The sequence below is a fragment of the Coturnix japonica genome, chromosome 18 (assembly GCF_001577835.2).
Source record: "Coturnix japonica isolate 7356 chromosome 18, Coturnix japonica 2.1, whole genome shotgun sequence".
NCBI classification, from domain to species: domain Eukaryota; kingdom Metazoa; phylum Chordata; class Aves; order Galliformes; family Phasianidae; genus Coturnix; species Coturnix japonica.
The window spans coordinates 2,099,645-2,388,002 of NC_029533.1; the positions used below are offsets into that span (position 1 = coordinate 2,099,645).

Genomic DNA, 288,358 nt, shown 5'->3' on the forward strand with positions numbered 1-288,358 from the left:
CAGGGCAAGCACTGAGCATGGGCTGAGTGCATGAGGAGGGCAAAAGGTGTCCAACACCCATGGTTCATTTTCCCCATAGAGATGTGGTTACCCAACGACCTCTTTTCTGAAGCCCACAGCAGCCACATCTCAGTCCAACTTTTTGTACACTGACCATTCTGCTGCTGAGATTGCCCTTGCTAAGCACTCTCACCAGAGCAGGTCAGTGCTGCAGCATTGGTAGAGAGATTTTCTTTACTCTAATGAGCATCTTCATTGAAAGACACCAAATGAATCAGCAGAAGGAGGGGTACCACCATTCATTCCACTTGTCGTTTTACATCTGATGCCAGGAGAGAGCTCCAGAAGTCCAAGAGAAGAGGATTAGTTTGTTAATGAGTGACAAGGGAAGGTCCTGCTGCAGAGGAGAGTTGAGCTGTTCCCCTGACTCATGAGATAGATGTGGCAATGGATGGATGCTGCTCCAAGTCAAGTGGTAAAATACATCTCAGGGGCACAAGGGACCTCCTAAAGGAATCACCATGATATATTTAGGGTTGGATTTTTCAAAGTCACCTAAGGGCAATTTCTTTGGAGTTTTTAGGATAATGCATTGGATTGCTTAAAAAAGAAAGAGAAAAAAAAAGAGAAAAAGAAAAAGAAACCAATCAGTTTTAAACAAGGAAGAGAAGACAAACAGTCAGTGGTGATTTAAAAGCATTGAGGACTATGTACTCTTTTTGAGAAGGGTTGATGGCTCAGAGCTCAAGACAATGTGAAAAGTCTGTCATATTTCAGGGGAATGTCACCACCTAATCCCCTTTATTTAATGATTGAAACACACTGAATTTCATGTCCTCTGTACAGGAGAGCAGGTAAAAACGTTTCCAGAGGATGTTTAGAGGCATAACACAGGGCTATAACAAGAAATACATGGCAATTTAGCATGCAACTGTAATTGTATTATACAGCAGTTATCGATAGCATGACTGACACAATGTCCAATTATAAAGGGGGAAATGGTATCTCTTGCAGCTTAACAGCTACACCGTTAAATATGGTCAGTCTGTGCCCTGGGAGAGTGATTAGAGTGGCAGAAATTAATGTTAAAATAATTGATTGGCATTTCCTTAAGATGCAATCATATCCCTGTAAATCTCCTTGAGATAAGAGGAACAGAGCTGAGACATTAAAGGACTTCTGGTAGATGTGCATGAGGGTGACTCTCAATGAATAATAAATGGCTCTAGGTGACTTGTTGTTATGGCTCTGATATTGCACGATATTAACTTTTAAGGCATGCCTTCAGAACTCGGAAACTTTATGGACTCCGATGCTTTATGGTCTTGTAACCCCAAGTCCTTCCTGCTGGAGCCTTTCTGTTCCTCCTCGTGATTACCAGGTAGCTGCTGGCACCGATCCCCTCCTGCACCTTTCTCTTCAAATCAGCTTCCCTAATAGATGTCAGTTTTACTGGGCTGAAATTGAACCACTTTAGACCATATTTCCTCAGACATAAAAGTTATCGAGGGCTTTACTGTTCCTAAGTGATCTATGCACATTAGCTAATTAATTAATCTTGCTGAGTAGCATATTAATTTCTTTTAATTTCCTACCTGAGTTGAGAGGTAGCATTTCCCTGAAACTACTGTGGTGGTCTAAGGAAGGATTTGCAGATTCAGACTTTCAAAGTCAACCTGGGGGTTCTGCTCTGAGTTGTGCAGCAACACGTGCAAGTTCTTACCTTCACAAATAAGGGGTCCATCTTTCTGGCAACAAAACCACCGCTCTGGCCTAAAAGAGTCTTTTAATATAAATGAACTAGAAACTTACCTCCTGTTTCCAGAGCCACATACAAAAGAAGATTGAGGTACCTCAACCCAAGCCCAACGTGGCACCCCAGCTTCATTGCTTAGCCCTAGTTTATAAAATCATTAGGGCCAGGGTGAGGGATAGGGTTAGAATCATAGAATCAAGGGCACTGGAAAAAACCTCTAAGATCATCCAGTCCAACTGTTTACCCATCCCCATCACGTCACTTAGTGCCACATCTCCACTTGAGATGGATATGGGTCCACCTCCAGGGATGGCGATTCCCCACCTCCCAGGGCAGCTGTGCTACTGCATCACCATTCTTTCTAAGGAGAATTTTTTCCTATTATCCAATTTGAAGCTCAACGTAAGGCCATTAGTTACACAATTACCATAGCATGTACAGAGATGCTTTGTTCTGAAGACCATCACTCTGAAGCTTTCCTGCCAGGTCCTCCCAAAAGTTCACCCCAGTGGGGCTGTCTGGGGCACATCCACCCCACAGCCGGTCCTGTCTATGTGTCCCCTTCCCTTCCAAAGCTCATCTACTGGGAGGGAGCTCAGCTTGCCAGTCTGGATGGCATCTGGAGCTGTGGCATAGGGTCATGTCAGTACAGATAGACATGCCCTGAATTTGGCTGCACCAAATGCAGAAGCTTTAATACCATTTCCTATGTCTGTACATGGGACAGAGACATGTATATAGGTGTAAGTAATCCAAAGGATCATGACAATGTAATCTTACCTCCAGCCCATTCCTTTAACCAAGACCTAATTACATCCCTTTGTCCTTGTCATTTGGACTGTGCTAGAGATGCTGACGTGGCTGGCACTCCATTGCCGACCTTCTCGGGAACTTTTTATTCTCCTTTTCTTCTTTTTAAACAATTTCTCAGCATTCAGATCAGCTGTTTATATTTAAAGGTTGTCAAACTCATTTAAGTTCGCAAGAACCTTCCCCTCTCTGAGTGGGCTGGAAGAGGGCAATGCTCCCTTTTGTCTTCTCTGTGATGTTTTTAATTGCCTTCAGCTTACAAATGCTGGGGGAAAAAAGAAATGTATAAACCTTTTTCCAAATGGTTTTGTTAGTGGATGGTAGAGATGCATGCATTAATATGTAAGAGTAGCATCTTCCCTCCTGAAGGCATACACACATGCACACAGAGGGGATAAAAAACAAAACAACAAGCCCAAACATGGTGGTTTTTTTTGTATCACACTGTCTGGGTTGTCAGGTAGGGAAATTAGCCCATCTATCAAACACCTCTCATTTCCCATCACTTTATTTTCCATGAAAATATGGAGGCTTTTAGCAAAACTTCTTCACTTTCCCCTCATTACTGTCTTCTTTTTTTTTTATTTTTTTTTTTTTTACTTCCCCCAGTTTTCAAGTGACAAAATCCTGAGGGATTTGTGTCTAAAAGAGAAACTTTGGAGCTTTTCTGCTTCTTGATGAACCCAACAGAAGTAACGAAGAATATGAATGCATCCTCTCACTTCAGAGCTGCAATGACCCCCAACTGATCACAAGGGTCGTTAAAGAGAGGGATGCAAATGCGAACTTGGCTTTGGAGCAAGAACATGAGAGTGAAAAACATCACTGAGCAAATAACTGAATGCAGAAGAGCCCATGAGCCTTGGTCTCAGTGGCAAAGGGTTGGGTTGGGTGGATCCCTAGCAGAGACTGATGATGGAGGACCTGCTGATAAGGGTGTGCCTGTGCCTTGGGTGTCAAACCACCTCAGGTGCACCTCACCATCCCGTTGTGTTCATTCTGTTCCTTTACTTGATGTTGTCACTCGTCAGTAAATCTTTTATGTTTCTAAATTTATGAAAGAGGCAGAGCAGAAAGGAAAGCTGGAGCAGCTGGGGATGCCTTTGGGGGATGGCACTTCCTAGCCCTGAAGATTACTGAGCTATCGCATTGCACTTAATTGTTGCAGTGTTGAGCAAATTGCATTAATTACAGTGGCACATCTGGCCTTTTTATCAGCGACTGTGCAGTTCTGGTTTTGATCCTGTAGTGACAGACTGAGCCGGTATCAGCACTGCGAGTAAACACTCATTGCACCAGGGAAGGAAGCTCTCATTTGTGGGAAGCATGAGACCAGTGGCAGCACAAGAGCTGCCTGGGGAAGCCCTGGAAAGTAAAACACAGTCATTAGGAAAGTTCAATCACCGAGGCTTCGTGATAGCAACAGCTTTGCTGCTCAGGACAGCTGGACTTTCCCTCTTTCCAATTAAATAAGCATCCACCCACTTTGCGAGGCTGCTCTGCAGAGCATAATGGACTCAAATGGTTTAGTGGGTGTGGTGGGGATGGGCCGATGGTTGGACTAGATGGCCTTAGTGGACTTTCCCAACCTTAATGATTCTGTGATTCAAATGATGAGCCAAAGCCAAAGCTGTGCTCACCTGGGAGCTCACTTTCCCTTTGCAGCCCGTACTGCAGCCCCTTCATTGTGCAGAGTACCTCTCCAAAAGGGATTAATGCACCCTAATTTTTCAGTTCTGAAAGTGGTTAATGTGCACATCGCCCCATCCACAGCTTTTGGGGGGAAAAATGATCACTTACCACTTGGTCCCTACACTTCCAAATCACTGCATACACACTCCCTCCTTTCATGTCAGGCATTTATAGGAATGCATCCCCTCAGTAGCTCAGGTAAATGATACTTTGGTCTCTAGATCAGGAGCTATTCTTAAATAATGGGCCATGAATGGAGCTAAATTACCTAATGGAGCCAATTATCTAAGCAGGTAATAACTTCTGGTTAGCTTTTTTATTACCAGAAACTTCATCTGTTGTTTACTTTAGCAACATTTACATCCCTGTGCATTGGGCATGGCATTAAAAACCTCAAAGGTTACAGAGAGGTTGAGCTGAGCAAAGGGAGGGAGAGGGGAGGAGAAAGGAATGAAGCAGCAGCACTCAGCTCAGCTGCAATGTCAACATTGACTTAAGGAGTGGGCAAAGCCGCACACAAGCTCAGATAATACAAACAAACTTGTCTGGGTCACAATCAGATGAAAAAACGTTAACTTCCTACATAGAGGTGAGGAAAAAGGCTGGTGAGGGGACTTTCAGAAGGCAGTTTCTAAAGCCTGCAATTTGTACGCTAATAGAGTCAGTCCCCCCCGAACTCTGCAGCACAGCCTGATGCTGGGCTCGGCCCCCTGCACCCCCGGCTCCACTCTAATAGGAGAGAAATGACCTTAAGTGCTGTTTGTGACGACCTGGAAATTGTAGATAATGACATGGTGCTGGGACAATTACTCCACCCCTCTGATCCTACACTACCAGGGCTGTGCTTCTTGTAGGACAGCTGCATTGTGCTCTATGGGGTTTTCTGGGGGTGCTGCTGCAGCCAGGTTGGGTTGTTTTGCCTGATACACCGGGACCAAATAGCTGAACCATGGCAAAGCATAAGTCAGCTTGGGCATGGCTCCTCCAACAAGGCCAAATTCTTTCCATGTTAACTTGAGGAAGGATGTTGGCAGGGTCCTCCAATGTTTTGGGTGCAGAGAAGCTGCACATGGGGCATTGGTTTCCCAAACAGCTGGGGACAGATGCTGAGCTGATGCTGAGCACAGAGTCATTGCCTGCAGCAGGGCTGTGCCTGCTTCCCAGCTATAGGGGGAGAAGGGAAGCCAAAACTTCAGCCCGGGAGCTAAGAAAAAGCCCATTTATACATTCAGCCCCAGACAGGCTCCCATCCGAGTCACAGGCACAGACATGGTTGCACAAGGCTGTGGCAGATTTGCAGTTGTATGGGGTAAGTGTTTGCTTCCCTCCCTGTATAATTACTGTTACCGATATCATTAAGGTGCTCCACTTGGCACATCCGTTCACTTGGCAGCTCCAGCTCAGCACTGGGCTTTCCAGGCTTTAGAAAGCATTGCAACACTTCTCCTTGAGCACACACTCTGCAGCTAAACGAGTAATTATCCGAGGAGCTTTAATCAACCTTCATTTGAGCTGAATTCGCCACTAAAATTTGTTGCAAACTCTCTGAAGCATGAATGCATGCGGGGGTTTTTGTTCGGGGAAGGCCTTCAATTGCCGCCTTGGTCTGAACAGAAACTTTCTGTTTCTTACAACTGCTCTCTCGCCTCACAGGATTGAAATGAATGGGTGCTTGGGAGTGCTGTCCCAGCACAGCTCTGCCAGGAAACAGCTCAACATCTGCCCTCGGTGCAGACGGTTTTATTTATGTTCCCGTTGGCAAAAGAAAGGAGGTGGTAGAAAAGGTGTTTCCTAACAAAAACAGCCGAGGAGTTTGACTTCCATCCACAGTCCCATTTAAAATGCACAGTTGCAGAAGAACTTTAAATGGTGCACAGGGAATTTCAATCCTGCTTGGGGATCTGTTCCCTTCGTGGAGATGCAGGCGTGCTCAGCATGGAGAGGCAGAAACCATGGCTTCTTTGCACAGCCCCAAGTTCCAACCATGTGTTTCCAAACCAGAGTCAATCTTACACTGTTATGTGACTGCTGCTGATGCTCTGCACACAGATGGACCCACTCTGGGCTCTCCCCATTCAGCTGCCTGCAGAGCACTTGTGCAGACAGTTACACCTTCTGAGATGAGCTGGCAGAATATAGGTCATAAAGCATGTCCGTACGGCATCACTCAACTTTTAACCTAATAGGATGTGGCTGATTGTAATTCTGCTTCCAGATTTGGGAAGATTTTGTTTGCAAGCAACAGAATCCTTCCGTTCTCCTGATCTCTTGTTCCAATGGTTAATTTTCCTCACTCTTGTATGCCTTATTTCTCATTTGAATATCTCTAATTTTAATTAGCAGCCATTGGCTCTTGTTGCTAAATTAAACAGTCCTTTACTATTAAGAGTCCTTTCATTCAGCTGGTACATACTGCACTGCATTTCCTTTGCTAAACTAAACACATAATGATCTTTAAATCTCTCACAATCCAGCATCTCAGGTGCTCAATAATTCCTGTGTCCCCCATCAATATATAGATGAGCAGACCACCAGTGGGAGGAGCAACACTGAGCAATGGAGCTGCAACTGAACTGGGAAATGGAGAGGGACAGATCCATGGGTGGAGGAGACACAAAGACAGCAATGGGTGAATCAATGGATGGTTTAGTGGCCTTAATGGGGCAGCAGTTCTGACCAGGGAGAGCTGCTGTACATTAAATCATAGAGTGCTTTAGGTTGGAATAGACCCTAAAGATCATTTAGTTGTGCTCCTTCCTGTGGGCTGTCTGCTATCTGGTCAGATCAGGCTGCCAGGGTCCATCCGTGGCCTTGAGCACTTCCAAGGATGGGGCACACACACTTCTCTGGTCAGTCTGTGCCATGTCCTCATAACACATCCCATTGCTCTGGTAATGAAGCCATTGACTCCAGTTTCATGTAGAAGCCATATCCTGCTGCTGATCACATGGAGCAGCCTCCTATTCCTCCCCACATAGCCCAGTGCTTCTGCTCCTATGCTAAGCAGCCACTTCTGCCCCATCCCTGGAGATACCTATGGCACCCTGATTTAGTGGTTGGCAACCCTGCCCATGGCATGGGGCTTGGAGCTTTATAATCATTGAGGTCCCTTCCAATTCAAACCATTCTATGGTCCTGTGATTCTTACCTCCCCTTGCCAAAAGCTCCAGATCCCACACATCCCACTTGGCATCCCAAACTTGCCAAACTGGCAGGAGCCAAAGCAACTCTTTACTCTTTTTCCCCGTCCTGATTCAACTCTGGCCTGCGGCCAGTCTCTATCTTCATTTATTGTAATGAATTTGTGTCATTAATATGTTGGCTACGCGGAGCAATCGCAAAGTAGTACATTAGGACAAAAGCTATTGCTCTGGATGCCAGCGCTTTATTGCCGCTGCTGATTTACGGGCTGATAAGCAACGCCGTGCGTCCTTGAGATGGGAAAAGGACAGGTAGTGTGGCAGGGACCCGTATTGTGGCAGAGTGTGGGATTTCCCAGGCCTTGCACAGCTGGGGGTGGACTTGACGATTTCATCTTTTCTCTGGTAAACCTCTTCGCTTGAGTGTGAGCCCGGAGGAACGCGGCAGACAAAGCCAGTGTGAAAGTCCCAGGCGCTTGGAAAGGAGATTAAATGCCGTCACAATACTGTAGGTTTGGGAGCTTCTGTGTGAGCAGCTCATAATAGAGCCATGTCATCACTTTATTGCAAAGATACGATAAAGACAGGCATTATACGGTGTTAACATTTAACAGCCATAACTTAACTTTCAAAAGACTTCGCAGACCAAGTCACAGTGAATTGTTTCTTTCTCTGCGTTTAATCCCGGGCTCACATGCTATAGAGCAAGAGCATTTACAGCCAGCACTAAGCACAGACAGCCAGACCTGTCTGCCTGTCAGCTCCGCAAGTAATCCCCTGAAGAGTAACCATACATAGAGTGATTTAAAGGGAAAGCATGGAACAAGGGGAGCACAGACAACACAGAAACCACTGTCAGAAGGAGATGCCAAGCAGCCTTGTCCCAGAGCTGATCCCGTGCCCAGCAGTGCCAGTCTCCCCGCAGTGCTTATGGCTACAAGATATGACCCGAAGTTGCCAAGTTATAGGAGGAACTCAAGCACCCGGAGTTATAAAAGTGGGATGATGTGGGTGACGACCTCTTGAGTCAAAAAGCGGCTGCTGTGGAGCTGGGAGGAAAATCCCCATGGCTGGAAAAGGGGCAGAGCATCACAGCTGTGACCCCAAAGCTGGGGTCAGCACCCGCACAGGGACAACCCCCTGGGAAATGGAGCGGGCAGTGTAGGGCATGGTCACTCCTCCTCTTAATGAGACCTGTCAGCTTGCCTTGCATTTTTGCTAATTAATTACTCCACTTCAGAGCTGTGCTTCGAGTTGACACCCGCACCGCAGGAAGGGAAAGGATTGATTTCAACCCCTTCTCTGTTTGTTTGCTCTTGCAGTCCGGATCCACACAACAGGAAACGCTGGGTGAGTGCTCAGGGAAAATAGTCAGAAACGTTATCTGAGAGCCATATCAAAGAGGTTTGGGCCAGAAATGGACCCAGCTGCTGTGAAGCTATTAGCAGCATCCCAGGCTTCCTGTGTGCTGTGGGTTAGGGGGTGAGCACTGCCCATGTTTGCTTGCTGGAATAGTTACCAGTACTGCCATGAATAGACTCCTGAATAGACCTTCTGAAAATAGTTCAGAGTGGAAGCAGCAGGAAGGAGGGATTTTCTGGTCTGGAGTATTTTCACACTTTAAGGGCTACAGTGCAAGATCTTCCTTGAGTGGGTCTATTGCTGGCATGCTGGGAGCAAGCATGAACCAGCACATGCAAGGAGGGCATGAGCAGGGCTGTGCAGGCAGCCAGACCTCACTTGGGTCAGTGACACTGAGACAACAGAATTGGGATCATCACTAGGAAAGCTCAAAAAGCTCCAGTGGAGCAATGTATAAGGAAAAGCTGCAGGTGAATTCAAAGGGAACAGCCCACTCTAGCTTCTGGCCCATACCCATCTCCATGGGCACAGCTGAGGACTTGCAGGAATTGGGATGGGAAATGGGTGGAGGGTGATGGCCTGGGCTGGGGGCTGCTGATCTCCCCCAGGGCCTGTGCTTGAAGGCTCAGAGCAATTGATGAGGAGATTTATGCCTTGTTAATACTAGAATTGAGCAATCACTGTGATGAAATCCATGCTCTGCATTAATGAGGGGCAGAGGCAACGGGGCCGAGCTTTGCATCTCCCTGGGTGGATAAAAGGGATGATCTATGCCCAGATTCAATCTCTTCCTCTCAAAAAGGGGGACATGCAAGACATGGAATGGTAATGTCCATTCTCCCTCCATGCAAACATTACCGCAGCCCAGCCATGATGCTCCCATCACCAGTTTGACATCAGCTCTGCATACTGAAATATGGCTTTGCTGCAATAACTTCCTAACCAATGAGTTGTTATAAGGGCAAATTGGAGGAGAAACGTGCAGTGAACCATGTGCCCTGAGTTCTGCAGCAGTGTGGCCAGGAGGGAACCTGCAGTAAGCATCTGATCAAGGCAATGTTTTCCTCCAAAAATGAATGGAAACTGTGCAAATACCAATTGGATACTGCTGTCCTGTCAGCCACCAGGAAACAAAGCCCTCCAGCAGCTCTGCAAGGAGCCTGGCTGCAAAACATCAGCGCTTAACTCGTGCCCAGAGACCCGGCCGAGGTTAATCCATTGCCATTAAGGATTTATGACACAGCATTGCAGAGTGCCTGGGGAGCTGGGCACCAAAACCCACGTGCCCCATAGCTGCCCACCCCTCTGTGCAGGAGCAGGAAACATCCCATCAGTGGGGCCGTGTTCAGCTCTCTTTAACCTCCCGCCCTGCTCGCTGCCCTGTGCTGGAGGGGCAATTAAGCCATGTTCCCATGGGAGCTGTTGGAGAGGGAACTGGAGAGGCATTGGAAGCAGCAAGCATCCCCAGCCCCCCCCCATCCCCACCACCACTGTGTCATTAGTATAAATTGTGTTTGTGCAAGTTATATTTTACGGCAGGCGTGTCAATTAGTGTGTGAAATTTAATAACCCAATTGAGCTTCCCTTGCTCAAAGCTAAATTGAAATCTGTTGCCTGTTTGGGAAAGTGAAGGGGCTGTCATGGGTGGGAGGCCAAGCTGGTGGGTGGGTAGGGCAGCACAGGGGAGGTTTTCATGTTGATTAAAAATAGGGAGGGTTTTGTTAGCTGTGGTCAGGCATTCAGCAGCAGCTTTGCTTGGAGAGAGCAGCTGTTATTATTATTATTATTATTATTATTAGTAGTAGTAGTAGTAGTAGTAGTAGTAGTATGTAAGGTGGTAGCTTGTTGAAAGAGAAGGCACGGGAGGAAGAAAGGGAGTAATGTTAATATGCATACTTCTTGTTTCTAGTGGGGGACGAATTGTATCTCCCAGCAGCTGGAGCCTGCAGCCTCACTATGAGGAGGAGGAGGCACTGAACCCACCACATGGTAAGGCAATGGATGCAATGGGCATCTGCCTAAATCCCACCTGGCTACACACCTCAGAGCTGGAACATGCAAGATTTGGCTGATGGGACCAATAATCAGAGTACAATGTAATCAGACCCCTGGGATGTTTGAGGCAGACAGAAACTACTGGTTTCTTTCACAAAGCACAAAGCTGACGTCTGAGTCGGCATGTTTGATAACAAATGTGGTTTCTCAGAGCCCCTTTGTTATCAGGTTGTACTGCGGAGGAGCACACCAGGACACGACTGTGCTGACATCCAGATGAGCACAGAAGCGATAACAAAGCCCAGCAGGACAGTTTGTTCATTTCTCCCTCCAGCAAGGGCATTGCTGGTGGTCTTATCTCTTGTGAAGCACAAACCACAGCAGCCAGGAGCCTTGCAAAGTTTTTCTGGTCTTCCTGCTGGAAGCACCCTATGAATGAGGTGCCCATCTCCAGGGCATCGGGCCTGCAAGCATCCCAACCATCAGGCTGCGGGAAACTGCAGGAATGACAGCAAGGACATTGGGAAGGGAAGTTGGTGACACAGCATTTGGGACTGTAGACCTTCAGAATACCCAGACCTGAGCTTGAAGTGTGAGGGACTCACAGTTCCCTATCATGGGCAACCAGAAACCTGGAAGAGCAAACACAGAGGTGATGCCACACCCCAGAATAATCCCTTTCAAACCTTAGTGATAGACATCCTCTCTTATTCCATCCTGCTCTTTTTGTGCCCTCTGGGATACTGGCCACATTTTTGGCTACAAACTGATGGAAAACTTAAGCCTTCGGATGTCACTTTTGGAAATACATCAACATGTGAACTCATCACAGCATGTGAACGAGCCTAAGAGATTCCAAAATAAATCATTTTGCGTGGTGAGGACTAACCAGCAATGAGCTAACAGAATGTTTATCTGACAAAGTGTAGCACAGGGGTATGAGCTCTTCCCCTCCCTCCCTTTTGCTCCCCCTAAGGCAGGGGACATTCCCCCAAAAGGACAGCCAACTGGGATATCACCATCCTTCCCAGGGCTTTTGTTTCATCACAAACAGCTTTCAGGCTCTGGTCATCAGGTTCACCATCAGTTCTCACCAACTGCATCCAGCTCTGCTAGATCCTGTTACAATGAGAGGGCAGAAGAGATGGCAGTTAGATCACTTGCTGTTGAGGTCTTGGATGCTGCAAAAGATTTTATTTCCTCCTATCTCCTGCCCAGACTGTTTTGCTGAGATCTCATCTCATCTCTTCTCCTCTCTGTGCACATATAGTCCAGCCAGGCTCCATTTCAAATCTCTCCTGGGTTGCTGGTTTCAAAGCTTTCCAAAGAGTCCCATTATCCATGAGATGGATGTCTAGGGCTACTGGGCTTTCTTGGGGGAAAGTAGCACAGAGGATGGTTTTGTAGCAGCATCTTTGCACCAAGTCCTGCTGAAAATATAGGCAGTGAGTTGGAAGCAGCAAAGAAATGTTTATGGAATTGCTTTCATGGGCACTGTGCATGTGGTGATAGGTTTGTAAATTAGGTCATACCATTTCCTGAAATATATGTGCAATGTTCTGGATATTTAATAGCATAAAGATGTAATTAGCTGCAGCTTTTTAATGCCTTGGAAAACAGCATCACCTTGATTTGAAGGAAACTGTTAAATAAGATTGGGTTACTGTGCTGAGCAACCCACTGCAAAGATACAATCTGAGGAGGGAACCTGACCCTGCCAGGATTTCCTCTGCAGTGTGTTTGCATTGTATATGCATCTAATCTGGAGCAAATATCTACATTTCTCTGTGTCCCATTTAGACCTAAAGGGGGGGAAAAAAAAGTAAGCTGAGTAGCTCCAGTGAATGCTAAAATAGAAGAAATTTGCTACGGGAAGGAAATTTGAAGGTTATGATCTGCACGGTCCCAGGTGCGTTTTTAAAGCATTTGAAATGTTAGAAGACTTCTATGTCCTCCAAGAACCTTGAGAAGAGACAGAAAATGCTGCATAGGAAAGGTCTTTAGGAAGGTGGAATGTAAAAAAAAAAAAAGGAAGATGAAATGTAAGATCTGGGATCCCAATGACCCCTACATGTTTTTCAGTCAAATGCAAAATACTGTGAGAGGCTTCAGTCATCTTCATGTAACCAGCAAAGCCTGAGGTATCCTGACACACCAGATCCACTGTGGGTCTTCTAAACTACCCAACTGCTTCTCCCCTTATAATCTTTTGACCAACAAGGCTTAGTTTTCAGAGGAAACGAATGAGATATTTTAGCAGGGTAAGTCAAGGCTTGTGAGAAATGCAGAAGAGATGCCCAAATCTTGAGGTCACGTCCCCATAACGAAGGTATGGCTACATACAATACAGAAGTGTTTTGAGACGTCCAAAATCAGCAGAAGTGCTGAGTAACAGGGCACCTAGAGCAGATAACTCACTGCACTGACTGCTGACAATGAGCTGACAATGACACTTCCAGCAAATAATAAAGGGATGAGAAAGAGGAATTTGAAATGCAATGCCACTGGTGAGCCAATGAGAACCTGGAGGACATGGCCTCATCTCCACTTAGGAATCACAGCTTGGCTTTTAGAGAACCTTCAGGCCCTCTTGACCAAAAAAGCACCCCGTTATGTACTACTACTACAGGAACTGAGCAGTCAACTGTGTAGAGAAATGTGTTGACAAAAAAAAGATTGTTTTCAAAAGAAATGTTCTTTATTTTTTCAAGAGAGAAGGAAAGCAGATAATTTTTCAGGGCCAGGAAAAGAAGAAAAAAATCAAAACCAAAAACACAACAACAACATCAGAATATCTTTGTTTTGTAATACTTGAAAATAACTCTCAGGAGTCAAGGAGAATGATGATAAAAATGAAGGATGTTGAAAATGGGAAGAGGGGGAGGAATGAGAGGGCAGGGTGAACACTTGCAGGATGAGCTGCAATTACTTGCCAGAAAATCAGGGGTCTGCTGAGTTTGTAGGGTGCTTCATGTAGAGTTCTTTGGTCTGGAGAAGCACTGAACTTACACTGAACCCCATCCCTGAGGTGAAACCTTCCCTTTCCCACCCATGCAGCTCAGGCTCCCAAGAAGCACTGTCTCACTCCCCCTCTCTCCCCTCCATCCATCTCAATATCTATGTTCTCAAGTTGCCTGATGTGCCGTTTATGACAGAAATAACCTGCCTTGGCACTGACACTTGAATTTCACTTAAGGTTCGTTGCGTTATTAATGACAAGATCAATATTGCCGAAGCTGCAGTAAGAGCTCTCGCCATCCATCCGCCTCCCACCCTCCCCGCCAAGGAGCTCCGTGTTTTAATGCTCCATCTTTTTTCAAGGGTATGGGCTCAGTGTGGGAAGGAGAATTGCCCACTGCTGGGGACGTGGTGTTCAGTCCTTGGCAGCTGCCCCAATGTATTTCTCCCGAGCCTTGAATGCTGAGTGATGAGGTTTGGGAGAGGGATAACCCACAGGCTCTGTCTAATCAGAGTGACTGCGGTGGCCTTGCTGAACCCTCCCGGCACAATTAGGTAATCACGCTGGCAGACAAGCCTGATTCATATCGTTTTACCATCAGTAAAGGGATATCTATCACCGCTGCGACAGACCCGTTATTGGCGCAAACCACTTCAGCCCAACTGGTTAAAAACCTCTTGTAAAAGCAAAAAAAGAAAAAAAAAAGAAAAAAGGGGGCTTGGACGTATTTTATGGCAAATTAACTTTTAATGTATTAAGATCCCATTCTCAGCTGACACCTGCAGCAATGTCTGTGCTCCTCATTGCATGTAAAGGCTCAAGCTCTCTGTGGACACTGTGGGACGTTCAGGATGATGCTGGGTTGCCCTCAGTTCTCTCAATTGGAGGAAGCCAAGGTGAGGTTTTGGGTGGTTGTGAGGATTCAGGAGTTGGACCTGATGATCCTCATGGGTCCCTCCAACATGGAATCTTCTGTCATTCTATGATTCTTGTTATATGGATTGACTCTATCTCCATGATGACAACTTTCCAGGAAAGCCAAGGCAAAGGCACCCAAATTCAACCCAAAAAGCCCAGCCTGCTGGTACCGAGCTTCTTTGACTCTACTCCCACTGGACCTCCTATGGGCATCAATGGAGACAACAAGGAGACTCCATGGATTCAAACAAGCTTTGGATGAATCCTTCAAATCACCCTAGAAATTCAGCCATATTTCCCCAGTTCTACTCTGCACGTATCCACAGGTGGACCAGGAAGGGATGGAGGAATTATATTAGCCCCAGCAAGCAGTGAAGCACCCCTGTTGCTCATCTGACATGTCCTGAAGGGCCATCCCCAGATTTGTGGTTTTATTGCTTTCCTGGTATTGTGCTCTGGACCTGAAGACTTCCAGGCAAAGCAGGAAGCTTTTCCATGGGCTCCAGAGGGCTCCTCAGTGTTGAGCCATTCCCAGAACTGCCCATCCCTGACCTCAGACAAGGTGTCACTTAGGACATTCAGTTATTTTTCTTTAAAATAATGTCTCACAAGCACAGAGCAATGGGGAGAAGCATCTTTATCATCTGGGGATATTCACATTTTTATAACATTTTCTTTCACTTCCATTTTTTTTTCTCCAGAACCAGTTAATCCATTTCTTCTGGACTTGTACCTTCTAGGCAAGAGCTGCAGCACAATGTGCAGCCAAGCCATTCCATTGCCTTCACTACAGAACATGAACTTCCCATTATAGAGGTTTCATATGTGCACTGATTGATCCCTAAACTGGCATTTCAATTTATTTCCCACTGGAGGACTCATTCATTACAGAGAAATAAGACTATTAAATGCATGATAAAGCACACGCATCAACAGACGAGGATGGTGGTTACTTTACTGTACCTATCTAAACAATAGCTGATAAATAAACCCATTCATGATCACATAGGACCTTTTAAAATGAATAAGGAAACAGTAATATCCTCATTATTAAAGCAGCTGACTTGAAAAAAAAACAGCTTGCCAACGTTGACACCACACACACTTCACTGCTGCATCCCTGGCTGTGGGATGGAGACGGCTCGAAGGCACAGATTGCGAGCAACCTGCCTGCAACCTGCCTAAGTCCCAGCAGCCTGCAGATGTGTGCAGCTGTGCTGATGTGGCAGCAAGCTCTTACCTCCAGCAGCAGGGAAAAGCACCCAAAGGAGCCCATGCAAGCTGTTTTTTTTTCAAGCTTCCATCATTTTTCTTTAACTCCTACACTGACTTTCTACCCAACAGCCTCTGGAGAGAAGAGGAACAGTGGTGCAGGTGTAGAATTCATTTATACATATTATAGAACCATAGAATGGCTTTGGTTGGAAGGGACCTTAAAGATCATTGAGCTCCAACCCCATACATATATGTATGTATGCATACGGGTTTTTTTGACCTGTCAAAAGAGGAAAGATAAAGATGGCAAAGAAAGACAAGACATGGAGAAAGGAAAACAATGAGGAAAGGAGAAGTGGATCTTTATGAAAGTCAGATATATCCATAAAGGAGATATCTTTACATGTCCATAAAGGCTCTGAAGTGGGACATAAGAGCAGTGGCTTTGAAGTTTCTTTGCAAATCAAACCAGGCTGGTCTTTTCTCTGCCCATTTTTGAGGACAGTCCCATAAAAATGTACAGATTTTTTTCTTCATCCTCTTCCCCCACTTTGACCACATCCTTAGACCTCCAAGAAGCCAATGCCAGGCTAAGTAGTGGTGACATAACTCAGCAGGTTTTCCTGAGCTCTAATTGAATTATAAGCCATCACTTTATGGCTGCATGTAAAAAGCCCACATGCTCCTTACCCAGCATAGTCAGTTCTTGGACCCAGTGGTGTGGCACTAGGCTGTGGACCATGTAGGAACCATACGGCCAGGTGACATCTCACCCCTGCAGGCTGGTGCTGCTGGGGCCGGGACAGCACCCACACTGTAAATCTGCACCCAAGGAGCTCGTGTGTTGGTTGCAGTGAGACAGAGGGGGGAACCAGCAGCACACAAATGGCTGTTTTGGTTTCCCTCCCGAGATAAATCACTTATCTGTTTTTTCTCACCGCGCACTGCATGGCAGTTTATGAAGCAGCTGTCTGAAAGGAAATTTACTGGACAATTAAATGTGCTGACTTTCAAGCAGTGCTCTCGAGGTGGAGTCTAAAATTATTGGGTGTGAAATGCAAATAGATTTAACAGTTTTACTGCTATTTATATGACATTCACCCATTCCTAGCTGTTTTTTCTCCCCCCTCCTTTTTTCTTTCTTTTATTTTCTTTCTTTTTTCTTCTGCTCTGATTTTAAATGGTCCCAACTTTCACAGGTTTTAACAACCTCAGACACATGCGGTAAAACCTGAAGCACTCTCTGAAGCTGAAAAAACTCAGATCAGTGGAGGGCAGGAGGAGGAAAACAAATTCTATCCCAAACCCTTAACAAAATATTAATTTAGAAATAAGCCGGTAATTACATTCAGCTTCGGGTCTGCCCCACAATCCTCCGAGGCAGCTCTTATTCAATAAGGTTTTGGCCAGCACCCAAACAACCTCCAACTTGCACGATCACAAATGGACCCAGTGAGCAGCTCTGGCTCTTGGGAGCCCTTCCCTATGGAGTGCAATGGGACAGCCCCAAAGAAATCCCCTTCTCAAGGGCATTCCCATGAAGCACCTATTTCCCAAATGTTCCCCTGAGGTTCAGCACGATCTCTTAGAGCAAGGATGGAGTTTTTATGAGGCTTCATTCCTTCCTGCTACATTACATTAATGACCAAAACAGTCCATGGCTTAATTAAAGATTAACCGTTGAGATCAGTAAAGCAAGATTGCTTCTCCTGCTGTTTTTCATCCTTTCACACTTCTTGCAGAGCCCCGCCTGGGACAAAGCAAAGCAGCCCCTCCAGCACTGTGCAGAATGGAAGATTTCCATGCCTTTTGGCTCATCTGATTCCCTCATTTAACTCAAGGCAGGCATCTCCAGTGCTGCTCATCTCCTCTGAGCCCTCACTCTATGAAAGGTGTCACTCTGCTACACAGATATTAGCCATGCAACCCTTTGTAGCACATATCTTTTGTACCTTTTAGGGACTTCTTGTACCTGTAATCTCTGGTGCTGCAAGATTTACCACTGCTGAGGAGAAACACTTGCTGCTTGGATATCTTAGGCTGTTGTGAGCTCCTCTGTACCAAAACAATCCTAATCTTAGCTTGCTTTGAGGACAGCACTGCACATTTATTGTTTTGCTTACTGTGTCTATGCTTGTGACCTTCATTATCTCTTGCAAAGCTGATCAACAGCCTCCTCTGCCAAACCCTTCCATCCCTGTGTTGTTGTGAAATATTATCTGTTACTGCTTAAAAACTGAATACATGAATCATATTGGTGGGTGAAGGAGCCATTGCTGGTGTGGTCAGACAGGCACAACTGTCCATCTGTCCACCTGTCCTGCACAATTAGCTCCATTAAATAGATGCATCTGCACAGAAATCTACACAAAGTTCACCCATTTGCCTCCCCATCTTATAGAGAGTTCTACTCATTTTGCTGGATTTCTTTCTCATCCTTCTCCTTGAATACAGCCCTGGTGCAGCCAAGCCATTCCAGCCTCGCACATTTGGCAAACATAAATATGGTTTGATTGGTCTTAGTCTCACCATGGGCTCATTCAGCAGCATCCCTCCTATGCCCTGTGGCCGAGCAGAGACCTTCAGTATGTGTCCATCTCCCTGCTCCAATCCACCTCACAGGGAATCTGATGCACCACCCTCAGTTTGCAACTGCAATTATAGAGATCTGTTCAGGTTTTCTTCCACCTCTATAGAAATTAAATCAGATGTGGAGAAAGTGGAGCACTGTCTGGAATGTGAATGTCTTATCCTCCACCCTTCTATTACTGAGCTTGTATTCCTGTAACTCACCCATCAAGACAAACCTGCCAAGATCTTTCTTTGCAATCTAATAAATAACAATAATAAGCATTCTACCAACTCATATTTCTGCAAGCTGGCAGTGATTTATTTTTTTGGCTCTTGCGTCTGAAATAACTGAAAATATTCAATGAGATAAATGAAAAATCTTGCTTCTCATTCTGAAGTGAAGTTTGCCAACCTGGAAGGTCTTTAATAATGATTTTCTGATAAACACACACTCACTGCTTCTCCTTTTGGCAACTACGGTTTGATTAAATTCCTTTGTATCTGTATATCATGTATGCAAATGTAGTTACAATCAGTTGAAGGGACACAAACAGTACAAATTTGGGGAGTCAGTCAAATAAGTTTGACTTGGAAGAAGCTGTGTTCCCAATACAAGTAAATACAACAGTTCAGGAAATCCCATGCTTGTGCCAAGGGGATTTTGCCCCTGGCACAGAGCAGTGCTCACAGGAAGCATTACTGAGTTATTATCTGGGGGTTGCCCAGCTGGAATGGTCTGTGCTTGCATGTTATATCTTGTGGGCAACCAGTCTGACTGCTCCAAGTAGCATCACAGTCACTGCTCTGACTCTGTACAGATGGTTTGTATCCTGTCTTCAGGACAAGAGGTGATGGCCTCAAGTTGTGGCAGGGGAGATTCAGGTTGGATGTCAGGAAAAACTGATTCTCAGAAAGAGTGACAATGCATTGACAAAAGCTGCCCAAGGAGGTGGGGGAGTCATCATCTCCAGAGATGTTTAAAGAAAAAGATGTCATATTTAGGGACATGGCTCCGTGGGCAATACTGGTGACAGGCTGGATTAGATGACATCAAAGGTCTTTTCCAACCTTAATGATTCTGTGATTCGATGTACATTTTTGATATTTGAAATTCTTGCTCATAAACTACCAGCCTTGAAGAATGAAGGTCTGAAGTTTCCATTCAGAGAAAAGAAAGCATGTCCATGAAAATGTGCTTGGAAGTAATGACTGTTAAGGATTGAATTAAAGGTTTTCTGCATGCACTAGAGTACCTACATGTACTTGAATCTCCTCCAGCATGCACAGGACCCACACAGGGGAGGATTAGATACATGAGATGACACCAGCAGATAAGAGCAGATCAGCCCCAGAAGCCAAGTGCCTGAATCTCATGACCCATAGGTGAGGCTCTGCACATCTTTCATCAAGTGCTGGACATGATGAAATAGTGTTTCAAGGGTGGGTGCAGCTGCAATGAGATTTGGTGGGAATTAGTTCATCAGGGCCTAAATGGAGCAGATAGTGTTAAGAGCATTGCTCTTGTTTTCAAGTGTGCTCTTAGACCCCACTGTCCCTACCAAGTAGCAGCTATTGGCCCTCCTGCAGAAATGCGATTACGCCAAATGGGCACTCCTCATTTCTGGCCTATTCTAGTAATCTGAGATGAAGTTCAAGGGAGACCTATACATGCTTCTCTAAGGAAAGTGATATAAGAGTGGTCAGTGTTAAGCTGTCTCTATTTTCAAATATGTCCATTGGACCAAATGGAGTCTGACCACCACATCTGGAATGGAACGTCTGAAAACTGAGCAGGAGAGGAAAGGGGAGCAGGATGGATAACAATTCTTCCATTTCAACAATGTCAAAAGATTTTGTTTCAAATGTCATGTTGATTCATTTCATTTTGACTTTTGTATTAAAACACTAATTGCATTATATATAAATGTTGACATTCTATGAATATATTAATACATTAATATTGCTGTAGAATATAACAGTCCGTACAAAATGAATGGAAAAGACAGTGCACATACCAGATGTGTGAGTCCTGTCTAAAATGAAACTCCTCATGGCCTCAAACATTTTCAGACTTTCTTTCTGCCTTGTGTTTGTTCTGTTACTCCTGTATTGGAGCAACTCAGGCTGTCTGAGAAACAGCGGAAAGGAATGCAAAGCTTACAGTTTGGCTTCTAGCAAGTCATAGAATCATAGAATTACCCAGGTTGGAAAAGACCTTGAAGATCATCAAGTGTACAATATCATAGAATCATAGAATCATAGAATCGTAGAATCATAGAATCATAGAATCACAGAATCATAGAATGGTCTGAGCTGAAAAGGACCACAATGTTCATCTAGTTTCAACCCCTCTGCCATGTGCAGGGTTGCCAGCCACCAGACCAGGCTGTCCAGAGGCTCCTGTGTCCTCACACTTCCCTGAGAAGAATGCCAATATTATGAGGACTTGTTTCCTCAGTCTTGTTGTAAGCATGTGCCCTTTTGACGTCCTCTATCTCCAAGTTTGGGTTCCATTTCACTTGATCTGCTCTTCCACACTCCCTCCATTGCATCACACCCAACACAGTGCTGTTGGTGTAAGGGTCCATTCATTGCTCTGCCAACAGCACCAAGAGAGCTCATGTAATGCAATGGGAAACAGAACATATTTAGCCCCCAGGAAAACTCAGTGACACTACAGAACTTTGCTTTAATTTCATACCCACTGACGCTCATTTTCTGCCAGCATCTAGAGAGGCTTTGCAAACAGGGTCTCCTCCCTCACAGGGAAAATATGGTCACAAACTATTTTCCCTCAATTCTTAAACAGAATTAAAAAGGAAAAGAATGTTTGAGCTTCTCGCTTTTTGGAAAACAAAAACGTGGGGTTTTTTTTCTTTCTGTTGAATTCTTAAAATCTTTTGCCAAAACCCCAGAGCTTTTGAATTTTTGTCCAAAAAATAATACAATTGGGTTTTGAGGTAATTCTTCTGGCAAGAAAAGGACATTTTGAGGAGAGAAGATGCTTTCTCTAGTAAAATGTCATCTTGTCAAAAGCACAATCTTCCATCTTAAGGGATGTCTATGCCAGAAAGCATCTGATCAGCTCTCCTAGCATCCCTTATCCTCTTTCAGGGATAAGAGACATGGTGGCTGTATTTTAACAAGATGAGCCTTCTAAGAATAGTTACTGGGGAATCACAAGTATCTGATGCTATCGGAGCATGGTACATGGGATTTACTAAAGGAGCCAGTCTGAAGTTCCAAAGCACAGGATCCACCTAGAGCTTAGCATGCAATTGCTGTTAATAAAAAGACTCCATACTTAAATACAATTCCTCTGTTGTATAAATATATATTTCCTCAGCGGGACATTGTGGTTACTTTAAGAAGCTGGAAGACATCAGAGCATCACGTTCCAAGTTTGGCATTGAACAAGAAGCCACCAGAATTAAATCAAAGTACTTCTTTCTGGCAAGCAAAGCAAGAGTAATGAAAATTCCAGCCTTGATCCTCTGCCAGTGGTAGGCAGCAAATTGAGTGCATGCCTACCACTCCCAAACTGAAGTCCCTCAGTCTTGCCCAGGATGCCAACTACCAGAAGTACAAAAGATGAAAACAGTCTGCCAGACACAGCAAACCAAATCACTCTCTTCATTAAGAGGAGCTCATTACTTTCTTTCAGCTCCACCCATGAGCAAATCCACCCTGCTCGACCCTGCTGGAACTGATGAGTGGAGGTTGATTGCTTGTGGTGAACTTGGTATTCCAGGAAAGCAATTGAGGTGCCTCCTCCTGTCACCAGGAGCTGCCCAGATTCCCACCCAAAAGATGCATGTTAGTAAGGTGCAAGACTAATGTGGTTAAGTGAGGCAGGCTGGGCAGGTGGATGGAGAACAGAGGAGAGGAGGCTGAGTTTGGAGAGGAGGCAGGTTTACCAGGCTGGGTTGCCTTCTCTCAAAGATGTGAGTAACATCAATTATGAAGAGGAAGTAAAGTTGCTATTCTTCAAAGCAAAACTGTCTTACCAAGGTACGTGGCACATGTAGTGCTACAGAATAACCACAGATGATTAATAGAAATGAGGCTAAAAAAGCCAGCCTTTCCTGCTGGACAGATGTAGCAGCCTTTGTTAGCATGGGAATATTGCCACAGTGCTGGTTTTACCATGGAAAGGGGAGACTTTTGCAGTGGCTTAGCCCTACATTCTTAGGGATGGAAGTAAGAAGGTTTGATCAGCACCAACACACCTGAAGGTGCCACCCTGCACCAAGTGCATGAAGCTTTGAATATATTGAACAGGAAAGGGGCCTGTGAGATTTTTATCTGAAAGTTGTAATAGCGGATCCCAATTAGTGACCAACTTCCTTAGAAAAGACCAGCAGCTGCCTCTATCTGTACATTTACTTCAAGCAATGTGCCCATTTAATAATTAATGTGTATAAGTGCCTAACTATGAAAATGCAGAATGAAATATTAAGTAGAGTCGTTACCAAGTGGGAGGACATTCAGAAGGGAAGGGATAAGAGTAATGTAATTCACTTATTCCCAGGGAACAGCCCCAAACATCTGGAGCAGAATGAATCCAGGTGGATGAATACAAAGTGCTCAACAGGAGAAGAGCAGATGGGTCACGGATATTATTGTCTGAAGCTGTGGCTTCTCATAGAGTGGGACAAACAGGAGAAAATCACTCCCAGCACATCTGCCTGTACATGCAGAGCATCTTTACCTGGCCACAAACTGGTGAGCTCTGTGGCTCGGTATGATTAACGATGAGAGCAACTCACAGAGATAGCAGCACAGGCTGAGATGTGTGGTTAACATCTCTCCCAACCCTTGGTAAGCTCCAAATCTGCTACTGGGAGAGAGTTGCTTTGGAGTGACCTGAGAGTAATCAGCCTTAAGTCAGAGAGAGCTATTTCTATTATCACTGCTGGCAAGAGCCATGGTTATTGATTGTCTCAGGACTGAGAAAAATGGGGTAGGAGGTAGATACTGATATCAAGAGTATTTAGTATAATAAACAGCCTAGGAGTAAAGCTAAACTTTACACTCCAGAGTTCAAACTGCTGTTAGAAACCAAGCTGAAATTACTTGTGGGCTACAGATAACCACCTTTGGCTTTCACTGGGAATTCCACATCTTTGTCTGGCAGAAGTAACAGCTGGGTAAGGCTGATTTGTCCAGTTCTTTCTGCTTGGATATATAGGGGGTGGGGATGTTACTTGGTTTTCCAGGATTCCTGATTGGAGCAGTTGTGTAGCATCTCAGCAGCCAGGAGGCTGATGGAAAGTAAAGAATGTGCAAAGCCCAACAGTCCATTTGTGGTATCTCCAACACTTTTGGTAAGCATTGGCCTTACCACAGGCAAATCACAATGGTGCCGGGTGTATGTCAGCCCCCAGAAATGTTGGACACAAGCCCTACAGCTCATATCTGTCTAGGAAACCCTCAACAAATATGCAGAAATGCTGGGTACTGGCAGTCAGATGGAAAATGCTGTGTTTAACGGCCCTGTTCCCATGACCAAAGTGTTCTCTGTGCCTTCACAAAATGCTGCTTCATGGTATGCAAGCACAGCAGCGTTCCTAGCCCACTTTTCCACTTTGGTTTCCATCAAGCCATGGTGAGACTGTCCTGCCAACCTCTGACTCCAGGAACAGGGACTGCCAGCAATTAATCCCAGTAGATGGGAGCTGCAGCTGAGTGTGGAGTGAGGGGTGTAGCAAGCACAGCCATGAAGAGCAAAAGGGGAAGTCTGAAAAGCAGAAAGAAGTGGCTCTCAGGTGGGAAGCACTGCAGCCATTGGCCTAAAAAGGAACAAGCTCCAAGCTGGGGCAGCTCACACCTTACCTGGGTTTTAAAGTCCAATTTCAAATGTCAGAAGGTACTTCCTTGGGAATAAGAACAGACTCTCAGAATCCCATTTGAAAACAAGGGGCTGAATTTTCAGCTGGCTGAAATCTCCGTAAGCCCAACCCAATGAATTTACAAGGAGATCAGATATGTCCTGTTCAGCCTGAAAACGAGAACCTTCTCCATATGTTTGCCCTCCAACTCCTCACAATGAAGACTCTGAATCATCCCCAGCCAACTGTATATTTGTTATTTGCTGTATTTATTTCCAATTCCAGGATTAAGAAAATGACTCCAGTACTATGACATCCGTACAATTAAATGTATCGTTTTCCCATCGACTGGCTGGCTGTGCCAAGCCGGGCAGCTCGGTTGCTGTCACCATATGGAACACATCTCTGCCTGCACAAGCCTCGAACGTGACAATTAGAAAAGGGCTGGGTTCCCCTCGCATCCATGAGCAACAATGCACTCTGGAATCACTTAGTGGGGCTGAGAGAACCTCACTGTATTAGCAGAGCAAAGGGTTTCTCTCAGACCTTTCCACTGAGACTGAACCCTGAGCCTTAACCATCAGCCCCTGGGGAGGTGATGTCCCCAAGCTCTCCTGCCCCAAGCAGCACCAGGACCCCGCTCAGTGTCTCCCCTCCAGATACATCCTGGTAGAAAACATTATACAAAGATCCTAAACCTGAACAATTTTGGAGCAACCAGACCCTGTGGCCACTTATCTGGGGATTTCCTCAGCATCCACCACATAAGTGAATCCTGACCCTTAAAGGCCCACAGTAGCTCCAGTTCAAAGCACAGCTCCCTATAAGTAATTTGATGTTTGCAACTCTTGCTCCCTATCTATCCTCTTTGCTAAAATAGAAACTGGTCTCCAGTCCAACGGCTCCATGAAGGTCTGATTGCAAAGCAGGTGTCTGCACTGTGTCAAGCACACCAAGACACAGCTCCTTTTCCAGTCATTGCAGACCCTGCTCATCCTGTACTTACCTTCCAGCAGCACATCTCTGCAGACAAGAGGACTGCAGGGCAGAGTGCTGAGCAATGGCAGTTGCTTTCACAGATGAGGACATGACGGAGGAATTAACCTGAGCTGCTCTGCACTTGCTGACCCAGACGTGACCTTCTCTTTTGCAGCTCCTGAGATGACCTTGATCTCATTCAAGTTCCCTCTTTGCTCCTGAGGTTGGGTTACACCCATGGTCCTGGACTCTGTTTTAAGTCTCCTGTGAATAACCGTGTCAGATCTTCACACAGCTATCTCAGGAATGCAGCCAGGCTGATCTCCATACTTACTCAAGGTGACATTGATTCATTTTGCCTCTCACTGGTGAGATTATATTTTCATAATGTGCTTTCTAACATCCTCACCCATCCACTGGCACCATCCAGCTCCCATCCCTGACCTCTACCACCAGCAGTCCCTGGGATTTGGGGTTTTCTCCTCAGCAGAACATGCATCCAGAGGCAATTGGGCTTCAGAGACTGAGGGATTGTACCTAGAGAAGCACCAGAGGTCAGGTTTCACACCGAGGTTCTGTCCTAAGCTGTAATTATTTCATATTCACACCACTGCATAAAACACGAATAACTCCAGGGAGGGCAAAAAAAAACTTGGGGATGGGAAGACCATTCTGAGATCCAGACCCCAAGATGCAGCCAGAGGGGATCACAAGAAACTGATTTCCTGTCCAAATCCCCTATATAGGAATTATACCCAAGCCTCCCCACCACTGCCTATTCATAGCCTGGCCCCACACCACCTCCCTGACACTCAAGCAGTGTTGGAGAAGAGACATTCCTTCTTGACCACAGAGGTGATCTATGTGTAATACATGTCTGAATGTTGTTTAGGCAAGGGACTGGGCTTGTGAAATACACAGGTTTGTGTGTTCATCCAGGCTTATGGGAAGAGTTTAAAGAAAGGATTCAGCACAGGGGAGAAAAAAACTAATTGAAAAAAAAAAAAAAGAATAAAAAAAGCAAAGAAAGAAAAGACATCTGGACATTGCATGAGGCCCTCTGCTTGTGCTGACCTAATTAGTGGGATAGCATCACAGGGAAACCCTGTTCAGCAGGAGGAACAAACAGCTGAGGGCTGAACTCAGAGTAAACAAACCCAGCCATGTGAGCTGTGCATGTTTCCACCTCACCTCCATCTGACTGTAGTCACCCAGAGCAGCAAACACCCCATGCAGTACAGAAGTGGCTACAATGAGCAAGGGCTCCTGCCCACACAACACCAGGATGCAGCATCTCCATGGCTTGGTTCTGTTTGGTGCTGAAAGGTTTGTGAGATGTTTTGTGGAATCATAGAGTCATAGAATGGCTTATGCTGGAAGGGACCTTAAAGATCATCCATCCCCAACACCCTGCCATGTGGTGTTTGCTCCCCACCACATCAAGCTGCCTAGAGCTCCATCCTTGGGGCACCTCCATGGATGGAGCACCCACAGCTTCTTTAGACAACCTATTCCAATGCCTTACCATTCTCTGAGTCGAGAATTGTATCCTATCAATATACTATATATATATATATATATTTCCCCAGACAATGAATGTAGGATGCAGAGCAAAGCATGTGTTTATGGACACAGGAGAACGAACGTGAGCTCAGAGCTTGTGCCAAAGGCAACCTTCTTTGAGTTTGAGTAGTAGGGAATGAAGGCAGAAGAACACAAACACTGCTTTCTTTTATGGCACAAGTCAGGGAGAAGCAATCTGCTCAGCTGGCCCCTGAAAACAATCCTGAGCCCAACAAAACTCCTTTTAGGATGGAGCAGAGAAAACACCCCAAAACACCGGGAATGGAAACTCATGCTCCTTGTCCATGGTTTGCTGTTTGCTTGCTAGAGAGCCATCCCTGAAGGCCAGATAGCTGCTGAAATGCCTTTTGTAAATCAATCATATTTTTCAAGCTTTAAAAGTAGGAAGAAAATGGTGCCCACAGGGCACTCTGTGCAGGTTGAAGTCCATGCTGCTTGTGACAAGCTGGGGCAAAGAGCAGGATTGATGAGACAGCACCAAACAAAAACCCTGGGGTTCTCTGACACTGGACTTTCTATCTTTCAACTTGCTGCTAATGACCTTTTACCAATACTTGTTTCTATTTAAAACCTGGATTTTTACTGGGAGAAGATATCAGTGTGAATGTTTCTGAGGTACAGCTTCTGTTTGCTTGAAAACACGCTTCTAAAAGGCAATGTTTCCTAGAACAGCTTGTGGTGTTTTGGGAGACAGCCTTCCAGTTTTGACTAGGAGGGTATCAGACAGTGCAGAGGTGAGATAAACAAGGAGGGAGTTGGGGAAATGTGGGTTTATATCAGTGTTTTGGCCATCATGCTGGGCCACGCAGCTCTTGCCCAGTGCACAACAACCCAGGAACAGCAGCCTTGATTGAAAGGTTGGGGGCACTCAATGAGAAGTCAAGGTGAAGCTGCTGGGCACTCGAGAGAGCTCAAAGAGGAGGAAGGTTGTTAGTCACAGACAGGCATGCCCTGATCTCTACCAGCAGGGCTTGTTTTCTATCATGTCTAAAGGCAGGTCAGAAATTTCTCTGCCAACATGTCAACAGACACAACACAGATGCTTTGCTAGACCAAAAGCCCATTTCTGTCAGTAGCTCTGCTCTCCTAATCCAGCTCCCCATTAAAACTACCCTATTTTTCATCATAAGAATAGAAATATCTTGCCTAAGAACAGCAAATGATGAATAACAGAGGCATGACTTCTCTTCAGAGCTGAGCACAGCGATATCCCATCCTCTGGGGACCTTGGCATCCTCCAAACCTTGCCCAGGTCTGGTGCTCTTTGGGGTAAATGCTGCAGCAGCCTCCCAGAATAGTGCAATTTTAAGCAAAAAAGGGAAAAAAAAACCAACAAAAAACCAGCAAAAAAAAATCTTTTAACGAGAAATCTTCATTGTAGATGCAAAATGAAGGTTTGGGGAGAAAATGTGTTGCCTGCTGATAAGAAGGCTTTTTTTGTATTATTAAAACAAACCACCAAGTCTGGATTGAAACTTCCAATCCTTCACTACATTTTCTTTTGCCACTGCATTCAAGGTGGGACTATCTAGTCTGAAAGCCACAGACATAGTGCTAAACGTGTCGCTGAGCTGCAAACAAGCCCTCTCCCCCACTGCCCCATCATAGAATCATAGAATGGCCCGGGTTGAAAGGGACCATAATGATCATCTAGTTTCAGCCCCCCTGTTATGTGCAGGGTTGCCAGCCACAGGACCAGGCTGCCCAGAGCCACATCCAGCCTGGCCTTGGACAGTGTAGACCTTAAAGATTGCAGCTGGGCTACTGGTGCTGGCTGTGCTCATGCATCTGCACCCACACCATGCTCCAGAAGCACCCAGCTGCGGGTTGCCCTCTCCCTCCTGCCACCCCAGCACTGGCCACAGATGCCAACGAGCCCTGCCTGTAGCTGTGGGGTGGGCAGAGCCCATTTTGCCTTTTTCCAATTAGAGCCTTGGAGACAGCCCCCAGCTGTGGCATAGAGCAGTGGGACCATCATGGTGGAGGGCAGTGTTGTGGGCTGTGATTGAGTTTGGTGCTGGGTCTGAGCTATGGGCATCTGCATTTATCACAAGCACAAGGCTACTTCAAAACTCCAAACCCCTTGTAATGTCTTTCCAGCTACATCTAATGTTCACTTAAAAAGTCTTTTGGCTTCATTAATAATCTAAACAGATACCGTGGGTCTAATTAGCAGGGCACTTGGAGAGCACAGATAGGCATGTGCTCAGTTAAAGAATTGCAGCAAATGTTCTGTCAGTGGGAATGAGCAAAAAAGAAACACAAAGACCACAAAGACTGGTGGGTGAGGTCTCAGCCCTACAGACAGAGCCTTGGCACAGGGCAGCACAACCAGGCTGAAGATCACATAACCCCTCACCTTCACAAGCAAGGATTTTGTACATGGATACATGAACATCATGTCCCACCTGCTGCTCAATTCCTGCTCTCCAATTCCTATGGCACTAGGAGCAGTGGGGGTTAATTATATATAAGAGTTTCCAGAAGTTTTGATTATGTCATGGATGTGTCACACAAATGTACAGCGCAGGAAATAGCTGAATTTCAACACCTAAAATTAAAAATTTTCGACATCCTCTTGTTTCACTCCTTGAGGTTAGTATTGGGTGAGAAGTCCTGCTGGTGACAGCGAGGTCTCCATACCGTGGGTCTCCTATGGCACTGTGGGCTCTCTTGCTTTTTAATCAACATTCAGATCTTGCAAGTAGCGTGTTTGCTCCAGAAAGTCCTTCAGCACAGAGATCCTTGGCAAGCCTCGCTGCTGGCTGTATCAAGGCCATGTCTGACTGACTGTGAAAGATACCACAGCCTTGGGAACACCACATGGCATCTGCAGCACCACTGACAACTGCCTGGTGTGGAAATGCATTGCTTTAATGAGTGCAAGTGCTCTGCCAGACCCTGCTTGCTCGTGCTCAGAAGTGTGTGATTTGCAGTGGACCTGCTCCAGGGCTAAAGGGTAATAATTAACACACCATCACTATCCTGTAGTTGAGCATATGCCAGCAAATATATATATATATATATTACAAATAGAAGAGTTCTTTGGGTTGTTATTTTTCTGTTTGTTTGCATCTCTGTATTGCAGGCAGCCCACAGCTCCCCTGGACCACTTTGGAGCTGGGCAGTGCCAATCTCCACCGAGATGCACACAGAGCCATGTACTCTGACAGCCCCCTGATGCCCAGCCCATGTCCTTGCTTGGGTTTTGGGCTGCATGGACACAACTCCTGGCAAGATTTCTACTACTGATTCCTCCCATTCACAAACACAGCAAAGTCAGCCATGCAAAGACAAGTTTAACATCTCTCCCTCTTGCCACTGCTCTTGGGAAGATGAGAGCAGCACAGCTGTAAATACTGTTACGTCTTGTGACATTTTCCAGCCCTTTCTAAACAAATCCAGTTTTGTTTTGTTTTGCAGACATCCTCCCTCGCTGCCCTAGGAGACATTCCCCTCTCCCACATTAGCAGATGGGACAAGTTTCCTTGTGCAAAATGAGGGCCCCTTCCAATTTCATGTTTTGGCTGAGCTCTCAGGGTGGGAAAGGCCCTCTGGTGATTTCAGCCTCACAGGCAGAAAGACTCAGCCCAGGTTGTCCCTTGACCCTGTGGCTCTGATGCCAGCCCCTGTAGGCAGCTGGTTCACCGTGCTGCCCCCAGCCCTCCACCAGTGCTGGATTCTCATCGCATCACCAAAGCAAGGACAGCAAACACATTCTCCAAATTCCTCTTTTGCATCATTCTGAGCCTGAGGAAAATAAAGGCCATCAGCCTGTCCAGATCCATCTGTAGGGCCTTCCCATGCCCAGGCAGATCAACACTTCCCTCCATCTTGTTGTCTGTAAAGTTACTGAGGCTGCTCTCAATTCCCTTATTCGGATCAACAATGAAGATATTAAACAGGTATTAAAAATAGTTGCTCTGGTCTCAAGCTCCATCTGATTTCCTGCATGTATTAAATATGCAGCAGGAATTGTGCAAACACATCCTGAGAAAGCATGGCTGTGCAACACAATGAATTTAGCACCAGCACATTGCTCACTCACTTTGCTGTGCCACTGCTGGCAGTGCCATTAACCACATGGCCCCTCCCAAAATTGCTTGTCTCCATGAGCTGGGGACCAAAAAGCATCTAGATCTGCTGCTTCCTCTCCCAGCATCTCTCATTGCTGGAGCAGTGGTTCCTTCATGCTCTCTGCTGAGCAAAGGCACACACACACAGTTATCCTCAGCAATCAAATGCCTGTCAACATATAAACCAATTAGGTGCAGCTTTTGTGTTCATAATAAAGCTGGGCAAAATGCTTTCTCTGAGCAAGTGCTTTCAAGTGCAAAATAGCTTCTGAAAGAATCTGACAGTTTGCACATGAGGTTTCGGTTTGCTCAGGGTTTGGGTTGTTTTAACGCTAGTAATGAAAATTCTTGCATTGTTTCAAACCAAGGGACTCAGTCTCGGTTTTCAAGAATGTTTCCTACACACGTACACACTTTCAGATGTCTTTTCTTTCTCCTTAAGTCATGGGAGAAACATGGGAAAGGAAAAGGAAGAAACAGTGTTTGAGAGAAACACTTTGGAAACGATTTTCTGCCTTTTAATCAAATAAACTTACTTTAAGCCCAGGTTTGTGTGTGTTTCCAAGGAAGATCCACGTTTTGTATGGGAAGCAGCTATCCTTTTCGTTTCCATTTTCTAATTACCAGTTGACCACTGGCATCACAGCGTGGCCCTTCCCTTAAAGACAACCCTGAATTATGGATAAAATAGGAATAGGGAAAAACAGGCATCTCAGTGAGGCCACAGCTGCCCCCAAACCTGATTTTCCCCAATGTAGAAAAGCTGAAGGACACCAAATTAGTCCTATGTGTCACATAACTTTTCAGAGGACAGTGTGAACAACTCCCATTCAGTCTCAGCGGAGGCATTAACCAAGTTTTGTGCTTGAGCTTTAAGCACACGGCACTGGAGCGAGGGCTACATGATTTATATTTATAATAATTTTTAAAAAGCTCATAAAAATGAGGACCCTGAGAATGACTTTAGCCTCATCACAGCCACGCAGCTGCATGGTTAATTGCTATTTCTTGCCGATAACGTGGGAATTACAGATATTAAGTCATTATCATCTCCCTCTAGTGGTTACGCAGCTCCGCCAGCCCTGCACACACGGAGAATTGCAAACAGAGAGGAGGAGCCGCAGAGAAGCTGAGTGTGCAGCACAGAGCTCTGTTTGCACAGCTCAGAGATTAAATGCAGCATTTTGATCTGGCTGGGTAAGCACACGAGCTCTCCTCCTCCCTACCATGCCCTAAGCTGTCACACGGCATCTCCAAATGACTGGAGCTATTTGCTCATTGAGAGCAGAACATAGCGAGGCCATCGGGATTGTGCTACAAAGATATTGGGGGTGTTGCTTGCATCAGACTCACACTGGGACTTTTCCAGATGGGGGTGGCAACATCACCTTGAGAAAAATGGGTGCTTTGGAGCAAGTGGCTGGGGGACCACCACAGCATTATTCTGGCAAAATCACACCCCTGGCACCTGCAACTCCCATTCAATAGGTTCTGAAGTCATAGGGATGCATTTCCTATGGTTTTAGGGATGGATCAGCCATGGGATGGAGCCACACAGGCGTGCTCTGCCCTCAGCCCACCTGCTGCAGCTGGAGGGGCTTTGTTCCACCTCCCAGAGGCACAAGGGAGGGAGACGTGAAACCTACCCAAAGGCTGAAAGGAAAGGCAAAGCCATCCGTCACAACAAACAGCCTCACAACATGTGCAAAAGCAATTGCCAGAAACAAGTGGAATCCAATTCCCTGCTCATGCAACAGCAGCGAGGAGATGCAATGGCAACATGAAGAGGCAGAGCACTTAGGGCTGGCAATGTCCTCAGGTGGAAAATGCTTCTACTTCACTCTGCAAAGCAGCTCCAGACCTCCATAGCTGGAGGTCCAGACTAAGATTTTGCAGTTTTGCATGAAAAAGAAGAAGTTGGAGGAGAAGGGTCAAGGGTTGAGAGAGGTATGTACCTACATACGGGAACAAACAGATTTCAACTTATAAAAAGGGGAATCAGCAAAACCCTATAAAACACGAATGAGCTGGTGTGCTCCCAGGGGCTGCTTTGAAATCCAAAGTGTTGTGTTCTGAAATGGACACAGACCTTTGGGAAGTGGGGGAGCAGACAGTAATGGTTTCATAGACTGTGGAATGGCTATTGAAAAAAAAAATAGAAAGAAAGAAAGAAAAGAGGGGGAAAAAAGAAAAAGCAGATGGCAGCCCCTTTGCAGGAGCCATAAAATTTCATGGTGTATTTTCTATCCATGGCTTCACTGTAATTCAAGCCTTGGGGGCCAGCTTTCTCTGTCAGTGGTTCCTGAGGGGCCATGGAGGGCAGTGTGGAGGAACAGAGGGTGGGCACGTCTTGGGCCCGCTGACCACACACTGGGGCTGGGGTGGGAAAGGAAAAGCAAGTTTATGGGAGAAACAGCCCCAGGGCATCTTGCAGAGATAGTTCAGAGCCCACAGTCTGGAGGGAGCTGATGGCCAGGACGGGAGTATGCCTGGCTGATGGACGAACCTCTGCAGCCTCCACCTTCTGCTCATCCCAGTACTTCTGCTCACCCCAATACTGCTGCTTTTTCACTGCTTCAGTCTGGACATCTGTCACTAAATGCGATCTAAGCAAGGCTCAACTCAAGACCACTTTGGCCTTTTGTCATCTGAAAAGCAAGATCCCAGGCATGAATGCAAATAAAACAGACTACAAAGGCCGGTGTGCAGGTGTTTGAGTTCTATCACCAGGCACAAGCAGTGTCCTACACTTTCACTGATGAGATCTGTACCAGTTCTGATGGTGGTTCAAGGTTCACACTTGGTCTGTTCCCCAAGACCAACCTCAGTGCCACCATTTGTTGGTTTCACACCACGTAACACAGTGCTGTGTAAATGGGGCACACAGTCAATGGCCCCACATGACACAGACCCACATCGCCCATTCACTGTCTCCTGCAGGAGCAAAGCTTCAGCAATCTGCCCATGATATATAAATCAAAGAGAGCAATTGCTATGCTGGATGAAGAAAGGGGGGGAATTACTTTCATTTGACCTATTTTGACACACTGGTTCAAAGACAAAGCATTCCACAGCCATTAGACAATATAAGTAATAATTAGAAATGAAAGCAGCAAGAAGTAATTTTTTTCCCACCTGTTTCCCACTGGAACCACTGCCATGTGGAGGATGAGAAAAAGAAAGGAAAAAATAAGCACTGTGGTGCTGTGTGTTTCAGTTCCATTTATTTTAGTTGTTTCAAGATTTCTCTTCCAGAGGTTTTCTAATCTGTTTGTTTCCAAGTGATATCAAAACCAACTGGGAGACTAGAACTGTTTTCCAGTATTCTCAAAGCTCAAAAATAGAAAGCTTCATTCATATTATCAGGGGATGTATACTACACAGGGACGTTATATGGGATACGTAACAGCAAAGGGAACATGGGAAGGGTGCTGGGGGTAAGAAATGCACTGGGGCCTGAGTACTGACTTCTGTGAATCAGCTGCCCATCCCACACTCCATCTCATCTCATGGCACAAGGTCAACCAAACCATTTTCTAACAGAAGCACAGAACAGAAGGAGGGAAGAATTAAAGGGAGTTTCCCTATCCCTGAGCATCACTGAACCCCCGTTATTGTTGCATAAGGAAACCCAGAGGTACAGTTGCTCAGAAAGCCATACATTCTAGTTATTTCTTTAGAGAGGTGCACAACATTTGCAGGCACAGAGATCTGTTCTGGCTGTTTGTGTCAGTATGTTCTCCCCAGATCTGGCATCATTCCTTCTATGTGCAGCCAGAAGCACTGGTTCTGCTAATAAAATGTTCCTCAGGAAGGTTACAGAAGAGTCAAGGTCTTCATTAAGGGTTTGGATTATTTCATTGGTCTGTTCTGACTAATGCAATAATAGCTGCAAGAAGACCAGATGGTTAAAGTAGTAAGCAAACAACATCAGCAGAGTCCACGTAAAACAAACCCTTGACCATGACCATGACCATGGCCATAACCATGACCATGTGGGTGGAAAAACACTGCTTCCATCGAAAGAGACATTGCACCTTATCCTACTTGCTGGAGTTTGCACTTGGGTTAACTTACTGCTTGTTTTTATTCAATGCTAAATTAAGGCAGGATTTGCAGGCACAGCAGCACTTCCCAGAGCTCTCCTTCCTGTGTCACCCCCAAACTGCTCTGCTGTCCGTGGGATGCTTGTCGGACACTGGGCACCCAGGAAGATGAAACGCGAAATGTTCCAAACAGACCAAAGGAAGCATTCTTAATGTGAGTAATTATCCTGTGGCGCTTCCTGCCATGCGATACAAGAGAAGCAAATAATGCAGAATAATTCCTCAAAGACTCAGTTACCGAGTTGAATAACAGCATCAGCTGCAGTCTCGCTGCCTCGGTTCGGTATTATGGAGGCTCCTGGTCCTTGTGCTTCAAACTAATCCCCTGCTGGGATTAGAAAAGCAAACAGTATCTGGGTATCGGTGACACTCACAACTTCAGGTAATGAGGAGGGATAAAGCGGTGCTCCTGGGGGCTGCTGGTGGAGGAGATAAAGCCTTGGCTCTGCTTGCTTCTTTTCCCATGTGCTGGTTTAGTTTTGCATTCAGTGCAGAGGAAGCCTTTCTCTAATGGGGATACCTCTCTATTGCTTAAAGCTATCGGCTTAAACACCGTAAAGCAGTGTAACAGGATAAGGAGCCTGCGTTTTTCTGCACCAAACAGCACATTTGGATTCACACATGGCTTCTACCAGCTCCTCCTGGGCACCTCCAGCTCCAGGCAGGGTTTGTCACAGTCGTAGCCTTTCAGGTGCCATCCCTGTGTCCCACACCAAGCAGTGCATGGCCACACCGTGTCCCTGCTGCCAGGCTGTCTTGGCATGGTGACTCCTGAGCAGGTGCCATGGGTTGGCAGTGTCCTTAAGGAGCAGCTATTCTGTGTCCTTACACGGTAACCCCGATGCTGCTACATGAGTAAATGGTGAAGTTACACATTAGGTCGTAACATTTCAGGACCTATTAGGAACAAAAGTGCCTTTGTGAGCATGCGGGTTACTGAATAACCTCCTCCGCCCTCATAAAAAGCAGTGAGAGGTTGCAAGCTTTTTTCTTCTTTTTTCAGCAAGATTTGGCTTTTATGCAAGGCAGGATTCTGAGGCTCCTTTTGCATCCCCACAGCTTGCCTGCCTTGCTCTGAGCCCATCAGCTGTTGTCAGTGCAGGACTGAGCCCTAAAAAAGCTTTTGGGTTCTAAGACAAAGGGCTCTGAGGCTTGGCAATATAGTTTAGGAGCAATAGTACCCCTGAAATGCCCAACCCACACATCTTTGGCTGCATGACATCTGCTCCATCTGCCCTTGAGCTAATGGGAAAACAACTCAGGGCTTTTGGTTGAGTTTTGCAACCCTTTGGGGAAGGAGAACAAGCTACGTGTGGCCGTGCTGCAGCTCATCCACTGGCACAGAGCACCCAGGTTAACAACCCTGATGTCAAAACCTGACCTCTCCCACACTGCTGTGGTTGGTCAGCACAGCTCTGCTGGGGAGCCCTGCAGCTGTTGACTGGCCCAGCAGCAAGGTGGGAGGTGTACATAACCCCCCAGCCACCGAGTGCATCCCAGCTAGCTCAGTGATTTGCCCTGACTGCTTATCACAGCAGCATTTCTCAATCATTGGAACACAGCTGGGTGCTGAAGGCTGCTCACCTCCCCGCTGCTTCCCCATCTGCTCTTGCCCCTGGGCTACCTCCTACCCAGCTTACTCCACCTCCAAACTATCCACATTTCCTTTCGGATTAGCCCTAATGGACGCGGCAGTGCACACTGAGCCCTCTGCCCCATTTCTGTTCCAGATTTCTCTGTAGCACTAGCTGATGCAGACCCAGCCTGCAAGCAGAGCGTGGTAAGGAGCCCAGGAGCTCAAACAGACCATCAGGGATGCTGAGGTGCCCCACAGCTCTCTATTCTTGCACCCAACCCATGTGGTACCAACTCTATACCAACAATCCCAGCTCCCTCAGCCCCTATGTGGAGATCTTCTGCTGGAACTCCCCTGCACAGAGCCTGGGAACCACCCATCAGACAGCACAGTCTGACCTTCATTTCCTCTTCTGAGCTAAAGAGAGCAATCATCCCAGAACCTGGCTTCCCAGACCTCACACTTGAGGGAACATTAATGTTGCTGTAACTGATTACATTGCATGCATTAAACCGAGTGGCATTACCCACCATGAGCAATGAAACAGCACTGGGCAGTGCCAGATGCTCAGGATGCAGCATCCAGGGGTGCTTCTGCCATCAAAAGTTGCCCAAAAATCCCAATAGGAGCAGCTGCAAAGCCAGCACAGGAGCTCTCCCATTGCAATTCCCAATCCGGCACCCAAACCACTGAGTAATGCACTTAAAAGCACATCTATAAATAAATACATGCTTTATATAAACCCAATTAGAATACATTGGCAAATTATCCAAGGGGGCTGGCAGACACATACTTTACTTCAGGTGTCAGCCACAGGCGAGTGTTATGGGTTTCACATTACAGGGAATGCATTGTGTCTGAGTTATACTGCACTTAGCCTGTAAGTGAAACAATAACAGCATGGTCTGTGGAGATAACACCCCAGATCAGCTCCTTACAATAAATTAGGGAAAAGCTCCACTCCCCAGCTCTGCAGTCTCACACCTCTAAGTATCAGCTCAAACTCTGAGGGTCTGATGGAAAAAATGGTGTTAAGTCTCATGGTGTTTGAGGAATTTCCCAATATGCACTGAATTAACTTTCTGGCTGCACTAAACAGAGCAGGAGAAAACAGCCCCATAGGAGACAGATGCAAGGCGAGAGATCCAAGCAGCTGTTTTGCAGATGAAATGAGATTGAGATTAACAGTTACGCTTGGAAAAAGGTCTTTGTCCATAAGAAACAACACTAATTTACGTTTGTAAGATCATTGTGGTTGGAAAAAAACACTAAGATCATAGAATCCAACCCATTCCACCAAAGTCACTGACCACATCCCTCAGTGCCACATCTCCATGGCTTGTGAACACCCCCAGGGGCAGTGATTGCCCACCTACCTGGGCAGCCTGTGCCAATGCCTGACCATTCACCCTCTCTGCTTCCCCTAGCTTGGCATTTTAAGGTTTTACCTCAAATCTTGGAAGCCTGAGGTTGTGCACCAGCAATCCTAACAGGGCCTTTTTCTTCTTCATCTTATTTTCTTTTCCCCCTGTTTGTTGCTATTTCCACAAATTCAATATTCTGGAGGAGAGAGGGAATGGTCCCAGTGCTGATCAACCCAAATTAACCCATCAGGATCCTCTGGATCCTCCCCCACATCTATGGGAGCATCCCCGGAGCCCGGCTGCACATCCCTCAGGACTCCCCTCATTTAGGCCACTGCAGTTAACATGAGTTTGTTTTCAGGGAGGCAAAGCAACCTGTCCATAAGGATTTCTCACGCTTCATGTGACAGCCCTGGTCAGGGAAATACAACATTAGCTACATCGAAAGAAATCATGGAATGAATAAATTATAAAAGCATTCGGGGCTCCTGTCTGGGGTATTATTTCACACTCTGGTGCCGAGCAGGTTAAAGGAGCATGTTTGGCTGTTATTGCATTCCCAGCTCTGCTTTCAGGGCTTCGCCTTTGCCGTGAAAGTGAGACGATGGACATGAGCTCCTGCCAGCACAGCAGGACAAGGCACTCGCTGTTGTCACATCACTTAAAGGCAGCCCAAGCACCGGCCTTACCAGCACCAAGGGAGCAACGCCTTCCAGACACAGCGCAAGTCCATCCAAATACAGCCCCAAACTGCAGCTTTACAGAGCATAGACCCTGCCTTCATCCCCATCTTCCTCCTCACTGCACAGCACACCATCACCACTTGGCTTAGCCAGCACCCACTGCTGCTGTTCATTCACGCACCCACCATTTCACAAAGGAGGATTTCAAAGAGCTTTGCAAATATCACACAGTTAAGCCTCCCAACCCCAGTGTGGATGGGCTGGGTATTATTCATCACAGTTTCTCAGCTGCGGAAGTAGAGGCAGAGGAGCCATTAAGTGATTTATCTGGTATCACACAGAAAGCCTACAAGAGAATTAGGATTATCACCCAGATCTCTGGATTAACAAGCCTTTTTTAATGCAATTTAGTCCTGATCAAAACAGTACAGTGTCCTCTGTAGCTCTGCTCACATGGAGATTTCTAATTGTGCAGAATTTATACAGTCACATCTTTCCTAATGGAGGAATTTTCACCTATGCAGTTGCATTTTTCATGTATACAATTGTGGGATTTTTATCTGTTTTTTTTAAAAACAGCAGATGACAAAAGGCAAGAAAAAGGGAGCAAACTACCATTTCAGCCAGCAGTCTTGTGCAAGATTTGCACCTTTGCCTTTCGGAACAGCCATCAATGGGACTGCAATTCAACAACCCCTAACAAATATGGGGAGCAGCACCCAAAAATGAGGGTGTTGGTCCCAGAACGACCTCTCCTGCAAACACTGAGCTCTGAGGTGAGAGCTTGGTTCCATGGAGGTGACGGGTTTGCTGCCATTCCCAAAATGGGGCCAGGGGCTTGCTTGGGGTGATTGGTGGGTGAATGCTGTTGCCTTTGGCATGAAAGAGCTCCCTGGGTCGCTGTAAATTATAACAAAATTGTATTAATTTTGGCCTTTTACCCACAGAAATAAATGCCTTTTTCAGGACTAAAGCCTACCCACACATAGGCTGCAGGCCTCACTGGGGGAGAAAAAGGGCAGCTCAGAGCCAGAGGCAAAACCAGGGCCGTGCTGCTGCCTCATCAATTTCAGCCCTGCTCCTCATCACAAAGGGCTTTCATCCTCCCCACTGCATGCCCACGGTCCCCATCGGGTTGATCTCCCCAGGCAAGCAGTAAATTGCATCCCCTGCAGCCAGCCCCACTGCTGGCCCATATGGTGACCCCAGTTCTGGCCCATGGGGCTCAGGTGAGCTTGAGCTCCTACCCCAATGTACCCCCACATCAGCCCTGTGGGTGACTCCAAGGCACATCATCACCGCTGCCTCCCAGAGGTGCCATTTGCCATCTGGAGGTGGGCATGGATTTCACAAGGAGGCATTACCTCCTTGAAAGACAGACTGCCCTGTAAGATAAAGTTGTTCACATTTGAAATGTAGCTTGGTTGTGGAAAAAAAAAAAAAAAAAGAAGAAGAAAAATGCTGTAGAATAAAAATAGTGGGGTTTAAAAGCAAAACATTTTGGTTTTCTTTCGAAACAGCATCCAGAAGTGAGAACAAGCTTCACTTATAGAAAGAATTTAGAGAGGATTAAAAATTTAGAGCCAACAGAATATTTTCTGACTGACTCAGGACCAGATGGTGGAATGGAAACACAAAAAAAGACAATCCTCACACCCAAAATAAATGAAAAAATAAGAATAAAATCAGCCCCACTGCCTTCATTTATTTTCCTTTTTTTATATCCAAAAAAATAAATAAATCTTGTCCAGATTCAGCAAGTCCCACTAAAAACAAGTCAAGGTTCCCAATCCTTCTTCACTGATGGAGCTATAGATCAGACATGGCTGGTGTAAGGGATTCCAGACAAGATACCCTCAAAATCCATTTCTATCTCCTCAGAGTCCCCTGGCTGGTGCGTGAGCAGCAGAGGTACAGTTCCCATTGCTCCCATTTTATTCTGTCTGATGCCAAATGGTCCAACACTTTCAGCCCTGAGCTGGTTAGTCTCATGGTGGAGATGGGTTGATGGTTGGCCTGGATGATCTTTGTTGTCTTTCCCAACCTTAATGATTCTATGAATCAATCTATCAATCAGTCATTCTACTCCCACCTCATGGAACACAACCATTGCACATAGGTCTTAAAATCTAAAGCCATCTTGGCTCTTAGCCCTGATGTTGATCATCACCTGTCCAAACAGAAGCTTTGCAAGGACCTCCAGATGCACAATCCCAGCCCATGGAGCCAACACCATGAGCAGAGCCTCAGAGGCCACTGCAGAGAGTGTGCTCAAGGAGGAGGAAAGCACTCATGTTGCAACTGCAGGTTGAGGCTGTATTGTTTTTAATTGCCTACAAAATGAAAACACGGCGATTCCAAGCTCTTTACTGCTGTCATGTCTGAAAGGGATTTTGCCACTTTGGTGTCAGAAAATCGGGTCTGTGAAGGAGAGGTAACAAAAATCTCTCCTGATAAGGAGGCAAATCGTTTGTAAATTGAGCCATAGCATCTTTGGTTGTGTGACATTAATTTAATGCTCTTACCGCAGTGCATAGACAGAAACAATCCCTACCTACCTAGTGATCATAGGCAAAATGGTAATAAGCGTATAACAAGGAGCCCTAGAAACAAATAATGCTGGGTTTCTGAAGGGATTGTGTTTTGGAGTATTTGCATTTCAATGGGACAGAGAGCATCATTTCTCAGCAGTGCTTTGCCAAACTCTCCTGAGCACCCTTTTCTTTCTGTTGATTAATCATTTCATGCTCAGAGCCTTTTGAAACAGCGACTGCTTCAAGCAAGCAGATAAGTGTACATCTCTTCAGATAAATGATGAACCTTAAGGCTCTGCTCTGTTTGCTCCTTTCAGCTCCTTCAGCTCCTAAACTAGCAAACACACAGTGCATTTTTTAACTGCATAAGAAGAGGCAGAAAATGTGAAGGACTGAGGCAGTGCTACAGGTCCTTCAGCTGGGGCTGGGAAATTACAAAAGCCAGTCTAATAAAAAGGTGATTTTTCCAAGTGTGCAGCATGATTAAAAATCAGCCAATTAAAGTTCTGATTTAATATAAAACCTGAACATTTCCAAATGCATAAAGCAGTTGACACCAGCATGACACCTGCCCTTTCCCCGCAGATCCCCATATGGAAAAGAGATCGACCTGTTCTCTCTGTGCTGCTCTGTAACAGAGGAGCTTGGTCTGAGCTAAATTCACCAGCTAAGTCTCCAGCTCAGGTCCAAACTGCAGACCAGTCTTGCTTTTGCCAAGTCCTCAGGCTGCGTTATAGCAAATAAAAGAGTAGAACAGTGTCAGACCTCTCATGCAGGTTGGTCATATGTCTCTGACAGCGACAATGGGAGATGCTGTGTGGGGAGAGCACATGAGCCCTGCTGCTTTCTGCAGTCCCTTCCTTTTGTACCTCTCAAACTGCTGAGCATGGGATGCTGGAAGCACCCACTGCTCCATTACTGCAGTGTCTGCATGTGGTGCTTCCTGCAATGCCTTTTTAAAGTTCTCCCTTAGAACCATTCTCATGAGTTTGCAGACCTCTCCCATGCAGCTTTCTCATCTCCGAACTGAAGCAGCCACTGAAGCAGGTTTCCTGTCCCCATTTCAATGCAACACCTGTTCCAATTACACCATGCTCTTCCCAGGATTAATTTCACTAAGCTATTTCACTAGGGACAAAAAAAAAAGAGTATATTTTTGAGGAAGTGTGCTGCACAGGGACCAAATTATGCTGGTACACCTATGCAGGGAGCAAGTGCCCATGGGGTTCAGCTCAGGTCCAAGTGCAGTAACATTCCCTTAAGGCATGAAGGAGTCTCATTTTTCAACACCATGAAGCCATTCAATCTCAGAAGGAACCTCCTACTGCCATCTTCTTTCCAACTAGTGACTACTGGGTTCCTGTTGGGGATCCCTGCCCTACACTGCATTGCATGAGGTGAACACGGGCACCACGAGTGCTGGAGTTCCCCATCCTCCTCAAAGGAAAGGAGAAGGGCAGTGACACGAACAACAGGCAGCTTGAAAGCTGACTGATATTTTTTGAACCACCAGGGAAATTGAAACTGGGTTCAAATTTCATTTTAAGTGATCGTTCCCCGTTCCTAGTGCTCACATACATCAATGTCATAGGCGGTGGGTAATATATTATACATGTATTCCATGACTGACTACACACACACACAAGTATGAAATAATTTGTGTTCCACTTATGTACGCACGAAACTACTAATCAGCAAAAGGCAAAGTTTCACAGGAAAACAAAAATCCAAAGCTTTATCAAATGTCAAGTGCAGAAGTAGCATTGAAAATACAGGAGAAGGGGAGAAAATAGCTTAAAAAGAGGAAGGGAACAAATAGGTCAAACTGCAAATCCAAACCAATGTTTTGGCTTGGGAGGTCGCGGAGGAACCCAGGCTGTTTCTGGGGAGCTGAACCTTTTGTTCTTCTGACGTGCTGCTTTGCTGACCTCCGTGCATTCTCACACTTCCACTAACCAGATTAACTCATGAGCCTGCACAAACGCTCACTGGCTGAGCCCACGGGAACTGCTGGTGTTTTTCAAGGAGCCCTCTGGGATTTCCAGTTCTCATCAGTTTGGACAGCAGCATGTGAATGCTGCCATCCTGGCAAGTTACCCAGGATCTGAGCAGAGTAAAAAAGATCTTAAAGAAGAGGCTTTTTAATAGACACAATGGAATGCAATGTCTATTCCATTCTATTTTCCTCTCCAGAAGGTCTTTGTCACACTAAGTCAGGAGGACATTAGGAATAAATGCATCACCCTTGTATGTAATCTATCTCTAACATTATCCACCATCTTACAGTGAGGGGATTCTAGATTCATTCTGGCTGAGCAGCACTTCATGTGGTACTTATACCTCCAAGCATAAGGTCTGACTTCTCCTTACATAACTGAACATGGTGACAAGCATATTCTTTAAAGGATTTACCAGTATCTCACAGTAGGAAGGTAACAAGAGAACACACATGGTGGGGGTATGCCCCTTCATGTGGCATAAAGGCTGCCCAAGGGATGCTCAGATATGGCATGGCTCAGCACTGAGAATGTCCTGGGACGGGACCTCGCTGCCTGCAGGATGAGCAGGAAGGGATATACATGTGTTCCTCCCCAACCCTCTTCTGTAGCTCAGATATACACTTGTCCTTCTAGGAGGGAGATGAAGAAATGGGTCCATCCTGATGCTCTTTAATCTTGGGCAACCCAATGAGGTGGTACACCTAAAGCAGCACACATCTCTTTTGTTTTTAACAAAACCCAGTTCCAAAAAGATATGTGAGAATTTTACTCTTAAAATGGGTAACTCAAGGCAGAACCATTTGTGCCTTTGCTTGTCTTGCTTTGATCTTGGCTAAAACACATTACAAAAATAACATTTAAGAGAGAGAGCAATGAGCAAAGCCCAGCTCAAGGGAAAGCTGTCTCTCTATACAACCGCACATGTGCCATCCTCTTCCAAAGACTTTAGTTTGATAAATCTGTCACAATGAGACCCATTCAAGCTCACAGCTCTTAAGGGCAAAGAACTGCAACATTCTAACCTCAAATGCATGGCAGTCTGATATTATTTTCCATATAAGCCTGTTTTATAGTATCTCACATCCGGGTGAGCTCTAACAGTCTATTTCTCATGGAGCAGCTATATCCCACTCTTAGTGAAACCTCTTCTGTTTAACATCCACGCTTCAGCTTAATAAATGCCACACTGTCATTTCCTCCACTTGCTGGTTTTTGCAAATGTCAAAGGGCAATCTCATAGCAAAAACTAAGCTTGGAAAAGAGAAACACCAGCTACCAATAATCTCAGACAGGTTTGCCATGTAACTTCTTGTAGGTTTACTTTGTGCTCATGTTTATTTTGAAGAAATCAGAGGATTTATTAGCACTGTCTGGAGCCATGCTGTGCTGAGCACCAGCTGCCAGTGGAAACTACCAGATCGGGAAGATATCCCTCATTTTTGAAACCTCGAAGCATCAGATGGCCCTTTTCTAGTATACAATAATGGGAGCAGAAAAGTCAGTTTGATTCAAAGCTTGCTTTGAGATATTCTTAGGCCTATTTGGCATTCCTTTATAAAAAGAAAAGAAAAGCTTAAGCAACTATTTCAGCACTATTAAGGGAAAAGAAGCTAAAATTCTTAATTAACCATAACCCTCAAGTTACTGTGAAATTTACACAGGGAACACTTAAACTGTTCTTCCTCCTCTGTCCTGCATTCAGTCAAAACACTTTTATTAAAATATACATCACAGGCATTAAAGAGGCCTTGAGTCCAAGGCAGTGCATTGCATTGCCATCGGGTGTTCGGAGGGAAAAGGTGAATGGGCAGAGATGTTATCAAAAATATCATTTAGCCTGAAATGTTTTTTTTATGATGAATGGAGCTGGGTGACAATCCATTGCCTAAATCAGACCAGCCTTTCATGTGCAACAGCATATGGAGCAAACAGGCACAGGGTCTGCCAGTGCCCCTCACCAAGGCCAAGCCCATGGGTCCCTGCACCATCAAAGGTCTCATTCTACACAAGAAAGGCTCATCTATTCATAGTTCTAGGGCAGAAATCCAAAAAAGCTTTTGGAAACATTCTGCTCCACAGTGAGAAGCTGGCCTGAATCAAGGGGCTGCTCCAGCCATACACTTGGCTAATCATCCAGCTGACCTGCAGGAAGGCAGCACCAGGACAAGCAGGCACAAGGCAATATTCTGCTAGGGATGGGCCTGGGGCCTCTCTTACATCATGTATTCTTTGTCAAGAGCTGCTGTGCAGAGGGGAGGTGGGTGATGGATGCTGCCCCAACCTAACAGCATCCAGGCCTCCAGGCCTTGACCCATGCAGGTTCCAATTAGCCAAAATTAGTCAGCTGTGGCCAGAGTTTGTCTTCCTTTAAACACCTAACTGTGTGAAAGCAACAGTCCCTTTCTGCCCGTCGCCCACTCAAGCCTTTGTGGACATACACCCTTCCCCAGGAAGCCTCCTCCGGTTTTGTTTCTCCCCTTTGCGAGCTGTGCCAATCATTAAAGGGTCTCAGCAGCCCCATTATCATCCTGGGCAATTCTTAACTCATTAGGCTTTAAAACTGTTGGACTACAGGAGGAAAATAAAACCACAAACCGAGCAAATGCTTCAGCATGATAAAAGGATGTTAATGTTTTACCCCTCTGACAATGACAGAATCCGGAGGATAATTATTATGGATATTTCCATGGGTTTAGTGTTACTTTTTCCTGACATGAGGTCCTCTGTGCAGCAACTAATTAAAAATGGAGTTTAATCTGCAGCCAACCTCGGGGGTTGATTTGAATTCTCCCACTGTGAACTTTCAAACACGGGAGCGCGTCTGTTTGCACCAACAGGATCCAATATCCTGCCTTTGCGATGGACTTCTTACATTTTGGCAGGCTGCGTGCCTATGATTATGCCAGACTGCAGCATTAATAATTCACCACCTGAACTGATCTTTCAGCATGAAACACAAGTAAAGACGACGTTAAGTGCTGCTTGGATTCCCTTCCACTGCTGCTCCCCTATTGTGTCTTCAGATTGTGCTTAATCTAGTGGGAATTTAGTACTAAATTAAAAAAAGTCACTTCTTAAGAGGTCAAATCCACATTTACTGCTCAGGAGAGAAAGCAGCTTTCCTGTTGAGTTTACCATTAATGGCATTTTTAGTTTTTGTTTGAATCTCTGCATCAAAAAGAGATGAAACACTGTGAAATTGAGATGCAGGAGGGGAAGGAGGAAATTTTAACTGCTTCCTGGCAAAGAGCTTATTAATACTCCACTCTTCTTCCCTCTGCTTGCGTGAAAAAGGTAACCTGTGGAGATGAGAGGGCATCCCCTTGAGCAGAAGGGTAACACTTTCTAGTATGAAAGTACTTTTTGCATTGAAACAGAAGAGAAACCTCTTGTAGTGGGGAAAAAAAATGATACTAGAACATTTTTATATGGCTGAAAATAGTCTGGACCTCTTCACTATGCTCAGATAACTGCCAGCCCCATGTTCAGCTGAATGGGCTCCAGCAAGGAAGCCATGGCCAGGTTCCCCTCAAGGCATTCTGCAGTGGCACAACTGCTGTCTGTGCCCTCAGGATCTCAAGCTTTAACAAGCTATGCATTATATGTCAGGTCTTCCCTTTCTCAGGCGTTGCTGTTATTGTCTCAGGTAAAAAAAAAATATGGAAAGAAAAAAAAAAAAAAAAAGAGGAAATGGAAAGTAAAGGAAGATAACTTCCATTTTGAACCAAGTTTCAGAGTTTTCCATAGAACTTCCTGCTTTTCACATAGTTCTGTGCGATTCCCGTTGCTGCCTTTAATGTTGCATCCCAAAATCTGTTACAAGGAAGGGAAAGCACTTTGCTTTCTGTACCAAAATAGACACTGCTGCTATTTTACACACATCCACTGTTCAGGTGCTGTTATCACATTAACACTCGAAGATCCCAAATAAGGTCAATGCCTTTGTCTGTCAGCCTTTGTACAGTGAAGAGACAGTCCTTGCCCCAAAGACCTTAAAATATAAATAGATAAGACAGACAAAAGGAGAAAGAAAGAGAACATTTCTATCGTTGTCACAGATAGGAAAAGGGAAAGATAAAATGGTTTGCTGAAGGTCAGTGACACAGCTGAGGAAAGAACACTCTCAAGTCTCTATCAAGCATCTTTAACCATGGAGATGTCCAAAAAATTGCCCTGTGTTCTCCAGTGTTCCATTCTGGCGTCTGCAGTGATGCCAGGTGGGGAACTGTATGGAATCTCTGCAGGCAGTCTTTGATGCTGGGTTTTCAGGCAGTTCTGGAAGGGGTCCTAAGGTCAGTGCCAGGAGTTTGACCACAGATAGGTCCAAAAAGAGAGCCCTAGTATCCCAAGTTTGGACCTGACCACCTTCCTTTCAGAAGAAAGCTGGTATGGCTGCTCCTCAGCACCCGTCAGTAGAAGTGGGTTCCTGCATTCAAGCATCCACCCTCCAAGCATTGGGGTGAGAAAAATATGACAGCAAATGGGAAAGGGTGCAAGAGACTAAAATCTATCAGTTGAGCCAACCACAGCACTAGGACAGGGAGGAGATCTTAGAACTGTCAGAGTTGGAAGGGACCTTTAAAGATCATCTGGTCCAACCCTCTGCTCTGAGCAGAGACACCCACAGCTCCGTCAGGAGCTCAGAACCCATTTCCTGACCTTAAGGGCCTGCAGGGATGGGGCACCACCACCTCTTTGGGCAAACTGTGCAGTGAGATGCCTAGTTTAGGTCTACACACTCCAGTAAAACAGGCATATTAAAAAGACTTCTTGGACAGAAGAGAAATGACTGAAGGATTCAGTTCCCCACACTTTTCATTTCCATAGACAGCAAGAGGGGGATAAAAATAGGAAAAATAATAGAGAGAGAGAGAAAATGCAGATCTTATGGCATAAGCCATTCTGCAGAATAACTTCTTCAGCCCCATTTAGTGGCTGGTGCTCACCCTGTCATCTGAGATTTCCCATCCTTTATTCATTTTTCTGGATGTCAGAGAAAAGAGCTCTCTTACAAGCTTTATGCCCTACTGTATCCTATGGCAGCTGGCTCTGTGATTAACTGCGCCGTGTGGTGGCTCTCATCAGTGGCTATGGCATACCAAGCAGGTAATGCTAGAAGTCTTATGTTGAAGCAGAGTTTAAGAGTGTGTTTAGTTAACCCAGGTTAAGGTCTGCAGTTTCTCTCTCCTTTCTCTGCCTCCCCCATAGCACAGATGGTCACAGAAATTTGTAGGATTGGGGTCTGGTGTTTCTTCTTTTTGTTTTAAACCTTTGTCTTCACAGAGCTGCCGGTTTTAGATACACCACAGCAAGAATAGATGCATATATAAAAGAAGTGGCAGTGCATGGAAGAACTAAGTCACAGCTCTGTCACCAGTGGGTTTCCACGTGGGATTTGTGTGCTCCCTTGGTGCAGGACAACTAGCTCTGATGCAGGTAATGACGCTTAACTTTAGAGCACAGCGGGCAGTTCATCCCATGCAACCATGAGAGCCAGTCCCAGCTCAGGCTCTGGATTCATCTCTGGCCCTTCACATTAGCACAGCAAGACCCTGACCCACAATGATATTTTAACCATGACTGTACCTCAGGTGATCAAGCCACTGACTTCTCCAAGTCCTACAGCCCATGACCCACACTGGCTCTGCTCCATAAGCTTCCTTGCTTCCTTTTGGAAACCAACACCTCTCCTTAGACACAGTCCTTCCTGTAAACAACTGAGCCTTGGCTACTGCAGGCATCTGGAGTCACTGCCAGTGTTTAAAGACAGCTTGAATTACTGATGGATGGGGCACTCCAGCTCACAGTTGTCTTTTGCTGTAACTCTGCTGGTTTTCACAGCCCCAGGGGTTGTTTGTGCTCAGCTCTTCCAGAGACAGGGCAGAGCTGTGGGGTCATGGAAGGATCTTCCAGCGTGCCTGGGACCAGACCCAATCAAGAGTGAGAAATGGGAGAGCTGAGAGTAACAAGCACACAACTGAGATTAGAAATAGTCTTTCTAAGCAGTATTAATGATACATTCAGCATCATCAAACTGATCATCTGTAGCCCAACTTGTGGAATGTTTAATGTTTTTCCTCCTTCCTCACCACATCATTGCTCCCTTTTCCACACCTTTTACAGAGACTGATGTCTTCCAATTTCATCCTTTCACATTTATCCCCCAGATGTCTGCAGTACAAACAGTGTGAATAAGAGCAGCCCTGGATAATATGGACATTCACGGAGATGCTCATCTCAAACCATCTCCCATAGGGAAGCCCTGCCCTGCCCACAGCCCCACACCTGTCCTTTGTCACAGCTGGGCGGCCCAGACCTGGAATCCAATCCCAGGAGGGAGGTTATTTTATCTTCAGAGAAAGGCAAACAGAACAGGCACTCATCGATCTTGAGGAAGAAACATTAGCCAAGTCAAACACACACAAATGTCTGAAGCAACAGGATGTCCATGATGTAATGCCTGGATTCACCTTGCCAGCTCCTCTTACATCAAGGACAGGCTTGGAGGGAAAGTCAAGAGACATGAGCCACAGGGCAAAAGATTTGTAAAGAACATTGACCAAACCTATTCTAAATCAGAGCTGGTTGCTCACAACAGCTCAGCCTTAGTGCTGGCAGCCTTCACACTCACTGCCAGACCCAGGAAGCCACCACCAGCTGCCCAGTGTGTCCACTTGAGCTGGCTCCCCTCCAGTGGGCTGTGTCCTGCTGCCTTGTGCCATCCAGCCATCCACTAGGATAATTTCACAGGTACCGCTGTGAAAAGCTTTTCCTTTTTATCCTATGGAAGTGCCCCCAGGGAGATAGGGATCTGGCTGGGAGAAGAGCCCAGGCAGCTCCAGCTGCAGCCAGCTGTGGCTTTGTGAGACAAAGGAACCTTGGCAGAAAGAGAAAGAAACAGCAGGGCACTAACCCTCTCCCACATCACACGCAACTTTGTACCGGGACTGATGCAAGGACTCCAGCAGAGAAGCTACTGCTGACAAACCTACCTTTATCCAAGGCTATGAGCTGTATTTTTAGTTACTGGCTCAAACCCTCTCGCTTCTGGCCAAAGAGCATGTAGGAGGGATGGTTGTAGCCACTCTCACACTATCCCTTTCTGAAGCCAGCTGACAGTTGTCCCAGATCACAGAGATTGCTCAGAGCAGCAATAGGATGGCATAGGGACAACAGGAAAGGAAATGTTCCAGGCTGAGCCATAAGGCCGTCCATCATGAGTTGGGAAGTTGTTTTGCCCTTAAAGTTCTTAAGATAAGCGCAACACAAAACAACCTTTCAACAGTCAGAGGGCGGTGAAGTCCTGTCACTGCTGCCCAGAGAAATGTGGGAGTCCCATCCCTGGAGGGTCAGGTTGGATGGGTCCCTAAGCAGCCTGGGCTGGCAGCTGATCACCCTGCCCATGGCAGGGGGTTGGAACAAAATGGTCTTTAAGGTTCCTTCCAATCTTAACCATTTTGTTGATTCTATGAAAAGTGGTCTTGGCTTATTAATTCTACATCAACACACAGTGCTCAGCACATCTGAACTAAGGAAACCACTGCGGCTGCAAGCACCAGCAGTGACTTGGCTCATACACATGCAGGGAGAGTCCAGAAGTCTCCATAAGTTTTATGCTGGTCTGAATTGATTTCAGTCACTGATAAAGGCTTACTTCATTTTCAAATCCAGTTGCCTGACCAAACAAAAGCCAAAAGATCCACTTTGCAGAATCTAGCTGCCAAATGAAGGAATGCCCTTGAGCACAGCCAAGGAAAGGCAGAAGAACCTGGGTCCCAGCAACCCTTGGTCTTTTGAAGTCTCTGGTGCTTCCCAGGTCTGGCTGGCAGAGATGGCACTGGGAGGAACCATGGTCCTTCCCCCGAAGCCAGTTAGAGGAATGGGAAGAGCAGACATAATTAAAAAGCATTGGGGGGAGAACTTAATGGAAAGGCAGAAGAATGGGTGGTGGCTTTGAGCTGCAAGTCAAAGTTCTGTTTGATCTACTCATTTACCAGAGCTAGTTCAGAGAGCTAACTACTGGCATGGACCTCAAAAGTTTATTTCCTTGCCAGTATTCCCCAGCTTGTATTACATCCTTTTAACAATAACACCATAAAATTAGACCTTCATTAATGCTGAATTCCACTTTAATTCACAGAAGAGAGCAAAGAGACCTGATGTGACCATCCAGGCATTGACTAAAGCAAATACCTCAGAGGATGCTGTAATAAAGATTCAACACCTAACAGAGATGTGTTGTTTTGCAATGATTTGCCTCATTAAGCCTGGCACGGTGGACTGACCATCCCTGCTCAGATGCCTTCTGATACCTGACATGGTTGCAGGTGGGAGGCAACATGCATCCCTTAAGATTTCCCTTTACCAAGTCGGCCTTCTGCTTTTGTTTAAGAATTTTTAGCAATTATTTTGAATGCCAAAACATGAAGTTTCTCTACTGATAGGAGATCTGAATGATTCCAGTGGGTAATGAAGATTTATTTTAGAGGGCTTTTGCTAGAAGTAAGTGTTCAGTAAGTGGGGGGTCTTCCCTCTCCTTGCTGTTTCTGAAGAAGCAGAAGTTCATATTTCCTTTGGAAGCTTTAATTATTTCGATAAAATGGGGTTTGTTTTGAAGCTGGATTTTTTTAAGTTGATTTGGCTGAAGTGGCACATTGCAGCCTCTTGGGCTTTAATAGTTTATTTTTACTCTTTTGAAAGAAAAAGAAAGAAAGAAAGGATTAGAAAAAAAAACACACCTAAATGGGAGCCTTTGTTAGCAAAGGTCGTTAAAAGTTCTGGGGGAAACTTTTGACTAATTTAGAATTGTTCTTAAATAACACTGTGTTCCTGTTCACGTTTTATTTCTCACTATTTTATTTACATTCCGCACCACAGTCTCTAACGTGAGACATGAGTCAGTCCCAACCCTAGAGATATTAACAGCCATCCTTGAATGCGCTACCAGAGATTTGTGAGCGCTGCCTTTGAATCAGCAAACATCTGAGGTGCAAGGTTTAAATGCAAACTTCCTTCAAGACATCTCTATTTAGGATCAGCTCCTTGCAAATTTGCATTAGCACAACCAATTCTGAGCATTTTTTAACATTTCTACTGGAAGTGGAAAGTGTTTCTAAGCAGTTATCAAGAAATATTTAAAATCTAGACAGGTTTATGGGAGGAATTCAATTATTTTTTATTACGTAAAATCACAGAATCATTAAGGTTGGAAAAGACCTCTAAGATCATCTAGTCCAACCATAGACCCAGCTCCCATCACACCCACTGACCACATCCCTCAGTGTTGTATCTTGACAGTCCTTGAACACCTCCAAGGTTGGTGACTCCGCCACCTCCCTGGGCAGCTGTGCCATTGCATAAACACTCTTCCATAGAAGAAGCATTTCCTAATATCCAACCTGAAACATTTCCTAATATCCAACCTCTCATCCTATTGCTGTTACCATGGGAGAAGAAGCTGACCCCCACCTCCAATCAGGGAGCTGTAGAGAGTGATAAGATCTCCTCTGATCCTCCTCTTCTCCAGACTAAACAATCCCACATAAACATATATATATATATATATGTATATACATATATATATGTATCTAATAGTCACAGATTTCTCTTTGGAAATCCACAGAAGGCCAACATCTGACACAACACATTCCCATCAGGGACAAACCACAATGATGCTCCCTTTCTGAACAGCTCTAAACCTATCTGCAAAGAGCAGAGCTGCTCCAAGCGAGTGCCCTGGCCCCTCTGCACCCCACAACCCACTGCTGCCTGGGCTTTAGTGAGAAATCACATGAGCCTGTCTTGGCTTAGCTCAGAAGGGAGAAAAAAAACCTCTTTCCTTTAGAACTTCTGTTTTCTCATAGCCTGCAAAAAAATAAAGACCTGAAATCAACCCACCGACCTGGCAGCAGCCAGCCTTGTGCTTTATTCACGTGCCATGATGGAGCCAGCCCAAGTGTAGCACCAGGCTGAAGGAGCCAGCAGTAATTCTGTGTGTTTATTTTCCCTGGGTGTGTGCAGCCAGCTGCCAAAGCAGCATCACTTACCTCATGGGCATACAGCAGCAGCGTTGTGAGCTGGGCTGGGGCAGGGGGGAATGCTCCAAGGTTGGAGGTTCAGGAGGTTTTGTGTCTTCCTTAGGGTAGAAAAATCCAGGCCAGGTTCCCAGGAGGAAAAAAAAAAAAAAAAAAAAAAGAAAAGAAAATAGGAAGAAAAAAAAATGTAATTAAAATTGTATCTATTCCTCCCAAACCCAGTGCTTCTGACCTCCGTGGTTCTGGAGGCATCCAGTAAAATGAAGATTTATTCCACGATGAAATATTTCTAACCCAAGCCCCATGCCCTGTTAGAAGCTGAGGTCAATCGCCAGGCTCTGCGGGGCCTCCAAAAGCTGCTATTCACAGCCCTGAGTAGCCTCCAAGCTGTGGATGCTCCCATCCCCATCCTCCATCCCCTGCCAGACAGCAGTCCATCAGAAGAAAGAGGCCTCCTCATGGCCTTCCTTCCTCTCCAGTTTGCATTTTTCATCCTCACCTCTTTTTCAGTGTAGAACATCTCACTGCCATGAGAAAATGTCTTTATTTTCTTCCTGACAATGGTCTTTGGAAGGCTGCAAAGCCATCACTCCTCTGTACTTTGGTTTATTCCCTTTCTCCTCTCCAGATCCTTGTTCTGCCCTGCAGCCCACTGTCTGTTCTGCCCCTTTGGCTTCCCCATTTGCCTCTGAAAAAGGAAGAAAAAGGGCAGTAGAGAAAGGATGGGAAGAGAAAAGCAGAAGAAAGACGGAATGATTGAAGTCACAACTGGGGACACCTTAGGACCAGATTCCTTTCTTAGTGTTATTCGTTCTCCAAACGTCAATAATTTTATCATTATGTTCCATTGATTTTCAATCAGCTCTATCTAACCTCTTTGCAGGAGGGGAACCAAGAGATGGGTTGGACAAGAAAAGAACCCAAAGAAAATTATTATTTTGTTTTAATCTCCATTTTCAAAAGCAGCTGCCATCCTCACAACCAAGCAGAGCTTCTCAATCCTTTCCTCTGGGGTTTCTCTCAGGTGTTGGATCTCTGCTACGTTTCCATGACATCCATCCTTCTGTTCCCATACTTCAGGATTTGGGGCAGAGGTGGGGCACTTTCAGGATGCTCACATTGATTGGCAATGGGTTCCTAAGCACTGGGCTGCCCATAGAGCCTTCAGTGCTGCCAGGGCTCCAACCCGGAGCGCTGGGGTATTTGAGATCTCAATTATTTATGTGATCATGCTGTGGGTTAATGCTGACTGACACTAAAACACTGCCTGGATTTAGCTTCATAAAATTTTTATCCCCGCTATGAACTGCAAGTCTTTCTCCAATTTCATTTAAAGGAAACAGAGTATCGAAAAGCCTACTGAGGAATTCATGAGCAACTTGCTACAACCTCCCTTCTCCTCCTAGCCAAATCCTGGGACTTGATTACCATGGCAACATATCATAATTTTAATTCCCTCCCTGATTGCCCCTGCACAGAGCCCAGTACATCTGCTTGCCTTCCTAGGAGCTTGCCACGCAATTTGGGGTGGGCGTAGGGAGCATGGCAGTTGTTGCTCCTTATGGCTCATGAAGGATCCAGGAATGGATGTGGAATCCCTTTTTGGGGTGAAAGACACAGGAAGGATTGATAAAATTCAACAACCAATCCAGTCAATGCTGATGCTCTGATGTGTGGGCATCACAAAAGTGCAGGTTGATTGATGGAAGATCCTTGGAAGGAATGATTTTTGGAGTTTTTTGGGGAGGGTTTTACATATTGCAGCTTCCAGCATTGCAATGGAAATGGGAATGCAGTGAGCAGTGTCTATGAAGGTGTAGCATCTCCAGCAATAACAATCCCTTCTTTGAGATATGTCTTATCTTAGCAGTGGTCACTCTCACAGGCGATTACAAGATTATAATCTTTGTCTCACTGGAGCAAGGTGCAGGCACTGGAGATGCCTTTCTCAACTCTCAACCTGTACAAATACACTGTAATCACTGAGAAGGGACAACCGTAGAATATCCCAAGTTTGAAGGAACCCACTAGGATCATCCAGTCCAATGTCTCACCTTGCCAAACCTTAGGGCTGGACTCTGTGCTGAACTGTGGGCAGGACCTCAGCCTGACACCCTCAGAATGCTGAATTCAAGCACATAACATTAATGGCTTGAGGCAGAAACCCCTTGTGCAGACACAAGAGCTCACCAGGGAGCTCTGTTGGGTCATGGCATTTGGGTACTTGCTTCAGTATACTTCATATACAGAAAAGAATAATCACATTAAAAGTCTACATGGAATAAAAGAAGTGTGGGCATGTATTTGTTATGGGGCAGACAAAAACTGTTCTGTTTTGATCAGTACTGACAACATGGTTCTATGCATCAGTAACACATCCCTGCCAAAAGGGCCATCAGCAACATAAACCTGCTGTGTTCTATATGAGACACATGGCTATGTGCTGAGCACTTATATATGTGCATGGCATTATATACTTATAATATACAATACGTACCATATATAATACGTAACTTACAATATGCCCAATTTTGTTGCAGACCCCTGGAGAGCCACAACTCACTGAAGCACAAGGAAGACAAGGGAGCTTCACCTTTCCATAAGCACAGAAATGAATGAATGCAGCACTGAAAAGAGCAGACAAATTCTGGCAGCTGGTTGTGTTCCTCCACCTTGAGAGATGCAGCTCTTCCTCTTGCTGAAGGGTTAAAGATTGGAACAGAAACCGCAGTGTTTTCCTTCTTTCTCTGCACTATTTTACTTAGTTATCCTTTCATTCTTGTTTTTCTTCTTCTAAAATAAAAGTAATCTAAGTAATTACAATCATAAAATGGATGTGAGCAAAATGGGTACTGCGGGATTTATAAAACACAAATTTCCCTTTTCTGGGAAATTCAGTCTCTTCTGCACTTAAGCTTTTCAAGCCCTGCCCAGCTCTGAAGGTGGCACAGACCCCAGAAGGCTTGTAAGCCCCAAAGAGGAAATCACTTAAATATCCATCCCTCACCATGACCCATTTCAACACATGCAGCAGTTACAGAGTGCTCTAAGCACACTGGAATAGGGATGCTCCCTGCACTGCAGCAGGGATGAACTGCCATCAGGAATAAGTCATTGTCTGCCCAACAGATGAGTTGGGTTCCACTGGAACACACCGCCATGCCCCCAGTGGGGAACAGAGCAGCTCAGCTCACTGTGTTCACACCTCAGGGTCTGCCACCGGGCTGAATACCCACCTACATGAGGTCACCCAGCGCCAGGCAGGAGCCAGCTCCTTCCCCAACAAAGGAACCCATTGGGTTTTCTTCTTTCATTTTACTTTCTTTTCTTTTTTTTTTTAAACTTTTCTGAATATGGCCCAAGAAAAACCTTCCTTCATGTTAGCCAAGCAGTTATTGGCAACATTTCACCAACGTGAAAACAAGGAATCTTTCTTACAGGTTGAATGTAACCAAATCACTCCAGTCCCATCAAGTCCTCTTTTCTTTTTGCCATTTCTTTCTTTATTTCTGAACCCATAACTGCTCTTTGCATTTACAACAGCCAGAAAGGGGGAAATCCACTTTGACTTAAGGAAGCAGAATGTCAGTTATCAGCCTGAGACACCACGTAACCTCCTTCAGAAATTAACAACTGTTTCCATATTACTGGGAAATCCTCAGAGGAAGGCAGGACTGATCACCGGGCCCTTATCAAAGAGCTGCATTTCTTCTTCCATGGTCTGTTTTCCACAGCATCACCAAAGCTATAACTATGTGGGAGATGGCCGTGTTTGGAAATGTGGTGTCCCAGATACAATTCAGCATTTGAAATGGTCTCCAGTACATCCCAAATAATTAACTTCGTGGTTGACCAGGTGTGTGGACCAAAACTTTCCCTACAGGTCCTTTCAGAGATGTTATTTTGACCAGAAAAATGAAGCAAGTGTTTTTGAGTTGATGCCTCATAGACACCAACTTCCTCAACAGCAAGAAAGAAATCTTCATTACCTTAAATGAGCTCCATTCGTTTCAAAAGAATTTACAATCTGACAGTTGAACTTTTTTTTTTTTAACACTACTCCTTAGAAATGAGGGAGATAAACAAGGGATGGAGGAGATAAAGAAAGGATCAGGGAAATGCACCAAAGATCAGATTTTACCAACACCTATGTATAAAGGTGATGAGTTCTGGCTTACCTGGAGAATGTCCAGACCTAAAACCCTACTTTGCTTTTCTTGTTGACCCAAAGCCACAACCAAGCAGTGCAGGATCAGCTCTTGCACACACACACACACTTGTTGCAGACCTTGATGAAACTCCGGGAAGGCAGATGCACCATTGGCAGCCCTGTACAACAATGTACATTTTTATGTTAAGTACTTTGCTTTTTTTTTTCCTTTTAATGTGCTGTTTTTTTGGCAACGTGACAGCAAAGTTAATCAGACCTTTCATTGCTTCAACCGGCTTTAAAGGATTTGTAATATTATACTCACTTCTTAGAGAGCAGAAGGAAATTGTTTGTCTGATTCAGAATCTGTTATTTATTGTGCATTAAGAGCACAATCACCTAATGCAGTCAACAGCAGGATATTTCATTCGTGTTTTAGGGCGGTGGGAGTGGAAAGCCTCTACCCTGTCCTACCAAGTGACATAAACCTACTCTGATCTCAGAAGCCACCTCCCGAATACTAAGGAGCTGGGACATAATGGCTTTTAAAGAATATAGTTTCCAATTAGGTCATTGGTTTCAAACACAGGGTGTACTAAATTAGTAACATTTGGTGGTAAATTTCTTTGAAGTTCTCATTAATTTTGGTCTTGGATTTGAACTTTTCTTGGCCATGTTCCTTATAGAATTTGGATCCCAGTTATGTCAAAACAACTGATTAGCCCCACAGTTTGAAGGCAAGGGGGATTAGGTAGGGCGGGTGTTAGATTTCATGAAAGGCCTATTTACCTCGTCGTTTAGCATGACCAAATGGGAGGGCAGCCAACAGGGGCTACAGGCTGGAAAAATTCCAGCGCTCCCGGCTCATTAGGGATCTCAGCTGCAAATGGAAGCATTGCATTTGCAATAGCATCCTCTGGTCAGCTCCAGCTCCATAGTAGGACATTCCTTGACCCATGGGGCTCTGCTGCCCAGCCAGGCTGCCCAATTCTTCAGCTCCAGTGGAGGCAGTGGGGAAGGAGGAAGTTCTATAAGGAATTCTACAGGTGGTGCCTTCATCCCCATGAATGGCCCAAAGTAAGCTTTCCCTGAGAAGTCAATTGAACTCTTTCCATCAGCTCCAATGCATTAAAATCCAGGCTTTTGAACAGATCAGAATCACCAACATGGAGAACTGTTAAAGAACTCATGGGGATGCTCTGACACAGCTCCTGCCTAAAGAAGCAATAAGTTTAATTCCGGAATTAATGAACCTTAGCCCAGAGGAGAAAATGCACTGTGAGTCACGGCAGCAGTGAAGCTTGGGAAATCCTCAACAGGACACGCTGCATTGAACAGAACCTGCAGCACACTCGTGTCCACGGTGCACATCTCCTTCCTGAGGGCTCTAATTAGTCACAGAACAAAGGAAGGCACACAGGAGACCACAGTCTGGTGTCAAGGATCTGGCAAGTGGAAGCTCAGAGGTCATGTGAAGAAAAACGCTCTCACTGAGAGCAGGCTGTGAGACAAGACACTGCCTGTCCCCAGGGGACACCTGATCTTGGGCCAAGATGGAGCGTCAGATTCAGAGGGTGCAAGGCCATCGTTATTTACAGGTCAAGTGGGTGCACGCAGGCTTGGCACTGCTTTGAGCCTTCCATGGGTAGCCTGTGTCAGTGCATCATCACAAAGTCCCCTCTTACACCAAACCACTGTCCCAATGCAGACCTTGTTCTCACCATCCCCATCCACTCACTCAGCTTTCAGCATGGATTCAACCACATTATCTCCAACAGGGAACTCAACACAAATAACACTCCTACAAACGCAGGGGTGTTTGTAGGATCACGGCCATGCTATTAATAAAGAGGTAACTTTAATAAGCCTAATTAGGGTCTCTCCCTTATGGTGCGAAAAGTAGCACTGATACCTTAATGGCTGGGGAGAGAGAAATCACAGGTCTGATGGAGCTCCTTTCCACAGGCTGGTGAACTCAGAGTGGGACTTCAGCAATCCATCCTATGAAGCTGGATCTACCCAACACTGAGCTGGATGCATTCAGATGGAGCCATGGAAAATACTGTTGAATTTTTTTGTTTCCCAGCATTACATTTTGGCTTGGAACAGTTTCCTTCACAGCTCAGAAATGTCCTCCATGTAATGATGTCAAAGTATGGAAAAAACAACAGAGGGGGAGGAACAGCGAGCGAGAGCCTTTTTGGAAGGACCCTATCTGAAAGAAGTGGGGGGTTTATAGTGTTTAATGGAAGTCCCACAGGAGAAAATGAGAAGATTATTACGGCTCTCACTGTCCTGCAGCTCTGCATCCATCTCTGAATCTGTAGGAGGAGCAGTATCCCATTCCAGGCCCTTAGACAGCAAGCAGGCAGCAGGTAAACCTTCATTCCACCCTCAGAGTTACCCAGGATAAAGCATTTCCTCTCGTTCTTCTCCAATTAAAAGAATCACTCAGTGGCCTGCAACAGCTTCTCATCTGGCATATGGTGAAACCACTATTATTGCAGCACAATTTACAGCCTTTTGGGGAGGGGAAGGACTTGGTTATTTAGTAACTTCTCCGCTCGCCCCTAGGAAGGTCAGATCCTTTTGTTCCCTGCCAGAGGAGTGAAAGCCATAAACTACAGGAGGGAGAGCACTGTAAGCTTGTTCCTCCAACACAGTGCACCTGGATAACCCACAAACAGCCTGCATGCAGCCAGGGCACATATGGGGAAGCAAAACATTGTGGGACTGATGCATCAGAGCACAGTACACAGACACGGAGTCCATGGATTAGGGGCATTTTACTGAGAGGTAGATTAAGTCTGCCACTTGCAACAAAGCATCCAGCAGATGCCTGGAGGGGCTGACCCCTATTGATTTCCCTTCACTAGCCCTTTTCCTTCTAGAAGGTGGAAAATAGCAAAGCAAGACACATATAAAGCACAGTTTGATGCCCAGCTCTGCTGCCTGAGCTTGCAGAGCACAGCAAAGTTCCCTGACTATCTAATTGTTGGTGTTTTTCAGACATCCCAGGTAGGCTTGCATTGCATGACACAGATGCTGCACTGTCTGTCTAGGGCTGAAGCCTCTTGAGCAGACAAAGTTGTTATACCCATTTCCCCCCCCACACAAGCCTCTCTATATTCCCAGCCAATAGTTTGGGGAACGAGGTTAAAAGCCTCCAGGGCTCAGAAAGCCCACCAGTGAGAGAAGGAAACACCTTTCATTGCTGTCACACATTTGTTAACATTTCATTTCAGAAGAAATCAGTACAAAAACACCAAGGAACAACAGCCCAGGCTGCCGCCTATCTGAAGTCTTTTGTCACCCCGCTGAAGTACAAAACAAACATTTTTTCCTCTATCTCCCTTATTTATTCTGAACAATATTTGCCCAAGAGCTGAGACTTATCTCCAGGAAGCTTGCAGGGGAAAGATAGCAGATGAAGGGAGAATCAAGGAAAGCATTTTGAACAGCCAAGGCAGAGAGGCAGTAGTTTCCAACATCATCACCATCCCAGCCTGCTCACTCAGCCTGGCAACCAACAGCTTACTATGCAGTCCTAACATTTCTCTGCAATTTAAACACTGGTAACGCTGCGTGGTCTCCAAGGTCACTTACTGAAGAGCTGTCTTTAGCCCAGTGGTTGCCAGCCAGTTAGGAATAAAAATGACAATCTTACTCATGCAAATTACATCCTGGAAGTATTTATAATACATTTCAGTGAGTGCAATGGAAATGATCAGATGGGGGATCCAGCTTGGAACACATTAGTTTATATGGGTACAAAACAGGTTCTTGGTATCCAGAAACATTCCAGCGCACACGTCTGCCTCACTTATCTCTGGATTTGTAATTACTGTTCATTTAAAAAAGCCACCTCTTGCTATTGCATCTACATGCAGCAGCCTATTTGGGGAGCATTCCCTTGGATATTCTTTATCCTGCAAGAAAGAATGCATCCCTGCCACGTGCATCTTGTGCACGAAAAGCTCCTTTAACTTGTCATGTCGTCTCTATTACTCCATCATTTCATTTTTTCCCCCTGCTGTTATCTGAAGAGAATCTTTTTCTACCTGCATCAGCAATATGCTTCTCCTGCCTTAGCCAGAAATTGCCTGGGGCACCGCAACACTCCTTTGATGACTGACTGATGTCACCCAAGCCAGGCTGTCACATCACAGAATGGGCAAGATCCTTTTTGGATATGATGGAAATGGTCTACTGGTATTTAATGTTGGCAGATGCCACAGGAGGTGCATTTGCCAAACCCACAAGGAATATTTTCTCACCTTAGAGGGGAAAAAAAGACAAACTGAGGTTGGGGGAAAAGGGAGAAGTTATGACCAGGCATATTCAGACCCACCTGAAGGGAATGCATTGAGCCAGTGGAGGCATTACACACAGTGAACCTCGTGGTGAGGGACGCCCATGGGTTTGCTGGAACAAGGTCTCAGGGTGGCAACAATGCTGCCCATTGCAGGGCATATTGCTCTATGCTGCACAGGACCATCTCCCATATAAAACCCTCTGCATTTAATTGAGCATACATTGCATACCATGATTTTTACTGGAAGAAAACCTGAAACCTTCAGGAAACTTCAAGCACTGGAAAATAATTGCCAAGACCAAGTGCTTGCAACTTGATATCCCTGCCTTATTTCTTAGATTCAAAGGAAGCCTTCAAGGATGCCAACATTTTAGTTCAAAGGCACTACAGCCAAACATCCCCCTGTTGCAGGAGCCAGAATAATGCAACCTGCAAACTAAGCTTTAATTTAAGCCACTCTATTTATTGCAATCTGATCTCTCCTTGACATGACACCCACAGAGAATGACGGAGTGACTGCCTTGACACCAAGGAGTGAAGTTTTCCATGAAACGATTCCCTTGGGTCAAATCTGGCACTCGGATGCACAGAGAAGTTTTTTAGCGAGGTTGCAACAGAGATAGAGCACCGTGATGGCACCAGTCAGAATTAAATGGAGCGCAGAAATCCGCCAACACAAAGGTGCTGGTGGAGGCACTGTCTCTCAGGCAGAGCAGAAATACTGCTCTGTGTTGTAAGCCCCAGGTAAGCCCTGCTCCCATTACAATGAGCCCACCCTTGTCCTGGTGGCTGGCAGAGGAATCCCTGGGGCACTCACAGAATGGGAGATCAGCAAGCACTGGAGCCAATAGCAATGACCAGGAGAGAATGGGTCTCATGGGATGTGCTATGGTGACCATAGCTACATCCAGCCAGTATAAACACCACTGGAAGGTAATGTCAAGTGCTTCCCATAGGCAGGTCTTAAACCTTGAGAGACAACTGACCAATGGGAAACACATGGTTGAGGTATGTCATTGTGATTCAGACCCCATGCATCCCTCAATCTGCACATATTGCCTATTTTTATGGTGTCAACAGTGTCCACACATTGAAAACTTCAAACCGAAGGCAGGGAATAGGAGCAATTTGTCAAGAGCTCACAGACACAAGATTAAGACCTAAAACATTAAGAGCCTTCTGGGGTTTGGGTTCCCTCTCCCACTTCCTCTCTCACCAAAATCAGGAAGTGCAAAGAAACAACTGTGAAAATAGAGCAGGTTTTTTTTTCCTCCAGAAAGTTAAGTGAACTTTCTGAACCTTCTGTTCCATTCCCATGTAGCGCAAAGATCCAAGATAGTTATTCCTGTATTTAAGCAAGGTTCGGTCATCCTTAGTAATTAAGGGCACTAGATCAAGAATGAATTTGATTGTACCAGTAACTCAATCACAACAGACCTCCATAACATTTAACCACATAGAGAAGTGGGTTGTTTGAGATCTGCCATTCAAGCAGGCTTTATTGCATTTATATATAGAAACATGAAAAATGAATTAAGAATAGGGATGACCCTTTGTCCACCTAGAGGCCCAGGAAAGATGTTTACCTCTGATACAGTTGGAAAATTAGCATTTTATAGGGCCTGGGATGCTGCCTGACATACAAAATACTTTAAAATTCTGTAAATAATGTAAGTAAATTAACAAGAGATAGTGACTGCAATGAATAAAACATAAGTTAAGTACCTTTCCGTTTCCCCAGAAGCCTGGAGGAAAAAAAGTGACTAGATTCAGCTCTTTGGGAAAAAAGAAATTGCAAGTATTCATAGTGCCAGAAGGGTTAGAGAAACAGCAGAAAGTCAATGTGAAGCATTTCCAATGGAAGGAAAAAACAGGCTCCTGTGGCACTGAGGAGTCCCTGGGGTTGACACAGACAATCCAGCACAGTGAAGCCCTTGGGATGTGCAGCAACCATCTCATGCTCTGGTGTCATCAGGCTACTGAGAAAACATCTTTGCCCATCCTCATCACCCTGCTCCCTCTTGGCTGTTCCACAGGGCTCCCTGGCAGAGGTTGCTCCTTGGGTTGAACACTTCATCATTGTCTTATGCATTGTCTATTGGCAAAACAAAGCAAGTCTCAGGAAGATCTATGAGGTGAAATGCATGCCAAATGGTGAGGCATTTGGTTGACACAACTCAGATTTTTACCTTCACACTTGGGATCTGGCCTTGAAGCCCCAGCCTGATGTCCTTGGCCCAGCCAGAGCAGGAGCCTCGCAGCAGCATGCCTGCTCCGGGCCACAAACCTTATCTGATGGGCTGCAAACATGGCTGCAAGAGCCTCTCCCAGGATGTTTTGGCTTGTGAGCCAGATGAACACCTGGAAGCAAAGAGGAGCCTGAAACAGATTAAATGAATTGGACAGACTTTCTCATCTTGTTAACATGCTGCAGGCTTCATTTATGTTTTGGGCAGGGTTTCAGAGTGGTTCTTTATTTGATTCAAATCAGATAGCCCCTCACAAATCCCAAACTCCTGCTTGTATCAGCATCACCCAGATGCTGTCCCTACAGGAAAAAAAGGTCTTTGTGACAAAGGCATCTGACAGATTCAAACAGCACACACAGACTGGGGCTTTGCTGGATATAAAAGCAGGCAGAATGTTCCACTTCGTCTCCTCTTTTCCACTTCCCATCTCACTCCTCTACATCTAATTTCACTGCCCCAGATTACAAGAGGACTCCAACCATGGCAGCTTTTAGACCCTGCATTAGAACATCCAACTGCAACCTGCACCAAGGCAATAATAACCAACATCTCCTCGCTGAGCCCCAGCCACACTATGTGCCCTGATTGGGATGCACCAACCCAGCCAACAGCTTTTAGTAATTTTCCTCTTGAGCAGCAACTTTCCTAACTCCCTATTTTTGGAAGTGACTCAGAGGTCCCTGTGGGGACGAGGTTTTTGCAGCCATGTCATGTCTGCAGAAGATGCATGACAAGGACAGGAATGCCCAGATGACACCAGCAATGACGTACACATACACTGCCATAAAACTTTGCTTTGAGCCACCAACCCTGTCCACCACCAGCACTATCAACCACCTTCTCTAGGACAACACAGTGCTGTAGAAGATATAAGTGGCCTTAATACTTAGGTGACCATGTTTAACCAAGATGAATGACCCAAGATAGCAACACTATGGGTCTGAGAAAGACAGGGGTCACTGGCCTTCAAAGTCTCCATTGATGGTGCTCCCAGACCAAGGGGTTTCATGACCAGGGGATCCCCAGCCTGTCTGCATCTGGAGTTAGCAAATAAGAATGAAATCCTCCAAGAGAAATATAGCTTTGTCTCTTGCCCCTGCTGCTTCTGAGGACCCAGCATTACATTGATTGTAGCCATGTGGTTTGTGCTGACAGTACAAAAACACGCTTACTGCAGGCATTAAACTGCTAACAGCAATTAACAAATCAGGCAAATGAAAGGATTTTTATCAAGCACCATTACTGTCAGATCTGCCTGTGTGCAAGGCCTTCCAGCAAGCAGATAAATCACCAAGTTAGCTGTCTGGGAGGGCACCCCCCCCAACACACACTGTACTGCAGGGAGCTTGGCTCACGGCAAGGGGAACAGACCAGAGCCTGCACTACCTGGGCTGGAAGGAAGAAAACTTCGGGTTATTTATTCCTTATACAATCAAGGTGCAAGGTACAACCCGCTGTGCCTCAGTTCTTCTAATTTAGAATGGAAATGAGCCAGAGCAACTTCCGAAAGCATAGAAAAAAGAAACAACGCAACAAGCATAGACCCTAGAGATGCTCCAGTAACAGGAATTGGCAACTGATTTTTATTTCCTTTGCATTAAGAGAATCACAGAATCATTAAGATTGGGAAGAACCTCTAGGATCATCCAGTCCAACCTCAGTACACATCAGGCCTGGCTGCTTTGGACTGAGGGCTTGGGTCCAGGCTGGACACATCTGTGCTCTAAAGGTAGCAGAGCTGTTCCACAGAGCAATTTGCCATTCCTGCGGCACAACCGGGCTGATGTATCCCAGAAGCAGCTCCCAGAGGGAACCTGGACTTCAGGTACATCTGCAAAGTGGCCAACACTGCAAAAGGGACTTCAGAGCAGCGAGACCCAAAGGACGAGGTGGTGAGTGGGACAGAATTAATCAGCCTGCACTGAAGAAATTATCTTTGCTAGGGAAGGAAGCTGCTTTGCCCATATAATGAAAAATTTAAGAACCCCTGGCCTGGCAGTTTCCTCTTGGGGAAGCAGCAGCTGGAGGAGAGAGGCAGAGCTTTCCCTTTGCACATGTACTGCAGGATGCTGCACCACCTCCTCAATTTCCTAAACAAATTGCCTTCTCCCCACAAGTCCCTTCTTCTCAATGGGAAAGAAACAACAAAAGGAGGAGGAAACCTTGCCTTTCCAGTTAACATTCTGCTGAGGCTTAACTCACGTTGCTGCAGGAGCCCAGCCTGAGCTAATCCCTGCATCTCCCTCCTGCAGCTTCAGCATTTGCTGCTCTGATTTTGTAGGGAGAAAGCTGAATTAGCACATGTGCCAGCCCCAGCATCCTTCCCTGTGGACCAGCCAACTCCCTGACCAAGGAGGCTGCATGGTTATAGGGAGGAGAATCAGCTCCTGTTCTTTGGGATCTCACTTTGGGGTGGGTAGGAACATCACACCCTGCAGCTCTGCTCCCTGCAGGGACAGCACAGACATTGTATGGATACGTGCACCCATGGCTGGGAGCATATCCTTCACCCTCAGCATAGAGATGAAGGCAGAGGAGGTGGTATTGGCCCTGCTCCCTCAAACACCGTGGCTAAAACCCTAGTGAAACCCGGAAGTGAGGTCAGCAAACCCGGAAGTGAGGTCAGCAAACCCAGCAGCAGCACCCGCAGAACAAGCAGGGCTTTATCCACACATCTGCACCTCCGCTCCCATCGCCCGTCAGGCCAAACAAAAACAAAGGCACAAGCTTTCCATTTTCTCCTTTTATTACTCGGCCTTACAAAAATAAAACAAAACCCTGCTCAGCCCCAGGATTCCTATTTTTATGGAGCCCATCCTGCCAGGCTATTGCTCCACCAGGACGTCATTAATGCTATTTACAGCTCAGCTAATAACCGGGCTCCCCGTGCTCGGCAGGCAAGAGCTGCACAGAGCCATTATAGGGGCGATCCCAGCAAATCCCACTCTGCTGGCAGGAGCAATACTGGGCACCCCGGCTGTAAAATCAAATTAAATTAAGGATCCCACCTCACCTAATGCTAATTTGTGTAGCATTTCCATTAAACAAGGCGAGCTACAGCAAACATACACGAAAGCACTTCAACAATTTAACGGGGAACATTCCAGTAGGAAACATTATTAGATTTTCCTATTAAGCTGCTCAGGGCACACACTCGCTTAATAGATGTTAATTACATTAGCGAGGCTGCAAACTCAGCCCTGGTGGAATCTAAGTGACTTCTTCTTTGCAAAACTGATTCTGTTCCTGAATTTCTGCCTTTTTTTCCTTTAATTTCTTTTAAATCCTTTTGTCACCATGATAGAAAACTGGAGCCAAGCCACCTTGTCACCACTCAGCAACAGCTTTAAATCATTCTGGCATAGTGGGACACTTTGCTTTCACATTTCCAGAATGGAATTTTCACTAATTCCATAGCTTGGCAAAATACTTGGAGAGAGCTCATGATACTCTATTGATGGCTGTTTTCAACAGTGGAAAGAGCAGTCAATGTTCAAAATAGGGGAAAAATAAACCCAACACTGAATATTTCAGTTCAGTCCTATTGCAAAGCCACTGAAGTATTTTGTATTTCCTCCAGCCGTACTTGCATTCTATCACCTTCAATGGGGATTCGAAGACACGCTTTGAGTTAACAAGGCAAATAATGATTAGCTTAAATCAAGATCTAATTATGGAAGATTGCTGACAAATGATTTCAGATAGCATGTGAACACAAGCCAAACAGTGCTGTGCTTGCACCCAAGCAAAGTCTCTTTCCAAGGTAATTAACTTTGGCCTGGGCACGTAACCCCAAACAGTTGGGCCCACCTCTGCAGACAGCAAACCACAGCCACCTTTGGAAGCATCACCAGTCTTCCACTTACTGCAATAACTGGACAGACCAATATGATGGGAAAGGCATTACAACAGAGGTGTGATGATGGAAGGACTGCCAAAATAGAAAGGTGCTATAAAAAAAAGGGAAGAAGATTGCTCACCTGTATCAGAAGATTCTATATTTACAGGGGAGAGATTCACCAAGGAAGGAACTCCAGAAAGAGAACCTTACTCAGTGGCAATAAGCCCTTAAATGAGGTCTAAGAGGTGCAGCCAGGCTCCATCCCTTCCTGTCTCACAGGTAAATTGCCTTCACCTGTGCTCCCAGGGCTGAGCAGGTCATTTCCCCAGGTGATCAGTCAGGCTGGGACTCAACAGTTCCCAAAGGAGCTAAGCATGGATTTAAGACCCCATGACCCTATAATGTTATTTCTGGCTCAACCCTTAATATTTCAGAGATGCAGTTTTAATTGGGTTGTGTTGCCCACCTTAAAGCTTAACTCTTTTTCATGAATAAAAGGCAAGATCCCTGAAAATTCTGCAACAGCCTGAAAACCCAATCCCATTTCTGGGATTGGATGTGGTCGTCCAATGGACATGGTCAACTGTTGGCCAGGGCCAGAGCTGGGACACATTCTGGGAACCCCAGCCCCATGCACACCTCAACCCTGAGGGGTTTTGTGTCCCTACAAGCATGAGAAGGGCACTCCCCCGTGCAGAACAATCTCCTAAATCTTAATTAGCCCTGCTGTACCTTAAATTCAATAAAGAGCCGATGACTCCAGGCCCTGAAACAGCTTTTCTGTTCATTTAAACTCCTTAGTATTAGAAACAGTAAACACAGTAGTGACTTTAAATACAACCAAAACCTTACCCTAATCCCTTATTCTGAGCCTGCATGATTTCAAACAGATGTGTTGCATTAACAATTAAGATGAATTTATAGAAAGATTAGCCCTGAATGCAAGAAATGGAAGGTGCTGCAGCTAAGCACAATGGCACAGGAAGACAAAGGGCTCACCTGGGCCATATCTGCCCTTCCCTTCTGGAGAACATCCCTCTATTTCAGCCACTTCAGTGGTGTGGCCCCTTGAGTTATGATCTCAGTGGAGCCTTCTTGGCCACAAGAAGGGGAAATCAGCCCTGAGGTTTCTTTTATTATGATCCTTCCACTTCTGCAGCGTGTACCTCCAGATGTGTACCTCCAAGACTTCAGAGATGGCCATCTCAGCAACAGGGAGCATCCATTTATCTCAAACTCTACTAGTCCCTCTCCCATAAAAGGCTCTAATCTTGGTCTTCCCATGCATGAAAGTGCTTCATGTTGACCTCCTGTACTGAGAAGTGATCAGGGTTAGGCACTTGAGGAGCCCAGTCGCTTTGGTGCAGGATGACTCCATACCCAATAGGGACTCCTAGTGCTGCCTCCTAACCTGTGTGGTACTGGGTGGAGATGGAGAACCATGGAGAAGATGCTTTTACCATGGCATTGCTGGACAGACCTAAGGTTTGATGGAACTTTGGTAGCCCTCCTCCATCAGCCCCTCAGAGCTTGCTCTGAAACTTCTCCATCTCCACGTTTACACCTCTCTGAGCAGACCGAAGAGCAGCAGATGTTTGCCTTCAGTGCACCAAGGAGGCAGAAACAAGGAACTGCTTGTCTCGAGACAGGATTTCTGACAGCTTTAAAGCAGACAGACACGAGCTGAGAGCCCCCATTAGCAACCCGTCGCCTTGGCAATTGCTCATATTCCGTCATTTCGGCTAAAGTGTCATTTAGACTAATTGGCCTTTCTCGGAGGCCAAATACTACTTATGAACTCTCTCTTAAAACTACACACAGCCAATAACTTCTCCAGATTGAAGTCTGTTGGGCTTAAAACATCTAATTAAGCAGATGATAACATCAACACAACTTCTGCTCAACTCCAGGAGCTGTCAACACACAGAACTGCCATTTTCTTCAGTTTTTATCATGAAATCCATCACATTTGGCATTTCTTCCACATCCCAAGCAAAGGGCTCACACAATTATGTATGCAACCCTCAACTCTTTAATTTAACTCCATTTCCAGCATTAATGCTTGTAAGAAAGAAAGGACTCTAGAAATCATGACCCAAGTGTAATTGAGGCTTCAGAAGTAGAAGCTAATTCAAAGAAAAACAGAACCCCTCCCTGCCATCATACCCTCATTTATGACAGCAAAGCTTGATTCAGAATCACTCAAGATATTATTCAGCTCAAGCGATGCATCAGGAACGAGGCTGCACTTAATCCACTGAAAGCAGCACTAAAAACCCAAAAGCTGGAGGGACCTCGTTCAATCTCCCACATCTCCCTGTCTGCTGGGACAAGCCAAGAGACTGAGTGTAGCTGGACACGACAAGAGCATTTCTTCATGAAACCAAAGGGCTCTTCCAAGGATGAGCATATTGATGCCAGGTGTTTTATCCATAGTCCCAAATATAAGCATTAGGCTGGAAACAGCCTTAGCTGCTGTGTGAGCAGGTCAAAGGACTGGGAGGGAGAGATAACCAGAAGGGAGACTATCTGCAACGGGAAAGAAATCTTACATTTTGAGGAGCTGGTGGCACTAAGGATGATCAGGAATGGCAGAGAACAGATGTCAAAAGGAAAAGCACTTTGAGGCACAGCTAAACAGCACAAACACTCTGCTCAGCCCAGGAAAAGCTCCATGCCAAGCAGCTGCAGGAGGAAAATCCAAGCCCAAGGAGGATGTTTAGTTTGGGACATCAGATTTGTTTTCACCCAGCTGCAATCCAGACACTGCTTCTCACATCTCAAGTTGTCTTCAGTTCTGCTCAATGCATGCACAGAGCAGGGATTTTGGACTGATGGCTACGGCCTCCTGCAATAGATGATTCCATCGTTTTAAGGGCACAGAAAGCATTAACTGAGGCTACAAATGTATGGGGAACTACAACTGGAAAATTGCTTCTTCATCTCAAGAAAGGCCTTTGCATCATCTCTACCTCTCCAAACCAAAGTCCCCTCCTGCAAATCAGGCAGACTTGGAGCCCACATCCAGTCATCTTAAAGGCTGCTCTCCTCTCCCCACCAAAGACAAATCCGCTTGCCATCAAGTAGCTCCATCTGAAACTACTTTATCACTGTGAAAATATGCCTCTGCCTGGCTCTTTAGTAAAACCCTTCCAAACGCTGCAATACCTTTGTTTCCTTCCTGGGAATAACACCATTGACATTTGTTGGGGTGTTTGTGCTTTTGGCCTGCCAAGAAGCAACTCTGGCACCTTTCTGATATTCAGCACCTCATAAAAATATGGGAGTATCTCATAGCTTCCAGCAAACAGAAGCTGTTGATAATCCACGTGCGGCAAACTCCAATTTTGGTCTGTAGGTTTAGGATATCAAGAAGATTCTCCCTGGGAGCTTGGGGACCTGCCCCTCTGCTTGCAGTGTCTGGTACTGGTGAAGACCAATCCAAGATGCTCATCCAACAGCCCACATCAGCATGGCCATCCACACACTTGTATTCATCCAGAGCTGAACTCGCCTGACCTCACTTGACTTATGAGCTCCCAGCCCAGAGAGGCATGGCTGCAGGCCAGTAAGGAAACAGATGTCTGCTATAGACACCACTCATTGATACTTTATTCCCATGTATTATTTATCTAATACACACTCCAGGTCGATTAGGGTTCTGTTATTGTGAACTCTGTACTAACATTTTTATAAACAAGGTCTGACTAAGAATAACTGCTTAAGAAATGGAGAAGCTCCCCTGCTACCTATGGATAATTTCTAAGCTGTTTCTAAGCCAGTTTTGTCACCTTTATGCTGAAGACCTGTCACCCACGGGAGATGGAAGGAAATACTTGAGAAATGACAGGAAAAAGATATGTATCTATTTTAAAGAGCATAAAAGCAGCTAAGAAGTCAGTGCAAACACGAATATAAGAGCAACAGCTTGCAGAAAGGAAACAAAAGTAACCCCATGGGAGCAGGGATGGATTCTGCCGTTGTTGGGAACACTTCCCATGAGAAAAAGCAGAACTGAGGACTGTAATTTCCTAAAAAGAGAGAGATATTGAGTTGGTTGGGATCTTCTGACCAGGGGAGAAGTGAGCAATTACTCATGTATGATGCAACCAGAGCAGATCTTAATGATCTTTTCCAACCCTAATGTTTCTATGATTTTAAGTCTGTTGTTTGCTTTGTCGGATCTATCTTGAGAGGAGGAATCAGCCCTATGGCTGTTGTGATTCAGAGTCTCCTTCACAAGGCCCCCAGGACAAGGATACAACTTGGTCCATTCCCCCATTACTGGCCAAAGCAAAGCACTTGCACTCATTCCATGCGCTGGGGAGGCATAAGGCAAGGAAACATGATGGGTATTTTATTCTCTCTGTGCTCCAGAGAGAATAAAAGGGTAGCTCAGCAGCATATCAAGGCTCAAAATAATGTAGAGCAGCAAAACAGTGGGAACCAAAATCAGAGTGAGGACCAGATCCTTTTCCTGAATTGCATTGCAGGAGTGAGGGCTGGTGAACAGCCTACACAAATGCAGTCAGGGAAGTATTACGCAGTGACATTTTCTTTTATTCAGAGATAATTGATGATCAAGCCATTAGAGCAGAGATTAATGTCAAAGGGTCAGAGAAGATAGTCTAGAAGGGACCTTGAGGTCATCTAATCCATCCAACCACCCCACAAAGGGCTCATATGTGACAAGGTATTTAATTCCTCCAAAGGAAGGAGGAAGCTTCTCACCAATATTATAAACACAAACTTTCTTTGGGTGGCTACAAAACGCTTCACTCATTTTTCTCAAGTATAAACAATAGTCTCTTAAGGCACTATTTTTTTTCTCCCAGGTATTTTCAAAACAGAATCAAACTCTTAAGCGTGCCCATCAAAAGAGGCACTTTTGAATTCCAGACTGTTTCTAGCAAAATAATTCATCTCAGAGCAACCAAAACTCTAGGGGATTGTTCTTGCCTTTCTTTCAGGCTTTGTGGTCTGCCAAGAACTTTGAGCTGTTTTCATTTAAAAGAAAATATATATACATATATATTTAGCATTGCCAGGGGGAAAAAAAAAACAACAACACAAAAACACACAACTCCTTGCAAAGATCCAAGGATCATTCATTAAGGACAAGAGCTGCTTAGGGGATATGCTGGTGCACAATGCTTTGGTCTGCCTCCCGTTAAGCAACAAGGACACTCAAGGTATTTGTTCAGAAGAGTTCTGGTGCACTGTACACCTTTTCCTTGCCTGGTTCATGTGGTTCCTTCCTGTGCTGAGCCAGGTAAGCCTGTTAGCTGGGGGTTAATGGACCTCAATTCAGTTCCTTACTGAGCTTGACTGAAAGCTGCCACCTGACCATGCAGCTCTGGGATGACGGATGTGAAAGTGTAATGTGGTGTTTCCCTCCCATAATTAGAATTTCATCATGTAATAATAATGGGTAATGATTGATCGTGGCCCTTCACCGCTGCAGGATGTTGGTCGTTACGAGGAACTGATTGATCACTGGAGCTGCCATTTGGCCACACAGAGCCCTTCCACTGCCTTTTAGAAGGGGAATGTAAGTCTCTTTAAATAAATAAAACTTGAAAAGATCCCAGATCACTATCAGGAGACTCTTAGCCCATTCCTACACTCATTGCAGCAAACAGCAAAACAGAAGTTTGTTACTGAGCTGCTTCAAAAGGTATCACTGGGGTGCTAGGAGCCCACAGATCCTCCCCATGGTCACGTATCAGCTGGGGAGGCACCAAGCTGTAGGACAGCAGGGACTGTCCCCTTGGGCACAAGAAGGGCTTCTTCAGCTGGTGGCTCTGGCACAGGGGCCAGGCTTCTGAGCTCTCAGCAGGGCAGAGTTTCCATCCTCAAGTAGGATTTCTGTCTGCTGTAATGCTGAAATGAATGGTGGGCTTTCTGGGGGCAAGGACTGAGCATTACACTGAGACGCTACTCTTCCATCCCAGTGGGTCTCTGTGTGGCTGGAGACCTCCTGTACCAACCAACAGCCTCAAGGTTGCATCCCTTCCATCCTTTTCCACCCCCTTGAGGGATGCAGCAGTTTCTCAGGTGACTCAATGCACTGCTTGATGACAGTACGTTAATAAACAGCGATCTGCTGCCTGACAGGGACACAGCGCCTGCACTCTGCTAGCAGCTGCCAAGTGTTGTCAAGCAACTAACTGCCTGTAATTGAGCTCTCTGAAGTATCTGCCCTGAGGTGAGCCACGGAGAAATATTACAAATGAAGATAATAGATGTTTATGTCACACACACACAACAGGGAGCAGCAAGCTCTGATTGCTCACTTGATAAACTCACCTTCAGCAGTGGCTGCAACAGCTCTGCCCGCAGCTGGGTCCAGCTCCCTCTCCCTCCAGCCTTCATTCAATGCCTTGCCAATAGGAGTGAGCCTGCTCACTGCCCTGCACTGAGCCTTGCCTGCACAGCCACCCACATAACACCATCTCTAGTATCTTTATACCACAAACATTCATGAACTCCTTTAGATTTCCAGACAGGATTTGTTATCTGCAAGCATTCATCAGCACATCTGGAGGAGCGGGGCCGTTCATGTCACTAGCATTAATCAATACAGTTCCCTTGAAGCCAACACAGCCGTACCAACCTGCCTTTGCCAAGAATTAGTCAATCTTTCCCAGCTTACAAGCTCTTCCTGAACTCATTGTTTATTCCCAGGACATGTCATTATTTACTCTTTTAAATAGGAGAGTGAAGGTGGTGAATAGCAAAGGAGATGCACATGCATTGAGCTGTAATAGCCAAGCACTGCTCCAGAATGTCATCAGCATAAGTGAAGGCAATGCCAAGAGCTCTGCTTTGGGGATAGAAACAAACCAGAGACTTGCAGGCAAGGTCAGCAGCTTGCCAAAAATATCCAAACAACCAAGGAACAAAAACCAGACCTCCCAAAAGGCAGGATTTGTTTCCTCTTTATAGGTGACCTCCTAATAGGGTCATGGACTTGGGAGGAATCGGAGAAACAAATCAAGCACCTGGAGTTTAAATGTCTGAGGTAACACATGCAGAAGTGATCTGTTCTGAAGATCACATCCCAATTAGCTGTCTAATTACCCCAAGTGTCAGTGTGAGCAAAGTGATTGATATCTTCAAGACAGACGCAGGCCACAGGAACCTGGTTTCCATTGGCTTTCCATAGGGAATACCAAGTGCCCGAGCTGCTTTTGAAAATAAGATTGAACAGAACTGGGGGGAAAATAAAAGTGCTTGAAGTCTTTGCAAAGTGCCCATGCAATGCCAAGTGACACCCAGAAAACCAAAGTCTCCCACCACTCTCCTTCCTTGAGAAAGTCAAGTCCTTGGAAGTGTTGCAGCTTCTCAACTTGGTTTTCTCCATCTGCAGTGGCTTCTGGGCTTGATCACCTGTGTAGACTCCAGCAAGGACTGCTGGCTTCATCTCTGCAGAGCTGCATGTGGACCAAGAGCTTGTTCCTTTCAGTGGGGGCTCTTCCTGGGCTCTGCACAGGCAGCACATAGATGTGCTCTCCTTCCACTACCGCTCCCATCCTTGTGTCCCAAACCAATTGCTTGGACAGGTCCCATACAAAGCCTGAGCATCACCCCATCCCACTGCACGAATTGCATCCTTCTGGCTGTCTGGAGGCAGTTATACACTGTTGATACACAAATACTGAATGTTTTCCAGCACAACAGCTGAGTTTCCAAGTGCGCTCCCAAACAAAGCACTGTAAAACAAACACACAGAGAGGAAGTGTAACGAGATCCTCGTGCTCTATCCCCCCCAGGGCTGGGTGATGTTAGCCCCACATATGGCACATGCATTTCCTAAGGCCTGACAGCCAGCTGTGTTTCTGTACAACCTCTCTGGCCAGGCCAGGGATGTGGAATAAATCAAATCCCACCAGTACCACAGGGTGGGATGGAGCAGCAGGAAAGTACCGCCTGCCCAGGTATTTCCCTTAACAAAGTTGCATTTGTAGTTGGCTTCAATTCACTTTTTCCAGTGTTTTCTTGATTTAAGAAAGCCAAGAGCAATCTGGTAGCACTGGGTAGAACAGCTCCACCTCCTCTTGGTCAGCATCTACCCAGGCAACAGTGATAGAATAAGAGGAAATGGCCTCAAGTTGCCTCAAGCCTACCACAAAAAGTGCAGATTGGGCTGCCTGGGGCCTTTTCAGTTTTGCAGTTAAATGTCATACACCAGTGTCCACCTGCCTTATGGTCTGAAGCCATGTGAGCATGATGAATCTGCTCACTCACCTTCCTGCTCCTTCTTGAGCCCAGCTTTGGGAATTCAGCATCGGAGACTGGTTGATTATCCAGGAGAACATGGATGGGAAGATCGTGGTAAATCCACACCAGCTGTAATTCCACTTGAAGGCTGTTGGTGAAGCAGTAGAGAAACGCTGAGCTGTTGGCGACTTCTCTTATCAGAAGGCACTCAGAAGCACTATTTCAGTCCTGATGAGAGCTTCAAGAGCTCTGCCTAGACAACCCTGCCTATGCATTGCCTAAGCGGGCACGACCCACTCAGTTTCAGAATCATTGGACATAAATACCTCTAAGCAACTGCAGCCCATGTGAAGGGCACAGAAAGACAATATCTGCAGCATCCCTTTACACTCCTACCTCACCATTTTCCCTATCATCCTTCTGCCATCTGGTATTGCCTTCAGCTTCCTCCCCAGCTCACTCTTTGAAGGTGGAGGATCCCTGCCAGCTGGGGCTGTGCCCACACTACTGGAGCACTGCTTGCTGCCTGCCTGGGGCAGCTGCCAACCCAGTCACCCCGCAGCAGCCCAGGCTGGCTGTTAACCACAATTCCTCCCACACCAGGTTGCTCTCAGTAACCGTGGGTTGCTCTGCTTTTGCACAGGTTGGAAACAAAGGGGTTTATTAGAGGGTTCAGGCCAATGTATGGAAAGCATCGAAGACTTGGACGTCTGTCTTTCTGGATTAGCTGAGTTTCTTCAATCTGCAACTGAGACTGGAAGTTTCAGAAGGAGTATTTACTCATCATTTTAAGTTATGTTCAATCTGCCTTTGCCAGAAAAAGGGCTCAGATGGACACGGAGAACACAAACCTTTAAACTCCAGATTCAGCACTGCTCACCTGTAAGCAGCAGAACAGAGAGCTCCCTGGTTCTGGGAGCTGTATGGGGTCAGAGTTGGGATGCTGGCTGCAAACTGTATGTGTCATCCAAACTAAGTTCTGTATGGGAACTCTAGGGACTGGGAAATGAGCTACTCTTCAGATAACAAATCCTTATAGTGTATGTACGTGTATATACACACCCACACACAGGTATAAAGATGTGAACAAAAGCAGTAAACCAGAGTGACACTTCCAATAATTAAGACACACATGCTTGGGACAAAGTTACACACAACAGGTGGAGGGAGCAAATTTAAAGCCTTGGCATCAGCTTGCATCCATGAGAAGAGCCAGGATGCTTTGGGAAACAGAAGAGTCAGAATTGTTGCTTGAAAGGCACTTGATAAAATTACCTGCAAAGCGCAGGAAAATACCTTCAAAAGCCAAAACCCAACTTTGTACCAGAAGAATAGGTCTAAGGGAGTAGGGCCAAGCCGAGGTTATGAGGAAGACGTGGGGTAAAGCCCACCAGGATGGCTGGGAGAAAGCTACAGCCCTGCCCCAAAGCCCCAGTGGGCTCCCTGCCTCCTCCCACACACACCACAGAATTACCCAGGGATGCTGCTCTTATTAAAAAGAAAATTCTTTGCTTCGATGCCAAAGACTTATATAAAAAATAATTCATGGTCAGATTAATGAGAGAGAAAGTCATTAGAAATCAAAAATGAGATAATTCTGCTGTAGACATGAGCGATGGTGAGAAATAAATTATATTTGGCTGACATGACTTAATTAGTTGGATACATGGCGCTTTCTTAAATTTGCTTCAGTGAAGCTTTTAAGCTTTTGACACATAAATTCCCAGCTAAATAACCTACATGTCAAAGCAGCCAGTTGCATCTTCCCTGCCAAGAGATTTTTGATCATATTACTTTAAAACTTGATTCTTTTGTTCGGGGTTTTCGTTGTTACCAGGGCATGGCAAGTAACCAAGAGCCGGCTCTGAGTTGGTTCTGAGGACAGCTGGTACTGGTGTCCTCCCAGCAGCTCCTGGTGGGATGGGAAGAAATCAAGCCAAGACAAATGGCAATAGCTCCATTGCTGTGAGCAGCCTGAATAACCAGAAATACTTTGTGCTGCTGCAGTGCTTCTCATCAAGCACCTCAGAAGACTTCAATGAGCACGAATTAAGCCTCACAATTATAGCTGACTGTATAAACAGTTGCAAATATTCCTCAAGGATGCTCTTCAGTTCTGAGCTGAATCATTACAGCGATAGTGGCTGACTTCAGCAATCCTATTTAAATCCCATTTGTGGAAGCAGAAGTTGGGATCTAGGAGTCACAGAGGACTGCAGCAGCAAATAGGTTGGTTGATGTCCCTGTCTCTAAACTCTTCTCACCAAGCTATTCCACCTTCAACACCAGTTGAATTAGTGCACAGCACCCTGCAATGATCTGCAATGCCCCTCTTAATGAAGTTACATCACCCTCATGTTGGGGAATCTTGGTTGGCCCAAAGCTCTGCAAACTCACTGTGGATGTGAAGTTTTATCCCAGCCAAAGGTACCAAAACTAATGTTCAACACAGGGATTCCTCCCTCCAATAAAGAGGCCATTAAACAAGGTGCTGAACACTTGTCCCCCATAGAAACAGCTGAAGGATTTATTACTAATTTATTGTTATTACCTTTTTGAATACGTGCATTAAGAAAAGAGTTAACACTGTGATTCTTAACCACAGAGATAAATTGGAGGATAATAAAGAAGAGCTTTATTTAAAGCTATTAATTCAGATCTAGTGGCTAATTGAGATTTTTCTTTGAAGGGGAAGAAAAACACAGGTAATTGAGGAAGAGAAGCAAAGCAAGCCCTGTTGTGGTTCCCTGGTGGCTTGGGAACCAGAGCCACCAACAGCTGGGGATGGGAGGTACACAATGCACACCAAACCCAGAGAAAACACTCATAGCAGTGATCTCTCCTTGAAGCCAGGCCAAAGTAAAAAGCATCTCAGTCTTCAGGGTTACCTCAAACAGATCATTTCGGTCCCAAACCCAACAACATCAAGCTCCCCAAGAAGTCCACACTGACCTCATCAGTGCTTTTGTTAAAGCAGACTCATCTCTACAAGCTCCACACCTGACTTTTGCACCTTGCCCATGTGAGACAAAAGTAAACCCACCCTGATAACCACCATCATTAGCACCAGTCTTTGAGCCTCACCTTGTTTCTCATCACATCATTCCAGCTCTTCAAGAGCTTCACTCCTTCTAGAGAGGTCCCCAGAGCCACCAGAAGACTTCAGGTTTCCTCCTACCTTCAGAACTTGATCCCAGAACTCTTTTACCATTCAGGAGCACCTGGCTTTGAAAAGGACCCAGGTGAGGTGGAAATGATGTAATGAGCTTCTCAGCTCCTCCACCTGAGGTCAGCTCTCAGCACAACCTGAAGCAACACTCAAGAAGTATATGGGACTTTTGAAGTAAAATCTACACTTATTATTCATCTTAAAAATGACTCACCTATAGTCTTAGCGTTGCCTGAGGTTGGGAGCAGCTGATTAAAATCCTGACAAGCTGGAGGCTTACGGGTCAAATTCCTCTTCAATCGCCTCATTGCACCCTGTGCGTAATTCTGACTTATTCCATGTCTCTGAAAAATGGGCAATCTGAGAGATTCCATCAATTATTCTGCACCGGATGCAAAGACTTGCTAAGAAAAATTAAATTATTTTAATTCAGTTTAGTTAAGTGGCAATTGCTCTGTTACATAAATCTGCGCTGCTCTTTAGGAGCTGCTTTCTATAGCACTGGCCTGGGACTCCTCTGAACTTAATGAAAATGAATTTTTATGTCTTAAAGTGCTGAGTGTGTAGGAACAGCAGCAACCGCTGGCCCTAGAGGTTTGGACCAGCATCAGCACAATGACTGCAAAGCTTCCCCCACCACTACCAGCCTGGAAGGAACAAATCCATCCTCCAGCATCCCAGCACAGGAGGATGGCCACCATCCATCCATCCAATGTGAGCACCCAAGTCTTGTGGTGGGGCTGAGGTCAAGCCTTGGCTCTTCATCCCCCAAATCACATTTGTATGAGATGCATTGGATGGGTCAGACCTGCCCACATGATGAGACAGAGCAAAACCGAACCCAAGGATGCCTCCAGCTCCCAAACATGGCTCCTTTACATGGCACCAGCAATGCCCAGCTGGGGAGCCCCCTCAACCCAAATGAATGCAGCTTCGCCCATCGCTTGGTAAAATAGAGTTTTTATTTGTTCATACAAATAGTATGAATTATCAGAGCTTCGTTTTCCTAGAAACATCTTTCTCTGTGTAAAATTAATTTGTGTTTGTACAGAGCACAAAAATACTCCATTTACATTTTTTAATCATTTTTTTTGTGGGGATTTTTTTTTCTTTTTTTTTTTTTAATTATTATTATTATTTTTTTATCATTATTTTAAACAAACGGGCTACTCTACAGTACCGTGTTACAGAGAATGCATCACTAATACCTGTACTGCACTTCTGAATACAGGACTGAATGAAACTCAGCCATAAATTAATGTTACAATGTGAAGGAAAAAAGAAAACAACAACAAAATAAACCCTTCTAAACACACCTCCAAACTTCAAACAAACAAACAAACACCAAAGGTTTTGTTTTTAAATGACGACAGCTGAACTCATTCCAGTATTAGCAACCGGACATACAGCATGGGGAGTTCACCTTTATTGTCACACTGTCAGGTAAGGCCTTTATAGTGAATGAAGTTTACTAACAGACTTCATTACAGAGGGTATCGAGGCAGGGCTGTTTGCTCACAGGTAGAAGTGTTATTATTCACCCTCTGTATTTCTGCTCTTCTACAAGATTGCTTCATGGGAGCCTTTTGCAGCAGGGTTGGATAACACAAATGAAGTCTGAGCTGTGCCACGCAGCTGAGGAAGGCATCGGGATATTAAGTTGTATCCTAGAAGAGAGAGGGGATGCTGAATCTTCCAGCACAAAGAACAGGCACATGCACCCCAAAGGGAAGCACAGGGCAGGGAAGCCACAGAGTGGGAGCTACTTGGGGAAGGCATGCTTTCTCCTTCTGCACCTTGCATAAGCTTGTAGGAAGACTGAGGATTTTAGACCCCCTCATCACTCTTTTCCAGCACCAAGTGTTCCCTTCTCACCACCTCACCCTCTCCATGCAGTTCCTTCTCCCAGGCAGACATGAGACCTATAATGTCAGTAGGGAACAGAGCCTGGCTGGGCACCAAAGCCCCCAAATGTGCATAGATCCAACCACCACTGTGGGTTTCAGCTGTGTTTGTGGGACAGCGGGGTGTGCACTGATAAGTGCTAAGTGATGGGCCCCACACTCCCATTGCTTTGTTGCCAGAAATGGCTTGGTGCAAGGAGGAGAAGATTTGCACCCCATTCTCTTTTTGTAAGAAGACGTATTTAGAGGCAACGTCCACATAGGGAGCTGGTCCTGCCCACTGCAGGTTTGCTACCTGGCATCATGTTTGACATCTGCCATTCCTTGAGGACATGCACATGGGGTGTGAACCCCACACACCCCACCAGCACGGACACGGTACCCAATGGAACACTGCTGTGTCAGCCCACAGCCCACACAGCTTCACCACAGCCCTGCAGGTGTTCAGCTGAGCTAACAGAACAGTAACAAGGCATTGGGCACACACAGCCATTCCCAAAACCTCCTGAGCATGCAAAAACACACTTGGAGCTTTCGGGAGAGACCCTGCCAACCTGTTCTAACATTCCAACACACTCAATTCCACTTTTGGGAAGGATTTCCAAGTCATTGCACATGGCTTGACAGTGAGGTGCTCAGAACCCCCCATCCTGCCCAACTGCCAGCCTCCCCCTGCTTTTCTATAGGTTTGCCCTCATTCCCAGCTCTAAGCACCCACTGCTTCTTGGGAGAGAGAACCAAAATACACAAGGAGCAAAGTGGGCCAGCTGTTGTTTCCCTGGGGGGCACCAAGGGGCTCAGACTTGGGGGCTCAGGTAGCTCTGGGGGTGTCTCTGGTTCCTGGCATCTCCCCACATGGGGCAGGCACCACCGTGGCTTCCGAGCAGCACAGAGTGCATTGCACTCACATACATGTATTTTCACATTTGTCCTGCAATCAAGATTTAAAATGCATAGAGGGACTGTGAGAAAGAGCCTCCTCGACACAAGGCAAGGAGCAGTAGAATGAAGTGTCCACTCTGCAACAAGCATCCCCATTAGGAAAAGAGCACGGGATACCAGGCAGGGGCTCTATGGCTTGGGTTCCCCATGCTCTGACCCACCAGCTCTGACCCACCAGCCCCATTAAACCCCTGGGATGAGGGAGCAGAGACTGTGACACCGGAATAGGGAAAGCAAGTGTTTATAAAGGCCAGATACCCGTAACAAAAATAAACCTGTGCTTTCCCTCCCCCACCCCCCTTCCCAACCCTCCCTTTTTCATGTTGTTATTTTTTTGCCTTTTTTTTTTTTTTTTAAATTATTGTTATTTTTTTGCTTTTTTCTTTATTTTTAATACAAATCTTCTTTAGGAAAAAAAATGGAAGCACCGTCTGTTACAAACCAAACCAAAAGAACAGGAGGAGAATAAAAAACAAACCCAAAAAAGAAGAGACGTATTAGAATTAAACACGGTGGAATGTTAAACAGGTTACAGGCTACCGTTCTAGCCAGTGCGGTTAGGCAGCTTAGTGAATTAATTGCTTAGGAATTAAAAATAAATTATTATAAAATAGATTTCTGTACATTTTACATACATATATATCTCTTTATATACGCAAACTGTGATGGGCAAGTCATTACAGGGGACTTTCCCACGCCGGTCTCAGTCCCAGCCGAAGTCCTGCCCCGTCATCTGGTAGAACTTCATGTTGAAGGGCCGGTAGAAGTCCCGCAGCCTCTGCACCACCTCCTGGTCGATGTCGGGGTGGGTCCTGCCTTTCGTTTTCCCCAGGCAGTGGGGTTTGCTGCTGCCCTCCGCCTTCTTCAGGCAGGGGAAGCCCTTGGTTTTGTTGAAGTAGAAGTGTTTGTCGGTGATGATCCTCTTGAGGCCCAGAAAGTCCTGGACCCTGCCCAGCTCCCCCGCGGGGTCGCTGATCAGCCTCTCCCCGCTGACAAAGAGGATCTGCCCGATGGGGAAGTAGAGCAGCCAGTTCTCCAGGTGCTTGGCGTAGATGCCGATCTGGATGGCGCTCCACGAGGTGTCGATCAGGCCCGTAGTCCTGTTTTTGAAGGTCAGGCTCTCAAAGGTGGGGATGTCGGGCTTCTTGGAGAGCGTCTGTGTGTAGTCCGAGATGGCTCTGGTCACGGGGTCCCGCACCACCACGATCAGCTTCGTGCCCTTGGCCATGGAGGAGATGCGGGCTGGGGCCTCCTTGGTGACAAAGTAGCTGGGGGTCTTCTCCATGGTGATCTGCCCCTCCAGAGTCCTGGGCATGAGGTCCCTGCCAGCAAAACATACAGGTTAGATCAACAGGTAACAGCATGGAAAATACACACATACATATAAATACACAAACATACACAAGAATTTTTCTTCCTTAACCTGCCTGTATGGGCCATTTAGCTCGTATGAATAAATCCATTTTCCAATGGGGGCTATGGGTATTATTATTAAAGAGAATTAGAAATCCAGTTGAGCCATCTCCCACTTCTCCAAGGGCAGGTGAACCAGGCTGTACTCCACACCTGCAGTGTGGCTGCTTACACCACTCCAGATGGTCAGGATGAGTCCAAAGCAGCACTGTGCATGGCTCAGGTCAGCACCAGACTGATTCCATGTCACAGCTCATCATCCCAAGGGTAACAAGAGGAAGGACTACTGAAAGCCAGGAGCTCACTGCAGCATGCCCACTCTGCTTTCCTTTAGCATCCCCAGTGTGACACTTCTCTCATTTTAGGCATAAGAAAGCAATTTGCCCACAGCATGTGCCCAGCTGGTCACTCAACCAGCAGGTCCTCTGCACCCAGCAGAGTATTTCCCTGATGATGAGAACCAGAAGGAGCACCAAGAGCTGCTGGTGCTGCTCCAGCACATTCCAGTCAGTACCCAGCAAGGACAGCCTCCCTCCTCTGGTCATTTCTAATTAACCAAGCAGATAAAAAATGGGAGAACTTTCTAACATTACTGAAATGGCTCAAAGCAAGAAGTCATTTTTTCCTAACATCCACCAAACAAGCCTAAATATTTCAGACCCTTTGCCAATGCTTTCCCTTTACAACCCCACGGGACTCGTTTACTCTGGGCTGTGAGACAGTTAAAAGACAGCGAGAGGGGAGTCTGTCACAAAATTAAAGCTATAAAACTTGATTAAGTTTTCAAAGCATCCACCCATTGCAGAGAAATGATGGGTGAGCGTGTGATCTACAAGCTTCCAGCAGTGCTTCCCCAGCTGTACTGCACTGCGCACAGAGGCTGCTTGTTCCTCTCCCACATTGCTGTGGATCAAAGATCACTGCGAGCCCTCTTGATTCCAAATACTGCTGCTAACTCGTGCTAATGCCAGTGGTTGCCCTGAGTAAGAAGCCAAGGGGAAAAAATGACCCATCTGAGGGTAAATAGCAGGAAAATCCATAATGAATGGTCTGACAGAACAACAAATTGCTGCATGGCCATGGAATTTGGTCAGTAGCTATTTAGGTAACTGCTGCTTGAGGTAGATTGTACACAGTATTCTATTTCACCTTCTGGCATTAAGTTTATGCAATGTGTTTACTGGCAAGGGACACCCCATGCACACACCTGTGGACTCTGCACTGCCCTATCCATAGAACCATTAAGGTTGGAAAAGAGCTCTAAGATCATCAAGTCCATACCCACATGGGTCGATAGAACAGTCAGCAGACCTGGGACAAAGGGGCAAACACACTGGGGTAACCTCCAGCCAATGGTGGTGGCAAACCTTATAGGGGCTGCCCTCTCAGCATCACACAAATGGAGTTTCTGATGCTGACAAAAGTCACCCCAGCCTATAGGCCTCTGGGATGTGAATGCTGTTGCAAGTCAGGAGCTGGGATGTGCCAACAAACAGAACCAAAATACGGCTCTGACTAACCCTGTACCTTTCTGGCTCACTCTACAAACTGGTAACGCCTTTGGAGAACAGCGCGAGTCAGTAATGCTCAGACTCCTAAATCTGACGTGGGCTGATGTGGATTTTGACAGACTACTCATTAAGTGGTGTCTCTTTTTATGGCCACATTAAATCTGAGCTCTGCATCCTGCGCTGGCCACCAACTGATTTAAGGTTTCAATCCACGAAGACTTTAATGGCTGGGGACATGCCAAGAGAGGAGACTGCTCTCCATGGTGGGCCCAGGTCCAACTGAAGGCAGTGAGTCCATCAGGTCACCCTGCATTGAGGCCCCAGACATCAAGGTCAACTTCTCCTGCAGGGCTGCTGCAATCAGTGTTTACTGGGCTCCTGGCAATGATGCAAGGCTTATTTTTTTTCCTCCTTGCACAACAGAGGCCTCAGGGAGGGCTCTGCCCTGTGGAAGAGGAGGAAATTGCTGGGGGCAGAGTTGCTGCGTCAGGTGATCGGGGTTGGGAAACTCTTAATGAGCATTTCCATGAACTCAGAGGAGTGTACTGCAGAAGTGGGAGAGCACGAGAGGCACCCATAGGGCCAGCAGCACCCGAGCCCACCCCTGGTTTGTGCCTGAGGACATGCAGCATGTCAGACCCAACTGAAAAGTGTCTGCACAGAAGCTGGAGAGCAGCAGAAGTCATATATCGTGGCCTGTGGATGTGGTTTGAACCTCTGATAGCATTACATCCAGGAAAGCAGTGTTTCATTGCACGTGCCCCTCAGTAGCAAGCAGCTTTCCCATGGTTTCCATAAGCTCCCACACAGGCATCACCCATCACGCCGGCAGCCAGAGACAGAGCCTTGGGGACAGGAGGAACTGGTAAGTTCGCTGCTGTGAACTCACAGAGGTGGAAGAGTCATTGAGGAGGGTTTATTCCCATTCAAACCACACCTGGAGAGGGCAAACTGGCCCAGCTGTAGCACTGCAACTCCAACACAACACACCAGACGTGTTCAATGAGGGAAGCAGGACCAGACTCCAACTCTGAATATCTGCTCCCGAGGCTCCCAGACAGCAAGGTCTGCATGAGTGGTAGAGGGAAAGAGAAAGAGCCTGGAAGAGCTGCAGCCATGATGTGCTGGTGGGATATGGCCCCTCTGGGTCATACAGACATGGGCAGCTTCCAGATGCAAGGCAGTGATGGCAGAGGTGCAGCCACCACCACTACCTGTATGGGAAAGGGAGATGATAAAGCTGAGGCAGGCCGTGGGAAAGACAGATCCCAGCACAGACAAAAGCTGCTGCACCAGTCGGGACAGGGCTGGATGGAGACAGAGCAGAGGGCTGCAGTGGATAGCAGGGTGGGAAATAAAGACAGTATGAAAAGCTTGGCAAGCAGTTCTCCTGTCTTGTTATCCTCCTGCCTTCTGGCAACCTGGAATCAAAGACCTCTGGAGCCAGCGTGAGCACCCAAATCATCCCATTTTATATTGACTGCGGACTGCCTGAGCCTTTTAAACTCTTTTCGCCTTGAGAACATCCCACAGCAGAGAGTCCCAGTGCTGCAGCCCTACCTTTGAACCCTCCCCCTACATCCCCACTAGAGAAGGATGACAGTGCCAGCAGATTCCTGCATCCCTGATTTGAGCAGCCAGCTCCTGGAGGACACATAGGCCCCATGAGACGATGGAGATACAGTGGGATCACAGCCATGAATCTCCTTCAGGCAGAGAGCAGAGCCCCTCGCTCCGAGCTATGAACATGTCAAGAGAGACAGAGGAAAAGCTTTTCCTCTAATGAATATTTCCTCGGTGAAGCTTGCATCCTCCGTAGGCGAAGTGATAGGCTTAGTCTAAAGATGGATTGGCCTACTTTACCTATTAACCACTTAGACTAATGTAATAAAGGTCCTCCTCATTCAAACAGCCCTAATCCCCAGCCCTTCTCAGCTCTGAAGCCCACAATTAGACGGGATGCTAAAATAACCCTGCCAGGCTGCTGCCTGGAGGAGGGGGTTGGACGGTGGGGGGGGAGTTATTTTGCTTCTTAAGTACAAACTTCTCTAATGTGAAAACTGGACTCAGAGAGACATAAATTTACAAAGTGGGAATGACAGGTGGCCCCACGGTAATCCAATCCTGAAGGCTAATGCCCTTTGTGGCAGCTTTTGTCTGCACAGGGGGGGGTCCGAGATAATCTGCTGCCACTTCTCCAGGAGGGGCCGGGGGCTGCAGGGACCTCCACGTCCCATGGCTGCAGTGTTGGTGGCAGGTAGGACAGAATGGGACGCAGGACAGACTGCAGCCACAGCTGTGAGGGGTGTGGTGGAGAATAGCAGGGCTGGTAGCATCACCCAGCTGGGAATCCCATGGCAGGGAGGAATGAGTGGTCCCTATATCTGCTGCACTGCAGTGAGTCACTTCTGCCACCACCACTGCATGGTCACAGCGACGGCTCGTTCCAGTCTCAAAGCCCCCCCACCTCCAGCCCAGTCTCCTCTGGACAGTTGTCTCCGTTTCCCTCTGCAAGGACAACAAAACTGCACTCCAAAAGGGAGAGGGCTATGTCTGTGTAGGCAACTCTAAGAAGAGAAGTGTTGTTAATAGGGAAGAAAGGGGAAAAGAGCAAGTCAAACTATTTCACATACCAACCATGCTCACATCGAGCTCAGCCCTGTAAATCAGAACCATTTGCTTGGCCACACAGCAGTGGGCATGCAAAGCATCCAACCTATTCCTGGCCACTTTGTACCCAAATTGCTGACTGATCTTTCAAGACAACCAGAAGTGATTTCAGCCCAGACAAAATTTGGGAACATGACAGTTTCTGGGCAAGGTAACCCCAAAACCTCACCCAAAACCAAAGGTCACCACACTGGACCCATCCTGATCCCATGCCTTTAACCACTGTTCTGTTAGAGAACCAACCCAGTTTCACTGGGATGCAAGAGAACTTCCAAAGCTCCATCCATAAAATATGGCAGCACCCAGACCCCATTCACTGGTATTTACCACTGGCTTTAAGCTGGCTTTATGGAGCTTAAATTACACACTGTTATCTCTGTTATCAGTAGCAAGCAAAAACCCCTTATATTTCTTACAAGAAAGCAAAAGCTGACACAGACTGTGCTATTTAGGAGGACCTTGAAAGTCCAGGATGAGTTTTACAGAAGACTGGAACATCACCAAAGTCAGAGCCAAAGGGACTAACAGCACGGCTGAGTCACCCCACAAGCCTCTGAGGATTTAATGGTTGCTTTCCCCCAAAGGCTGATCATAAAATCATCAAGTCACAGAAGTGTTACTTTAAAGCAAGAACCTGGCAAGCAAGCAAAGGGAGAATGTGAGAATAACAGAGGTTTAACTACACAACAGCTCAGCACCGAGGTCCATTGGCTTTGGCATCACCAATGTGGCTCCCACTTGGCTCACTGTTGGTAGCAGATCCAGCTGGGGGAAAGGGAACACGATGGAGAGGAAGGAGCAGGGAACAAAACTTGCTGGTTTATTATTTGATACACTTGAATGTAGTACAATTTCCCTGCTTTGAGTTGCCCTCTCCTCCCATGGTTGCACAGAGGACCTGTGCAGTAGCATGTGGCCTCTCCTCTCTTTGTTATCAGCCCTAGAGCAACATGTGCGCCTTTGTCTCAAGCAGGAGCCCGTTGTTTGGGTTGGCCAACTGTACAACAATAAAAGAGAACGGCTGTGAAGCAGCCCCAGCCTTTTTGAAACGGGTGTAACTCTATCCAGCTCCATCAAACACTCGCCACGACATTGACACGAACCAGATGACGGGAATTAATGAATTTCGGGGGTGAGAAAGGGGAGATAAAGGAGAAGGGAAAAGGGGAAAATAATCCATGGGCGTGAAAGTCATGTTTTTCTCACCCTCCTTGTTCCCTGCCCCCAAATATGCCAGGTCCCTTCACCTGTTGGGGAGTCTGGGGATTAGGAGAGGGAGAGGAAGGTAACAGCATGAAGGCTTCCCATCAAGAAGCCGCCCCCTTCTGTGGTCTTTGATGATGTCTGCAGGCCCAGGTGTCCACCACCACATGGGAACAGGCTCCAGCCATGAAGTCTGACCTCAACTCTTTTGATGCAGGTGCAAACTCCACTACATGCTGGGGTGAGAGTGGGGACATGGGGCACCGGTCCTTATACCGCATGCAGGCACAGTACAACAGGAAGCAAGAGTGCAATACATGATGCATCATCATAGAGCTGCAGCCTATAGGGGTGGGAATAACTTCCAGCAGCAGCAATGTTAAATGGCAGTGCTGTCTGCATTGGAATGGTATTTGTGCTTTCACTGGAGAGAGTAATAGGGACCAATGCACCTCAGAGGTTCCGTGAGGCTGAGAAGGATATACCCACCCTCAGCAATGGGCACAGAGGCACCAGGTAGATCTCTGAGCCTCAACACAGAGCTGATGTCCAGTGCTGGGAGGAAGGGCTCAAGGGGATGAAAACTTAGGAGGCAGCATGAAAGAAAGCCCTGCTTGTTGGCTGGGGGTCCCTCTCCCAACCCTTTGTCCAGGACCTTCCCAAACCAACACAGACATTCCATGTACAGAGCCCACCCTGGCTCCTTGCTTTGCTCATCCTGCACCAACTCAGCATCACATTTACAAACACTCACCAAGAAGTTTCTCTCCTTGTTTGCTGGAGCCAGGAGAGATATTCATCAGCTCCACCAGTTCATTATATTGGTCCCCTCTTTATGTAAAGAGAGAAGCCTCTTTCTGTCCCCCATCACACTTAAAAGCTCGGAACTTCCACTAAATAATGATCTCGCTGAGGGGAGGGAGGACAGCACTTTACATATCAAAGGGCTGCTTTGGTGGGATTTACCATAATTTGAGATGAAGTGGTAAATATTCCATTCACTCCACTTTACCTCCAGTAATAATTATAATCCTATTACCAAGGTCCCAAGAAAGTGATTGCATTATCATCTAGCAAGCATCTATGTGGATTTCTTGGAGTGGGAAGGCCACAGGCAAGTAAAGGAGGAAAAGCAACAAAAGATACGATTGCCAGCACCTCCCTTCCCCCAGCAGGATTTGGTCTCCATTGTCCCAACGCTTCAATAGCGCTTTGCTCTGAAAATAACAGCTTTTGAGTGCAGAAAGGGGGTGGGGCTGAAATGAGCATCTTGCTCCTCCCGGTCAAGCCTGGTCCCATTCAGGGCCATCAGGTCCCCCCCTTCCTCTGCTGTAGCTCCGGGCACAAAGAGCCCCGGTTCCTTTTCCTGGCAGGCACGGTGCTTCGATTAAAAGCTAATTGCTGTTTCTGGGTGACTTCTTCAGAATATCACACACAGCAGCGCTGCCCACTGCTCGAGTCATGTGAGATCACCCTGTCACCGCTTCCAAGAAGAAAAATAATGATAATATAGAAAAAAAAACAAAAACATTTTTGTGCTTCAGAGAAGGAGAAGGAAGAGGAAATTCAGTGATTGAAGGGGGGAAAACTAACCCTAAGCCCAGCAGGAACCATGCCTGAGCTAACCTGCAAAGCAGAACCAAAGGGCCAGCTGTGTCTGCCAAGCTGTGTGTTTCACTCCTCTTGGTGCACCCCATCAGAACGTGTAGCTGTGATTCATCCCCATGCACCCCTGTCACCCTTCAGCCCAAAGTGCTTGTAACAATTCTCCCTATAATTGAAGCAGATAACAGCCCAGAAGGGAGGAAAAAGGATGAAGAAGTTGAGAGGTCTGCTGGGATCCAGCACTCACAGCTCAATGCTTAGGAAAGATCAGTCAGTGCTTAGGAAAGATGTAGGGTGACAGAGGCTGTGGGTTTGATGGTTGACATCTCTGTGCCCCTCAGACACGTTGGTACTGTAGAAGGGAACAGTGTCCAGCACCAGCAGCACTCAGCTCCCAGCAGCACATACACCAGCCCAGCACAGAGTCCATAGCCCCAAAGTGCTCCCACACCCATTGATTTCCTCTCCTAATTTGTAGGAACAGCACTAATCCTCTCAAAGACATTAGAACACCACAGGCACTGTCCTTTGGACATCTCTGCTTACCTCTTGGAGAAGCACTTCCTTGCAGCGATGGGATCAACTCCCACAGGGTTAAACCCCGTGGATGTGAGAATCAGGTCCTTCAAGAACCCCAAACCCAGCAGCACTGTGGTTAATGCAGGAATAGAACTGCCCATCAGCCCTGCAGAGCAGCCTCCTGGCTGCCCCAAAGGGATGTGCCATGGGATCAGATCCTGCACCTTGCCCCAACATGGGGCCTGTCAGCTTCAGGCTGTCACACTGGGGCTCTGGATCTCTTGTACTCTGCATCTTGAGGTATTTCCCATCCCTGCCATATTCTTATAACCCAGGAAGCTACAAGAGGTTATCCCATCAGCCTCATCCCTAAAGCCCTTCTCCAGGGACCCTCTGTGCCATATGCCAGTGGTGGGGAACCCAGCAAGCAGAGCAAACTTCATGCTGGATCCAACAGGTACATCTTCAGTATCTTATGCAGGAGACCACAGCCACTCCAAACATCCCCACATCACTTTAGGACACCACTTCAGAACACCCCAGCAGCTTTCCCTGTCCCTGGAGCAGCCCAAACACCACATTTCCCCCACTTCTATTGGAAAGCTAAAAGAAAAACCCACCAACTGCAGAGCCAGCCCTTCACTAAACACAGCACGACTCAACAGCCATAGAACACAATCAACCCAGAGACAGGCGGGACCCATGCTCCCATCCTGCCCTGTTCATCAATCACAGCCCCACTGAGAGCTCTTTTGTGTCCTTCCCTGAGCACACAAATGAAAGCCCCCCAACCTGTGTGACTGCACAGGCAGGTAACAAACTGCACTGATAGTGCTGCCTTTTGTCCCATGCCCCTCAGCAGCCTCCCATTTGCACAGGGAGGGCTCTGCACACACCTAGACACACACTGCTCCCATAGAACCCTGCTGTTAAATAAAAGCTTGGTGATAAAGCTCTGTGCTGCCTGCACGGACACCTCACTGTTTGTCACAGCTATGGGGCACCCTTGGGGTGGGACATGCACAGAGGATGTGCAAAGAGACCCAAAAGGAACTGGTGCTGGTGGCAGCTGTGTGACAGTCCTGCTGCTATTGAGAGGGGAGCATTGAAACTACCTTGTCTGTGCAGCAAGGATCTCATGTGGGCACCTGGAGCCTCTGAGTATCCTCCAAAGCAGCCTGGCTCCTGAACAGAACACAAGAAGGAAGCAGTTCGAGTGGCAAGGCTGGGGCAGGCAATAGGGAAGCCTGCAGACAGATGTACATACGCATGAAGAAAGGATTGTACATCTTTAAAAAGCTACTCCAGGAATCCACCTAGAGATAAGGGAATGCTAAAGGCAAAAGGCAAGCAACCAGTATTGCCCCAGCAGCACATGCCTTGGAAAGGAGAGGTGGCACAGCCATGACTTGACCCAGTGGCCATTCGGCCACCAACTTGTCCCACCTCGGGGCAAGCTGTGTTTGCCACCCACTGGAACAAAGGCCCCGGAGTTAATACACCGGTGATCCTCTCAGCACTGATCCCTAAATGCATTTTAGCACAAATGGGATTGCAGTCTCACCTCATTCCTTAATGGATTCGTGATTACAGCCAGAAAGGTGTAGGCGGTGCATTGGAAATTAAGCTCCCCATTGTAAACAGATCAGGTTAGTAAGTGACAACACATTTGTTCAGGATGGGATTTTTCTCCCCCAGCATCTCCATTGCTGGTGGGTGCCAGCAATGCTGCAGAGCTCTGGGTGCAGCAGAAGGAACAGCGACAGCCCTGGGAAGGAATGACATTCCCAGTGGAGGAGGGAGACAGGCAGCAATTAGGGAAACAAGGAGCAGGTCTGTCTGCAGACACCCCTCCTGCCCCAGTCATTACGTGGGACCATGGCTGGTCATAAGCAGTCAAGAGCTCTTTAAAGAGCAGACTCAGCTGGTGGAGATGCTCTGCTACAAGTACAACAGATGCAAAGCACTACTTCTAATTAAGAAGGCATTCACTTAATTAGACACTCTGCGCTGCCATACCAATGATTTGATCTAATCCTACACACTTGGGCTGTGTTTAGGAGGGCTCTTCACGCTCGCTGCTCATTTCTGACTGCTTGGCTTGTCTTTCTTTGTACCCTGATGGCTGTGGGGCAGGTCCATGGCTGCACTGACAACCCAAAAGGACCTCGTTGGAGCAATGTCACACTTGCCAAAACCCAACCACTGGGAGCATATCCACCCATTGGGCAGGTGGTAGGACCACAAACCAACCCTGGCCTTGGTGCTGAGAGCTGATCTTGTGAATCCACTCTATGCCCCAGCTCGACAGTCCCTGACACAGGGAAGGCAGAGGGCTGGAATGCTGAGGGATGAAGCACAACCCAAGTGAAATGACTTTTCCCTGAACACTGAGAATTCTGAATGAGAGCCATTGTCATTCAGATGAAACTGAGTGTCAGATTAACAAATCAATGGGCATAGGAGATATAAAATGGGTTACCATTGAATTCTTTCAAATACTCAAACATATGGATGAACCAAATGTGAATTGTAATTGACTCACCCGCACCTTTGATCTCTACACCCTTGGGTTCCCAAAGAGACAGCCGGCCCCCTCTGACTGGGACTGAACCAACTCAGGGCTCCATTGTGAGCCTTCACAAAGCCTTTTCTCTCTGCCTTCATCTCCTGGATGTAGCCACATCCTGGCTCTTGGAAACCGAGACAAGCCAGCTCAGCCTCATAGAGCCACAGGGCTGCAGGAGGGCAGCTCAAGTCTCCTGGATGCAATCACTTGCATGGAGCCCATCAGCCATGAAGGATCAGCAGAAGAAAACAATCAAGTGTGCAGCAATGATGCTCACTGCTCTACTTATCCTGGAGCTGGACACAGGGTCTGCTTAGGACTCTCCAAGAACTTTGCTGATGGGTTCTGCAGCATGAATGTGCCCTGACTTCAAAATTCTTCCTGATCTGGAAGAGCTGAAAGCTGCCCTGCTTCAACTCCCAGCAGCATCACTTCTACTGGATGAAAAGACACAGCTTTTAGTTTTCCTGGAAGGTTTCTACAGCTACATCAAGAATAACCTGATTATAAACTAAATTTTACCCCTACATGTTTACTTCTGAAGTTTGCATAGAGATTCGACCCTGGGTCCCCTTTCTCCATCCCCAGCAAGAAGAGTGGGTTTAATGGGGGTCTAGGGGAACTTGGGGGCCTGGGGGCAGGCTTTGCTCTGCCCCCCATCATTCTCCAGCTCAGCCCCAGCCCTACAGCTGCTCAGCACAACTGGTGATCTGGGCTGGTACGGCCAAGAGTAACAACTGCATGGCTCAGTGCAGAGGAACCCAGTGAGGAAACAGCCACAAGGAGGAAACTCCTGTGCTCCTAATCTGCTTTAGGAGTGCATGAGCTTGCTGTTTATATATAGCTTAATTAATTATTACACTGCATTTAGCAGTGTGACCTTGAAGCCATCTCTGGGGGGAGCCAGCAGCCCCAGTGCAGCGGGGCAGTGTGTGAGGCACCCGGACACCCCTCCCTGCACCAGACTATAATTAAGAGGCTTCGAAGCAGGCTCCTGGCCCCTCTCAGCTCACAAAACACTAACCTGCTATTCCACTTCTGCTTTGGCAAGGCCGGTATCTTCTCCTAAGGCTTTGCTCATTGCTCAACAATCCCTGTTAGCTATTCCCTCTGAAAACACCATGCAGACAGCCCAAGGCTTGTTAGATAGAAGATCCGCTCAGAGGGGAAATTGTATAAGGAAGCTGTGAGCTCTGTGTGAAGCTGCAGCAAACTGAGTGCACAGCACTCGGGAGGACAGCAGGGCTTTGCTGATCCCCATCCAACTCCCCAAGGAGCGGCAATGCTGTGGCTGCTCATTTCTCATATGGCTCTGTTTGCAGCCTCACTGCCCAGAGACACAGCAAAGTGAAGGCAGACAAAAGGGAATGTTTGGAGATGCCCACCAACCCCATCACCCCACTGAGCACCTCTGGCTGCTCTCCCATCTCACCCTGTGTGCAGAGGTGGGGAACGGCAGTGTGAGTGGCTCAGCAGGTGGTCACAGGGGGGTTAGAGCCTGCAAGCATCACTGTTCACCATCCCTTACCTGGTGCACCGGGCAGAGGAAGCTGCTGTATCCACCCGGTTGACTTCAGCACCTCGTGCCTTCCTTCCAAGTCTAACACAGCTTAAAAAAGCCCCAAACACCCAGCAGCAGACATGCCAGAGCTTCAGGCCATGCTAGTTTTTAAGCAAATATTTCACATCCCTATGAAGCAGCAGAGCACTTAGTGAATAAAGCATCGGGGTTTTGTCCTCCCCCTAGTGACAGAAGGTCTGAGTGCTCAGCTTCCTGCACACGGGGACATTCACACTCAGCAAGGGATGTGTAACATATATACCCACCTATACTGCTCTATGCAGGCCTATAAAATAAAATCCTATGCACAATCCCCACTTGCTGCTGGAAGAGCCGACTGCAGGGCTGCCAACAGCTCACACTGCTGGGAACTGGCTGTGCCAGCTCAACGGGGAGGCTCCAAAATCGCCCCCTTTCTCACACATCAGGCACTCCTGTGGATTTCAGGAAGGCCTTACATCAGCACAGAGTGGGCTGGCTGGGTCACAGCTCTGATTTGGAGCAGTGTAATACTGGCAGGATGGCACTGCATCAGCTTCATGAGTGGGACCGCTGCCCTCGAGCTGCAGGTAAGCTCAGAGTTGGATGCTCCGCTGCTGTAATAGAGTCAAAGCAGCACTAAGTCACAGCGTCCCTCAGTGGGGACAGATACTGAACACAGCTGGCTCCAGGGTGTTCCTGAGGAACTGAAAGGACATGCAAAGGATTTAACAGTTCTCACCTTCCCTGCTACCCGCTGTGCGACGGGGCCTTGTCATGCTCATGTATTCCAACAGAAGAAGGAAAGAAAAAAAAGAAGTGAATTATTCATTTACTCCAAGTCACTGTGAGGTCCTCTGCAGGCACTCCTGTTTGGCTTCCCCTCGGATGTTCCTACCAGCATCATCACATCCCCCAACCACCCCAATGTCTGAGCCTCTCCATACTTCTCCTTCTCCCAAGGCAGAAGCACACACATCTCCAGAGCCAGCAAACTGATTTGGGATGCCAGCAGCCCACAAACAGCCCCTCACATGCCCACTCCTCTCCTCCTGAGGTCCCTCGTGTCCTCCAGCACGAGGACGCTACATTCAAAGCCACCATCTGTGAGTGATCTCTTGAAGCTACAGAGCTGTTGCAAAGAGAAAAAGCCACCACAGGGAACCTCTGAAGAAGAGATAAGAACTCAGCTCCTTTCTGCAGCACTTATGAATGAACAGTAAGGCCTTCTGCATATCACGCCTGCACAATCCTTGGTGTCCCAGGCAGAAGGAGCAAGCAGGACCCTTTGCTGGGACCTTGGTGACCCTTCTGAATGTGGCTCTGGGCACCTCACAACTCCATAATACCCTGAGCTGGGAGGGACCCACAGGGACCACCAAATCCAACAGCATCACCAGGACCCTAAATTAACCCAGGCTGCTAACCAACCAACACATCACCCCTAACCCCCTCCTTGCTGTTAACAAAGACACGGGCCATCAACCCAGCTGGCTCTGCTGACCGCCACCAGGCTGAGCTCCTCACAGAAGAACCCAACATTCATTGCTCATGAGCTTATTAAGAAACTTCCCATCAGCTGCTGAAAGACCTGAAATTGGGCAAGCCCGGTACAGTCAGCAAGTCCCAACCCAGCACTTACTCACCACCAGGAGGAGGCGTCCCCTCCAGTCACTCCCTGCGGGGTGACAACAGGTAGCATCGATAGCCCCTGACCCCCTAATTACGCTGCTGAAATAACGAGCCCTGGGATTTGTTGTTCTTGGAGCCACGTGCTGCCCGTCCCGCTCCCTGTGACCCACTGCTCACCCACGGTCACACCGGCGAGAAGAGGTGAGCGCTGCTGCTGAAAGATGGCTTAATTAGGATGGATTAATGACACCGAGTCCAAGCTGGAGCAGACAGAGCAGTTCAGCGAGCAGGGCTTGATGGTGAAACAAACACAAGATCTGGCCAGCTCTGAAATACAGCTCCATGAGGGCATGTTTTAGAGCCACCGCATCCAGCCTTGCGAAGCCTTCCTTGGAAGTGTATGGGGAAAGAGATCACAAAGCTCAGCCCGCCACAAAAAAATACACTAAAAACAACCCCACAAACCCCTCCTCAGCCCAGAGCCCAGTCTATAGCTTTCCTCCCATTGCTCCCATGCCCGGCTGCTGCCATATCGATGCCGCAGCCCACCACGTCCCCCCCAATGCACGGCCAACGTGGCAGAGCTCAGCAGCTCGACAGGTGAGGCCGTGAAACCTGATCAGTGCAGACAATGTCGTCCCCCCCAGCGTCGTGCTGGGAAGGCCTCGTCACGTGCATCGTATCGGGCAACATGCTGGAAGCGCAGCGGCGGCGCTGAAACCCCAGCGACACGAATAATCTTGGCCATCTGTTTGAACAACTCAACCTTCCTCAGATCTGGAGGAATGATCCCATGCGAACACAAGGGCCTTGCTGACTGATTCCAGCAGTCCCAGCTCCCGCAATCCGAGGCTGTTTGCTAAGGAAATTGGTCTGGTTGCTTTGGCATACGTGGTGGAAGGGCATACAGGACCCTGATCCTATGGGCATGGCACTGGGCTGGGAATAACCCCCACTCAATCCAGCACAGCACAATACAATGCCAAGATTTGATTATCTACATATCACAAACCTCTATATACATAAAAAATATGGACTGATCAATATGTACGGATACATCTAATATTTGTTCTTATTTTTTTAATACATAAAGAAAATAAAATCTCCAAAGGATTGACAAAGTGACCCTGGAGAACGTAACCATCCCATTGGGATGTGCTCATTGGCAGCAGGGCAGCTCCCAGCACTGCACTGGGGGCATTTCTCCTTGCCCAGCTATGGGGCTTTCACACAAAGCTGCTGCAAGAATTGCCTCTATTCCCAAACTCGCCAGCGATGAGAAGCCTCCCGCAGCAATGGCAGTTAGCAAGCAGCTGGCTGGGTTGGATAGAAGACATCAGGGTGTTATACTCACTACTACCATAAATTCAGGCTTTACAATGGCCAAATGTGGGGTAAAATTCTGCCTTCTCAGAGGCTTTCACCCCTCCAGCCACCCGATGCGTTACCCTTCCTGTGCTCCATACATGCACCCAACCCTGGGGGATAAAAGGGCTCTCCTGGGGATGAAAACAGGAGAATACCAGACGAGGATGTTTTGCCATCATTCAAGAACCAGCACAAAGCAGCAGCACCCTGTGCTTTAACATCCCCACTGCTTACTGGGGTGACCGCGGAGTTAAGGAATGCACTGTGTATAAATGGATCCGAACCACGCGGGGGAAAATGAATCAGAAACTATTACATAAAATAAAAAGGGGAGGGGGAGAACACAGTCTGGCTCCTCGAGCAGCCACAGCCGGAGCACAGGGTCTGACTGCGGGCTGCGTGCTCACACATAGACCAGCAATGGGCAGCAGGGCCACGAGCGCGTAGTGCAGCCCCACAGGGTGCAGGGCTGAGCCCACGGGGCCTAATACGAGAAATAAAGGGGAAAAAAGTAAAAAAAAACCCAAAGCGTAACCATAACAGCATGATGTTTTTTCCTTACCGTACATTAATTAGAGGACAAAAGGGTTTCAAGTCCTCGTTCTATTAAAAATATGCCATTATTGCCTGAAAATAAAGGGAACTAAATATATATTTAGTATATATATGTATATATATATATATATATGTTATTTTTCCTTGTATCCCAGGGAAGCAATTCCCCACCCGAGCAGCACCCCGTACACACACAGCAGCTCCTCGCAGGCTGCTGATGGTGCAGCCGGACCGAGGAAACTCATTTATCACCCCAAAGTTCCACATGCTCCTCACTATTAGTTCTCAGCATGGCTGGATCCCATTCCTCCTCTGTCATGGTGGATATTTTCCCTCGGAGTGCTTAACATGCTGCTTTCATTACCGGGGAAAGCCCCACAACACGCACACGGGGTTCCTTCCATTGGATTCCCAGCTATTTCACTGTTAGTTTTGCCCTCTCTTCCCTCTGCTTTTTAGAAGCTCAGCTCGCTTTGATGCTGTTCTGCAAGTATAGGGGGAGATGTATTTTATTCCATTTAAACTCTTCCATGTGAAACAAATGGAGGAAGAAAAAGTTTGCTCTCCCTCCTTCCCAAGTTCCTCGCCGCACACGGGATGTTCCAACACGGCACAGCACTGAGATGGGCACAATGAACCACAAATACACCCGAAATTTAAGCTCTTATCAAAGTGAAAGAAGCCAAATAGCCACTCATTGATCCACACAAATTTTCCATTGGAGGATGGCATTGCAAAGCGGGAAGAAATGTACAAAGAAAAAGGAAAGCAAAAGGATAACACAACCAACCCAAAGCAAAACTCCCAGATCCAACCCTGATCAGCTCAGATCCGTGGGAATAAAATCTCCTTCCAGCAGCCAACAGCTGTGTCTCCATCGTTCCAATGGCGATGGGTTGAAGAGGCAGAGATGGGCACAGAACAGCCCTATAGCGGGTGGTGTTTGAGCCCCCGAGCAGCAGAGCTGAGGCGTGCCCTGCTCAGCAAGGCAGATATTTTACAGCGGGTTTTATCTGGTTTTATGGGGCCGTTAACAAGCAAACACAAACGCTTCTCCTTATTGATGCTGAGATAATAAATAAAAGCCTCAGTGGGGCTGGTGGCAATATAAGCACACTCCTGCGGAGAGCTGAGGAACCAAAACGCATCGAGGTTTGGGGCGGTTTGCAGCCATACAGGGTCTGATCTGTAACACTGAAATTCATCCCGCTCAATTCTTGCATCTCATTCAAACCCAACTCAGAAATAAGGCAGAATTTGCAAAGCACGCAGCCATTATTTGGGTGAATATTACCATCCTCCTCAGAGCACGATTTCGCCTTCCTTCCCCTCAACCCAATCAAGCTACAGCCTCCCAAAGCCCCAGCAATGTGCTCACAGGGGTAGGGCCCACACTGCTGGAAATGGAGCAGCTGATAAGAAGAAACCATGGAAGAAGTTGTGCCCAACTTCGATGACAGCTCCTCCAAACGTTAAAAATTACCACCCCCTCCCCGTGCTGGGATAACAGACCGGTGCGATCATCAGCGTTATTCTCTCTTTTCTCCCCCCTTCCACCTCTTCCTTGTAAAAGATTAATCAACCATTTTATGGTCTAATTTAGGCGCCTAATTAAAAACAGAGTTCAACACCTCCAACACCGTTTTGCTAATAAATCCTGACAGCTCCTCCGCTCTGCAATACGCAGGTTCTCCTTCCCAAACGCCGAGTTAATGTTTGATGGGATCAGTCTCACCCCGCGGCCGTGGGACGCCGCATCCTCCGCTCAAACCTCAGCAATTCACTCCACGAAACGATCCGATCCCGAATCCCCTTCGCGACGGGATGGAGGCACCGAAATCCCATCCACCGACCCGAGCCGAAGGATGAGCTGGAGGGTTGTTATAGCTCCGAACTCCGCCGGTTCCGAGCTGCTTTGGTACCGCCCGGATCGGCTCCGAGCGCTTTGGGATGCGGTGCCCGTGCGGCCGCCGCTCCGCTCCAATGTTCAACTTCTAATCAACGCGTTTCTCGCAATGTAACCCCTTTCCTTTCCCTCCTCTCCTCCCTCCTTTTTATTTATTTACATATATCTATACATATATAGATATATGTGGTTTTTTTTTTTTTTTGTGGGGTTTCTGCTAAAAGCCGAGTTCTCATCTCGGAACAAGCGAACGCAGCGCATCGCACAGGGACCGCCCCGAAGCGACAGCGCTGCCCGGTCCGAGAACGGCCGGAGATCCGGCGGACGGGAGATAAAAAACCAACAGAGCGCACGGAAAGAGCTGGGGAAGGAAAAATTAATCTTTAACTCTATTTCAAGATGACGGGCGCTTTGACGACAGCGAAGCCCAAAAGCCGCCCGGCCGCCGCCCGCACCGCCTCGGACAGCGCACTACGAGCGGAGGGTTGAGAGGAACTTGTAGGGTTTGGGGGGTTATTTCTCGTTTTTTAAGGGTATCCGGAGCCGCCCCCCGTCCCGTCCCGTCCCGTCCCGTCCCGTCCCGTACCTGTACCAGGCGAGGCCCCGCTCGTAGTTGCGGTCGAAGAAATGGGGCTCGGCGCCGACAGCGCGCACGTCGGGGTGCACCCGCAGGAACTCCAGCAGCGCCCGCGTGCCGCCCTTCTTCACTCCGATGATGATGGCCTGCGGCAGCCGCTTGCTGCCCGAGCCGTTGAGGAAGGCGGAGATGGGGCTGAGGGCGGCGGGCGCTGCTCGCTGCTCCCCGGGTCCGCTCTCCTCCGGCGGGGCAGAGCCGCGGGGCGTCAAGCCGGGCAGCGCGGCGCAGGAGCCGGCGCACGAGTAGAACATGTAGAGCCAGAGGATGAGCATGATGGAGAGCAGCAGCAACCTCCGCTTCAGCGGCACCAGCGGAGACGGGAGCGAGCCGGGCACATCGAGGCAGCGGTTCAAGCGCTGCCCCATGTGCCCGCGGGCGCACCGGGCTGCATGGCTGGGGCCGCCCGCCCGGCTGGGGACCGCCCGGCCCGGCTCAGTGCGGGGACGGAGACACCGCCCGGCGCCGCATGGGTCCCCCCCCCCGGCGAGCCCCGGCCCCGCGGCCGCCGCCCGCCCCTCGGCCCGGCCGCTGCCCGCACAGCGCCGCTCTCAACGCCGCCGCTGCGGGCGGAGCAGGCAAAGGCAGCGGAGGGGGCGGAGAGGGAGGCCGGCCGACGGGCAGAGCCGGTAGGCAATCAGCGCCGCGTCAAGCCGCATAATGAGCCCGACATCAGCCTATGAGAAGGGTGGGTGGGATGAGAGGGCGGAGAGCCCGGCCCCGAGACTCGCAGCGCTCGGTGACGGACCGGGCCCATATGCAGCCATAGAGCCCGGCCCGCAGAGCGTCCAGCCCCGGTCAGGATGAGCCCCGGAGTCGGTGTCTGTCGGCACGATGACAGCTCACATGTGGGAGGGTCCCTCCCTCCCCTCGTGGCTGCTCCGTCCCCCAGGGCTCTCACTGAGGAATGCGAAGCAGACCCACCCTTATCCCCAAAGCAGGTTTAATGGCACAGAATAGTGAGCTTAATTGCTGAGAGTAAAGACCACGGTTCAGAGGTCTCTGTGCTGTACAGACACACACAGAATAGAGCCATAAGACAAGATAATGCAGTTCGGGATTATACCTGTCAGTCCACGTTGCCCTCAGCTCCTGCAGGTCCTGGGCAGGTGGGTTTGTACCATGCACTGATGTACAAAGATGTGGGTGCCCCATATCTGGGCTATGGGGCTGTAAGGTCCCTCCCAACCCAACCATGTTGTGAGTCTATCATTCTATCTGTTGGCTGTTGGATGGACCACACTTTATACCATTTTACTTTATGATATCTCTGCCCTTATACCAGCACCTGTGGTGTTGGATAGCTTTGCTATTATCTGTATACAAGGAATAAGCAACCAAATGTAGCATAGCAGCCTATGTAAGCAGAGTTTGAGTGCTGGCAGAGGAGATGCTGGCAGCTCCATTAGCTTCTCCTGCAGGACCAGGTCAGGCCAAGGAGCCCAAAGGAATCTTTCACATTCTATGGATGTTCCTTACCCAACATCCCTCCAGCAAACACCCAGCCTGGCAGCTTCAGTGCATATGTATTTCTCTGCTACCATGTTTGTGTCTGAAAGTGCAGAGAACACCAGATGAGATGGACCCGACCCCAGAGCACAGCTGCTGTAATGGAACCTCTGCCTTTCTTTGATTTCGACACCTACATGTTGCAGAACAAAAGGCGAATCTTCTCCCCACAAAAGGACTTTGATTTTCCTGTGTGTCAGAGGTGAGATCGCAGTGCAGAGCTAAGAACACTCCGGACCCATCAGTGCTGGTGCCAGTGCACCATCCTGCCTGGCAAAGCACACACTGGGAGCACATCTGCTCTGTGTTGCAGCTACAGAGTCAAACAGCAAAGCACTGCAAAGCACTTCTCTGCTGTGAGTTAAAATAGATGGCGTTGCTGGGCTATCTATGGTGCAGAAGGGGGATGTGAAGCAAGCAGGGATGTAACACAGGAGGAATCACTTTCTAGTTTCACTCTGTGCATTGGTGAAGCTCTGCTGGCTGACCCAGACCAGTAATGGGAGCAGAATGATGCAGGAGGTGGCCACATAAAGCCCACAAAGCAGTGGCTGCTCAGCAGGTGACACTGTGGCTGTGCCCACCTCCCCACCCTGAGCTCCTGCTGCTGCCTGCAAAGAGGAAAACCCTTCAGATGGAGTAATTCTCATTGTTCCTTATGTCTTACCAGCACCAGCCGGGATAACATCAACAAAATGTCATAGAAAGTTTGGTTTAAGCTCTTAATATATGTCAGCTGTAGCTTGTAAAAGTTGGATTGGCTTTTTAAGCAAAATAGCCCCAAGACAGGTTTTACTGTAATTGTATCTTCTGCAGTCGGGCTTTGGGAGTTTTCTCCTTATAGAAGTGGCAAAGGAGAGAGTTATCACTGAGGGGTCCGGGCAGAGGGGGGCCAGCTCTATGGAGCAGCAATGGGGAGGAAGGGCACAAATAGAAGTGTGGGGCTGCAGTGCTCGTTCTTGTGCTTCCAGCACCTCCTTGGAGGATTACCCTGCACAGCATCCCCTATTCCCCATCCTATCGGCCTTTTGTGGACCCAGGTAGAAAATCCAGCTGTTCTTTTGGTGGAAGTTAACAGTCCAACAGTTCTGAAACGCAAAGTGGTTTATAGTTCTGAAGTATGGAGGCTTGTAGGTTTATGGCAGGGCACACACAGCTCTTCTTTGGGGCCGTGCACCCCAATACAGAGCCGGGCAGTGGGCAGCGCCTCTGTACAGATGTAAGAGGAGATCTTGTTTCTCTCAACCTGAAACCATTTCCTTTCCCCCGCTGCCCTCCCTCCCCTCACCCCCTAATTTGTCCCTGGGGCTTTAATATCTATTTCTCCAAGTGCCACGGTCCGAATTTACTGCTCGCATAACTCCACCGACTTCAGTGGGGAAGAGCGTTTAGGGTGCTCCAAGGAGGCGTAAGTAGGAGTGATGTGATGGAATCGAGCAAAGGAAAATAGAGCCTGACTGTCAAGAAGAGTTTCCTACCAGGGAAATCTATAGGCTGTGGAAGTTCCCCATGGGAACAAGCAGAGACCAAGTTGCTGAAGTCATTTTCAAACAGCACAAGAGAATAGGAAATCAGCCCAGCGACCGGCCAGAAGGAAAGGCGAGATGACATAATGCTACTTCTCCATCTCTAATTTCTGTGGCTGCGTTTCTTTGTCCTTGGAGTTCTTTTCCTGCAACTGGATTTCTCCTCTCTGTCTGAGCGATGCGACGGCTCTCACTGCTTCTGTTTCAATCCCTCTGCTAAGCTCTGCCCTGGATTATAGAAACATGCCAGTGCTCCTCTTTGTCCTGCAGGGCACAAACCTCCTTCCAGGTTTCACCCCTTTCCTATCTGAGCAGTTGTCTCCTGTAGTTACGAGGCTATATCAGATGAGTTGGCTTAATCTTAGACTCACTGGGGTGAGGGTGCATCTGTAACTCACACACAAGCAGGGCTGGCAACTTTCCTATCACCGCAGATCCTCAGCTAGAAAATCACGCAGGCAATCGGCACAACAGGACACAGCGCTTCCTTTAGCATCCCGGTTCCGATCAGCACCGCCTCCTATGGGCCCAAACAGAGCCCAGGTCGGTGAATGGGGACATGCCCGGCTCCCACCCGCGGCTCCTGCAGCGCTTCCTCCGTGTTTATTCATGACTTCACATTCGCTCACCGTCTCAGCATCAGCGACTCGAAGCTCCGCTGCTCGCAGCCTCCTGCCTCGCACAGATAATTACAGATTAGAACCGGCTAATTTTTATTTTTGTAAGGCTGTCAGAGATCTATGTTTGTTATTATTGTCTCCTAGGTTGCCAGTTGCATAAATACATATGTAAAACCCCCTTTGATCTCGAAGGATAATGACACAGATTTATCAAATGTTTGCCTTTTTCTGTCTCTTTGAAAAGGCTGATTTATGGAGTGCAGTCCCTACCTCCCTTCCTCTCTTGAAATATGAAGTGTTTGTGAGCAGCCAAGGTAATATTTAATATCCTGCCAAGAATCCTTTGCACTTCCTAACAAATGAACTACAACCTAACCAAATGGTTCACATCTGTTTAGCCTCTTCTCCTTTTTAACTAAACAAATTAGCATTAGAATACCTGGGAGGCACACAAAGTCCCTTTCTAGATGACAGAACACAGACAATTATTAGCAAGGGGAGTAACTGTACTGAAAGGCTCAGGCAGGGACCCAGCAGATGCTTTCACATCTCCTGTCGCGCCCATCAATGACCCACATGGGGCTGACACACCGCCGCGGCCCCGGGGAGGGCTGTGGGGTCCTGAATGCCATCAAGCAGCGGCCTCGGCTTCTTCAGTGTTTCGTTTCATTCATGCAAAAGTGCATTTTGGGGTGGATTTTTGTTGCTCTGCAGCCTGCAGGAAGGCGTCCTGCTTAGAGGGAGTGCTGCCAGCAGTCAGGAAGGGGATGAGTTATTCTGCATTTGTTTCTGATGCATTGGTTGCCCTTCCTGAGAGCATCAAGCCAGCTCAGCTCCATCACCGCTGCCCTCAGTGAATGGCACTGTAACAAACTGCTGGCTTTTACAATGGCAAGGTGTGAACTAACATCTGCACAGTGAGACCCTGGGTCAGCACGGCCTCATGGAGCTGATCCATAGGTAACTCCAGGCTCCAACCGTGCCAAGCAATACGCTGCTGGAGCCTCAGGTACCTTAGAATGACACATTTGGGTCCAATTTGGGGGCTGTTCAGGACGGGAGGCGTTGGGATGAACTCTGCTGAGCGTCACTTCATTGGATTCATCACGGCAGAACGGAGCCAAAGGAAACACACGTTTTATTGGGGCTAAAGCTCAGCTTTTGTTGTAAATGTTTTGGAAAAGAAAACACTTGAAAGCCTCACGCAGATACTGCTATTAATATATCATCCCCAAACCAAGTGATTAAAACCAACAACAGCTACTATGAAAACGCGGTTTTGTAGCACAGGACCGCATGGGATGCAGCAGGGAAAATCATTATGAGCACAGCAGCAGGGTGCAATTATAAATAAACCCAGCTCTGTTCAGGCTACAAAAGCAGCAATAATCGGTCGGGGCTGCGGTTTAGGAAGGACTAAAAACATTTACCAAAGGTGCTATTTATTACCAGAGACAGGGACGCAATTGGATTATGGGGTGCAACTTCAGGAGAAGTCAACAGAGGGAGTTCAGTGCCATCACGGCCAGGCCAGGTTCAGCCCTGCAGCCTGGCAAGCAGCAAACTGCCTGTCCACCTGTCCGTCCATCCACCTGCATGGCCTTCCTGCCATCCCCATCATAAACAAAGCATCCCAGGGCTGGTGGCTTCTCCCTGCTTCGGCACAGGTTGAGTAGCAAAGAACCTAACCACCATTCCTCCCTCTGCCCCAAGGTGACTGTGTGGCCCCAGCATCCTGCTGCCACAGCCTGCATCAGCTTGGCAGGCTCCAGTTTAGACAGGGACCTTTCAGGTTGGATGTTAGGACAAGTTTCTTCTCTGAAAGAGCAGTGACACATTGGCACAGCTGCTCAAAGGGCTGGGGGGAGTCACCATCCCTGGAGGTGTTCCAGAGCCATGGAGATGTGGCACTGAAGGATGTGGGCAGTGGTGGGTTGGCAGTTGGACTTGATAACTGGAGTGGTCTTTTCCAACCTTAATTATTCTGCGATGCTGTTTTCAGTCATTCAGGGCCATTCCCTGAAGTCTATGTTTCTGTTTAAGGAGAAGTCAGCCCGGCTCCAGCTGCAGTTTATACTGGTACGAGCAGTGGATTTTGTAGCACATAACTCATATTCAAGGCACGCTGTAGTTATAATCGAAAGCACTGAAAACATGAATGTTGGCCAGAATGGACCTCACCATTGGGAAGCACTGCAGGAAGGCCCCAGCTCCTTGCAGCAGTGTGTGCCATCAGTGACCTTTTAGAGGCTGTGAACACAAGGCTCTGCGCAGAACAGTTCAACACACCAACCCAAACCCAGTGAACCCACTGCCAGAGCCTCAGTTCTCATTCCAAGGCCCGGAGGTGCCAGAGCTGGTTAGAAACAGGAGGAAAAACATCACCACGTTGTGGGAAAGCTGCTGGCTCTGCCAACCCTGCTCTGTGAATCAGTCCAACTGTGCCTTTCGAAACACTGTGAGCTTCAATCCAGCCCGAGGCACTGACTGGGGCTGGAAAATCTTCAGTGCAAACAGTTCATTCTGGGAGCAGAAAAAGCGTGTGAGGCAAAGCTGATGGGCTGCTCCTGCCAGCTTTGTCCAATATTTGGGTATCAGAGGGCAGTCTGTGGCTTTGGGATGCTGGAGTAGGATGGCTGTGTTCTTTGGATAGACTCTTTAGTAGGGTCTGTTGCGACAGGACAAGGGGAAATGGTTTCAAAACCCATCAGGTTTCCTCATTCCTGCAAGAATGAAGTCACCAGTGAGGCTGCTCTATGGGATGCCCATCACATGGGGTTGCAACAGGCACAGCGTGGATCCATGCAACAGTCTGGCTGCTCGGGCAGTGGCAATCACACAACTGAGCCTTCCCCGTCCTGCCAGGCAGGCGTTGTTCAAGATTAAATGATTTGCTGAAGATCAGCACAAGGAGCAGAAGCTGTAGGAGCCAGACACTGTAATGCGGCTCAATCGCCAGCGCATCCTTAGGGGCTGTAGGAGATAATGGCAAAGGGACTGATAGAAACGTGAGCTCGTCCAGCCAGGCAAAATATCACCATCCCCATTTTACAGATGGATTGCATTTCTTAAGCAGAGATCTGGAAAGAATGAAGATTGCTCGAACCTCAGGGCTACCGCTTCATCCACAAAGCCACGCTCGGAGTCATACAGAATGTTTAAAGCACAAACAGAACCAAGCTTCACCTAAAGCCACTGGCCCAGATCCCTCTGTGAGCCCCAGCACAGGCTTCTGGAGGCGCAGTGCTGCCAGTGAGGGATTTCCTTTGCAAAATGCTGTAACAGCATCAGCCAGATGAGCCACAATTAAAGCTACCAGCAGCGCTGCAGTTCTGAGTCTTGACATTTTCAGCTGGGCAAAGTTTTTGTTTCTAAAGTGTATGCAGCAGTGTAATACACTGAGCTGAAAGGAAGCATTTTCTTCAAGTCCCCCCTCCAAAAAAAAAGGGTATTTTTACCTTCAGATTGCAGATCCACTCATTCTAGCAACAGGCCCTCCCTGCAGGCCAGGCTGTCCAGGCGATGGTGATGGTGCAATTCTCTGACCTGCATTTTGCAGTCACTCAGTGATGATTACAGAGCTCCCGTCTGGCCCCAAACCTGTGAATGTTACACGTTTTGGCCCAAGAAAAGAAGATGGCCACACTTCAAAACTGAACCACAGGCACGTCCTCAGGCCCTTTAATCACAGCTGAGCCTGGCAGGACAGCACCCCAACCTCCCAGGCCATCCCAAGGCTGGGCTGACCATGACCTAGGAGAAAACCACAGCTTCAGCCCCACTTGCTGCCTCTGGCAGCCAAACCCGCCGCCTTTGTGAGCTGTCTGCTATTTTCAGGTTCCTCTCCCAGCTAAAGGTTCACCAAATTCTTTGGCTTTGCACACTTTCCACTCACACACAACCTGCTTTCAGTGTGCTTTTTGCACAACCAGCCACCATTCTGCAAGCTGCCCCTTAAGGATCAAGAAGAATATTGTTGCAGGGAGAAATGCCACAGAACTATTGCAAAATACCTCTGTGATGAACAGCACCAGAGCTTCAATTCTACACAAGCTATTTAAAACAAACAACTTCCAAGCACCGCTCTCTTCCTGGACAGTATGCACTTTATTGCAGAGAAGACCCGATGCATTAAAATGAAGTAGCTGCACAGTTGTACAGTATTGAGATATACCCACAAAGTGTTCCACCCACTAACTCAGAGCTGCACAGAGACAGGGAACTCAGCCCCAATGCCTGTAGTAGAACAGGAGGCCCTGCTGTGCCAGCACCTCTGCCAGCAGTACAGGGGTTAATGGTGCCACTCTGTATATAAACCAGTGTAACAGAGCAGAGGTTGGGTGCGTGGCATCCAATCCACCACGGAGCATTTACAGCAGCATGATGCGCTCGTGGTGGCAGAGCTGTGATGCTTCTTGGAGGGTTTTATTTGGGATCTGATTAGGGAAGCTGTCTCCCGTTTCAGGTATTGCTGTACCCTTGGGGTGATGCACAACCGCGCTGCCCACATGGGAAAGAATTCTTGGCAGGATGTTGGTTAGAAATGCATTTCATCTGTCAGCTACCAAAGATAGCTGACAGATGTGTTTTCCTAATAAGACCATCCCTAAGAGTTTCTTTGGAGAGACATCGGCTGCATCAGCAATGTGAACATGATGATATGAGCTCTAAATCCTAATGTTTCTATTCTGTAGAGTTTCCTTCCTGATGACAAATCCCAAGTGAGACCTCTGTGAACCACTGCGGTGTGATACCAAACACAGTTCTAACTGCTGATACCCAGCGCTCACCTTGAGACACAGCCTGAATGGGCGGCACAAGGCACATCAGCAGAGAAAAGCCTTATAAAGACCAGACTCTGGGGCCAGACCCTTTTCCAATACCAGGTGCCTTTTCCAATACCTTTCCAAAGCGATGGTAGGTTTTTTTTGTGTCAGCTGAAGCTCTGCCACACAGGGCTCAAACCGTAGTGATGGAAGTGCGCTGTGATGGATGTACAGTGAAATGGCTATGGGAGTGTTCCAGTGTGTCCTACAGAACAGTGATCTGGAGGCTGCGTAAATGCTGATGTGTAGCGTGCTGGAAGACAGCTTTCCTAACTCCTTTAGCACTGTGAAAGCCTTGTGAAAATGATATGAAAACCACAACTCTATTGGGGTGAATGAGAACCTTGGGAAAAGCAACTGATAGGGAAAAGCCTCAGAAGATGAAGGCTTTTATGTAAGAACAGAGCAGGGACAGCAGGAAATGAGACAAAACCAGCTCACCTAACCCACCTTAAGCCTTAAAGCCTCATCTAGGAAAGGGTGCTTGGGGCTGGGGTGGCAAATCATTCATCACTTCCTGACTTTGCCAAGTGTATGTGCGCTTGTGACAGGAGGAGCCAGGACCCACAAGGATCTTGGAAGGCCGTCTGAAAGTGATGTGCTTCTATACACAGGCTGCATTTGAATCTGTGATGAGTGAATGGGCCAGTGGCAAATGAAAGCCTGAAGCTCTCACGCCTATTCCCTTTAAGAAGAAAGTAGAAAATTATCACGTGAAGTGGTCACCAGGCACAAATGATTCTTCTTCTAACAGATCCCACAGGTTTCCCCCTTGTAATTACTAAAATATACTACCTGACGTGTCACGAGGACGATGAGTAATTGACATTTAAGGCAATCTCATTTCCATAGCCCTCCCATGACTTCCACTGAGCGCATCACCTTTCTCTTCCTTCTCCAGAAGAGACTTCTTGCAGGAGAACATGACCAGCAGCAGCAAGGGCAAATGCCAGAGGCTGCAGAAGAAAAGCTTCCTAGAGCTGCTGCGGTCTGCATCCTTGTAGAACCGAAAGCCGAGGTAGGAGATGTACAGGTTAAGGGGGAGTGAAATGATGGGGAAAGTCCACGTGGTGATGTCCAGGATGGGAGCCATTGTGCAGAGTCCGATTAAGGCCACGCAGTGACGCAGAGCAACCCGCCTGCACAGCTCCGGGTGGGTCACTGACATCATGCAGTATCCTCCCCGTGAATAATCCTCCCGCAGCCCCCAGCTCAGCGCGTTGAAATGAGGGAACTGCCAGGAATAGAGGATTCCTCCCAGCAGCAAAGCACCTGCAGTGGGGAAGAGAGAAGGAAAGAGGCGTTAGAGGGCCCAGCTGGGCCACTGCAAGCTGTGCACCAAGAACTCAGCAGTGTGGGGCTTATCTGCCAAAAAAGCAGTGCTAAAAAGTCCCAAAAAAGGGGCTGCTAATTGTCTCTACCTGTAAAGGTCAATGAAGCAAAACTGGGCAAGAGACTTTGTTAGCAGCCCCTTGCTTCCAATGCCATGCTCCCAAGTTGTGCATGCACAGAAAGCCAACGGGCAGACCACTGCTTTTCAGATGTAACAGTGACCAGAAACGGGGCTCTGTTCAAAGAAAGCAGAAGAGGAGAAACTGATGTCCTGCAGGGAACTGGGGAACCACCAGAAATTTGACTGCCTGTTTGTCCCTTGCACAAGGGGAGATCAGTTGCTTATGGACCTCAGGGCCAGCAGAACTGGCACAAGTGGATAATGAAGTGACAGCAGATGGAGAACTTTCCTTCAAACCAACTTCAGCATCTTCTAAGCAATCTGATCATTCAGCTTTAGTGTTTAAAATGGAGAAATGAACGCGCGACACTTTCCACACTGTCCCAGCTCTCCTCAAGACACAGAGCTCAATACGCTCAGGGCTTATGGAGGCAGGAGCAGTTCATGCTGAGTTCAGTGAGCTGCAGGGAGGCCCTCAGACCAAACTCTGCTCACTATTTTTGTCTGCAGATGCAAAAATCCCCCACAACTGATGCACATTTAGGAGCATTCCTGGATTTTCTATTTGTTTCCCAGTTCCCAAACACTCCATTCCAGCATTAACACTTCCGTTGCATCTTCCTGCCTCCTTGAGTTCACCCTAGGGAAATTACCTCCCAGTTAGAGCCAAGAATCCTCCATTTCCTTAATAATTCGACAAGAATAGCAACATTTATCTCCACACAGGTTAACGTCCTTCACCTCTTCCCAAAATACTCACTTCTTCCCCAGCATCCGCTTGAGCTGTAACAAGACTGAGCACCACCTCCTCTGATCTGCTCTGTGCTTCATATCTGCTACCTTACTGTTCTGGCCTCCTTGGGGTTGGACACGCATGCTTCTTGTCTTAAAGCATACCATGCAGTGCTGTTGCTATGCTATAATAGTAATCTAAGTTTGCAAGAAAGCCATTTTTGGGGGTCCTATCTTATCAACAAATAAAAGAATTATCAGACCTTCTGTAGGCTTCCAGTTGCCAAGAAGAAACAACAGTGGAACAGAAGACCTTTGTGTGAACACATACCTCTGAGACCTGGCCACATGAAGCATTAACACCAATGGGGTGGGCAGGCAGCTTTGAGAACAATGGTTCAAAACTGCACACCCAAAAATCGCCTATATTTTTCATTGCAGAAAATTATGTTGAGTGGCAACAAGAGTAATTCAGTCCCCGACAAAACAGGACTGAACTCAGTTCCACTGAAACAGAATGGAGTAGGCTCTATTCAGATCAATGGAAATACAACTTTACTGAGGTTTTCATAATGCTGGGAACGGCAAGTCACAATTATCCACCAGCAGAGGAAATGCAAGTGGCTGGAGCTGGGGCCAGGACTCACAGCAGGGCTGCCCCTGCTTCCCACGGCCGTGGCCCTGCCTGCTTTCCGCCTGGCATGAGTGGCTTCACTTGTTCCGTTGTTCAGACGTTGTCTGCAGCCAAGCTCCAAACACACCCTGAACCTCAAACACACACAAAAACCTTTAACAGTTCTCAAATTGTAATGCCATTAAAGAAAAAAAAGAAATAGTCATCTGGAGAAACTTTTAAACGCAAACAGAGCGACTCAACTACTTGAGGCTGGGTTCCCATTTACAAAGCTCTGGTTTTCACATGCGAGCCTTTGGAATGTAATTGCTTTGATTACATTACAGCCATTGAGATAATTGATATTTTACAGAGAAGCTGAACAGTAAAACAATTTAATGGGCCATTATGAGGACTGTAACTGGTCTGGTTCTTTGTTATTTCCCACATGCTTTGCACATCCCGCCATCTCCCTGCCCGGATGGGATCGCCAGGTTGTCGGAGATTTTCTAGTGTCATGTAAGGCTGATAACTTGCAAAGCAAAGCACATGGTGAGGGATGATCCAGCATCAAAAGAGCCCCAGGAAGGAGTCCTGTCAAGCCCAGAGCAGACACTATAATACCGGCTAATTACTAGATGCATGTTAACTATGTCATAATTAGGTCAGTGGTGTTTTTAAGCAATACCATAGAGAGACGGACTCTGGAGAATCACCTGGTTCCAAGCACTGCAGTCTGCTCTGTTTATTCTGTGCAGTTCCCAACAGCTTGAAAGTCAGTTTAATCAATGCAAATCTTTTTCTTCACACGGTTTATAATTAAAGTGAAGAACAGACGAGGTCGTTCCCAAGCGATACACAAGGAGCTGGGAAAACCTCAGCTCTGCATTTCTACCAAGGGTTTGCATCCATGGGCTCCTTCATGGCACACGAAGCACCTGTGCTCCCTCACACCAGTCAGCACAGAACACAAGGAACATCTTTCAGCTCTTCCCTAAGTGTTTATACACTGTAAGAATACAAGTGCCTGGATGTTGGATGACTTCTTGGCCACATTTTGAATAGCTGCAAGTTGAGCCCACAGAGTACAGCATCCAAACTCTTTGCTTCTCCAAGAGTGAGCCTGGGATTGCTGCAAGTAGGCACCGATAAATCCTGGTCACTTGGCAGAGGTGTCCTGTTTGATCTCTGAAAACAAATCAAGTCTCTTTAGGGAAACAGGACCCAGCTCTCCAGTATTCTTTCACTGCTGGGTGCAGAACAGGCATTAAAGTGTTTTCACATTCAGTTCCTATTGCTTAATTGCTTCGTACCAGCTTAAATCATCTCGGAAGTCAGCCCTGCAGAGAACCAGGCATGTCCCTATACCATATGCAGTGTCAAAGAACAGACTTCACCATTCATCATGAATGTTAAGGTTAAGCTATTTTTTTTCGCCTTAAATTCTTTTAAGGGTATTTAAATAGTAATAATAGATCTTTTTTCCCCTCTTTTTCTTTTTTAATAAACAAGAACAAGCTGAGGTTTTTATTTTAATATCTAAGATAAAGCCAAAATGTCAGCTGGAGTTGAAGAAGGTGGAAAACGGTTCTTTCTTTCTGTAAATATATTTTTATCTAGTAAAATACTGAAGCTATAAATTGCCTTTTTTTTTTCCTAAGACAAACACGGACACTAAATTCCACAGACGTTCAGAAACTGCTTGGCAAGACATTTTAAGGTTCAACAAATCTGAGTAAGCCTTGGAAATAACAGCGAGATGAGACTTCCAAAAGCAACGGGTGATGCTTTCGGACCAAAGCAGCTGGCAGTCTGACTTGCAGAAATACACAAGCAAGAAGCATCCCTCTCTGAAGTTATGCTCTTCATGGTGTCAAGGCCTTTCAGTATCTCTATAGTTTGATTTGAATCCTATGCTATATTCCTTTGGAAGCAGCTTGTGATGACCTCATGTGCTGGATGTCCCCATCTATACGTGTCCTGTAAAGGACACACTGACCAGTCAAGTCTACACATTGGCTGCTCAAGACACAGCAAACTCTTCTGCCCTAATAGAGCCAAGAGGAATCTTGCTGGAGAAACCCTCTGCATAAACTATTTCATTCACATAACACAACCTGAGGACTGGAAACCTATTTCCTCATCTACTCCAGGGCAGATGTAACACCTGGTTACCGTGTGAGCATCCCATGCTGAGGATGCCACTCTCCCAAGTGAAACACGGTTCCTTCATGCTGCCAATGCCATGCAGCCAACGCATGGAGCAGCAGCAACGATTTAACCCACAGCTGAATTCGCTCCATTTGCTGTCCTAAATAAGGCACAATCCCATTGAAATTGTCCACAGCTTCTTGAAGGTGAGTTGTTGCAGGGCAGGAGAGGATCACAGCCAGATAGGGTGAGAGGCTGCAGGCTGGCGCAGCCCTTTGTGCATGTGGATGTGTGCCTGCCTGCACAAGTGGGACAAACACAGCCAAGGTTATCTGCAAGGCTGCTGCTGTGCTGACATCATGTTCCTGAAAGCACCAGGGACCAACAGCTGATTGCCTTCTGATCTTCCCTGCTGCTCCTTGGAGCACGCACGGTGCTTTCCGTGATGATCTGCAAAGCTCTGCAAGCTCCAGACAGGACAAACATCCAGATATTTCACCAGTGAAACAAAATAAAGCAAAGCAAAGCAAAATTAAAGAACGGGAGAGCTGATGATGAGCATCCATTCAGGAATGGACTCGCCCTTCTGTCTTTTCCTCAGGACTGGGAAGTGGCCAACCAGGCATTAAAATAAACACAGAATGGTTAAAATATCAGCTCCGAAACAGATGTTGAAATCTTACTGCATTTCCCAAAGCTGGTGTTTACTGCCTTGGCAACCTAAGAACGCTGTTTTGCTTAAAGCACCATTTGAGTAATTCTTCTGCCTTGAATAATGTGAAGGAATTTTAAAATCATTTCCAGACCTCGGTAGCTGCCTTATTAGAGGGAAGCACCGGCCTTTTGTCTCCGGGAAACGGCTCGGGTTTGGCTCCTGTCAGCAGGGGAGGCTCCGGGAGCTTCACCTCTAAATGGACCATAGGCAGGAAACGGCCACACGCCATGGAGAGCACCCAACTGGAGCTCCTCTGTTAAAGGACGTCGAACAAATTGCTGCTCTTTAATCCAGACAAGGCAGATTAGAGCTCCGAGGCTTGAAGTGGCCCAGCTGTATCCACCTGCTCATGGTAAGCAAGCCGTCTCCAACTGTGTTTTTCACCTTTTCTACAGGAAATTTAATGTAACCAGTGCAAAACATTTCTCTGCAGCCCTGCGTGACTTTTACAGGATGTTACAAGAGCAAAAAGCATTACTTGACACATCCCCAAAGCTCTTATTTTTCTGTCTTTTGTGCATGTTCACAACAGGTCTAGCACAGCAGCCCTCCCTGGAGATCTCTAACTATGCAGCAATTACGGGTGTAAAGGAAAGCTTTGAAGTCTCAACACGACCTCGCCGCACATGGCAGATACCGCACCACGTTAAACACCCAAAGGGCTCTTTGAGGCACTGGGTGCCAAAGCTCAGCGTGGTTTGGAGCATGCAGCAATGCTGCCCTGCCTCACAAGTCAGGGGTTGCAATCTCTGCTCGTGCAGCAGGGTTGGAACATGTGGTAATTAGGTTCTTTTCTTCAACTTGTTTCAGTGACGGGAAATAACCATTAAGGTAAAGCAACTGGCCTCAGATTACATGCGTTCAAGACGCTGCCCTGATAAAATCTCCCAGAGGAAACACGTTACCTGCTATTTCATTCTTACTGTTGTCTTGGAGAGGAGCAGTGAGATTAGCAATATAAAATCTACATCTTAATTTGTGATTAAGAAGCATTCTCAAACACAACGGCATTCGGGAATTATCTGTTCACCAACCTTAACAAAACCAATACAAATTCCCCCGTGTTTTACCACTGCGCTATATCCTGTATTAGCAGCTGAGCAAGACAACAACTGGCACTTCTGCTTCCCTAGGAAAACAAAGCATATGCTGCTGCTTGTGTGGGGTGACACGTGAGTGGCTCGGCAGCCTTGAGAAGAAAAAAGGATCAAAGTATTGCAAGGAAAGCCTCGCCCAAGGTCCCTGTGCTGCTGACAATGGCACTCAGTGTGGTTGTGGGCACTGTGCTCCTGCCCAGCATTGTGTTCCGCCAAGGTTGTGCATGGGGAACACACTGCAGAGCTGAAAGGCTCATGGTCATGGGTTTGTATAGCTGCTTCTTTGGAAGGATGGCACAAAGGATGCGTGGAATGGGGTGGTTGCAGAGCTGCAATGGACTTCTCTGCTGGAGCACTTAAAGGGGAGGGATGGCGGGTGTGCACACTGTGAGAGGAACAAAAGGAGCATCTCAGTGCCCACCACAAAGAGGACATGGGGTTCCTATCTCCTGAAATGCTCCTGGCTTTACTGGGAGGAAACCAGATGACCTCAGGTACTGCATGCAGGTACTGCACACAGACACAGGTATTGCATGTAGACACACACAGGCACGCACGCCTTTCGTGCAACACAACACATAACAACAGGTTATGACTAATGACAGCATTACAAGGAAACGCCTTCCATTATACAGCCACGGTTGTGAAAAGCAACACTGCCGTGCAAAACTCATCTCTGCTACCCCAGCGACACACATCATAAAACATGTGGGCCTGTTGGGTGAGATGAAATTACCAGAGCACTCATTTCTGCAGATACATTGAAGAAGTATTCACCAAAGGACCACGTGCAGCAGAGGATGGGAAACTTCATGGATGCACAGGGGCTCCTCCTGTGTGTCACCCAGGGCCCCAGTGTGGGTACACCTGTGGGTACCATGTGTCCCCCGTGTCCATGCAGCCCCGGTCACTCCAGCTGCCCCAATCACAGCACACAGGTCTGGGATGCAGCACTGGGATGCAGTACTAGTGCACTGCCTCTGAACTCCTGGCGCTGCTCCCACAGGTGTCCTACTGCTGGAGCTGCCACTTCTTTTGTTTCTTTTGAAGATGGAAAGTGTTGGGGGGGGAGGGCAAAAAAAAAAAAAGGCTCCCTAGCTTTTGTACTAAATTCAGACCAGCTGCTAACCGGCATTGTCCCTCCACCCCACTTTTTACAGTTTTTACCCACACAAAGCACACTCCTGGGCCCCAGCTTCCAAATCTCAGATGTCGATGACATGAATATCTCCGCTTCCTCTGGAGCGGACCGCAAATCCTGTCGTCTTTCATCTGAGAAGCAAAACCCCAACGAGCTGCAGGAGGGGGCTGAGAGCTGGAGTTGGGGGCTGCAAACACTCACAGCTCAGAGAGAAGGGATGGGACAGCGAGCTCTCCGAGCTCACTGTGCATGCAATTAAGCTGTTGCTTTCCTTTCTTCCTGGCAGACAAGTGCTACATCAGAGAAGGTATGGGGGACCCCGGGCACTGACAGGTTGGGCCAAGGCCTCCCCCCTTCTCCTGTTTTCCTTTTCTTTCTGTGCCTGAAACTATCCATCTGCCAAATGTCACCGGCTGATAAGAACTGCCCGTTTTAAATCCCCATTTGTAAATAGATGTTGGCTGACATAATTAATGTCTACCATACAACATAATTTGAATTACAAAGTAAAGGCAATTTAGAAATCAGCCTCCACATGATTACAATTGATACGCAGCCTATAAATTCCATAGCCCCGGGAATTATTTAAATTTCTCCAAATGAATGAAAATCAGTACAAGATGTCTTTCAGGAATACGAGACCAGAAGTGGAGCATCTGAGATAAACTAAATGGTCTCTTGAGATAAACACTCTTTGGTGCAGTAATACCTATGGCTCCAGGCCACCGCGGGTCTGTAATGTCTGCTGCACTGTCAAGGCTGCTATCTGCTACGCCACCGCCACCTACTCAGAATAAATCCCCTTAACTGATAAGCACATTATGTGGAAGACCCCTGCTTGTCACTTCCATCTATCTGGGTGGCTTACATGACCGCGATGGCACTGAGCTCTGCCCCAAGGCACAACGCTGTGGGCTGGGATCAGCCATCAGGGCACGGGATGGTGAGCAGAAGCACAAAATGTACATGGCAAGATACAGGCTGTTGGCACTTGGAAACGCTCCCTGCAGATTTGTTCATTTTCAACTGAAAAATACCAAGTTAAGATGAACAACAAACACCGCTAAGAAGCGAGCAGCAGCATCAGGCTGGGGAGGAAGAACAGCAGTGCGAGGGTAGCTTGCAGCATGCAGACATGTGCCCGCTTGCATGCCAAAATAAACAGCTCTGCTACTTCCTAAAGACATCTGCACTACCAAACACACCCAGACTCAATAGCACAGCAATAGCAATAGCAATAGCACGGCACACAGAGCACAGTGCTGGAGAGCACAGACCTTGCACACAGCAGCACTGCTGAGCTATGCCTCTTTCTTTTACACCACCACTCAAGGCTTTAAGAGAATGGCATTATTTCCCTGCACAGCATTCCTTTGTAAAACAGGGAGAAATTATTTGAGAGTCTCTATTTAACAGAAAAACAAATATCTTAGTAAATAAATCGTGCCACAGAGGAGCAATGAAGCCTGCTTTCAAGGAAACAAACGTGTTCCTGCAACTCACAGGCGGGCAGTCAGGTTCTGCATAAACACAGCAGAGATGTGGCAGTGATATCTGTGTGATAAATTACGCTTATCAAGCACCTCTGACCATCTCACCTGCACTCGGCGAGGAAATGTGAACATTCCTGATCTCTCATCGGTTTCAAACAGCTGCCATCAAAAAGAAAAGAACCCCCCCCAAAAAAAAAGAAAAGAAAACCCACTCCAAACCCACAACAAAGAATTCCCAGAGATAACCTTATCTTTCTCTTTTGAAATGGGAGGTTTCCCCTAAATTGCATTGGCATGAAACCCAGAGGTGGGGGCAGGATGCTCAATCAGACTTAAGAGCATACAATTAAAGACTTATCAGGGGCACAAATGGAAACAAGCATCACTGGGAACTACCCTAAGAGGTGCAAATCTGTAGCAAAAGTGATATAAGCATGTATTTGTACCATTGGAAATAGAAGGTCACAGATTTTTATCTGCAAATCTGCATATATATTTTTTTGCTTATCTGTCAATGAATTACTCTTCGGGATAAGAGGGTTATAAAGGAAATGAAGACAAATGACAAGAGAGTGCTGCTCAATCAGAGATATTTCCTTGTTATGTCTTGAATTAGAAGTTGGGAATCGCCTTCAGCTTTACCAGCTGAATGAGGGCACCCCATGGCACTACGAACCCGCTGGCAGCACATGCACAGCCTGAAGGGCGCAGTAAGGGAGGCTCATAAAAATGCAACATAAATGCTACAACCAGCAGCACGTACAACAGTTTGGCTGCTGTGAGATTACAAGGAGAGAAAATCCACCATAAAATGTCAGCTGGGAAGGGCCCATTTCATGGGGAGAGCCCTCCTTCTCCCAGTTAGATGGTGAGAGCCTTCCATCTCAGTTTTCTAACTCCCTTCTTTCACATTCCTCTTTGTTATTGAGTGGAATAAATCTTTTCTCTCTCTTTTTTTTTTTTTCCCCCACCTTTTTAAACGAGGTGCAAATGCATTTTCACACCTCCAACTAAAACGAGGTTAAGGCTCCAAGCTAATTACCCTTTATTAATGAGCTCAACAATGGTGTGTTGGCCTGCACATCACACATGTGCACGTGAAGATGCACATTTGTGCTCCAGGTGGGATGGATTCTTCCAAGTACTAAACTCTTTTTTAGCAGCATAATGCTACAGCACTGGAAATTGGTTACCGTGCAGCTTTTTTCCTCCTTAATTCTATATACATATGTATATATACAAATATTGGAATGCACTAAAATATGACATGCAGGTCACCATTTTCAGGACTGTCCCCAGACCTGCCTCATTACAAAGATCTTCATCAACTCAACAGTTCTTCTGTCATTATCAGCTGCTCTGTCCTGCTGGCATCCATTGGGAGATTGCTGTGGAACATTTCATCTGCCCAGAACAGCCAGGACAACAGTTATGCACCAGCACAGGTCATCATGGTCTGGCAAAGTCTGCATTGGTTCAGGTCATCTTCCACTGACTGCATCCCTGCCAGAGCTGGCAGAGGGAAGTGTGCCCACATGCCTAAAATTAATTGCAAATTAGATAGGAAGAGAGAGAAGATAGAAAGAAACGGACTCTCTGCAGCCTGCAGTAAAGGGACAGCATAGCTCACCAAGAAATAGGTCTGGAAGAGCAAGTTATAACTTGATGATAGAAAATCATTAAAGATAATGAAAACCAGTGCCCATCTCCTTTAATGTGGTGTGCTCTGGTTGCAGTTTAGCTGCCGTTTCAAAAGGACTATGGCAATCTGAACTCTGACAGCCTCTCCAGCAGCACCCCATGCAGACCTGGAGCTCTTCCCTAAGGGCAGCTCCCAATGGTGCAGCTGAAGCATCCTACAGCATCAGCCCCACAGCACCAGGCCAATCTTCTGGACTGAGGCTCTATGCAGTGACCGAGTTCTACAACATGAAAACATACTTTATGGTTTTGAATCATTCACTTCAGAACTCCTAATGACCTTTGTTAGGCACTCCTTAACACAAGACACTACGTAGGCATACCCGTATCACTTATAAGGCTAAATATATATGTCTGAATATGTCAGGACCTCATCGAAACGTTTCTTGAACGCCTCCAGGGGTGGTGGACTCACCAACAGTCAAGAAACATTTAGATGCACAGATTCTGATAAAGTAAAAGTGGTGTTGTTGGATGAATGTGAGCTAACAAATATTCTTAACAAACCTGCCAATTGAACTCCATGAGTTTCCTCAGAATATAACTATGCAGAGCTGCTTTGACTCTTAAGCTTGTAGCTGGCAGGACAAACAAGCCCTAATTGTGTCAGAGTTGCTGCTGAAGAGATCAGTGTTTTATGAGAGACGTTAAAAAAAAGGTTCACAGTTACTAAAATAGAAGTTCTTGTTTGCTTTTCAAGGAGCTGGGGAAAGGAACATTTATAAGTGTCTAAAAGTGACCAATTAAAAAAGAAACACCAATAAATTAATCTTCCTAAGATATTTTCTGGCTTGTGGAAAGACAGTAGTAAACACATCTGGGACTTTTCCTGCTAAAAGCTCCTAACTGAAAAGTCAGATCTAATTGTGTAATGGATTCATGCTGAAATTATAATACAGAATACCAGAACTGTAGGGGCTGGAAGGGTCCGCAGATCCCCCAGTCCAAACCCACTAATGCAGATTCCCTACTGCAGGTTGTACAGGAAGACATGAGCAAACAGCCTGCTGTGCTGTGAGCAGCTGGGACAGAAAGCAACCTGGACAAAGACACTGCCACCAATTGGTATTGAATGAGAACCAGAACAGGACAAAACGCTTGTCACAAAAGTAAATACACAGAAGAAGAATCTGTGTGGAGATGGGAAATGTGTGCAACCTTTATTTTCCCAAATCTATCAGCTGCACAAAGGACAGTCAATGAAGGATGGAGGGCAACGCAGGCCCAGCCTGGTGCCCAAATACACACAGCCCTGTGCTGCCAGGTCACCGACCAAGGAACTGTGACAGCAGCGGGAGATGGCTGTGACCTCACCGACCCCCCCTGCAGAAGCTGGGGCGCAGCAGAGCCCGGCATCACTCGTGCCTGGACTCAACTCCGGTTGAGCGCAAGTAGCGAGACTTGGAGCCGCCAACGAGATTTTGTTTGGGCCGTGCTGTGGGGCTGCCGGCAGCAGTTCCTGGTGCTCAGCCCACAGCATCGCTTCTGTTTCCCCGGCCCTGCCCAGTGCAGGCAGCTGGGACTCTACTGAGTGCACCCGCAGCAGCGGAGGTGAGTGGTGCGGGGACACGGGGCTGGTGGCTGAGGGACCGGAATCGCTGCTTGCTGCTTGCTGCCGCCAGAGACGGTGAGTGACCGCAGTCTCTTCCTCTTTGCAGTTGCTGACAGCTCCTGCCCGCTGCCAGCGCCAGCCAAGGGAAGCACTTTCCCACCTGCTCTCCCAGCACCGAGCACGCCCGGAGCCATGGAGCTGTCCTCGGAATGGACCTGCCCCATCTGCGGGCAGAGCCGGGACGAGGCGGCCTACGCGATGCCCTGTTGGCACCAGCTGTGGCTTGGGCTGTGCGCTGGGGGTGAAAGGAAAGAAGCACACCTTGTTGCGTGCTAACAACAAAGAGCATCGAGACCATCCGGTTCTCGGTGCGCTCAGAGGACGATTACCCTCGAGTGCCCCATCCCGCAGCCTGCACAGCACTGCGAGGACGAGCAGAGGACGACCAGGGCCCTCTGCACAGCTGCACTCGTGGCTGCCGAGCGCGGCTCCCAGCCGAGGCCTGGGGCGGACTTCTTCCCGAGGAGATCCGAAGATGAGACTGGATCAGTGGATCCAAGCAGGGCTGGCAGAGGATCACCGAGATGAGTGGTGGAGGTGGCTGCAGCACGGACTGCCGTCATGAACTTCCTGTGCGCATATGGGCTGGACGAGGTTGCCCTGATCCTGACTATGGAGACCCACCTTCGAGAACACACGGAGCAGTCTTGTGGCAGGGCTCATCGGCATCGCTGCAGCCCTGTACGGCCCAGAGCTCCACCGGCAGCAGCACAGCCAGGCTGCCGTGAAGCAGGAGGGCAGGACGGCCCGCGAGACACCCCAACCCACCCAGCCCTGCCACCTCCCAGCAGGAGCCTCCTGCCTCCGTCCCGGGCCGCTCCGCCAGCCCTGCAGGCCCCGGCGCTGAGCAGCTCCCCGGTGTCCCTCATGGGGGGCCCGAGCCCCAGCCCGCACCCCTGTGTCCCCCGCTGCAGGAGCCGCAGGAGGACCGGGGCAGGCGGCTGGCAGCGGGCCCCTCCGCCCAGGGACGGGACCGCTTGGCCTGGGGGCACGCCTAGAGGAGGGCCAGCAGCTGCCCCCCGGATTCGTCCCCATCCCCCAAGAGGCCGCGCTAGGCCGACACCCACTGCGGGGATGAGCACGGCTCTGGGGTTGGGAGAACAACAACAACCTCCATCTGTTTATGGATAATTAATAAATTGCAAAAAACTATAAAAGGTCTCCGCGTTATTCACGATGAAATTGGGTTTGATGCCCCTCCACACCTCGGTTTCTCCAGTATCTCCTGATGCTGGGAGAAGACACAGAACCATAACTTTCACTACTAGTACCAAGGAGAGGATGCTCGCATTTGCAGGTCACACTGAGGTGGGTGAATGGGATTAATGGGAACCCTTTGGAGATTTACTGATGCCAGACTCTAAATGCCAACCAGCATCTCTTGCTTCCAGAACAACTGATAAGGAAGAATCTCCAGGCACACAACCACAGAAGCGTAGGGGCAGGAAGGGCCCTGTGGAAATCCCCCCATCCAGACCCTTGCTAAAGCCAGCTTGTGACATACACTACACAGGAAAGCGTGAGCAAGCAGCCTGCTGTGCGGTGTGCAGGGGCTGTAGAAAGGAACCCGGGTGTAGGCATTGCCCCCAGTTGGTGCTGCTTGTGAACCAGAACACGTCAAAAAGTATCCAGGTACCAGGAGGTATAAAGTTGTGGAAGGAAGACATGCCATTCTGAGGGCCCTCAACAGACTTGAAAGGTGGGCCTGGGAGAATCTAATGAGATTCAACACAGTAAAGTGCCAGGGTTGGCACTAGGGCTGGAGGAATCCCAGGTAAACATACAGAGGGGAAGGAGCAGGCCTTGAGAGCAGCCCTGCAGAGAAGGGCCTGGGGGCCCTGGTGGATGAAGAACTTAACATGAGCCAGCTGTGTGCCTTTCAGCACAGAAAGCAAACATTATCGTGGGCTCCATCAGGAGAGGAATGGCCAGCAGGCACAGGGAGGTGATTGTCCTTCTCTGCTCTGTCCTTGTGAGGCCCCGTCTGGAGTACTGTGACCAGGCCTGGGACCCCCAGTACAAGAAAGACAGGGAGCTGTTGGAGAGGGTCCAGAGCAGGCCACAGAGATCATCAGATGGCTGCAGCACCTCCCCAGCAAAGACAGGCTGAGGGAGCTGGGCTTGCTCAGCCCGGAGAAGGCAAGGCTGAGCGGTGACCTCGTTGCGGCCTATCAGTACCTGAAGACAGACCACAGGCAGGAGGGGAGTCAACTCTTCACAAGGGTAGATGGTGTCAGGACAAGGGGATACAGTTTTAAGCTGAAGAGGGCTGTATTTAGGTTGGATATCAGGGCGAAGTTCTTCACAGAGAGAGTGGTGAGGTGCTGGAACAGCTGCCCAGAAATGCTGTGGATGCCCCGTGCTTGGAGAAGGCCAGCTTGCACTGGGAACTGGGCAGCCTGGTCCAGTATTACATGTCGAGGTTGATTGCCCTGCCTGCAGCAGGGCCGTTGGAGATTGGTGACAACTGGGGTCCCTTCCAACCCAAGCCTTCCTATCCTTCTATGATGCTAAACAAACAGCAGAGGAAAGATTGATATGGAGATAGTGTGTGTGCAACCTTTATTTTCCCAAATCTATCAGCTGCACAAAGGACAGTCAATGAAGGATGGAGAGCAATGTAGGCCCAGCCTGGTGCCCAAATACACACAGCCCTTTGCTGCCAGGTCACCGACCAAGGAACTGTGACAGCAGCGGGAGATGGCTGTGACCTCACCGACCCCCCCTGCAGAAGCTGGGGCGCAGCAGAGCCCGGCATCACTCGTGCCTGGACTCTGGTTGAGCGCAGTAGCCAGACTTGGAGCCGCCTACGAGCTTTTGTTTGAGTCGTGCTGTGAGGCTGCCGGCAGCAGTTCCTGGTGCTCAGCCCACAGCATCGCCAACGTTCCCCCGGCCCTGCCTGGCTCAGGCAGCCGGGGCCCCGCGGGGTGCGCTCGCAGCAGCGGAGGTGAGCGGTGTGGGGACACGGGGCTTTGTGCTGAGGGACCGGGGCATCGCTGCTGCTGCTGCGGCTGCCGCCCCGGGCACAGTGAGTGACCGCAGCCTCTTCTCTTTTGCAGTTGCTGACAGCTCCTGCCCGCTGCAGCGCCAGCCAAGGGAGCAGCTTTCCCACTTCGGCTCTCCCCAGCCCACCGCACAGCCCGGGGCCATGGAGCTGCCCTCGGAATGGACCTGCCCCATCTGCGGGCAGAGCCGGGACGAGGCGGCCTACGTGATGCCCTGCCTGCACCAGCTGTGCTTGGGCTGTGCGCTGCGGTGGGCAAAGCAGCAGCCCACCTGTGCTGTGTGCAAGCAGAGCATCGAGACCATCCGGTTCTCGGTGCGCTCGGAGGACGATTACCTCGAGTGCCCCATCCCGCAGCCTGCACAGCACTGCGAGGACGAGCAGGAGGACGAGCAGGGCTCTGCACAGCCGCAGCTCGTGGCTGCCGAGCACGGCTTCCCAGCCGAGGTCTGGGCGGACTTCTTTCCGAGGAGATCCGGGAGACCTCGGCCCACTGCTCCAGTGGATCCAGCAGGAGCTGCAGAGGATCACCGAGGATGAGTGGTGGGAGGTGCTGCAGCACGGACTGCCGTATGAACTTCCTGTGCGCATATGGGCTGGACGAGGTTGCCCTGATCCTGACTATGGAGACCCACCTTCGAGACCACACGGAGCAGTTTGTGGCAGGGCTCATCAACACCGTGACAGCCCTGTACGCCCAGAGCTCCCCGCAGCAGCACAGCCAGGCTGCCCGTGAAGCAGGAGGGCAGGACGGCCCCGCGGACCCCCAGCCCTGCCACCTCCCAGCAGGAGCCTCCTGCCTCCGTCCCGGGCCGCTCCGCCAGCCCTGCAGGCCCCGGCGCTGAGCAGCTCCCCGGCGTCCCTCATGGGGGGCCGAGCCCCACCCGCCGCCCCCGTGTCCCCGCAGGAGGGGCCGGGGCAGGCGGCGGCAGCGGGCCCCTCCGCCCCAGGGCACAGACCGCTCGCCTGGGGGGCCCCAACGCCCCCCGAAGAGGAGGGCCAGCAGCTGCCCCCCGGATTCGTCCCCATCCCCCAAGAGGCGGCGCTAGGCCTGCACCCATTGCGGGGCTGAGCACGGCTCTGGGGTTGGGAGACCAACAGCAATCTTTGTGTAATTTTAGAGACAATAAAACATATTTTATTCCTTTATTTTAAGGAAAAGTCTCTGTGTTATTGATGACACTGTTGCATTTGCTTTCCCTATGCATGTAGGTTTCTCCTGGGCCTGGGTGAGGCCACAGAATTGTAAGTTGATTTCCACAATGAGAAATCAAGAGAGCGTACTCCAGTTTGAACACCATATTGAGATGGACGAATGGGATCGGTATTTTCTTCCACATGAACCACATTCCTCATTTTCCTTTTAATATGTTCTAAACACATACTGTTTAGGACATGCATTTTTTACTACCTCATGTTTGCCCTTAAAATGCAATACAAGGATCAATACCATCAGGCCTACTTCTTCCATCCTCATGCTCATTGTGATGTAATAGTACTTTCTGATGTTTGCATCGTAACAGCTGCACTTATGAAGCCGTATCAGGCCAGCAAGCAGAAAGAGAAGAGCTTAAGAAAATTCTTTACGCATTGCCTTTTGTGCAGGTATTTTTAGGTGTCCCAAAGGCAAAGCTAACAACCAATCCCCCAAGATTTCAACATGGATTTTCCACTTACCAGCATCAAGACTTGCAGTCGCTGCAGTCCAGCCCATGACAGGGGGAATGGCTCCGACAACGGCTCCCACCCAAGTGTTGGCGATGCTCATTCTCTTCATGGGTGTGTAACAGCAGGTGTACAGGAAGATGTTGAATGCTCCGAGGGCTCCGGTGAGGGGGTTGACCCCCATGGTCAGCAGGGCGATGCCAGGAACGCCACAAGATGCTGCAAAGCACACGGCAAGCAGGGGGCTGCAGAAGGAGAGCAGGGGTTGCATTAGAGAAGGTTTGCCATGAGAGGTTATTTTTATACACCTCACTGTTGCCTTTGCCAAATAAGTTTAAGCAATGGAGGTCAATGCAAGCGGTGCTTCCAGCAGATCATTTTCTTTTATTGTAATCTTAGTAGATTTTGACCTCTGGAAATGGCACTGAGTGTTCAGAATGAATGAGCACGGTTGTAGCCTGCCAGAATTGTAACTGATTGCAATTTTCCAAGGGGCTCTTTGGCTGAAATACAACAGAGTTAGACACAAAATGAGGAAGCGTTTAAGAGGAAAAGAGCACATTCAATCATTTGGAAATTATGCTAACAGAAACAAAGTAATTTTTGGCTTTACTGAAAATGACTGAATTCTCTACGTTGCCATTAAGCTCACGGACTGTGCTGGGCAGGGGGAGCACAGCAAAGCCATTCTGGTAACAAAACCAAACTGAAATCTTCTAAGGGAGGAATTAACCAAAGATATTTCAGGTTTGCCTGAAAGAACCAGACAGACAAAAAAAAGATGTGAATTATTTCTGTTGATTTTTACCATGCAACAGCTCTATGGGCTCAGGGAAAGCTGGAAACTCCTTTTAAAATCTGTTAAGAAAGTGGTTGAAGTTGTGTAAACTTCTGCTAATAAGTTCCACAACAAACATCCAAACACAACAAACAAGGCTTTTTTGTTTGGCTACCAAAACCACATTCACAGGCAGCAAGCACCGTGACACAACACGGAGGAAGCTTTGTTTGTGTTCCTTTGCATCAGGTCAACACGCTGCTGGCGATCTCTTCGAATGAGCTTGTTCAGGGGTATCAGGTAAAGTTGGAAGGGAACTAAATGCCACTGAGAGAAATAATCATGGAATCACAGAATAGTTGGAGTTGGGACTCTAAAGGCCACCTGGTTCCACACCCTGCACTGAGCAGGGACACCCACAGCTCCATCAGTGCTCACAGCCCATCCCCTGACCTTGGCTGACTGCAGGGATGGGGCACCACCGCTTCTCTGGGCAACCTGTACCACTGCCTCACCACCTTTAGGGTATATCCAACCTAAATGAAACCATTTTCCTTTGTCCTGTCACATCAGATTCTGCTTAAGAGTCTGTCCCCTTCTTTCTTACAGCCCCCCTTTAAGTACTGAAATGTATGGGAGACCTCTGGAAGGGAGAAAAATGTCATTAACTGAGCTGCATTAAATACACGCTTTCAGTCATATATATATAAGAGCAGAAAATAAATGTGCTTGCAGCAAATGTCTGCGTGTGAACTTTAGCTTTACACATTTTGTCTCATTTAAAACTATGTAGCCTTTGTATTCTACCATCACTCTGCCCTCTGGCCAAATCTTTAACCTTAAAATACGTGTTGCAAGCACTGCTCCAGCTTCATAAGGAGAATATGCTGGTGGGGATGAATTTTATGGGTGTTTTATCAGCCAAAAAACCCACCTTTTTAAAGCCTTCATCAAACTATTACTGTATGAAAATCCTAAATAACCACAAGAATTACAGCGAGCAAAACTCACACCCTGCCTCTGATTCAAATTAAATGGACTGAGTCAATACATCCCAACACAGGTAATGGAGCGGCAGGAACAGATGGAGCAGGATGCTGCCTGGCTGCCCAACAACAGAGCAAGGCCTACAGGTTGAGAACACATTGCAGAGGGAGCCAGGAGGTGCTGTGCCCTTCTGGTTTGCAGCTAGCAATGCTCTGCTATGCAAAGGCAACACAACACAGTCTGCATGGCGAGGTGTCTCAGCGCTGACTACAAACACTACTCTTTCTGCGTGTTGCCCCTCTACAGTGAAAGCCTGACTGGTTTTGGTTAAACAAATCCATCCTGACTGGTGGCTGAATAAAACAGAGCCAGACATACGGTTGAGCACCAGACTGGCACAATGCATGCACTGGAGGTGACAAAAGACCAGCAGGATCCTCAGAACCAGGCACTCCTATGGGGTGCACGTCCTCAATGAGGACTCGGTTTGACCCAACGCAACGAGCTTTCTTCTCGCTAATCAAGAGTGAAGACTCAGCTGTATTGCTCCAAATGAAAGGCCCAGCACGCATCAAGAGCTGGTGATGAAAGGCTGACACCAGAATTTAATCACAGAACCACAGAATTACAGAGTGGTTGGGTTGGAAGGGACCTTATGGATCATCCAGTTCCACCCACTTGCTATGGGCTGGCTGCCCTGCACCAGATCAGGTTGCCCAGAGCCCATCCAGCCTGGCCTTGGGCAGCTGTGGGGATGGGAAACCCACAACATTTGATAAGAAATTCAGTATTTCCTTCATCCCTTCCTCAGGAGATGGGAGCAGAACCTCTTTAATTTTTGCTCCTTTTCAAAAGGAGGCTCCTGAAGGCACTTTGATCAACGTACATTCCTAATGATCTCAGTGGAGGGCATCAAGTCAGCGATGGCCGTTCTTCACATGCAGGTTTTAGACACCGTGAAAGTATCCTATTTCCTACTTCTCCCCTCAAAAACCAAGCAACTGTAAAATCCTTCTCAAAGACTAATTGTCTGACTGACAAGGGTCTGCACCAGAAACACCAACTGAGATCAGAAACTCCTACTGTGATCCGATGATTCAGCTTTGTTATTTCTGCCCCATAAAACTGCTTGGCGTTACAAAGACTACACACTCAGAAATTAGGACTTTGCTTTCTTGGAGACACGCGAGGCAGAATTCAGTTCACTGTCCCATAAATACATCATATTGATAAAGCCTAGGAGATGGATAAGCAATGCCTCACAGAAAAAGAGGCCATATTTGAGGAAAAGGCAGAGAATTTTCAGTTATTGCTGCAGTTTTTACCACTTTCGTGTCTTAGAGGACTTTAAGAAGGAATGCTTGACACACCTTTAAGTCAAGCAGTTTAAGGACACCCTGATTTCTAATAGCTGATGGTCTCCTAGGGACCATGATATATCTCCCTGCTGACATAAGACCTGTCAGAACTCACGGATGAGATGTGATGCTCATTGGTTTGGCACACAGCTCATTGCCTGTACCTCACTGAGACAGCAAGGGGATGAGGATCCCAGCCTGCAGCAGGAGGAGGGCTGTGATGCTCAGCTGTTACCAGCTCTATCCCACATAAGGTCCACAAAGTCCTCCCAGGAACAAGGGGACCCCAAGACCATGGAATTCTCATGTGGCATTGAGAATGGGCTACGGGCTCTCTGCTGGTTTCCTTCATCCCTAAACCAACCCCTCCAATAAGTGCAGGATGATGACAGACGCTGGTACATAAGCTTCATTTCACTTGGGCGTTCACTTATGCTGAGGGAATCACTCTCATGGGAATAAAAAAGGCAGTCTTCCATTGGAAAATTGGACAAGCAGCTAGCTGGGAAAGCAAACATATTGAGTAAGAAACCGGGTTTTATGATGGATTCTTGGGAGGAGTTGGTTTCAGTTATTTGACTGATTAAAATCAGACTCTGGAAAAATACTACAAGTGCCAAATGAGTTCTCTTCACATTTCAACGCTAAAATACCCACGTATGTCACCACATACGACACCTCCTCCAGGAAAACCAAAAACCGGAGGCTCTGCCTCAACCCTCTTCTCTCCGTCATTGAGAACGCAAATGCCCAATAATAGTGAGCAAAGACACTGACCTTCAGCTAAAAGCTCCTGAAAGAACTTCAGCTTGAGCGCCAAACAACCGAACCCCTCCAGATCCAAGGAGAATTTGCTGAGATGCCTCTCCTGCTCAGCTCACCCACGATGAACCCATCCCAGTCGTGGCATCCAGGAGAGGACCCTCACCCATCACATTGCTGACGGTGACATGGGCAGCACAGCAGCCTGCTGTGATCCACGAGGAATAGCAGCATCTTTGGATCCAGGTGACACTTACAGATGAGCTGGTTGCACGTATATAATGATCTCACACACATGAAGCATGATTATTTAATAGGCTCCAGAGTCATGGGTAACAGTGCTTATTGACTCCTGGTGTTACTTGGAAAAATGGAGCAAGGAAAACAAATTAAAGCGTTTGCCCATCTATAAAATTAACGTATTATCTTACCTACTTCACAGCAGCATTAGCGAGCTTAATGTGTACAGAGATCAATAGCTTCACTGCTGTGCATGCTCTCCTGTGCTGCCTTTGGCAAAACATTTTGGGAAGATGGCCATCAAAGCACCGATAGAGCCACAAATTAGAAAAAGCATATTAAGAGAAGATAATGAATTTAAAAAACAAATGACATCCAAAAATTACCCAGAATTACTTCATCTCAATACACACCAGCCTTCAGAAACATGACAAATTCCAGTATCAGCACCTAACACTTGGACGTGGCTCTGTGAATGCACTGATACTCAGATACCAGCACAACCACACGGCCTGTATGCATTCTGAATAGGTGCATTCAAGCAATCGGCAGTTGCATGCAATTCATGCTCAGATGTTGTGTAAATACATAAGAAACTTAATTTGTGACCTTGTTTTAATGGGAAATTGGGCACACAAAACATATTTACATAAAAGCGAGAGCTTGAATCTAAGTGTCCATTTAAGACCGCCTGCATATTTTTCAGGTGAAGCGCAAGTGCTTATGTTTGAAAATTAGATTCAAAGCCTAATACAGAAGGTAATAAAACAAATTCTCTCTTCTCCCTGTCTGTCAAAAACCTTTTAAGGAAACATCACCCACTTCCAAAATGGCAAATTGGAAAAAAACCCAACAGATCAAAGAAAACAACAGCGCCCTTTTGTTTAGTGCAGCATGCACAGAACACCTCAGCGGATTGAAATGCTCACATTCCTGGTCAAGTATTTTGTATTAGACCTTATTATTATCAACAACAGCCTCTGGAGCCACAGGATCATTCTGCCCAATGCAAGATGAAGACCTAAAACCAGCAGGAGGGGTTGGTGAGAAATGGGATGCAGGGAACAAACGCCCCCACCTCCTGCATCACTCTCCATTGGGACAGGGAAATAAGGCAGAAAAGGGGAGACTGATGCCTCAGATCAATCTCAGTATTGTTACTCTGGATGAAGATTTCAGCTGCAAACAGTGTCAAAACAATTTGCTGCAATAAGAAGAGGAACAGCCAGAACTAGGCTGGGCTGAAAATAGTGAGGCTCTAAGGGAGACATTGGCAATACCAGCCTGGTCCGCATCTCAGCAGCTCTATTCTGCCATCTCAGTCTGAAACACAAGTCCAGTGCAAGAATGCTGCTCTAAAGCCATAATTAAAATCAGATTTGAGGAGTTAGTATCATAAGCTACTTATTATTTCTGGAATCAGTAGGTACTAAAAATGTCCCCATACTCCTTGCCAGCCCGGCTGACAGAGGAAGCCCCTCTTCCCAACTTTTTCCAGGTCAGCAAGAAGCTATTCGGGCTTCTGAAGCCAATTACAAGCTCAGACAAAAGCATCGGGCTGAGGTTTCTGCATTTTCCAACAGAAACAAGAGGTTATTCAAACTGAAGTCACGTCCCTTTGGATGTTCCTGCAGCCATGAAAGCCGACTCCGCAAGAGGAGGATCCACAGAGCTCCCCATTCCCAATGCACCTGGCCCCTCTCAGAAAACCACCGCCTCTGCACTTCTGCTTGGCATCCTCTCAGCTCCCGTGGCCAGACAACATGAAGGACTGCCAAAAGCCAGTCCTAAAAAACCATTGCCAGGGTGGGATCACCACAACTGCCATAGGGAGCTGAGCTATGTCTGGGCCACCTCCCTCAGCCTGCAGATTCTTACTTTTTATTTATTTTTTGAAGGATCAGCACCCAGAACTGCCAGACCCACCTTGAAAACTCTTTGAGACCCACCAAGAGGATTCAGGAAGGCCACCAAGCCCTGCAGCTACAAGCAATCCCACCTCACATGGAAGGGAAGCGAGGAGCTGAGGACGTTACGCACTGCAACAACATATGACCGTATAGAAGCCTTCCTGCTCCTCTGACTTAGGTAATGGGGAGGAAAGTCCGTCTTTTTCCAGCACACATCTGGGCTGTGTTTGCACAGTTTCCAGCCCTGCTTCCCCAGATGCCTGCAGCCAGAAGCAGGGCAGCCTTCTGGCACTCAGCTGATGGCGAAAAACCAGCCAGAAAGCTGCAAAAAGGCACATTTTGCCCCGAATAGCAACGGTAGCTTCCCTGAAATGATTGTGATGGGAGGCTAAAAAAACCACTCCGACAGCTTCGAAAGCTCAAAGTAAGGAACAGATCTTTCAAACCCAATTAGTAATCATGGCAGACAACTGAATGATGGCAATCTACCAACAGTGAAATTGAATTTTAAACTTTCCACACAAATCCTTTCAGGCTGCATATTTATATATTTAGTAATAAAAACCATATTCATGACCATTGTCAGCTGTAAAAGTTATATAGTAATAACAACAAAGCTAATGGAAACTGAAACTGGAACAGCACCGCCTGGCTCAGTAGCTTCATCATGAATGAATGAGTGTTTGATTTTGCTAAAATGATTTTAATTTCTCTGCAAAAGGTATTAAATTCCAGAAGAGCCTTTTGGATGGACAAGGGGGGGGATGCACCTGATAGAAGAAACATCCACACTCTGAGCCTGAATCAAAGCGGTGCAGCACGACCCCAATCAGCGCAGCCTTGAGACAGCACATCTTCATTTCATACGGCACTTAAAGCATGACTAACACAATATTTTTATATGCAGAGATAGCTTTCAGCTACCGAACTGATTTGCTTCGAGGAATGGTATTTCTTTCCAACTGAAGAAATTACACTGATCTGATGCTAGAAGCATCAGCTTCACTGAACTCCCATGACCTGCTCTCTCCTTCCCGGACCATCTATGGTTAAGCTGTGGCTGAACAGCATGAAAAAGCCCTCCAGCCTCCTGATAGAGGTGCTCATATGCACCCATTTGTTCTCAGTCATGAAAGAAAGTTCGTGACTCATGATAAGGGCTGGAGGATGACTTATTTTAGAATTAAAACATGAAACTTTTAATTGGGAATTCAATTTCTTCCCCCTTGGCTCCAAAGCATCAGAATATGCACTTGTCTGTCATATACCACCAATGATTGACAAGATGTCCGTTAGAAGGAGCAAATGAATGGGAGCGTTGTCAAATCCCATTCTTCATTACCTTAATGAATTACTCAATGTTAAATCTTAACTAGCAGAGAAATCTTCATTCTGCCAATGATTCAACCTCTGGTCTGCACTGTGAACAAACTCCCTGCAGGCATCTTGTCCCAAAAGCTGTTTCTATAGCACACCACATTCTACATGCACTGCAAGAAGTGCATTTCATATCAGTTTCCCTTTAGGTGAGTATGACACTACCACAATTGCTAAGATAGCAGGAAGCCACCTGTTGCAATTCTGCCTGCTAATGCTTTTGTAACTGGCTTTTTGCAAATGCAGTTTCTGAGGGGAACCATAACAGGGATGCTGATAACCTCCTATTGGACTGTATTGTTCCCCACATCTAAATAAATAAATATACATACATATATATATATATATGAAACATGATAAGAATTACTTCTAATGCAGAATCTGAGCTGAAGAGGAACTAGTCTGAGCTCAGCAATGGATGAACAGCATTGCTGGCTGGGTGCTGTCAGAGAGATGCATTCAGGAGTTTGGGCACTAAACAGCCAAGCAAGCTCTGGCTTTGCTATCCAATGTACTTGTTCAGAAGCTCACTTAGTGTAAATAAATACAAATGAGGATAAAATACCCCATGTCTATGTCAATTCATTTCTCTCCCAGTGAAGAAACAACCCATGCATGGAGCCCAAGCCTCGCTGTCAAGGCTGTGTATCACTGTTGTTTAAAGGAGTAATTGACACTGTATTTTAACCAAATTGGAGGCAATTAGTTTCCCTCGCTCCTCAAGAATCTGAGCTGCAGATGTTCAGTCTCCCTTGCCAGAGCCGGGGACTTTAAAACTATCATAAACAAACAGGGCTAATTTAAAAGAATCATTTCATCTTGAAGGACACATCTCTCTTTTTTACGCTCGCATAAATCAAAACCAGTTCAATTGATTTCACTGGAAGTTTCCACAAAGATGATAAGTTCATGCTAACGAGAAGGAGTTCAGCTCAGCTGGAAATAACAGAACCTGGAGTTCCACCCTCAACACGGGGCCTTGTCCTGAGCATCTCCTGCCATCCCACCAGCCAGCACCATGGAAGCGATGCTGGGATCTGCTCCTCCATTGCTCTGAGGTTTGAGGCTCTTCTGACAGATGGAACCACACCAGCCACAGCGATGGGATGAGATAAACCTAACACAGACTGGGAACACTTGCAGGTTTATTAACAGCGCGGTCAGACAGAAATACGGCTTTTTATGCTGCCCTTTGGTATTAAGCAGAAACACCAATTGGGCTCCATCACTTCACTGGAGGCAAAGGAAAAGAATAAAAATGAAAAGAAGCCCTACTTCTCCAGTGTTTATGCTCTCATTACGTTTGCTATACACAGCAGAACACTAACCATAACAACCCCGAGCAACCCTGCCGAGCGTCAGCACGCTCCTTGTTATATGTCTCTGTTAGGTAGGAGTGAAGGGGTGAATAATAATATTCACAGCTTCCCTGCAGTCACAAAAATGTAAATATTTTGTTAAAGTGCTTACAAGACAAACCCACAGTAAATTTGAAAAATGTCCCCCATAATATTTAAACTAAATCCTCCTCTTTAACCTAACAAAGCTAACCTTACAGCATGGCACTTAAGTGATCCATTCATTTCATTTCAAGATCTCAGTTCTCTCTCTGTGTAAGAACCAGAGGCCAGCTGACAAACACACTGGATAATATGTTCTCGCCAGAAACATTTCTTCTGTGATTTAGAGTGATTAAATCTAACACATGCTGCTGCTCAGCCTGCAGCCAACGCTTAGAAAGCAGAGAGTAAAGAAGTCCCAGGTCAGTTCTCCATCTCATTGAGATGGAAGAAAACTGAAGTGCTAGAGTATGAATCAACGTGGTCTTCAGAAAGTGATAAGGCGGTCCAGTCATTCTTGGTTGTGAAGTGCAGGATCATTGGCTCTAAACACATTCCTGGGAGCAATGAGAATGAAGGAAAGAAGTCATCCACCACATCCAGACACACCAGGGCAGGAAGCAGCAGTCATCAGCAGGAGAAGGATCCACGCTGCAGATACCATAATGAGGAAGAGTAAGTGAACAGCTGAGACCATCAAATTGCAGTTTTAAGATCCTTGCATTGCATTGATGGTGCTTCAGGGCAGGTGAACCAGCCCATGTGTTGTCCACTGAGAACAGAAGCCTCTTTCATTTCTGTTGCTTAACAAGCTCAGAGGCAGGGCTCCTCTTACCTTCAGGACAATTGCACACATCACGCTTCTGGGAAAAGAACCTTAAGCCAAAATCTCAGTGATAGAAGGAAGCTGAACCAGCAGTAGAGGAGCCTCCATGCATCTTCTTAACAATGAGCGCTGCCATGCCCAGCAACTACCAGGCATCAAGGCAAAGCTGCTGCTTTCCATAGCAGAAAGGATGGGAATGATCATGGCTTGGGATTCTTGCATTATTATTTGGGTGTTTTGTCTGATATAGTTAGCATCCGGAGTTACATCTTACAGACATTCAGCTAAAATAAACCCACATAAGCCTCCATGTACCCCTGAAGTACACAAACGTAATGCTGTCACATGCAGGCAGCAATGTGAGTCATTGTGGCTCATGCTCCTTTATGGCATGATTTAGAATACAATAATCCTGTGATTCGAGGACCCTGGCAAAAAGAAAAGTTTAAATAAAACATATCAAAGAAGTTCCCTGGATATCTTAACCTCAGGAATGCCACTTCTCTGGTAATAAGGACTAAAGAGCAAGCATCTGTGCTAGCGGAGCTAATTACATTGTAAGAAAAAACCTCTTTTAAATCTGGCTTGCAAAGTCGATAACATGTAAATTATAACTTGTGTAAGACATGATAAACTCTGTCCTTCACAGAAGGAAATGCACTTCTAACACGACTTACTGTAAACAGATCTCAGGGTATAGCAGCTTCTAATCAGAGGCAGCTCTGTAATGGACTTGTTGAGCAGTGACATTTCCTCCGACACTTGGCACTCCGTGAATAATGATGCTGTTGTGGTTAAACCAGATAAGGTTTAATACTAATAGAAGGAACAAAGTGCTGAGCTTTTGACTGCATTAAGCCAAAATTTACAAACATGAACCTGAAATGTTTGACAGCCACGAGGACAAAACTGTGAATGAGTCAGAGATAGGATCCTGGGCTTCCAACTTCATTTGGCTTTTGTTTGTGAGGCATAAGAGGAAACATTTCACCATCACCTCCATAGAAAACCACTCCCCACGCAGCAGTTACAAAAGGAAAAGTAAAAATCAATGGCCATCCCAGTGGACAGCAAGGGCACAAAGCAGGGCTCTGCCCCCCAGCATGGAGCTGACACAGGGGGGATAAGACATCTCCATTAGCAGCGCTCCCTGTGAGCAGATGGAGCAGCTATTTAGCCAAATGCACCGTGACTCCTGGTTTATACATGAGCATCTGGGATGCTTCCTAACGGGAGGCAGGGCACAATGTCCGCCGATTTATCAACTGTTCTGCGCGCAATTAAGGATTCTGATAAATAATTTGGCTGTGAAGGCCCCTCGGCTGAACTGAAAGGCAGCAAGGCGTGAGGGGTCAAGTGTTTCCGCAGGATTTATATTGAGCAAACAGAGCTGCCTACAAAGGAATGCCCGCGCTGAGTGCTGCAGGGCTGCTGGGGCAGAGGGCTGTACCAGGAGCTGGAGGGTTCTTTGCTGCAGCTGAAATGAATCTGGATGCAGAGTTCGTTGTTAAAACCACCCTCCTTATTGCCTTAAGAAACAAAACGGAGATGTAGTTAGAGCTATATAATTTCCTGCTAATACACATTTTGATCTAAGGATAATGTGCGGTATCACCACTTTTCCGCGAGCTCTACAAAAGGCCTCTAATACCTCAGAACCATTTAATCAACATCCTATGCAGGCAGTGAATAGATAATTGAAATATAAGTACTGTCATCCATATCCCCCTTGGGAAAGCGACACAGTAAGCATTATATCATTCCATTAGTCCACCCTTTGATGTGGGTTCTATCCTCATCAACCTATGTCTTAGCCTCGAGGTTCCTCCCCCCACCTCTCCATGATGTGGCCACGCCAGGAATACAGAGAATGCCCCGCTGTTCAGAACACACCGTGTACACTTCTACAAGGCCTTGGATGTGTCACAAGCATAAAGCTGCCTTTTTCATTTCTTGTTTACCAAATACAGTCAATGACAGCTTCTGGAGAACAGGGTGAAAACAAACAAGGCAGCCAGGAGGGTGGCGGTGGCAATGGAATGCATTTACTTGTTTCCAAATAATAAAGGTTGACTACAAGCAGGATAAAAAACGGCTTGGAAAGGCTGCTGTGATGGTGTCTGCTTTGAATCGTGCCCTGTTTAAACAAGAGGAAAACCTCCCGCTGTAAAAAGAAACACTTTTTATCATTCAGAACCATCTCAGGGCAGCCCCTTTAAAAACGAGGTATTTTCTAAACAAAATATCAGGATGTTTCCCTGCGGGGAATGAGCATCGGAGCTCTCACAACGATTTCCCTTGAAGAAGTGTAGATTTATGGAGTTTCTGTTTTATTTGTTTTAACTTAAATACGAGGAAAACCCATCTGAAATGACCACCCAAGGGAGCAGCCTGAGCAGCTCAGAGGGGGCTGATCCCTAAATGGGAACCAAAGTGGAGCTGAAAGCCTCAGGGAGATTTCAAACCACTGCTTTAAACCCCAGGGCTGTCTGAGTGCTGCATGCAGGTCTCAGCACAGCACTCACGGATTTCCTCTCACTTATATCAGTGGAACTCCACCAATTCCAGTGGAGACGTTCCTGATTTGCATTCGTGTTAGCAAACAAAGAATCGAGCTAATTACCCCGAGATATCAACAGCGATTATGGGAGATTATTTTCTATTCTTTTTTAATGCATTTTCTCAGCACGGAGTGCTTTTGCTGTAGCAGCAGTAGGTCTGCTCCATGCGATGGAAAGAGAACTCGGCCTCACGCATTGCCAGACAGATCTGGTCCTGAGGCTCAATGAGTTTCTGAGTAAATAGGAAGGCCTGACACGCTGCAATTTCCCATCAGATAATGAACCTTCAAGTTGTATTTGCAGTTGTCACCACAGTTCATAAACATAAGCCATCAGCGTGAAATATTACTGACTCTGGAGCTCTTCTTGGTCTGATTCTTCAGGAGTTTATCTTAGAGTTGAACTGACCAAAGTCAACACTGCACTCAGAAACGTCAACAAGTGGGAAAAGCATTAAAGCCTCCATTAATTGCTGTAATAATTAAGAGAGGCCATAAGCTCATATACAGAACACAGCTCCTTGTTCATTGCTAAGTGAGGGAGTTAATGGGATTCCAGGAAAAAAATATTTACCAAACAACATGAAGATTTATTTCTTTTGAAGCATCAGAGGCATTATCCGTGTTGTGCCTTCTGCCAAGTTAATAGACTTAAGCTTCTTAATTGCACAAGGAAAAGCAACTTGAGAGAGCAAATATTTTGCATGAGGAGAATACAGTTAAATACCACAGTGTGTTAGTCACATATTGAAGAGTTTATGGATAGGGCTGGATAAAACCTGCAGCAACATCCCAGCTGCCCCTGCAGGGAACAGGAGATGGGACTTTGCTCTCCTGAGGTCCCTGCAGCCCGAGCCACCCCAATGCTGCCTGCACCATGAGCCCACAGGTGAACTAAGGGAGTAATCATGGCTTCAGTCCCAAGGAAAGGCTGTAGGAATGGGTGTAGGGAAGAGCTGCAAAATGCAGAGCAGAGCAGTGTTGACACGGTTGTGAGTTAGTCAGCTATTGAGAACACACTGTTTGATGTCGGATATGGAAATTCCCCCTCCTCCCCCCCCTTATTATTATTTTCTTTTTTGTTTTTAAGATGAAAAACCATTCCCCTACAACTATTAAGTTTTTATGAGTGCTTAGAGCAGCAGATCCAGCAGCCCTTTAAGTTCATAAAAACAGATGCTTTCTAACAAGTGCGCACGCAGCTCCGTGTCAAACTGCAATCAAAGCTGTCATTCTGTACAATGTAATGGAGCAGGACACTTGTCATAGTAGAGGCTAAGCTCACCCAGCTACTGCAGCTCATACTGGAGATTTATTTAAATTAATCTGCAGGAAAATTAAATCCATTACTGTAAGAAGCAAGGGAATAAATCAAACCCAACAGGAAACTAGAAAAAGCTGCTGCCATTTCAGTCCAATCTAAGGTTGCGTGAGTGCAGCGACTTCTTTCTTGTCAAGAGCATAAAAACAACCCATAGCAGGAAAAATAATATCAGCTGTTGTTCTAATGCAAAACACAAATAGGCCCGATGAGTTTAACACTACGGTCAAAGTAGGAGGAACATCTGAAGCTGTCTGCATTTCCAAACAAGACTCGAGGGTCAGCAGAGGGAGGGGACATGTGGGCAGGCTGGAATGATGGATGGCGTTTAGTGGCATGCTGTGTTTGGGTCTACCCGTGTTATTTTTGCAACAGGATGTCTCTGATTACTCTCTGAATAGAGAATAAGGATGGTTACGTCTCACTGCTCAGAGGGGAATTTTTTTCAGAGCCCTACAAATTAAATAGGATGCTGGAAAGCAAGAAGTCAATGAACTATCAGGTGCTGTTTGTCACAGGTCTAGCAAGAGTGTCAGAATTTTCCCAAGGGGTGTCAGCAGCAGGTTTGGGGCAGGCAGAAAGATGTGTGCACTCGTCTCCAATGTACAGGAGACCCCAGCTCTGCAAGGCCCATTGGCATCCCTGCCTGTATGCTTTGCCCAGTGTCAGAGCCAGGGACAAAGCATTTAATAGCAGGGGCACATCAGGTGGTGGATTCACCATCGTTGGAGGTATTCAAGAGACGTCGAGATGCTGCACTGAGAGATGTGGTCACTGGGCAGTGCTGGTGGAGATGGGCTGATGGTTGGACATGATGATCTTAGCGGTCATTTCCAACTGTAATGACTCTATGATTTAGTTACATGGCAGCTTCTCTTAAACCTAACTAAGCCCATCTAATCTTTGCTGAAGCTGCAAATGAAGGCCACAAAGCCAAACACATGGGAGCAATTTCCCTGTTACAGCATGACACATCTAATGAGCCAGTTCCATGAGTTAGCTTAGTGGAAAGGAAGACACGAGCTCATCCAAGGGCTGGATGACTCAGGGACACTCAGGACCTCATGATGAGGGTTACCAGCTTGATTTGGGCCCAAGTTCTGAAAATCTGAGAGTTGCCTACAAAAGAAGCCCCTGGTCCCAATGCAGCTTCCCAATGGGCATACGTTCACACCAATACCACCACTGGAAAACCTTGCAAAGAAGTGCAGTCAATCAGCGCTAGGAAGAGTGAAGGACTCCTCAGTCTTCAAAAGGGGTCTCAGGCTCAGCACTGGACTGCACAAATGGCATGGTCCTACACCAGCTCTCTAACAGGACCTGTGAGAACTAAACCGCTAAATAAAACGTGAAGAGAGAAGGGTAGAATGAAAAAATAAGGCCATTACGTTTTATTTATGAGCAGTGAAAATGAGCATGGACTGTAAAATGATGCCTCATTTGCACTGCATATCACAGATACGAGTTTAAAAGGCACCAAGGACCTCATGATATGAAACAGTTAAAGAAAACATCAAAACTTAAATGTCAGACAGATTTTAGTCAAGAACTCCATGTGTACCCCAAGCTTGTTGAGTTCTTTCCCCAAGGTGAGATACCATTCTCTTACCTACAATTTATCCATCTCTGTCCAGCCTGTTCTCGACTTATATGAGGATAATCATTTAAGGGTCTTATTTAACCAGCCAGAAATGAAAGAGTTCAAGGAACACCAGGGAATACGTGGCAAAAAATAACAAGCTTACATCACTTGCACTGGATTACTCTCCTCTGGCACACCGCAGAAGAAATAACGCCAGTCATGGTCTGCATGCTCACAAGTCTCCAGGGAATCAGGTCAGCATTATTCAAGGTAAGTGACACTTTAAAGAACTTTAAATTAGCTGTTGACAGTCAGGTAGATAGATTGACGAGTGATTACATGAAGTCCTTAGCATTACCATTTTGTGGTGAAAGTAAATATGAAAGGGGGGGAAAGCAGAAAAAAAGTATGGTTTTGTCAGTCCGTGATGCAGTTGGAAGATGGTGAAGTTCACTGAAAGATGCTGGAAACTTCTACAACTAATTGCTTTCTCTAAATCAGGAGTTGTCAGAAGGTTTCCCAGCAGAATCCCTGCAAACAATACGAGACTATGCCCCAAAAAAAGGGGGAAGAAATGAAAGGGAAAAGCATCCCCCCCATCACCTTTCCCCCTAAGTGAGAAAGCATCCCTGCAGGCATTCAAGGCCAGGCTGGATGTGGCTCTGGGCAGCCTGGTCTGCTGGTTGGTGACCCTGCACACAGCAGGGGGTTGGAACTGGATGAGCACTGTGGGCCTTTGCAACCCAGGTCATTTATGAGTCTATGATTCTAAGAGGAAGCCAGCTCCGCCTGGTGCTGCACAGGAGGACACTCTGCATGCACAACAGATGTCCTCACTGCAGTTGTCCCTAAAATATGTTTTTTAAATAAAATTAACTCAGCTCAGGCATCTGTAATTAGCACCATCCTTGAGAACAAACCAGAACGAGTTTATTGAAGCTCTCTAACTATTTACAGTGAGAGCGAATTTACCCTCAAGGTTCACTTTACTATTTTGTCTCAATTTTCTTGTAATTTCATCCATCGCCATTTTATTTTTTTTTCAGTCTTCCAAAGGTGATGGATAAAACACAGAAATAAATAGGACCAACTGTTCGCAGAAGCCTAAGGGAAAACAGGATTTTGTTATAAATAATCCTTGGCACCAATCATGGAAACGCAATACTAAAATTGTTTGTTGAATCATTTATGAATTGGGCCTCAGTTTTAGTTTGCAAATAAGTTACAGTTTTTTTGTTGATGTTCTTTTCCACTTTGCTTTTTTAGCTGGGAAACAGCCTTTGAGAAGCTGAGCTGATACGTAATGCAGAAGACAGAGTGACTAAAGGATCTTTTGAAGGGAAATCTATGCACATACAGCACTCCTGCTGGATTTAGATACAGGTGATGAGAAGCTAAATGATGACACTTGTACCAGACGTTCTTAGATGCCACCGCTCTGAGTTTTCATTCCAGCTTTACACGTAGAAAAGGCAAAGGCAGAACAGTGTGTTATAAAACGACTGGGAAAAGAAAAGGAAGGCTTTTACACAGGTCGTTTTTAGCAACGCCTCTATGGGATGGTTTCATTGCTCAGGAAATGACAACCCAGGAGACTCAGGTGAATGCATGCAGTCTAACAGATAAAGGGGATGGATAAGGACAGCCCACCATCTCGTGTTCATTCCAAGATGGGAAGTTTTGAAGATCTGTTGTTACAACCCAATGCAAACCTTCAAGGGAGCGTAATGACACCCTGCTGCACTGCATGGAGTCTGGTCACACGTGCAGGAGTACACAATACGAGTGGAAGGTTTGGGATTGCAGAGGACAGCTGATTACCCAAACACCTCACATGAAAGTCACAAACATGAAACAGTATCAAAGAACAGAGAGCTGCGTTTCTTTTGTCTCCAAATTGCTCTTTTTCCTCATCTGAAGAGAGCAAGAGAGACACTTGGAGACAGATAAAAGCAACATTAAGACCCATTGCTCATTAGCTGGAAGCAGGTGTGTGTGAGCAGCCTTACCTGATCTGTCCTCGCACCAGGGGTCTGTTTTTTGTCCTGTTCATATTCGAGTCAAACGGAACCTCAAAGAACTGTAATGATAGAAAAAAAAGAGGGAAGAAACAAAATGAAAAGGATGCCGGAAAACGTGCCACGCGTGGAATGCCGTGTCTGCATCTGCAGGTGCTTTCATCTCTTAAGTTTTGAAGGTTCAGAAATGCAACTAAAATGGCAAACTCCTTTCATGGAGCTTTGATAGTCTGCAGTAATACTTCTGGCATCCCTTTAGAAAGAAAATCACCTGGAGGACAAAAATAGTTTGTTCAAGTCCCCCAGAAGTTCCTTATTTGAAGCAGAGGCCGATTCCAAGTTCTCGACAGGTCTAACAGAGCCTTTATACACGCTGTTATGTGCACACACACACACAGCTCTGCCCCTGGTTTTATATTAAGATCAACAGCCCTCACCAATGTTGTGCTTTTGGTATTTTAAAGACAGATGCCTTTTTTCGAGATCTTCTACCTTCCAAGAACCTACAACCCACCCCAAAAACCAATCAGCTCTTGTGAAACGCGACCCAAACTGCACTGAGCACCTCTCTTTGGCTGCAGGCAGCGAGCACACCATATGCTGTTATTTAACACCACCAACCCAATCTGACTTGAAACACCACCTATGGGAACACTGAGGCAGCGCTATCAGCACGCTACAAATTCCTGCAGGCTTCTGCAGAGCTGCTTCATAGAGAACGGCATTGGAAAAGCTGAGTGTGGTTTTCCATGCAGCAGCTTAAAGGACAAAATAGCAACAAAAAACTGAAATATACATATATACAAAAAAACCACCATGCTTCAGGGATTCACCAAAAGCTATTTATAGGCTTAGCAATATGTATTTATAGAAAGGATATCTTCTACTGACGTTATGTCTGAGGTTTTGGGGGCAGGAACCCAATTACAGTGAATGTGTAGCATTCTAGCAATCTAGCAGCAGGATTTCAAGCCATCAGAAGGACATATTGAGCAGTCAGACTGCAGATGGATTTCAGGTTGCTGCTGTATAAGGTCTATGTCGCTTCATCAAGCTGATGCATCCTTTCACATGACAAAAGACAAAGTTTGCAAACATCCTCATCCTGACAGTGCCACGTTTCTGGCCTTGCTGTTTGATGGGGCAGCGTTCCACAGTGCAAAGTGGAAAAGATCACCAAGAACAGCCCTGCTGTGGGTTGCCCAGCCCAGCATCACCGAGCCCCAAGGCACAGATGCACAGCAGCTTTGAGGTGTGGGTCAGCTTTGCATCACTGCAGCACCACAGTGTGAGTGCTGGGGCGGGGGGACAGACTCACAAAGACCCTCTGTACAAAATGGCAACAAGTACACCCAGGGAAGGGAAAGCACTTTGTTTGGGTTGGAAGGCAGTGATTGCTTCTGACAGCTCAGCATTTTGCTAATGGGTTGTTTCACTGTTACATTTCAGACACAATTACGCTAAATGAAGAAAAAATGTCATTTGACATCAGACTGGTGGAGCGATACAAGGGAAAATTCTGCAGAGCGAAAGTCTTTTCTTTCTCTTCTGAAAATATTTTGGGCTGTGTGCAGTTTTGTTTCACTCTGTTGGCACAAACCTCCCTTATTTGTATTTGCACTGACCGCCCAGAGCTGACGTCCAGCTGAAACTTGGGCACACACAGAGATCCCGGCTCTTAAATACTCACAGCTAAAGGCGTTCAGTGTGTGATGGGTAAAGCTACAATAACGCCTAAGTTTTAAACTCAAGCTGAAACATAAGAAGGCAGAAATGAAGAACAGTTGGATGCCCAACGCTGCTGAGAGAATAGAAAGGTACACACTTGGTATGATGTGATAATACTGTATCAGTTTGTGACACATTGCTGTATATTTCATGTAGCAGTTGAGCCCTGAATAGAACAAGAAACTTCTGTCTGATAGAGGCAAAGTCTGAATGCATCAGCCCAGACAGACAAGGCGGAATGCCCTCCCATAGGTATTTGGGAAGGCAGCCACCAAAGGACAGCCAGAGGGTTAAACCTACAGCATCTACAATCCCAGAGTGACTAAACTTGGCAATGATTCTCCAGACCCCATCCTAACTTTTTATCAGTACATTCAAGCATCCAAGACACCATGTCGGAAAAGAATAAATCACACCAGCTATACTTTGTGGTTTATTTCTCTGGCAGACTCATCAGACTCTCTGCGTAGATCTCATCTAGTTAATATACAGTAATTATATCTCAAACATCTAACAAATCTTAGATTAGCTGTCACACTACCGCTCACTGTTATTTACAGCCGTGCTTTCTGTCCTTAGCTGCTTCATACTGGTTTCCTCTATGTTTCTAAGTGAAACACTGCAGACTGCTTCATTTCTCCCTCCTGGCAATAGCAGCCCATAGCACTGACTGGGACACACATTAATTACGTTATTTAGACTCGAGCAGGACTCCCAAGCTCACTCCTTCCACACCATCACCGAGCACTTGATTTGCAGTTAAATACAGCCACCACCTATTAAGTTCTCAGATTGAGTGGCCTGACTGTTCGCAATTAATTAGGGATGGAAAAGTCTGAGCACGGAGCTGTTTGCCTTCTGTGGTCATTCCTGCGGGAACAATTTCAGCTCCTGAATTATGACAATTCAATACCCTGATTCCTGTTAACACACAAACATAAATAGAGCACATTACGAGGAACAACATGTCATATAGTTTATCAAATGCATCGCCCGCATGTGAGCTTTTCCCATCCGCTCTGCTGCGATCTGAGCACCCAGGGCCTGCTCTGAACTGGAACAGCAGATGCTGGAGGCAGCAACTGGTCTCCATGTATTGGATGTGATGTACATTTCCCTTTAACTCTAAACACACGTTTACATCAGAACTGACAAATTTAAAGCCAGAGCATAACCTTGCTATTAAAAAACAGTTTAATTTGTGTCAACGTGCGGATCTCTCCACTGCAATACCAATGCTAGGGCTGGGCAGGACCCAGCAAGGCCCTCACTGCCAGCCATCACCCTCCCACCCCATCCACAGGTCCCTGACAAACCCAGACCCCCAGAGTAGCTCCTGTTTAAGGCCCCATGCACTCATGGAGCACAAAACCTTCAGCCTGATCCTAAGCACTCCAAACAATGTGCCATTCCCAGGGTGCAGTGTGGGCTCAGTGATCCCTGCAGGCTCCTTCCAACTTGAGATACTCTGATTGTGTGATGAGTATCTCACGTGTTCAGAGCACAGTGTTAAAACAAGCCCTGGAAATGCAGCAGGCTGCAAAGGTTCCAGCTCCTCCTTTGAGCCCTTCATACTATCTGGTTATTTCTACTCCGTGTGTTTTGAGCCATTTATCTCATATTGTGATAAAGTAACGTATAATTACATAAAAGGCAAAGAAAAACAGAACATATAATTTATGGTAAATAAGATCAAAGTCGAGATTATTATTATAGGTTTTCTCCCGGTTTCCTTTCAATCACTTTTATATGAAAACAACAAAGAATAATTAAAGTCTATTACAAAGGTCTTTTGATTCAATTGTACACAGATGTGCCTAAAAAAAAACAAGAAAGCCACGCAAAGGAAGGATTTTCAAAAGCACTCCTGAACTGATCTAACACCATCCCCACTGAAGTCAATGGCAGTTTGACTTCAATGAGAGCACAGACAGACCAATACTGAGTGATTCTGAAAATCCCACCCTAATTGTACAAACAAGGGAAGGCTTTAGAGATTGCTGGCTTGGAGATGGTGTATTTGAGAATCATAAAGGGCACACAGCACCTGTTTGTCTTCAAGATATGAAAATAAAGCAAGCCAAATATTTTAAGGATTAGAAATGGCTTTTTTTTTTTTTTCTTTTCTTTCTTTTTGTCTTTTATTTTTTTATTTAAAGCAGTATCTGAAACCCCCCTGGCTCTGCTCTTCCCAGCCTTGCTATAGACCTGCTTTAATATTTTCCATTTCAAAGAGGATTCTAATTAAAAACGAGCTCGATGCAAGCCTGAACAACGTTACCTACAGGTAGAGAAGGGCAGCTAAACCCCAAACTGTCACTCTCCAGTGAACCCAAGGAAAGCTGCGAGGTAAAGCAGCTGCCAAGCTGCGCTTGTTTTGAAGACACGTTCCTCATATTGCCAGTGTTCAGCAGCCCATTGCTGTCTACAGGGAAGAGGACAGGAGGTAACTGCAGAGAAAGTGTTGAGATCTGTCACTTCAGAAACATATTTTCAAGGCTGAGAATGCAAAGACTCTCAGACTTCAATTAACACTTATTTGTCTTGTAAGATTAATGACGTGCTGTGCAGGTTTGGCTTTTAAGCCATCAGGACAAGACGTGCTGCTATTTCTCTGGCCACTTCCAGGCACGGGACTTTCTGAGGGTCCTCAGAGACATTTGTCCCATGGCCTGAGAAATCTGACAGGTTTTTGTGCTTAATCACTGAGTACAGTTAAACAGAAAGTGCCCTGAGTTCCCATGGTACACCGGGGACTTGGTTTAGTGCCCACTGAGTGACTTGAGATGCCATCCCAGGCATCAGGATCCGAAACAAAGAGAAACCCCAAACCCACCCAAAATGCCTCCAGGAGTGACATCCATCTTCCGCACAGCTTCCCATGACCAGGGCAGCGGGGAGATGTGCCCACCCTGTATTTGTTGTCAGCTCATCCAAACCCCATTAGAGACCAAGAAAACAAGGAGTCATTAAAGGCTTGTGGCTTGTCGGCCTCTTCATCAACACTTTTGCCACACAAAGTCCTCTGATGCAATCACAAGTGCTGTTACAAGGAGCTGGAATAGAGCGTGGCTGTGCTAACACTCAGGAGTGTCAGTGACAAGGTCCAGACAGCACTGTGCCTCATTGCCATTGCAACAGCCAAGGATTGGCACAGTTGTGACCATCAAGTAGGAAAACATAATTAATTAAATTAAATAATTAAATAATCATTTAATTTAAATAATTAAATAATTAAATAATTAAAACATGATGCGGCCTTCAGTTGTATGAATAACTTCAGACTTGTCTATCACAACCCCTTGTCTCCCTGAGCCAAAAGCAGCCATTTCCAGGTGCAGTGAACCCCTTCCCATCCCATCCTTTGGGCATGGACTTGGGCACCATTCTGCTCTTCCTTTGCACCTTAAAACCCAACTGGCTATGAATGTGTCTCACAGATCCAAGCTCCACCTCACGTCCTTCCCTTATGCTGATCCAACAGTGACCCAACCTGGACACATTTCCCCCTTTTCCATTCTGCCTGGATCATTACTTGATCCTTTCAGTCACTCTAGGAATCACAAGAGAAGGAGAGGGAGAAACTGTGATTCAGCTCCCACCTGAAGTGCACAACTGTGCAGTTTCTCTCTCCTTTAGGGGTTACACAGTCCTCTCTATCCAGGCTTGGGATAAGGCAATAAAGCAGCATATACATCGTGTTTCCCTGAAATAAGAAGAGAAAACTTAACTTTTTGGTACAAAATTCAACAGTTGGACTGCAGTCACCCAAAGTCAACCACCTACCCATGCAGGATTTGTGCCTATTCATAAATGATGAACTACAAGTTGATGTCTACAAGCAGAGGTATGTGTTTATTCCAATGTATTTTAGGAACGATTGCAAAGTTGAAGAAAATCACCACTTCTATGCTTACCAAAATACACCCCAAATCCCTTCGCAACGCCACGCTCTCAAAGAGATTCCTCTGAATTAAATCATGTTTGTCATGACAGCAGCGTGCCACGAGGACAACATGTAATTTAAAAAACAAACACAACTGCATACAGCAGCCTCTTTGCTGAAGATAGGAATTGCACAAGGTCGGTATCTGGTTTAAGTTACTCTGTGTCCTAAAATACACCAGGCCAGGTCCTCTGAACACAGTGCAGCTGCTTTGAGCAATACTGCAGATAAAACCCGATACTGAAAATGGCTTAGAGAAATTCCTGTAGTGGAAGAAAGCTGTTCCTCAGGAACTCTTAGGGCAGTATTTTTGCTGCCCAGTGCAAGTGTGAGATGTGCATAATGCTCAGCCAGGAGGCACGAGCATCCTCCAGATGGCAACTGAGAGCCAACAGGCAGCAGCTTCCTTAGCGCCTGGCTGAGATGTGAAGCCTTTACTGCTCTCTAGGAACAAACCACAGGGATCCTGAGCCCTCCACAGCCACTTTTTGGTCCCCACTACAGAGAGCTATAAAACAAAGCTGCGTTGCTGCTGCTCTGCTTTTTCTTCCCAGGAGATCAGAGCACGGAAGTGTAAAGGTGAGGTTTAAATCATTCCCACACATCTCCCATTGCCTCCCCATGTGTCCAGGATTCAGGTCATTTTAATCAGCTCTTTATAATTTGTCACTCCGACGATAAGAATACTAATCCAGCACAATGTGCTTCCTGCCAGGCACCCGAATATTAATCCATAAACTGAGCTCTTATATCATGTGTAGACGCATTCATTTTCACTGCTCGTGGCTTTCTTTCTTACAACACAGACAAAAGCAGTGCTGTACATAAGCAGCAGGCTTGCCTGCTTTGGGCCACAGAAAGGTTATGTATTTATTTGCATACATGCAGTTTAATTACTCTCAAACACTTCTTAAGGTTTGGAAATACAGAATTGCTTTCTTCCTTGCACTTTACTGACACCTGAGAAAAACTGATTTGCTTTGGTCTGTCGGCATTTGGCAGAGGAGCCTTCAGCTCCTTCTGGAAAAGAAGCCTTGAAAGCTCACCAGTATTAAGAAAAGAAACAAAAAAATCCCACACCAAAGAAAAAAACAAGGAACAAAATCTGGGCTCGAGATTCTAAGTGCGAACGAGGGTGTAAACGGCATTAACATTGCCTAACAGAACAGCGGGAAAACTTTGCCCAACTGTCACAGAAACGATCAGCTGGACCTCCCGGCAGCTCAGACCTCTTAATATTAATAAAATCATCCCCCGAGATTGAATTCAGTGAGGTACTGGAGAGCTGATGGCAGGGAGAGCTGATAAGGGGAAGAGCTGCAAGTCACGTTCTTACACATGGCGCATTCAGGCAAATTACTGAGTCTGTAGGAGATGGGAGTATCTCTTTGGTACAAAAAGAAATGAAGTCAAAAAAGAGAGAGAAATACCTGCAAGGGATTTGAAGACTTTATTAACATTTAACTGGCTGGAAAGCTCCAAAAGGTGCTCATTACTTTTCTTAGGAAGGGCTGTGAATGCTGAAAGACCGTATCAAACTCAGCGATGGGTGCATCACCACCTACGTTTGTATAAAATCAGTTTGGCAACAAAGCAAATTCAGACTAATAGCCATCCTGTCTCCCATTTGCATGGAACTTAATGGGGAGCTATCAGTGTCCTCACTACACCTCTTTTCTCCAGCTGATTTCCCAGTCCTCAGACTCCTTCACAAAGCCAGCCCAGTTCTGTTGATCAAAAGGAACAAAGAGATGCCTACAAAACTAGATGGAGTTTCTGTTCAAGCCGAGGGGTTTTACCCAGAGTAAAGTAGTTCTGGTAAGGGCTCTATCTTCAAAACACCACATTTTTAACCAGAAAAAGCACAGTTGCCAAATATAGCAGCAAGGTACAATAACAGATGTACAATATGCATTTATTTAGCTCCAGTTTTGCAGGTAAAATCCAGTAGTTTTTTTCTTCTTATAAAGCATCGTGCATGAGCCAGGACCATTAAATGACGGTGGCTATCATTATGCTCTCCTGTTAAGGGGTGGATGACAAACCTCTGCATGGAGAATCCAAGTTGCAAAGACATCCCAGACCAATAAATAGCTCTCACCTTTTCTTCCCCTTCATTAAGACAGAAAGTGAAGCAACAGCCCCACCAGGACCCATCAGAAAGCACAAACAGCCCAACCTGTTGCACGGCATCACATCATCCGTCTTTCTAAAGCTGTCAAGAAATGTTTGTCATTCCAATACTGCTTGCATCTCCCAAACGCTAAGATAACATGCCCATCAATCTCAGCTGGAGTTAAAAGAGGAGTTGAAAAATAAATAGTTCTGAGTCATGTTACTAAGAGGGATTCCACACACTATTAATTTTAGCTTGGAAACCAATTAAGACACCAAATCAGCATTACCTCCCGTGGCTTTTTAAGGCATAATGACCTATTTGCTTGCTTAAATTTATTTGTTTTATGACAGCAAACCTTTGAAATGCTGTAGGAGTTTAAACAAAAATAGGGCAATGTGGTCCTCTCTATTTCAGTAGGCCACTCTTTAAACAAAAGAACAACAATAAGGAGCACGATGGCACAGAAACAGCAGTGTGGCAGAATGAATTGGGTTCATACAAAGCTATTTGTCAATCCTTTGGAGAAACAGTGACTGAAGGAGAGCTCCCTGCCCATCCAAGAGCCTCCAGCTCCAGCAGCACACATTGTGAGTGTCACCATGGATGCAGAAATAAGTGCAAAACATATCACACGTGCTCCCAGCCAAAAGATAATACGTGAATAATAAGAAGAAAAGAACAGTAATCAGGTAAAAGAAACTGATTGCAAGTGCCTTGCTGCAGTGAGAAGCAGCTGCACATCACCTCCTTGGTGCACCCTGGCAACTCCTGTCTAAACATCCACTCGTACACATAAAACATGGGAGAGGTATTTTCTGCACCGAAACATACACAGAACAGGTTTGGAGGATTGCTCACATGGTTCGAAGCGCTTCGTTTCCACACAAGCATATGCATTTACTATATAAATATTTATAGTTTGGCAGTTCATCCTCCAAAGCTGCATGGGTTTTCTCCATTGGGTTGAACCAGCGAGATTTCCTCTGAATTTCCACATTTCCAGATGCTTTGCTCAAGCAGCCTTGATGGAGAACAGTTGTGCCTATTAGCAGACAAGCTGCTGACAACTGAGTGCAGCTTCTCAAAGCTGGCAGAGAGATAATCTGGCACCGTGATCTGATAAGCTACAGAGAAGAGGCAGGGAGGCCTGCAAACAGTGCAAAGTCAGGGGAAAACCTGGTCAGCTCTGAGCCCGTCCTTGGGGCGCTGCCATGAAATTTGGAGGAATTAACAACAAACATAGTTGTTGCCCAGAGCCACATCCAGCCTGGCCTTGAATGCCTGCAGGGATGGGGCATCCACAGCCTCCTTTGGCAACTGAGTACCATGCTGGGGCTGCTCAGCACAGGCAGGACAACAGCTTCACCCATCCCAGCAGCAGCACCATCCTGCTTTCTGAGCATGATCCTCAGCGAACCCCTGCACTGTGCCACACTAGACAGCAGTCGCATTCAGGCAGCACTGGAGTCATTCCCAGGTAGATAAAATCTGTTGCTTTTTTCTCCATGCAAAGACCAAAAAATAAAGAAATATATATATATATATATATATATTTATGTTATATATATATGTATATAACATAAAAAATATAAAACCTCATTTATACTCTTCCACTCCTCCTCAGGCAATCGGTTTTGGCCACTGTTGAGAGGCAGGATTTCTTTGTTTTGACCCAGAATGACTTTCCCAATGCATTTTCCAGGTGAAGGGAATTCCCTCCTTCTCCCTGCCACCCTCCCACTTGCTCCTTAATTAAAGTCAGTACAGAAACCCTGCTGCAGACTGAAAGCGCTCAACAAATGAGTAGGTTGAGGAAAACACTCCGTTAGCCATTATTTTTAGTGTATGTTTATCATCTTTGAACTGATTAAAAATAGATAACGAGGAGGATTATTGAAATTAACAAAGAAGGAGGAGAAAAACAGAAGATGCGTCCAAAAGCAGAAGGAAACCCGTCCATCACTTTCTGATCCGCTGCCAAGGAACAGGGATCTCTTTTAGAGTGTAATTAAAGAATATCTTTAATAAAGTGGCATGGCAAAGGGAAGGGATGTTTGAGCGGAGCTGTCAGAGCTCAGAGCCGCAGCCCCAGCAGCCGGGCTGTGGTTGGGAGCACACAGGGGCTCCCAGCTCCCAGACATCAAGGCACTCGCACGGAGCCGGGCTGCCTCCGCGGTCAGGTTCACCCAAATACCTTTTCCATGAACTAATCAAATAGGCATTTATCAGCCAAAAGAGGAACACTGCAAAGCAAAAGGGGTTTATGGAGGAGTTCCCCCCCCCCCTTCATAAAGAGGCCCAAAACTTTCAGTCCAGAAGGTCTGAGATTATCAGGGCAGAGCCAGCTCAGCACAAAGCATCCTTGATGTCTAGACCAAATGAAAAGATTAGCAGGTCTGCAGCAGCCCTGATTACACCAGGCCCATGCTATTTTTCCAGCGGATGCTTTCATAATTAAATATCAAGTAACAGGAGGTGCTTTCACATGTATGTCATCCTCACCTTGGAAAATAATAATAAAAAAGTTTTTGCATTGAGTTTAGCAGTGAGGTTCTCCTGGAAGAAGAGCAGAGCTGGACCAGCAGAAAACAGGTCTCAGGGCATCTCTGCCAGCTCCCCACTGCCTTTATAAAGGGAACAGACTGGGTCCAGGTACAGCCATCAGCTCTTTGGGATGCAGGGAGGTGACAGGCTGCTGCTGGCTGGAGAAGCTGTTGTTCTTCACAATACAAATATATCACGTTTCCAATTCAAAAGGAGAAAAAGGAAATAAGATTCCAAATGGAACGAGAAATTATTGAAAAAACAAGCAAAGAAAAATCTGTTAAATAACACCCACAGTATCATCAAAATACAGGAACAAGGGCCAGGCTTTAACCGTATTCTTTTGCTTTAATCACAGTGCAAACCTGGAGAAGTCCCTCACCCCTTGCTGAAGCAATTCCCCCAATGCAGCTGGGGCTGAGCTGCCTCTGACATGCAGGAAAAGGGACTACCCTTCTATTAATTACTAGAAGCTCACAATGGTTGAAAACACCCATCTGATTTCCACCTTGCAGTTACTCACAGCTGATTTGTGCCCATTTCTTTATTTCCCAGCGCCACTCTCAGGTTTAAACACGAGCTCTCCTCCCTGTACTCACCCCTGTGATGGCACAGAGCAGTTATGTGCAGCCTTCTTCACACTACTGCACAGTCATGCTCTGATTAAGAAAACATGTCATTTTCTTCTGTGTTTTTTTTACCATTCCAACTCTTTCTACCTGAGAAGCCCTCAGGCTCGATCCAAGAGCAGATAATATCCAGAATGAGAAAACAAAACCCGGCTGTTAACCCAGGTCAGGTCCTAACAGCCCACATAGTGATGCTGCAAGAAGTCGCCTGATGTCTCCATGTTTTCTCCTTGGTTCCCACACTCACCTATTTAAATCCAAAAGTCATTCAGGACAAGAACAACTGCAATCTAAATTCAGTGCCTCTCATGGATGCTGCTTGTGGCTGGAAATCCTCCATGCCTCCCAGCTTGGAAAGCTTCATGGAAGACTCTAATTCTCGTGACTTGTCACCATTGGGACAGACCCAGACGTAAATACCCGCATGTAAATGCACACACACAGAGGTGGGATGTGACTGTGCGTGCAAAGAAAAGGACAGCTGCTGACAGTGCACTGAATCACGGCCAATCTGGAGGCATTTCCAGCAACTTGCAACACTGCAATTCCTTTTGTGAAACGCTCCCATAAACGTCCATTGCTGAGCGATCTTTGGGGAGGCTGCGACGGGTGTGAAATTTACTGAAAATGAGAAGCAAAGTGGGATTGAGGGAGACATAAATTCTGTGGGCAATTTGCAATGCATGCTGTAAAACCAGCCCGGGGTTGGGGGGAGGCAGTGTGTGTTAGAATTACTCCAGTCTCACAGCTTTACTCCCTCCCATAAACATGGGATTGTGGACTGAAGATGTATCTTCAAGTGTTTATCTATAAAACTATAGAAGCTGACAGTCAGGGCTAGCAATTCTCATGGAGAAATATGAAAAAAATTGAGAGAAATTGTCCATGCTAGGATGAAAGCTGTTCTCTAAAGGCATTCCCAGCAGAGGAAAGCAATCCTTCCAGATCTGTCCCAGGGAAGTGAGAGCCAAGCACTGCCATTAACAAACCCTTGTATTCATCAGAGATGAACCACACAATACTGGCAGCATCCAGGCAGGAGCTGAACCTCCTCTCCTGCTGGGTGACTCAATGAGCTGCTCTACAGGTTCCAACTTGAAGACACAAAAAGACCGACTGCAAACCAAACTATGTCCCAGCCAAAGGCAGCCACTATCACTTCTAATGAAAAACCTAACAGTGTAACCTATATAGCTGTATTAAACAGAATTGCTTTTGATTATAGAAACGTTGTTCTGGAGCTCAAAGAACATTTGGACACCAGGCTTTGGGTTTGAGTGGTGCTGCATGGCGCTAGGGGTTGGACTCAATGATCCGTATGGGATCCTTCCAGCTTGGGGTGCTCTATGACTCTGTAAAAATTATGCTGGGTGTCCCTTGTGGAAGACACCAATGGGTGAATCCAATAGGATAACTCAAGGTAAGTGGACAAAAAGAAAGCTCAGCCAACCTGTGGATAGCAATGACTGCACACTGGGGTACATGGAGATGTGGCAGTGAGCAATGCAAGCAGTGGACATGGTGGGCTGGCTTGGCCTTGATGGTCTCAGTGACTTCTTCCAACCTTCATGATTCTATGAGGATATCAGTGCTGTGGATAACATTTCTAATGGCAAAACACAGCAAGGTGCTCCTGCCTGGCTTTGTATTAATTGGGGAACCATCACAGCACGCCGAGCCCTCTATGACAGAAGCCCAGCCTTTTCCTCAAGAAACACAACAGCCATAAAACATTCTGCTGTGAATATCAGCAACGCTGTAAGGAAATTATTTTTACTCCCTATTATATAGAAGATTACCTGAGAGGTTATTATTATTAACTGCAATTAGCATCGCACAGCAAGGCGTATTCCCCAAACCCAGACGCATGCATTAGCAAAATATTTGCCAGCAGAAAGCTGTGCTTGTTCCCATTGCGTGGGAAACAAACGACAGAATCTGAACAACTTGGGTCTTTACAGTTGAGATGGGAAGCTGCTACAAGACTTATCATGCAAACGATGCGTTAGGGACAGCAGCAGCAGCCTACAAATTACTACGAGGCCTTATGAGTCACTCGCAGGCTAAATATCCTCCTTAACTCCGCTACAGGCAGACTTTACTACAGAGGAAGCTTAAGAAACTGCTGTGAAGCAAAAACCAATCAGATTTCATAAAGCAAAGAAAAATATCACTTGTAAAAACCATCATTATTCAGAATTATATTTGGACTCCAGGCTGAGAACTCAGCTGATGTAAATCTATCCTAATGCCATTTAATTGAGTTATAGAGATGTAAACCGCCAAAGAATTCACTCCTGAGCCTACCAGGAAAACAATTTCTGCTCACATTCTTTGCAAATGTTGGTCACTATAAATACATAATAAGCATTCAAGGATGAGCCACGCACACAGGGGATTGCATAGAGGAATATTATGTACTCCTGAAGAGCTTAACAATGGATATATGATGCTCAGAGCAAAGGACGCATAAGGTAGAAATACCTTATGGCAGACCAAGTGTGCCTGTTGAGTCCCACCATGACCTCTCTGCTGCTCTAGGGGCTTCAGGAAGGGTTTGGAGGCAGAAGACAGCAGGGATGCCCAAATCTCTGCAAGAAGCCAAGCTGGCAGCATCAGCCTTATAGATTCACAAGGGTCTTGGCTGGGATTTTTGGGCTCCCCAGCACCACCAGCACAGGCTGAGCTTCATGCCAGAGCCACATCTGCAGCAACCACTGCACCTTTCATCCAGCACGTCCTTGAACACAGCTTCTCCCACGCCTGAAAGCAGTAGGCTACAGGGGAGCTGGGGAAGGGGTTGTTTCAACCTTAATCTATCATAATACTCCCAGTAAGTGACAGCTTAAACAATACTTCTCAGACGGAATCAAAACATCTGATATTTTGTCGTCTTGAATCACCACCAAAAGGCTGAATTTTGGAGCACAGCAGAGTTACAAAGCTCAGAATCGAAGAATAACAAGAAAAAAAGTGCATGCCGAGGGATTTCTCAGCAAAAGAGTGATATAGTAGACAAAAATAAGAGGATATACCATATGTCGAGTAATAAAATTGGCAAACCTACTAAGGTTCAAATGCTACTATTATACACATCTGGGCAAAACGGGGGGGAAAAAAAAATCATTAAGCAATCCGAGAAGCCCCAAACAAAGAAACTGTAAAATTCTGAACTGTAAAGCAAAGGAAACTCATTTAATCCCCTAGGAGTTGAAGTATGTATTTCAACTGGGCTATCCCATCCCTGTTGTGGCCGTGGAAGCACACCAAAACCTATGGACACAATGCAGGCACTGTGTGCTGCAGGCAGGCGGCCAACTGGCCCCGTACCCGGCAGCCCGGGCACCTGTTGGGTTTATCATCAGCAACTGCCGTGCCTCTTCGGGGCACGCAGGGAGGAAAAATACTCTCTGAAGTGCCCATTTTCTAGTGAAAGCGCATGACTGTGCACTGGGAACGTTTTAAATTGGGATTTCCATCTGCAAGATGAGCCTCCTTCAAGGCTGGAGGAGCTGGGGCTTTTGTGTTCCGCAGCGATGGGCAGGGATCAGCAGCAAGCAGCCCATCAGCCAGCCTTGTCCTCACCGAGCTCCGTGTCATCTGCAGGCAGCTGACCCCAGCCTGGCCTTCCCAAAGGCTAAAAGAGTTATGAACGCTCCTATTAAAAATAGGACTGCTTGCACAGGAGCTCGCTTTGCATTGGAAGGGAAGCAGGATGAATGCGCCTTAAGGAATAGATGTCCTATGGCAGGACAGCTCTTAATGCAGCATTAGTGCCAGCTGCATTTTCTTTTCTCTTTGTTTTTTTCCTGAAGTTTCTTGGCAACATGGAAGGTGGTGCTAACAGGGCAGCAAACTGAGCCCCAATGGCACCGCGATGAGCGGGCAGTGCTGGGGGTACAGCTCAATCAGAACAGGAATGTGGCAGTCTATGGGAATGGGGAAACTTCCCAGAACACAAGGGATGAAATGTGATCAAAACTGACAATAAAAAAAAAGCAAGAGCAAGACGCAAAGGGAAACGCTTTGAAAATGAAGAAGGCTTTGAGAAACAGGGGCAGGAGCAGAGAAAATCGAACTGAGATGCTTTTGAATGAAGGGAAATCTCTGCCATGCTTTTCATCCTGCACAGAGCAAACTAAACCCACAAAGAACAACCAACAATGACCAAAAAACAGCAACAAACACCAAGTCCAAAATCCTTATTTTCTGCTCTGTTGGTAATTTACTGCTTTAAAACCAAGATGCAAATCAACTCTAAAAGTCGAGAATGACACACATCACTCGAGCTTTGGGCTTCCCCTTCACTGAGGATCCCAGCAGCAGCATTGGTGCAGCAGCACAAAGCTTCTCTGATAGTCATAGTGGGCTGGGAAGGAAAAGCTTTAAAAACAACAAAAACCCGAAGGCAGTATTTGGGGGGGGGGGGGGGGTGCTTTCGGGGTGCTGCTGCAATTACATTTCACATTTACTTAAACAAATCCCGACAGCCTGAAGCGATCGGGTGCAGTTCTCTTCCTGCTGTTCCCCAAGCAAAACAAACAAAGATCTGAAAGCAGAGGGCACTGGTTTTTTCCACCCAAGGTTCCAGCTATTTGCCTCCAACAGTATTTTAAACGGCGCTCAGATGCAATGCAGCCTCCATGCAGTGCACCCTGTAGCAATGCCTGGCTGCAAACACTGCATGCAGCGGGCAACAGTAAGCACAGCTCCACACTGGGAACTTGCCTGCATATCACAAGCAATGAAACCAGGGGGGTTTGAAACCAAACGAAGCCCCCCAGATGTAATTAAATCCATAAAAGCTATGCAGAGGTGATTCTGTACCATGTAGTGATGCTTCTGTTTATAAACTGGGAAAAATAGCTCTGGAGAAAACAATATAAAGTCCTACATGTTCATGTAACGAAGTATAGAAACTCATCAGTGAGTTACACTTTAATGTCATGCCATTAGCAAAAGCAACATTTGGGATCCCAGCTTTCCTGCTCCATAGGAACAGTGGGTCAGTGCCGGGGGGGAGGTGGGCAGAAGGCTTACAATGTTAAAATAATACAAATAAATGGGGATTAGGTGAGCTATTGCTCACAGGGCTGAATGTTTAACCACAAAGTGGAGAGAAATAGCAGCAGACTGGTGTGATTCTAGGCTGCAATAGCATGGGAGGGAGGGGTTTATAATGCAGAAGGAAAAAATCGATGGACTACACAATCACCTTTTTGTGACATTTCATCCCTGCAGGAAATCGTATTATATACAATTTGATATTGTTTATTATTCTTATTCCAGAATAAAGGATATCTTTTACCTGTAAAATAGCACCATGAAGTCTTATATGCATAAAAAGTGATGTCAGTTTCAGGGCAATGCATGTTGCATCCAACTACTTAAAGTGTAATTAATGACATCTAGGGACAATCTCACCCACTGCTCAGCCAAAACGAGGATTCCTTTTACACTTATTTTCCTAATGTGCATCCTCTGAGACACTACAGTCAGCACAAGATTATCCACCTCCAAAGGCTTCCCAAGAAGAGATACATCAATCCCAAAGGTAACCTCAAAGTAGAACGTCAAAGTTCATACGACTTATCTTCACGTGCTTTTTCTACATCTTCTTTATTTATTTTTTTTCTCATTTTGGAAGACTTTCTAAAAGCCAAAGTGCACGCGATCTTAAGCAATGTGAATCTTCCAAGGATTGCTAAAATATCCGATGACTGCATCCAGAAGCTAAATAATGGGGATTTCAGCATGTTAAATACTTCCAGCATATTCACTGCAGGAATTAGACACCATGAAGGTCTGATTGAAATGCAGAAGATGGCTGAAAGCAAAGCGCCATGCGTCTTTAAAGGCCGTAATAAAACACCGCTATTAGCGTGCTCATCAGATTCCTGATTTTCAGCTGCAATGAAGAAAACTTCATAGATTTCCAATATTGCATGCTAAGAAATCTCATAGATAAGGACAATTTATTTTTCACCCCACCATGTTTTTTAAGGACACCGCAGCCATATCTCTCCGTGTTTCTACAACAGAATAAGGCACAGGAAACAAAGATTTTTGGATAAGGAGGGGGAGCAAATCTTAACCAAATCCCCACAGCATTTCCCCCGAACAGGGAGCATGTGAGAACTGAAAGACAATCTGGTCAGCTGAGAACCTGGAGCTGCACAGTGCCATGCGAGAGCACAGAGGAACAAACTATGGTTATCTGATGGCTCCGAACAGGAAAGTGGAGGGGGAGGGCAGGACGCGGGCTGCCCCGCATGCAACTTTGGCAATCGGAGTCGGAGAGACCATGAAAGGAAATATCACAGCTCTGTGGGTCCCTGCAGGGCTGTAAATCTTTGGGCTCTTGGGAGCAGGTTAAAAAAAAAAAAGAAAAAAAGAAAGTATTTCAATCATTAAATAATAAAGAGCGGTGCTGAAACCTTCCTGGTGATAGCATGTGCAATCAGGTGTTGGCCAGACGGGCTGCAAGTGATTTACAACGCGGGCTGCGCGGGGAGAGCACTCTGTGAATACAAAAAGATGGATCTAATTTACTGGTATTAAAAATCAACATGTAGATTTGGATAAATTCTCTAATCTCACACTGAATTTTATCACGGGGGAGTTCTCAGCCAGCTCTTTGTGGTTTCTGAAATAGCTTTACGAGCCAAGGGGAAAAAGATGAATGAAATTTTTCATTTCTAGGCACCGTATTGATGTAAAACCTTGGGCTTCCAACTAAAGGCAATTAGGTTAAACATGGGACAAACCCCCAAAAAAGAAAGATCTGATCGCCGCAATAAATATCAGACAGCAACAGCAGCTTCATCACCGAGGAGCTCATTCTTTTAGTAACCAGCTTAGGGAGCACCAGCGGAATGAAGCAGAACGAGGAACAGGAGCAGCGTTTTACCTTCTATAAAGAACTCAAAGTCAACAGGAGTCGAGCAGAAGACTCCTAAGGGCTCCTTCTGAGTTGGGATACAACTACAAACCTGGAAACCACCTCCCTAGCAGAGCCCACCACGTCCAACTGCTGCAGGGAAATAAAAACACGCAGATAGAATCCATTATTTATAAGGCAGCAGAACATGCGAAGCGTTAAGTGGCAGATGTTAACAGGAACAGGAGATTTTCACATATATTTTTTTTTCCCCCTTCGTAAAACGCTGTGAGCTGCTGACAGAGAAGAGACAGAGCAAAATTACCCCGTTAGCTAATTGAATTCCCAGAGCTCTTTCTAAACAGGATGGGGTTGGTTTACTTTAAAGATCGCCAGCATTTCACAAGTGCGGTTAATTTTTTCCTTCGTGTGTGCATATACTTTAATGCACCGATAATGAATGATAATTTAGATCCAATTATTTATCATTCTAATTAAATTACACGGCGATATAGGATTTCAGATATTGATTTAACTAATCTAAAGCTACATGATGAACGATTCAACGGCAGGAAACAAAAACTCTAATGTTGCTCTAAAGAGGCTTTATAAATTGCAAGGACCCAAATCTTGCAATGAAATTGCTCCCAGCTTTTAATCACTGTTTAAATGAAAGAGCTGTGGTGATTTTCTTCCCAGTTAAAAGTTTTGCTCGTTGCTTGATCACTTCTCTTCCTTCAATTGCTTCTATTTTTCCCAGATCCATTAGCACAAGAGCAAAGTACAAGAACCCCCACGCATTCTCCCTAGAATTTCTTAAGCCACGTCCTGAGAGCAAAGGGTGCAGCAGCAAAACAGACCAAAGGGAGAGTGCTGCCGAGTGACTCTGCTGGAGGCTTTACTCTGAGATGCATAAATTAAAACCCAAAAGCGTTCTGTTGGAGAGAGCTGGCTGAGACCACCTCCCACCACTTGGATGGGGACATTAGATTTAGCTGCATTTGTGTTATCTCATTTCTTACACAAGCTTTGAGTGTCCACGCATACTGAGTGGACTCGGTGGCTTAGGGATGGGCAGACATGGAGGCTGCGTGCAGAGCATCCCAAACACACACAGCCCCAAATCCATCACCCAACCATTTCTATGAAACTGATGCGTTTCCATCAAATCTCCTCTTAGATTTACTTTGCTGTAATCCAGCTTGCTTGCAAAACGTTAATGCAGCCTTGCTCTGTATCAATTAGTGCTGTAACAGAGGGGGTGACCCCTTACCCTCCCAGGCAGTAATTAAGGGTTAGAAATTGCATTGATTTTGCTGTTAGCTCGATTCCCTTTGGCCACCTTGCTGCCTAGAGCACACTTTCTGCTGCTTGTTCTGCTTACTGCACCTCATCCACAAATCCTGACTGCCCACACAACGGAAAGCCACACCGACATCAGCGACTCACTGAAGCCCAGCAATGACTGGGTGCCATTCACCCAGCAGCAAGTTATTTGTAAGAATGGACACTGGCAGTGCTGTGCAATGAGTGCTCACCAGACGTTACAGCCCCACTTTGGGAAGGGGTGGGACACCAGGGAGTGAGTGTTAAAGCTCACTGTCAAAACAAATGTAAAAAGCAGGGTTGAGTCATACTAATAGTGCTCCAAATTCAGGAGATCTTTAGCAAACAATAGCTGGTGCACCATCCCCAAAAATTTAGAGCCCAAACAATGTGCATAACACCATTAAGGAGCTAATTTGGCGCACAGCAATCAGCCCATGGCACGGCTGGAGCTTGTGGGCTTTCAGCTCCCTTACAACCCAAGCCATGCTACAGCTCCACCATGGTTTTTTGTGGTATCTCCTCACTGAGCACAATTCCTCACCAGTCCAACAGCGGATCTCACTGCACACGCAGTGGTTCCTCTCCATCAGCAATCACAGCTGCAGCCGAAGGACAGCAGAGCTTACAGGGCAACCAAACACCTCCCAAACTCTGTCTTCAAACTGGCAAAAAACAGACAAAAGGATGTGTAAAAGGAGCTGCTCCGCTGTGCTGATCAAGGTCAGCCTCCAGGAAAGGCAGAGAACAAGCAAAGCTATGGAACTAACACTGGCAACAGAGCTACTCGTGTTTTAAACCAGCCCTGCTACGTGTTTTCCCAAAGGAAAGCAAGAGAAAGCAAAACAAAGAAAAAGCAAAGCAAGGGAAGCAAGAGGGAAAAAAAACACAAAAAGTTGTGTCAGCCAGATTAATGCAAGCATTAGGCAAAACATGGAAGACTGACAACAGATGCAAAACTTCCCCTTACTCCAGTTCACCTTTAGTTAAAAAACAGACTGGAAACACTGCATTACAAACTGTGCTCACTGGACCCCCCCACACAGGGAGGCATTTCTCTTTGTCTGTCAAGCTCCATTTTTTCCTACTGAATCTCAATCCTGAGCAAGCCAAATATTTCTTTTCCAAGTTATCTCCCGCCTGCCTACATAAATACATTACTATCTGGAAAGACCCCTAATGTTCTTATGAGGGCAAAGATGCTGAATAAACACCAGCTCGGTTTTTATTTATATTCGTGTTTGAAATAGCTTTTAAAACATTCTGGGGAAGATGATTTTTATTTATAGCTCAGATTTTTGTGTGTCACATTTTTAAACAAAGGGGAAAGGGAAGAGAAGCTCTGCCATGTACATTAGGTGTCAAGCAGACACAGGGAAGGTGTATAATTACAGAAAAGGAAAAGACCAACTTAAAAAATAATGCCGCTCTTGCTTACATTACCCACTTCTCTCCTTACAATTCAAGCTGAAACTCTGAACTGCAGTGCATGTTTCTCAGAGCAGCACACCAAGTGCTGAGAGATCTGCCCGAAAGCTTCGCGGCACCGCTGCAGCCTTGAGAAGGAGGCATCAGAAATGGTGACATTTGACAGGCAGTGGATAACGAGGTGCAAAAAGTTGCTGGAGGTAGAAGGAAAGCAAAGCAACGTAGTGGAAGAAAACATCCCTGACAGCTCTGACACACGGGACCTATTTTTCTCCTCGATGCACACGTAGTTCTCTCTCCTGTGAATACGATGAGTTGTGTGCACGTAGGGAAAACACCACACCGTGAAGCAAAGTGGCCGCCTTTAAAAACATGACGTCAAAACAGAGATGTTTTGGTTACTTTTGAGGCAACAAACCTGTTTGGAAAGGCTTTGGGGTCTCTCCAAAGGAGGCACAAGAAAAGGCAAATGTTTATAGCAGCTCAGAGAATGCCTAATGCCCCAAATCAATCACCTGTCTTGCACAGGAGATAAGTTCCGAGATTCAGGTCCCGAAGTAACAGCTCCATCAATCCAGCAGAAAGCAAAGGATAAGAGGATTGATTGTAAAAGAGCCAGATTTCGGCGATTAACAAATATTGTTGAATAGCTGAATTACTCGAATGCCTCCACTGAATGTCATCCCTGAATTACAGCGGGAAGGGGCCAATAAACCCTCGTTAGGGCAGAGCAGGAGAGCAGCTGGAGGACAAAGGCAGAGCAGCCGTGGTTAAAGCACTCAGAGCTGAGACGGCGCAGAGGTGAGTTGTAGTGGAGGAGGAGAACACATCTGGGGTCAAAAACCACAACTGTGATGCTGTGATCCTCATTTTCTGTGCTCTCCAGCACACTTTAGGTTAAAACATCAATTCTTAACAACTTTCATCAACTCCCCTGGCACTAACCTGCTCAAAGGGAGAACACCAGAGGCCAGCCCTGAGACATCAGGCAATAGGTGAAAAGAGAGGAAAGAAACAAACCCACTGTAATGGCTACTTCAAACTGCTAAGTAGTTAAGGAGATAAATCTGTTTTGAAGGCATCCTTAAACTGGACCAGGCTCTGAACAATCTGACCGAGCTGCAATGTTCAGTGCAGAGGATTTGGACCTCTACGGGTCCCTTCCAACTCAAACTACTCCATGATCTGAAATAAGAATGAAGCCGTTCCATGCTCCCCCCATTTATGAACCACACAGAGAAACCAGGATGGGCCACGGCAGGAATTCACCCCCAGCACATACAAACAAACAGATCCACAGGGACGGATCCCCCTTCAACCATTTACAGTTCCTCATCTGCTCTTCAACGACTGGACCCCTAAATATTTGAAAATTAAAACTCCTAAGGAATCAATAAAATAGACTGATATTAGAATAGAGCTTAATAAAGATACAAACAAAGCAGCCTTCAGTCCTGCACAACCAGCATCATACAAAAACATGAAGGGGTGACCCAGCTGCTACCTGAATAACTACAACCCCAGTGAGCACACGGCAGCTACACCACAAACCCTGAGGTGCATCCTTTATGCAACAAAACACTTTTTCTCTCTAAGAAAAGTAGACTTTATAATGAACCAGCAAACAGACCTTTCTCCTCACAAGCTGATAATCGGTGGTGTTAATTTTAAGTCGTGCACTTCGTCTTGTATGCAGCTGCCAATTATTGAAGCTTTTGCAGCTTTATTCCCTCCCAGCAGACTGCAAACCACACTCTAACAGCGCTCAAAGTTAACCAAAGCTGGCGCAGAAATCCCACCTAAATAGCTGGCTCCCAAGAAAGTACAGACTGCTACGTAATGCATAATATCCTGTTTAATATAACAGTCAAAACTTAAGAAAAATGAGAAAATGTTACCATATGTGAGGATGGGTGCTTCTATAAATTAAAAATAACACAGTTTTAAGAATATAACTTACATGCAATGCATGCTGGTGCAATATAATGTTGGAAATGCCACGTGATGCTGCTGCTGTCTTGTACTAAAGGTTGAAACCAACCACCTCTATGCACGGAGGCTGCAGTGCAGCACTGGAGGGCACGGAGCAGCTCTGCACTGGGGCTGTGCAGGGCAAAGGCAGTGCTGGAAAAGGCAGCACAAGCAGGAGCAGCGTCCCATAACATCCCTATTAACCACGACTTCCAAAGCACTCGAAAAATCATTCCTCACTCCACCACTCTCCACAATCTAGATCTTGATCCTAAGTTATTTTGACAGAATCCTTTTAACGTTCTCCATAGCAGAAAGGGGGGAAGCCGGGCAGATTTACATGGAGGAACTGCAAACTCTGGGCTGTGGGCTTTTTTGTCTTTGCGGTTTTGCTGCCATAATTTAAAACCCACACACAGCGCCGAAGTTTGAGCCCGCCATTAGAAACGCGACTTCGGGATAAATTAAGAACACTCGTGGGAAGGAGGAGAGAACTTTCATGTGGCTTCGTGCAAGCTGTTCTGGCACGGTAGGAAAAGCAGACGCTACACAGTAGTGCATTGGTAACAAAGCACCACTGCCAGACATGCCATGGTGTGGGCAGAGCACGCATGTGGGGCTGCAGCACGGTGCCTGCTGCAATGGGAGCATCCCTGCATGTGCACAAAGGAGCTTATATGCAAAGGGAGACGTCCATGCTCAAATAATAGGGCTGGAAAGGTTTCCGAGCAGCTCTTCCATTTGCTGCCCTCAGTCAATAACTGCATTAAAGAGAAGTGTTTATTTTACAGGACCCCACATTGTCAACATTAAATGTATCATTCTTCAGATAATAAATGCAAAGGGGGTGTGCGTGTGTAAAACAAATAGTAAATTCATGAGATAAAGCAGAACTGCTTGGATACTCAAACCAAGGAGCCTGGCTTTCAGCAGGCATAAAAACACACATCACAAAGTGCTTTTCTTTTTTAAATACAATTAAAAGCTCCATTTCTAACAATTAGCACAGAGTTTCCTCAAGTTTTCCATCCCCTTGAACAATTCAGCAACAAGTTATTCTGGGCATGACAAAGTTACAGCAAAAGTCCCGTAAGAGCAAGAAATCCACTGTTTTCTAAGCACTATCATCACCTCTAGTTTCACCATGGGAGATTCCAGTTGGATGCAAGGAAAAGACTCTTAAAAAGAGAGAGATGCAACAGCACAGCTGCCCAGGGAGGTGGTAGAGTCACCATCCCTAGAGGTGTTTGAGAACCATTTAGATGTTGTACCAAGGGACGTGGGTTAGTGGGAAATATTGGTGGTGGGTGGATGGCCGGACTGGGTGACTTGGGAGGCCTTTCCCAACATTGGTGATTCGATGAAATAGTCAAATAAATGCTTTCTCTATTTTATTAACATTTGTATTTTTCTCATCAAAAGAGCTCGTTAACTCCCTCCTACCCCTAAACCACAGCTGATGGCCAGAATTTACCTGCCCAGGTAAACTAACCCAGTCCCCCAAATACTCCTCTGTTTGTAGATAGAAAGCCATGGAGCAGTGAAACTCTACTGCTGGAGGCACAGGGAGATGATCAGCACAGCATAGAGCACAGCATAGAGCATCCCCTGAGAGGACCACGAACATGCACTCCAAGGGCACACAGCACAGCGCAGCCCCACCACCAACCCAGCTGTACAGCTAAAAGGCCAATTAAGGGAACATTAACCTTTAACCAAAAATATAACAGTAGTTTAAATTAGTCGGGGAAAGTCAGAACAGAATGTTATTTCAAACTCCTTTTCCTACGCAGGCTTCTTTAAAGCGTTATCCATTCATTTTTGTTTTATGAGGGCAACGCTAGCCATAAAACTAACATTTCTGAGGTTAACACATGGCTAACTTAGAGAAACAATGTTTTTGCAGGAATGCTGAGCGGGGGAAGAATGGGGGGAATAGGGAAAAGCCAAACTGGTCCCTGTGTCTGCATTGCACATCGCATAGGCTGGGAAAGCAGCGGTGGTGAGGAGGACTCACCTATGGGACCTCATGTGTCACATAAGTCTGTACAGATTCATTTAGCAAAGCTTTCATTAGATTTCTATGCCTTACACTACTTACATCAAAAATATCTGGCATTTCAGGGTCTGTTTGGTTTCTCCTAGCCCCAAAGTGCCATCTAATAGGTTTCCTCCTAACTTCCCCAAGTCAGTTCTCTTTAAAAAACCACTTTAAATAACAACAGTCAGCGTTTGTTCCTCACACTGTGTTAGAAGAATGAACAAACTGGTCGTTCAATGAATGATTTGACACTATTTACTTTAAGAAACAGGTTAAAAAAACAAAACAAAACCAAACATACCACACAGAATTTGCCTTGAAAATTACTCAGAGAGTATTTGGGGATTTAATGGTATGCTCCGTACCAGGGCTATTTCAAGTATTTATCAAAGGGATGCTCACCCCCCACACACACATACAGCTCCCTGTGAGCCACTGCCGAGCAGACTCCACAGATGTAGCTGGATGTTAATTAAGGTTAGCTTACAAAAAAACACAAATCCTACCAATGTCTCAGGAGTCAATTTATCATCTGATTTCTGAAGCTGTGCTCTGTGGAAATGTAGGCCACCGGTACAGCTGATCAACTTGAAATTAAGCTTCAAAGGGAAAAGCGTAACACTCCAAATTGCTTTATTACAAGGCAAGTAAAGGCTTCCAAAGTTGGCTTTGGAGTTTGGGGGCAGGATGCTGTACCCCCATGCTATCCTATGAGAGCAATGTGTGGCACTGAGGGGGTGCACACACCAAGCTCTGCCCTGAGTCTGAAACAAATCAAACACTCACCATCAAGCTGAAGTGGATATCCCTAAGGAGGAGACACAGAGGGATGCTCATGGGTCAGCTGTGATGTCGGTGTTGCCGGATGCTGCACCAGTCCTCCAGCAAAGCTTCCTCAGTCCTCATTCAAGTGCTCTTTGGTAAAACTGTTATTCCAGAATGTGAAAGGAACTGGCAGTTCACACAGATAAAACCATTTCCTCGGACAGCAGTGAAGCTGCTCTCTAGTTGCTACGTGTTTTCAAACATGGTTTGGGTTGGCCAAAGCAGGAAAACGTTGTAAGCTGAGCATTTCCAAATCTCTGCTCCGTTTTCACTGCATCTGTTTTCAGACATCACAGAAGACATGGTGCAGAAAACTGCCCACCAGCCCTGCTCCCTGCATCCACACTGGGGGTAGTTCTCCAACCCACTCTGCTGTAGAAGCATCTTAAATGCTCCTAAGCCCCACAGACATTCCCTACTCTTTCAGGCACAGGGACAAGCACACTGCCCTGCAATCTCCCAGGCTGACCCCTGTGCACTTGTACCACCTGCAGCTGTTACTTTGGAGGGGGAAAGATTAAAATCCAGCAACTGGGCATTTCCCACATCCTGCTGCTGGGTGCTGCAGGATCCTGAGCCACAAAGGCTCCGCTGGCGGCTGCCTGGGCAGCGCAGGAAAAGTAGCCACGGCCCCATATGGTTTGACTTAATATGAACTGATTAAAGGTATTTTGACTAGTTCAGCAGTCAAATTACATGCACCTGTTACACGCATTAGTAGCACCTACATCCTACTGCAAGCACAAGGACATTGGCTGGGGGGGAAGCAGGACTCCAGAAGATTACATTTCAATGTTTAGCACTGGAACAGAGTAGATTTATTCATCAATTTCACAGTTCCCTTGAAATAAACCATTTGCATTAAAATAATTCCACCTAATATGCCATAAAAGTAACTTATAAATACTCTAATTTATACCTTTTTAATATAAATTGTTCTGTTATTTTTATGATCTGTGCAAATAAATAAATAAATAAATAAAAACTTTATCAGCATCTTGTTTGTATTATGTATATCCAGGGCCAAACTATATACAGATCACAGGGGAAAACATCCCTGCCTTGCTACTAGCTTTAATTTCAGTAATCAACCACAGCAAACAAATGATGCGTTGTGGGTACATCAGCACAGCAGGATGTAGCTATGCTGCATTTCTAAGCTCCAGAGGTCCCTGCAGATCAGAGCTCTGAGTAACGTTGCTACATCAGGAATGTGGGGTAGCTACGTGTGCAGCTCCCGCTTAACTTTAAACTGCACAGTTCCTAATGCAAAAGACAACAGGCTTGCACAGCCTTCCTAAACTGCAGTGCAATGCGCATAGAATTCAATGTCCTCCAAAGGAGGTTCCCAACCTGCCCAGCTGGGACCCACATGAAAAAACAATTATTGGAAAGGTTGAAAACAGAGCCCTTACCAAGCAACCTGTCCAGCAGGTTGACAAGAACAGGGCAGCATGCTGGTGCAATGCAAGCACTCCTGGCCTGGCTGGGTGACACAGCTGTGGTGACATCCCATGCAGTAGTTGCAAGTATGGCTACAGAGTGAGCCACCTTACCTCAGAAATGACACTGCATGGGGGTAATAGACAGCTCAATGAAAGTCAGCCCTTATTCAGGAATTGTTTTTAAAAGGAAAGTAAATAAAAGCTCAAGACAGTGTACCGGAGAGAGCTGATTGCTGGGATTGATTACTGTCCCAAGAGCTCTCATCTAATTTTAATTATATTAAGGACTCGACTAATCAAATTTGCTGTTCCCAGTTCTACCCACCAGCAGTGTGTGTGCATGCAGGTACGTGCACATGCCTGCTGAAGAAGGGATGCTGCCCTCTATGTGCACTGCTACCTATACCCTCAGTGCACAATGTAGGCTGAGTCTTCTTTCTAAAGAAGCTCCCAAACCTGGCTAAAAAAAGCACAGAGGCAGCCAGAAGCACAGAGCAGTTTCCACACTGAAGTGCCACAAGGAGCAGCTTTACTCAGCCTAGAAAAAAAAAGGATAGTGAGAGAAGTCTATAAAATGAGCAAAGTGGAAAAGCAACAGGGAAATGACTGGTCATTGCCTCTGCCCAGTGCTAACACTGGAAATCAGCAGATGAAGTGATCAGGCACAAAACAGATAAAAGGAACAGTTTTCTAGCAAGAATCCTTTTGTAGAGAACCCTTGTGTTCCCTTGATGGCCTGACCTCAGATGGCCACTCTTGTGTAAGAATGCCATACAAACAGCTTGCTTTGGTTTAAAACAAGCAAGGAAGGCTTTTCTCCATTGCTTTTAGCAGTGCTGTCCATACCCATCCCTGAGCAAGCACTCAGCTTTCCCAAATTCTCCTTCAGGAACACTGAGTGAAGCCCCACTGTATCCCATTCCCACCTGCAACAAGGGCAGATCCTCAGCTCAGGGATGTCCTGTAGACCCAGGGGCAGCTCAAGCCTTAGGAATAGGCTTCTGGACATGCACACTGCCACCCTAATCTTGGAACAGTTCAGCAGTCTGGAATCTGTGCGCTGCATAACGCCCTCAAATGGAGAAACTGATGGGTAAATAAGTCAGAAGCCATCACAATTAAGCTACTTTCAGAATTCAAGCTCATAATCCAAATCAAAGAGATGATTTACTCTGAAGATTTCAGATGACATCTGCTGAAATATAGAAAAAACGGTTTGGAAAAAGACTGTAAAAAAGATGACTACGTTATTACCAATAACTTTTACATCTGTCATTAATTTTCACTTGGTTTTTATCTGCTCTCCTAGTCTGCATCCAATTTCACATTGACTTGTGTTTTATTACAATCCCAATGCGGATCCCATCAACTGAAAAGACTAATAATTGCCTATGAAATGCAGCAAATAGTGGGGATATTGTTTCCCCATACAGAGCAAAACGAAAGGTCTTGAGGCGACTCACACAAAAGGAGTCAATAGTCTTTAAACTTCCCTTTCCCAAACATAAAAGAGGGCACGGATATATATGTATAAACCAGATTGGGTTTTTTTCCCCTCTAAAACCTGCAAAGGGTTAATTAAGTTACACTTCTTGAACTGGTTAGTGAATGACGTTGAAATGGCACAGAGACGTTTTCTGGCACAGTGGACCCAGACAAACTTCCCCCAGTGACCATAATTTAAGGCTACTTCTTAAAGAGCCTTTGAAAGCTCAGTGTTCGGGAGAACTGCTGGGCCTGTAATAGTATCTCCCTCGCCTTCCTTCCCTGAAAATACACCCAACTCAAAAGTATACATTTAACACCCAAGGGTCCTACCTGTCTGTAAGGAATTTTTATAAAGTAGATGGTTACCTCGGGCTATTTAAGTACTTTGTAGTAAGACATCAATGGCATGTATAGAGATATTCCTTTGATCCTTACACTGATGGGGAAAAAGGAAAAAGAAAAACAACCCCCAACTCTTCACTGTATAAATTTACACTTGGAACTCAGCTACGTAAGCATCATCGTACTACAAAACCACAAACAGCATTCAATTTATTCCCCGTGTTCTCACTACTTTGATTGCCTTTGATATTCCGGGAGGATGAAAAATGAATACATTTTTTTTACTACAAAGACGACTTGTGAACACAACCCCCTTAAATTGCAGTTTTCCACTGAAGAAAGGAAAATCAAAAGTTGAAGGAGGGGGCGGGGTGGGGGGGAAATCAATAGCCAGGCCAATTATTAACCACAACCAGCGATCACCGAATGGAATTGAGGTTTCCCCTGCTTTAATGTCTACCAACACGCTTTGTGCTGCCTTGTTTTGCAGTTTGGAATTGAAATGAGGATCCCAGGCTGAATTTAAACTGCTTTCATTCCCATTGCCTGCACTGAAGACACGCAGCCACGTCTGCCTTGAGAAGCCTCAAACAAAACAGCCTCAGCATGGTGCAGAAGTTTTGTTTTAAGGACGGCTCTTGGAAAGCAAAAGGATGTGAACATCTGTGGAAAACAAGTGCAGAAAGAAGAGCAAGATAGGTAGATAAATCATTAGTTATATTAAGATACGAAACAGGCACTCAAAGAATGGCATAAAATGTAAATGAACTTTGGGATCTGGTCTCTTAATTTGACAGCTGTTTGACAACTGCAAAATGGAAAACTGACCTCAGACAACTGTGTATAAATGAGACTATTAAGGAGAAGAATTTCACATGGAATGATACAATATACACTGCAGTAACTCCTCACATGGGAATAGATAAACGCCGGCTGGAATTTTTATTGTCTTTGAAGGTGGTGATGTTAAAAAGAGTTGAATTTCACAAAGAAGGGCAGTATGCTACATTATCACAATTAATGGTGCTCTGAAATATGCCGAGTGTCACATATAGAGGTACAGCCACACTTAACCAGCATTTAAAAAATAATAAAGGTATTTCATAAAGCAGCTCTGGAAGCACAGATTAAAACAATGTCTTCTGCTCTGGGGCTGCAAATCTGAAGCCAGAAGAAGTAGATAGTGACTGGTGCCTGGGATTATATGTATGGGGCAGCCACAACTTTGACATGGAAATGTGTTACCTGCAGAGAACCAGCAGACATACAAGAACTGCCATGGGGAGAACAGGGTAAGGAAATACTCTGCAACCACGGCCCCAATGAAGGAACCTTCCTGGAGGCAGCTGGGAAAACTAAACGGAACAGAGGGAGACAGCCTACTTGGGATGTAAGCAGTCATTTGGACTCACAGTTCTGCTCCAGATCCCAGTGAAACAGAGCAGATCTGCCATCAGCATCCCCAAGCGCTACTTCTTCACATTCCCTAGCAGTGCAAAGAGCTATCTGCGATAAACATATTTCAATCCAAAGCAGTTAAGAGCATTGCTGTTTCCTTTATTTCTCTCTTTGGGATAAATACTTAAAATCAGCCTTCCTTGCCTTTGTTTTTTAGCCACGAAAATGGCAGATGTACAACCTGCAGCACATGAGGCAAAAAAAAACCACCACGCAAGCACATGCAATGAAATCCAGACCCAAAAAGAAAGATTACATCTCTCCGAGCACAAAAGGTTAGCAACAACAGCAGCAGAAGCAAAGCAGTTTTTGGAGGTCAACTGAAACCAAATGGTGGATTTTGGGATAAGAAAGCCATTTACTGTGCAGCTTCTTTAAGTTTCAGCAGTGTTTTGTTTAACAATCATATGGTTTGGTTGTATGTCTAAATGTTCTGTTTGTCGCTAAAATGAGAATGGAAAAGAAACAAAAGCAAATCCCGAGGATGCAAAAGAAATGAGGAGCAGCAGCAAAGCCTCTACAACTGAACTGAACTGCAGCACAGAGTCCTGCAGTGATGGAGCACTGGGTGTGGAGCTGCCTCCTGCTGCCCATTTCAAATGGTCTTCTGCTGGGAGCCCTCATCCTTGCTTTCAAGTGTTCAACCATCTCCTAAACACCTCCTCCACTCTGACCGACCTTCATCACCTTCTGCTTCACCGCCACTTCCTTAATCCGAATTGGAAAGCAATTACAGCATTGATTTACCCTTAACAAAATCCTGGCATAAATCCACGACAACTAGTCTGTAGTTAACATGAGTTTCACAACCACTGCTACATGATGGCTTGAAGAAAGTTTGTGTTTTATAGGTTATCCTTTTTCTCTAACTCCAGCAGTACTCCCAATAAAGTATTTTAACTCTGCCTACAAAAGCTGCCCTGCTCCTAGACATCTGCATCACTTCTTGGCCCCACTTCAAAAGAAACCTTTAGAAACACCCAGGTCAGGAGGGAGTTAAGCTGGCCATCCCCTTACAGAGGAGGCATGAATGGTTTCCACCAGGAGCAGCCCTCACCCTGCAAGCTTTACTCAAGGATAAGGAATGTGAGCTGCACAGATTGCAGCACCAAGCTCCCCCAGGTGAAACTCTTCTAGATGATGCTCTGTACGTGTCCCTTCCAGACATTGTTCTGCTCCTTCCCCTTAGCTCATGGGTAATGTTCCTTAGCGTGAGAAAACCCCAGTCCCAGATGGGGATGAGGAGCAGGCAGGCAGCTGAGAAGCTACCAAAATTGACAATAAAAACCTTAAATTCATCCCAACTTCTGTTACTCGCTAAGACCACTTCAGACAAACATTTTTACAAAGGATGCCCTTCAAAGATAATATTTTGGTTTTATTGCCCTTTAATAAACACAAGACGTTCTTAGTCTTAATGCACCTTGTAAAAGATCATTATTTTAAAAAGCATCTAATTTCAGAACATAAAAACGAGTTTGAAGCTGAATCTACTCAACTCCGCTTTCAAATGCCATCACCTTTACGACGCTCTCTGAAGTTAAAACGGATTGTCATGTCTCTGTTAGGAGCATCAGCATAAATCTTGACTGTAATAAGAAACAAGTCTTAAAAGGAAGATTATGGGGACAGATTTTCATCTTCGAGAAGTCTGTTTTCCTTCAAAAATTTACATAATCTACACAGATCCAGACAGAGTTAGCCTTTCCAGTGACCTGAGAATACCAAAACCTCAGAGATCTGCCAGCGTGTTTGGTTTCAAGTCAAAGCTTGTATTATTAAGCTGCTACGACTTTTATATTTCCAAGCACGTGTCCCATTTTATTTCTCATCCTAGTTTAATGATGCTTTCAACATGCCTTGTGCTTTTTAATCTGAATGATGCACCTAATGATTTTGGTATTGAAAACCAACCTCTCCTTTCAGTTTCCATACAGATGTCATAAAACCCAGAAGAAATGGATTACTGCCCAGAGCTGTGGTTTACTCCTTCATTAAACAGCTTACGCTTAGAATCCTCTTAAAAAGTCACTTAGTGGTAAATGGCTATTCGAGACTACAAATAAAAACGTTTTAAAAGAATTTACTGCAGCTTTCTATTCATACCAGTGTTATAATCCCACTGGGGATACCGCTGATGGTCTTGGTGCAATGGGGACGGTCACTTCTCAGCACAGAGCAGCGGAGATGGAAGGAACGTGTCAGATGTGCACCTACGTAAAGCAGGAGAGATCTCAAAAGAAAAGATATCCAACCACCAGCAACCGTGGGTGGAAAAGATCTTTCAGGATAACTGACAGACGCCCCAGGAGTTGGCAACATCAGTATGGCACATGCCACGTTAGCTCTTCCCATCATAAATTAGGCAGATGACATATTGGAAAGTTCTTGAATAGAGCAGGCAGGCTTCCAAGAAGCAAGTAACATCCCTGGCTGGTGCCTAGAGCAATCTCCAGCCCAACTTTGTGAGCAGGGAGAAATTAAAAAGCATTCTAAGAATAAGAACTTATAGCAGCTTCAATCAACTCTCAATGTCTCTTTCTTCTTGTGGCATGTGCTGCTTTCTAGCAAATCCTAGTAGCAAATAGCTTGACCAGCAAGCAAGAGCTTTGCCAAATCCCAATACTTCCATCACCCCTCTGAGGTTCAGAACCACCACATGCAAAAGGAAGATGGATGGGCTCTGGGTTCTAACACGCTTCACTCAGCTTCTTTCTGCTCCAGATTAGAACCTCTCTGACAACCACCACCATCTTTGGTTTCTAAAGGCCAATAATCTCCAACCTTCCCTCTACACTCCCCTGAAATGCTGAAGTTCATGACTCAGAGAAGAGGTTTTGTTTCCTAAAGGCAGATATATGCTTGTTCCTATTCTGCAGCAGGAAAGACTCAAGACTGCAAACTTTGCAGGTCGGGCATCATTATTTTAAGCTCCAAAACCACGGGGGTCTCAAAAGACACCACTGCAAAGACAAAATAACAACATCCTGTGCTACCACCGAGAACTTGCTAAGTACAGACATGAAGGAAAGGATCATCTGTTAGTTGCATCTACCTTGACCTGCAGGCTGCCTGCAAGAGCTGCTGTGGGGCCTTCAGAAATAGAAATGCCACAAGAGCGGATGACTGCTACTGTACATGACAGGGAGTTCTCAGAAATGGAACCAAATGCATTTATTGATGCCTCCCCTGTGAAGGAGAGAGCTTCAGCAGGCTCTCATGACCTGCTACCCTGACAATCCTAGAGGTGCTTTTGCAGCAAACCACCTATGGAGCTTGAAGGAAAAATCAAAAGAATTATGTCACCGTGGTCACTGCATTAAGCTACCAGGAAAGCTGAACTTTCTATAAATCGAACAAAAAAAAGAACTAACGTGAAAGGAAAGAAGAGGTGAAATAATTAAGCATTTCACGCTACACAGCCTTCAGTCTTTCTGATACTACTTACTGCATGGGTTGCAGAGACACTCACCCAAGCACGCCCTATGTAGACTTAGATTTACACCAAACCCCTATTGAAACTCAACCACTTCCATGGGGAACACCCACAGCAACTGCTTCTTCACCCTGTGCTGGAAGAAGCACATGCCAAGATCCTCAACTGCAAGAGAGGAAGAGATGGTTCCCTGAGGACAACACTCACCTGAAGAGAAACAACAACCACCCACTACTGAGCTCTGGCAGAATCAAGTTTGCTCAAAACTTTGCTTCAAAATCCATATGTGAGTCAGGAGCCACATCAGGTAAATTAAAGTCTTGCAGACCATACAAATGTGGGTGCAGTGAGTGCTCACTGCAGCCCTACCTGCTAATTGCAAAGCATGCCCTGTATTCCTACCCCTCTCCCTCCAGCCAAGGGCTAAGCAGGTTGGATGGTGCAACATGCACAGAACAAAATTTGGTGTGAGCAGCAGCAGGGGTCACTCAATATTAAATAAAGGGGATTTTTACTCTGTTTCACCAGACAGAAATCAAACGCAGCAGTATGAAGACAAAGTAGAACCTGAATTCCCATTATTCACATAGTATTTCTCAACCATTGAAATTTCAAGGGAAAAAACCTGAAGTCATTCAAAAGGAAAGGGATTGTCAGAATGCTCTGGGTTAGCGTTACACTGAGCTGTTCCCTACAGACTGGCTCAGGGAACCAGGAAACAATCAGCCTTAACCCTTATGAGCCATACAGCTGTAGGGCTGCACTGCCACTGCTGGGCCTGGCAGCAACCTGGCTCCAGGCAGTAAGTAAGGCAAATATGCACCATTTAAATCATGAAAAGAAGATGACATTTCCATAATTATCTAACCAGGTTATAGAACTTAATAGTTTCATGACTAAAGAGACTCTTATTGATTTGGAAAATGTCAAAAACATATTTAATACAGACAATATTGACGAGTTATTTTTCCCTTTTCCCTCTCTCAGCTTAGAAAGGCATTGCCCCTATGGATCAAAAAGCCAGATAAATCTTGTTAAGTACGACGCTTTCCCTTTTGTCTAGTGCTCTCCCCACATTCCATCATTTCAGCCCTTTGAAATCCCTTTGTTCTGCCTGCAATCTGAGTTTCCAGGGGATAGCTGGCATTGGATCTAAAGGGAACCCCACACCACCAAAGTACTCCTGACTATTAATCATTTGGCAAATTCTTTCCTTCCCCCGTACCTCACTCACCTCCAGTATTTTCAGAGAGTGTTTCAGTACGGTGCTAATGAGGCCAAACATCCCATGGTCTCACAACACATCAGGGATTCATTTGTTCACAGAAGTGGCTTCTGCAGATATCACCCCAACGCTCCCCTAATCAGGTGGGACAGGAGTTCCCCCTGCATCCACTCTTGCACCACATGCATCACCAAGGCCTGCCATAGGAAAGGGCAAATCCAGCTGAGGAGAAAGCAAACAGAAGGGCTGCTTTCCTTGCATGTGCAGCCCCTTCATTGAGCCCACTCCTTGTGGTTCCCCTTTTTTTGATATACATAAAATGGAAAAGAACCCCAACATAACATTTTCACTTCACCTCCCTGATAACCCGAAGCTCTACACTAACACACAGAGGGAGGCAAAGCAGTGAAAAACAACACTTGTCTATTTATCTTCATTCCACCTTTAAGGGTCCCTTCCAACTCAAATGATTCTGTGGCTCTCAGGATACACCATGCAGCTCCAAGTGCCACCTCTCCAGTTTCTTCCTAAACCTCTTCACGTGCCACACTCATTCAGTCTGCATGTGAGGAGAGAGAATTTCTTCCAACAATGGTATGCATTAATTTATACCATTTTCCCAAGATCCTTTATCAAGTTTCAGCTTTAGGTCAAATAATTTATGCTTTGGAAAGATAATCTCTGCATTTAAAATTTATCGTTCCTTCAAAGGTTGGTTCTCATTAGTGCTCGTCATTTCCACTGCTCATGAAATACATCTCCACAAGCGGAGCCATTCCCACTCGATATCAAGGATTCCTCCACGCTAACTCGATCTAACTGTTGCAATTATGAATCATCTGACGGAGCCGTAACTTATGATCCTCAATGACCACTAATGAAGGCTGTCTAGCAGTTAAAATATCAAAGCAGCATATATCAGCTCGCTTTAGAGCTCAAGATAGACTTCCAGTGTTGCACTTCTCCTGTATTTATTATATACTGTAAATTACATCCCAGCTGCCTCCAGCACGGCCAGCCCCGCACCCCGAGTCAGACACCAGGTTTTAATAACCACTGCTGACAATCTTTTGATCGCTGGGGGCGAATGGGGGGGGTGTACAGATGAAAGGCCCGGCCGCCTGCTGCAGGCAATCTGCTCAGTCAAAACAAAGGGAACTTCAGAGGGAGACAGAGATGCATCAGGTGTTAATCCCAAATGAACAGGGAGGGGTGATGCTGATGGACTTCAGGCTAAAACAAGGGAGCGCCGGCAAACGGGCTCATCCAGGACACACCAGGAAGAGAAAGGTGCTAATAGCCAGGCACGAAATGCTTTGATTTGGAAACTCAAAGCTTTGGAAAGCTTTTATAGGATCCTTCTACATTTCTTTAAACCAATCATGCAACTACCTGATTTTTCAAGTACGCTGTATGTAACGCATCTCTGGCATTAAGAACAAGTGTACTTACTCAGAAATGGCCTTGTAATAACCTGCTAGAGGAAGATGCAAAATGAATTTGCAAAGCTTTGAAGAAAAAAGCGGACAACACATTGAAAAGAATGGGGAAAAACCTCCAACATTGACCAGAGTTAATCTGCATCTATTAAAGGTCATTTCTTCTAGCTTGGGTCTGATTGACAGCTTATTAATAAGGCTAGTTTTGTCATAAATCCAAGTTCTCGCTACCTGCCCTCAGACATCTAATAAAGCACATGTTCGATAGGAAAAGTTTAGATACGATGGCACAACAACAAAGAAAACCTGGTTTGGGGCTATAGAATAAGCTACTGCAGCTCTCTCCTTAGCCTTCAATTTCTTCACAGGGAAATAAAGAGAACAGGCCCTGGGGAATTGTCAGCCTTCTGCTATTCTTCTTTTCTTCAGTAATCCAAGTGTCTAACCATCATTTTCTCTCCATTAGAATCATAGAATGGCTCGGGTTGGAAGGGACCTCAAGGATCATCAAGTTCCAGCCCCCCTGCCATAGGGATTAGCTTAAACCTTGCTTTACTTTCTTCTGTTGCTTCAGCCCTTTTAAGAGATTTCTCTGTAGATTGCTTCAGAAACCACAACAGCTCTGAAAGGAATACAACAAGTAACATCACATCGCTTCAAATCCCTTCTTACAGCCACAGGAAGCAAAGAGTTTACTTGGGGGTCTTACAGCCCAACATGAAACATTCTTACATCCACAGTAAAAACATCTTGCAATAAACATCTCTCAGATGGAGAAACTTTGAATCAAGAATATTTACAAAGCTCACATAAATAAAAGAAGATACAAGTGGAAAAGCCCAGCACTCACAGGGTCAGCCAGACCCAACTGCACTAAACCTCCCAGGTGCCAAATGAAAGCTGTTTGATGGGGTTGGGGGGGAGGGGGGCAACAGGAGAAAGAAGGGATGAGTTAATACTCAAAACTTGTTTCAGACACCGTGTCTCATGCACATAAAATGATAATTGTTACTGCTCGACAGCCCTGAAACAAAACGTGGAGCTGATAAGCAGAAGGCTCCTCTTCACCCTGGAAACTGGCAGCATGTCTCCAGCCGCCCTCCTCCTCTCGACAGCACAGGTGTTGGGATAACCAGTTCCTCGTGGGTGTTTTTCTGCCTTTATAAATGAATTACACTTTCGACTGGGCAAGCAAGCTAACACAGCCAATCTGTCTTCAGAGAGGAACAAGGTGTTGGATTCCTGACAACCTGCGCTATGAGTTCTTTCATAACATTTTATTCCAAGTTAAAAAACACACCCCAACTTGCTTCTTCCTACTCCTTTCAGCCAGATTATGGATCTTAAATATCAGCTCAGAAAACTGCAAATACACAACAAACATCAGTTTGCTGATTGAGCGCTGGACTAAGAGAGCATCGTTAGGACTTCAACAGACGTCACTACTCTTTGGCCATCAGGTTAAGAACTGTTCATTGGACATGGATTAGTTTGCCTGGTTTCTCCCCTGAGCTCCAAGCACTGCTGATTAACCCACTTTTGTAAGAACAATTGTAACAATGCTGGATTCAGATGATAACTACAGCAATCCATGACATCACCTACGTACAGTGGAGCTGTATTTGTACAGCAGAACCCCAGGATGGCTGAGGTGGGAAGGGACTTCCATAGGTGATCTGGTCCAGCCTCTGTGCCAGCACTGTACATACCTGAATATATCCACTATGAATACCCCAGCAGGACCTTCTCCTCTATACGCCCTCAAAGAACTTGAGAAATGTACAACATGACCATGAAGGATGACAAAAATAAAGAGTGTTAGAGTGCTTTCAGGAAGAGTGGAAGTGCCTTAACCATCACCACATGATTTTACAACAAAAATATACTAGAACCACTCACTTCAGTTTACTTCTTTTGGAAGAGAGGGCAGCAATTGTTTATTTAAGTAGGCTTATTAATTTCCCAGCATTCATTAAGCTGCTCTGTGAGTAGTGGTCTAAGAAGTTAGTGGTCTAAGAAGAATAGCAAAATATCAAAGACTACAATTATCCCATTGTCTGCACAGAGATAGAAAGTGGATTAAAGACAAGGAAAGAAGGCTGCCCTAGTTTAGTTTTGGTCTAGTGCCCATCTCTAGCACCCAAATGTTCATGGCAGTCAATACAGAAGATGATACCCATGGTCCATGAGCTAGCAGCTAATTCAGATCCTTGGTTTCCCCATTTCTTTAAACACTGATCTTATCCTTCCTACCCACTGATGCTGCACCACTATGGGATTACAGCTGTCAGGAGAGGCTGACATCACAAACCCAAGGCAGCCATCAGACCAGACCCTGAAGGGATGGGGATGTGAACCATCCTCACATTTGTTCTCTCATTCCAATTAACATATTTACCAGGCTCTTGTTTTTGGCTCTCCAGCTTCAGCTCAGACACACAGCCCAGCCTGCTTCCTTTCCAAGGTGCCATCAGTCAAATCCAACCACATCATTTTATCTCTCAGTTACTAAATTCAAACCATTTTAAACATCCTGCTTTCATCTTTACAGCTCTCTCCCACTTTTTAACCGTGCTGCAGTTACAGAAGAATGTACTTGACATATAAAACGCGCGTGCGATTCTTTTAACATTTTAATGCCATGCATTGTGTTGTAAACATCTCTTCATGTTTTATCTCTTTCCCCATAAATCAGAGGCTACTATCTCAGAAGTCTCTCAAGTGACATGTTCTCTCCGCAATATAAATGTAAGGCTCTACTCCTCGAAACTTGACTCAGATTCCAAAAACCATCAAAAAAAGAAAGAGAACAACCCAGAGCTAAGAAACAGCAGCAGATTATCAGCTAACTTCATATCCTTTTCTCCCACTCCATTTCAATGACAGCATGAGCACAACACGCAGAAACACACAGGATGAGGTGAGTGCTCACCAGGCTATCAAAAAAACAACATCTTGATTACTCTTTGTTGTCACTTCTCTGTGGAACAATAATGTGAAATACCCTCTCCTACGTCTACTCCAGCAAAGGATGCTGAACGAGTCAGGAAAGCACTTATTAATAAGTAAAAAGCTCAGAATAATTACTTGTTCTAGTCTGATTAACATGCAGTGTTTACTAGTTGGAGCATAAATCCATTTCCTTACCATAACTGCAATCAAAAAGTCTGGTCTCTTACAATGGGATTTTCCAGGCTGAATTTGTGGGGTTAGATGGAAAAATGCATCTCAAGCTATTCCTGCTATTCCTTGGTAAACGAATTAGTATTTTATTTTTTAAATTAAAACCACTATGAAATAGCAGCTCCTTCAAAAAGAAAGGACACCAATGGGGAACACCTGTCCAAAATAATTTCCAGTTGCTTCTACACTAGGAAAGAAAGATTGCCATTACATGAAAGAAAGAAGAGGAAAGCAGTTTGAGCAGGTGGGACTGAAACGTGGTGACATGTTGTAGTACAATAGCAAAGGGCTGAAGGATATAACGCAGTGTTGCGTGATGTGGAAGAAAACTGGGGACCACTGGATTAGCGTGCCACTAAGATGCTAGATGAGGTGAGACGTACAGCTCTGAAGTATTGCGATGGGGAGAAGTGAGGCAGAGGCAGAACTGCTGGGAGAGGACAAGAGAAACAAAACACCATCTTTTCCTCAGCACCTCCAGCAGGAATCAACTCCCACGTAAGCCCCCGTGCTCAAGACCCAACACTCAATCCAGGATAACCAAAGGATCCTCTGATACTTACCCAGATCATCAGAACACATTACATCTTCTACAAGCCCTTTTCGCCCCTTGCCCAATACAACTTACTGCAGGGTGCTCCTCTTGTAACGTTGTAAAGAAACTTCTAAAGTGACTTTAATGTAGATCACACACTGTGCTTCCTGCTAATGCAAGCCCAAGCTCAGCTACTTTTTAATCTGTATTTTCCAAGATAATTCAAACAATTCTTCCCCTGTCATTTGTAAAATAAATAAGTAGTTTTCTTAAATAATTACCCAGCATCATACAACTGTCATAATAATGTATTACTTCTGCTTGCATCAGAAACGACAGCCAAAAGTTACGGGTTGCAAAGGGAACTTGTTTATAAATGCATGCCCTTGGTTGAGAACTCCACCAGCCAGACCTCCACTATTTTACCCCCAGCAGCCCCCATGCATCCAACTTCAGCTCAGCCTGCAGGGCAGCCCTGGCTCCCACCACACTGCACCGATGGGGAAAATGATAAAGAAAAAAGTCAAAACAAACCCCAGAATAGGAACATTCAGAAGTTTGTAACTGCGCATCCATGAGTATGACGGAATCTCTATTGCATTTCCACAGGATCAAGTTCTTCACATCCTGTCCTAAATCACGGGCAGGAATCTGACACAATCAACGCGCTGCCTTCCCACGGCATATTAGGGGACCGTAAATTGCGAATGCAGATTTATCAGGGAAACGAGGGGTGGGAAAGACGAGTTGCCCTTAAAGATGCACAGATTTATAGCAACGCGGGAAGCGGAAAGACGGTTATCATAGAAAAAGGTCCTTGAGGGACAGCAAGGAGCAGCGAGGGAAACATGAGTCATGAGCTGCCAGGGAAGGGGATGTGAGCTGGGAGCAATGGACAGAACAAAGTAGCAATAAAAGGAAGTTCCAAGTCAAACGCGCTCCCTCCCAGAGGTCAAGACATATCCCAGCTTACAGTATTCACTGAAAATTAAATCCCCGGCCCATTCAGACACAAACAGCACCAATAGCAACATCAGGAAAGGCATAATCATCAACTGAAAGGATCTACTGATAGACAAGGTCATAAACCGCAGCTGTTTTCTTTCGCTTTGTTACCAACTCTGCTCTGTTTTCCTTAGTAAGAGTAGCTGCCTTGAAGGCCTGCCTAAATAGCAAAGTAAGAGACTAAAAGAGGCAAGGGTGCAAATTTAAAACACTCAGCCCCAATTGTGCAAAAGAGTTTTAAACTTTGAGAGGGCACACAGCTGTCCCTACAGTGAGATGGCACTGAGTAAGCAGCAAATTATAGACCCAGACACAAAACTATCACACTTCTACCTTTCCTTTCCCATCCTAAACTCCATATCGGCTTCCTGGTACAGATATCTTAAGAGATCAAAAAGCAAGAGGTTAAAAAGGCAAAACACAACATCAGGCAATACATGGAAACCCAAGAGAAAGAAAAGCAGCTTTCGGTGCATGAATATTGTCTGTAGGAAGATGCAACTGAATTTAAGAATGAAACATTACACAAGAGTGTCTGAACAAGAAATAATTCCCTTTTGAGTCCAGCAGTATCTCAGTCAAAAGGGAAAGTAAATATAGTAGTAAATATAACAGTAAATATTTCAAAGGATTGATGGGTCCCAAAACAAATCTTTAAATATTAAAAAACCTGCAGAAAAGGAGAAAAGGCATCTCTGAAATTCTATCAAAGCACTTCACCTTACAACAGCTTTCTTGTCCAGACCTCCCTGTGTGAAACATATGCATGAATGCATCCTTCATAAAGCACAGTGTGACAGTCTTAAAATCATTTTTTCAAGGGTACTTAAGTGTTTTAAACTAAATATTTCCAGGGCACTAAAAAAAAAGCATCACCTCTTCTGTTTGCTTGGCAAAACAGGCACAAGGCTGGCAGCCTTCCCTAATTCTTAACTCTGACAAGCAGAACCACCTGCACTTATCTGAGTCAGAACAAGAGGTGCATTATAAATGCAACCCCAAAGAGCACATAGGTGTCTGCACCTAAGGTGTTATGAGGTTTAAGCATCAATAAGACTAATCAACGAGGGGCATCTGCAGGAGGCAGCTCACAGCAAAGCTCTGTGCTCTGCTCCATCAGAGGAGCCCCAGTACTCAAGCACCCAGGTGACTGCAGAACCCACAAAGCGCACACTAGGAAAGGTGTCACAGACATTCATTTTGCAGGCTGCTTTGTAACTCCACTCTGCATCACAAGTTTGCCAGTTTGGTTCTCCTCTGGGGATTCAAAGGAACGTAACAGCAACTCTGCTTCCCAGCTGGGCTGCAGAAGAGCTGAGAGATGCCACACATGAGAGGAAGCCAAGCTCAGGCAGCTACATCTGCAGCATGACATGGTTACCCAAGGCTGAGACTTTCAGTGTGTTTCAGTGAAGCACACAGGGGATACCCTGATTTCAGGCTATAATTCAATTCTCTGAACGCAAGCACAAACCCCACTAATGTCTCACTCAATGAACAGGCAGCTCTGAGCCTTCCTTCAGACAGATCCCACAAGGTCATGCAACGCAGCATCCAAGCCTATCAGACTGGAGCCCTGCTGGCTATTCTGATACTCCAATTACACCATTCTTCCTGTGTCATTTGCAGTGATCCATGCACGGTATTATCAAGATAAACATTGTTATTGGGAGGCTTAAAACCTCATCAATTTAATTCCGAATAAACACACTGTGCCTAGCAACACCACTTTAATTCACAGACACGTCTCCCTTCCGTGGTGTCAGTTTTAACAGCCCAGGGTTGGGGCTGCAGCTGAAGGCACAGCACACCCTGCCATTCACTCCCAGCAGGCAGCATTCCCAAAGCTGGGACACAGCAGCTCATAGAGGGGCCAAGGCACTGACCTGATTGATGGAGTTGGCAGCACAGGAAGCCAGGCCGGTTCCCAGAGAGGCGAGCAGGAAACAAGGCAGGTCAAATGGGACAGGGGCCATGGCGAAGCCAGCAGACGCCGTGCTTACCACCAGAGCTGCAACACAAGCAAGAGCACAGTTCAAGGCATCAACAAGAAACCATCTCCCTTATGCACACCACTAGTGGTAAGGTGTGCAAGTCCTGTAAGAAGCCCAGTGCAGATTCACTTCTTACTTCTTTTTTGAATCAAAGTAGCTCCAAGAACAAAGCACTGTTAATGCCTAACTAAGGCAAAGATGAGAGGCAGAACAGTCAGGGATGAAATGAGAAACCCAGGCCCATCAGCATATAATTAGACGAAGTGAGAATAAAAGCACTGTACTCTGTGCTGCATGGATTGATAGAGGATTGTAATGCACTGTATAACACACATACCATTGCAAAGTCTAACACAGAAGAAAACAGTAAGGAAAACTGCAAGTTGAGATGCATTTTACATCAAATTAAAGAAGTTACTTAAGCAGAGCACAAGACCTGATACAGGGATATGTAAACAACACCTGGTGCATTCAGGAACCTCGATGCACAAGCATTTGCTATGCTGCTTCCATGGGATATGCCCACCTCAGGCAGTAGGTACAATCACATCACCACACAGAGTTAGCGACACTTAAAGACATCCAAATTCCAGTGGATTAACAGAAATCCAGATCAGTTTTGTCATCCGAAATTATAGCTTCAGCATAGCACTGCAAATCACATCTTTAAAGTTACCCAAGTTTCAGTCCTAATACTGTAATCACCTAAATAATAGGTCATGCAAAACTTGCATTTGGCAAGAAATGATACAAAAGGAAAAACTTCTTGTACTCTAAAAGCCAGAACTTATTAAATTTCTTGCTTATGACCTCAAAACTTACAATCAAAAATTAATACAGTCATTAAACAAAGCAGTTAAAAAACGTTTGGCTTGAAACTGCGTTCCAGTCCTCAAATTAAAGGTATGCATTAAAGAATCCAAATGTCCTTATCTCCCCAATTCCTACAAAGCCTCCTGTTTATCCAAAGTTAAGTGACAAATAAATAACCGTTGCTGACTGAAAATACTGGGATTACTGCTGAGTAGTGTTACTTGAGATGAAAAAGTAAATGACACGGCAGGGACCCGTCAGCAAGGATGTACATGCAAAGCACTGCTTTCCAGAACCGTGCCTACATAAGAATATTAGGATTTAATCATAAAACGATGCTGAAGATGACTTGGTGCTCATCAAAACTTTCCTCTAAGTATTAAAATCCATCAGCAGCTGAATATTATGATAATAATGTATCTAATATTGTTATAAACATGACTTAGCCTCGTGATGGATTCACGGGATGGCTGTTAAATGAGCTGTCTGCAAGCGCAAGGCTTACAAGAAGCAAAGCTTTGGCTTTGCCTCCCCACACCAGCACCTGGCTCTCCCCACAGCTCCTTTCAGCTGCTTCTAAGCCACCACGAACCTGTGATGAAGCCTCATCCCTCTGAGCAGCTGTGAAATCACAGCAGAGCCCGTAATCCCCAGGCAGACTAACAGACACACAGGACTGTTGTTTCGGAGTGCTGCACCCCATCTCTTCAGGAGTCAGAGGCACGGCATCCAGCTTCCACTGCTTCTAAACTCAACCTTCATAACAGAGTGAATGAGAAAATACTAAACTCATTGGTTTATAACCAAGTTTAAAAAAAAAAAAAAAATACACCCCAAAGGGGATAGTAAAACAGTGGCACTTGTATTACTAAGAGTGATTGCATTCATCTTCTGGCATAATAAATCACCCTTCCACTTCTAGACAAGAATTTAATTAAAACTTATCTTAGAGAGCACTTTACACCGATTTATTATGGGAAAACACCAACTCATTTACTGAAGAGGAAAGGTGGAGCAGATTGGCAAACAGTCAGTGTAACATCACCGTACACTGACCTCACAGGGATCCTCATACAGTACAGCTACAGCGCTAATTAAAGGCCCAATTGATTTCCCCAGATTAATTTCAGCCAGTCATTTCAGTGCTACTTATTGGGATCCTGTTACAAAGAGGCCTCAGCACATCCTCAAACACAGCCAGCTCCAACAGGTACTTTGGCTGGCCAGAGCTGTGCCCTGAGCACAAGGCTTTGCTGCTCATCTCATCATCCCACAGCTCAAATGCAACATATTGAGAGCAAGCAAGAAAACATTCTCTTTGCATGGAAAAGTTTATTTTCTTTCACTGTGGAAGCAATAATTTACTCTTCTACTTTCTTGGTGGAGGAAAAGTATATTTTACTGAGATCACTTCAAGGGAATGAGGTCATGGACTGTTTGTTTTTTAATCTCTGTTCGCTTAGTGCTTTAGGGACCAAATTAACTTCACCTTATTATAGAATAGATGGAATTGATCCTTTCAAGATTTGTTGATGAGAGCTGGCATTATCTTCAAAAAGAAGCCAGGATTTAAACTTATGATCTCAACCTAAATCTAACTTTACATCTTTTAAACATCTTTAGCAGAAATTAACAAGGCACGTTTGTCTACAACTTCAATGTCAATGAAAACAAAAACGCTAATGCACTGGTGCAAAAAAGAAAGTGAATGGTGTTTCCAGAATAGCACATTCAAAAGGCCTACAGTGCACTGTATTCTTGGCATTCCTTTTCAGTTTCATTGTAGTGTAATCTGCCTCTATAACTCTTTGTATTTATAGCATGCAAATCACTGCGCTATGTTCCATTTACCTCCTATTAAAAAGTAGCCAAGCCAAAATAAATGGGTAAGAAATCCAAAGCAAACCAATTCAGCTTTAGGTTTCCTTTCTGTCCCCGCACTGATGACACATCAGCATATATAGAAGAACAAAAGCACATGGACTTCTATTTTAAGACACGATTTCTTTGTTCTAACACAAGAGTCGCTCCTATCAGGGACACTACCTATAAGGGAGCACCTTTCCAAAAGCTGATGGAATTCCCCAAGCATCACATGTTGCTTTCAGGGAAGGTAAAGGCAGGAAAAGGCCGATCTATGCTCTGTTGCAGATCACAACCCGGACACTACAGACAGCCCAACTACTGAAGCAAACAAATTCGGGACACTCACTTGAAACAAATCATCTCATATAAAATTCAAGTGCAATAACACAGAGCAAACAGCATTAATCTCTCACTGTTGAACAACTTTAAAATGCATGGGGAAACTGCAGGAATAGTTTATTTTTCTTTCTTCAATTTTCCTTGCAGCAACTGCTAGTAAGATATCGCTATCAAGCTTTGTTTCTTTGATAGGATAATAGTTACTGCTTTAATAACCAGAGAACCAGAACTACTGTGACAGGCATGTAAGATATACTTAGGACCAAAAAATACACATAGACTTGTAACAATCGATACAAGGAACACTGATGAATCTTTCTCAAAGTTTTTGGCTGTATTAAAACCACAATTTAAAGAATAAATTTTGCTCTCAGTTGAAGGAGAAACCTACTGGAACTCCATTAAAGCAAATGGATTTGTTTTTTTTACTAGGGCAGCTGCAAGCAGACTTTCAGCCCGTGCACACACACACCTTATTTAGTCATCGATGTTCCACCACTTGGCAGCTCAGCAATGCTCAGAATCATTATGCAAAGCTGGATAACCATCATCTTTATTTTGCAGGGATGAAGCTGGGTGTCAGTGAGCACAGCACCAGGTAGGAGCACACATCCCCATTTCCACTGCAGTGTGCCTGTGCAGGAAGATCACTACTACTACACAGATAAATCCATATGTAAGCAATACATTTAATAAGCTCTGGTTGTTTTCTAGTAAATAAAATAGGATTGTTTTATTAAAAGCAGATGTAAAAAAGAATTGAGAACAAGAGCACAGATTCTTCCAACTCTGCTTCCAAAAAGGAATTTTGGCCCCTGATTTGGGAACATCCAGATCTTCCTTCTTGAGGAAGGAGCTAACAATGATTAGACAGCAGCAGAACAACCCATAAATCTCTGCCTTAAAAACATACACCAAACAAATCCATGGGCTTCTTCAGAACACCAATTCCACCAGCCCTGGAGTCAGCCCATAGCACAGACAGCACCCAAGCAAGGACAAAGCACAACAGGTTCCACTCTCCACTCCGTGGTAAACCCTGGAATGCCTCTATTAAAGATGACAAATGACTCCAGAATTACCAAGGTACAAACACCCCTAAGCTTGCCTTTTTGAACTCTCTCCTAACATACAGGTCAACATAACAGGATTCTGGGCTGAACTCTCTGAGACACAACCAAACAACATCTCACATCCTCAATGAAAGCAAAGCAGCAAAACAAGCTTTAGAGTTTCCAGATTTCTTAGTGCCTGAAGAAATAGTAATATACTTAAAATGGAAGCAAAATAGGGCTCCATCAAGAAGCTTTTCAGTAGAGAGGACAAGAGCACACTGCAGCAGACTGGCACGGTCAAGCTGGTTATTACCCATCCTTGGATGGTTTTTAGAACAGAACAACATGAAGTCAGCAATGATACACCTGAAGCTGGTCCTGCCCTGGGAAAAAGTAGCTTAGACGGCCTTCTGAAGGCACTCAGAGGCCTCTTGTGACTCATGGATGCTGTGCGCACAGAACCAAAGCAAGAAACCCAGCCAACGAGACATGAAACGAGACATGAAACAAGGCTTCTGTAACGAGAATAGAAATGTTCATCATATGTTAATAGATTAATAGATTACCTCAGTGATTCTAGGCACAGAAGAGAGAGAAGCTAAAGACTCAGCCCCACAGACAATGAGTTTGCAATGCAGATAAAAACACCACAGCTGTTCAGAAATCAGCAATTTCATTTACAACTGGCTGATAAAAAACACACCCACTGCTCAGACCTGCACTACACAACACGCTGTATTGTCAACTAGTCATCAACACCAAGAGAGCAAAGTGCAAGACAGCCCTTAGTACAGGAACAACAATGAGGCTGTGTTCACAAAGCACAGCTCACTAAGGAGGACACCCAATGTTCTGCACACTGTGCCTTCGTCACACTTCCCCACCATTCAAAACCAAAGTTGAACTCCCCTGCACAGCTCACTTCAGCTTTCATCTGCAACTATACTACATGAAGTTTGAGAGAGCCTGAAATTCTGAATGTGTTCACATTATGAATGATCAGAATTACCGCAGTGCCACATTTCTCTTTGCTTTATTCAGCTCCACGTGAACTTTGTGATAAAGCTGAAAACAACAAAATCTGTAATTCTGAACACTTATCAGGCAGATGCATTCACTTTCCAAGTGCCAGGAGGGTAAGAGACAGCTGTTCAGACAGCAGAGAATGCAGAGATGGGAGAGGATGGAAACCAAACCCAAAAAGGTAGATTATACAACAAGGAATTAAAAGTTCCCTAATCATTTCTTATGGCAAAGGAACATAAACAAAAATCCCTTTCTGTTGGGGAGGCAGTTTCTAATGGCAGAGTCCTATGAACTATAGTTTACATGAGGCAGGAGGGTATGGTAATAGCTAAGCTCATTTCCTTTCAAAGGTGAATTACAGTTCAGAATACAAACAAACACACTCTTTACTTCAGCAGCAGGAAAAGATGGGGGCATAAGGAAGGCCCATTTTAGCATAATGCACAGTTTGTTTTTTTGTTATTTTATACTCTAAAGAGTATAAATAAAGAGCCCGCCAAAAACAACACACAGGATATGAGATCTATCAGAACTCCATGGGTGAAGTGAATTGGGTTGCGTGTCGTTTGCAGAAATAAAAGTGACCTCAGAAAATCTATTTTCTTCTCTAATAACAGAAATAAATAAACCAAAGGCCTCCACCACCATACCCTGTACAGAATACAGATCTGCCCACGTGATAACACAGCTCAGATAAAAATAACTAAAGCCATTTTCTAGATCCACACATTACACCCAATAGTTTTCCTTCTTGCTTCCCATGCTATCCTACAACCCAAAGGGCCAAAGGGAGAACTCTCCTCAACAAACCCCTCTCCATCCAAAGTCAAACTCATGCTTTTATACTCCCCAGTTTCTGTAACATCTCCCTGCCAAATACATGAAGATTGCAGCACAAAGAGGGATTAACTTTTTTCCTACAGCTTTATACCTTTTTCACAGTTGCGAAGTCCATCCCTTTACCTCCCCAGCACATCTGAAGACAACAGATTTTGACCAAATGAAGTTCTGTAACCTTCACCTTCCCCAGCTTTTCAGTAACCCCACACCTTAAAACAGAATAACATTTTGTTGCCTGCAAGGTTGTCTTCAGTATTTAAACAAGAGCTACCAGAAGCTGTTATGAAGTCTGGTAGCAAAAGTGAGGCCATACAAAGAGAGTTCAGAAAAAAAGATGCTCTTTCATCTAAGGGCGCTTCTTGAAACTCCTGCTCTGTGAAACACTGCTGTGTTTAGGCTGCAGCAAGTGAGGACTTGCTCAAATACAGCAGCTGTGGGTACAGAAATAAAGGAAAGAAGCTGCTTACCTTTAGAAGGCCTTGGGTACATAGAGATCTCCAACAAGATCCCCTTGCCCCCATTGCCAACCCTTAAATAAGGTCTGGGAAGGGCTGCATCTTTGTTCCACCCCTTCCAGTAACTCAGATGCATTGCATACACCTGGGCTCCCCTGCCTTGGCCCTGCCTCCCCACCAGGTGCTCTATCACTGCTTCAAGCTGTATCTTAGCATTTCTACTACACACAGAGAAAGAAGAAGCAACAATTTTGACCGCACGTGTCACAAAGCTGTTGCAAAACCTGAAGTACAATAATCCTGAGAACTGATGAATGTGTCAGTAGGAGTTTTATAAGCCTAAATCTAAAATCACCAAGGCTATTAAGTAAAAGGGACGCATTAAAGTATCAAGTGACATTTGCCATCCCTCAAGTGCACTAACTCAAATCTTTAGCAGCAAAAAACAAAGACATCTTGAGCTTTTGTTTTTTAATAACAAGGAGGAACATTTGGACAAACAGACGAGATCAGTTTAGTGAAGTCCAGAAGGTGAGATGACTCACCAACATCAAGAGCTGAAAGGCTTCCTCAATGGGTTATAATGTAAATGGCCATTGTACGTTCTATGTGGTCAGTAAGATTCCAGCAAGGAAAACACATACAGTGGAACAAAAATGTTCAGAAAATAAATTGAATTCAGGATTTCTGTTATAACAAATTGTTATGGCAAAGAATAACAGTTTTATTATCAAGAATCTATTGCACTCTCCAGAGACAGCACCACAGTAGGGACTTAGGAAATATTTCTGTTCTTGGCCCTGACAGAGACAAAACGTAAGGCTTTGGTCAGATCATTACAGCTTCCCTTACATATAACACTGCCACTTGGCAAAGAAATCATTTATAGCCATTATGTATTACTATTGGAATAACATAAATGTAGCTAGACTACAAAGCAATTGCTAAAACAGCTGCTTAGAAGGTACAGTTCCATTATGGACCACACAGGTAAATTTCACCTCATTTCAGAAAAAGCAATTGACTACACACCATTTTTTTCCTTTATAAACTATGAAATTATTCAAATTGTCTTTTGTTTGTACCGTCAATATGATATGATACTGTAAATATTTAGCTGCACAGAAGTAAATGAGAGATAAGTAGGTAAGTAGATAGCAGCAGATAAGTAAATATGAGAGGAGGATGGTAAACTTAACATGCGTTATCTTAATGCAGGGCTTATTTAATCACTTCCTAATCCAGTATTACCTTTTTATTGTATCAGCATTCTCTTATGATCCCCAAAAGCTAGCTGATGATATAATGCAAGCTCCTCCTCGATGTAAATAAACTTAATAGGCAACAAAATACTTGCTCTACATTGTTTTTCCCTGCACACATTTGATGGAACTGACTCAGTTTCTTTGTGTCACCAAAGTGGAAATGATCACAGAAAAACATGCAGGGTATCATTAACGTGGTAGGGAACTCTAAATACCAAAGAGGATGGACAGAAGTGAAAAACAATATAGTACCTGTAAGCTTAATTTTGGACAAACGTGCCAGAATTCCTGGCAAATCATCCAGCCGGAGCTTCATTTCTCTCCATTGTCTCTCTTCTTTGGATTCTGCTGTTGGTGGCGTGCCTGGCTCTCCAATTTCTGTAGCTGACTTAACTTCTCTCAGCTCAGACAAAGGTTGATGAACAGGTGACACTGGTGTAATCTTGTGTATAACCTTCCTTTCTTGATCCAACTGACTCTCACGGAATGGAGATACAACTGAATCTGACTTTGGTTTCGCCCGCTGGCTGAGGTCTTTGTTGTACTGTGTTACATACTAGATAGAATGATAAATATTAACATGGTTAAGAAGATATTTTTGTCAACTTGGCATTGTTATTATCACTGACGTTACTGCTACATTATTCTTCTTAATGATACTTACTTCCTATGATGACATAACTGAGTTAGCCTGAATTTCACACCTATATTATGGGCAAAGAAGTTAAGCTTAATTTGGACAACATACAAAGAAGGCATTTTTCCATTTCACAACTATCTCAATGGCATTTACTTAACCGTGAAGAACTGCTTCAAAACAAACCCCATTTTTCCTTCTACTTTCAATAGCAAATATTCCTTAATTCATTTTTAAAACCACCTGACAGTATAATCTGATTTATGAATGATTAATTCAGGTATACACAAAGAGGTACCTGTAGGTCTATAATAACTCCAAAATACCTACTCAATTTTATATATCTTTATAAGAAACTAATGATTGGCTTATAATTCAGATGTTACAGACCCAAACTGCTTAACCCTTCAACACAAAAAAGGAGATGCTTGGACTTGGCCTGATTTGGTCAGGTATGAGAAATATACTTTTTTTCCTAAACCATTCTCCAGTATTAACTCAGCACATGAGACAAAGCTTAACATGAGCCAGCAGTGTGCTCCTGCAGCTCAGAAAGCAAACATCCTGGGATCCATCAGGAGAGGGGTGGCCAGCAGGCACAGGGAGGTGATTGTCCCTCTCTGCTCTGCCCTTGTGAGGCCCCATCTGGAGTACTGTGACCAGGCCTGGGACCCCCAGTACAAGAAAGTCAGGGATCTGTTGGAGAGGGTCCAGAGGAAGCCGCAAAGATCAGAGGGTTGGAGTACCTCCACTATGAAGACAGGCTGAGGGAACTGGGCTTGCTCAGCCTGGAGAAGACAAGGCTGAGGGGTGACCTCATTGCAGCCTTTCAGTACCTAAAGACGGACCACAGGCAGGAGGGGAGTCAAATCACAGAATCACAGAATGACCTGGGTTGGAAGGGACCTCAAGGATCATGTAGTTCCAACCCCCTGCCTGGCAGGGCCACCAAACATACACCTTTACTAGATCAGGTTGCCCAGGGCCCCGTCCAACCTGGCCTTGAACACCTCCAAGGACGGGGCATCCACAACCTCACTGGGCAGCCTGTTCCAAGGCCACACCACTCTCCTAGTGAAGAACTTCCCCCTAACATCCAACCTAAATTTTCCCTCTTTTAACTTAAAACCATTTCCCCGTGTCCTGCTATTGTCAGCCCTTTCCAAGAGTTTACTCCCCTCCTGGGAGTAAGTTCCCTTCAGGTATTGAAAGGCTGCAATGAGGTCACCCCGCAACCTTCTCTTCTCCAGGCTGAACAAACCCAACTCCCTCAGCCCGTCCTCATAGGGGAGGTGCTCCAGCCCCCTGATCATCTTTGTGGCCCTCCTCTGGACCCTTTCCAAAATCTCAATGTCTTTTTTGTACTGAGGGCTCCACACCTGGACACAGTACAACAGATGGGGGTCTTCTTCACAAGGGTAATCACAAGATCACAAATCTTCACAAGGGTAAAAAAACCATAACTTCCACAATCAGAAAGCAGGAGAGCATGCTCCCATTTGCAGATCACACTGAGGTAGGTAAGTGGGATTAATGGGAACCCTTTGTTCATTTACTGATACCAGACCCTAAATGCCAACCAGCATCTCTTACTTCCAGAACAACTGAAAAGGAAGAATCTCCAGGCACACAACCACAGAAGCGTAGGGGCAGGAAGGGCCCTGTGGAAATCACCCCATCCAGACCCCTGCCAAAGCCAGCTTGTGACATACACTACACAGGAAGTACCAGAAAGCAGAATCTCATGGAAGGGCGGGTTGGAGATTGATGACCCTTGAGGTCCCTTCTGACCCAGCCCATTCTATGATTCTCTGATACTTCAGGAATAAGAAACGTAGGATGAACACGTCCCATCACTTACCATTCGTTTGAGGAAGTTAAAGTACTGAAATGTGATCAGTCTGTCATTGGGTGCTCGACACAGGTGCACAAAGTAACCCGGGATTTGCCGTATCCCCGTTTTCTTCAACCGCCAGACAAATATCCCTATTAAAAGATAATTAGAGAACATTAGCTCTTAGTTTCTCTTACCTCTAACTCAGTGTATCACCTTATAGGACTCTGTATCACAATGAGAACGAGGCCACTGGGACAGGAGAGGCCCTGAGCTCCCACATCACCCCCCTCCCATGTCCTGCCCGAGGTACCTGCCAGCGCCTGGGGCGGGCAGCAGCAGCGGGCAGCGTTCATGGCCGCAGCGCTGCTCCCGCTGCCTTCTCCCCTCACCGCCTGGGCGCCGCCATGTTACCCGCTCTGACCTCTAAATGACTTCCAGGTCGGTACTTCCGCTTGGGGGGGGGGGGGAGGTGACGTCGTGAAATAACGAGATTTGGTTAAAAAATAAAAGGCGAATCGTGCAGTTGGGGGTTGCGAGGTTGAAATTAGCTTTGCTTTTTTAGCTGCGTGTTGCAGGTCCCACTGCAGGTCCCACTTCAGGTCCCAACGCTTCCCCCAGTGCAGTCTGCCTTCCCTTGCATCAGATTTGCTCCCTGATGCTCCTAAGCAGGCTCAGTTTGCTGACCTCAATAGGAAAACACTCTCATTTTGCTTTTTGAGCCCACCCAGTGCAGGACTAACAGTCTAAAAGCTGTTACAAGGCATTGCAGGAGCAGCCTCTGACTAGAAAGGGAGGGGGGGGTGGCTCGGACTGCTCACATTGTAAAGTAAAATCACACTCCAAAATGCCTTTAAAATGTTTTCTCTTAAGAGTTCAAGCTCAGGGGATGTGGGCTGTAAGTCACTGAAATGCTTAAGGAAATGGTTCTCAATATTTTAGCATAGAAATCTGCCTCTGAACTGTCCTCCCCCCAGGCTTTCATTTCATTATACAGCTTAAATTCATGCGAAAGTCATCTTAAATCATTATTAGGAAGATAAAATGAAAACACTCACTCTAATTCACTGAGAATATCCTACTTGGAAGCATTTATTTCCACTCCCGATCTATTTGGGGAGCTGGGGAGAAATTAGGACTTCTCATTATAATTAATAACCTGTTTTACTCTGAGCTCTCATCACGTATCACTTCACAGCTCCTGTTTGCATCTCAAGTTTTTGTAAGTTTCGGAGATTTGGTCTCAAGTTAAATTTACACCTGCAAAAATAAAACAAGCATCACGTAACAAACACACACATAGAGATGGCTGGTTGGTTTGGGGGCAATCAGGGTCACAGAGGAAAAGGTTTGAGGTAGGCAAGGGGTCTGTGTCAGGGCTGAGATTTAAGGTTTAATGATTTTCATTACCTTTCACTTGGGCAATAAATTGCACCCCTGTAGAGAAGGGGTAAAAACACTACTTTCCTAATTAAGGAGAATGTTATCCGTGGGCCTCAAGGCAGAGAAATACCTCCTTATGAAACGATAACGATGATTTAAGGAAGGCTGAATGTCACATACCCGTTTGGGTTTAACTACTAAAGCGAATCATAGGGGAAAAAAAGAAAAATAATAAGATTTTTAGTGAACACAAGTATCCAAATGTCAGAGTTGTATTTCAGCCTAAAGAGTCTGCATGAGCTTTGGGTCTTGGTAGCAAGAGTTTGGGTCTTAAATGCTGCAGAATCTACCTCCACAAAGCACTGAATGCTCCAGAAAGCACCAGGTGCTGTGACTGATCATTAGAAAGCACAGATACTGCACATAGCATACATAACTTTGTCCCCCAGTCTCATCCCCCAGCAGCCATGCTGCAGGATGACCAGAAGGCTGCAAGAGCAGAACCTGCCTCGTCTCAGTGCTCCAGGGTGGGCTCTGGTTGGTGCAGTGATTCCCAGTTGCTAAGATTGCTTGGAATCTATTGCTGCTTCTACGAGGTTATAAAATAAACACTGCACCTACAAGTTTGTTTTCGGGGTGATGCACGGGGTGTTTAACCACGCGACTCCCATTAGTGTTAATTACGGAGCACGTATTAACAGCATTATACGATCCTTTTTTTCTATTAGCACTTTCATAAATCTGATTGGTGGGGCTTAATTAGATCTCGGCAGCAAAATGCGATAGTTGGATATACAAAAGGACAAATTCATGGAGACAGCATGCTATTATTATACTCTAATCTCCAAATCTCTCCTTCTCTTACTCATAACACCAACAAGGCTTCTGGTGAGATTGATTTGTTGTCAGAAATTGATTTAAAGACCAACTGTAAAAATATTATATTTTCCTTGCTTCATAGAATGCAGCATTGATGTTAGAGCTCCGGAGAGACTTGATGTACTTTCAGATAGGGAACTTGAAAAGCCAAGTGCAAAATAAATAAGATGGCATCCTGCTGTTATTGTGGTAACCTTTACAGATCATTTCAGAGCTGTGGTTGTTGTGGAGTTCAGTAATACACCATGTGGGAAGCCGTAGCTTAGTGCAATTCTACCCCCATCAGCTTGAGCCCCACTGAATTTGCTTTTGGGGGGTCTGGTTGCAGTATAATGGTATACAAAGTGAATGGCACTAAAATATATCAGGAACACAGAAATAAAGGATAAGAAGAAATCATGCAATGCTAACACCCAGTGCTTTGGTGTAGCTGAAGCTTCCAGGAGCAAATGAAAGAGTCATCCTGGTAGATGAGCACTCAGTAGCCTTTCCTAACAGGTGTGCAAGACCGGTTTCTTTCCCAAAGTAGAGTTCAAATATACTATAGGAAATCAGCAGCTCAGAATTGCTGCCTCTTCCCAGCTGTCCAAGGTGGCCTCGTGCTGACCCTGTGATGTGCTGATTTTGGCAAGCCCTACATAGCCTGCTCACCACCTGCAATGGACTATGAGCTGTAATAGCTTCCTTCAAGGAAAATGCCTTTCCTTAGGTAGTTTTGACAAGTGGAGTAAATTCAGCTGTGATACAATTTGGAGTTGACATTGAGTCTGGTGCAAATATGTGGGTAATGGGAAATAAGCAGCAAGCTGAGTGGGGATGAACCGTACTGAGGGAATTACCCTTTAAATCACATTGAGACCTACAGAACATTGAGTAGTTCCATTGGAAGAGACCTGCAAAGGTTGCCCGACTGCCTGAACACCTCAGGCTAACCAAAAGTTAAAGTATATTATTAAGATAATTATCCAAAAGGCAATAGGGACAGGGATGGGGCATCATCAACCCTGCCCACAGCAACGGGGTTGAAACTACATGGTCTTTGAGGTTCTTTTTAACAAAAGTAATTATATGATTCTATCTATTATTTGATCAGACAGCTCTCTAGGAAGTCTGGGCCAGTGTCTGACCACTCTCACAGTAAAGAACTTCTTCCTTACATCCAGTCTGACTTTTTCCCATCTTTCTTCATTGACTGCAGCAGCAGAAACAAGCCACATGTTCACACAGGGGCTGCACGACACCCTGCAGTCCCCCATCGTGTCAGCCATCCCTTCTTAACTCACCCAAACATTGGAGTTTCTGACAAGCAGCGATACCCCTTATCCCTTAAAACTTCTCAGCCAGCATCAACAATGGTTCTTTCCAGCAACTCTTTGCCCAGAAAATGACACTCTGAAGAAAAGAACCTGTGTCCTGTGCTCTTTCAGCTGAGAATTGCAGCCTGAATATCTCTAGACCCTGTTTCTTTTTTTTTTTTTTCCCATACCTCCTCTCAGAAGTCTTTCTTTTCCAGGAAAATCTATGTGAAATTCCCAAGCTGCCCACGACTCAGAAGATCTAATAAAAATAAGATTTATTAAGAGCAGAGGGAGGAAATCAGATTAAAACTGAAGAAACAGCTTGCATAACTGATCTCTTATACTCAGCTAATGCTCAGGAAGTGCTCGGTGCACACACATTAACTGTTTTGTGGAAGCCCTTTCCAGCCTGACAGCCAAATGGAGCAGGCACACAGTCTGCACAGCATGTGCCCTTTGCAGATATGGCCATCAGCTGCACTATGCCCACCAGCGTTTCTTGCAGCTTTTCAGCCCCAAATGCTTTTGCCACCTCTCAATTCCCTCATCCCTGTAGCCTTGCAGGAGGGGCAGCTCCTGGCCATGGGTCCCATGCATGCTCTGTGCAGAGCAGCAGGACTCCAAGCCCCACAGCTCAGTGTTCTCATCACAACCAGTATCTCTGCTTCTGCCTAACACCAGCTCTTGTGAGTAATGTAGTGCTGCAGCTCATCAGTGTATGCTCTGAGATGTTCAGAATTTCTGCCTCTTGTCCATCTGCTCATTACTCTTTTCTTCTCACACCAGGCCACGCTTTGCTCTCCCATTCATCCCATTACCATACTAGCTTTAGACCCCTGCCTGCAGCACCCACATTGAAATAGTCCGTTTCTGACTCATTTTTCTCCCCTGGCAGCATTCTTACCCAGGTAGGCAGCACTCTGGCTGCAGTGCTTGTGTTCAGGGACACAGCAGCCCCCATCTGCCTGCCATCCCGCTGTGAGGGCTGGCTGAGCGTATGAAGCCCATGTGCCAAGCACCAGGAAACAGCATCAGCTTCCTCTTCATTCCAAACGCTGCCCAAACAGCCTTAATTCAGTCACAGTGGGCTCCAGCTCCTGGAAGCAGTTCTTATGATTTACTGTTCTCATTCAGTTGCTATTGCATCTGTTCCTCAATATAAGATTTTGCACTGATGGGCTCCACCAGCCCCATTAAACAGGCATCTCCCTACTTATCCACTGTCAAGCCCAAGCAGCACATCTTTCACTTCTGCTCCCACTTGGTGTAACTTCTCCACTTATGGTTTCTTACACCTCCTGGAAAACTTCTCACTTAGATGGGCTGCAACTTCACTACAACCTTCACAGCTTTTCCTGGCTATTTTTCCTGTTCTGTCTCCAAAATGAGAGGGAGCAAATGGATTTCATTTTACATCTCAGCATGCACCCCATCCTCTACCACTTCTTGGATGCAGTCTTGCTCCATGTTTGTTGCCACTTTAACCAGATGTGGAGGAATGCTTGGGCTTTGGAGAGTCAGGAGTGGAGATGGCACACTGGTAACATCAGCACGGCTTGCTCAGTGCCTCTTGTTATTTAGCTCACCGACTTCACAGCTCTCCAGCAAATATCCCATTCTGCATGACTTCTTTCTGCCCTGTACTATTCCAAGCCTTTATGTAAGAAGCACTGCAAGCCACTTAACACTAGTTTGTTTGGACAGTTGTTCTGCAGCAGAATTTGTTGGATTCAGCAAAAATGCCTTCTGCTGTCATAGCAGCACCAAACACATCAGTGCGTATGACTGACTCGCAAGGGTAACAGCACTCCTGAGCCTTGTAATTATGCACGGTGCTGCTATTATATAATTCATCCAGGGATTTCATACATTATCTTTTCTTTAGTTTCTGAGAACACCTGAAGTCAGGTTAGGGAGAGCTTAAGTGGTGGCAGAAAGGCACCTGATGGCTGTGTGGCTGACTGGAAGGGCTTCTGCCCACCTCAAAGCAACACAGAAAATCACAGTCTTGGCAATGGATATGTTGGGGCTTAGGTCAGCAGTGTTTCCTCACAGATTCTCCTCCATAACCCTTGATGTCAGCATGGTCCTGATGCACCCATCTTGGTGGTGGGCCAGGTGAGTTCTCCAGGTGAGAAACTCCAGCATTTCCCCTCACTGTGGAGGGTTTGTACTTTTTATCTGTGCATGAACAGGTTTAGTTTCCAAGGACATTGTGTCACATATGAGAAACACACCATGAGAAGCTGGAGATGCAGGAAGGCCCTCAGCCCTGCTGCTCTCAGCCACAGCCTGCAGCTTTCCCAGCATTTTGGAATACTCAATGGCCAAAAGAAACTATTGCTTTGCACGTGTCTCCACCTTTAAATCACAAAATGCAGCCAAGCCTCAGTAAAACTCTTCTTTAGAGAAATACCATCTGTCCTATTGACTGCAAGCACCACAAGACAAACCATGTCCAGAGAAACCTCCTAAAGCTAAACAAAACAAAGGAGAGTGAGAGCAAGAGGATGTCTTGATTACAGAAAAGCAGAGCACCCACTCTCCTTATTTATGGACAAGATGCTCAGGGACTCAGAGTTGCTATAAATCATGCAGCCAAGCAGACATTTGTCTGAAGCTCTCACATCCCAGACCAACTAACCATGCTCACATTAGCTCAGCAGTTGACAACCATAGCAAAGAACTCGCAGAAAGGATAACATTTATGAACATATCAAAATGATTCATAATGGGCTATTAAAAATAGCAAGAGATGAAAGAGGCAGCCTACAGATAAGCCATTTTGAGATCCTCGGTAATTCAGAACGCTGCTTTAAAAAGTCAAGTTTTAGCTATCACAGAGCCATCCCTGCTGCTCAGCAGATAACAGGGTGGGCTGTTCCCGTTGTGGTAAGGGCTCTCCTCCACCTAGGGCTCTTTATTTCACTCTGGCAGCTATCACACAGATATTGCAAAAAGCTGTGCATAACTCACACCCACCTTCCATCTCCCGTGCTCTGCCAAGCAACCATCCAAGCATGCACCACATTCAGCCTTTTCTGTGGGCTGGCTCTGCTCAGCACAAACATATTCTAAGGGTTAATTTTGGCAGCAAAGGGTAGCTGGTCAAGTACACTCCATGTGCACCCCCTGGGCAGTATTCAGAGTCTGTCAGGCACTTGTTAACACACTAACCCATTCATTTTTTTGGATGAATTTGTGTCGTGTTGGACATGAGCCAGAGGCTGAGCTGGGAACAATATTTATTTATATCTACACACAATAATTCACGTCTGCCCAAATCATGGACTTTCCCTAATCTGCTGTATTTCAAAACATTTGCAGCTCTCTCAACCGATTAGCGTTGGCTTTGCTTGGCCCGATCCAGTGGAAAGAAACGTAAGACAGTGAGTGCAGCTGAATGCTTTGATTCACTGATAGAAGCTGACGTTCTGTCCCTGGCTGCTCTACCAGTCTGTAATTTAAAGATTCTTCTGAGGTGTAAAGAACCGTGTTTTGTGCCATGATGAGTAATACTGGACATCCAGTCCTTGTTCTATGAGAGAAACCCTGCCAAAGTGCAGCCTGAACAGAAGGATGAGAGGTTTGTATGCCACTGAAACAAAGAAGGAGCCTGCAAAAGTTGCTTCTTGAGAGCTATATCCCCAAAATGAATTACTATCTGCAATTGGGAAGGAGGGAGCCGATGCAGCCTACACTATTCGCTTGATGGATCACAAAGCTTTCATAGCACAGGTTTTCAGCTATTGTGCTCCTCCCTAGCAAATATAAACCTCAGTGTTTGGGCTGAGAAGAACTGCACAGCAGTGCACGGAGCTACTGGATGTAAAGAATGTCCCACATATGGGTAAAAGGAAGAAGAAAAAGAAGAAACAAAAAGATTCAGAGCTTTGTTATTCAGGCAGCCCAGGTGCAAACAGGTTTAGTGTCCACTGTAACCAGAATGAGACAAATGTTCTGGAATCCATGTATTTGGATATGACCCGAATAGGGTGCTGTTTCTGGATGGAGACACTGGTGACTGTAATAAGAAAAACAGCTTCTGAAACAGCATATGCCTTTCAGAAGATCAACGGCATGAAGGCTAGTGTATAGAAAGGGAAATAAAGCACAGATTGGAGATGAGACTTACTGAGATTCACCCAAAATACCATGAAAAATCCTCTTTGCTCTCTCCAATAAACTATTCACTTGTACATACAGTGTCCTGGGTTCAAGGGCAAATTATCAGAGGGTCTCCCTATCTGCAGCTCTGAGAGGAAGGTGGGGGTACGGCCACACCTCAGGGTGCCAGCAGACAGGTAAGAGCTGAAGAAACACAGGAGGGTTTTATAAAGGCAGATCTGTGTTTTTTACTAGTCTGTATGGGGACTGAATCGAATCAGCCTGGCCAGCCTCCCTTATTCACCAGTCCTCCATTCATTTGTCAAGGCAATGCTTGTTTTCAAAACAGCCAACATGACTTATTTATATGTGGTGGTAGCCCGGTCTTTTTGGTCACACATTCACCTTTGGGAGACCTTTGTAATTTTCCATGCAGTCTGAACAGTTCATCTTTGGTATTTCCAAACTAATTCTTCCTTATGGCTGCAAAAATGAGCGTAGTGTAAGTCTGATTTTTTTATACTCAGGGAAACTTGAAGGGGTTGCATCATTAACAGCAACTTTATCTGACCTGAATTTGGCTACTGCACAGTTTAAGTCCCTTAGGGGACCTTCATTACTACAGCATTAAGGAAGCTTTTGGAGTTTTAAAATCCTTGTAAATGTTCTTTTCAGAACTACACTATAAATTCAGCTCTTTATCATAAACTTTTTCCCTCCCTAAATAAAAAAAAATCCCTATTTATTTCACTCTATTTCGTGACGGTGTTTTAAAACAGAATTTAATGCTCGTGAAGTGCTCTGCAAATCAAAGTTGTGTGTATATGGGCTGTATTGAGGAGGGGACATTCCAACTTTAGCCAGAGCTTTTTCTATTCTCACTCCATATCATTTGAATTAAGTTCCCTACATATGCCAGCCAAGATCAGAATCGGATGGCACTAGGTGCTATATATATAGCATAAGGCCCAGTCCAGGTCATTGATACCTGAGTTGAGGAGGGAGGGAAGCACTACTGTCACTGCTCTAGAGGTGGAGACAGCTGTATCCCCAAGAAACTGAAGTGATGCTTATCCTCATTAGGAGCAGGGCAGCCCCTCATGTCCACAGTGAGGGAACAGGAGGTGTTTCAAGGGGTCAGAGAAGGGCCATTTGGACCCCAAAAGGTCTCAAAGAAGAAAACAGAAGAGCAAACATACACCAGCACCAAGGAAGGTCCCAGGGGCTGCAGCTCAGCACTGATGCAGCTTTGTCCTGCTGCTAGATGTGCTCAGGAGGGCACCTGGAAAGGAGCACAGGTCAGGTGGGGTAGGAGGAGAAGCCTCTCTCATTTTTACTCTAAGGGGTTAAAACTCAGCTCATTTTCTTTCTTCACCTCCATCCTTTACACACTCTTGTAATTGTTTCTCTGTTCTAGACACCATGAATAGAAGCGAGTCAGCCAGGCATGCAAAGTTTGGTACTATATTAAATAATGGTGATAGTAACTGATTATTTCCCTGTGCCGTAGCATCAAAGGACACCTCTATTTACATTTTCTACTCTGCAAAGCCCTCAGCTCTAAGTTCTCTCAGTGATAACCTGCCTTCACAACACACTGTGCTGCCAACCTGGTACCCATTGCTGTGCCCTCCCCCAGGTTTTGCCCTGTCCCTATGTGACAACCCCAGCCTCTCCTACAGTGCAGGGGGGCACAGAGTGCATTGGAAAGATTGTCCTTCCTAACATGGTATGTTTGCCAAACTCCCTGACCTACCTGGGTTGTACTAGATAACACTGAGCATCCACAGCATTTCACATCACAGCCCCAGCCCCAATGGGTTCATCCCAGGCAATAGCAATGTGCTATGGAGAGTCAGCTATTCTACCTTCAGGAAAGGAGCTATATTTTCAAGTGAAGTGAGAATTTCCCAAATGTAAGACAGGTTCTGGTTTGCTTAACTTTTAGATTTCTCTTTCAGTTCCATTCTCCACCCTGCTGAATTATTTCGTCCCTTCCTAACCAAATTGCCTTCCAGCTCATTGACCTTCAATTAGGCCAACGTGTCCCATAGCTCACACAGAAATCCCAGTTGCAAACTGATAGCAGCTGAATTCCTCTTTGCAGTGCAAGATAAGCTGTAGGCCAGAGCTGGAGAATACTAATGCCTGCTCCAAAAGGAACAGGAGTGTTTTTCTTAAGTAAAAATGATCTCAAACAAGTGGGTGTGTAACCAGAAGGGCTGGGTGTGAATGGAGCACACACTTGCTATGGAAATGTCAATAATTTCTTTATGGCACAGCAGATATTCATTTCAAGGATTAATACCATCAGGATTTGGGATGTATTTTATAACAGGTGTGTTTATGTTTACCCACATAAAGAAGATAACTAAACCAGCACCATCTCCACATAGTGACCCAGTATACACTACTCACATAATGTCAGCACCATGAAGGAAAGTGCAGGAAATCTCATTGGATCCATTTCTCGATGGCTTATTGCTTCATGGAGGCTGAGCTGGAGCTATTAGGACTGGAGGCTTCAAAGCTTATGGCAACACACCTCAAGAAGTGTGTGATTTTGGCTTTTTTGACCCAGGGGTGGTTTCATTGGTGCCGGACCTAATGGCTGCAGGTGGGTCTCACCTATATCAAAGGGAAAACTCAGCTTAGATATTAGGGAATGATTCTTCTTTGAAAGAGTGGCCAGGAACTGGAAGTGCTGCCCAGGGAGGTGGTGGAGTCACTGTCCCTGGATATGTTCAAGACATGTAGATGTGGTACAAAGGAACATATTGGGAAACATTGGTGGTAGGTGGGCGATTGAACTGGATGATCTTGGAAGTCTTTTCCAACCTTAGTGGTTGTGTGATCCTGGGACAACTGTGTGATGAATGGACAAATTCCAGGGCTGGATACAAACACTACCTTCCTCTCCCACAACTCAGCACTTCTCCCACAGACTATTTAAACCTCCACCAGAAATGACTCTACTCTATATTTGTAGTTTAATTAAAAGTTTCCATACACAGGTTGCCTTTACTCTCACTGGCCCCTGAATGGGGAAATTAAATGTGCAGCAACAGGGGAAGGCTTTGAGATAGTTTTATGGGGAAAGCTGCTGACTCTCTCAATGACGTTTTCTACCCACAGACTGTACCATGCCTGGCCCAAAAGGCCGTGGCCAAGAGAGGGGCTGTGCCTGCACAAAGCTGCAGATCTGTATATCTATATTATCCTAGATAAAAATTCTTGTAACTTGTTACAAAAAGTAAAGCAAGAAGGGCATTAATGTCAGGAGTTGCTCTTAAAGTTGCCTGTGTTTGCAGACTGGACACTAAATGTGCCTTCTGGGGTAAAAAAAACCCCAAGGTTTGACTTATTTGTGTGCCCATTTGCAGTTCCTAGCCCTCGAAACTCAGCTGTTGGATAGATGTAACCAAACCCCATGTACAGAGCTTCTCTTCTGAGCCAATACACCAGAAATAAGTATGGCTGTGATGCTGCATTCAGCTCCCTCTAGGAAAAAAGAAGATGTTTGTTATGGGCACTGGAACAAAAGCAAACGTAATGCAAATCTAGCTTCAAAGAAGTGTGGGAAACAGAGTGGTTTTACTAATGTCCCAAGGGCTGGTGCTGCTCAAGGGGGATGTGGGCAGCCCCAGCCCAGCTCTGTGGCATGCCCCAGGGATCAGCACCATGTCATAGCACGGTCTCTACCTAGAAGGATGCAGGGTCAGCTGCATCCTCCTGGCCCTGGCAAAACATATTTGGTAATAGATGGAACTGTTCCCACTGTGAAGGAGCTTGCCTGAGCATGCATTAATGGTCTTTTTGGAGCCCTCACATGGAGACAGAGGCCTTAAACTGTGATCAGACATCCATGGGAACTGTATTCCATCACCCACAACCTCATCACCTGCTCTGCCCCCGATCTGCTGGAGGGAAGAGGGAGATCCCCATGACAGGGCACACAATATTCCTTGTCTACACAGAACAATTTGAGCTCTGGGAATGCAGCCTAAGCCACAAAGCTTTTGTAGGTTTTGTACAAATCACAACAGCTTTGCCTTAACCCCAGCCCACATGAAGTCAACCAAAGGACAGCTGTCCAGACAAGGTCCCTGTGCCCCCCAGGCACCTCTTGTGGGTCCCAAATCAGGCTGGCAGTGGAAAGGCAGGCTGCTCACTCCAGACTGTAAGTGGAGATTTAAGATTCACATAGACAGCCCGAAACTCTTGGCTACAGTCAGGTGCCATCAACCACGCACCCTTTATGAGCATTTTATTCATTTCAAAAAGTCATCTGAGTGGAAAAAAATTATATATATATAAACATGATATAGGGAGTGAGCACGTTACAAATGGGAGCTGGGTCGAAATAAAACCTACTGCAGCGCTTAAAGACTATTCTAAATAGATTCACACAAAGCTTTGCTATTTCATAAAACATTAAAGGGTTTAAATGACTTTAAATACATCTCTGGAAATACAGGCCATATTTTATTAAAGGTGTCAGGTCTGTCTAATCTCTCCTGTGTAAGGTGTTCATTTCGCAGTAGCAAAGGCACAGAGATCATTAAGCCCATCTCCAGTGCTAGCAAAGGAAGCCTTTGCCAGCTACCAAACCCTCTCCTCATTAATATTTTAACATTTGAGGTAACACTGAGAAACTGTCCTTTGTCACAGACACCAGAGAGATTAGCAGTAAATCTTCTCAAAGATCTACTACATCCTCTGTACCAAAGGATTGGAATTTAAAACTGCCCTGGTTCCTATGCGATGCAATGGGGCATGGCCACCAGGTAGGTACTGGCACTAGCAAAGAGGGTTGTTATCCTATCAATGCAGTTTTGGGGTTGCTTGTAGCTTTGAAGTCTCCAGTGCCAGACAGGATGTTGGGTGAGACAGATCCCAGTCTCACCCAACGCAGAGACACTGGAAAACAGCGATGTGAAAGCCAGAAGACAAGCAGGGTACAGAAGGAGACCTAAGGACGGACTGGGAACAGTTGCCTTCTGTTAGGGATAAATCTGACCTGGTGCCCACAGAAAATAAACAGTGAAACCTCCAGCTTTGAATGCAGGAGCAGAGGGGAGCGACAGCAGGGAGGGAGAGCATCAAAACATGGAGTGTTTCAAAAGGAAGGTGACAAGAGGGTATGGCAGGCAATAGGGACAGAATAGGGCATCACCAACAGCATGAGGGCCATTGGATTCTGATCAATTCCATTGTCAAAGCAACCTCAAGGCTACTGTGGGACAAATCTCTTCCCAGCACTTCAGATTTCCCCATCTCTGGTATGGGAAAAACAACTCTTCACCCACATGTGGAAGGTCTCGATGCAGAAGATGATACATAAGAAAATGGCATCACTTAGGCTTAGAGCTGCCTCAATAGTCACGCACAGCACCCTTGTGTACTGTGTATGGAAGAGTCCATCCCTGCCTGTGTTAATGGCCAAACTGGGCAGTGGAAATAATGCAAACACTTTGTGTCTCAAGCCATGAGGTCTAGAAAGGAGCTTTCATCTCCTAAGTACCATCATCACTGCACTGATGATAAGATGGCAGGGTCCAACAGAATGCCAAGGTGTAGAGATGACAGAATGGGACAGAAAGAGATAACCCAGGGATGGGTTATCAAACAAACCCCGAGGAATACTGAGAGACAGATATCAGAAAGTGCTCCATCAGCACAATGCAGGCGCCTCTGAGAGGCACCAAAGCCACGGAGGACAGCAATGAGACAACAGATGTTAAACCACAAGGACAGAGCAATTACATACAAAGATGGCACTCCAGTGCTTGCATGCATGGTTTTCTAAATTAAAAATAATAATAATAATAATAAAAAAATCAGATCTGAAATGTTTTGGCATGTGACGCTGTAATGAATTTCCTATGCACGCATGTTTTATGAGCTTGTTCATTTGCTGTTTGTGAGCTGCAGCTAATGGGCACGCTGTTGCTGCAGCGCTGAGCAAGGTGTGCTGCTGCACGCACAGGAAGAAGAGAGAGCAACAAAAATCACAGAGTGAAAAGCATTTGAGTGCAGGAAAATATGTAAATGGAAAGGCAAGCGAGGAAGTTTGCAGACTGCAAATGAGCAAACTCCAGGAGACACACAAAATGGTTGTGGGAATAGGTCCGACCAACAGCATTGAGCAGCGCTGTGCTTTGGAAGCTGCAGTCCTGGCTCTTATGCAGTGGCAGCCATGGAAGCAGATGGCTGCTGCCATTCAGCAGGGCACAGGCATTCTAGGAACAGTTATATGGCTGCCTTCTCCTCGCCTAGCAGGTCAGCTTGTCAGCTACACCGTTTTATACCGCCCCAATGTGAAATGTATTGGCTTGTGGCCACCAATTCAGGAGCAGCCTTGAACTCTACTTTCTGCTGCACTTCAGGTGAAGCAGATTTATTCTCAACTCACCGCAGATTTGCAATTCAGTGTTTATTTGCAGGATGCCTGGTTCCTTGGGCAGAGATGCCGGGAGCGCCGAAGGTTTGTTTTGGATCCCACGTTGATTGCAAAGGAAGGGTTGGTTGTGTCAGATTCCTTCTGGTCACATTTGCTGTGTGGTACACACAATAAGTGTCTGTTAGGAGTCAATGAAAATACCATTGAGGTTGCATTAACATAGCTAATAGCTGTGTTAATAAATGCCATATAATAAAATGAGAAGGAACATTTTCAGCCAGATCCGAAGCTATGTGAAAAACGCATTTGATGAATGAAATCCATTTCTGACTGAATGAGAGCTTTATGACCAACTGACAATCTATCTGTGTCTAATTCTTGCTGGGTAAGTATTTGCAGCTCAGCTTTTTAGGATATATTTCACAAGAGCTGCTATCTGCTCAGCCTTTTTCATAGGCTGCTTGGCAGGGGATGCTGGAGGATACCTGCAGCTGTGTCCCCTTTGCAGACAGAACAAACTGAAGCCACCCAGCACTATATCAAAATGGCAGATGCATAAATGTGCCTCAAACTCTCACCCACAAGAGCTGACTCTGCTTCCCCTATGCCTTGCAAAGGCTATTATCATGCAGTTGTGTATTCCCAATCTGACAGCTATGATTTCATCCCCTGACCTGAAGACAAAGGAGGATTTTCTTTAAATTATTCCCGCTGGAATTGTCAAGGTTGGATGGGGTACAATTAACAGGCAGGAAGTCTCAGATTTAGGAAGAACATCCATTAATAGTAGGTTTATGTGCCTCTTAGCAGGTTCCATTTTGAATGATGTTGAATCATATTCGGGGTTATAAAATCATAAAAGCACAGAATGGTTGGAGTTGGAAGGGACACCCAAAGGCCACCTGGTCCCACCCCCTGCACTGAGCAGGGACACCCACAGCTCCATCAGTGCTCACAGCCCATCCCCTGACCTTGGCTGGCTGCAGAGATGGGGCACCACCAGTGCCACTGCCTCACCATCCTTAATGTAATCTTCCTTATAGCCAATCTAAATCTACTCTCTCTTAGTTTGAAACCATTTCCCTTTGTCCCATCACAGCAGACCCAGCTACGAGTCCACTCCCATCTTCCTTCTAACCCCCTTTTAGTTATCAAAAGGCCACTCTCAGCTCTCCCCAGAGCCTTCTCTTCTCCAGGCTGATTCTCCACCTTTTGTTAAAGACACAGATGGAAGAGCTCATACATTTACCTGAAAACAGTGCCCAAAGCTGCTACCCACCTCCTTTTAGACAAGCCAAGAATTAAAGCAGTGATCTGCTTTCAAGAAATCTGAATTGCACAACCCATCTGGTGATGGAAGAGTCACTCAAACGGCATCACAGGAGGAACTCTGTGCTGCCATTACATCTCCATGTGCTGACCAGATGCTTCCATTGGAGCACCAGTGAGCCGGTGCTGCTGTGATCTGCTAATTGTTTTGACACCAGGGGAGTTGAAAAGCACTGGTGAACACTTGGCTGGACTGAAATGTGTGTTTTAGTTAAACGACCCCAGGGATGATCAGAGTCAATTTTCCTGCTTGTGTCTGCTGCCCCGGTGCTTGAGGTGGTTCTGGTCAGCGCTATAGAAAACAAGCGAGTATTTAGTTAGTTCTGTCTGCATAACACACAGAGAATAGGAGTGCCTGTTCAAAGCCAGAGGCTCCAACTCAAGGAGCCACTTAAACACATGCCCTAATCAGGACACCACTTGAGTGCATTCATGCTTATCTGTAAGCACGTGCTTGAGTTTCTCTGGGCTGCGTGGGGTTCGCATCCAGGTCTGAGTGTCAGCACATACTGAAGTGCATTTCAGAGATGTTTTCCAGAACCAGGACCTAAGTGAGAAAAATGAACGTGTCACATCTGACCACATTTGAATATATTGCTGCTGCTTTTGCAACTTGAGGAAATACTGACAAACTTGGTTTCCCTTCTGGTCATAATAAATTATTTTCCACTTATCCTCTTGCTCTCTCCTCAGACACCCGAGGTGGAGGAGGACTTTCACTGCAGAAGACGACCTCAGTTCTCTGCTCATTCACTTGTGGGTTGGAGAACAGAAGAATGTTGGCTCTGGAAAGAATTTGCTTCAGACTCATCCATTAAAACCAGTGTGTTGATTCTTCCACAGTTGACTTGTAATGACTCCCAGGAGTTTCCCCTCCCAGAAGTGAGGTCAAACTTATTGACTTTTCTTTCTGTCCTCGCAGCTTTTCAACACTGGACAAATGATTGCTGTGATAATTAAACTTTCACAAATCCAAGGCACAGTGATGCTAAGGAAGGACTTTCTCTAGCAGCAAATGCCCTCACTTGACGAACTTGCAGCCTGGTAGAGACTAAGTATCCTTCATGAGCAGAAAAGCTGTTAATTGCAGTTTAAAGACAAAATGCTGAGCTCATGAAATTCCCCTGCCTGATGCAGTGCCTTGTTCTGACTCTTGCTGAGCTCCTTGTTGCAGTAGTCATGCTATTTCTAATCACGGCACAGTGGAATCAGGACATGGTGAAGTCTTCCACCAGATCAAGGGAATGGGCTGCCCAGGATTCAAACAGGATGAGTTAACATCAGACAGAGGATTTTGAAGGGATATGGCTTCTTACAGTGGCAACACATGTGGCAACAAATTACAGATGTGGTTAGGAAGATTTTCCCTTTGGTCACAGCTGTGGAGCACCTGGATGCAGCCATCTCATCCAATCCTGCATTTTTAGAGGACGTGGGACTATTTTGTACTAAAATGGATGTGCAAGAAGTACTTTTTCTGCCTCACCTTTATTCCTTCAACTTGACAGAATGGTGTTAGTATCAGCTTGGTACAGGCAAGCTCCCAGGTACCAGAGGTTTGCACTGAGAGGCTTCTGAAGCTGTCTCCCACCTTGCACATGAAATCAGTGCAGCTCTTTGTGGTCTTGTTTCCATCCTGCAGGTCTGGGGAGTTTTCCACATCTGCATGATGAGTAAGAAGCTCCTGAGCACAGCCTGGACCCCTGCATCCCACTCTGGAGCTCAGTATCCCTGGAGGACTCAGCCAGGACAAGGAGTAGAGCTAATCCTCCAGCTGCCCTTGGCCACAGGTACCCTGATTTCAAGTGCAGACATCTTCCTTCCACTGCCAGGCAGTTTGGCAGCTGCAGGCAAGACTCAAAATGCATTGGTAGCACAACACACAACAGCCCTGGGAAAGGCTGCTCCATCTGCAGCATCACATCCTAATCTCCCCCACTTTTCTCCCTTCTAACACACATCACAACCAAAGCTGTGTGTCAGGGCCCCCCTCCAATCCAGGAAATCCCCACTTCCCTCCCTGACAGGGATACCTCCTCCTGCAGAGGCTTCACCTTTTATAACCCTATCTACCACATTACAATTGCACCTCCCACATGAGGGTTACCTGACCAGTACGATACGTCAGTCTCCACCTTGGTAGCTGAGGAGTCTACTCAACCACACCTGAAGCATTTAGAGCTGCTCTCTCCAGGTGGTCTGAAAGCTGAAGCTAAACAAATGTAGATTGAAAGCAAGGTGAATACTTTTTCCCCCTAGCAGTGACCTGACATCACGTGGAAAGACTTTTTCCCTTCCACTGGGAAGGGGGGGAGCAAACAAAGGACTATGTGGTGCTCAGCCACCTGCCGGGTTAAACCACAACATGACCCTAATTAATCTTTGGAAGATCTTGAAAAAGCCATGGCATATTTTCCCATCAGTGGAAGTTCTGAGGACAGGATGGGATGCTTTTCTATACTGTGGTTCAAATAACTCCTTCAGGCTAGGAATGAGACTAGGTGGTCATGATTATCCTTAACATTAATGAGAACGTCAGTACTGCACTTGAGAAGGCCATCCCAAAGTCATCCCAGGTCTAAATCCAGACATTGACTGTGGCAATGTGAGAAGCAGCTGCAAAAGGCTCAAGGTTGGATGGGGCAGAACACTCCCTATTCAACACTTGGACCTCTGAAACTCAGCAAGGTTATCTCCAGACCCTTGGGCCCAGATATTCCATGCACTGGCAGCAGTGATGCCAATTAAGAGGTTTTAGATATGCTAACAAGCCCATCACTGTTAGGCCTAGCTGCTACTAGTATTTACTAATTTACTTCAGCTGTTTCCATAAGGCTGCAGAAGCAAAACATGTTCTTCCAGCCCAAAGCAAACCTCCTGTCTCCATCTTCTTCTCCATCACATGCACACACAGTACTTGGGCATTCAGTCCCTAATTTTATCAGGAACTACTGAAAGCCTGATGTTATTGCCCAAAATGAGGAAGAACTGAAACATATAGACCGAAGAGGTGATGACTCAGAGGCTGGTTTATGAGTTGTCTCAGTAAACACGTGTTTACAGACACCTCTTTCAACCCTACCGGCTGCTGTGGGTTTTCTTGGCATGACAGGAGGTGACACTAAATGAAAGAGACTCAGTTGCACAGGAAGAAATCTAAGATCTCTTGTGATGCAGGGACAGATTACAAGAAAGTGCCCACGTTGTCCGAGCAGGATATCCTTTACGTGGAGAGCAAACTGCTATAAATGAATGAGGACACCTTGTTCTGAATGAATCACACCTCTGTTTTCACTTTGCTGCCTCTGTGCTCCAGCCCCATGGAAACATTTTTCCTTACAGACCTCCTGACATTGTCACTCGCTTTGCAGATTGCTTGTGTTTCGTACACGGGAAAAGTCACTTTTGGAGGAGCATTTAGGTGAAAGAAGATAGACTTTTCTGCATTGAGGAATAACTCCTCATAAATCTGCCAGAGCACATTCATCTGTCTTGCAAGCTTGCCTCAAGCCCCCAGTATCTCTCCTCATCAAGGTCACATCTGTTTAAACGTGCACAGGGAGTCTAAGCCAGCCACTGGGGAAACATTGATTTGTGATCCTGTATTGCAACAGCCTGAGCAATTAATATGATCAAAACATCCCATTCCATGTCATTATTACAGACCTCATGATATTTATTTTCATTACCTATGACTTAAAGATGAAAAGGGCAGCAGAGGCTCTAGCATATGGCTGTAGGTGGGAGAACCCTAACTTGTCTCAGCTGCCTACATGGCCCTAAATGAAGAACAGTTCTGATAGCCCAGGGCAGGAGCTGAGGGATATTTCAGCCAAGTCACGAGGCCACCATTGCTGGTTTCCAGTTGAAATGTCAATGATGTGGCTCAGGATATTGGAACAGCAGCTGCAGGGAATCCTGATCACTCTCTGTCTGACTCTATTCACCCATTATTTTCTAATGGAAGGAAGCGTTACCCCAACAGAAGAACCACCTTTGAAGACTTGAACAGTTCTCAGCCCCTTCACTGGGAGCAAAGCCATCCCCTTGAGTACTGCACAGACCTACATCCATTCTTCCCAGTCCATAAATGCTCTCAGCAAGGAGCTTTAATGGAGGTATCCTGTCCACGGTTCTGCTCCATGTGAGATCCCAGTCCTGCAAGAAGTTCATCCTCGAGGTTTGTCTGGGCAATTCTTCCTCCATGCAGAGCAACACAAGTGAGATGTGGAAGCAGACGGAGAGGAAGCGTTGTTAGCATTCATTCGTTGTTTATGTTGTACAGACTGTCAGAGCTAATGAAATTTTATGACAGACGGGCAGCAATCAGCTTCTTGGTGTTATTTATCTTTCTTAGTCCTGGCTCTACATCCCAGGTAATCCTTCATTCGTCTTTAAAAACGCCAGGATGACTAAGCACAGCATCCACCTACCCAAAGAACCAGCAAATTGTGTCAGTGCATGGGGATAATTAATAATCACCTGGCTCAAGCGATGAGTGACTGCAAGGCAACACATTCCCTCTCTCTCATTGATTTTTCTCCCCCCACCCCACTTCCTCTCTCCCACTGAGCTCCCAAAAACTTCAATCACATCCATTACCGGGGGCTTTCGCCTCCCCCTTCTGCCATCTCTCCTCAAACTCCAACAGATGTTTGCAAAGACGTTCCTTGGGCTGACAGCACGCACGGACGGCGCAGTGGGCACGAGCGGCCCCCGATCCGCATCATTTATCCTGCAAGGTGCCAGCAAGGCTTGGCAGGTCCATTTGTAACAGCTTCGTAGTAGATTATGAAAATTGATGCAAAACATATGAGGGAAGCTAGCTTCATTCACCACCTGTTAGTGCATGTTTGTATCTTTACAGAAACTGCTGAACTGGTAAAGGTTGCCTATGCTCAGGTTGCTTAGTGTGAAAGTAGTGATAGGAAAAGACGAGGAGCTTAAAATACACATTTTTTGCCTCAGAATTGGAAGATTTACCTTCTTATGGTACATGCCACGTAGAGGTGTAAAGACCTGCATAGATCATTGGGATGTAAAGACCTTTAAGGCCCCTTCCAACCCAAGTCATTCCAAGGTGGGGTCTGCAGTGCACTCAGCACTCCATCTCATCTCTCATCATCAGTCAACAGATTTTCACTTGGCAGTGCATCAAACCAATGCTGATTATATCCAAAATTTTTCCTTAAAATATTATCTTTCGGCAGCAGAGTCAGAACACAGCTGAAATGAATGAGGCATTCAGCTCTGCCTGGGGCCTGCAGACCTGGCTCTCTGCTTCTATTATATTTGTTCCGTATCTAGGACTAGAGAGCCAGATTCTTGACACTACTGTGAATAAGTATTTCTGCTACTGATTTTGGACCATGCATCCAAAATCATGTCATATTTAGGCACTAACAATTAAGAAGGTTATGATAAGAAAGGAGAAACATGCTTCTTAACTTGTGAGATTTATAACTTCTGTACATGCTTGTGACAGCTCTGCTCTTTACTAGAAGGGATTATGATACTCTGAATGTTCTTACAGGTGTCCCAGGTTAGGGTACAGAGATGGGGGGTTCGAGTGGCTGCCACCATCCTTCTGTACCAGTCCTGGAGCCCGAGCAACTTCTTCCTTTTGGCAGTGATACACATCCACCTCTTCCTCCCAGCTGATATACTGATGCAGTGGGAACTCCATGGGGTCAGGCAGGAGAAAGAGTTTAGAGATGACTTCACACACTTCACACTTGACCTCCACACTAGGCATTATGTGGGACCAGCACATGTGCCAGGCTCTGTGAGCTGTGGGCTCACAGGTGCCCAGACCCAACAGGTGTTCTCCTTTCAGACAGGAACTGCAAAATCTCCAAGGAAACTGGGCCTGGCTCCCACTCCAGGGTCTAATTTAATGAGCAGCCTCCAATTGGCTATAATGGGTCTGGACTCTATCACAAGCAAGAAATCAGGGTCTGGATCTAATAAGAACGTCTTCACCACATTTTGTTTTGAAGTCTGCTTCAAGGACAGACAACTGGATGCAGAAAGCCAGTTTGCTCTGTGTTTATGAGTTGTTTGACTCACTTTTTCCAGCACAGACTTTCAAACGAGCCTCTCAGTCCCCATACAGTCCCAGCCCATTCATTCATCAGAGTTGCATTTCAAAAAGCGTAGACCCTACAAGGAAGATTGGCCCAGAGATACAACACCTGTCCTGCTATCAGCATCCCTGGCTCAGCAGCACCTGTAGCATCTCCTTACTTCACCATCAGCCCCCTACTGCCATGCATCTAAGACACAGTTAATCCCCAGAGGGTACAGAGGCAGCTAAACCCCACAGCTATGGGATGCCTAAGGAGTTTTCCCGCTTGCCTGAATTGGCCACGTGGACTAAGCAGCAGATCCGGGCTGCCCGTGCTTACGAGGTTTAATTTCCTAATTGAAATTTCATGGAAAAGCTGCACCTTTCTGATTAGTCACCCCAGCATGAGGGCTGCCTCATAACACAGACATCTGCCCTCCGGACTAACCTTTCTAGAAGCTGCATCAACAAAGTAATGCTAATAAAAATATCCATCTGTGCTTAAAGATAAACAAAGCATTAATACACAAAACTGAGGCTTAGATTATATTAGAGTCAGCTTTAATGATATTACACATCTGTTAGGATGTATTTCCCACCCGGACCATCTCTCTCATGCTTTTTAAATATTTTCATAGGGAAAAAAAAAATGTCTGCATTTCCCCAGAGCCCTTTGCATGCGTCACAGCCGCTGCTCCAAGAGCCCCTTCCCTGCTGGGACAGGGCCCAGGGCTGCAGCCCTGCAGGAATGTGCCCACCAGCCGCCATCCCCAGCAGCCCTGCTTGGGTTTCAGAGCCTTCAAAGGCTCTTTGCTTCCCTTCCCTCGACAACAGGGGAAGAAATCAACAAACCCCAGAAACCAGACACTGCTCCATTGCCTGCCTGTGTAAATCCAGGGAAGAAAGACTGCGGCTGTCCCCATCTCCCACTTGTTTACTGCAAAGCTGTGGACACAAACTCTGGCATTTTACCCCTGTGACATCCCCGTGCAGAGTATTTGGGGATGTCAGGAAAGCAGTTGCACTTTGGATTTGCCCTGGTTTGTTATAACAGCCCCCCAGCCCCTCAAAAAAGGAGGAAAGGTGATGTAATGCGTTAGCAATGAAGAGAAGCAATAAATCCAGATCTTCCAACAGTTCTCCCAAAAGGGTGATCTTATCCTGTTACCCACAAAGTTGCCTAGAAATTGAAGCCTGGGATTCATAGGATTGGGATGGAACTCTGCCTTCCCCCTGCCTGCACATCTGTGAGATGGGAATAGCAGCCCATCCCAGCCCCACGGGGTGCTGAGCTGTGGGACATGAAGCATTCCATTCCATGGGGCCTTTCGAGCTATAGTTGAAAAAGCAAAACAGAACAATCCCAATCCTCATTGCTGGAGAAGCAGCTGCTTATTCAGCACCAGAAACCCCAGTGCTAATTACAGACCAATATCTGACAGTGCAGAAAAAGGACTGTTAGATGTGAAGTGTTTGACTACACCCACTCCATCGCAATTTCCTCCTTCAAGCACTGCTGTTGCTTGAATTTCCCTGAGCTCCAGCTGAGCCCAGGGCTCACCCATCCACAGCTCTTCCATCCTCAATGTGGGGCTTGGGACAGAGCTGGGGCTGCCAGGAGTGCCCCACACTTCCCTCCTTTGTGTACAGCATCACTCTCTCCCCAGGAGAACAACAGCCCTGCTATCTGACAGTTGTATGGATACACAGCAGCAGCATGTGCTGACACAGAAAGCCAGAAGCTGAAACACTGGCTCAGAGCTAGCAAAATATTTAGGGACCTTTATTTCCCCCACTGCAGAATCACTATAGAAAGCCATCTGTAAGGAGTAGGAAAACAAGATCAGAGTTATTCCTTGCTCAAGTGCCTTAAAAACCATCCAAATGAACTATAAAATAGCAGCACGGAAAAGGGAAATAACCTCAAGCAACCAGGAATCGAAGCAAATCCAGTATGCTTCAGATAGCCCAGTGTCCCACATCCCTGTACCAGGATGACTGAGCTCAGAGTGGGGGGCTGAAATTTCATCTTTATCCATTATGGTACTGTGTTAGACAATGTGCAGATGGTGAGACATCCAAGGAGCTCAGTAGGTGCTTATAAAGATGCCTTAAGTATCTGTGTGCTCTTCAGGAGGCAGGAGAAAGCAGGTAGCAAATTCTCCTATTTCTGCCTATGGTTAACACAGCACGGGATGTCACTTTCCCATCTGGAGAGATACTGCTCACATATCCCACCGTTAGCACGAGCAGGGTGTCATGCCAGTGAGACTCAACAGCTTCCTTCCAGGGGAGAAGACAGCTCACAGGAAACAGCAGATTGAAAAACCAGAGCCATCCCAGCTAAAAGCACCAAAAACCAGAGCACCAGTTTCCATGACAGAAAATTATATTCCTCTCATGGAGCACTATTAACAGAGGAAAGAGAGATCCTTCTGCAACATGCAGCCAGCTGACTGTTCTCCTAGTATATTTACAACATCACCAGTGTATTGATAGTGATACTTATGGTAGGAGAGGGCAGCAGTGCCCAGTAAAGTCCTGTGGGCTTGGAACACAGCATGCCAACAGCAAGGTGGTGGGACATAGGGAGAATCAATAGGATCCCACTACTGAGACCTGCAGTGGAGAAGGAGCTGAAGGAGATCTAGGAGCAGCCTCACACAACCTCCTGGCCCAGGAGAGCAGCTGTACCCAAAGCTGTGCCACCCATGGGTCCTCCTGCACAGCGAGCAGCTCCCAGCCCTACACCCAGCTCCTGCCCAACGTGGGTGATGTCTGGAAGCCAGATTTCTTCAAAGGATTAATTTGTCTTTTGATGCAGCGAACACTGACGGATGCTACTTTCCCTATCGCATTCAAACACACACCATTTTAGAAGTTAATAAACCCATTTGCTGCCAAATAGCTGTGTGCTTTTCTTTTTCTTTCCAATTTGCTCCGTTGGGATGATAAGAGATTTAATGTCTTCATGACTCCTTCTTTCAGTAGCTAAATCAGGTGTAAATATCTCTGCAGAGAACAGCACTTTTTCCCCTATTACACCCCCTAGTTCTCACCCACGGCTCTCAAGTGCATTGCAGGGCACAGCCTGAAGGTTGACCTTTCCTCCCATGCAGCCTCCAGTGAGCCCAGCACAAGCTGGGTGTGCTTGGGGTGGCAGATATCTCCTTTCTGACCCCCAGCACAAACAGCACCCTGTGTAGAAACAGCTCATCTTCGACCTCATCTAATTTGTTACCACTCTTCTGGAAAAGAAGTTTTTCCTCATATCCAACCTGATTCTCCCCAGCTCAACTTGAGGCCACTCCTTCTCATCCTATTGCTGTTACCCAGGAGCAGAGGCAGACCTATTGCATCCCATTGGCAGATAAGCACCATGGTACCATGGGCATGCCATATTCATGGGTCTGATGGAGAACAGCCATGGGAACACCACAGGTGCTGTGTGGCACAGCATACTGATGGAGTTCTATTGGATGAGAAGGGCTGGGTCTGCAAAGCACAATATGAACTGTCTCGTTTGAAATAATAGTTGTTTTTCTGGTGTGTTTTCCTCCCTCCCCCCCCAAAAGAGAACTCATTTCAGAACAAATTTCAAATCCCCACAGCAATTTAAAGAAGCTGTTTCCTTTACATTTATGCCAGCAAAAAAAAAAAAGGCAAGTATAAACATCATCATTGAGCTCAAAGACTGAGAGCTTACTGGGGCATAAACTACAGATAGCCAAGTCAACAGAAAACTTCCTATTGATTTTTGCTGGGCTCTGCATCAGGCTTTAAGAGTAAAAAAAGAAGTTATTAATAAGAAGACTCCAAGGAAAAAAAGATACGGCTGCAGGCAGGAAAAGGACTATGAGCAAGGGCTGTAAAACCTGAGAACCTTCTCAGCACAAATGCTCAGTAACCTTAAACCAGAACCTGGCATCTGGATACAGCATCTTCCCTCGCTCGCACTCTCAGCTTCCCAAGCCTACCATTCCTGGTTTCCCCCTGCCAATTTGGTTCCAGCATGCACAGCCTTCTCATTTTTCAGCCGATGCTTGTGATGAATCCCGGAGCTGTAAGCTCTTTTTGCATGCTTTGCCTCCAAATTCCAAGCGTTGAAACCATTTCAGTTGTCTGCAGAAAGATCACAGCCAGCCACTTGGAGCTGCGTTGTAATCAAGATCTGTTCTCTCCATTTGAATGCTTACACCGGGAGATTTCAACTGTAAAATATACACTCTTCTTTTCATCCTTTAGCTAATTTTAATCTCTCTTTTTTTCACTTGTCACAAAGCACGCTTTTTTTGCTGATGCTTCCAGCAGAACGTATTAGAGAGAAGAGAGATAACGAGACCTAATAACCCTCTTTATCGCTAAATAAATAAATAAATAAGAGAACAACTCCTCTATTTAAGTACTGCAGATAGAATTGAACGTTCTTTTCAAAAACTCTCTGATCACTGAAACTTGTTAAACTTCAGCTTTTGTCTCAGATTCAGCTCCTAGTCTTTCCATGGCAGGGGAAAAGCTCAGCTGCTCTGCTCAGTGTCATCCCACAGTGATTTGTGGGGTATTGGTGGGTATGGTTCCCCCCAGCCTTGTAAACCCAAAAGGTGACTGCTAAGCTCCTTCCCTCCCAGGAGAGAAAGATTTGCCCTGAAAAACTCTTCAGTGCTACCATTCCCACCTTCTTCATAGGACTACAGTATTACCCACGGACATTATACAGACATACTTCTCTGTAGATTGAACACGCACATGCACAAAGAATTAAAGCACACATGCCCTCAGATCTTGGCAGGTTTAGCAGGAAAGAAACATTTATCCTGGCAAAAGTCAAAGCTTGACAACATAAAGTGAATGCATGCTTTGTTTTCCTGCATTAGAGGTATCACAGGCCTAGAGCAGATCATAGGTTCATTTGGTTCAGCCCTGTCTTAGACCACAGCAATATACTGCAGAAAAATCATAGTAACACAAAATCAATAAGGTTGTAAAAGGTCTCTGAGATCATCCAGTCCAACCCCAATAGTGCCCAATGACAACAACTCCATAGCTCTGGAACACCCCCAGGGATGGAGACCCTGCCACCTCCCCAAGCAGCTGTGCCACTGCATCACCACTCTTACAGATAAGCTTGCCTGGAAAGCCAACCTGATATTAACTCATGAGGAAGGAATAAGGAACACAACACACCTCTTATTGATTTGCATGAGCAGATTGGTAAACAAAAGACCTATCAAGTCAGGATATCTGAAGGCTTACTACTATATTAAAAACCTCTGCAATCTTCTCTAATGTAACACAATGGTAAGTTCAGCAATGACAGCAAAGTAGCAACATCCTAGGCTGCAGCAAGCAAGGACTTGCTCAAATGCAACGGCTGCAGGCACAGAAACAAAAGAAAGAAACTGCTTACCTTTAAAAGGCCTCAGGTACACAGAGATCTCCAGCAAGATACCTTTGCTTCCACTACCAGCCATTTAATGGGGTCTGGGAGGGGGTGGATCCTGGCTCCAGCCCTTCTGGTCACTTAGCTGCATTGCATACACCTGAGCTCCCCTGGCTTGGCCCTGCCTTCCACCCAGGTGCTCCATGGCTGCTTCAGGCTGTGACAGCATTTCTGCTACATGAAGATAAACACAGAGAAGCAATGGAATGACTGAAGGGCACAAATCCCACACTACTCAGGGTGTCAAGCCCAGCCCAACCTGTGTACTCAGCGATCTGGCCTCGTTTGCAGCATTTTGGATCTTCCATTTTGGCACCAACCTGCTCACAGGCAAAATTCAGTCCTGTACCTTTCACACTGGAATGCTAACTCCTTTGTAGAATGCATGGTCTTTACTGTAACTGTACTTTTTAAAAGTCATTCACATTTGAAAAGGATCTGGGGGATGATGGTGGTCATGGGCTGATGGTTGGACTGGATGATCTTTGAGGTCTTTTCCAGCCTTAATGATTCTATGACCCTGGTGGTCCCAGGGCTAGCTTGCCCACCCCAATCTCCCTTTAAAAGAGCAGCACTGCCCAGAGGATTACAACTTCTTGCAGAGCATAACATGGAGGGGGGCTCTGAGGTCCCTTCCAATACAACCATTCTATGATTCTATCTTCCTGACAAACTTCTAGGCAAGGGTTCTGTTGAAAAGCATGAATTCCATAAAACATCCAAGCTGTAACGAATGGGCGAGTCTGACAAAACTCTCTTTAATGTTCTCGTATGCTACTTGAGTGGCCCATTCTCTCAGATCACTTAATAAAAATACAATTTCCTTAGATGTCCAGCTATCTCAGAATCCTGGTATCCTGGCTCTAAGCTTCAAAAGCCTTTTTCTGTCTTTGCATGTGAATTAAGAGGCTTAATGGGCTGATGTCAAAAAGCTGAATAATAAATGAGCGATATTCAGTTTAGTTGTGGGATTTCACTTGTTGTCTGTTCTCAGGAGGGGCCAATCAACTGGAATTATTTTTAAAGTATGAGAAACTGGTCAGTCTATTGCAGAGCGATTCTTTTTGAGCAGTTTTCTCTGGAGCTACGTTTTGCTGCTTTTTGTGTCAAGCCCAATTTGGAGGTTGTTACTCCAGTTTAACTCCTCATTTATGCAGGCAGAGAGGTTTTGAGCAGAAACTTGGCAAAGTCCAGGGATCCTGGCCGAGTCCCACTGCATTTCTTTGCTTGCTCATAGCATCACAGATCTGTTTTCAAACGGGAGAGCTTCAAAAGCTGGCTGCCAATGCTCAGATTTACAAACAGGACTTTTGTTCGATGGTTCATGATTTACATGGGATGGATCGTGTTTTCTAACACGGCCCCAGTCACATGTGGTACATCTGAAAACACAAGCAGTTATTTGACAGTTTCCTTTTTGCATTTGTAATGATGCCAGCACTGGCACTAAGTCCTCAATAGCTTTTCTTTCCAGAAATAATCACACACTTTCGCACAGGGAATGGTATTCCTTGAGCTCATATGAAACTGAGGACGGGGAACTGCGATGGCTGGAGCTGGCTGAGGTGGTTCTGGGCTTTGCTTCACCATTGTTATATCTTTAATTCCTAACACATCTTGACCCCGTCTCCCTTGGTCAGTCTGTAGCACTGCAGGTGCTCTGGGGCACCCCACAAACCTCACTGCCTTCAGAGGATGCTGCAGTGAGAAAAACCCACGTTATTTTGCTCGTATGTATCACATGGATTCAGAGAAAGGCATTAAAAAAAGCACACCAAACAAATCATTCTCAACCCTGTTTCACCAGTTGCTCTTTTGCATAAACAACTGCCACATCCATTATCTCTCTTCCCAGCTCTGAAATCTCAGCTTTACACACCTGCCATGGCCCTGATTTAGCACCTAACCGAAGCCCAGATGTGTCTCACAGCATGCTGTTTCGCTCTGGGCTCTGGCTGGGATGAAGCAGCAGCTCCCTCCTGCTGCATGCCAGTGTTTCCTAAGGATACAGATGTATAATCCTATGCTAGAAGTACAGCTGCATAATCCTATATAATGTATAATCCCATGCTCTGATACTGGTGGGAAGGAGAGCTCAGCTCTGAGGCCGGTCAAGCTGCTTGGGTTCCTCAGGAGCAGATGTCTCCTACAATGGGAAAATGGTTTCAGACTAGTTAACCACACCAGATGCAGCTGAGATCAGGAGTGTCAGCCCAAGGTCCTCCCTAACCAAGGGCCCAGCATCTTTGCCCTCATTTTTTTTAATGGTGAGGCCCTGGTACTGCTGCCCAGAGCTATGAGTGCCCCATCCCTGGAGCTGCCCAACACCATGGGTGCACCCTGGGCAGCCTGAACTGTTGGGAGACACCCAGCCCATGGCAGGAGTGGGGCCGGGGGGGGGGGATGTGAGGTTCCTGCAAACACAACCATGCTGTGGTTCCATGATGTTTCAAATGGAGGCAGAAGAGAAATGACTAGGGGGAAGTAGCACTGAGGGACATGGACCAGTGGGCATGGTGGGGATGAGTAGATGGTTGGATTAGATGATTGTGGAGGTCTCTTCCAACCTTAACAATTCTGTGGTTCTGAGTACTACAGATCTCTGTGAGTAATTCTGTGAGACCTGACATAGGGCACAAGGAAGGTCAGTGAGCCTGTTCCAGGGGAATCAGGCCCTCTGATGAGTGCAAGAAAAAATAAGGTCAAGAAAAACAAAATACTGTCTTCCATTGCTGTGTTGAGGGATCTCATGGGGCATGTGCTTAGCTGTGAGGCCAAGCAGAGCTGCAGTGAGGTGTTTGGGATTCCTAAGCTGGAGAGCTTTGGAAAGGAGGCAAATTCAGAAGCAATAGTCAGAAAACTTCTAAGAAGTAAAACACAATGATTTTTGGATTTAATTCATCATGAGGAAAGACTACCAGAAGGCTCAGGTAAATGTTCCAGCACACACTGCTTTGTCCAAGATGTTGCCAACAAACTGAGGTTAAAGAGAAGGAACCCTTCAGTTCTTCAATAGAAGAACAAACACTGCATTCAAGTATCAGAACAAATAATGAGCACAGCCTGCCACGTATTCCTCTTTTCTCACTGTAAACTGAGCCCTCGTGAGTAATACTAAATCTGAAGGCATCCCTAAACTGTTCAGCCACCGAATTGATGCACACTGGGCACAGGCTGAGATGTCCTGTGATCTCCCACTGCCTCCAGCCATTGGGATCACTGGCATTTGTGCCAGGACCGTCGTGTTCCTGCTAATAACCACAATGCATGAATAGCACAGCGCTGAGGCTGCGAGCTCTTTTCCAGGTGGGAAGAATTACTGAGAAACTGAAGCAACAGAGACTGCAAGATCAGGCTGATTTTATGTTAGTGTTGATGTGAACTGCCTAAAAGATGGCTTTATTGGGCCTATCTCGTGGCACACAAAAAAAGCTGTGAGAATATAAGATCTGTTTCAGCAGATTAAATAATCTCTCTCTCTGGTAGTTCTATTTGAGCTTCTCTGAAATGAGAATTTGGAAAGAAAAAGGGTTTGGCATCATTCTGCCCATTCTAAAATGTTTTTACTTAAAAAAGCATATGTTGAATTTAGTTGTTAGGAATCTTTGTGAAGGGAATATTTGGAATATTGTACTTCCAACTGGAATGTTCAGTGCTTTCTCGATCTTTTGGCCAATGATATTTGTTACCAAATCTGTCACAAGTTCACGGATCAATGTTTTTGGCTTAAGTAATTCCTTAGTCAGCAAATGGCACTTTTAAAATACAACTTGGCCAAACAGCAGCACCTCCAGGACGGGAGCAGAGCCCCTGGGTGCCTCCATCACTTTCCATGTGAAATCCACACCGCAGGAATGTTTTTTTGTCCAGGCAAGAACCAGTTCAACTACATCTCTGTCAAAGCTCTTTCCAAACCAAACTTTGTTCTTTGAGGCTTGCAAGCTTTCAGCAGCAATTTGCTGTATGGGCTTCTGGGTTTAAGCTCGTGCGTTTCCATCAAAATCTGACATCTAGAAACAACAGAAGGGCTATTCAAATATTTTTCCAGCTAATCCTAAATACAGACTGGTGGCACAGGGAAGAGATTTTTACAATAGGTCCAAATCTATATAGAGCATATGAGCTATGGAATGTGTTATCTGCGTGGAACACTAAGGCCTCATCTTAGGTGTATCCAACTTGGTTTTAACAAAGTCATGCTGCACTATTGCTGATACAAGCCGGGATGCCATTGTCCTTCTTGGCCTTTTTCACCTATACAGTGAAAGGTGTTTAACAAATATAAATGGAAAGCTCCATAGGAAAAAACAAAAAAAAAACAAAAAAAAACCCCAACATTTTCTGGCTACTGAAATAGTGACTTGACACTAACCAAATGCACACAGACAGATTAGTATCAGCTAATGGTCTGCTCCAAAGGCTGTTGAAATCAAAGTCAGCCTACTCTTTGATCTTGGTATTTTCCCTAGGTGAGATTCCAAGTTTACAAATCATATGCTATAACAAAAGATGTTTCACAACACACATCCACTCATATGAATGAAACCTATGTCTGGAAAGATTTTTTTTTCCTGTACAGATGCTGTAATGTTCTGTTGCTGTTACTGTACAGGTCTAAGCAAGGGGAACTCGCCTGCAGAGGAGGAACTCCGTCCTCTAGGCTGTTCCCCTTGCCCCAGCAAGCCGCTGCACACATTATGTGGGCAATACATGTTCCCACAAGCTGATTTTTGTGTCCACTTCTTTTGTGGCTCTTACTAAGCAATGAGCTATAGATAATCCAGTTCTGCTAAGCAAAACTCATTGACATGACCAGTGTTTCCAGTTGCAAACTCTTGGCTAGTTATCTTTACTTACTGGAGGTATCAGATTAGAACCATCTATCTACATTTCCCATGGATTGCTGTGTAGTCCAAGGGGACGTGCTTGGATACAGTGTCTGCTACAGACATGCGTTGCTGCCAGCATAAAGCATCTGCATTCACATACTACAAAAGGTTGGGAAAAGCAGAAAGTTGGTCTAATCCCATGGTCATACTTATGCAAACAGTCATCGTGGCAGAACAGCTCCTTTGGGTAAAGCCTTTGATTTCCCTTTGCATTCCCCTTGCCAAAGCCTGGGAGAAACAGGGCTGCCACCCCACTGGCAGCTCTGCTGCTGCTCATCAACCAGGGAAACCATCTGAGCAGAACACTTCCTAGCTCAGGTCTGGTTTCTGACCCAACTGGTTCCTGGTAACATAAAGCAGATTAGCTTAAGCTAACAATAGGGACAGTTTTGAGAAGAGAGATATAACTTTAACCACTTAGTTGCCAGATGCCCAGGCGGTTTTTAAGCTGTTTTTTTGAATAGCAGATGTACGCTTGCCACTTCAACAGAATTAGGGAATAGGGGAGAGGACAAAAATGCCCTCACATCTCTTCTTTCACCAAAGCTGGAGGCACACTGGCCACTTCTACTGACAGTGTAATAAAGGAATCCTAAAATCATAGAATGGCTTGGGTTGGAAGTGACCCCAAGGATCATCAAGCTCCAACCCTCATGCCATTGGTAGGGCCACCAACCTCCAGATCTGGTACTAGACTTGATTGCCCATGGCTCCATCCAACCTGGTCCTGAACACCTCAAGGAATGGGGCATCCACAGCCTCTCTGGGCAGCCTGTTCCAGCACCTCACCACTCTTTCTGTGAGAGAGATGGGCATCATGGCCCAAACTTGCCTCCAAGCTGGTGGCTGCGATACACACCTTTAAAACTCTTTAATTACACATGCAGCCCAACAGCTATCACAGCCCTGGTTAGCTTCAGTGTCGCTGGTTCTGAGACGGCAAGCAGGATGGTGGGGTGATGGCAGCACCACCCATATAGCATGGAGCTAACACAGCAGGGTTTGGTGCAGCAGCTCAGAGAAACCATTCCAAGCTGCACATTGCTGGTAAGCAGCATCTAAAAGCAGGGAAAAAAAACCCACAACCACAAGCAAGTGTGACTGTGGTGAGGTACATCTGCAGCCCCATCAACTCCATTCTGAAGTTTGCAATCTGAAATTATCCACTCAATGAGCAATGTTGGTTAATGAGAGAGCTCAATTTTGTTGCTTCCCACCCCCTTAAATACCCTCAACAAAGAGTGAAAACAATGCCATTCCACAAGGAGATCCACTCCACAGGCGCTGCTTGCAGCAAGTGCAGAACAGTTCCACCCCAAATTCATTCCTTGCAAAATCCCAGCTTTGTGTTTTGTATTACAATCCATCACTTACGCCCCAGGAATCCTCAATCACAGGTAATAAGATACTGAAGCAGTTTCCACTCCAAATGCAGACCAAAACGTCAGAAACATTTTCAAGCTGTCAACATTTTCCCCATCCACTTCTTTTCTGAATATCGCGGGCAATAAAGAAGAGCTGTGGCTGATCAGAAACCTGCAATCCCATTCTGCAAAACAATTTGAGGTTTTGCAAATTGTTTTCACTCTGATGCAAAAGGAAACCAAAGGGTTGGGAAGCTCAAGGGTGACGTGTGGCTGTCGGGCCCCTCTTTTAGGGTAGAGCCCTCCCAAAATACGAGCCCCTTCTGCCTGCTTGGTGATGCTGGCAGCATCCTGACCCCGGGTTCATTCTCTATTACGCTACAACAACAGTTCCATTTTCCTCCAGAAGCAAAGCAATTTCAAAGCCTAGCAATGCTCCTCATTACGCCTGTTGTTTATGAGTGTTGCATGATCACTGGAGTATATACGTGAAGAATATTTGCTGTTTCCCGGAGTTTTTGAGCTCCAGCCAGAATGACATCCATAAAAGCACACCGCCACCTCTTCCCTTCTCCAGCCCTGTATTTTTCTGAGTACAGCCTGAGCCTTATTGTGCTAAAGCTCTGAAATGCAGAATTTCTTCATTGCGCTCTGGCTGTGATGGAAAAAAAGAAGAAGTCTGGTCAAAATATTTCGGCCCTGTCTAATTTATTGTCCGCTGTAAATGCCCATGGAGTGAACTCATCCTTCTTATTTGCCAAACTACTGACCCAATCACTTTCTGTGCTGCTGGATCAATTTTAACTTAAATTGCTTTTGTCTGCATAAATTACATCCCTTGGTGAGCAGGAGGGCTCTGCCCCCATCCATACACAGCTTGCAGCATCCGAGAAGTTGATCCTTCAGTTTCGGGAACCTCTGGGTATTTCAGAGATAACTCTTAAAGGATTGAAGGCTTCTTCTGTGTTTCACTGACTGCACCGTGTGTGTTATTCTCTGCAATGAGATCAGCAGAAATGTCTTCCCAAGTAATAAGTGTGGCCCAGCATGAAGCCAGGGGTTGGACTTGATGACTCTTTCCAGTTTGGGATCCCATAACAATCTGATGACTGTCTGCAGGACCAGGCACAGATGTAACATGTCTCTTGTTTGGATGCAGCAGGAATTAAGTGCCATACTCATGGGCAGCATTACTGGAGATGTGGCTGCAAAGGAGGGCTCAGACCCATCCCCATCCCAGTGGATGGCTGTCACAGCTCTGAACTCCACATCCATCCAAAATCTCACACTGACAATCAGCTGCAATTAACAGCTTCCACAGCTGCTTTCTGAAGTCCAAAGTAATGTTCAAATACATCTTTGCCCGATTTAAATCTCGGGGGATAAGTGATGCAGAGCGGGGCTGACACGTGCGATAGACACGGTGTCTCCTATCATAAGCTCATTAACAGAGTAATCAAAGTGCAGGCAGAACGCAGCACTAATCACCTCGCCCAGCCCCGTGTGATGAAGGACAGAACTTCACTCACAGCCCCAAATTTGCACCCGCTCCCCCCAAACCTGCTCTGATCTTTGATTTCCCTGTAAAGGGTTTGACATCAGAGATAATGAGACACCCTTTCAAGAGCCTCCCCTTCTCAAGCTCTGCATGTTAATTTGGCCCATCGCTCATTAAAAGGGACAGTGTCACATCTTCAGTCCTTGCTACCTTGGGTGTCATTCTGTGGTACTGAGATCAAACCTGAGAAGAGCTCAATGCATGGGGAGACCTGGAAGGACCAGGAGAGGGACATGGCCTAAAACCAGGCACAGTGCACAACCTATCTGCTGCCCGTGGGATGGCTTCTGCTGGATACATGGCCTCAAGCAGACGCTAAGGGCCCATCCTGCCTTCTGCTGGAGAAGTTACTAATCTTCTGCTTGTTTGAGAAAGCAAGAGTGCTTTCATTCCTTGCAGCTCCTAAAATGCTGTCTGTATTTATGAAATATGCAGGAGGATGCTTCCCTGCAAGTGACAACTGAAAATTAAGGCTGACATTAATCCCGGTGCTGCAGGGCGCTCAGCAGGGGAGGATTCTCCCTTCAGCTGGGGATGATTTGTGTCTCTGCTCAGGAATCAATGCAGTGACAAGGCAAAGACTTGGGACTTTTCCTGAATAGCACATGTAGCACCTTACCTGTGTGACTGCAGCCCTGAAAACCTGGGCAACCCCTGGGCTGACAATGTGACAGTACAGTCACTTCTAACCTTTTCTTTTGGGCTGTATCCCCCTCCACAAGAACTGGGTTGAAGCATCGCTGGAGGTGATGCTGTTTTTCCTGATGGGTTTGTCCTGTTTGGTGGCTGGTGGGTAAAAGAAAAGGATGCTACAAGGGTATCCTAATCATCCTAAAGGAGATGTTGCCCTGAGGCTCATGGTGGTTTTGGGACCTTTGCACATGATGCTGAAGCCCTCCACGTTGAAATGCAGTGGTTTTTGTGATCCAGTCATGTTCCTGCCGTTATAGCAGTAACGTTACATGGCCTCTGGAACCTCTAGGGATGGGATAACACAGCTCTGGACAGTGCCAAGTCCTCACTCCCTCTGGGTAAAGGATTTCCTCTGTGCTCCATGCCCAGTGCTACTGCAGGTCCTGATTCATGCCCTGTAGACCCTGGCAAAGCTGCCCCCTAAGTGTGGGTTGTAGAAGGCCAAGCAAGCGATGCACAGGCCTGGCAGGACATGAAAGCTGACCTGGGCAGCAATTAGGGGGAATGCAGCTTGTAATGAGCAGGAATTGTGGCAGGACAAAGCTCTGCCCTGCTCACACAGGACAAAGCGCTGCCGTGCTATTTTTATGAGATCATAAAATAGTCTCGTTCGGTATGTTACGGTATTTTGTAACTACATTTTTATGAACTTAAAATAGCAGCTTGCAGTTACTACTTGGGATAAATTGCTACCATATTTGCCAATCACTTTAATACTTACCGTCAAAACAGCTGCTGCGAAATGCAAGTAAATTACATTTTACACTCCTCTAAGGTTAGTTCGGAGGCCTAAGTCCATCATTTCATCTCGTCTTTGCAAAGCACATCCAGTGGGTTGGAAAATAGGAACTTATTTGATGCAAGACAGGGAGGGGAGTGATGTTCTGCAAACACTTTCAGCATTTGGACTGATTTTATTAAAGCAACACACAGCGATGCTGATCCCCAGGGCTCTACAATTAGAAGTACCTAAAAATAAGAAGTCTACCTTAAACACAATGAAATTTTTAACTAAACTTGATATTCCTGTTAAAATCTTATACCCAAGCTTTTCTTCTAGCCTGGAATTCACAAGGACTTCTGCAATTATAATGGCGCTGCTTGAAAGCATCACGTACTGCTGTGACTGTGGTAGATGGGCTTTGACTAAATAGCTGAAAAGATGTACATACTGAATGTATACATGCACTCTGATGGTCTTTCATTTCCCTTATGTTGCTTTAGAAAACAGCAATTACGACTGTCTAGAATGACACTGTGTCTCAGCTCTTCACCAGACATTTCCAAACCCCTTTTGCTTTTCTGCAGCATCTCCCAGTTTGGTGGCCCCTTGATTTCAAACCAAGACCATCCCACTGGGTTCACTGCTGTCCCTGTGCATTGCCACCAGCCACGTGTCCATCCCAGCAGGATCTGTGCCTACAGATTGCACAGAGGTTACACGGATGGGCCCGGCTGCACAAGGAGATGGAGCAGAGCCAATCCCAGGAGGGCTGTGCCCCAGTTCCTCCATCCCTGACTAAGAAACCAGGGCTGCCAGTACCAAGAAATGGCCAATTCCCCCCTGGGTCATGATTTGCCGCCCATTTGAACCTGTAGGTAATGGCTTTTGGTTGAGGACGACAGTATTATATGATTATTCTTATTAAACATTGGCAGAAGCTTGCAAAAATCTGACCTCATTCCAGTAACTTTGCAAAGGGCAAAGAAACTCTATTACTGGTGAAATGAAGAACTTCAAAAAAATTTTAAAAATGTTTAAGTCCTCAACTCTTTCTCATAAATTACAGACTATCCTTGATCTCCTCTGCACTGGTATAAATCCAATTCAATTTCAGCAATGCAAATTGACTTGTGTCTTATTTACTCCAAATAACAGGGGTGTCTAGTTGACCTGCATGTGAGATGTGTGAAATGAGGAATGGCATCACTATGCAAAATGTTTGGGTAAGCCATGACTGCCTTTCCTCAGCTGCTTGTACTTGCAGAGCACTGTTAGCCTGGAGAGGGGAATGTTGGGTGGGAGATGGGACAGGGATGCAGTTCCAACCACCACTCTGTGTCTGAGCTGCATTGCCCTGTAGTACATCATCTCCCAGCCTCATCTGACATGGGGAGATCAGCCCACAGCAGGAACTTGGGCTGTGGGGACTGTGACATCCCTCCCAACCCAACCATTAAGTGGTTCTGTGATCGTGGGATCTGCTTGCTGCATGCATCCTCACTCTGAACTTGTTACCATCGGCTCCCCTGAAATGGTTTTGGCTTGAGCCAAAGATGCAGAGCATTATGGGCAGTAGTAGCTGCCATTTGGTCAGGGCTGCTGCTGCAGAAATGACTACACCAATGCCCAAAGTGTCCACTGCACAGCACCTTGAGCTAGAGATTATATTCATCTTGCCTGCAAAGCTCTTAGCATCCCCCTCCTGCACACCCCTTGTGCAATAAGGAATTTATTCCAGATGCAAAAGTCAGACAGAGTAAGCAGCCATAGATTAATGTTTTCTTTTCAGAAGTACTGCCTACAAGGCGTCTGATGGAGCTTTCCCAACAACACTATGCAAAACGTGCAGGAGCAAGCAGGGCACTACAGGGGCTGATCCCATCCTCCCCATACTCTGAAACAAGAGGAGCTCAGAGTCATCCCTGGGGATAAGCCCTGGAGATGGGAGTCTTTGAAGGGAGAGACAAGCAAGGCAAGTGTGGCCCTGATTGGCATTTCCAAAGACGGAGCAACACTGCAGCTGCTGCCACAGCCCTGGCATGGCTGGTGACAGCCCTTGTCGCATCACTCCAAGATGAGAGGCAGTGATTTCTGAAGGGACCCTCTGAACGCCAACACCAAGACACAAAAGCAGCAGTTCAAAGCCCCTCTCCTCCTCCCAGAAAGGCAGCCTGGATTGTAATGACACTCATTTATTGTCAGGTTCTTTTTTTCTTTTTTCTTTTTTTTTTTTTTTTTTCTGAGATTACAGTCAAAGGGTTTTATCTTTGAGTCTCTTTGGTTGGACTGATAGCAGCATTAAATCTTACCTGGGTTGTAATGAAGGATACTAAAGGGACAAAAAAAAAATCCAAAACCCAACAACCCTCAAACGCAAAGTTTGGGCTTTACGACTTATTTACTCTCCTGGCCATGGGCCAGATTAATTCAGGGTGTAATTTCATGGGCTCCTGAATTTCATCAAGCTAAGAAGCTGACTGTATAAAACAGCTGACAGGTATCAGTGGAGGGTGATCCTAGGTCAGCACTCATCATCAATAGGCTCTCCCAAGGCTCCTGCAGCACATTCCTCTACCCCAGCCCTGTCTGCAGTGGGGTTTTTTTGCTGTTGTTCTCTTTGATGTTTTGCTTTGAATCACAGCACTGCAGGAACTTTGCTGTGCACACGCTCACCTAAAGGAAGTGGATGAGCAAAGGACAAGCAAAGGAGCAATAGGACAGGAGGTAACGAACTTACGTTGCACCAGAGGAGTTTCAGGTTGGATATTAGGAACAATTTCTTCTCTTGACAGAGCAGTGATGCACTGGCACAGGCTGCCCAGGGAGGTGGTGGGATCCCTGGAGGTGTTCAGGAACTGTGGAGATGTGGCACTGAGGGATGTGGTTGGTGGGCATGGTGGGATTGGTTGGGGTTGGACTGGATGATCTCAGCAGTCTTACCAGCTTTAATGATTCTATTACTAATTACAGTAGGTTTCCTTAGATGCCCCCCTGAAACCTGGTGCTCTCCATCTGCTTTTCTATAACACAACTCCCACATTGCTCTCCTGGTAGCAGCACTGGAGATCATAGAGAAAACTTGAGTACCCCTGAACAAGTGCTCTCAATGTGTTTCCATAAATGAGATGTGCTATAGCAATGTGGAAGATGTATCTCTGGGATGAAGCATATTTCCCATTGATCCTCCCACCCCAAAAGCTGGTGGCTCCTTCAGCTCCAGCCCAACCAGACAAACGCTTGTTTGGCTGGAGAGTGGCTGTCTGCCATTGCTAAAGAGTTAACAGGGCTCCTTGGCTGCAATCTCAGTGTGATGTGACTCTTCATCCATATCACAGGCCTGCGTTTAAACATCATCATGATCCCAGTGATATGTTTCCAGCTGCTCACCACCCTGGATAGCTAGTTATTAAAAATAAACTTGCATAAACACAACATTTCTTTTGCACAGCTCATTCAGTTTGCCCTTCTGCTCATGCTAAGAGGTCACCGAGCTTTGTCACGTCGTCATTCTTTCCTATGGGAATGGCCATATGCAGAAGGTCACGTCCTGTACTGTGCATGGGTGAAAAGGAGGGAGATAACCCAAAATAGACTCAAAAAGATGGTTTGGGTGCGTATAATTTTTCTGTATTGCTTAGAGAGCAACGTTACTGAAGATTGATCTTCAGTTTAATGATGGCTTTCAACAGTTGGGCTGCTGCCTCTGAATATGACTGAAAGTTCACTGGGTGCATAGGGAGGGGAGGAAGATTAATTAAAGTGATCTGAGTGGTTAGTCTTTCTATTGGAAGTGATCATCTATGGAGCAGTGTGGCAATATATCATTAATCTGGAAAGGTCAGTTATGAAGAAGTATTGATTTCAAAAGTTTGGTTTGATTGCATCGCTGTAAAGTGTGACATTAAAAACCCAGCTGTTTATGTCCCTGGTCTGAAATCAATGGGGAATGAGAGTTTGGATTTGTTTCTCATTTTGTTTGCTGAAAAACAAAAAAAGACTTAAAAAAAAAAAAAGAAGACTTCCAATGGCATTAACAACCCGGAGTAAATTGTAACTTGACTGGGGATGATGGTTGGTTCCTATTAAAAGGATCCTGTCAAAATGCTTAGTCCCAGCATTTATAACCTGGTTGAAGGCATTTCCCATGATTCTGCAATAAAATCCATCCCTGATGTCCATCAACCCCACAGGCGCTTTGCAGGTCCATTGTCATTTGGCTCATGAACATCACCAGGTCGCTACTGGGTGCTTCACAGGGGAACACATTTGCTTAGTGTTTATATTCTGCTCTCACTATGTAACCTGCTTCACTAAGAGCCCCAGATGAGACAACTGCTATTAAAAAGCCATCAAACAAGATTTTAGTTTTTCCCTTTATAAGAATTTATTTTGTGCTGTACTCTGTTCCATTAAAAGGCTGTCAGGGTTAACTCCTAGGTTCTATCTCAGTTATCGCAGTGCTGAGTTATCAAGCTTGTACAAGCCAAGGTTTGGTTTTGTCACCTCAAGGCCTAATCACTGTGGGATTTGCTGACATTAAGTCAGCAAACATACCTACAGACATCGGCTATGTAGAAATGCTTTCAACTGACATGGGCTGTACAAAGGGAAGGGAACTGCACACTCAATTCTGCTGCAAAGCAGGGAGTAATTACTCCACGTCAACATCCTAATTCCCAGCACTTTGATCAGAATACTTTGAATTGTAAATATCAGGAGAAACAATGGTGTCAGCTATTGGATGTAATGACTCCTTCACCAATCTCATGTCACCACAACAGGCAGGGAAGAGGTGGAGCAGATCCATTCAGTACCAGTGGGGAGTTTGGGAACTGAGATAGGCAAGTAGTAAATCTTTCTGAAGTATCACCATACCTCTTCCCAACCATCTATCACTGATCACCATGGGACAGCCTGCTCTGAGCCAGGACAGTGGCAGTCATTTATGCTGAGATCAACTCACCATGATGCTTCCAGCACAAAACCCCACTGACACCAAGAGCAGAGGCATGTCCTCCATAAGGTTTGCCAAAACATGGTGAGGTTCCATATATTCCTTTGAGAACACATGTGGCCAAGATGATATACATCCCTGATACCATGGCAGCCTTACTCAGGTGGTTACTCAACATGAGCTGTGCAAGCAGCTAAGGCCTACAATCAACTTCTGCACATACAGCTGTCCCCACAGCATCCTAGGCCTCCATTGCCAAAAGCTCATGCAGGTATCACAGGGACCAGAGATGCTCCACTTTAGCCATGAGCATGGAGCACCCACACCACAGCAGGTGAGCAGACCAGTGAGGGCTGGGCCATGATCACTGCTTGCTTTTCCATGAAGCTGTGTTAATTAAAAAGATTAAAGCCAGTGTTAGAACATGGGCTGACAGGTACAGCTCCCTTCCCCCCCTTGACATGATCATGAAGTGTTAACAGCAGACGTCAGTCCTTCAGGCTGTAAAAATGTTCATCTCAGAGCTATTAATGCAGTGCAGTGGTTGAGGGTGGGAGGGGGGGGCTCGTTAAAGAGCATATAGCATTAAACCTCTAGCTAGATACTGAGGGATTTCTTAACCTACAGAATTATAGTTATGTGCAAAAGAAGGGAGGGGAGGCAGGGGGCTTAATTAAAAATCCATACTTCCCTGGCACAACACTGTACTTAAGGGCTCTGGAAGAAGCCATTTAAACAAGTAAAATACTACCCCAAAAGCAGAGATGGTCTCAGATAAAGGAGGCCCTTTGTATCTTTGATGTCCTGTAAGTGCCATTCTCTTTAATTTTCTCCTTCCTAACAGCCATAAAGGATATTTGAAATGCATAAGGGACACTCAGGCTGCAGAGGCTATAGCACAGGTGTTGAGTGCAGCGAACATTCCTGGAATGGGCTCCAACAAGGGCAGCAGCCACTCAAAAGTCAAAGGAACCTGCAGGGATCCTGGAGGGGATGAATTCCTTGCAAGCAGCATGGCACCACCTGCAAGGCCAGATAAGGATGCTCTGTTCCTGAAAGCTCAGTGTGAAAATCAGAGAATCAACAAGGTTGAAAAACACCTCTAAGACCATCAAGTCCCCATCCTCCCCATGCCTACTAAACCACATCCCTCAGCGCCTTATTTACCCTCTTGAAAATCTCCAGGGATGGTGACTATAAGAGGGCAATTCCCATCCTGGGCAGCTAGCACTGTGAAGTATATGTGCTATACAGGGGAACTATGTGTGACATAGGGATCCTTGCCCATACAGCCACAGCTTTCCAGTGGGAATGCACAGTCTGCTGGCAGAGCAGCAGCACTACAACTCCAGTGCATCAGGTAAGGGGGTAAAACTTCTAGATTGGCCCATACTGACAGTTTTCTCAAGCACTGTTCTGTTCCCAGCAGTAACAACACACTCTCTCTCCACTCAGACCTCCATAGGAGAGGGAAAAGCAACAAAACCATTGAAGCTCGTTTTAAGGATTGAATTTAGGGTTTAAGCAAATGCAATTTTCTTGTTACTGTAGCAGGCGAGGCGTGCACTAACAGTGAGCTACAAGCTCAGAGCTGAACCTGCATCCCTGCCTGCAGCAGGAGCCCTGCCAGCATAGCATATCCTTACATAGGATATGCATTTTCTCTCCTCTTTGCTGACACTGCAGTAAAAGTCTGGCCTGGGGTTGTAGGTAAGGTAGGGCAGCAGGTGCATATACTCAAAGGCAGTAAAATAAGGCAAGGCTGATGCCCATTCAACCTGCACAGTCCCAGTGTATGGTGGCAGAAGCTGCAGTGTCGTAAAATCACAGAATCACTAAGATAGGAAGAGACCACTATGGCCATCAAATCTGACCATCAGCTCACTCCCACCGTGCCCACTAAACCACGTCTCTCAATGCCATATTTCCTCATCACCTCCAGGGATGGTGACTCCCTCACCTCCTCTTTCCTGAACATCTCCATGGACAGTGACCTCTCTCATAAAGCAGTTCATAGCAGCAGAACATCTCATGATTTCTGATCTGTTAGAGGTGCAACCGTACATATGACCCAATTTGTAAAGGAATTCCACTCATGCACTTTCTGTTTGGACGTAGATGTAACCAGCCCATAAATTATGTACAACTTCTGAACGGGTTGGGTTTGAGAGGAGAGGGAACACATACAAATGCAGGCTGATGACTTCTCCAACTTCAAAAGGGGCTAATTACAAGAAACAATAAACAAGACCGTTCACACAAGACTGCTCAGGTCAGTCCAGGATGGGAATCCCCAAATCCAGGAACAATCCTTGAGCCAGAGGAGCTGCCTCCGTATGACTCAGACCAGGACAAAGCTGGCAAACACAGCTAAGGATTCTCCCAGTCCAATGGATGTAAATGAGGTTAAGGCCTCATTTACATGCAAACTTCTTCATGTAGACAAAGGTCTGCATTAGAGTTAAGTGTCTGCACAGCTCTGTGAGCCTTAGAGGATGGACAGCATGAAGGTATTGCCTATGAAGGCATTGCCATCTAACACTGCATTTCAAGGAGTCCTTAGAGAGCAGAGAGAAGGTATGGGCAGAACTGATAGTAAGAGAGCAGCTCTCACCTCTCACTCACATCAGCCTCCAAATTTACCTTCCCATTAGTGCAAGGAGTAGAGCTGGGGTGGGCTCTCATCACACCGTGCCATGGGCAGTCATTTATGCAGGTGTAGACTGCATATCTGGTCAGAAGCACCCACAATGCCCCAGCAGGACTGTATGAGGAGGAGCCTCATACCTTTATATCAAATTTAAGAAGGACCTTAAGCAGATGCTTTAACCTCTCATTCCTTTGGGTAATAACATTGCCATTGTGCCTTAAAAGGATCCAGAGACTGCAAAGGTGAAAGGCATGGGAGGCAGAGAGAGTGCTCATTCTTCAAAGCCTGCATCTGGCACTGTTTACCTGTTCACACAGAACCCAACAAGAGTTACCAGCACTTTGCTGGAGCTGTCAGCTTGGCAAGGGCACAGCCGGGCATGCAAATAGCATGGGAAGCAGCAGGGAAAACACCACAGCAGAAAATACTGCATGTCAAGGTAGTAGAAGTCCTCAAGAAGAGAGTCCTCATAGTTCAATAGAGAAGGTCAGACAGAAGTTATGCTTGTGTTTTTCAGCGTGATTGGATTGTAAATATAGTCAGAGGTTTAGGATATGGGGAGCTCTAGATTGTGTTGGACGTGTCACTTTGACACGGGTGGATGATGCCTTCATAAACCTGGCTGCTCTGTCACCAGCACAGCAGAAATGCAATGGGAGCAGGTAGAGAATAAAAGGCAGGAGCATGCAGAGCAGCCCAGGGGCAAGCAAAGCAATTATGAAGTTATATATGTTTGGCTCTGTGCTCTGTTTTACTTCAATAGCCAAACAAAGGTAGATTGTATCATTAAGCTGTACCCGTAGAAGGAGCGAGGGAAGAGCCGCCAGCCCAAGCAATTTCATGAGGTCATGATGCAGCCAATCCATCTTTGATGTGCACAGGATACATCTGCTCACTGCAGCCTACAAACTTGTGTTTCTTTTTCGGCTCAACAACTCTCTGGAAAAGATTTTCAAAAGTATTTAGAGAATTTACGACCACACACTCCTTCGAAATGAGCTTCCTGCCTGCTCGCTAGGCAGGTTGCTGGGCTCTGCCAAAGGTATTGGCACACTGTATGGTTGCTGCCGGTCCGTCAGCAGGATTTATGCTCCCAAAGCACTCAGGTGTGTGTAAATCTTCTCCAGGGTAAGCCCTGCTCTCCTGGTCAGATCCATGTTTGAGAAGTTATGCAAAGTTTCGCTAAGTCAGGAGGACTTCACTTCAGAGGAACAATCTTAGGCCACTATTAGTTCAGGGCCAGTATCTGGAAAGGGATTAATATAATGGCAATCCAAGCTGTTTGTATTTCCTATCAAATCTGTGCTATCACAGAAGGCTGTTTAAGTGACTACTGAGCAATATTTGCCCCATTCACAGCAAAAGTACTAATAGCCATATCGCAAGTCATCTGTTTCCTGCTTTTGGATTCATCACTCATCACCACTTACCCTTTTCCTAAGAATACTGTGTTCTAACAGAGATGATTTACTCAGTGAGGAGGCAGATAGACTAGATGCAGGGATACGCAGTAGATGTAGAGATAGAACAGGGCGTTATTCAATGCTTTGCTTCTGGAGACAGAGAGCTGGATTCTCCTGCTGCCTCTCACATCCCCCAGCCATGGGGATGCTCAGCAGCAGAGCAGTGCAAAGGGACATCCATAGGGGACCTACTAGTGAGAGCTCAGCAGATGGTCACACTTCAGCACTCCCCAGCCATACCGCTGAATGACAGCATGCCCTGTCACCTGTGACCCAGGCAGTGAAGGCCACTGGCCCCTGCACAGCAAAGGCCATGGCCCCCCACCCATCTTAGTGCTGTCATCCACAGAGCAGGGAGGCCTGCAGTTTTGCAGTTGTATGGTCTTTTCCTGGAGCAGATGTGTCACTGGAGTATCCTGGCTGTCCAGTACCTGAATTGTCTGTGGTTACTACCCATTACAATTAACAATTAGGAAGCAGAAGTTTGAGGTGGATTTGGAAAGAGAACTAACAGCACCCCAAAGGCTGAAACATAGGAAGAAGTTTCTCACACTCACACAGGAGCCCAAGTTCAACTGCCATCCTGTTACTGAACCAGGTAAACACATCCCTAATCCGTTCATGCCAAGTCAGAAGAGAAATTAATTATCACCCTATTGTCACAACTATTTTGTTAAGATCAACCCAACAGGAGAGCCCAACACTCATCCTCACTCTAAATCCCACTTGCACACCAACAACCCAATCTCAAAGACTCAGACCTAACCCCAAAGGGCACATGATTGCATGCAGAGATAGCAGCAGAACCAGGGAGACTCCATAGAGCCAGAAAGAATATTACAGTGCCGAATGCCCCCTTGTTTGACTTTCACTAATATTGTTTAATTATATTGCTACAAGGCAAGAATTCCCATTTGACGGCAACTGGGAAAGTGCTTAAGGTGATGATATTGTTCTGCTTGGGTGGTCTGTGCCTGAAGGTAATCTTTCAAAAGCAGCTGCTTTAAGTGTTAGTTAAATGGTACCTAGGGATTCACTTGACACAGGTGTCATGTTTAATCTTATTCATATATCAATAAAACTGGTACCATATGTGCAGGTTGGTTGGCAGCACTGAACCTCCGAGACAATCAATATTTCCATTAACAGGCTCATCCCCACCAGTCAAACCCACTGCAGGCTCCAGCTGCACCTCACCCCCACCTTCCCATTGGCTCTACCAGCATTTGTCTTCCAGAGAGTGCACTGCAGGCACCTTGATATTGCAGCTCAGCTTTTATTTGTGCATGCACTTCCCCTAAACACACATCAGCATGTAGCAGGGAGGTGGTGGCTGTCAAGGTTTAAGTATATGCTGTTACAACACATGTTCATCAAATGCTTTTCAGCAGAGGTTCTCAAAGCACTTTGCAGCAAGCTCTGCTGTTGCAGCCACAGAAAGGTCAGTGATTGCTGCAAGATGAAAAGCCATTGCCCCACATGTGCTGAGGGCAGCAAGCAGACAGCTCGAATCCCTGATGACCAGCACAGAGCACTGTGAGTTCATGTACATAGGAGAGCCTGCACGTTTGCAGCTCACTGCATGCAGCTGCTCTGGCAGAAGATGGATGTATTTTGTAGTGCTCTTCATGGAATCATTAAAGCTAGAAGTCCTTTAAGATAATCCAGTCCAAATGTCAGTTCATCTTGTCCATGGGCACTGACCATGTCCACCAGTGCTACATCTCCATGGTTCTTAAACACCTTCAGGGATGGTGACTCTGCCACCTCCCTGTGCAGCCTGTGCCAATGCATCACCGCTCATTGTGTGAAGGAATGTTTCCTAATATCCAACCTGACCCTCTCCTGTTGCAACTTGAGGCCATCACCTCTTGTCCTATCACTGTTCTGTGGGAGAAGAGCTGACTCCCACCTCACCACAAGCTCCTGTCAGAGAGATATATGGGAGCCGTAAGGTCTCCCCTGAGCCTCCTCTTCTCCAGACTGACCCATCCCATTTCATTCAGCCACTGCCCATAGGACTTGAGCTCCAGACTCCTCACAGCTCCATTACCTTTCTCTGGACATGCTACAAAGCCTTGATGTCCTTGTAGTGAGAGGCCCAGAACTGAACATGGCCCTATTGCTGATAAAGGCCAGGATGCTGTTGGCCTTCTTGGCCACCTGCGCACGTTGCTGGATCACAGTCAGCCCTTCAGCTGCTCTTTCTTCTCACACTAATACAAAGCTTGAGTTAGCAGCTCTTAGAGGAGAGCCTGAACCAAAGCATCACCCTCTGCTTCACCTGCCTTATCAGCCCCTCCCCAGCAGCAGCACGGCCTCAATACACCCAGACAGGAATAGCAGAAATGCTAATAGCAGCACCACGTGTGGGAAGCCAGCACAGAATTGCTTTTCTTTTCTTCTTCTTTTTTCTATTTTGCTGAGGCTGCTCCTCATTTAGGTAAGTACAGATTTAAATATAGACTTTAAGCTTGTTCTCCCTGCCTGGCCTTTGTTTCCCTTGGAGCATAGTGCTCTCTCCATAGCATGGAAGCACCAGGCAGAGGACACTGCATGGATGGGATCCATCCCTGGACAAGTCACCTGACAGACCCAATCCCTAACTCAGCATGAGAGACAGATTTAACACTCCCAAATGAAATGTTAATGCAGGAACAATCCCCTATAACATCCGCACCGTAAATAATTTACTTTCCTTCCAAGCGCTGAGGAAGATTAATGGACAGGGTTTTTTCAAGGGGGGGGGGGGAAATAAAAAATGGAGTTGAAACATTTGCAGGCCCCAGTGTCATTGCAATAACAGGCAGCACGTGTAAACACTGCAAGGGCTGCATCCATTTGGGGGCTTGCAGACCACACAGCACAGCGCAGCCGAGCAGAGTGCCCTCACTATTAAGGGGCCATCCCAAGTTTCCATCCAGGCAGCAGTTATTTGTTATGATGAACTCTCCGAAAAGAAGAGATTAAAATAAGTCCAAAGTGTTTCACAGACAAATGTTTAATGTCAACCACAAGATTTATGGCACTTCTGTTCCCCCTCCGAAAGCTTTTAGTTCGGTGGCAGAGGTTACCCAGGGCTTGTCCACTGGCTGCCGGCTTTATGGTTTTAGCACTGGCCAGAGAGTAATCCAAAGTTTCAATAATGAGTAATAGCACTTTCAGCTCACCATCATCATTTGTCCTACATCCATTATTGCCCTGAGAGAGCCATCTCGCTGATGTAAATGCTGCTGGCAGCTGGTGTGTCAGCACTTCACACCTCCACAGCTGCTGGGCTGCGCTGATGGCTGCTCTGCTCCCACCCTTCTCCCAGCCCTGAGCCCAGGCGATGCCCTTGGTGGCACTGCAGGACTTACAGCTGGAGCTCTGGACCTTCAGGACTGAGGGCTGTGCAAAGCTTTGGAGATGCTTTCTGCTCTGCCCCTGAGACTGTGCTCTGATGCAGCAGGAGCTGTTGCTCTCCCTTATGAGCATTGCTGCAAGCACTAGAGAAAACACTGCCACCTCTTTGCCTTATCTCAGGCAACCTTCTCCCTGATTTTCTCCCTTCCTTCCAGGGGAGTGAAACCAGCAGAGCAGCAGCAGCTCACCTACGAGGTGTGTGCACAGGGGATGGGAATCCATCTCATCTCTGCTCCCAGGGATGCAGATATAGAGTGAGTGTTGCTGATGGGCACCACTCCCACCACTACGCCCCAAACCAGCCACTGTGTGGCTGAGGGTGTTCCACGTCTCCCCTCCTCAGCTCCCCCTAAATCCACAGCCCACACCAATCTCAGTGCTCTAGTGGATAATCTGACTGTATAAACACATTCATTTTCTTCCCTTGTTTGCTTTTTAAGGAGATTGCAGCTGTTCCAAACATCAGACTGCCCATGTTGGAAAGCACCACAGCCAGCTCTCACACTGCTAGCAGCGTGCCCTGCCAAGAGAGCAGGATGGGGGTATATGGGCTGCAGCAGAGCTTGTAGGGTGTAAAATGGTGCAGTGCTTCCCTTGACATAGCTGGCTCTCACCATTACCCAGATGGTTGGATGTTCATCCATCCTTCAGTTAACATGTGCTCATGTTTGTGTCATGAGATGCATTGCTCAGTTTACATCCATCGCACTGCTTTGAATGTTCTCACATTTCCTTTTTCCATCCTCCTCACTCATTCAGGTCAAGGTTATACAGCCCAGCAAGAGCAACAAGCCACCACTGACACCAAACAGGTCAGGCTGATCTACAGGTGCAAACAGCTCCAGGTGATGGACCAGCTCCACAAAAACCATTAGGAGACCAAATCCCCTCAGCATCAATTACTGCCTCCCAGCCATCCCAGGGCTGGCTGGACACTAACAGGTCAGCTGTTTCCCAAACATAGAGCTCAATCACCCCACTGCTACTTTGTCTAATTGCAGCAGTTATGAATCTTATTCTTCACCAACCTCTTGCACATCCAGCCCGAGGATCTGACTTGTTAACCTCATCCACAAGCAGCCCCGCCAAGCACTGTGGTAGGTAGGATTTTAACCAAGTAATAAATCAGGCCATTGCCTCAATGCTCCTTAGAAGTGTGGCTCTGCTAAAAGTGGTGAAGACCCCACATCCAGCACTGCTGACCCCAGAGTCAAACCAAGGCACAGCTGGTACATCTGAGCCAGCACAAATGCAAGGGCAGGCTGTTTATCTTCTGCCTAAGAGTGAACTTCAGCACCACTCTTGGGCTTCCTCTTCTATGAGAGCCAGGATGCAGGCATGCATGTGGGACCCCAGGAAGAAGAGCTTTGTAGTGGGAGATGAGAAGTTCAGGCAGCTAAAAAGCTGAACTGTGAAGTCTGCATTGGACCTTAGTGACAGAATCTAAAGATACCCCTCCATAAGATGTGTCTCACCACATCTGCTCTGTGAGACCCCAGCTCAGTGTAATGAGAAGCCTGGCTATAAGTGACCTGAAACACATCCACTCTTTGAAAGCCAATGAGCAACAGGACTCCCTGTTCAGAAAAGGCTGCACCTCTTTACGTGAGTGTTAGACCTCTGCCTTGAATTAGGAACTCACCCTCCAAATGGGTCATTTGAGATAATGACCCACCCTTGTTGCACACCCTGCATCCCCAGGATGTATCCATCTGGGAGACTGAGAAAAGCCAAATACAACATACAACAAACACAAACATCCATATGAAAGAGAGACACTGAAAACTGCAATCGTGAGCAACCAATTCTGCATTGCTCTCCTCTTATACTGGTCTTTTTTCTGATAGCCAGACTTAGCAAGGTGAGCCATCCCATATTATGGCCCTACATGCCACCAAAGCCCCATGAGGGATAGAATCATTGAGGCTGGAAATGACCTCCAACAACATGGAGTCCAGCCCCAACCCACCCACCATATCCACTGACCACATCCCTCAGGGCCACATCTCCATGGTTCTTGAACACCTCCAGGGGCAGTGACTCCACCACCTCCCTGGGCAGCTGTGCCACTGCATCACCACTCTCTCAGAGAAGAAATTGTTGCTATAATCCAACCTAGCATCCACCAGCTCCAAGCAGTGCTAAGCTCAAGGAGCCTTCCCCACCGTACACCCCTACAGCTGCAGCCAGGTAATAAAGACGGAGGATGGTTTTTGTGTAACCATTCCAAATTTGGTGCTTCAGGTGTCAGCCTGAGATCACCTTGAACACCACCAGAATGAACAGGGGTAACTCCTTATATCCAGTTACTCAGATCATTGCTACCCAGGGCTTTTAAGCATATCGAAAGATCCATAAAAGGATTTGGTGTACACCAAGGTTATGGTACAGGTCCAGGATAAAGCCACAAGGATTAAAAGAGGAAAGAAAAGTTCAGGGGGAAAAAAAAAGGGCAGGTGATTTAAAGCAGCAAGGTTCTGCTTTGAAAGGAGGTGTGCTGATTCATACCAGTGAGTGATTTAGCCCATCTGAAGTACCTGAACTTAACTGCTGAGCTTACAGCTGAACTCAGCAGCTTAACTGTTGAACCAGCCAATCTGTTAAAAGCCACGTTCCTTCCCACAGCACAACCAGGAGGCACAGGCTGCAGGAAAAGCCTTTGGAAGTTAGTTGAGGCAAATCCAAGAGCAGTCTGTAAAACAGCTCTTAGATCCTAGAAGATTTATGAGAGATTTAGTGCTCAGGCCATTTGCAGGAAAATAAAGAAAAGAGAATCAAGCAGCTACCTTGGAGCATCAGCTCCCTGCTCTCCTACCAGGTACCTCATGATCCCAGCTCTGTCCTCATGGTCCTTACATGCAGCTCATTCACCTCCACAGGTACCATGGGGAGCATATGTAATGCAGAACCCAGGTGCTGCAGCTTAGGGCAGTTCTCAGTAGATAAACCACAGCAGCAGCACGGTGCCCACTGAGCTGTATCCCTGCATACAGCACATCACAAAGATCCCTGCTGTAGTGTTTCCCTTTCAACAGGGAAAGCCTTCCCCTTCATTTTTCAGCTCGCAGGTATATGCAACAAGCCTAAGCACAAGGAAGAGCTCCCACTGATGTATATTAACTTTGAGTTAGACCACACGCGAGCTCCAGAATGTGCTGGGGCTGCAGATTGCAGGCTGCGAGCCATGCTGCAGAGCTGACCACATTGTTCCCAGTGGGTCCCTTGTAAATCCACCATCTATCAATTTCTCCTGCATGGAGAAATCTAATCCCAGGGCCAGAATCAGGAATTCTTCCCCTCCCTTCCTTTCTAGGCCACCTTTTCCCACTAAGTGAGATTAATTTTTCCCAGCTGTAATACTGCCAAATACAGTAGGATCTTAGCAGGGGGAAAAGAGCTTCATCCCAGAAAGCGCTGCGAGTTCATGTATCAGTAAATCAAAAAATAATACAGAATTTCCTCTTCTATACAACTGATATTTCTTCAATTTGTAATTTATTTATTTATTTTAGTGGGGCGTGGAGGTGAAGTTAACAAGGAACAGGCAGAGCTAATGATGTAGTTAGGAAACCCAGAGGCTGACCAGCAGTTGAGCTGAGGTGGCTCACAGCTCCATGCTATCTATTACAGAGTCCTCTCCAGACAGAGCTCCTTCCTGGCTGCTGCACTGCTGCTATTGCTGCATGTAGGTTTGTAGAGTGCTGCCAGCAGCCCGCCTGCCCCCTGCATTCCTCTTGCATTCCTGCAGCAGGGATTCCAGCAGCTTCCCTGCTGCTGTGCAGCCCCCTGGTGCCCTGGGATGTTCAGGTGCTACTGTGAGCACTGACAGCTGCTGGCTGCCTCAATGATGGTCGTCTGTTATGAGATGAACATTGCTCAGGTGTACAGTGCAATGGGAGACAGCAAATCCTGAAAACCCAATCCTGGCACAACAGCCAAGCTCAGACTCTTAGCTGAGGTTTCTATAGCAGGGTGTGTGTGTGTGTGTGTGTGTGTATCATGGCTGTCCCAGTGCTGACCATCACCCCGCTGCCACCACCCAATGCAGCCCAGCCATGCAATGTCATATTTATTTCTTATGCTGGGGGCTGTCACAAAGCACTTGATCCAGGATAGGCAGGAGAGAACTAACAATAGCATTAACCTTTCCTCGCAATAAAATAACCTTTTTAAATGTGCATTATTTAAAAGAGTGACATTAAAAGCCTGGCATCCCAGTGAAAGTAAATCTTACCATAATAGCTTTCCCTACTGGACTCATTTCCAAGGAAATGCTGTGGTTTCAGGAAAAGCTTGTCCAAAGGTTATTCTGTTTTATGTGCCTGGCTAACGGGGCTTTTCCCAGGGTCCCTTCTCCATAAGGGACATGGTGACATGGGGATGATGTGAGCATTTGGTTTGGATGCCTTTGGAGATGTTGGGGTGCTGCCTTGGAAAGAGCTGCATGGGTGGAGATGGTTTGCATGCACAGAGCTAATAGATACGGTGCCAGTAGGTGGGGCTGAAGAATATATTGTTCAAATCCTGGGTTCGTAGGTATTGTAAGAGTACAGTGTGCAGGCGTTGGCTGGACTTTATTTGTGGTGCCCAGTGACATAACACTACTAAATAGGAAAGGAGAAAATTAGAGAAGTGGAGTGGAAATGTCCCAGGTTTACTGATATTCACTTCTACCTGCAGTGCATAACTGCCCATTGGGAAGTCAGGGATCAAACATGATGCATTTGGGTCATGCTGGTTTTATGTTATCAGCCAAGGTCTGCCTTAACCACACATCTCTGCTATGGGACGGGGCTTTGTGTCCTCAGGGGCAATAGGAACAGGTTGTGATGGATTTGGGCTCATCCCCCCTGTGATAGAGGCAGTGGGCTCAATAGCTTCATGGGATTCATTCATGGATGCCATTTGACAACCTTCGACCATGTCCTGCTATTGCACAAAGTCCACATTGTAGATGTCCCTATTCATTGCAGGGAAGCAGGACTAGATAACCTTTAAGAGTCCCTTCCAATTAAACGATTCTCTGCTTCTATATAGGTATATAAGATAATGGGTTGTAATGTGTTTTGGGAGTCTGCCCAGGCTGTGAGGGGCCTCTGGGCACAGCTCCCTGTCCTTGGAGGATCCCCACCTGCACAGCGTTCCAGAGAAATCACGTTACAGGTCTCATCTGAGAGCCAGAGTCACGGGCATCTGTAGGCTGTTAGGAATAAAGGCCTGGTACTCCTCAAAGCTCCATCAGATTCATGTTTCACAAGCAGATTTATAACCTTGATGGAAAAGCTGACAAGCCAAACTCCAACCTCATTCGGTAACGTCGTACTAAATTGAAGGAGCCATAAACCACTTTAAAAAATGAAAGTTAGGACCAAAGGGTTGAGTGCGAGCAACTAAAAGCTCAGGGAAGAGCATCACGAGGGAGATGAGGAGTGGGCTTGGGCAGGGACAGGGCTCAGTGCCTCACAGTTAATACAAGACTGAGAAATGGCACTGGAGATTAATTTATTATAAGGATAAAAGCAGATACTGCAGAATAGGGAGGAGTGAGTGAAAAAAAAATGAGACTGAGACAAAGCGAGGCAGTGAATCTGACCACTATAGGAACTGGGGAAATGATTCAGGCAATGCATGGGCTGCTTTGTGCAGTGGGGATGGATACAGCACAGCCCTCTGAGTAACTGGAAACAGCAGAAAGCAAAAGAAATTCTCCCAAGGAAGGGAAGAATTACTGTCTGCTCCTGTCTGGGAACATTGAATGGTGGTAGGTGAGAGCCCTGAGTCAGCCTGAAAACTCCTGAGATCAGCTTAAAAATTAAAACGTGTATTTTTAGATGCAATATGGTTGTGGTTTCTTTCATTTACTTCTCAGTTTCCAAGCATTTGGGATGTGCTCGTTTCCTGCGGGTGCTCTGCTGTGAAACCACGAGGGGATGGGAACATGTAATTCCATTTTCAATAAGATAATGCTGTTGTGTAATTTGGTGAACACAGCACCTGGGGTTTAGGAAAAGCAGTGAATTCTGGAATGGGTTATTTCTAACCTAGGACTGGTTGTACTGCTTTGGTTTCATAGAATCATAGAATGGTTGGAGTTGAAAGGGACCCTAAAGGTTACTTGGTGCCACCCCCAGCACTGAGTATGGACACCCACAGATCCATCAGTGCTCACAGCCCATTCCCTGGCCTTGAAGGTCTGCAAGGATAGAATATTTCATGGCACGTGAAGAAAGGGCAGAGCAGTCACAAGGAGCAGCTTACCATTGGGATGGCTATTGAACTGTAGAGCCAACCTGGAGCTTCACCTTCTCCCACAGTGAGCACTTAGCCCCATTCCCATGCTCCTGGCCATCACAGCATGTTGGTCAGGTTACATGCAGCAGGAACAAACGCAAGCACTGGGTCATGCACTGAGAGCTTTTTAGAAATGCAAACATTCAAGCAATGCAATCCTTAAAGCAGGAAAACCCAGGTGTACACCTGAGCATTACTACATGATTGTTTCAAAGCACTGCTTGTGGCATGGATGTGCCCTTATGCCAAAAATGCATGTACAGCAGCTGATTGCTTGCAGTGGTTTTTAGTTTCCCTGCAACAGCTCTGAAGGTGAATTCTGTTCTTCCAACAGTGGACGTGATAAACTTCGGGGATGTAACTCGGAAAGAAAAGCGTGTAGTGAGCTGAACTAATTCCTCCATTCAGGTCAAATTCATCACATCGGTTCCTAACTTCGTTCCTCTTCACATGGGGAGAAATGAAATTTAAGGAAGTCAGAATGTTTCATCTCAGCTTTTTCCAGAGTGTTTTGTTTCCATTTGACATTTCTTTATAAAATGGCATTTTTCAAGTAGGTTTGAGAAATGAGTTCAGGTGAAAGAAAGTTTTGGTTCCTACAAAGCAAATGGTGTCTGTTGGTGTTTTGGGTTGTTTTTTTCTTTCTTTCTTTCTTCTTATTCAACCAGTGAACTGAAAAATTAATTAGTCACTAATTAACATAGCTCTGGTGTTGACTAATTTATGTCCAAGAAACAGGGTGATGGGAAGGGGGGAATGGATGGCTGGTATACAGCAGCAGTGTGGGAGCAGGAAGGGCAGAGGAGTGGGGGCTGAGTGAAGGCAGAGGGGAGCTGGGGGCTTTTCATAGGGTGTATGGAGGTGAAGGAGCTGACATAGGTACCTCTGGCCATGCCCCATCTGGCTTTCCTGCAGTGTGGAAGGAATCATGGGATCATTAAGGTTGGAAAAGACCTCTAAGGTCATCAAGCCCAGCCATCCACCTGCCACCAACATTGCCCACTAACTGTGTTCCTGTGTACCACATCTCCATGGTTCCTGAACACCTCCAGGGATGGTGGTTCCATCTGGGCAGCTGTGCCACTGCATCACCACTCATTCTGATATAAAACTGTTCCTAACATCCAACCTGACCCTCCCCTGGTGCAGCTTGAGGCCATCACCTCTCATCCTATCTCTGTTACCCAGGAGCAGAAGCCAACCCCCACCTTACCACCATCTCCTGTCAGGGAGTTGTAGAGAGCAATGAGGTCTCCCCTGAGCCTCCTCTTCTCCAGACTGGCCTATCCCATCTCCCTCTGCTGCTCCCCATAAGATTTGTGCTCCAGACCCCTCACAGCTTCATGCTGTTGATGGAAGCACCCAAAGGATATGAGTGACAACAGGGATTTGGGCCCCTAAAATGAGCATGGCTGGGATTTTGTCTGCAAGCTCATGAGCAACTCCCCAGCATGACAGGGTCGTTTTGCTGCAGACATGCTGTTGGCTGGGCACTGCACAGCACTGCAGGAGGACAACACATACAAACTCCCTGGCTCAGAGCTGCTTGGCCAATAGAGCAGCTTGCCACCTCCTTGCAGGGCAGCGTGTGTGTCCACAGGCTCAGTAATCACAGGGCAGGGCAGGACCCACCACCGAGCTGCTGAATCACACTGTGCCCAGTGGTTATTTTAGTTCCTCACTGATGTGGCAGCATTCCTGGGGTGAAAACGGGAATTATCCTCTGTGGTCTCCCCACGTCCATCCTGTGCATGGTGTAATTTGGATAAAAGACAGAACTTGCCCTCAGCAAGAGTGGTTTGGGTAGCGGACAGACAGACTGAGCACCATTGGGGTGCAACACCAATGCAGGGCAGGGCAGTGTCACCATTAGTACTGCATTATTTATGACACCGACCCTCCTTCCCATGTGTGTTGCTCACCTCTTAGTTCCTACCAGCATTGTTATGGTATTTCTGTTTGGTTTTCCTCCAGTTATGTGATGACACTGTTCATTAATATGCTAGTTAATGATATTGATCAACAATAGGGGAAAAAAAAGAAAAATAAAAAGGCCAAAGATGTAAATTGTGGAACTGTAATACTGACACTTCAGGGAATTCTGCAGTGGTTTTACATTGGTCTGTATAGGGAAACTCAGACATGGAGAGGAGGCATTATAATGCCCAGTCGCTATCAGAATGAAATACATGTCAGGGCTGCAGATTTGCATGTCAAATAGGATTCTGTAGATCTTGCTGTATTTGGTTAATTAAGCCCAGCCAAAGCCATGAGGAGGGGGGGGAGGGGGGGGGTGCATGGGATAAATGCTCAGCTGGGACCTGCTATGGGGCTCATCAGTGCCCGCTTCCACCTCCCTCCAGCACCCAGGGCAGGGGCAGAGCAGGAGCAGCCCCCAGAGACCTGCCCAGCCCTGGGGGTGGGGGAAGCATGGCTGGGGGCAGACAAATGGGTGGCCCTTGAGCTTTATTAAGCCCATTACAATTTACTTCCCCATCAGTAAAAACTGCAAGTGGAAAGGATTTGGTGCTAAGTGCAATCCCTGTCCAAGCAGACAGCAGCAAGTACCTGCATGGAGGGTCTGCTGCTTTCCTTTTACCTGGCCATAAAAATGTCTCATAAAGGTGCTGTGATGAGAAACAGCAACTGGAGAAAGCAGCGTGGAGACAGCCAGGGCTGTGGGATGACAGCATGAGCTGACACACGGATGCAGCTGGTGGTACTTTGTGAACTTGTGCTGGGATCAGGAGCAGCCATGGCATGGTAAGCCCAGTGCCATGGCTGGGATGCAGGACTTGGTGTGCTAGGATGCAGAAAATCCCTCCTTGCAGCATCAAACCATAGGAAGGAACTGATCCAGACAGATGCAGAGGTGGGTGCCAGCTCCATGGCTGCACTGCAGGGACCCACACAGTGCATGGAGCTCTGAGAGGGCTGTAGGCATTGCTGCATGGCTTCTCGCTGCTGCAGTGAGCTCTTGCAGTGTCCTTTCTCTGATCTCATCCTTCCTTGCATGCAGTTCTGGAGAGGTAGGGCTAGAGACAAAGAAACAAACTCAACATTGCAGAATTCACCTTGATGAGAAGAACAGGAAGAACTTGGTCGGTGAGCTCATTAGTTAACTGGTCTCCTAATTATCTTCCAGGGGAACCTGGAACTGCTCTTTTGGAAATGCTTGTGCAGAAATAGGTTGCTGCCTGGAACAAGTGCCCATGGCATGCGTGCAGTGCAGCCAGATGTGTGCAGAGTTAGGAGAAACTGGGAAGAGTACAACCATTGCAGGAGTAACAGTGCACCTCCTTACTGCTGCAAACAGACTGTGGAAGCCCCCCAGATTTGCATGAAGATAAGGCAAACACCTGCTGGTCGAGGCTTCTTTCCCTCTGTAAACTCAATTTCTACTCTCCCCCTGCAGCTCTTTTGGGTTTTCTCAGTGGCTTGATGCCTTTTTGGATGACACAGAGCTGATGCTGGAGGAACAGCCTCTTCCCTCTGCAAGAAGTTCTGCTCTAAGACTGGCCACTTACAGGCCTAATTGGAGTCTAGGTGAGCCGGCACACCAGAAGAGAGCCTAATAGAGACATTGCAGTAGTATTAGCACAGATGGTTGTCATATGTATGCAAATGAGGAGCAAATTGAATTTGGTGTCCCCTCTCACCAGCTGTCCTATCAGCACTGGCTCCTGCAGCAGCAAAAGGCGCTGCCACCGCTCAGCTAATCTGTCATTGCAGATTAATTACAACTAACACATTAATCATCATTTGTTTCCCAGTACAAAGGAAGTATCTTGTTCTTTCAAGTGCATTCTGGTGGCATAGGGTGTTCCAACCTGGGAAAAGAAAAGAGGGATGGGGAGATGGCTGGGCAGCATCATTAGCGCTGGTGCCCGGGGCTGGTGCTCTCCTTCTGGCACCTGAGCTCCTGGGACACCCAAGGCATGGTGTCACTCCTTGCCCAAGCTGGCAGCATCCAAGAGGTCATTAACATTAGCACAGGCTGTAGATGCTCCTAACAGGGATGCGGTGCTCATCGGGATGCTGCTGCCCTGCAGGTAGAGCACGTGAGCAGAGATGGAAGCAGTCCATTGTATTGCCACTAATTCTGATTGTATGATGAAAAGGGAAATAAACTCTTCAGATAGCTTCTTTCTTCTCCAGCAGAAAGTGTTGCTCCTGAAATATTTTACAGATCTCAGGAGCTCAGTCTTGCTATGGCTTTTTGGATAGGAATCTATCCTCTGACTTTGCCCAGTTTAGTGCTGTTTATTGGAGTAACACACTATTCTCCATAGCTCTGCGTTAACTTACTGCTTGGACTCTTGCCTCTGCTCCACATGTGGTCTCTAATACCGTGATCTGAAGCGTTCCAATGACAAATGTTAACAATGTCTATTTAATCAGCCTGTCTGTAGAAGCTCAGATCTCTCATATCCCAAGAGCTGAAGGAGCCAGCAGCTCGGGCCAGACAGGGGCTCCCTTACCATGTAGTAGCTGAGCCAAACAAAGAGCTACATCCATGCTGGCAGCGCTTTCACGTGTCCTTCTGATGCCTTTAACTATCCCTGTTGCTAGCTGCATTGCCAGCCAGAGTTTATGTTCCATTTATTGCATGTCATAGAATCTTGAAGGTTGGAAAAGACCTCTAAGATCATCCAGTCCAACCATCCACCTACCACCAGTATTGCCTACTGAACCATGTCCCTAAGTACCACATCTACACATTTCTTGAACATTTTCAGGGATGGCAACTCCGCCACCACCTTGGGCAGCATGGGCAGTGCTGACCACTCTTTCAGAGAAGCTTTTCTTAATCCTAATGCCTTAGAAACCCACACTGAGTTATCCCTGTTCTGAGGACATTTAATGACAGCCTGGTAATCATCTCACTTCTTCCCTTTGCCTGGTCCTGCAGCAGCACAGGCATCTATGTACAGCTTTGCATGTTCTCTGCTCTAAAAGCCAGCCAGGCATCCCAATCCTTTTTTACCCTGGGGCCATGAAGCTTCTACTGCTAAGGCTGGGGGAAAGATTTGTCACCTTCACACCTCATGAGTTGTGTGCTTCATCCTGATAACATTGCTCTGAAGTTGGGTAGGAGAGGTAACACATCAGCACTGGGACCATAATGCAGCGGAAATGCTGCCAAGGTTACAACCTGACTAAAGCAGTTCCCAGACTGGAAAAGCCAGGAAAATAGAGCTGTGGTTGGGGAGTGGGTCAGGAGCTCGCAAGCAATAACCGTTGCAGGAGTGTAATTATTCCTAACCAGGCATAACCAACAGCAGAAAATCAAAGTACACGGTTGCACTTTCCAGCAGGAGCAGAAACCTTTCATGTGGTTACCTGCGAGAAGTTTTAGCGATGGAAATATCTGAACGTTTGAGCAACATAAATAAATGAAGCAGACTTTTCCTTTCTGTAGCTCTAAATGGTAACATTCCTTTTGATTTCTCTCGCACATACGTGATATGGCATCTCTATCCTTCAGACACCAGAAATTGAGTTCTCTGTAGTTCTGATTGACAAACCTTGTTCCCAGGGTGTCTGAACTGGTCTGGATGGTAGGAGAAGGGATTTCATGGGGAAAATTGCTGGTAGCTGGAGAAAGTGAGCCTACAGACTCAATAACTGTTTAAATAACTCTTATGGCAAAGCTGAGGAAAAATGTGGGTTTCCATCAGATGCCACTTCCTAATATTTAAACATCTTTGCCAAAAGCATTGCATCATGTTCTGAGCATTGAAACCATACTTCCACTTGCCCTACACACCACCTATCTCTCACACCAGCTCTGCAGGCTGTGTGTCCCCATTGCTTGCTCTCCTGGAGCAGTTGTGGAGCCCTGCCTTAGTCTCCAGCTGTGAGTGGGGTGAAGATCTGCTCCCCTGGGCTGCAGGTTTGAGTGCTGGAGATGATCCCTGAGATGGCTTGATCTGGTTGTACTGCAGGAAAGGCTTTGATATGAGTGTCACCAAACCACCAAAACCCATAGAGCAGCTGTGGATGCTCATGGGGTCATGGACATGGCTGACATGGTCTTGCCTATGGGACATAGGAGAAAAAGATCAGCAGATGCCCACTGGAGTTCACATCACATCTACTGTCTTCAAGGGTACTCTATGCATGTGGTTACAGCGGTTTCTTGCTATCATGGAGTTGAAATATATGCTGTTCTGTTGGCTGACACCAGCATTGACATTCCTTATGAGGTGATGTTTTGCTCCCATATCACTGTTAACTTTCTAAGAAGGCTTCCCCAAGCTCTTGGTTTCTGTGCTTGAGCCTTGGGGTCAGAGTGAAGTTGACCTCAGTGTGACTATGCAGCCAGGACCTCTGCAGCACCATATCCAACAGCAGGGGTGGAAACAAGTAAACCCCTGACCTATGGGCAGCTCCTGCAGGTCCCAGGTCCATGTTCACAGCACCCCAGCACAACCTCCTGCAGATGATGTGATCTGTACCTCCTTCAGTCCATGCAGGAGAGCTGGAATCACAGCCATCGCTTTGTGATGGAAGAAGTGACACTCACCAGATGGTGGGTGACTTCTGTTCCAAAATATCATGAAATATGGCTGAAAACCCCTACTGGTTTAATACTCAGGTCTGCTTATCCCTTGTTTTTTGGAATTGAGCATGTTTTGTATAACAGCATCCCCTTCTTCACAGAGAAGATGACGTCTTCAATTGCTGGGCTCTGAACACCACATCAAGCTGTAGATATCCCTGCTCATTGCAGTGGGGTTGGACCAGATGTCCTTTAAAGATCTTTTCCAACTCAAATCATTCTATAGCTCTATGATGCTGCTGAACCTTTGTGCCTCAACCCCAAACTCCAGCAAAGCCCGTACAGCCCCTTCAGCTGTCACTGTGTAGGGAGAGCACTGCTTAGTGCCATGCCAGTAAGCAGAGCTTGCTTCCTGCTTTTCTTCATCTATGCAAACCAATGCAAAGCACACCCTAGCAGGGTGATGCAGGTGTTGCCACCCTGAGCATAGCACTTCCCAGGTCACAGGATCATTGCAGCAGCCGTCTTTGTGCCAGTGGTGATCTCAGTGCCTTGTCTGCACTCCAGCTGCGGCTGCCTGTACCTCTTGGGATGGATTTGGATGCAAACATGCATCCAGACACACAAGTAGCCACCACTGGTGCCTGAGCCCTGCTGTCTGGGTAAACACTGGATCAAAGTGCCCCGCACCCACTGTGTGTAAGCGAGCAGCGTGTTGAGCAGGGCAGGCTGCACACTAATGGCACAGGCTTTTCAGCAGTCCCCCGGCAGTGCCTGGATGCTGCCCAAATCTCTGCTAATTGGCCCCAGGAGAGCCCAGTTCACTGCTCCCTCATCAGCTCTCTGAGCCCAAGGGGGAAAAGAACCCCTCCATGGGCATGGGGGCAGCGCTTGGTGTGCACACTGAATATTACAGTGCTGGGTACCAGCTGGCATCTAAGAACAAGAGCCTGCTGGTGTGTATGTCTCCAGCAGCACCCAGTCTGCCCAGCACAGACAAAGAGACAGCATTGGGCCCTGGGCTGTGCTTTGCCCAGTGTTTTCCAGGCAGAGCTGGAAGCAGGGAGCAGCTGGGAGGGGATGGGAACCTCCTGGGGTATTTTTGACAGCGGGTAATAAAGGATTACAGTTTGTGAGAGGGAGAAGTGGGGTTTCCATGCTGTTAGCATAACAACAAGCTTCCAGCCCCACAGTGGGCGAGCTGACCTGGAACCCACATAAATCACTGCCAGCCCTAAATTACCCCCAGGCAGCAGCTCTGCCCACAGCACTGGGGCAGGAAAGCCCCTGGCTCCAGCCTCACCTGGCATATGCCCTCTCTCCCCATGGTGTTCCAGGAGAGTCTGGTTGACTTCTTGTATGGAGCCCTTCCTCCTGAGTCTGTCTCTGCATTGCTTGTTTTATGCCAGTTTGTAGCTATGGGGGATTTTGTTATCAAAAACAGTCCCACTTACAGCTACTACTGGAGATGGGGACTGTGCAAAAGACAGACATTTCACTCTGGTGGATGATAACCCTCTTTCCAAAAAGTAGATCCATTCTGAGTTTACCTTAAATTAATTTGCTTCCCACAAGAAAACTATGAATATGTTTTTCTTTTCCTTTTTCCTTTTTAGGTCAGGAAAACATTTCATCTGCCTCAAACCCGCTGTGCTTGATGGCTCTTTCTCCCATTTTTAATTATTAAAAGCAGTTCTCTTGAGCACCAGCTTTGTTTCCAAATGAAATGTCAGAAAACTTCGAGCTGAGGATATCAAGAAGTGTTTTGATGTTTCGTGTTTCTCCTGGTTTTGTTGCCAAACAACCCAATTAATTTAATGCAAGTTTGCCGTTAGTAGTTTCAGTTGACTGGAGTGCAGTGGTTTTAAAAGAGCTTTGCCTTGAGAATACAAAACCATTTGTCCGAGGGCATAGAGCTGTTGGGTAACACATGCATGCAGGTGCTGTGCAGGCACACAGCAAACAGTCCTTGCTCCAAAGAGCCCATAGCAATGGGTGAAAGAAAACATTGTTTTGCATGTGGGGCAGCACAGAGCTGAGGGTGGGCTCTGTTGGATTTTAACTCTGGGATTTCTTGCTTTTGATAAGAAAAGAAATAAAAGGGCAGAATAACAGCAGCGCTGCTAAGTCAAGAGACTGAGAATTATGAGTCAGGCCAAAAATATATATATATCTTTAAAAAACCATGTTATTTTTAGGGAAGCGATAACACGGGATTGCCATTTGCCTTTTGTCTTTTGAGCCTGTTCAGCCTGGCTTTTGTGCTCAACCTGGCTCCAAACCTATTATTTTGTTTAAATGAAAGATGGTTCTGATACGTGGCTGAACAGCAAAGCTGCCAACTTGTGCAGGAGGATTGCAACACCGGGAAAGAGCAGGTTAGAAGTTAAAAACTCTTTCTCATCTAATAACCCAGAGTTGTTATTAAGCACTTGCAGGTAAGAAGGAAAACAGTACACAGCTCTGACTTCAAAAAGATACTCTTGAATAGGAATGTTTTTCCCATCAAACTTTGCATATGCAGTAATTCCTTCTTTGTGCACTGAAACCTCATTAAAATGTGGTCAGCTCCCAGCCAGGCTTGTTTGCTGTGGGCTCCTGACTCAGAGGACGGCTTCAGGAAGCGTTTGCCAGGTGGCTGTTGTGCTCTATCATGGCGTATGCTCCAGGCAAGGTCTGGGTCTGCGTTGAGTGAGTGGGTGTAAGTGAGGAAGAGGAGGGAGAGGAAGAGATGTGATTTGTCTCGCAGAAACAAAACCTGGCTGAAAGGCAGCAGAGGACAAACAGGAAAACTTGACTCTGCCCGGCTTTCCTAGGATCATTTTCTTTTAATTGAGTGAACCACTGTTTGCTGAGTGTAACCTCTTGCTTTCCCTCATGTGTGTGCTCCCTGCTTAATTAAGAGGCGTGAAAATGGAATATTCTATCTTGCTGAGGGGGCAGGAAGGGATGCAGCTGGGACTGCTCCTTCATACAGCACTGCACGGCTTGACACAACCCATCATTCATCCTCCCTTTGCAGTATGGTACGGGATGGGTGCAGTTGCGTTGGCTGGAAATAGCCCAAAGATCACAATCACCACCAGGCAGGGCTCCTCTGTGCCATGCCAGCCTGGGTCAGGTTGTACCCTGACTCTCTCAGCTATAGAATCACACAAATCCTTTTTGGTATGGACCACCTGGACTCAAAGAGCCATCATGATTCCAAGCATCAATCAGGGCCATGGGCTGCATATGGGGATGGCTATCACATCTCTGGATGGGGTAGAAGCAAGAGAGCAGGAGGGAATGCAAGCCAGAACACTCTGGTAAGGGGGCTGCTGCCAACGGGGCACAGAGCATACATGGAAGCCAGGACATATTTGAGTCACCCTTGCAATGAGAGTTATGCAGCTGTGTGCACTAAATAGTTAACTGCCCGTGTCACCGGGTGCTGCCACGCACACTGCTGTCCAGAGGATTGATGTGTTGGGCACACGCACACCTCCCTCCAGATAGTGCACACAAACACAGCAAGGCTTTGTGTGCTGTGAGGGTTTGAATCACCTCCGTGCCGAGGGGGAACATATGGTTTATGTATTTCAGAGGGGGGAACATGAGATTCTGTAGCATGATGTGTGCCACATGGGGATGAAACCCTTCTCAAGCTCAGTGACAGGGTTCCTGGTCCTGCAGAACTTGAGAGAAACAGGGAGATGTGTTAAATCCCATTTATTTGCATTGCAGTGTCCTGCTGTAGCCACCTTGTTTCCCTTCATGGTGGTGGCAAGGGGAATCTTAGAAGGATTGTGGTGGAGAAGGGATCAAAAACCATGTTTGGGGCTGACTAGATTCCTCCATTATATTCCTCCATGTTGTTTTCAATAACACTGAATTGGGCATCTCACCCAACACTGACCTGGGGTTTTTGAAAACACCTTTGGGTATGTACAGACACCTGGACCTGGAGGAGAGCTTTTCTCCTTCCTGTTTCCATATCCACATATTACAGATGTATTGCAGAAGCTATGGGAATACAAGGGGAGGAAGTCTGGCGGCTCCAGAACAGTCTCCTTCTGCTGTCCCAGACTGTCTGCTTGCAGCAGATCTTCAGGATATTAGCAATACAACGTCTGCCTTTGCATTTTTCATTAATTCTCTGATGGTTTTCCAAAGGGGAGAAGCGCTCTGAAAATGGGCTGTGCAAATACTCTGTTTTCCAGCTGGAGAGAGGAGGTGATATTTTTTATGACTGCCATTAGTCTGCGGTAATTTATTTGTTTACTCGTTGGGTTGGTGTTTGGGTGTTTTATTTTTAATCCTTGAAAATAAAAACTCAGAAAATGGCATTTTCCTGCAACCTGAAATGCAACCTTTTGTTTTCATGCTGAACTGAAGATTTAGGCTGCTGCTTTCACCAGCATTAATCAGTAATTAATACTCTCTTGCGCAAATGTTAGGTGATTTGAGCTCCAGACTGCAGGAGAATTACTTGGTCACTATATGAGAGCAAGAGGGAGCCCTCAATCTGATTTCACCCTTCAAGTCCTTCCTACTGTAACATTCCTTCTGCTCACACTGAGCTAGAAATGGAGCACACGGCTGATGCTCCAGCCAGAGTTTAGGGCACGTATTTAGGAACAGAGATCTCTCCATTCCAGTCTTTGCTTCAGTGAACGTGACATTGAAAAGCTGACAATGGAAAGCAGCTTTATTAATATTGCCAGCTCAGAGCATTCAAAATCACATGTCAATCTCCCAAATGTTGAGATATTAGAAAATGTGTATGTGTGTGTATATATATATATATTTATATATATGCATGGCTTCTTTTTATTTCCCATTTGAGTTGTAGCATCTGAGGGACAGGTTTTCAAACTTTATCTTATGACCATGACTAGGAAGAGCTGTGTGCATAAACCCTTCCCTGCGCTCCATACTGACCCCCTTGGAGGGAATGTTTCATTTTATTTTGGCAGCAGCTTTGTGCCTTTCAGCAGAGCAGGCAACCCTTTGTGAAGGCACTTACAGGGCTAAAGAACCATCTCCTGCCCAAAATCCTCCACGCGAGGTATTCATATGTCTCTTTTCCTCTGGTGTTGAATACAACTCGCTGATGTAAAATGAAATAACCTTGAAATGTCATTTACACATTTAGCACTATTTCAGACCGAAATGATTGCTCATGTTAAGTTTGCAGCAGAGCCTGACCAGACTTGCTGCCAGTGACCTGCTCTGAGCGGAGCTGTCAGGTTATTTTTTCCTCTTTCTCTCTCTGTACCAAGATTGAGCTAACAACTTGCCATTGAGCAAACGGGTCCCTGTTGACCTAGAACTTATATTTCAACCTTATCCAATTGCTTTGGTATTTTTGCTGGAGATTTTCAATGTGAAGTCTTCTCTGATGATGATGAAGGGGTATCAGAGACTACAGAGATTCACCAGACCAACCCAAAACAAAAGACAGAGCCATTATACTCCATCCACAGTGCTCTGTACTACAAATGGTCAAATAACAAAGGCTGAGATCGATTTTACTTCTCAGCTCTACCTGCTGCTGCTGGGTAACCCTATCCCACATTAACAGCCCCATCCTGTTGCTGCTCATGTATAATGCACCTTTACTAACACACAGTGATAGCACCCCAGTGTCGCATGCGTAGCAAGTTAAGAGAAGGAGGGGAAAGAGCTCTCCATTGACATAAGGTCTTAAAGCCTCCCAGGGATGCTCTAGTCTCATAGTGGAGGCTGCAGACCAGGGAGCAGGGTTTGTGCAGTGCACGTTGGCTCACAGTAGCATCAGGGTGGACAGGATGATCAGGAGATGGTGCCATGTTTCTCATTGCCCAGATCTGCCATTAAAACAAAAGGGCCTGAGTTTTATAGGCAGCTGAGCTGTCTTGTATTCATTTATACATAAAATAATCGTTTCTTCCAAAAACAGCAGGGTATCTCCATTTATTTAGAAAGAATACGTGGAATGCAAGAAAACTTTCCTTTGCTTTTTGTGGTACTGAAATAACGAGCTGAAGCAAATTAGAGTTAAAACAGTTAAAAGCAATCCTGCCTTTAAATTCATAGCATTTGAATAAGCCCTCATAGAATTCCAGCAAATGCCTTAGCGACTGATTTCAAACCAACTTCAGTTCAAAACACACTATGTTCTGACGTGATCCCAAGAGAGGCCAGCACCATTTTGTTCTTATTTTTAGTTATTGCGTATAATAAGGCCATGTTCCAGAGATAAGACCTCTCTAAGATGCATGACTTCAATTTTGGAAAGTAATTTCCCCTTGTACACCAAATGTTTCATTCTTTGAAGGCCCAAATGTGCTGAAGAAAATTAAACAGCCTTCAGAGAGCAGGCAAGCACTCACCTATGGCTTCCTACATCCCCAGCCATAACTTGACAACATTTGGTTGTTATTCCTCACTTGGCCATTTTAAAGATTGGTCATGCCCATGAATAGCTTTGTTCCAGCCCACATGTCTCTGAATGGTGTGATATGATACAAACAATGATTCATAGAAGTTCCTTGGATGTGACTCAGGAGAGATTTGGGATTTTTAAACAGTTTTGGTTTTGTTGTGTTGTGTTTGGTTTTTTTAATGTTCATGGCTGTTTATGAGCAGCAGCAAATCATTTCAACTGGGGATGATTCAGCTGAAAAGGTTCAAAGCATGTTGATAGGAAGCAAGAAAGAGATGCCTTGAAAACAGAAATACTGGTGTTTTGCTAAAGTAGTTCAGAGTGGAAACTGCAACTCCTTCAGGAGAAGTGTTCCACTAGATTGCAAGAACTGGGCCAAGAGACTTTATTTAGACCACAAACATTCCAAAGTTCCTTGCTTGTATACAATAAGAGGTGAGCAGTGGCTGGAGGTTCTCCAGCTTTATCCCCTCAATAGATGGAAGCAATTGGTGATGGAGGTGCTACTTTTGTGAGCCCCACCGTGGGCTGTGATTGAAAAGGGAGTTAGTATTTTATCAGCCTGCCTGGTTCAGCTACTTGTAACAGTGGGATGTAGTGAAGTGCAGGTTCCTATGCACATAGCATCCAGTAGGGCTGAGTTTGTGCTGATGGGGAGGATTTGGTTTCTCATTCAAGTCCTTGGGCAAGTCACTTCCGTCTGTGTAATGGGGATAATCACGTTTCTTTTCTTGTCAGAGAATTACAAAGTTAAGCACATTAAGAATTACAAGACTGACTAAAGAGATCTATAAGAATAATAGCTAAAGGTCTTGACCTGGTTAGCTTTGTGTATTCTCAAGTGCTTTCTCTTAACCAGTGGTTTAACTCAAGCTAGCTCATGTAATACACCTTTCTGAAGAGGAAAGCTGGATTCAGTCTCAAAAAGAAAATGATGATCTAACGTAGGAAAACCAACAGGAATTGGCTGTTTACATGTAAAGGATTTTTCATGTGACGACATGCAATTGGCCTTCCCCTTTTCAACACCACTAATCCTTAGCTGGAAAGGCACTTGGGCTATTTTTCTTGTGACAGAGTTAGCTTTTCAGCTCTGGTCTTGAGAGCAAGCCATGGAATTCAGGGCTGAATCCCGAGCAATGCAATGAGTGAGACTGGAGAAGGAGAATTAGGCCCTAGAGGGACCTCATTGGTGGCAATGGCTGATGTAGGCTCACAAGTTCATTGGAGTGCCCAGCATGTAGCCCTCATGTGTGCTCTGCAAAGGCGGCTTTGCCACAACCGTGCATGCCTGGCACATGATTTATTGCTACCAAAGCAAGTTTTTCTAGCAGTAAATCCTCCAGCAATGAGCTTACTAGCGTCCAAGGCCAAACTGTAAAGTTTTCCAAGTCTACCTCTGCATAAACAACACATTGCAAAGGGCTAATTTAAAACCTAGAGTGGTAGATGTTCCACAAGGCCAGGAAGAAAAGAGAGGTAGAGTGGGGGCACAGCTGATCTCACAGGCATAGAAACCAGGAAGTCTGGGCTGTATTTTCCCAGCTGGAAACATGCTTCACATTTATTTATTCCCCAGTTTTGCCTCAGGTGCATACTCTTCTATTAAGGCTAAATAGCCGGAAAAGGCCAAATACATCTGAGGTCACTTTTGGCTAATTAACATGGCAACAAGTGCTGATTAATTAGCTCGGGCCCAAAATTAGCTGAGATAATTTTTGCAATGGCATAGGCCTTGGATTTATGAGAGCTTCTTCTCCAAGACAAACAATATTCCAACAACACTGCTTGTATAGAAGCCTTCATTCACCCTGTAAATTACTACCTGGATTTCTCGGAATTTCAAGAGTAGCCATTTAATTTCATTTAAATGCATGTTTTTATTTCCTTTACTTGATGGAAAAACTTACTTACCTTATAAGGCATCCGAAGACAATCGTGTTATCACGAACCCCTCTGCTTGATGCATAGCTGTATGTTAAAGCAAGCTAGAAAATCATTGGGAACTGAGGTCCAGATTCATAGATCTGCTAAACACCACATCAGGCAAAAGGTGTTGAGGCACCAAAGAAAATCCTGACGTCCTCTAGTCATCAACGTGCTTAATCACACAGACTTGCCAACTTTAACAACTCAGTAAAGTACCAATTTCAACGATGATTTGTTACCCTGCTAATGTGGGCTGTGGTGTTCCTGACTTCTGGATACCCAGCAGTCCAGGCTGCTGGACCTTAAGGAGTAATGAGGAAATGCCCATTTTGGTGTCCAGATGGTAAGGAGCTGCTTCTGCTCATCTCCTGCCATGGTAGAGCCTCAGGCATCTTGCTTGCAGATTGCCTTAGGGGAAAGGCCCACCAGCATGTCTGCATCAAGTATTCCCTCTCCAAGAGATTTATTTTGTGTTTGGCTTTCATTGTCCATCTGAATGCAACCGCTTTTGAAATATTAGCTTGCAAATAGAAGCAGTCTCCTGTGTCCCACTCTCAGAGAGATCAGCTCTGCTGCCGCTGCTGTCGCAGCTGGTTGAGAAACAACATTTCCTTTTTGTGGGACCTATTTAGCATTAACTTTGCTTCCAGTCCAAATCAGGCTAAACCCAGAATTGTTCACATTTCCCAGGAGCTGCAGAGAGATGCACAAGGCAGAAAATGTCTAATAATAAAAGACCAATTCACTGAGCAGCTAGGAGAGGCTGTTAGCTCTCTATCCCTGAAGGGACCCATAACAGCTCCTCCTCGGGATAACAGAGGTACCAGAGAGGAAAAGATCATTCAGACCTAAAATTCAACTTAAACTCCCCAAACTGCCTCAAACTCAAGAAGTTTTGGAGGAGCTATTTAGGCTGGGTAACTTAAAAGGTTGTGTCATTTTGCTCCTTGGTATTTCACTGCAGCCCTCCTTGCGCCCAAGGGAAAGCAGGGAACATCTCTCACCGTAGTGTATATCTGAACGAATTAAACCTCAATGATTATTATAAATAACCAATTTGTGCATTTTTTTTTTCCTTATTCAACTTTTCCCTTTTGCTCTTTCAATAGGGATTTGGGTTTTTTTGGTAAATGATGATCAGATTCTAACACATGTAGTCCAGAGGGACTACGCAAAAGTTCTGATGCTCATTTTTGCCACTAAAGCCTCTTCAGTTGCAGGTCTTTTCCCACCTCCCCTTTTTCTTTCACTCTGAACTGAAAGGAGCCAGCAGGGCAGGATGCTGCCCAAAGCCAAGAAGAATTAGAACCAGTCTGGCAGGAGGCTTCTCTTCTTTGATGGGACTCTTCTTAAATGAAAATTTATGAGGATTTGCAGGGCTCTCATTAAGTGAGTCACGCCATTAGCACAAGGTGTGTGTTGCAAGGGGTCTGTTTATCCCAGTGCTGATAGAAGCCAGAATCCTGCAGCCTCCACACAGAAGTGATTTTACAGCAGATAATGCTGATGCAGGTGGAAACCTCAGAGAAAGCTCCACAACCCAAACTCCTTTCGACTTCCTTTCTCTTTTTTTTTTTGCCAAAGACAAAGTCACTAATGATGATACATTGCTTTGCTGCATTTAATTTCATTTCTGCAAATTCCTCACCATGGGTGGTCACTAGTGTTCCCAAGAGGGCAGCCTGCATAGAGCAGCAAGAGGTCCATGCCCTCCAGACAAGTTATAGCTGAATCCTCTATCCTGCCTTACAGCCTGCTCAGATTCTTTCTTCACCATTGCCTTGTGCTGCTCCATAGCTGCCACATGCCCTGCCCCAAAAGTGTGTAACACAGATCATAGAATCATTCAATGGCTGGGTTGGAAGGGACCTCAAGGATCATGAAGCTCCAACGCTCCTACCTCAGGCAGGGCCACCAACCTCCACTTTTAACACTAGACCAGCCTGCCCAGGGCCCCATCCAACCTGGCCTTGAACACCTCCAGGGGTGGATGGAGCATCCACAGCCTCTCTGGGCAGCTGTTCCAGCACCTCACCACTCTCTTGGTAAATAACTTCCCCCTGACATCCAACCTAAATCTTGTCCCACAACTTTCCATCCAGCCCATCTTCTTGCCAAGTTTTCTTTGCTGCTTTTTCCTGAAATACCTTTCCCCTTTGTATGATTGCCCTCTCTGGGCTTCTATTACATGTAGCCACAATTAAACCCTTCCCAAGTTCCATCAGCAATTCTACTTCTGCTTGATGTTCCATCAAGCCTGAGATGGCCTGTTTCTCTGTGCATCCCTTCTCACTAGATGCATCAGTATGTGGTCCAAGCATTTTGTAGCTCCTAATGCATTCTCAATTACATATTTGAGTGAGACCTTGAACTCACCATTCCTCTCCCCACTGACCCAACTGAATGCCAAGATGCTCTGAAAAAGTACCATCCTTAAAGAACTCTTTGAATCACTGGAATCAAACCACACCTGTGCTGCTCAGCAGAGGCTAATCACATCACTTGGTCATTTCAGTTTCCTCAGCTGCTTGTGAAGAGAAAAGACATCCCTGGAGAGTAATTCACCCCAAGTGTTTTAGGTCTGATTGGACTGAAAAGTGCTTGTTTCCTTCTTGCTTCTACTGTTTTCAGACTTGAAAATTCAGTGTAGCCTTCAAACACCGACACCTCTATTTTATATGGTCATGTACAGCAAGAATTGCACTTTGAATGGCAATGTTAAAGCGATAAAACCTTGCTCACACATCATTAAGACTAAACAAGATAGTCCTGGTGAATTTAGGGTGATGGCACAGACCACAAACCCAGGCTTTTGAAAGAGACTGGAAAGCTGCATGGCATGGTAGGCCCTTTGTTCTATGGTTATGCCACAGTAATTTAAAATAAAACTATCAGTGTGTCTGCATTCACCTGGCTTTTGCATCAGGCCATGAGAACAGACTCTGAGCCCTCGCTGGCTTTTTAAACCCAAAATGCTGCTCAGCACTCCAGGTCATCATTTGTTGTAGGAATACCCTTTAGTGGTCTCTGTGCTCCCCACCTTGCACGTGAGACACAGCGGTAATAACCAACTGCTGAATGTTCTGCTCGGCTTGTGGTTAATACATGCTGCAGCTGGGGAATTCAGCAGGCCTATAAATAACTGCACTTATACATACCTGAGCTCCCCAAGCATTGGACCACCTGCAAGGAAAGCAGAGCTGAAATCAAACACTGTCAGCCCCTCTGCCATGAACAGGGCAGGGCAGTCGGATCTCCTTTTCCACCCCTCCAAAAAAGGGCTGTAGGTGGTTGCAGCATTTTCTGTGCAGAAGTTGTGGGCAGAAGGACATAAGTGTTGGATGTGAGGCATCATGGCCTCCTGATTGTGTGTTTTCCTCTCTGACCCTGTTTTGCAGGAGCTGTATACTGGAGAAGTGATGCTTGGCCTGATCTGACAGAGATGATGGGACAGAATTCAGTATGAGACATCCACACACACACACAGCTTGAGCTCATGAGCTTTGTCCTTGTAAGAAGCCAATGAAGACACGTGGACGAAAAGTTCAGATATTTCTCAAGGGGTCTCAGTGGTGGTTTTGGTAATGTTGTTTCATAGGAGTGAGTACATAATATTGCATACTTACAGGTTTAAATCAGTCGCAGCCCCTCTGCCTTCTCCATATGTAGAATGCATCAATAGCAGCTTTATGCAGGCAGGAACATAACCTGGGGACTCGAGCACCAACACGGTGTCAGGGGAAGTTGGTGCAAATTGCTCCATCGGCTGGACATTAAAGCAAAGAGTGATATCACTCTTAAAATAAGAAACCTAACGTAATGTGCTTTAATAGCTGAATAATTGCCGCGAGCAAAGAAGGAGGCTTTTGTGAAAGGAGATCACGGAAAGCCAGGAGTGAGTGCTCATGACATCACGGCCGTGCACAAGAGAAACTTTATTCTCACAGCTCCGCCAAAAAGGCCTTGTCAAGCTGCCAGCCCAAGATAACTCGGTGGGAGACTTTAGAGAAGAGTTAATAAGATGATTGATTTACAGCTGGAAAAAATTAAAGAGTCTGAAAATTGACAGGCTGACATTGTTTGACAGATTCTTCGCTGCCTCTTTGAAAGACGCTTCCATGGGTGTTCTGCAGCCGGGCTGGGAGCCTGCAGCACTGCACAGGTAATGTGGGGGGCTCGCTGTCAGCTCCCCATCATGGCAAACAATTGTAGGGCTGTTATCATCCTCCTTGAGCTCTGGCAAAAATAGATCTGAAAAGTCTGCGCCTTCTTATGAGAAGAAGCGGGTCGAAAATGTTTTACTTTCATTTACCAGCTGTGGATCAGATCCAAAAGCAGTCTGAAACTTTTGAGTTTCTTATTGTGGGATTTGAGTCTGGTGTGTTTTCTTTACTTGTTAGGAAAAAACTGTCAACTTTGTCTCAACCCTGTATATATTTTTACAGTAAAGTTTGTGAGCACGAGGGAAACCAAGGGTCCTTTCATGACTTTTGGAGCTGATCCACTCGATTTTGTTAAGAATTTCCTTTGTGCAGTACTCGTTCACACTGAAACTCATGATTTACTGTCGAGAGAGAGAAAATGTCACGGGACTGACATGCATTGTTTAGCAAAAAAAAAAACCAACAACCAACAATCAACCTTTATCCTCAGCATGAAGTTTTCCAGTCTCATTGCTGGAGCTCCAGGAGCGGCTTGAGCCTTCAGCAAAAGGGAGATGCATTCATCAGAACTAATTATTGAGAGACAACACGTGTGCATTTTCAGTCTTCAACCACTTCTCTGAGTTCTTAAGAACAGGGTTTTATTTTTAGCATCGTTACATTTGATCCATCACTTATACAGCTGTTAGGGGACAAGTCTGGCTTTCAGAAACCCTTCATGGGCTTCCAAAAGCATAAAACCTTCGCTTCAAAATGAAATTGATTCAGAATGCACATGAAAAGAAAAACAAAACACAAAAACCTCACAAAAATACATGCAGGTTGAGAATAACGACGTAATGAGCAGCAAGGAGAAGGATATGTCATTTCAGATGAAGAGGAAAGAAAGGGCAGGAAGGCCAAACATACACTTTGAGGTAACAAATACAATGACGTTATGTCCACAGCCCAGCTGTTACTGAAGCCACTTAGGAAAATGAGTGCCTGAAAAGCAGTGACATAGTTGACAAACTTAAGGCTCAATGTTAGGTTTTGCATGAGATAAGTATCAAATTGTTTGGACTTTGGAGATAAATGGAAAGGACCAAGGTAAACTATTGAAGTTGGAGAGGTTGGTTGGAATATTTCTGGTGTTGTGGTTTCTGACAGGCTCTGGAGTCAGGTGAGTTTTACCAACTTCTCCACAGATTTAAGACGCATTTAAATCTTGTTCTCATTAGACAAACTTATGAATATATCAAGTCTGCTGAGATCTGGAGTCCAGTGGATTAGATCTACTTAAAAAGTGGTATGTTGTGCTAAATTCCCCCAGAATAACCCAACAACTCCCCCACACCAAAAAAAAAAAACCAAAAGAAACACCCTTGGTTTTACTCAAATGAATGCTGACATGTCAAATTAATTTCATTTCCTCCTTTGGAATAAGAGCCAAGTGATACAAGTGATGGCTTTGGAGTAAGAAGGATCTTGACAGAGTTTGGATTGATGCTCCCATAACTCAGGACAGTGTTGTCTCAGGGAAATCACTGCTTGAAATATGTCACTGGGATATACACTTTGTTGAAAGCACCTTATCAGGGCAAGACGATCTTAACAAATCAAGTACCTGATTAGTAATCTAGCAAGGCAACACTCAGTAAAAGCTGTAGAAAGGTACATTTAAGAATAATGCTAATGCACAAGTAGCACATCAAGATTGATTGTCCAAAGAACAGGATGGCAGAAAAATGGATCACAAGCTAAACATGGATGAAGATGACGTCATTTCACAGTCAAAACTCATTTGGGGGTGCATGGAAATAATTTAATGGCTTTTTCAGCACATTTGAGATCTTATCCGAAGCATCATTTCCCCTTTTGAATGCAATACAGTGAAAAACAACAGAAGGAATTTGGAAGCATGAGGTCTGCAGTGAGAGAAATGTGGGGTCTGGAGAAGAGGAGGTGGTGCTGTGACAGAAAGGAGATGTATGAAGATAGGGCTTATGATGCAAGTCTAAGCAAGACATCATGGCACTGTTTCTGATTGCAGCACACCCATATTCTTCATCAAAAACATTTTTAAGATACCCATTTATTTTCAGCAATAGCATTTTTCTTTCTCACAGTATTGTTTCTAAGCAAGAACTGTGTAACCACAGTGAAACTTTCCTATTCCTTGTGTCCTGCTGGCTGTGCAATGCTTCCCTTTTCAGGAGAGGTGAGGTAAGATCACTGGTGTAGCAGGAAATCAGTCCTCTCAAATGCCAGACCTTCTATTTTTCTTTTAAATTAAAAGTTCAACTAAAGCAGAAAAGGGTGGGAGACATAAAGAGTTTATTGCTAAGAAGACCAAAACTGGGGGATAAGATGTCTGGCTTTTGAAAAGTCCTTTCATAATGGCAGAGTTCTCTCTGACTGCAGATGACAGAATAAATTAAAAAGTATTCCTGCCAGCTTTACAGATACTGCAAGAAAATCTAAGGTTGCTTAATGGACTGGAATATAATCTCCGTGTTTTTGGTTTCCTCCATGTTACCCAAATCATTCACTTCAATAATTAAAGGATAATGAGCCGAGCAGTTTTCCCCTTTATAACCAGCCCTCTGTGGAGAGAAATTCCAAATAATAATTAAAAAAAAAAGAAAAAAAGAATATTGTCTGGTGAACATGCCTGCAGATAATAGAAATATCCTTCATTCCCCCATCCTGGGGCTGTGGTTGCCATCCATCAGTCAGCTGCCATGCCAGGAGATGCTGTTAGGGACCAGTGGAGGGCCCAAGCACGGGGTGATCCATCACAGCCCTTGTTCCCAGTGCAGTTACAGTCACTCTTCTATGAGATGGGTTTGTATGCATCCATGTAGAGACTTTCATTGATTAAGCAGGAAGACAAATGGGCCAGCATTAATTACAGCAGTTCTTCAACTTTTCTTGACCTCTTCCCTGGTGTCATCACCTCTTGGACACACTGCCTTCCTTTTCAAGTCTGTGGTGGGGAAAGGCAGCCCAGGAGCAGTGCAAGAGAGGATTTTATCTGAAAAACTGCATTTTCTCCCTTCCCTTCCCTTCCCTTCCCTTCCCTTCCCTTCCCTTCCCTTCCCTTCTCTTCTCTTCCCTTCTATTATTCTTTTTCTTCCTCTCCTTTTCCTTTTCTTCTCTAAAGGCACATAGCAGTATCCAACAGCTTTCCATACTGGAGTCTGGGAGATTTTCAGAACCATAAAATATTTATTCTCTTTTTTTTCCTTTTTTTTTTTTTTTTTTTTTTAATTTCCATTAGGTCTTAATTCTCAATATTTTATAAGAACTGAAATTATCCAGGAGAGCTGAGCTTCAGTCGTGAATCAGACCCTGCGTAACCACACAACAATTTCTCCCACGTCCCACTTCTGGGTTGGAGTAGCCAGTCTCCCTACTGACACATCCAGGGCAGCCGTGCCTCGAGATGTCACCTCTTTGTCCTGGCAGGGAGCTGCTGGCAGGGAGCAGTACTCAGCACCCTTAGTGACCAATGGACACTTGCTGTGGTGCTGCCTGTTGGGGTTGGGATTCACTATAACCACCCTCATTACTGGCACACATTAAAGATTATTAATTCTGAACTCCATTTGTAGCCATAATTAAACTGTTCTCCTGTCCAAGAGGCAAAGCTGGGTTAAATGTAAGGAGCTGAGGACTCATTCTCCCCTCTGAGGAACCAGGCATCGTCCCCAGCACAATCTCTATCCCCACCCCCTCCTCATCCCCTAATTTGGGAAATCATTTGCATTCTTCCTCTGAAAGCATTAATTGAGAGGAGAACAAATGGAGTCCCCAGCAATTTGAGCAAGCCTCATTACTGCCCGAGGGCTTATTTGGAACCAGCAGCCGTCAAAACAACAATTGCAATGCTCTGGCCCAGCACCAAAACTATACTGGGAGGGCTGGTGGAAGAGATGGGGGTTTTGTTCTCCTAGAGCCAGTTGTGCACCTCTAATGACAAGTGCCACAGCCAGCCCCAGTGTATGGCTGCACCGTTGTGTCCTCTCCCTTATTACCCGGCTGCAGGAGGAAAGCCCGACAGGGCAGGGATCCCAGACAATGTCATGTTTCTGAGGCCAGGGACCACCCGCAGCAGGAGATGCCACTTGCAATTAGGATGTGGTCGTTTGCTGCCTCAACTGACTTTGCTTTGGCTGGAGCAGAGCTTGGCCCCGTGGAGACGAGAGAGCTGATGTTCTTCCTGCTTTAACAGCTCAGGTTGTGCCAGGGGAGGGTTGGACTGGGTGCTGGGAAGAACGAGTGGTCAGCTTTGCAAGGGGCTGCCCAGGGAGGTGGTGGAGCCCTCACCACTGAAGTACTGAGATACGTGGATGTGGCACTGAGGAGGCATGGCTTAGTGGTGGGACTGTCAGGTTGGTGAATGGACTTAGCAATCTGGAAGGCCTTTTCAAACCTGGGTATTCCTATGGCTTTGTGGAAGTTAGGATGCTGCTCAGGGCCCCAGGACTGTAGACAAAGGACAGGAGTCTCATGTGCTTCAGGACAGCAACTTGCACAGCTCCGCATTGGCCCAGTTCCCATGCAATTGCCCAGCTGATATCAAGTGGTCCTCAAGCAGCCTAATTACATCTGTTTTCTCTAAACATTTACAACCAACAAAACGTGCATGTGTACGTTCAGCTGAGGGCCGTGGAGAAAAGCAGCAGCTGCTCCCCACGTTCCCACTGGAGCTTGTATATATTGCTGTGCTTTTTAAAGCATCTATTTACATTTTCCTTTTGGATCCCTCTTCACTTCCTGAGTAGATTTGGCCAAATCCAGCACTGGTAAAAAGAGGATGCATTGCCCCAATGTCAGCATAGCCACGCTCATTAAAGCAGGGTGGGAAGATGGGTGCACGATGGGTGTCCTCTATTGCTCATCCTTATTGAACCAGATATTGTTTCTCTGCAGCACTACTGGAGCACTCAGACCATGCTCTGAGCTGGAGGACCCCATGCAAACAAGCACGGCATTGTTACAGGAGCTGGAGCATGGTGTAGGAAGACAGGAGCCAACAGCTGGGTACTTGTGTTGGCTTCAGCAAGGAGGGCAGAGACACAGTGGAAGGGCTGTAGGATGCTGCATGGCTTTCTGCTAAGCAGGAGCCACAGTCTGGCTCTTGTTGGCTACTTTGGGGAAGTAATGAAGGAGCTTCCCAGCTTAGGATGTGACAGAGAGAAGTGCCATACAGAGGCTGTGTTGAGTCTCTGGCCCTGGAGAACAGTATTTCTATCAGTCAGCATATGATATTTTCAGTCTTTCACTGCTGAATGCCATCTCAGAGCAGAACAAGCCACATTTAATTACCCACAACATACAGCAAGACACTTAATGAGTGATCTGTCATTTTAAGGAAGTAGAGATGTACCTAAAGCCAAAAACACAGGTGCAATCTCAGAGCACTGTGCTAAGGCCAAGAACACGCTGGCATCCCCTGTGCTTCAGGTGAAAAAGAATCTTCTTCCCATAATTTCTTCTGCAGAGAAAAAGATAGAGCCCCATGGACCCTCATGTCACCTTGTGGAGTTCCAGAGACCTGCCCCCCCCCCCCTCCAAGCCCCATCCCATTCACCTGCATTACCCAGCGTACCACAGCAGGTATCTCACACGCTTGGTCAACTCAGTGGCTCCTCAACAGTAGAGATTTAATTAAATTAGCAGCTTCAAAAACAAACTTGGAGATGAAGAGAAAATAGGTCTGGTGTGTTAAGCATAAAGAAATCCATCACTTAACAGTGACATTAACAAATGATGTTCGTTACTTATTTTCCAAATGACCAAGCCTGATCTCTGATGGAGAAGTAGGGGAGTCCAGTAATTCCCCTTTAATTGCTTCCCTTTGCATGATGGAAGAGGAGATCTGCTTACCAGTAACACAGCCCTGTGCTGCTGAGAATGTGCAGTTCTTCATAGAATAACATTTTATCTCAGTGCAGCATCAATACGAGCCTACATGTGTCTGGCATGAGCTCCTAAATGCACGAGTTTGTTTGTGTTTGTGTTGCTGGTTCCTGTGCTAGCAGCCACCATCTGCTTTCACCTGTGTGGGCTGTGCTGCATGTCCTATATCGGTCCCCAGAATTCATTTGCAAAAGGGAAAAAGGAATCTGGATGCTGATGACAGTGCTGCACTTCATTGCTGTTTGGCACAAGGGAGTTTACGCACATCTATAGTTGTTTTATTTTCTTCTTGCTCATCTTTTGAAGCTGCCGTCCCTCAGCTCTCTTCTATATGCAGAAATGTTTGTGGCTGATTCAGTGCCTGCAGAGGTGTTTGCTTTTGTAAGCAGATGTGCTCTCAGGGGAACGTGTGTGTGCTTTGTGTAGGCTGGGACAGCACACGCCATACAGCAGCACTGTGCCATTATCATTGCCAGCTCCATGTTACCCTGTCCTTATCTCAACCCTGAGCCCATTCCCATTGTATTTACTCCTTAGTTCTGTACAGGATGAAGAGTGAGAGGTGTGGATGGGTTCAGCTGCACATCAGGGTGAAACCAGTGGGGAAACTGAGGCACTGCCATGACAGACCCAGGTCACCCCATACATCAACCCCCTGGCAACAACCCCAGTGCCAACCACCAGAACGTCCTTCCTTCAAGGACACGAAATGAAGGGATCCTGGCTGAGCTGCCTGGGTCTTGCTGCCATGCAAGGAAGGGCTGTTCCAGATCAGGAGTCCTTCATGGACTTCACATTGTGAATCCCAGCTCAACTCCAAGGTCAGGGCCGCACTGCACCAGAGCTGGCTGCAAGCAGAGCTATTTCTACTCACAGTTGGTTTAGGTTTCAGAGGCATCACATAAACATTCCCAGTAAAGATACTTCTTCCAAGGATCTAGGCCAACTGGGGCTTCCTCCTTTGTGTTTATGGGAAAGCATTTTGTTTAGACTGAAAAGCAAACGAACAACTCCACTTATTTCTCCCCAGCACATTGCAACCAGCTCACAGGCATCTGGGGTGGGAGATTCAGCACAAGCTCAAGCAAAATCCACATTAAATGTCCCATAACAAGACCCTCGCATTTCAGCTGTGGGACATGGGGCTGGGCGAGAGCAGGAGGCACCATCCACCATACATCCTGCACAAGTAGGGTTGTCCTAAGATCACAACAGCAGATAAATGCTTCTCTTAAGCATTATTCTGGCCTGTGAACCCACCCCACAATCTATTCACTGCCTGGGAAGGTTGGAAAATGCAGTACTGCTTTGCCCTGTGGTTTTTGGAACTATAAAAAAAGGAGGTATTTTGGATTTTGCCTTTCAGGGCTACCACTAGGTCGAACGTTCACCTCTGTATGAACACCAGCAGTAGGCTTTACACCCAAGAAGTACCACTCGGAATAGACTGTAAGTGAGAACTAACCTGGTGTCTATACCTCTGAGCAGGGGGAATTTCCCCAAGGGTTGAAAGAGTTCTGTCCGAGCCTTTCATGGAGTTATTATTTCTTTGATTTAAAGAGGGGGGAAAAAGCGATGAAAATCTCTGCCGAGAACAGCTGGCTAATTTTTACTCTTTCTTTATAGCAAATCCCAGCCAAAATCTGGCTGCTGGCAAGCACGAACCCAACATCTGCAAGAGGAGAGGCCTCCAGCCTCTCCAGCTCACTGGAATTTTCCAGCTGCTGTGAAACATTTCCCAAGTTCAGTATAGAGCCTGTTGAGGTAGGGATGGGGTGTCCAGGTGGGTGCTTTTTGCTCTTTCCTGGTGCCTGGCTGAGGATGGTGAGGGTTTCTGGAGAAATGTCCAACCTTGTTCAGGGCTCTGAGGGGTTGGCTTTTCCTTCTGGGACCAACTGGAGGAACTCCTAATCCCATGTTGGCCTTGTCCATTTTTCTCCATGATCAGGACCTTAAATCATGGCCATCATGACTCAATATACATCCTGTTGGTCTCATGAACACTGTCACCGTGGTATCCTCACTCAATAATCCCAGAGCTTTTCATAGCTGCTCAGTGAATATGCCTCTCCCAGTGTGCCGGGTCTGGCTTCCTAAGCTCACCCATTCAACAGCACCAGCAGCCATCAGGGCTGACCTGTGCCCATCCTCATGGACTTACAGGGAAGGCTGGTCCTTCAACTCCAACAGCTTTCTTATTTGAGTCCAGCTGCTTCCAAAAGTCCTTTCCAAGGCTGGTTGATAGTTTCAGCAAGAAACAAGACAATGAGGCTCATTTGGGTGTCCACAAAGCAGCAATCATATATTCACTGGTATTTGCAGGTCTGGCACTGAAGGAAAAGTGACAAGTGGCAGCATCAGGAACTATCTCACCTCTATTTCTGATCAAGCCAATAATCCCCAAATAGGGGCATGAGCAGGCCCTGAATTAGCTGCCTGGTACAGTGATCCAGCAGCTCCCACCTCCAAGTCCCTAAACACCCTTCAAAATTAACCCACAAAAAGATGAGAGCTCATTGCTGCCTGGTAACACTCCAGGCATCTGCAGGAAGGAGGCAATGCAAGGGTTAAGGCCCTTGGCAGCCATTCAGTTGCGCGATGCAATAAAATATTTTATGACATTTTTACAATATTGTGCAATGGGATTTTGAGCCCTCGAAAGAAAACATGATGTAAAAGTAAGATGCAGCAGCATCGAGCAGACACCACAGGTATGAGATGCTTTCCTTCCCTCCCATCTCCTCCCTTCTCCCTCTGCCCTCAGTGCAACCAGGAGCCCTCATTCCTGCCCCACTCAGCCCAGAGTCCTCAGTGCTTCCCAGCACATCTGCACCAATTTTATGTGCATGCCACATACTTCCATGGTGAGCACATAGTATAAGTTGCTACAAACAGCCCCAATAAATGTGGGAGCCAAGTGTGCCTAAATATTACAACATATTAAACACCTTTTAGCCTGATCCATAACCTTGTAATTGGTATAAAAATAACAAGATTTGTCTTTACATGGGATTTCAGTGTTGTCGTTGCTGTCCATTCGCTGTGTGACACTGTAGCTCAAGACAGCAGTGGTAGGGTAAACTTGTGAGCAGCTAAAACCATTTGGGACACTAAGTCAGTGGATGCTAAACACCCTGAACTAACTCAAGTGAGACTAAGACAAAGAAAAATGTGTTCATTTCAAAAGAATATCAGGATATTTCATTTAATGGTGAAACAGGGATGTAGATATTGTTTAGTGGGCATGGTGATGATGGGTTAACAGTTGGACTAGATGATCTTGGAAGTCTTTCCCAACCTGAGTGGTTCTATGATTATAGGGAGAAAGAGAGGATGCTCAGGTAGGATACCAGGAAAAATTTCTTCTACAAAGGACTGGTTATACATTGGAAGAACCTGGGAATTCAGGGAGTCACTGCCCCTGGAGGTGTTCAAGAAAGAGGTAGCTGTGGTATTTAGGGATGTGGTTTAGTGGATGTAGTTGTGATGGGTTGACAGTCAAACCAGATGATCTTGGAGGTCTTCTCCAACCTTTATGATTCTACAGAGAAAGAGAGAATGTCTAAAGCACCGAAGTAAGTTTCATCAGAAATAGTTTGTCTCAGAGGTTCTCCACAATGATATGGAAGTGACTCTCACTGGGGAGGACTGAGGCTTTCCTATCAGAACAGCTGCAGCAGAGTCTTCAGCAGAAGTGACGAGAAGTCACCAGATGCATTGAGTATGATTGTATCTATCACTGCACCATTAGTCCTTATAGAAGCCAATGTAAGGAGAAAGCTCATGTTGTCCCAGAGCTGCCATTGAAGGTGTGAGAGTGTCAGGAGGTTCCTGTGTGTGGCATAAAATCATATAAATTGGCAACACTCTATTGGGAAGAAGGCAAGATAAGGAAAGCCTAATCCAATCTCATGCTCTGGAGGAGCAACAGAATGGCTGCAACCTGCTGAGGTGGTTGGGATGGGAGTGATTGTGCCATGCAGGACGTGCGTGGAGTCCTGGTAGGGCACAGAGCAGCTCAGATGGAATCCCAGCATCTGAACTGATGAGAGATCCAACATCATGGCTTATTTGTCTGATCAAACAGAGCAAATCCCTCGCTCTGATCCCGCTGATGGCTCTAAATTGCTTTAAACATTGTTAAATGAACCACACAATACATTCTCAGTGTAAGTATTTTGTCTTTCTAATGGTGACTTGGACTGACTTCAGTGGGTGTTTCTTCTCCTTTGGAGGGCCCTGCTGAGCAAGTGGTGTCCGTGAGGACTCACCTGAACTGGTTTTGCTCTTTTGTTTCCACCCATCGACCATTACCTTGGGTTTTATTACACGGCTCCAGCCATGCTGAGAGCTTCCTTGTGTTCTGAAGGGTGCAATTACCGGCTAATTAGGCAAGAGGCAGAAGGTCAACCTGCACAGGGCCAGCTGCCAAACTGAGGCAGGACACAAGCTGTCTGGCCCTTCCTGAAAAGGAGTCTGTGGGGGTTCTCATGCTGCATCCCATGGGATGGGGCTGCCCATGGGGAGTGCACTGGGAAGGGTTCTCAACCAACCCATAAATCCACATTACACAACTGAAAGAAAACAAGAAAAACCAAGACCAGGTTGGACGGGGCCCTGGGCAACCTGATCTAGTAAATGTGTATGTTTGGTGGCCCTGCTAGGCAGGGGGGTTGGAACTACATGATCCTTGAGGTCCCTTCCAACCCGGGTAATTCTGTGATTCTGTGATTCTGTGATTGGCTTGGGAGAAAGGAAAAGGATTCCTGCTAGTGAGGCAGGAGAGAAAATGTATCTCCTCTGAAGCAGCTGTGACTCCAGCACTGGGTACATGGGAGTTCTCCACACTGGGTGCCCCTTCAGCTCAGGAAATCCCATGCAGCTGGAAAACCCTTCCCATTTCACTGCAGGTTTACCTAATTCCCTCTCCAACATCTTGCAGGGTATCCACCATCACCCTTTGGTCCATCTTCCATCCCTGGCATCATTCACACAAAGCTTTTGGTGGCCTAGTGTGGGATCCCAAAGCACCAGCAGATCACCTTGAATGCTCCTTCTTGAGATCTGCTTAAAGCACCTGCTGGTGGCTGTCCTGAGAGAGCTGGAGGGTGCCCAGCCAGCTGCTATCGATGGCATCACCACTTGGATTACATCAGTTCTTGTGACATTGGCCAACTGAAACTTTGCTCCCCAAGGGAGGCCCAGCTTAATTGAGTGTGGTTATTAATATTGCATTATCAGCAGCCAGATGGTCCAGGGACAGGCAGTTTTTATACATTTTACGGATGTCCTTCAGTGGAAAATTATTTCCACTTATCTTTCGTCCTCTTATACTTGAAGTAGAAGGAAGTGTGGACAGCGGCACCCTCCGCTGAATCAGTCACCATAAGGAAGCACCTGAATGGAGAGCCTGATGTGGGAAGGTTCTGAATGGGGGTTAATTAAAACAGCTCCATGGGATGGCTGGGGGTAGGAGGTAGTGGTGGATCCTTCCCACCAAGTCTGGAACTTGCCCCTCATCCCCAAAGTGGCACCTCAAGGAAGCTATGGGGAGCACAGCTCCCCGGAGTGAAACAGAAGTGAAATCCCAATTCAGGCATGAATTTGGGTGCAAACTGCTCAATGCACTGCATGTGTAGAGAAAGCTTAGAGCAATAAACACCTACTTAGAGGTCTCAGTGAAGTGCTTAGCATCAGGTGAGCTAAGTCCTCCCTGGGTGACAGCACTCAGGCAACCACTGGGGTGCTGGATGATTCAGAACACTTTGTGATTTGCTATGCAAACCTTTGCTCCATGCCCAGGCAAGTGATTTGGCTGAGCTCAAGGAACCTCCATCATCTCCATGGTGTCCCCTTACCCCAGTGATGGGTCCACTTCCCACTGGGGTCCCACCACCCCAACACCAGAATTAGTCCTTACTGGGAAGAAAGCTTTTCTTTAGTTTATTTATATTTCACTTATAGGGCTTTGCTGGTGCACTCCCTGGGCTGGCCATTCACTGGGAACATCATCAGCAAAATAGCAAACAGATGTTATCCAAGATCATTCATAAATATTTCATAGCAGCCTGTGAGCCACCCGGTGAAAGACAGAGACCTCAGCACCCGGTCTGAGCTTATTACCAGGCACCAACAAACACTTCTAATTGTGTCAGCGGCGATGCCAATATTATTGACAGCAGCGGAGAGAACGGCCCGCTGCGGTTATTTGCTTTGCTGTGGGTACCCAGGCTAATAAAACAGAAATTGAAGGTGATGGATAAGACTTTGTGGAGAGTCTCTTCTCTTTATTAGATTAACACAGAAACAGAAGCAAACGGGGAGAGGTGAGGAGGAGAGGGAAAGGCCACAGAGATGAGCAAGGGAGCTCAGATGGATGTGGAGGGGGTGCAGGACTTGGAAAGACTTTTGGTTCTGCCATGTATTTGCTCCACGCCAGTTACTTCCCAGCAGCAGCAGTGCTGTCCCTATGTCACCAGGGATGATGTGACACTTGATTCGTTGCTGTTTGCGGAGCATTTTGAGGTCTTTGCTTGAAAGGAGCTTTTATTAAAGTTCCTGCCTGCTAAGAACTGCCTGGGACTAATAAACATGGTTTAAGAAAAGTAATTTGGGGACATGACAGCAGCTTGGTGGTGGTGCTTTAGGGTGCGGAATTGTGTGTGTGTGCAAGCGGACGCAGCTCACTAATTCTCCAGAGATCCTCCATTTATTCGGAGGCAAAAGACTCCCATGTGAACATAAGACTTGCTATGGCAATATTTTATATGCATGTTTTAATCCTCTCTCTAAGCAGCCCGTTTATTAAAACTCGGCAAGTTTCAATTTTTGAAGCCGGTTTCTTGAGCTGTCATTATCCTCCTGCTGCAGCAGATTAGCGGATTGCTAGGAGGATGCAATTTGAGCTCAATTAATTCTGCTTCAAGTCCCAATTCAGAGCTGCTAAATAGCTCTCAAAGCCTCCCATCAGGATCCCAGCACCCCTCTCCCCCGCGAATTCAGCCTTGGGAGCACTTTTCTATCGGGATTCCTGCTGTCACTGCCCCACAGCAGCCCCATGGCACCAGTGGGCTCACACCACATCAGCACCATTGCGCTCCCATCCAAAAGGGCTTTTCTGAGACCTGGGGTCTCTCTAAAGCATCCTGTGCCCAGGGAGCGAACACAGAGCTGAGGTTGCAAAAAAACATCCCCAGTGTTCAAGCTCTCTTCTCTTCTGAATCCCTTTCATCAGATCAGCTGAACCGTTGGTGCAATCATTTTCATGTCTGCTTGAGTGCAGTAATGAGAGGGAATGGCAGAGTAAAGCAGATAATATGTAAAGCACTGAAATAAAAATAGTCGGTCCGCAAGCCAGGGCGGTTTTATTTCCTTTGGGTAAGGCTTGCCTTGGCTGTCATAAGCAGGATTAAACCAGGGCCTTGAATTAACCTGCCGGGCCCAGAGCTGCAAATCCTTACTCATGCAGTTGGGTCTATGAGGGTGGAAATTGGGCTCCGGGAGCTGTGTTAAATCACCATTCAAGCACGGCCATTGGCTGCTCCTTCTGCCAGCAGCTGTCCTTCCTCACATTCCTCTGCACAACCTGTATCACCAGGGCTGCCCAAACTATCACGAATCTTGACCTAGTTTACAAACAGGTATCGAGTCTATTTCCTCCGTTCTGGCCTCCGTCTCTCTTCCTTCCTTGCTCTCCCTCTTGTGCTCACAAGTACACATTGCACGTGCTCCTTCCAGCCACCAGCCAGCACCGCTCGCATCCAGCCTGCCCTGTTTGCTCCCATGGGTGCACAGTCAGACTGCACAACCTCCCACCATCCTGCTGGGTTTTGTTCTCTGGAAGCCCAAGAGAAGGGAGCCAAGGTATCACCATCACTATGAATACAGAGAAACTGACTCTTGTGGCTGCTTCTACTGCTTTTTCTGTTAAGACAAGGAGGATTTCTAGAATGCAGACCACCTGGAAGAGAATAGACTGGGGCTGGGGGGACAGAGCCATCCTCTTGGTAGTACAGTGCTCCCTGCAGCAGCTTTTGCAGTGAAACAAAAGAGAACCCACATCTCCAGGTGGGACCACAGAGAAATTCCTGTCTTCCTGATGTCTGGACATCACTGGACTCACTTCTGTGCTGCCTGCATCCCTCAGAGATTCATCTCACCATGAAGCATCACTGAAAGCATGAAAAGTGCAAAGCAGGCACTGCTCTGGTGCATGGTGCCATCATTCACACCCATACAGCATGCTGTCTGGAGCTGGCACTGCCTCACACATGAGCCTTTCTGAACCCATGTCCCCAAGGCAAGGAAGAAAACACGACTCACTGCAATATGTTGGCTTCAAAGGGATTCCCCAGCTGCCTGATGGACACGTGGCCCCGCAGGAAGTGGGCTGAAAAAATACTCAGTCCCTAAAGGTCAGCATGTGGCACACTGGTGGCCTGGCTGGGAGTGAAGGGCACAGCTGCAGGATTGCCAGGATGTGCTGCTGGCACAGGTGCTGCACATCAGGGATTCTCCATCTCAAATGCCTCCGCTGTCCCTTGTACATCATTTCATCCCTCTTTGCATGTTGCAGTCTTGGCTGTCCCACATCTTATGGTCAAGCATGCAGGTGGGCTGCTTGGCTTTCCTGTTGCTGTCCATCACTCATAGGCACGTTGCAGTGCAGGAGTGCTCCCATGGTTGGATGCTGGCACATGGTGCCCCAGAGATTTGCTGTCTCCCAGAGATCCAACTCTGCCCTATGGAGGTGACACCCACACAGGGAAAGCTGCACACAGCCTCTGTGTCCTGCAGTGGGTTGGCTCACACAGCCACCAGCAGATGGGCTGGAGAAATCTGTGACCCATCTCCATGTCCTCTGCCACTGCTGTTGTGCTCACAGAGATGCCCGAGATGTTGTAAATCCATCTGAACAGGAGGTTCTGAGCTGCCTGCAACCCCTGCCCATTCCCAGGCAGCCAGCAGGGTACTGTGGAGCCAGGGGAGGGCTCTGGGAGCACTGATTGGGATGGGATGTTAATGAGAGCATCAACTAAACTGAGAGTGTGATCAGAACAGCTCTTGCAGGCAGAGCAGAGGGGCTTCAACTGTTACACTCCCCTGCTGTAATTTCCAAAGAGGTTTTGCCAGCTTACACCAACATTAAATCTTTCATCCGCTATTCTGTCTGTCACCCAATGGCTCTTAATGCCCAGCACAGCTGGAAAGTGACCAAACAGCTTCCAAAAGCAGCTGCCCTGAGCCTCACTGCTAACCCCAGTGCTAGGAGCAGGGGCAGGAGCTGCTGGCAGATGAGCAGATTCATTTGGAAAACTGGAAAACAGGGAAAGAGTGGAGATTTTGTTGTTGTTGTTTTGTTTTGCTTTTTAATGAGTCCTTGCCATGAAATGGGAGGATATTTATCAAGACCTTTCCCAACAGAGCTGAATCTTTGCACCTAAACCCTACAACCGGAGCCCAAAGGGCTGTCCCAGGGTGATGACCAGGCTATTGCTGGAGCAGCCAGTGGATCTCCAGACCCCAAAGCAGGTGATATGTTAAAGCCAAGGGCTGTGCCTTTGTGCAGAACCAGACATCTGGCACAGGGCTGCAGCGATGGCTCCAGCCCATGGCCTGCACTGCGCTCATGGAGACCCCAATGGCAATTCTCATGCAAATGGCTGGACGGTGCGAACAGATGTGAAACATTTGGTTCTGTTCTTGTTGGCTTGTAAAGAAATTGTGTGACTGGAAGGGGAGAAAAAAGGGGCGAAAGTTTATAACAATGGTTCTCCCTTGGTGGCCCAAAGCAATGGAGTTTATGTCAGGCTGTGCCAAATTCATATCTCTGAGTAAATGGGACCGGCCTTGTCAGGCTTTGAGGTAGAAGCAATGCACAAATATTATAAATACAGGAAAGTGTGGAAGCTGTGTCATGTCCAACGTGGAGCCATCCATCATCTCCTCCCCATCCTGAGTTTATAAAGTGGTTTCTGACGGTGCTCAGACAGTTTACTCGACCGCGCGGACGGGGCTGGAAAAGCTGACGGCATGCTGCAAGTATGTCGCACTCACTCACAGGGAGCCCCGCCAGGAGATGCCCTGGCAGGTTTTGTTGACATTAGCCGACGGAAAGGAAAAATCCACCGGTGCAGAGAAGCAGGAGAGGTGGAAGCACGGTGTGGTGCAGCTGTGCCATCACCTCCTGCTGCCCCTCGCTAAGGGTGTGGGACAGGGACGCAAAGCTTGACGGTGGCACAGCACGTGGCAATGCTCAGCCTCCTTGGCTGGTTTTCCTCTTTGTTCTGTGGGTACAGAATTACTGCGGGGACACCCAGCAGCGTGCATGGTCAGAAATGTGCATGAGGACAATTAGCCATGCAGAGAAACTTATTCAATGAGAACAATGCATGGTATGCCCACATGTTTGCACGCTGCAAACATGCAGACATCCCAGGCCCATATGCATGCCCAAACCTCCTCCTGCTCACCTGTGCATGCACACATTGCAAATGCTCATACACAGCAGCATCCATCCCTCCATACACATTCACCACATCCTAATGTTGACTTTTCCCTCCTTCATCTGTGTGGAAATCTGGGACAAATATGGACACAGTGAAGGGGAACCTCAAGGTTGAGCTTTTCCCACCTTGAGCCCTCCCAGGATTTTTCTGTGGATGCTCCTAGTGGGACACAAAGGGTTCACAGGTGGTTGTGGAGGGCAGGAGGGAGCAGAGACAGTGAGAAGGAAGAGAACAGCAAATCTGATCAGTGCATGGCAGATGTGGGGCCAGCCAAGAAGAGCCACTGTGGGCTACCAACATGTCCAACCCAGCCTGCCTTCATCTCAGCCCTGTTCACCAAGCAGAGGTGACAACATCTCCCTGTGCCTGTCCAGTTGAGGATCACAGGACACACACTGGGCACATGCATGGATGGCAGGTTCTCCCACCCCTGGATTTTCCAATGGGCTCAGCACAGCGACTGCTTATGGCCCAGCCTTATCTCGAAGCCTTGGCGAGTTCTCCAGGCATGACTTCATGGCTGTCCCCAAGCTGGCAGCAGCCCAGCATCGCCTAGCAGGAGCACGCTGTCTGTGGACAGGATGCTAAGAATACAGGATTGAGCCCAAACTCCCGGGGTGATGTAAGTGGGCCAAATTTCCCATACAAGGCAGGAATGTGCATCTCGCCTTCACCCTTCCAGCAGGAACTAATGTTGCTTTGCTTCCTTTTAAAGAGCTCTCTCCAGCCCAGCCAAGGCAGTACATGGAGCTGCCACCAGCCCTATACCGCCAGGATGCGGATCTGCAGCCCAGCTCGTGGCCCCCTGGCTCTTTTCCCCATCTCTATTGCCCTACTCCAGCCCTCAGCAATCTCCAAGCATCACTTAGTTACAAAAAAACGACCCTTAACTTTAGTGCCCCTG

General features: G+C 46.2%; 2 protein-coding genes and 2 long non-coding RNA genes across 5 annotated transcripts; all 4 read right to left on the reverse strand.

The window, feature by feature from the left end:
- Nucleotides 1–63,118: 63,118 nt before the first annotated feature.
- Nucleotides 63,119–67,937, reverse strand: LOC107322103. The gene is made up of 3 exons (XR_001558809.1): nucleotides 67,879–67,937; nucleotides 63,839–64,010; nucleotides 63,119–63,744 (listed from the first exon to the last, which is right to left on the reverse strand). It is a non-coding gene; the product is annotated as an uncharacterized LOC107322103 (long non-coding RNA).
- Nucleotides 67,938–75,241: 7,304 nt separating this feature from the next.
- On the reverse strand, nucleotides 75,242–79,516 carry LOC107322104. The gene is made up of 3 exons (XR_001558810.2): nucleotides 79,047–79,516; nucleotides 75,990–76,110; nucleotides 75,242–75,454 (listed from the first exon to the last, which is right to left on the reverse strand). It is a non-coding gene; the product is annotated as an uncharacterized LOC107322104 (long non-coding RNA).
- Nucleotides 79,517–82,364: 2,848 nt separating this feature from the next.
- On the reverse strand, nucleotides 82,365–101,577 carry LOC107322099 (heparan sulfate glucosamine 3-O-sulfotransferase 3B1-like). The gene is made up of 2 exons (XM_015879737.2): nucleotides 101,055–101,577; nucleotides 82,365–83,299 (listed from the first exon to the last, which is right to left on the reverse strand). Exons 1-2 carry the CDS (start codon nucleotides 101,468–101,470, stop codon nucleotides 82,681–82,683), a joined length of 1,035 nt encoding a protein of 344 aa, XP_015735223.1. The 5' UTR covers nucleotides 101,471–101,577; the 3' UTR covers nucleotides 82,365–82,680.
- Nucleotides 101,578–108,843: 7,266 nt separating this feature from the next.
- On the reverse strand, nucleotides 108,844–197,565 carry LOC107322098 (protoheme IX farnesyltransferase, mitochondrial). Of its 2 annotated transcripts, none has more exons than XM_015879736.1 (7): nucleotides 197,450–197,565; nucleotides 197,164–197,288; nucleotides 194,918–195,221; nucleotides 186,899–187,023; nucleotides 144,011–144,081; nucleotides 126,973–127,205; nucleotides 108,844–110,855 (listed from the first exon to the last, which is right to left on the reverse strand). In XM_015879736.1, exons 1-7 carry the CDS (start codon nucleotides 197,490–197,492, stop codon nucleotides 110,413–110,415), a joined length of 1,344 nt encoding a protein of 447 aa, XP_015735222.1. In that variant the 5' UTR covers nucleotides 197,493–197,565; the 3' UTR covers nucleotides 108,844–110,412. The 2 variants fall into 2 exon arrangements, with proteins under 2 accessions (XP_015735222.1, XP_032304201.1); XM_032448310.1 differs by lacking the exon at nucleotides 108,844–110,855 and adding an exon at nucleotides 123,304–125,812.
- Nucleotides 197,566–288,358: the final 90,793 nt, after the last annotated feature.

What these genes read in the sequence shown, in the direction of transcription:
- LOC107322099 (XM_015879737.2), bottom strand. Translation starts at nt 101,470, where the DNA reads ATGGGGCAGCGCTTGAACCGCTGCCTCGATGTGCCCGGCTCGCTCCCG. An exon ending in CGGGGCCTCGCCTGGTACAG is followed by an intron (nt 83,300 to 101,054) that starts GTACGGGACGGG and finishes TTTTGCTGGCAG; the next exon opens with GGACCTCATGCCCAGGACTC.
- LOC107322098 (XM_015879736.1), bottom strand. Translation starts at nt 197,492, where the DNA reads ATGAACGCTGCCCGCTGCTGCTGCCCGCCCCAGGCGCTGGCAG. An exon ending in GTCCAAAATTAAGCTTACAG is followed by an intron (nt 187,024 to 194,917) that starts GTACTATATTGT and finishes CTTGTGTTGCAG; the next exon opens with CTCTGGTGGTAAGCACGGCG. An exon ending in CTGGTGCGAGGACAGATCAG is followed by an intron (nt 127,206 to 144,010) that starts GTAAGGCTGCTC and finishes CTCCTTCTGCAG; the next exon opens with CCCCCTGCTTGCCGTGTGCT.